Genomic DNA, 288,358 nt, shown 5'->3' with positions numbered 1-288,358 from the left:
ATATGACTCCAACCAGTAGAGAGTTTTACCCCTGATTCCCATTGACTCCAGTTTTGCTGGGACCCCTTGATGTCACACTCAGTAAAATGCTGCCTTGATGCCAAGGGCAGTCACTCTCACCTCACCTCGGGAGCTCAGCTCTTTTGTTCATATTTGAACCAAGGCTGCAATGAGGTCAGAAGCTCAGTGACCCTGACAAACCTAAACTTAGCATCAGTGAGCTGGTTATTGCTAAGCATGTGCAGCTTGATAGCACTGTTGATGATCTTTTCCATCACTTTACTGATGACGGAGAGTAGACAGGTGGGGCGGTAATTGGCCGGGTTGGATTTATCCTGCTTTTTATGTATGTTAATTTTATATTAATTGTGCTTAATTGCATGCATTAACTGATGATTCAGTTGAATCCCTATAAATAGACACAGACGCAAACTGTGGTTGTTGGGTTAGGAGGTGTCTGCTTGTAATGTATAATGCTAAATAAATACCAGATTGTGTAAAGATTGGCTCCAGCTCTATCTTTCACCAACTGGATTTCTGGACTATAACAGGATGTAGCCATGGAAAAATTTGAAGACAAGGGTGAAAATGTTTAAATTGAGGTGCTGTCAGACTGGGTGTCACACTCAGTCAATGAGCGCAAGGGTGATGGGTGAACGTGATTTGGCACAAGTTAGAATATAATGAGCAGAATTTTGGATGAGCTGAAGCCTACATTTCTGGGGGAAGTTACAAGAATCTATTCTTTAGGACAGCGTGACTGGGCACTTGGTCAAATGTCAAACTGATCTAACAGAGCCAGACATGCCTGGTAACCCTAATTGAATTTTTGAAGAGGTAACTAAAGTGGAAGATAAGGCCAGGAGGTCACACATAGAGATTAAGGATAATGTATATGTACTCAAGTTGGAAGAATGTTTGTCCCTGTCCCCCACCACTACCACACCCCTCTCCCCACCCCACATCACTGCTGGAATTTGTACTGGGCCCTCAGTTTTTCACCATAGTTATTAGTGGTTTAGATAAATCTATCGAGAACCATATACCCAAGTTAATTGATGACACTAAGGGCAGAATTTTCTGTTGCAGTGATGGGTGGGAAAGTTGACATGATTCCTGCTGGGTGGTGAGGCGGGTGAACACGCACTATCTTCTGCTTTTCAGCTCATTAATTATTCATCTGTGAAGAGCTCGGCAAATCCTGTGGCAGAAGTGGGCAGGAAGTTGCTTGCTCCACGATTAACTCATGGGGTCAAAGGTCCTGTCGCCATTTTTAAGGGCACACATTAACTCAGTCTAGTCCCAGAGTTTCACTTCACTCCTACAGAGTGTGCAGCCGCAGCTTGTACTGGAAGGGCTGGCAGATATGAGCATGCCTCCAGCATTGCCTCTCGCTCATCTCTAGATAACAGCACCACCACTTGGGCTAATGCTCGCTGTTGCAATGCTCCACACTCGCCAGCCCCTTGACCATATAGAGGCCCTGCTGCTTCTTGCTGCTTAGGACCTTGCTCCTCATGGCCTTGTGCCAACTGGTGACAGGCCCTCCATCTCCACTTCTGGATGAGAGCCATTACCAAGGCAGCATTGTCTGCAGCCTACATCATCGACTCCTCAGTGGATGTGTGAACGAATTGAAGTGATACATTAAGTAGGCATGTCCTTTACAGCTTTCCCTCCATCTCAAAGACAACAGACACCTTTTCCCGGTGTCCATCTAGACATGGCACCCCCCACTCAACTCCTTCTAGGTAAAGGGCATTTTGGAAGATCAGAGATGGGTGTTGCTCCCATTTATACATGACTGCATATGGAGACATTGCTCTTTGGCCAGGGTGATGAGAGCTCTATCAGGAAGCATCATGCAGACCCTTTTCTGCTTGTCTCTACTACCCTCGAAACTCTATAGGGAGACCATTGCCTTGGCAGCAGAGAAGACCAACTGCATGATTCCTTGTCAACCATGACCATTCATACAGGAGGATGGAGGCTTGGAATCGTGAATTAGCTACATTCCACCAGCTGTGCCCTTTAAAGGCAGCCACCTCCCTCCCTCCATCCCTGCCTCTGACTGCAGCAGATGGCAAATGGCACAGAATAAATGGCAGCTCCAAACCTTGCTGGGATCTCAATGTTGTGAGACCCATGAGTGGACAAAAAAAAATCCTGCAATGTGGGCTTCACAATAGACAAGAGTTCATAACTGAGCATGGTTGACATTCAGTTGCCTCATAATTATTAGGGTGTCCCTTTATTTGGCCACTTGCGCTGACCTTGAACTCCACCCACCCGCAAAGACCCTCCTCCCACTTCAAGGATTCACACATTCAGAGCAATAGTGTTGTCAAGAACAGCCATGAGAAAATGGTGCGTGTAATTTTTCAGACACCCTACACCTTCTACCATCCCCCTGTCACCCGGCAACTTCCATCTATCACCATAGACCCACCAAATATCACCATTCCTCTCCCTTCTGTCACCCTGGAACCTCCCGCCGTTCCCCTGGACTCTATAACAATCCACCTTCTCATGCCTTCCCTCCCCTCAGAGCCAACACCCGATACTGTCCCCATACCCACCCTGATTCAGCCTCCACCCATTATCAGAGCCACCTGCCTTGTCCCTCCCCATGACCCACCTATCGAGACCTTCACTTATGAGAGTCATACCCTGAACCTGCCACCCTACTGCATCCCACTCCCCCCTCTGACTGTTCCCTCCTATCACCAGTTCTCCCCCAGGACCCCACCATCAACATCACTGACCCCACCCTCTAAGATGCTTTCTCCACCCCTGCTCCCTGGGCACCCCACTTCCCCAAACACGCACTCCCCATTCCCCGGACACATTTTACCCCCTTCCCCAGAAACCCTTTCCCCACCTTTCCCAGTCACTCTTTGCCATCCCCCTCTTTTCCCAGGCATTCTACGGTCCCACTTCTCCCATAAGTCTGCCTCCCCTGTCCAGCCTTGGTGCAGCCTGTAATACAGGTATCCTAAATCTCGCAGCAACGTTCCTAAAGGTAGGTGAAAGCAGCATCTGTGTACCTCGAGATGTGGTAAAGCTCACCAGGTGCACTCCTCTTCTATACAGTCAAAAAACAGACCATTTGAATAATCTGCTGGTGGGGCACTTAATTTGGAGGGGGTAATGTAATTCCAGCGAGATGGCCTTTAATGAGCATTCATGTGGTTCCTGACATTGATCAGTGGGAAAGTCAAACTACCTTCAACTCGCCATCAAAGTTGGGAAATGTGGGCAAGTGTAAGGTCATCTGCTTTTGAATTTAGAAAAAACGTCAGTATTTTCTAAATGGTGAGAATTTATGAAATGTGGAGAAGCAAAGAGATTTAGGATTCATGTATATGTCAATAAAAGCTGGAGGACAGGTGCAAAAAATATCTTAACAGGCTAATGAAATGTTAGCCATGATCTCAAGAGGATTGGAGTGCAAGTGGCGGAAATGATATTGTAGTTATATGAACAACTGGTTAATCCCCATCTAAAGCTCTCCATTTAATTTTGGGCATGAAGCCTCAGTAAGCATGTTATTAACCTTGGCGCTGGTACAGCACAGATTCAGCAGTTAGATAACGGGGATAAAAGTGTTAAATTATGAAGATAGGGGGCATAGACTAGGCTTGTATTCACTTGAATATAGAAGATTAAGGGACAATCTAATTGACCGGTTTGAGATGATTAAAAGATTCCAGGAGAAATGCCTGACCAGAGAATGATTATAATGTGGAACGTGCTACCTCAAGGAGTAGTTGAAGTGTATACCATGGACACCTTTAAGGGGAAGTTACATAAGTACATGAGGGATAAGGCAATAGAAAGATATGCAGACAGGTTTTGCTGAAGTGAGTTAGGAGAGCAGCTCTGTGTGCAACATAAACATCAGCACAAGCCAATTGGGCTGAATGGCTTGTTTTTATCAAAACAAAAACAGAATTACCTGGAAAAACTCAGCAGGTCTGGCAGCATCGGCGGAGAAGAAAAGAGTTGACGTTTCGAGTCCTCATGACCCTTCGACAGAACTTGCGTTCGAGTCCAAGACTTTCTTGGACTCGAACGCAAGTTCTGTCGAAGGGTCATGAGGACTCGAAACGTCAACTCTTTTCTTCTCCGCCGATGCTGCCAGACCTGCTGAGTTTTTCCAGGTAATTCTGTTTTTGTTTTGGATTTCCAGCATCCGCAGTTTTTTTGTTTTTATGGCTTGTTTTTATGTTGTAAATTCCATGTCAACGTTTTGTGGAGCAGTAGTGTCCCTACCTTTGGGCCAGAAGCTTCAGGTTCATGTCCCATTTCAGGACTTGATGGCCATGGTGCGTTCAAAACATGGCCAAACAGGTTGATTATCAACCTGTAAATCCTTCCAATACGCCTGATGGCAGGTGGTAAGAGCAGGAGAGTTTCTTGGTTAGCCATACTACAGAAGGCAACAACAAACCACTGCAGTATTTTGCCAAGCATAGTCATGGACTAACCCAGTGGAAGTCCATGGTTGCCAACATCCTCTTAAGGCAGGGTACCTGCAGCAGGAGGAGGAGGAAATTCCATGTCATATATTATGAGAGCATAGAGACACTATTTTCTGTAGTGTGGGAATCCAGAACAAGGGGGCATAACCTTAAAGTTATAGCTGAGCAGCGCAAGCTGGTGATGTCTGGAAGCACTCTCCCCAAAAGCTGTTGAGGTTAGGACGATTAAACATTTCAAAACAAAAATTGATTGATTTTTGTTAGCCAAATATTAAGGGTTGCAAAACCAAAGCAAGTAGATAGCATTAAAATACAGATCAGTCAGGGTCTAACTGAATGGTGGAACAGGTTCTAGGAGCTGAGTGGCCTACATCTGTTCATGTGTTTCTTCCTACAGATATCAGTGCCATTCTTACAGGTTTAAAATTGCCTCTATATTTTCCAATTCTCTTGGCTGAAGTGGTTGCATGTACTGAAGGCTTAATAACTTAATGTTACATCAGTGCAAGAATAAATTTCACATCAGGCTTGTTCATTTTATCCATTTCGGACATTTGTGACTGATTGTTCAAATTATGTCATCCATAATAATGTTGCCAATGCATGGAGCACTGAGCTCATTGCCATACAGCATTTGAATTCTTTATATCCTGTATGTACTGTTTGGAGCTCTGACTGGCTGTAACTAGTCCTTTGGGTTGGTTTATTACTTTTTAAAAATTTCCCCTGTGTGGAACTGCATCGTAACATGCACATATCAGCAAGTGAGTCACAACGGTAATACATTCTTTAGCACCCACATGCTGGCGGTCAGTTCTGCCATGTTATCAGGTTTCTGTGTTGTGCTTGTTCAGTTCATTGTATTTTTCTTTGACTAGTAAAGTATAACCGATTTCCTTCCTTTGTTCTTGCAACTTCCGAAAAATTCTTTGCTTCTATAGTTCTGTTTGTGGTTTAATTTAGCATTAATCCACTCTGCAAAAAGTTTGACACAGTTAATCAACCTGCTACAGAATACAGCAGAAGATGTATTAAAGCCACATATATCTGGGCAAATGGAACATCAATAAATGCATCAGAGCATGAGTTTGGTTTACAAATATTGTATTAAGCTGGGTAGGAAAATAAGAAATGAAGAGGACATAAGGAGGCTACAAACAGGTAAAGATAGGTTAAGTGAGTGGGCAATGACCTGGCAGATGGACCTTAATGTGGGAATATGTGAAATTGTCCATTTTGACAGGAAGAATAAAAAAGAAGCATATTATCTAAAAGGTGCAGAGGGATCTGGGTATCCTAGTGCATGAATCACAAAAAGCTAGTATGCAAGTACAGCAAGTAATTAGGAAAACTAATAGAATGTTATAATTTATTGAAAGGGGAATTGAATACAAAAGTAGGAAGGTTATGCTTCAGTTGTACAGGCGCTGGTGAGACCACATTTGAAGTACTGTGTACAGTTTTGGTCATCTTATTTAAGGAACAATGTAAATACATTGGAAGCAGTTCAGAGAAGATTTACCAGACTAATACCTGGAATGGGTGGATTGTCTTATGAGGAACAAATGGACAGACTACCTTGTATCTGCTGGAGTTTAGAAGAGTAAGAGGCAACTTGATTGAAACATATAAGATCCTAATGGGTCTTGACAGGGTGGATATAGAGAGGATGTTTCCTCTTGTGGGAGAATCTAGAACTAGAGGTCAGAGTTTAAAAATAAGTGGTCGCCCATTTAAAACAGAGATGAGGTGAAATTTTTTTCACTCAGAGGGTTGTGAGTCTTTGGAACTCTATATCTGGAAAGGTGGTGAAAGCAGAGTCTTTGAATATTTTTAAGGCAGAGGTGGATAGATTCTTGGTAAGCAAGGGGTGATAGGTTATTGGCGGTATGTGGGATGCAGATTTTAGATCAGCCATAATCTTATTAGATGGCGGAGCAGGCTTGAGGGGCTGAATGACCTACTCCTGCTCCTTGTTTGTATGTTCGTATGTGATTTGTACAGCAGGTTTGGTTTAACTATATAGTTACCAGAACCCTAATGTTGTGTTATAAGTCTGTAGTTCTCTCCAATCAGTTTAATCTTTTAGGAGGGAACACTGATGGGGCAGGCGAGGAGTGTTGGGGGATAGAGTTAAATGTGGATGAGCACCTGAGTTTGGGTGCAGTTGGTGGGTTAATGGGTGGGGGAGTTGGTGGTTAAATCTGGCATCAAGAAGCGGGCTCCAACCCATTGACTTCCACATTTAACTCTAGCACAGTAGGCTTGGTTATGTGAAACTGGCAAAGGAGAGACAGGCTGCTTATTAGCATATGAATATCATTCAATTGGAATGATATTTCAACACAGTTTTAAGCTTAGCTCCATATCCATGGGTATCTGAGACTTCTGAAACTCACCATTGAAAACAAGGCAAGAACACAGCGGCAACTGAGGGGAAATAAATACTCCACTGCTTTCTTTCCTGCTAGTGTGAAAGGGGCTGCTCACAGGACTTTTGCTGAGATTTTTGACACTTCAGAAGTTTTCTGGATCACATTAGGCTGGGCGGTGCCTTTGCTGACTTAGATTGGACCTTGGGCGAGGAACAAAGTACCAGCAGCAGCAGCCTGCTCCTGAGAGATCTGCAGTTGGACAGCAGAAAGAGAAGCAGCCCAGAGGTGAGCAGCAGAGGAATGCAGCTTTGAGGAGGCCACACCACCAGGTGCACAAGCAAAGGCTAGGTTTTTGGAAAAGCAGCGCTTCGGCAATCTCAGGTTGTTGCACGAGGTGGTGGCAGAGAAACCATGTTCCCTGCTAGACCTGGTGCTCACATGCTCACAATAACTATCAAAGTGACAACAGCCCTCAACTCTTTAGCCTGTGAATCCCCCCAAGGCTCCGAAACTGATATATCCAGCATCTTCCAGTCAACAGCCCTCAAATGCATAAGAAAGGTGGCAGATGGGTTTCTTTGCTAGTGGTGATGTGAGTTAGAATGAGCAAGTTTGTATCTTTGGATGGCCATGCAGAGCATCATCAATTATACACACACGGCAATCCCAGCATCCTTGTAGCAGCCAGAACAATTCATCAACAGCAAGAGTTTCCACTCCATTAACATGCAGCTGGTGTGCAACCATAAAAATATGTTTCTACAGTTGTCTACAAGATTCCCAGGAAACTGCCATGATGCTTTCATCTTGTGGTAGTCCAAGCTCTATGGTATCTTCAGACCTCCAAGTGTACTTAAGGGGAGGATGCTAGGAGATGAGGGATACCCACTTCAAACTTGACTGATGACACCCATCAGAAACACAACTAGAGAAACCCACCTGATCTACAATGAATGCCATATGAACCCCAGATGCAACATTGAACAAGCCAACAACATGATGACGACTTACTTCAAGTCCTTCAGATCTGGAGGTGCCCTTCAGTAAGTTCACACTACTGTGTCAAAAATGGTCATGGTGTACTTTGCTGTGCACAACACTGCACAGCTTCGAGGTTTAGATTTGCAGGAGGAATGAGGTGCAGAGCACAGTTTGTCTGTGAACAATTCCAAGGAGGAAGAGAAAGAAGCTGATGAGGGCAATGCAGCACCTGCAGCTCACATTACTGCCTGAGATGCTGTTTTTATTTTTAGCTTGCACTAGTGGACCGCTTTCAGAAGCACAATAGAATGGCCACGTTACTGTCTACTGACACAAAGCATATCCCACAAATAACCCAGTACCCCTTGCATATCCCCCTTGGTTCCCTGTAATTTCAGGACTTCTCATTCATCTTCAAGCAAATTAAAAGACAATTTTCTACCCAGCAACCTAGAATGGGCAATATTGGAGATGGTGGGAACAAATAAGATTCATGTGATTCTGCTAAAAGAATGGAAACTTTACAACATAACATTTTCCCATATGCATATACGTGTACCCTTGTGAATCTCAAAGATTTCCTCTTCCTTGCCTGCTGCTTCCATATGGTGCCATCCTTGTGGTTTTAGCAGAGGTAGAAGCAGGCTGCTTAGATCCCTGCTCTTATTACTGAGATACTCTTGTCAATGACCTCTGATTTTGTAGCACTGAGACCCGACCAAAGACAACTCCATCTACACTGGTCAGAGGCAGACTCCTCCATTGGGAAAAGAGGCAAAACTTCTAGGTGTTGACTGAGATGGCAGGGTCACCACAGGTGGGTGAGAAATGGAAGTGTTTTGAGTGGAGTCCCAACCTCCATTTTCCCTGACACCAACGTCCCTTTAATGGACCAGCCATACTGCACAGCTAGCATCGTGCTGGTGTGCACTTTAGTGCAAATAAATGTAATGCTGTAAGGCCAAGGTACCAGTCATCATATTCAAGGTGACATACATGTTGGCATCCAGAGTGGATGTGGTCAAAGCCTGCATGAATTCATTTGTTGCTGTGTTTAATGCTCCATGGATTAAAATGAAATTAAGTTGGCAGAGTTAAAATGCCACTGACAGACACATTGAACGTACTTCAAGGTTTCTTGTGCTGTGTTCAGCCACCCCCAATCCCACACATCTCCCAAGTTAATTATGGGGCCTTAGCTTTTCAGCAAGCTCAAACTAGGTGTTAGCTGTGGTTCACTTGGTAGCACCGTCACTTCTGAATCATTAGCTAGTGGGTTCACGTCCTACTCTAGAGACTGGAACATATAATCCAGGCTGGCACTTGTGTCGTTCTGAGAAGGTGCTGTACTATCGGTGTTACCTTTTGAATAAGATATTAAACTGAGGCCTTCTCAGAAAAAAAACTCTGTGGCACTATTTCAAAGAAGAACAGTAAAGTTGTCCCAGTTTCCTGGCCAATATATAACCCTCAACCACCATCATTAAAAATAGGTTGTTTTTGGTTTTTAAAGTCACTGACTTTACACAAGTTAATCACAAGGAGTTGCAGTGTATGCAATCTCCTAGTGCTGGTGCGGTGTAAATTAAGTGAAAGCTGGTTATAACAAAAACAAATGAAATTGGTATTTTGGAAATGATCCACTAATCATTGATCCATCGCATTGACCTTTTATATTACACCTCGCACTGCACTTAGAAGGAGCTGCAGTTGTAATTCTGAGACACAGTTGAGGGTTTCCAATGATGTCATAAACACTGAGAACAAAGCTATGGTTAGCAAACCCCACAGAAGCACAGTTATAATCTTCAGCCCTCAGCAACCCAATTTATTTCCTTTGTATTTAAGGTGGGATATTGCAGTACTTATGCCACAGGACTAGTAATCTAGAGAAAGGGACTTAAAACTCAACCTTACTAGTTTCAGAATTTGAATATGGTGTAAAAATCTTGGCGGTAAAAAAGCTCCTCTCAGACAAAGCTGTCATGTAGTCATAAAACCCAACTGATTCACTATAAGGAAAACCTCTATACTTACCTGGTTTAGCCTATATGTGGCTGCAGCCCCAAACCTAAGGGGTGGAGAGAATTTAGGCTCTGTAGTGCATTTTTCTTTTAGCTGCTATGCAGCTTGCTAATGCTTAGAAATGGCATTCAAACTGCAAGCGCATATTTTCCACAGGAATCACTACAAATGGGTGCGAGACTTACAACACTGCAAAGTGTGTGAGGGTGAGGAAAAGCATATGATGTTTAGGGTTGAGCACTGATTGATTGATTGAGATAGGTGGTGGGTGGGCAATGGGGATGAGGAGAACTGAGCAGTGGATGGGGCTAGTGCAGTTGATAGGAGGTGTCATTTAAAGATGAACTCACTCACATTAACATCTTGTGTGTTAGGGTTGTGTGAGAGGGTTAAACTTTTTCCTGCACTGCATTCATGTTTTTGGAGAATAATCCTGGCATTGGCCCTTACCACTACATATTCCCACTGCCTCCCAGAGCACATGTCTGGAGGGTCTCCTGCTCCCTCTGCAGATACCGAACATTTCTCCTTCTTTCCACCTGTCCTGCCAAGATCTCCAGTTCGCTGTCTGAAAACTTTGGGGCTCACTCTCTTGAATGCTCAACCATTGTTCAAAAATTGCAGCCCAAATTGCCTTTTGAAAAAGCTCCTACATTTTTTGCAGCCATAATGCCTCCCACCTTTAATAGGGGTGGGCTGCCTTTAAATAGTGCTAGCTGCTCGCAATATTGAGCCCTTTGCTAATGAGTGCAGTCAATCAACAGCAGAGGTAACACTGGATGTCACATTATTGGTGCTTAATACCTTCAGTGTTCCTTAGTAAATATCATGAAGTAGATTTTCCACTGTAAGACTTCAGTTTCTTACTTGCAAAGTGGATAGTCAGCAATTGAAAATCAGTGGAGTGGGGAATATTTCACCCACCCTGTTGACACCCAAGACCTGCCTGCTGCAATTTTCAGGAAGGCATTTAATTGGGTTAGCTGTCTGTCTGCTTGAAACAGGTGGGAGGCTGTTTAAATAAGAAAATTGGAATCCTATAGGGCAATGTTATGACCGGGTGAGAGGAGTGTGCAGTTGATCTACCCCCACTACTCCACAGGTGGCAACATTAGTTTAAATGTTCAATTCACTCACCAAAATGGCCAATTATTTACATTCACTACTGTTACCCAGAATTAAAGAAACTTTATCCAGGTTTCTTTCAATAAACAACAAACTTATTAGTTTATTATAAGCCGGTCTTGTCGAATAGAAAGGCAAAGTTTATCAACATACAATATGGAATATGAAATTATACTAAGTACTCTTTCAAAATACCCCAAGTCTCTCTCACACACACACACACACGGACAATGAAATAAAAGTAGAAATGGAAGAATTCTGCCAAAGCTTAAAAGTCAATGGGTAGATGGTGGGGTTCTTGAAATGGTGTCTGGGTTACATGGTTGGTCTCTCAGCAATGACCCACAAAACAATCAATGACTCTGGCACTGCTTTTCAGGCAGCCTCACTGAATACTCGAGAGTACTCTATTCCAGCAGGTAGAGCAACTCAGGAGCAGCTTTTATTCACTTTCGGTTGTGGACTGGCTCTGGCCTGCAAAAAGTCTGCTGTCTTCCTTCTCAAGCAGCTAGTCCTTCTATTCTCAAAGCAAAACCAAAACCCACTTTTTAAAACACAGTTTCAGGCGTGGCTTTTTCTTTAGTGCCATAAAACCCTTGTGACCCCCCCTTTGTACATCCATCAGGGTCAAGAGGTTTATAGTTATTTTTTACAGCTGCTTAATTACCGTTTCTTGTGAAAGGATGCTTTTTCCAGGAATAGCAATCAGAATCCTGCATTATCCCTTTAAGGGGCAATGTCTTTTAAAACACAAATCCTTCCAGAATGTCCTTAGTCCTTGAAGATTAACAATTTTCTGTGATTAAAGTGTTCATGAAAGCTATAGGACTCCAACTATCATTTTCTGATACAACTTGTAATAGGTGTTGAACAGACTTCAGCAACTTGTTTTAATATGTCACTATTTATGGACTAGGCACTTCACAGCAGCATTACAAAACAAGGTATGACACCAAACCAAGCAAGGAGATTTTAAGGCAAATGACCAAAAGCTTAGTCAAAAAGTTACGGTTTAAGGAATGCCTTAAAGGAAGAAAGAGGTAGTGAGAAATGGAAAGGTTTATAAAGGGAATTTTGGAGCTTAGGCTGCAAGTGCTGAGAGCATGGCCACCAGTGGTAGAACAATTAAAATAGGGATTCTCAAGAGGTCCGAATTAGATGAGAGCTGATATCTCGAAGAGTTGTGGGCCTGGCGGAGTTTCTGGAGAGGGATTTGGAGACAAGGATGAGAATTTTAAAATCGAGGCATTTCTTGACCAGTAGCCAATGGAAGTCGGCGAGCACGGGGGTGGTGATGAGTAAACATGATCTGACATGCATTAGGGCATGCCCTCATGACTGTTCTGCCATGGGTGAACAGGCCTTGAAGAAACCACTGGAGGCCACTCAAAATTGGTGCGCCTAGGAATTGCAGAAGTACCCCTCCTGAGCCCCCAAAAATCACCAGCGGCAGGATTTTTTGGATGGTGGGGTTTCCCAACAACCTCTCATGGGCACAGGGATTCCCAAAGGAGATCCCCCCCCCCACCACACCCAGCTTGCCTGACACCAGCTCACTCGTAAAAATGGCTGGAGTACTCATTTGGAGTGGGCCTCTTCCTGCCTCGGGGAAAATAGCAGCGGGGGCAGGATGAGGCACTGCCACTTAAGAGCATCAATGGGCCCAAGGGCAGACAGGCTGATTGCCGCCTCCACTGCCCTCCTAAATTGGGAGACAGGTTGGGGCAGGTGGTTAGACAGCAGGCAGGCCACACGCTGCATTTTATCAGGTCCGCCCACTGCCTTCAAAGCCACCAGCCAGGGACCGTAAAATTCCACCCAAGATCAGGGCAGGTCCATCATAGGTCCTCTCTGGGATTGTCTTCCTTCCTCACCCCCGACAAAACTAGCCGGATGACTCAACAGTAGAGTCAGACTACTTTCCATTCTCTGAAAGCTAGCAAGTTGACCAGGGCCTGAAACTCACCTGTTTCCAACTGGAATCCAATCCTTAGCTCGGTGGTAACATTGTTAACTCTGAGTCAGAAAGTTGTGGAACGAAGTTTGCACTCGAGTTTTGAGAACATGATCACAGAATCACAGAATTTTAACGGCACAGAAGGAGGCCATTCAGCCCATTATGTCTACACCGGCTCTCCAAATGAACATTATGACCTAGTCCCATTGCCCTGCCTTTTCCCCATACTCTTTCATATTGTTTCTATTCAAATAATCATCTAATGCCCTCTTGAATGCCTCAATTAAACCTGCTTCCACCACACTTCCCGGCAGTCCATTCCAGACCAGAACCATTCGTTAAGTGAAAAAGTTTTTTCTCACGTCACATTTGCTTCTTTTGAAAATCACTTTAAAACTGTGCCTTCTCATTCTTGATCCTTTTATGAGTGGGAACAACTTCTCCCTATCTGCTCTGTCCAGCCTCCTCATGATTTTGAACATCTCTATCAAATCTCCTCTTAGCCTTCTTATCTCCAAGGAGAACAGTCCCAATTTCTCCAGTCTATCCTCATAGCTGAAGTTTCTCATCCCTGGAACCATTCTTGTAAACATCCTCCACACTCTCTCCAATGTGTTCACATCCTTCCTATAATGTGACGCCCAGAACTGTGCACAATACTGCAGCTGAGGTCTAACGAGTGTCATAGATAAATTCAGCATAACCTCCCTGTTCTTGTACTCTATGCCCCTATTAGTAAAGCCCAGGATACTATATGCTTTAACTGCTCTCTCCACCTGTCCTGCCACCTTCAATGATCTATGCACGTATACACCCAAGTCTTTCTGCTACTGCACCTATTTCAAAATCTCACCCCTTATTTTCTATTGTCTGTCCATGTCCACAGTCTAGGGCAACATCTCAGTTCACCACATGAGGGAATACTACCCTGTTGGGAGTGTCATCTTTCTGATAGGCTTTTAAACCGAGACCCCACCCACCCTGTCATGTTGACATAAAAGATCCCATAACACTATTCAAAGAAGAACAGATGAATCCTCCATGGTACTCTGGCTAATTTTATCTCTCAACCAACATCATGAAAACTGATTATCTCCTGATTATTTTGTTGATTACGTTGTTGTTTGTGGACCTTGCTGTGCACAAATTGGCTACTGCATTTCTTTATATTAAAAGTGACTACACTTCAAAAGTACTTCATTAGCTGTTAATATTTTACTATTAGCCCATCCTTTATTTGCACTTTTTTATAACCAAGAAACCACCTTCTGGAGGGAAGTTAGGGATAGGCAACAAATACTAGCCTTGCCAACAACGTCCACATCTCATGAAAGAATAAGTAAAACCACTAACTGCAATCTTAAACCTGAGAACAGAACTGATGGCATGCAGCAGTCTGCACCTGCAGTGAATCTGGAAAAACTCAGCAGGTCTGGCAGCATTGGCGGAGAAGAAAAGAGTTGACGTTTCGAGTCCTCATGACCCTTCGACAGAACTTGAGTTCGAATCCAGGAAAGAGCTGAAATATAAGCTGGTTTAAGGTGTGTGTGTGGGGGGCAGAGAGATAGAGAGACAGAGAGGTGGAGGGGGGGGGTGTGGTTGTAGGGACAAACAAGCAGTGATAGAAGCAGATCATCAAAAGATGTCAACGACAATAGTACAATAGAACACATAGGTGTTAAAGTTAAAGTTGGTGATATTATCTAAACGAATGTGCTAATTAAGAATGGATGGTAGGGCACTCAAGGTATAGCTCTAGTGGGGTTTTTTTTATATAATGGAAATAGGTGGGAAAAGGAAAATCTTTATAATTTATTGGAAAAAAAAAGAAGGGGGAAACAGAAAGGGGGTGGGGATGGGGGAGGGAGCTCACGGCCTAAAGTTGTTGAATTCAATATTCAGTCCGGAAGGCTGTAAAGTCCCTAGTCAGAAGATGAGGTGTTGTTCCACCAGTTTGCGTTGGGCTTCACTGGAACAATGCAGCAAGCCAAGGACAGACATGTGGGCAAACTGGAGGAACAACACCTCATCTTCTGACTAGGGACTTTACAGCCTTCCGGACTGAATATTGAATTCAACAACTTTAGGTCGTGAGCTCCCTCCCCCATCCCCACCCCCTTTCTGTTTCCCCCTTCTTTTTTTTTCCAATAAATTATAAAGATTTTCCTTTTCCCACCTATTTCCATTATATAAAAAAAACCCCACTAGAGCTATACCTTGAGTGCCCTACCATCCATTCTTAATTAGCACATTCGTTTAGATAATATCACCAACTTTAACTTTAACACCTATGTGTTCTATTGTACTATTGTCGTTGACATCTTTTGATGATCTGCTTCTATCACTGCTTGTTTGTCCCTACAACCACACCCCCCCCCCCCCTCCACCTCTCTGTCTCTCTATCTCTCTGCCCCCCACACACACACCTTAAACCAGCTTATATTTCAGCTCTTTCCTGGACTCGAACTCAAGTTCTGTCGAAGGGCCATGAGGACTTGAAACGTCAACTCTTTTCTTCTCCGCCGATGCTGCCAGACCTGCTGAGTTTTTCCAGGTAATTCTGTTTTTGTTTTGGATTTCCAGCATCCGCAGTTTTTTTGTTTTTATAACTGCAGTGAATCTATCTGTTTCTTATTGAACTAATTATTTATTCCCCAATATAAAGGGAAAAAAGTTGAATTTTATGGGGTTTGTTGTGACCATCTGCCATAACCTGGTGGAAGATCTGTGAAAACCCCAGAGAAATGATATAAACACAGTTTAGAAAGATGTTCCAATCCGATAAAAGTGGATATTGGTGCAGGAGAGAATATGGGCAGCAGAGCTTTAGATGCACTGAAATTTATGTTGGATAGAGGATGGGAAATCACCCAGGGAATAGTCAAGTTTGGAAGTCATGCTGTTGATGAGCAACTGCAGATGAACTGAGGTAGGGATAGAGTGGGCAATATTACAGAGTTCAAAGTAGGTGGTATTTGTGATGGTAAGGGTATGGGGTTAGTATTTAATAATACACCAAACTTGTGCAGTGATAGCAGCGACTACACTTCAAAAAAAGTACTTTGTTTATTGTAGAGCATTTTGGGATCTGAGGATGTGAAAGGTGCTATAAAAATCCAAGGTTTTTCTTTTTTTATGAAAGGGAAGGCTCACCTTCAGAGGTAGCTCCATATGCAGTCCTTGTTAGACAGTGAATTCATGCAGCATGCAGAAGAACATGAGCAAATGTAACACCGTCTGTGGTGGGCTGTACTGGAGGAAGCTTTCAGATCTGTCCAGGCATCCATATTGCTGCTTTGAAGCTCCACCGACCTGCTTGATCAGAGCTGTAACTGAAGCAGGGATCTGATTGTATCAAAGTGAATTGGGATTTCAAATTATATAAACCAGATGTGCAGGAGATGGCACTTGTCTTTGAGGAGCCAGCCTTGAATATGCTATGCAGTGGGGGGAGGGGGATGACAGCCACAATGGAAAAAACATTTTGACAGCTGCCAGGAAAGTGGGAAAAAGACCTACTTGGTGCACTATTGGCCATTGCTTTGCAGTTGAACATTTAACGAATAGTTCCTTTTGTAATTCATGACAGCAGCAACGTTATTAGTAGAGTGACATTCTGTAATGATCCTTCCAATTGCTCATCCTCCAACTGTCGTTGGCTCATCCTTTCCCTTCAGCCTCCCAGAGTGGGATTCAAAGAAGTATCCCAATGAAAATAAAGGCCTATTGATTTAAATTTCGAGACCAAAAATTACAAAAATCCTTTCACAGTACGAAGCCTAAAATAATCTTCAAGCTTTGTAATGCAACACCTGAGGGCAGCTCCTGATTCTTTTGAATGCTATTTGAAATTCCCATACAAGATTGTGTGCAACCCATGGTTAGTGGGAAGAACAGAAAGTGGTGTTTTTGGGACAGAAAGATCAGCAAATAGCACACTGGTCACAATAATGGTCACAATAACATTGTGCAGGCCTGGTTTGGATACACTTATAAAGCATCTGTCTGTTTCAGATGTGCCAGCCCACCAGTACATTGGGTAGTCTTGAAAAACTGGAACATATTGATTAGGCCTACATCACCCTCACTTTCCTAATTTCAGGTAAACAGAGCAGTGAAGAGAACAATATCAACCCCATTGTGTGGGATGAAAAAGAAAATCAGTGTTAGTTTTCTGAACATTTTACTGGAAAGAACCTATTTTTGATTTTCCTCCATCTTTTCTTCAAGTTGTTAGGAAAACAATTGAATACATTGGGGTGGGGGTTGGGGGAGTTGGTGGATTTTACAGACCCCACAAGGGGGCAGGAAACATGGTGTGTAGGGTGACATAAGTATGTGAAATTTTGATTTCCTGACGGTAGATTGAGATGCAGAGATAAAGTCAACGGCATCTTTGCAGTGTGTCAAGCATTAAGCGGTCTGTGGCGAGTTCCTACTTGTAATACATTTGTAGGCTATGAATACTCATTAGCATAAAAATATATCAAAATTATGTCAAGATAAAGTCAGCAGCAGCACACAAGAATCTCATGACACCTGGTTCACGATCATTTCACGTGCATGCATCTGACAGCTTTGCACAGTTGTGTATAAGATCAGCAGTTTTCCTTGTTTAACTGTACGGCATAAAGGAGGGGAGCAAGAGAATGGAGTCCTACATGGAGGCTCAGAGCCAGCAAGGGTGAGTCAATGGTGAGGGGGATTGTGGAGTCTGGTCAGGGGCATGCAGGAATGGAAGAGGGATCCAGGGGAGGACAAAGGCTGGAGTCGGGGTAATGGAGGAGTGGAAGAGTGATCTAGGGATGGGTAAAGGGTGGGGTTGGAGGCATGGAGGAGTGAACTGGGAAGGGCTTGGTGTCCTGGGTGTGATGGGGACAGTCAATTCAGACAAGAAAATGAAGGGCCTAAAGGGTAGTGTCAGTACTGTCCAAATGTGTGTCCATCTCAGGATGTTGGCTGGCAGAGTCTTTACAGGGCTTTGAGTTCACCTACAACATTTCAGTTATCCCCACTGAGAGTGATGTCGGACAAGGTCCTTTAAAATACATAGAAGGGAGGGCCAGCTGAGCCTGTAAGTCCTGCTATGTCCCACAGCGTGGTGAGTACAGCACTGGACACGAACATGAATACTCTACAAAGAGTGAACACAAAAGCACAACATTGTTTCTTCCACAGAAAGGAAATGTCCCTAACTCCCCTATAACCATCAATGTGTGCCAACCATAAGGGGCACCAGTACATTTACCTCCCTGACTAAGCTAGCCTCAACAAATAATGATGACGCACACATGAATAAAGTGAAACCAATGTAATGTGCAATATTTACAAGTGAAAATTCATTTCGGAAAAGCACCCATACCATATTGTTCTCTCAAGTCTTATGTTAATGGCAATGGAGTTGGGCAAGAAAATGTTGGGCGTGATGCAGAACCTCCCTGTTTGACCAGGAGATCAGGAGGCTGCCCATTGATACAACATTGTCAGGTGATAGCAGATTTCACCAATTGAAAGCTTCCCCTGCTGCTAAATTGAACATGTTCTACATGCATGTTGCTACTTAGAATTTTAATTACAATCACGTGGGAAACGGCAAAAAGAGATAAAGCAGAAATGGTGCACAGCTCTGGTTACGACATTGGGGATGGCACATTGTTGACAAAAGCCCATACTGTTAAGGTTTGAGGAGAAAAACGTTGCATCATAAGAAATTCTGTATTCTGCACCTCCAGGTGGTAAGCACCATTCTCAGAACCACAGGTACGTATGCAATTAGTAACTCCCTTCAGTTGACAGAATGATTACTGTGAAAAATAGCAAGTCGAGCTTTTAAGAAAGGCTGAGGCCTCAAGGTAAAAACATGAATAAATCTGTTCCAAGACATGAAAGGCAATCCTACGGGTCAGTTTAGTGGTGTCATTATGACATATGTAATGGTTCAATAAAAAAGGAAAGGCATACATTCATCTACCTCAGGATATCCCAAAGCGCCTAACAGAAAATAAAGTACTTTTGAGGCGTAGTTAGTGTTTGATGTAGGAAATGCTCAGACAATTTGTGCACAGCAAGCTGCCAAAGTAACAATGTGATAATAACCAGATAATCTGCTTCCCAACGTAAATTGAGCAACAAATATTGGCCAGGTCACCAGGGAGGATTCCTCTGCAGTTCTTTGAATAGTGTCAAGGGATCTTTTATGTCAAGCTGTGAGGGCAGATAGGCTTCACTTCAATGTCTTTCATCCAAAAGACAGCATCTGCTTCCCACTGCATGCATAAAATTATTTATGTAACAGTGATAAGTGAAGGGAGATTAATTTATTTATGTATTTACTTACAGTAAAAAAGAAAACACTGTTTAGTTTTCCAGAAAACAATCAAAAACAATACTTAATTGCTTCTGTGTATGGCATAGAAATTAATGAGTTGCACCTCTTTTAAACTGATAAACATATGAAAAGTTTACCAATTGAGTATTGGAATTGCGTTCTCCCAATCGGTTTGTCTCAAGCGGTCATTGACATCTCAAATATGCAATTTATTGCCTTAACAGCAGTTGAGCATACGAACACACAAATTAGGAGCAAAAATAGGCCACTCAGCCCCTCGAGCTGGCTCTGCCATTCAATAAGATCATGGCTGATCTGATTGTAACCTCAACTCCAAATTCCCACCTATCCCCGATAACCTTTCTCCCCCATGTTTATCAAGAACCTATCTAGCCCTGCCTTAAAAATATTCAAAGACTCTGCTTCCACTGGCTTTTGAGGACGAGAGTTCCAAAGATTCACGACTGTCTGAGAGAAAAAGTTTCTCCTCATCTCTCTCTTAAATGGGTGACTGCTCATTTTTAAATAGTGACCCCTAGTTCTGGATTCTCCCACAAGAGGAAGCATCCTCTCCACATCCACCCTGTCAAGACCCCTCAGGATCTTATGTGTTTCAATCAAGTCACCTCTTACTCTTCCAAGCTCCAGCAGATACAAACCAAGCCTGTCCAGCCTTTTCTCATAAGACAGCCACCTCCCATTCCAGGTATTAGTCTCATAAATCTTCTCTGAGCCACTTCCAATGCATTTACATCCTTCCTTAAATAAGGAGACTAATACTGTACACAGTACTCCAGATGTGCTCTCACTAGTGCTCTGTGTAACTGAAACATAACCTCCGTACTTTTGTACTCAATTCCTCGCACAATAAATGATAACAATCTATTAGCTTTCCTAATTACTTGCTCTACCTGCATATTAACTTTTTGTGATTCATGCACAAGGACACCGGTTCCTCTGAATCTCAGAGCTCTGCAATCTCTCACCATTTAGATAATATGCTTCTTTTTTATTCTTCCTGCCAAAATGGACAATGTCACATTTTCCCACGTTGTACTCCATTTGCCCATTCACTTAACCTATCTATATCCCTTTGTAGCCTCCTTATGTCCTCTTCACAACTTACTTTCCTACCTATCTTTGTGTCATCAGCAAATTTAGCAACCATACTTTCGGTCTGTTCATCCAAGTCATTGATATAAAAGCTTGAGGCCCCAGCACTGATCCCTGTGACACATCACTGATTACATTTTGCCAACCAGAAATGACTCATTTATGCCTACTCTCTGTTTTCTGTTAGTTAGCCAATCTGCTATCCATGGCAATGTGTTACCCCTACCTATGCCATGAGCTTGTATTTTCTGCAATAACCTTTGATGTGGCACTTTATCAAATGTCTTCTGGAAATCTAAGCATGGTGCATCCACAGCACATGTTACTTTTTCAAAGAACTCCAATAAATTGGTTAAACATGATTTCTTTTCACAAAACCATGTTGGCTCTGCCTGATTACCTTGAATTTATCTAAGTGCCCTGCTATAGCTTCTTTAATAATAGCTTCTAACACTTTCCCCATGACAGATGTTAACCCAACTGGCCTTAGTTTCCTACTTTCTGTCTCCCTCCCTTTTTGATTAAAGGGGTCACATTTGCTAATTTCCAATTGAATGAAACCTTCCCCAAATCTAGGGAATTTTGGAATATTAAAACCAGTGCATCAATTATCTCACTAGCCACTTATTTTAAGACCCTACAATGAAGTCCATCAGGACCAAGGGACTTGTCAGCCTGCAGCTCCAACAACTTGTTTAGTACCACTTTCCTGGTGATGGTAATTTTCCTGAGTTCCTCCCTCTCTTCCATTTCCTGATTTATATCTATTTCTGGGATGTTACTTGTACGCTCTACAATGAAGACTGATGCAAAGTATCGGTTCAGGTCATCTGCCATCTCCTTATTTTCCAGTGTTAATTCCCCAGACTCACTTTCTATGGAACCAACGCTCGCTTTGTTAACAACTTTCTTTTTAAAATATCTATAGAAATTCTTACTATTTGTCTTTATATTTCTAGCTAGCTTTCTCTTTTACTCTAATTTTTCTCCCCTAATTATTTTTTTAATCATTCTTTGCTTTGTTTAAACATTCTGTCCAATCTTCCAACCTGCCACCCATCTTTGAGCAATTACATGCTTTATCTTTAAGTTTGACACTAGCTTTAGCTTTTTTAGTTAACTACGGATGATGAGTCCTCTCCTTGGATTTTTTTCTTTTCCACTGGAATATATTAATTCCGTGTATTCTGAAATATCTCCTTAAAATTCTGCCAGTGCATCTCTGTTGACCTATCACTTACCTAATTTGTTGGTTTACTTTAGCTAACTTTGTTTCATGCCCTCATAATTGGCCTTATGTAAGTTTAAAATGCTAGTCTTGGACCCATTCTTCTCTCCCTCAAACTGAATGTAAAATTAAATCATATTATGATGGCTACTACCTAGGGGTGTCTTCACTATGAGGTCATTAATTTATCCTATCTCATTGCACAATACCAGATCTAGTATAGCCTGCTCCCTGGCTGGCTCCAGAACTTGCTGTTCTGAGAAACTATCCTGAAAACATTCTATGAACTCCTTATCTAGGATACCTACGCCCATCTGATTTTTCTAGTCTATATGTAGATTAAAATCCTCCATAATGATTGCCACACCTTTCTGACAAGCTCCCATTATTTCTTCCTTTATACTCCGTCCTACCATGTGGGCACTGTTAGGGGACCTATACATCACTCCCACAAGTGACTTCTTGCCTTTACCATTTCTCATGTCCAGCCAAACCACTTTCTACATCCTGGTTTCCTAAACTTAGGTCATCCCTCTCTATTGTGCTAATACCATCATTAATTAATAGAGCCACTCCTCCACCTTTTTCTAGTTCCCTGTCCTTCCTAAATGTCATGTACTTTTCAATATTCAGGTCCCAATCTATGTCATCCTGCAGTCATGTCTTTGTGATGGCTATTAGATTGTACTTTTTTATTTCTATTTGAGCTATCCGTTCATATATTTTGTTTCTACTGCTACATGCATTCAGATACAGCCTTTAGCTTTGTTCTTTTATTATTTTTGTAACCTTTAGCCTTATTTACTAATTTACTCTTCACTTTGTACTCTCTATCCCTTTCTGTCATAGTCCGTTTATCATTTTCCATATTAGTATCTTTCGTTCTTGTCTTGTCTCTACTTTTTGATTTATGACATCTTCCCAAATTGGATCCCTTGCCCCCACTATTTAGTTTAAATTCCTCTCTACTTCCCTAGTTATGTGGCTCGCGAGAACACTGGTCCCAGAATGGTTCAGGTGTAGACCGTCCCAACAGGAGAGCCCCCACTTTCCCCAGTACTGATGTCAGTGCCCCATGAACCGGAACCCACTTCTCCCACACCAGTCTTTGAGCCACACATTCATCTCTCTAATCTCATTTGCCCTATGCCAATATGCACGTGGCCCAAAGATTATTACCTTTGATGTCCTGCTTCTTAATTTGGTGCCTTGCTCCTCATACTGACTATACAGAACCTCTTTCCTTATCTTGCCTATGTTGTTGGTGCCTACCCGGATGGCAACAACTGGATCTTCCCCCACCCCCCACTGCAAGTTCCTCTCCTGCCCTGAGCAGATGTCCTGAACCCTAATACTATTATTAATTAACAGAGCTACCCCTCTACCTCTTCCAAGCTTCCTGTCCTTCCTAAATGTCATGTACCCTTCAATATTCAGGTCCTATCTATGTTATCCTGCAGCCATCTCTCGGTGATGGCTATCAGATGGCTGTGTTGCAGGCAACACTACCTTCTGGACTTTCGCTTTTTTCTGCAAAGAACAGTGCTAATCCCCCACACTATACTGTCCCCTACTACCGCTACATTCCTTTTTATTCCCCCCACTTGAATGGTTTCCGGTACCATGGCCAGTCAGCTCCCTACAGTCCCAACTCTCATCCAAACAAGCTGAAACAACCTCAAACCTGTCAGACAATGGCAAAGGCTGAGGCTCATGCATTCCTGCCTTCTGTGTGCCCTTACCTGCCTCACTTGCAGTCACACCCTCCTGTCCCTGGCCACAGACCAAATCAGAAGACACTATCCTAAGGGTGCGACCACTTCCTGGTACAAAGTGTCAAGGTAACTTTCCCCCTCACTGATGCACAGTAATGTCTGCAGCTCAGCCTCCAGCTCAATGAATCTGAGCTGAAGCTACTCAAGCTACAGCATTTACTACAGAAGTGTTTGCCTTGGATCGCAGTAGCATCCAGGAGCTCCCACATGCTGCAGCCTTAACACATCACCTGTCCTGACTTCTTTACTGTGTTTCAATTAACTACTTATTTATTTTGTTCAATTAATTATTTTCCTTTCTTAAATATTTTATTAACCTTTTAAAACTTAGGAATAGAATAGACTTTAAACACTTATCAGATATTCACTAGATACTCACCAAACAGCTAGCTTCTTCTCCTGTAGTAGAATAAGAACCAATTCCTAAAAGGGTGAAAAAGTTAGAAAAAGCCCCTCTTCCCTGAACTTCCTCACTCATCCAACTCTCAGTACTCTTGTTCAAAGTCGTACTCCCATGCTATGTCGTACGGATAGGCCTGTATTTATATGTTCTGAAACTAGCTCAGCCCTAGGTACAGAAAAACCAGTTTAAGCTAGATTCCAAAATTAACTTACTTCAAATGCTCTCCAGCAGAGAGCTTGTCTATCCCTGCTTAAGCCTGGATGAAATTTAGAATTTAAACAGTAAATTTCAATTAGATGTTTAATATTATATACAAACAAAATTAGATTTTTACAAAAAGATTAAGATTCCCTCACTCACCTAATTCTTTGTACTCTTGTTCAAAGTCGCACTCCTAAAGAACTCCCAACAAAGTTGGTGATGATTGGGGCAGGCACTGGACCTGACCCCTTCAGTGGCCCCATAGTCACCAACTTGCGTGAGTTTTAAAATATCTTTAAAAGGGTGCATTCCTGTGGAGCTGGAGGAATGTGAGTGCTCCTCACATCTCCACAGGGAACTGTAATCCACCCCCCTCTTCTTCCTGAACCCAGATGAGGGCCACTGCCAGCAAAGCTGGCTGCTCAACATTGAAGTCTTTGCTTGTGTGATCTGCCTGTGGAGGCTGAAGCAGCTCAAGCCGAGTATGCTGATGAGGTCTGAGGATCTAGTTGCTTGGGCCCTCAGATTTCTTGTTTGGGTGCTTTCTGGTCATGCAGTGTGAGTCTAAGCATGAAAACAAGCCCAGACCAAAGCCTACCCTTGTAATACAGATCTTTTTCCAAATCCTCCCTGTAGTAATACACACACCCCCTCCAACTTCCTAGCAGGGGAAGTGATGGTACTGTCGTGAGGCTAATAATTCCGAAACCTAGGGTAATGCCCTGTGGACCCAGATTTGAATCCTGCCATGTCAGATGGTGGAATTCAAATTCAATAAAAATCTGGAATTAAAAGCCTAATGATGACCATGAAACCATTGTTGATTGCGGTAAAAACCCATCTGGTTCACTAATGTCTTTTAGGGAAGGAAATCTGTTGCCCTTACCTGGTATGGCCTACATGTGATTCCAGACCCACAGCAATGCGATTGATTCTTAACTGCCGTCTGAACAAGGACAATTAGGGATGGGCAATAAATGTTGGCCTAGCCAGCAATGCCCACATCCCATGAATGAATAAAAAAAAAACATAACTTCCAAGTCACCATGCCTGTCATCATAGGAAATCTGCTGGAATCTTAAAAGAAGCCATTTATTATCAGTCTGGGAAAGGGAGACCAAACATAACTGGCAATTATGTAAAAAGGCTGTGGCTTTTTGGAAATGTGAGGGGGAGATCCCTTACTACATGGATTGTAGAGTTATCTCTCATCATTTATATCAATTAAAATATAGATGGCAGCTGTAGATTTAACAAATTATATTGCTCACATCATCATATTTCAACTCTCTACTGGTCTGACATTCAAGTGTACTCCTACTTAAATTTTAATCTGATCAGAAAACATTTTCTGACAGTACAAATAACCACCAAATAGAATCTAACAGCTGTGCAATTGTTTGGGTTACATGTAGGACGAAAACTCTTTGAAGGAAAATAGCACGCTTGTCAGTATTAAATCTCAAGGTCCAAGGATTTTGCAGTACAATGTTTACTACAATGATTTCCTACTATTTTTCTATTATAATCAAGTACTTTAGTAAAATATTCGTCAATTACTTAGAAAGGATTCGAATTTCATTCCGTCTCGAAGCCATTCACTCCAGCCATGGTGCAGTTTTACAGGGGCCTCAGATAAGCAGCCTTTCTTCAAGTGCCAGCCTGAGTAAAGAGGTGTATCAGGCTATTCAATCATGGAGCCATCACAGCACATAGGGTACACAGCACAGAAACAGGCCATTTGGCTCAACCAATCAATGTTGGTGTCTATGCTCCCCTCGAGCCTCCCCTGTCTTTCCACATCTAAGTTAAGCCTCTATTACCTTCTGCCTTCGGCCTTAGCTGGAGTATTGTGTCCAGTTCTGGGTGCCGCACTTTAGGAAGGATGTGAAGGCATTGGAGACTGTGCAGAAAACATTCATAAGAATGGTTCCAAGGATGAGGAACTTCAGTTACATAGATAGATTGGAGCAGTTGGGACTGTTTTCATTGGAGAACAGAATGCTGAGAGGAGATTTGATATAGGTATTCAAAATCATGAGGGGTCTGGACAGAGTAAGTAGTGAGAAACTGTTCTCACTTGTTAATGATTCAGAATAAGATGGCAATCAAAGAAATGGTGCTATGAGAAAACAACTTATTCATGCAGTGAGTGGATAGGATCTGGAATGTGCTGCCTGACAGAGAGGTGGTACAAGGAGAAGGCAAGGGAATGGCACTAAGTGAATTGCTCACTTGGAGAGCCAGTGCAGACACAATGGGCCAAATGGCCTCCTTCTGTGACTTCATACGCTTGTCTAGTTTCCCCTTAAATGCATCTATACTATTTGCTCCAACCACTCCCTGTGGTAGCGAGTTCCATGTTCTTAACACTCTTTGGGTAAATAAGTTTCTTCTGAATTCCCTGTTGGAATTTGGGTAACTATTTTATATGCTCTTCCTTATAAGAGGAAACATTCTCTCTGCATGCACTCTATCAACACCTTTCAGAATTTCAAAGACCTCCATTAGGTGCCCCTCAGGCTTCTTTTTTCAAGAGAACAGAGACCCAGCCTCTTCAATTTTTTCCCCCAAAAATATATCTTATTCATAAATATTGTTAAAATTATATTCCATAACAGTTCAAATTGGACAATATAGAAAGTGCAATACAGTTTAAGTTCTTTCCATACAGCATGTAGCACGCTGAAGTGCCTCAATTCAATTGCGACAAGCAAGTGGGCAATCAGTTGAAGCATATACCTCCACCATGCTGTGTTAACTTAATGTTATCACAATTGCACAGCTCTTCCCAGAGGTTTCTCCCTGCCTGATTGATACTCTGTAAAGCTGAAACAGCAAATCTTTTTATTAAGAATTTCCATCTCACTGAGGAGGCTTCAGGCCAATCCACATCAAATAATTTGCTCTGAAAACCCTGCTCACGTTTTGACAGCTCTGACAAATTGCACCACAGCAGCTGAGACAATCCACAACTCAACAACATTCTAAATAGAAAAATCCACAAGATTCAAAAAGAAAAAGTCATTTCTGCTCCTACTTCTTATGGTCATATGGTCTTATGGTTTTTTTCTAGCTCCCAATATTAACATATCCTTTAAAAAATTTCAGGGTTTGGATCCAGAACCGCATCTTCACCAAAAACTAATCAGTTCATATTTTGGGCCATATCCTATCTGTGTACCAGGTTTCATTGGAGTTCCATCCATGAACAAACAGGCTGAAAATATTATCCCCACCCACCTTCTGTTATACACATAATAATTACAATATACGTTCCACAGGAAAGATAGCACCCAAGGGTGAGACACAGCCTATCAATCCTATCCTTATATATATATATATATATATATTTGTTTATTCATTTACAGGATGATGTAAGCTAGGCCAGCATTTATTGCCCATCCCTAAATGCCCTTGATAAGATGGTGGTGAGCTGCCTTCTTGAACAGCTGTAGTCAATGTGGTGTAGGTACACCCACAGTGCTGTTAGGGAGGGAGTTCCAGGATTTTGACCTAGCGACAGTGAAGGAACGGCGAAATATTTCCAAGTCAGGGTGGTGAGTGGCTTGGCAGATAACTTCCAGGTGGTGGTGTTTCCATGTACCTGCTGCCCTTGTCCTTCTAGATGGTAGAGGTCATGGGTTTGGAAGGTGCTGCCTGAGGACCCTTGTGAGTTTCTGCAATGCATCTTAGATGGTACACACTGCTCCCATGGTTCAATGGTGGTGGAGGAAGTGAATGTTTATGGAAGGAGTGCCAATTAAGTGGTCTGCTTTGTCCTGGATGGTGTCAATCTTCGTGAATGTTGTTGGAGCTGCACTCATCCAGGCAAGCAGGGAGCATTCCATCACACTTTGGTCAATGGTAACCCCCAGGCTGTTTGATAGTGAGGGATTCAGCAATGGTAATGCCATTGAACGTCAAGGGTTGATGGTTAGATTCTCTCTAGGTGGAAGTAGACATTGCCTGGCATTTGCGACGCGCGCATGTTACTTGCCACTTGTCAGCCCAAGCCTGGATGTTGTCCCGGTCCTGCTGCATTTGGACATAGACTGCTTCAGTATCTGAGGAGTCGCGAGTGGTGCTGAACATTGTGCAATCATCAGTGAACATCCACACTTCTGACCTTATGATGGAAGGAAGGTCATTGATGGAGCAGCTGTAGATGGTTAGGCCAAGACACTGAGGAACTCCTGCCGTGATGTCCTGGAACTGAGGCAATTGACCTCCGACAACTACAACCATCTTCCTTTGTGCTAGGTATGATTCCCATTGACTCCAGTTTTACTAGAGCTCCTTGATGCCACACTTGGTCAAATGATGCCTTCATGTCAAGGGCAGTCAGTCTTACCTCACCTCTGGAATTCAGCTCTTTTGTCCATGTTTGAACAAAGGCTGTAATAAGATCAGACGAGTGAACCTCATGGAACCCAAACTGAGTGTCAGCGAGCAGGTGATTATAACTAAGTCAGTGCCGCTTGATAGCACTCTTTCCATCTACCCACGTATTTCTGGTATCATCCTTGCAAATCTTCTCTGCACCCTCTGCAGCTCCTTTGTATCCTTTTTATAATATGGTGACTAGAACTGCACATAGTACTCTAAGTGTGGTCTAACCCAAGACTTTATACAGGTTGAGCGTATTTTCCTACTTTTTAATTCCATGCCTCTAGAGGTAAACTCTAGTGGATGGTTTTCTTTTTTTTTAATGGCTTTGCTACCCTCTGGCACAATTTTTAGTGATTGGTGTATTTGTACTCTGAGATCCCTTTGTTCCTCTACTCCACCTTTCAAGTAAAAATTGACCTCCCTATTCTTCCTCCCAAAATGTATTACTTCTCCCCAATCTGTGTTGAACTTCATTTGCCAATTATTTGCCCATTCTGCAAGTTTATTTATATCCTCCTGTAATTTGTTGCAGTGCTCCTCAGTTTCTACGCCAACCCCCAATTTGGTGTAATTTGCAAATCTAGAAATTGTGTTTTAGCTAGAACTTTATAGCCCTCCTGGGTGCAGGATGGCAGGCAGTTTGGGGGGCCTGTAAAATTGGGCACCATGTCAGTCACCCCTCCCCCAACCCTGCTCCAATTTTACTAGTGGAGGGTGGGGGGGATTGTTGGGCAGCTTGCTTGTCCATTGGTCAATTGAGGCCCTTAAGTAGCCACTTAAGGGCCTCCTCCTGCCATCACTGAGTTTTTACCTGTGGTAGGGGAGGCCAGCGCCAAGTGCTAGTATCTAATAGGTTCTGTTGATGGATGTTAAATACACAGTAATTTAAGGTGAACAGATGTTGGGTACTGATAAATTAATTATTGTCAGATGTGTATATAAAGAAGACTCAGCCAACACTGGAGATTGTGTTGAAGTAGAGGGGTAAGCTCTGTGGTGAGCAATAAACAGTCTCTACCAAAGCATCCTAGTCTCAGTGTCTTTTTCACAAACAGGCTTGGGAATTTTCTGACATTGGTAGCAGAGGATGATGCCTGAAAATGAAGATTGGAGATAATTTACTTCCAGACCGAAGGGTAGAATTGGAGTTAATTTTTTTCGCGAGGGAGGACTATAGTTGGAGACTCCTTGAAGAAGGATGACTGAAATCAGGTATAGGGTGGCAGGATATGATTTTCCACCATTGGTTTGTGATACAGAACTTTATGATCAGTGGAAAAATAAAGTCAGTGCACGGACACAGATTATGTCTCTACTGAAAAGAAAGTAAGGGATGGGTCTGACACTTTCACTTCCTGCCAGCAGCAAGGTCCACTGCAAAGTTTTCTCAGAACTAGACACTCAGGAACTGGACAATGAAGAAGGTTTGAAATTTATATGAGAAATGACTTATTGAATGCTTATGAGGCTTGTTCAGACTTTGACAAATTTAGAGGAATGGATGATTCTTCCACAAATGAATGCACAATGAAGCTTAACCAGCTATGTATGAAATTCCAGCACTTCCACAGAAATTCCTAAATCAGTCCTTGCTTTTAAATTATTGAACTGTGCTAGGATGTCAAACATGGATAGGCTTTTGATTTTAACTGGAATTAGATTCAAAGACTCAAAAGAGAGAAATACTTTTGGATTAAATGTCTGAAACCTTAAAAAAAAATTCTGGGAAAGCATTCATTTCCAGCTGTACTTATGGCACAATTGGATTCTTCGGCAGTGACACCAAAGATGGAGGATACAATGCTAGCAGCATTTCAGGACCGTTCGAGTATGGGGCCCTAACATCTGTATGAAAGAATAATTACAAACTGAATGTACAAGGACAGAGACCCTTTTGGGAACTGTAACAAGTGGCAGGAGTTAGACAGTTACGGAGGAGGATGAACTCCAAGAAAAGCCAAGGAGTGGTCAACAGGTGCTTCAGATGCAACTCTAAGTATCATTGTGTGTTGAATTGCCCAAAAATGAAAAACAGAGTTTTTGAGACACCACATGATATGGAAAGTATGGAGGTGGAGGAGGTGGATACTGACCAATCAGAAGGAATCGAATTGGTCGCCAGAATCTTCAATCCAGTAATGAGTATCCTAGCCGCAGATTTGTTCAATTGCGTAGTTCGAGATAATTGGTGTATGTCCACGATATGTGGAGTGGACTGGTTAAACTGTTACATGGATTCTTTAAGTAAGGAAGACCGAAGTAAAGTCAAAGAATATTGTTCCACGTGTTTCAGGTTCAGTGATGATAACGTGTTGAAATCACTAAAAAGAATAGTAATTCTGTGTAAATAGCAGGGATAAATCACTTTATCAGCACTGATGTTGTATCGTGTGAAATACCTTTACTATTAAGTAAGCTTTCAATGAAAAAGGCTCAAATGAAGTTGGACATGAGCATGATAAAGCAATTGTCTTTGGAAGATCTGTAGACTTGATTTTACACAGTCGGGACATTGTTGTATTCCTTTAAAGCCTATCATCTCTAGATAAATGTTAGAGATATTAATGGCAGCTAGGGGTAGGGATTTAAAAGGAGAAGAAGCAAATGATTACAAAACCACAGCGACAATTTGCACATCCCTCTGGCCATAAGTTGAAGATTCTGTTAAAGGATGCAGGGGTACTGGATGAGGATATTAGTGGCAAATGTGATTTTGTACAAAGTACAAGGAAACGCCATCATGACCAGTAGTAAGTCTTCCATTGGCAAGAGACTTTAATCAAACTGTAACGATGGACCTCAAAGTATGGGATAAAGAAAAAAATATTTTCTTCTACATTTTGTAGATGTAGTGACTAAATTTAGTCTCGCGAGGGTAATTTACAGTAAAGACAAAAAAGTAATTATCGATAAGATAATGGAAATATGGATAAGGACTGGTCTGGGAGCGCAAGTTAAATTCTTAATGGACAATGGAGGAGAATTTGCCAATGATGAATTTAGGAATGATATTGAAAATTTGAATATTGTGGCAATGCAAGGAGCAGCAGGAAGTCCTTTATAACAATGAGATGTGAGAGAAAAATCACATCGTGATTGACGAAATGCTCCGAAAAATTTGTGAATTGACAACTACTCTAGAGTGGGCAGTACATGCAAAAAAAACATGCTCCAGGTGGTTGGGGGGCTACAGCCCCTATCAATTAGTTTATGGCAGGAATCCAAAGCTACCATCAATAATGTGGGACCATCCCCCAGTTTTGGAGAGGACTACCATTAGTTCAATTTTTGCAGAACATATGAATGCCATGCATGCAAGGGGAGGGCATTTATTAAGGTAGATGTTTCAGAATAAAATCAGGAATGCTTTGAGGTCTGAGGTGTCGAATCAGGCCATCAGAAATGTATTTTAAGCCCAGGGACATGGCATATTATAAAAAAGGGCAGAAAAAATGGAGAGGCCCAGGAAAAGTTATGGGCATTAGTGGCAAAACGATAATCTTGTAACATGTTAACCAAACTGTGAGAATACTTTCCACGCAGCTTACTGGCATCGAATACATGTTACCGGAAACTGAACGGAGGAAGGAAATTGAAGATGCACCATGCACTTCGCACACATATATGCAAGACCTGTACGAACAACAGATTGTGACAGATAACGGGTTAACTGAGAGTGGACCAAGTGATAGTGAAGATCAGGATAGGACCATTTATCACAAAGATCAACTCCCAAAAGTTGGAACTAGGATGGCATATATGCCAGAAGGGGCTATTGAATGGGGGGAAACCACCACAGTAGCAAGGGCAGAAAAGGCCACAGGGAAATACAGGAACTGACTGAATGTGTAAGACAAGAGGAAAAATATCAGATCTATGGATTGGCAGAGGGAAGTAAAATTGTGGAAAGCCAGGAAACGTAGTGTTAGTTCAGACAATGTGCCTAATGGTGATCACAGCCCAAGGAAAAGATCAAGAACTTGTGAAAGGAAGTCTAGTCGCAGGAGGGACAGGTTTGGTAGTAGTAGTCCGCATAGGGACAGGAGATCTAGTGAGGGATGTAGTTTAACGAGAGCAAGGACCAAAGAATAGGTGAGGAATGACACAAGAATTAGGAGCCCATATGATAGAGAAGCTCTAGTGGCTACAAACTAGTTAGATGGTAAATTGATAAGGGAGGCAAAGCAAAAAGAAAGTGACATACTCATGGGAAAGTAAATCCATTGACATCAAAGCAGCATTTTTGCAAGGGCAACAATTTCAAAGAGAAGTATTCTGAAGACTCCAAAAGAAGCTGGAGATATAGAGGGAAAATTATGAAGGCTGACATGGGCTAACAATGCATCCAGGATATGGTATTTTTCAATTAGGTCCACTAAAACCTTGTTGTATTCAGCTAAAACTATTCCAGCAGTGTCTTATTGGAACTATGAAGGAATACTAGCAGTCATTTTCTTAATGCACGTAGGTGATTTCCTATAAGGTAGGATGAGGGGGTAGGGGGATGGATCTGCAACATTTGAGAAATTTGTGATAGATAAAATTATAAAGGAATCCAAAATTGGAAGTCTGGCTTCTGGAGCTTTTAAGTATATAGGGTTGAACATTAGGCAGACCTAAGTTGGGAATAACCCTGACTCAGCAGTCTTACCTAGAGAATGTTAATAGGATCCTGATAAATCCAACCAGATCCTTACAAAAGGAAGACTCTACACCCAAGGAAGAAGCAGATCAATTAAGAAACTTAATTGGGCAATTAAACTGGATATGTACGCAAAATAGGCCGGAATGGTTCTATGATGAATTAGAATTGAGCACCATGCTAAAATATGCTACTGTTGGAGAAGTACGAAAAGCAAATAAGACATTGGGCAGAATTTTACGCCAGTGGGATTTTACAGTCCCGTCGAAGTCATTGGAGTTTGGAATGGCTCACTGTATTTCATGGCTCCAGCCCTGCCACGATGATGCCATAAAATTCTGGCTATTGAAGAAATAAAGTTTAGAAGAATATACGCTCAGATTTCCAGACCTGGGTGACGCATAAGGGATGAAATTAATCATTTTTAGTGATGCCTCACACGCTAAACCTTCCCGATGATCATTCAAGTACAGCAGGATTCATTGTATTTTTAGTGGGAAGAAATGATAAATGTTGTCTATTAGCATGAGGATCAAAGAAAATAAAAAGAGTAGTTAAGAGCACCTTGGCTGCGGAGACACTTGTGCTGGTAGAAGCGACAGAAAAGGCTATGTATTTATCGAGTATTTTAAAGGAACTTCTACATAAGGGGCAACCGGGGAATAATGTGCCTATAGGATGCTACCTAGATAATTGTTCACTCCGGGACAATGTCCATTCAACAAAGAATGTCACGGAAAAGAGGTTGAGGATTGATTTTCCGAGTATAAAAGAGATGTTGGGAAGGAAGGAAATTTCCAAAATAAAATGGATCGACACAAGTCACCAGTTGTCGGATTGCTTTATCCAAAAAAATTGTTGGATATCCTCAAAGGGAAGCCTTGGGTTATAATGGATTATGAAAGCACTGAAATTTCGGTCAGGATTTTCCTCCCATCGAGGGCGAAGTTGAAGGGCGGGCACTCACAAGCGCGCTTCCGCTTGGTACCCCCGATCAGGGGCGGGGAGCCATTTTACATGGGTGGGCCAATTAAGGCCCGCCCAGCACGACGTCCGCACAGAAGCGTTATGTGCTCCCTGTGCAGGCTGGGGGGAATCCCAAAATCGAGAGTGCGCTCTTTTGCGCATGTGCCTGATAGAGCGCACTCATTTCCCTGAGGCTAAGTGCTGCCTCAGAGAGATCGGTTGTTCTGAGACAAATATTAAAAATAGAAAAAAAATTCTTGATATGTCCCCTCATGTGACACTGTCATATTTTTACAAAAACTTTATTAAAATTTTTTGAAACCTACATGAAACCCCATCCCACCTGTGGATGAGGTTTTATGCTTTTTCTAATTCCCGTCAGGGCTCCTGGCCTGGCCACTAACCTTAAGGTTAATTAGTCAATTGGCCATTGACAGGTCGGCAGGCGCACAGCTGATTTTGCTGCACCCCCACCTACCGGAAAATTTAAATGGGGCGCCTGCTCGCCAACAGGAAAATCCTGCCCTTCATGTTATAACTTTATTAATTTTTTTGTTTTCAAGACAGGAGTGAAATATGGGCTATGTTAAAGATTGGTTGCATAACAATATAACGTATTATCATATCTGTACTTTTTCTTATGAAAAGTTTTTGTTTGCATAACAACTTAATTTAAAGAAAAGAGGGGAATCTGTTAGTACCTAATAGGTTCTGCTGGTGGATGGTAAATACAAAGTAGTTTAAGGTAATCAGGTTAACAGATGTTGGATACTGATTAGTTAATTATACTCAGATGTATATATAAAGAAGAGTCAGCCAACACTGTGGAGATTGTGTTCGAGTGGAAAAACAAACTCTGTGGTGAAAAATAAACAGTCTCTACCAAAGCACCCCAGTCTGTGTCTTCTTCACAACCAGACTTGGGAATTCTCTGACACCAAGCGTCCAGCCCACTAGGTTTCACCTGATGGGCTGGTGGCCAAGCAAGGGGAGCAGGGTTGCTCCTTCTTGGGCCCCTCCCCAACACCGTGTTTTCCCTCCCCATCTGACCTGTCCACCCCAACATTCAAGCCCACCACCCTGCCTTCGCCAGGGCCAGACCCCTGACTTACCTCACATTCTAGCTCTATTGCAGCATGCTTCCCTATTGGACTCACTGCAAACCCAGCAATGGCCATCACTCCCAGTGGCGCTGCTTGGTCTAGTGAGTGGCCGGCCATTTGATTGGGCAGCAGCTCTGAGGCAGGTTATTAAATGACAGCGGAGTGAGCCAGCCAAGCTAGGGCAGACTCACCCCACCGGGGCAAGGACCTCACCTCCACAGTAAAGTCCAGCCCTTTGATTGCAAAATCCAAACTGCTAATTTAAATTGTGAACACAGTCTGCCCTGTAATCGCCATGTTCACAAATGCATATTTTCCAGCAAGGTTCACTGAATAGTAACCAGATGTGAAAACTCAGGCTGATTTCTTTCCTTAATTAATCCAGAGGTGCTGAGAGGAACTGTTATGCTTCAACAGCTTGATAGTTGAGAAGATGCTGTCTAAGTACAGCTCCTGAGAAGTATGACTTCACCTCATAAAGCTATCAGAGGACCAATATTAGTAATATTTTAACTTCTGTTTTCTGATTGATCAATATTAGCCAAAATCCAACATTATCTTAACTGATGAATTTTAAATTGAGTGTGTTTGTCAACTGCTGAACAGACAATCATTGAAAATGTTCATAAAAATTTGTGAAGGACGAACAAACATATTCTCAGGAATAATTTCAAGAAATGAGCACAATGCAATTGTGGAAAATTAAAATCAATTTGGCTAATATCCTAGGAATCTTTGTACCACAAATACAAGTATTATTGAAGCTCACGTGAATACATTTTAAATTGATTACTGAATACTTGGCTCCTCTGTGTTGGAAGAGAGTCAAATCTATATTCATATGCCTGGCTCCAGCTTAGAGAGAACTTCAGATTTCCCAAATCATTTTCTGAGAAGACTGGCTTATTCTGACTGCACAAAATAAGGAGGGCTGGAAGGTTAGGTGTTAAGATGTTTAAATATCCTCAGCCGATATCGGTAAGCTTCATCACTCACTCAAGTCAGGAAATTGTCAGGTTTTGCAAAATTGCCTGCGAGGAAAGACAGAACTGATTATCGACCCAATATAGTTGTAATACCAGACATTTGCAACTATACACAGACAAAACAAAACCATTACTGAGGAAGATGAAATTATAGATACATATCACACAAGCGTATACATAGGGCACACAGAAGCACAACAAATTATATACCGAGTTTGAATCAAAACTAAAAAAAACCAAAATAAATATTTTACCTAAGTAAGCTGGCTTCACATTAGTTAAGAGTTTCCACTCATTTGCACTCCAGTTCATTGAGTCAGCCTAACCCATATAAAAGATTTTGGCATTTTAACTGCAGGTTATGTTCAGCACAAATTAAGTTTCCTTGATATTTTTACACTAGTCAAAAAACATTACGCTAGCTGGCACCCACACCCACAAAACTGGCCGTACCCTCGGGATGAATTAAACACCATTGGGAATTTCCACCAATGTGCTTGTTTCCAGACATTTATGGGCACGTTTTAAAAGCTACTGAACATATTTTTTTTAATTTACTAAGAAACTGACTACTGTATACTATATAACTAGCAAATGGTTCTGTATATTTTTTTAAGTCATTTTCAGTAATTTAAAATTGAGTTACTTGTGGGTAGTTTGTTACTGTGACTGCAAAATGCTTACATATCTTTATTGTGATTGTTTAATCAGCTGTTGTAATTAAACTGCATCTAGTTACCACTCTTAAATATATCAAGGAATATTTTTTAAAACAAAGTGTTTTTCTTTTAAAATGCTGCCCAATTATGCCAGTTTATGGTATATTTGCATTCAGCAATAAACAAATAAGTTTGAGCAGAAACTTGAGAAATTAAATTCAGAACTAGTCTAATTTTGGCCACAATTTGTACCCATATTGCAAATTATGCTGACATTCTACCTCTCTACATCGAAATTAGCTTCATCCATATATTGGACATATATTTGCATGTGCAACTAAATCACAAGCAGTTTACATTGGCAAATATCATATCTACATATAAATTCTAAATTAACCCATTTAATCACTCCACTGCATCAGTTCCTCCAATTTAGCTTCATCCATTTCGTTATCCTCCTCCTGTTATTAAAACAGGAAATGAGGAATTCCATTTCGGTCCTAAAGTTTTTCTCTATTCCATTTAAATAAAAGTATATGTGTTGTTTGAAGCTCCAGAACCCAAAGTGAAAAACAAGTTGCAGTAACTTCACCCAACATGGCTTCCATGCAGACTATGTTATATATCACCACCTGCAAGTTCCCCTCCAAGCCACACACCTTCCTGACTTGGAACTATATCGCTGTTCCTTCACTGTCGCTGGATCAAAATCCTAGAATTCCCTTTCTATAGCACTGTGGGTGGACCTACATGACATGGAACACAACGGTTCAAGAAGACAGCTCACCATCATCTTCTCAAGGGCAATTAGGGATGGGCAATAAATGCTGGCCTTGCCAGTGACACCCACATTCAATGAAAGAATAAAAAAATCTGCCACTTATACACTAGCAGCATTGTCCATAGTTGGGTAAGGGCTTGACTTGGGGTAAATTGCAGAAATAGTTTGACAAAGCCCCACAACTTTCGTTTACATGTGGCAGGGTATGTGATTATTGGGACTGGTGATTTTCAATGAGTAAAATTTTGATGGCTATTTTTGTGTAGGGTAAACCAGTAGGTCGCAAGACTTTTTCTTATTTTCTTTCAGTTCAAAAGCACCTGATCTTAAATGGTTTTCCAAGGAAAGTCTAGGGGTGGAATTTAATGACTTCCCCCGAGGCAATTAGTACCCACTTAAGAGCCTCATCCTGTTGTCGCTAGTATTCCTCCAGTGGTGGGTGCTGCAGGTCACCACACAGGAAGCCCCCAAAAAGGGGTGGTCCCTTAATATCAGTTGCTCAGTGCCTGATCGAGGGACCCAGCAACGGGAAAGGGGGGCCCACTGAGACCCACCTCCCTGCTTTTCTTCTGACCCTCTTCCCCCTCCCACCCTAGCCAGTGACCACCATCCAATACTTACTCACCTGTGGCCCAGTCCCTTGCTGTTCCTGAGCCTCTGGAGCGTGCATTGCCAGTAGCTACTACCGCGCTCCAAATGGTGCTGATAGCAATGAATTGCTGCTGGCCTCTGATCCTAGGGAAGGCCCACTGCTGTCCAGTTAGATGCCTGACTGGCACTTAATACAGCAGATCTTCCCCAAAGGAGGCAATGCAGGGCTCTCCCTGGCTCTCCAGCTGGCAGACGAGACACCCTTTGCCTGGGTTAAATGTGAAGATCAGCACCTGCTTTGCAAGCTGGTGAGTACTGAAGCTGAAGACTTTGATCTTGGAATCTGTGCAATGATGAGGAATAACACTTTGTCCATATCTATTTTTCACATTGGCAAGTATATGAAAGATTGTTTCTAGAAAGATTTACAGATTAATGGCTTGTGTAATTAATATAATCTAAAGAATTTACATTAACCCATTTGAACTGATCCAATCTATATTGTTTGCCCTCAATGTTTTGGGTTTAAGTAAATACTCAGGTAAGGAGGATGGGTACAACACTGGAATGACAATCTGGGATAACCTAGGCTGGGGTTGTTTGCATATAATCAACAAGAAAGAGAGAAATCTTATTGAGGTGGGGTGGGGCCAGGCAAGAGAGAGGAAGAGAGATCTGTTGACGAGAGGCTGGAGAGTAGCTATCGCATGTGAGTAGCTGGGGAATCAGGGCTTTTTTTTGGTAATTGGGGTGAGACTTGAACCTGGGAGAAGTTAGCAGGGAGGATACAGGGACTTGAAGTAGTCCTGTATCTACGCCCTTGCTCCTAATAAATTGTAGTGACATAATATGCACAATGTATTATAATGTGCACTGCCTTGGGGTTGAACAAAACATCCCTTCATCATACTTTGCACAGTGGAAATGACAAACCTCTTTGTGTCCTCCTCATCCTCAAATAATGAAATAATATTCATCCTGTCAAATCACAATAGTGAAATTGCTGCCACATGGAGTTGTTGAGGTGATGAGCCTAATTGCATTTAGGAGAAACTAAATAAGTACACGAGGAAGAAAAGAATAAAAGGATATATGGAGCATGTGAAACATCAGTGCTATACTGTCATAGGTATTGTCTTTTGGTTGAGATGATAAACCAAAGCTCCATCTTACCTCTATGGTGAAGTAAGGTGGGAAGTGGTTCATGTGAAACATAAACACCAGCATGGATCTATTGGGCTGAATGGCCTGTTTCTGTGCTGTACATTCTATGTAATTCCATTCTATATACTCACGAGGCTTATATCCTAATACCCTTAAATTATCTTTAAATAATTAAGATTTAAGCAGTAGCAAAAAGGTCAACACAGTAAATTCCATTAGATTTCAACATCTAATTTATCACTATCTGTTTCACAAAATTATAAATGATTCTTTGCTTCACTAACTGCTAATAATATTGAAAGTGGACCAGACCCCCAAATACAAAAGTCACATGTGAGCTTAAGTCCGCCAATGAAATTTTCAAGCATTCATTTCCACATCAGTAGAGCAGGAAGACCTTCTGAATTGGTCAATAGCTGCCAAATGTATTTCGCCACCTGGACAAGAAGCTGTCAAACATCAAAAGATCTGACTGACAAATCTACCAAAACATATCAGCACACTCTCTTCCCCAGCAGTTTGCCAATTAGCTCTATTTCTCCTTGAAACACCTATAAACAACTTCCCACATAATTACATTTTTATGGCCCAAGAGATCATTAAAATGAGATAGATATCATTTGATCATCCTTATATATTTTAACACCTAATCTTCCAGTGTCATCAGTTTGTGCAGATGGGTTCACTCAACAGGCGATTAAGCCAGCTGAAGCTGTCTTTAACTTCATTCCCTTCACATCAGATTAGTCTGAATAATAAAGTGTACCTTGCACAAGAATTGATAAGAATATATATTATAAAGATTCTTATGACATTAACCAGGACAGATTTTGGATTTATTACAGCATAGTTTGTGAGTGCAGAGGTGCAGTGTTTGGTTGAGTACTTCTATAACACAGGCTGCACTCCCACTTTGATTCAACTCCGCAGCAGTTCCTACTGTGCTGGGTTTCACTCTTTCAACAACAAGAATACTAACGTGTCTTCATATTGAAGCGGCACATCAGGATTCAGACAGGCTGGTGATATGCGATAGATATAAGATCTATCAATGTCAGGTAGAAGGGATAGCCATTTAAAAAAAAATATGTATATATGTTGTGCATGTGCATCTATTGTGATGGAGAATGGCCATGTGAACTCATCTTATCTACTGCTGAAATCCTCATCCCTCACCACTTCCTATCTCTGTAGTTTCCTCCAGCCCTACAACCTTTCAAAACATTGCACTGCTCTAATGAATACCTCGTTTTAATTGCCCCACCACTGAAGGTTGTGCCTTCAGCTACCTAGGCCATAAGCTCTGGAACTCTCTCCTTAAACTTTGCTGCCACACCATCTCTCTTTAATCCTTTAAAATGCTCCTTACAACCTACCTCTTTAATCAAGCTTTGATCATCTATCCTAATTTTTCCTCGTGTCTCAGTGTCAAGCTAATTTGACAACACTGTTATGAAGCACTTTTGAATGTTTCATTGCATTAAAGGTACTTTATAAATGCAAGCTGATGTTGTTCTAATCTAATTGTTTCATACAATTCCAAGACCTCAGATGCTCTTTACATATTATTTGCATGGAAAGAAGGGTGGGCCTGGTACCATAGACGAAAGCCAAGTTTAAAGGTTTTTATGAGCCTTGCCAGCAAACACCAATTTTTTTTCAACTGTAGATTTTTATTTGTTACAAACTTAATTTTTAGAGAAGTTAGTTAGATGGTGAACCCTAAAAAATCAGAAGTGATTGCTTGTTATTAGTTGGATTTTCCTAAATAGAATATTTTAACACAGGTTTATTAATTGCTTTTCATTACTAGTTGTAGTTGATTTCCTAAAATGTTCCTTTTACTAAAACAAAATCTAGGAGCAGAGAGACTAATTGGTTCTTTTTTTTGTGAATGGGATATTTAAGCTTTTCAGCCTGCTTCACCATGACTAACATTTGGCACTTCAGTTGAGAGTCAACCATAGAATCATATAATGATACAGCACAGATGTAGGTATGCCATTCAGCCCATCATATCTGTGATGGCCTTTGGTAGAGCTAGCTAATGAATCCCACTCCCCTGCTCCTTCCTCATAGCCCTATAAAATCTTTCCCTTCAAGCACTTACCCAATTCTCTTATGAATGTTACTACTGAATCAAATTCCACTACCCCTTCAGGCAATGTATTCCACATCACAACAACCTACAGAATGAAAAAAGGTTTCCTCACGTTGCCTCCAGCCTTTTGTCAATCACCTTAAATTTGCATCTTCTGGTTAATTAATTCTTCTGGAAACAATTTCTCCTCAATTTCTCCAATCTCTACACATCTTTGTGACAATGTATGGGTTAAAATCTCGATCCCTCGCTCTGCGCCTCACTACGAAACTTATATTCAGTCTATCAGTCATGTTAATGCTGCCTGCATGTTTTGTCTGCCTTGATCTCTCCAGCTAAAGATTGAATTTAGGGGAGGCTTTGAAAGAGCGAACAGGAGCCAGCCATTCAGCCCCTTAAGCCTCTACCTCCATTTATTGAAGGTTTTTATGAAGATTAGCATAACTATCTTGTTTTTGTACTCTGTTTCTCAGTTGAGAATCAACCATGTTACCATTTTCACTTGCTTCATCAATGACCTTCCCTCCATCATAAGGTCAGAAGTGCGGATGCTCCGCCACTTATGCATAGTGGCAGCAGTGTGTACCATCTACAAGATGCACTGCAGCAACTCACCATAGATCCTTCGACAGCACCTTCCAAACCCGTGACCTCTACCAGCTAGAAGAACAAGAACAGCAAGTGTGTAGGAACACCACCACCTGCAAGATCGACTCCAAGCCACATACCATCTTGACTTGGAACTATATCATCATTCCTTTACAGTTACTGGGTCAAAATACTAACAGCACGGTGGGTGTACCCACACCACATGGACTGTAAGAAGGCAGCTCACCACCACCTTGTCAAGGGCAATGAGGAATGGGTAATAATTGCTGGCCCAGCCAGCGAAGCCCACATACTGTGTACGAATAAATTTTCAAAAATGTAGATTATAGGCCATGTAAGAGTAATAGATTTCCTTCTGTCAAGGACACTACTGAACAATTTGAAAGGACAGTATGGGTTTTTACAGCAGTCCTACATATTTTCAGGTATTTTCCAAAATAAATGGAACTCATTTTTAAAATTGCCATGGTAGAATTTGAATTCATAACCTCTTGATGTTAGGATAGTTACATAACCATAACATTGCTGCACCAGGTAAATGACAGAGCAATATTAGTTCTGTGGAAGGGTCATGAGGACTCGAAACGTCAACTCTTTTCTTCTCCGCCGATGCTGCCAGACCTGCTGAGTTTTTCCAGGTAATTCTGTTTTTGTTTTGGATTTCCAGCGTCGGCAGTTTTTTGTTTTTATCTCTGTGAGCAATATTAGTGTTTGTTTGGATGTCACAGTGCATGAAGCTGAAATCTTTTCAAAAAGAACAGGAATTTCGTAGTACTTTCAAGCATTCTGAGGGTTAAAAAAGCTGCACCACTGTGTGACTCCATTGCTTTTCATTTCTTGAGAAGTAATAGATTTTGTCAGCTGTTGAGATGACTACATCAACAGATTGTCATTATCTTGCGTGTCTACTGAGTCTCACAGCCACGTGGGAGTTCACTGAGATGTTTATTGACTCGGGGGAGATGTGTCCACAGGCACAGTGCCGTGCTATCGCAAACCAAGCAGCTCCCTGTTATAGGCCACCTCCAAATGCTGACATTTTGCCTGGATTCCCATTCGGCCATTTTTTTCGGTCTATCGGTGCAGGGAAATGATTCGTCTGAATGAGAAAGACACCATTTAGGTGCATTCCTGAGCAGCTGACCAAATTAAAGGCAGCAACTAAAGCAGAATATTGGCCATTTCCTATCTTCATTTTTCACCTTCAGCTAATAGCACTCCTTGGCTTACCCTTCGGCGGGATCAGGTTCAAACGTAGATCATTAAAGTACGGGGAATTAATGTTGTCATTGGGTTTTCAAAGCACGTTCAAGTTACTCTATTCAGAAGCCCCGCGGGGGAGCTTTACAGAGCTTAAGGCTACAGCTCAGCACACGCTGTGGCCTGAACAAGCACTTCGGCCACGGCAGAATGTGTATAACTCGACACGTAAAATAAATCCAGACAGCTGGGATGTACACGCACCGAGTCTAATCAATTATAACTATAGTTCAGCTTACAGAAAACGTTTTATTTTAATGTATTTTAAGTAGGTGACGCTCTATTTACTCAATCCTTGTCAAACCTGCCTCCATACAAAGGAAGCAAAGTATTTCCCACCAGACCACATCTCCTTGCCAGCTCCCTCCACGTGTAATCTTTTCCTGTTGGATTCGTGGTCTCAAGATGTTTATTGCTTTCCACACGTTTCAATAGGGAAGCACGTGTCACAGATGGGGTTAATATTCCCTAAAAGTCAAAATGAAGTGTGCTGACCCTACTTTTAATTTCCAGCTTTATTTTCCAGCACTCCTCGCCGTTCAATAAAGGCATCCTATCGCAATCCTTGATAAGTAGTTGCCGCCCAGCGAGAAACTAGTCAAAGGCTGATTCAGGCACGGCAAGCAATGGAGTCTGTCAGGACCAATTAACGATACCTTTTTTTGAATTAGACCACCAGGGAACAGATGATGGACACCTCCAATAATTTATAGAATTTGTAGTAAGTCACCTACATATCTTAATTATACGTGGCAACTAGCTATCTCTGTGATCGTGCTGTTAAATTCAAGATTTCGGTCATTGCTAGGAAGAGGACTAAAATTAAATTAACCTTTCTGATATGCAGGAAAAAAATCAGGAAGCATTCCTGAAACCAGACCCTTAATATCATGAGGAAAATGTAACATTTGTAGGTCTAGAATTGATGTCAGTATCTTTAATTTATGTTGGAGTATAGTGTTCAGTTTTTAGCATGGACTTCGGGAGGAATATATTGACCTTGGAAGGGATTTACAATTTATGAACCAGGGCTTAAAGGGTTAAATTATGGAGTCCTGTTTCATAAACTGGGCTTGTCCTCCCTTGAGTAGGGGAGGTCAAAGGTGATCTAATCGAGGTATTTAAAATAATTAAGGGATTCCATGGAGTAGGTTCACAGAAGCAATTTCCCCTGATGGGAGAATCCAGAACGAGAGGGCAAAATCTTCACATCAGAGCTAGATAACTTAAGGAGTAAAATCGGGAAGCGTTTTTTTTACACAAAGGGCAGTGGAAACCTTGAACTCTCACGATGCGGTGGATGCTGTGACAATTGAAATTTGAAGACTGAGATGGATTTTATTGAGTGGACGGTGTCAATGGATATGGATCAAAGGCGGATAAGTGGATGAAAGCAAAATACTGCGGGTGCTGGAAATCTGAAATAAAAACAAAATGCTGGAAAAACTCAGGTCTGGTAGCATCCGAGGAGAGAGAAACAGAGTTAACATTTCGCGTGTATGACGCTGCCCTGAAGAAGTAATACGGACTCGAGACGTCAACTCTGTTTCTCTCCCCACAAATGCAGATACCTGGAGTTGAGGTACAGCTTAGTCACGATCTCAGTGAATGGAGGTAGAGGCTAGAGGGGCTGAATGGCCGGCTCCCGTTCGCACTTCCAATGCCTCACCTAAATTCAATATTTAGCTGGAGAGAGAGGGCAGATAAAACTTGTAGGCAGCATTAACACGACGAATAGACAATGTAACTTTTATAGTGAAGGCGCAGAGCGAGGGAGAAAGGTTTTAACCCATACATACGAAGGTGAAACTATTCTAGCTCATTTTCATTGCAGTGAAAGAAACAGTGACACATGAACAGTGATGCGCTAGTGACCTGGGTTGACTTACTAGAAGTGATGGGTTGGGTGGGGTAGGGGTGACAGGAGAGATCGGTCGCTCTATCTAGCTGACGTAATGGGTGGCAATAAGAAGTAGCACGTTCTTGTAAGTTACGTTCACAATAGAGACCAAGGTTGAAGCCAAGGGGATTGGATTAAAAAAACAATTCAGTAATTTTGATCCCAATTGGATTTGATGTTCGAATCAGAGGTAATTTCCTGTAGACTGGATTATGTGTTTTCTCCTGCAGTGGTTGGAGATGTCAATTTTATTGTTATCTGCGCACTAGAAGCTCTTTACAAATTAATCTGAAATACTGCTCTGATGGTTATGCTAAGGGTTTTAACACTGTAAATTAAAAGTCAACTGTATTATTGTCTGCGTGTAATGAAATCGTTGCCGCATTTCTTGAAATAAGAAACTTATTTCCCGTGCCCTAAAGATGTTTAAATACGTCCAGGATGAGATAGCTGGTTGAACCGCAATAAATCGTTCTATTCCCAACAATTAACATATTCTATAGGTTCCGTTTTCTTAACTGGGCGTGTGGTAAAAAAAAAACCAACATTGAAACACCTTTCTGCATATTCTTCAGATTTGTGTGCACCTAACCAGACAATGAAACCGAGTGCTAAAACAAACTCGACGCAACATTGCATCAAATGCGCTTCACTTAGCCTTTCCTACTTCATTTGCTTTTCCTATTTCAGTTGCCTTTATGTGAAGGTTATGCCTAGAACAATCGCATGGACGATTTGGCTCTGATTGATCGAGTGGCCCAGTGTCAAAGGGACGAATACAGCCGCGACAGCAGGGCACCGCTCGCACAGAATCAGTAGTAGTGAGGTGCCGTTTGGGGACATTGCACATAATCCGCCTCATATGGCATTTCAGTGAACTTTGTTAGGTCAATGTGGTTGAAGAGCAATTTCCCGATATTAAACTTTATTAACTCCTAATCAGGAAGATCTCCAAGTGTTGTACGAGTCCCCTGATTGATTTAAATCCCTTACCCTCATTTCTCATTCTCACGTTCAGCTAACATAATTGTTAATGATTCATAATATTTTGGGATTGAGGAATTCGGTGTTAAATGCGTGCATTACGAAATCCCTGTCGTATCTCTTGAACCATATACAAAAGATTACATGAAAGATGCATTGGCGATGAATTGACTGGCTGAATTGGCGGCGAGTAGTTTTCTTTAAAGTCCAAAACAAAGGTATGTTTAGAAAATAGCGCTCGAGACATTATTGCCATACATGTGATATACCACAATGTCTTATCAAACCGTACACGCCAAAATATGCTGGATACAGTTAACAGGCTATCGTCGGGAATTTTCGGCTTGTAAGCTAGAAATTTGTAACGCCAAACGTCTTTAGACGACACCTAAGTTAAGTCATTCTCCAAGCCGTTCCCGAATTTGAGTGAACGTGCCGAATAAGTGAGCAGCCTCAGTGCCATTTGCAAAGATTCCCTGGAGGCCAGCTAAAAATTGCCTTACACACGTGTGCGCAGCAGGGCAGGAAACAGACAAGATACCGCAAGCGCTGACATTGATTCGCTCATCGAACAACGTGACAGTGGATTCACTGATAAGAGAGAAAAAATCAACTTGTGCCTTCTGCAACCCTAAATGATGTATTATCAAAGCATCAAAAATCGATTTATAATTCAATGACTGCCTTTATTGTTTTTCCCTCTCATATTTTCTTCAGGTAATTGTGCATTACCTTTGTTGTTACCTAAAACAAAGGTTTGTCATTGGCTTTTTTCATTCGGCCCACGAATGACATAATATGACTTAATTCGTTTCAAATGGAAAATATTCGACCACTCTTTACATTTCGGCAGATAACTGATTAATGTCCTTTCCAGATCAACAGATTGTGTTAACGTTATGTATTAAATAATAAAACCACGACAATGTCTGTAACGTGAAATATGAAACATTTTTCGTGTAAACATTAACATAAACGTCAATAAAAGAAAATGTTCATTTTCCACAAACAATGAATCATTACGCAGCCCATTTAGTGAGAACTTATAGATCTACATTCGAGGTGTTCTCCCATTGCTTTTACACTGTAGCAGGCACCATTCTCGAACTGCACCATTACCCTGCTAATGCACCGAAGAACGGTTTCAAGGCAATTTTAATCGTGTTGATGAACTATGCAGGAAACAGTGTAATTAAGCCGGAAACTGCTTTTATAACGTATAATAATACACGGTTTCAAATTATTAAGCAATTACAAATTAATATATTTATCATCACGGGTAAACTTACTTTCTAAATATTTAAGATAACCATTGTGTCAAATTACGAAACAAAGGAAATGCTTATTTCTCAATCAGGAAACAGAACAAATGCTGCAAGTATACAGAACGTCTTAACAACCCATTGTATGAAGATAGAGAAGGATTTTCCTCTGTTTTGTAACAATGTTCCTGGGCAATGTCACGCACTGTGTTTTCTCTCTTTTTGCCTTCCGCGATTGCGGATGATTATCACAATGACGTCACTGCAAAGTTACAACTTTCCCCATCCAACATAAAAAAATGGGAGAATCAACAAGAAGGAGATCCATAAAGCATCATGCCTTTTGAACAGGAGCAAATTTGCGCCGAGAGAGAGAGTCGGAGCAGAGCTAAGCCAACAGATGATGCCAGAAGCTGATCCATTGTAACCGGCACTTTGTTACAATTATGTAGCAAGTCCGGACCAGCGAACCTGATGATCGACACCACAGGTAGCCAATAGGAAAAGACAAAAGGCTGAAAGAAACCAATCACAACGGTGTGAAGGCAGGACTTCCCTGAGTAAAATTTGGTGCCTGAGAAACTCATGCGCAGTGAGACTTTTCGCACGGCTCAGGGTAGCGAAAGGAGAGTTTTAACTGGAGAGAGGGGGGAAAAAGGATCACTTCGTTATTGGCTTGATTGCCTGTGGATACAATTCTTTGGGATTAGCACCAACTTTTCAGGACTGTAGTCTATTCCTCAGGTAAGTCCTCTTTTTTGTTGGATATATAAATATGAAATGTGAGAAGTAGAGAGTGAATGGAAGTGAAGACCAATCGCTGCAGTTAGTTAACGCTACCAGCCTGTGATCGGCGTTTGGCGGGAGAGACTGAGGGGAAAGCTGCTGATTGCCGGCAGGAGACGGGCGCTCTCAGAGATTGGAGATTTTTTTTGGGGATTGGGGTTGGGGGCGGGGAAGGACTAGGTCCCATTTTGTACACCCACCCATCCTTGGATGTTTTTAGTATTTGGAGAGGGAGAAAGTTTACATATATAAAGTCAATTAATACTCTACGCAGCAAAAAAGGGGAAAAAAACTTTCTCGATGCCTCATCAATACAGACTGCGTCTCACCAGGTTGTCCTTCTCGGCGTTCAAAGCAAGTCCAGCCGCTAACTCCCTCTGGATACTGTCGCATTCAACGCGAACCTTTTGTTCTCCCGATTTAGGGTAGCCTAACATTATTTTAATTTTCGAAAACTTCAACATCTGCAAGAAACAAATACTTCCTTCTAAGAACTTGAACATCGTTTTACTCAATTGAGAGTTTTGGCTTCAGGGTGAAATGATCTCGGCGATGGAATTGCTTTGAAAACATAACTTTTTTGTTTTAAGTGCCCAAGTAATGGAAGGAAAATCGATTTTGTCCAAAAAGCGATCAAGCGGCTTTGCTGAATTCGACGATCGATCGATCTATCGCGTACTTAATTTGTCAACAGTAGTGCCGAAACTATACGCTCCCTTTTTAAAGTTTTTTTTCTGGATGGTAGGAATGGGTTTTTATAGTGTGAGCTTGTCCCTCCTCCCCATTACTTGAATTGGAGGCAGTTAGTAATGGATGGCTGTTTGCTTTATTAATAAGATCATTTAATTCCAGCGTTAAACACAGATGTATTATCGTGTAAGACGTTTACTTTCCCCAATACCGTTTGGGAGTCTTCTCCCTGTTTCTCACAAAAGAACAAAAAGTCAATTGGCTGTAAGGCGCTTAAGGTAGTCATGCGGTGAAAGGCGCTAGATAATTGCACTTTCTTATACGCTATTTTTTCTGTTCCTTTCCCCTCCCTTTCACGTTGTTGGCTTATGGTTCTTGTGAACTGTATGAGTCCCTTGATGTGCTTCTAGATTCTTGATCAATGAATAGATCTGTGACTTAATGGAATCTTCATTCAAATCCATATGTTCATGCTACTGCCAAATTTAGAAAAATAAGCATAGCTTGGAATGAGGCCATCTGGCCAATGTAGGCATTACTATTCCCATGAACAAATAGTTTGAAATCATTTTTATTTTATTCATCCTTGGGATGTGAGCATTGCTGGCAAAGCCAGCATTGATAGCCACCCCTAATTGGCTTTGAGAAAGTTGCGGTGAGTTGCCTTCTTGAACCACTGCTGTCCATGTGGGCTAGATACATTCGCAGTGCTGTTATGAAGGGAGTTCCAGGATTTTGACACAGTAACAGTGAAGGAACAGTGATATCGTCACAAGCCAGTATGATGTGTGGCTTAGAGGCAGACTTGCAGATGGTGGTGTTCCCATGAATCTGCTGCCCCTGTCCCTCTAGATGATTGAGGTTTCGGCTTTGGAAGGTGCTGTTGAAGAACCCTCAGCAAGTTGAACCCTCAGCTAGTTGCTGTAATACATCTTGTAAGTGATTCGTACCACTGCAACTGTGTACCAGTGGTGGAGGGAATGAATGTTTAAAGTGGTGGATGGGATGCCAAACAAAAAGGCTGTTTTGTCTTGAATGGTCTTGATCATTTTGAGTGTTGTTGGAGCTGCACTCATCCAAGCAAGTGGAAAGTATTCCATCACACTCAGTTCACATATCACTTCAATGCCTTTTCCTTTATTCATCTATCCAATTTAATCATGAATGTAATCCCTGCTGTATCCACTCATGCTGAAAATGAATTCCACAGTTTCACAATTGTAAAGAAATTTCTCCTGCTCTGTTCCAAATTTCTTTTATACTCAAAAATGTTGAGATAAAACCTAGAATTCTCTTAGCTTCTCATCTAATCGATGTGGCTGCTGCCTTTAATGAACAGTGAACCTGTATCCCCCGGCCCTTTCACAGAACTGAGCATGCCTCCATTTAGCTCATTACTGTTGCTTTCTCTAACTCAACTGCATTATCTCACACTGACATTGAATGGCATCTGACACTTTTTAGCCCATCTCCCATTCCTTTGCATTTTTCTTTTTGTCTTAAAAAAAAATTAATAATGCACCCTGTTTTGGTATCACCTGTGAATTTAGACCTCTCCTCTTGGCATGTATCCAAAAGTGAAGAGAAGTAGCCCCAGAACTGAACCCCAAAGGATGTCACCACCCACTTCTAACCACTCTGACAAAAATGCCCTTAACTCCTACTCTGTTATCTCTCTTCTGAGCAACCTTTAATTTAGGTTTGCTACCCACCCCCTAATTTCATACCCTGGTTTATCTGCTGAAATTCCCTAATCCCTAACAACCATTTTCCTTCAAGAAGCCTGAGGATTATTAAGTATAATCATCCCTTCTGAAATTAGTTTTTATTCAGACATGGGCTGTGAGTGTCACTGGCAAGGCTAGCATTGGTTGGCACATCCCTAATTGACCTTGGGAAGGTAGTGGTGAACTGCTTTCTTGAGCTGCAGCAGTTTGTCTGGCGCAGGTACACCCAAAGTGCTGTTAGGAAGGGAGTTCCAGGATTTTGATTCAGCAACAGTGAAGGAATGGTGATATAATGCATGGCTTGGAGGGGAACGTGCAAGTAGTGATAACTCCATGCATCTGTGGTCCTTGTCATGGGTTTGGAAGGTGCTGTTGAAGGAACCTTGAAAATTTGCTGTAGTACATTTTGTATGGTACACACTACTGCCTCTATGCATGGTGGAGGTAGTGAATGTTTAAGTTGGCGGATGGGGCACCGATCAAGCAAGCTGCTTTGTCCTGGATGGTGTTGAGCTCGTTAAGTGTTGTTGCGGCTGCAGTAATTCAGGCAAGTAGAAAGTATTCCTGGCTTGTGTGTTGTACACAGTGGACAGGCTTTGGGGAGTCAGGAGGTGAGTTACTTTTTGCAGAATTCCCCCCACTCTGACCCGCTCTTGTAGCCACAGCATTTATTTGGCTGATCCAGATCAATGTCTGGTAAAACATAACCCCCAGGATGTTGATAGTGTTGAATTCAGCAATGGTAATGCCATTGAATGCCAAGGAGAGATGGTGATGTTCTCTCTTCTTGGAGATGGTCATTGCCTGGCACTTGTGTGGTGTGAACTTTACTTTTTACTTTTCAGCCCAATCTAAATGTTGTCCAGGTCTTGCTGCGTATGACTGTTTTGGTCTCTGCAAAATCACAAATGGTACTGAACATTGTGCAATTATCAGCCAATATCCTCACTTTTGACGTTATGATGGTGGAAAAGTGATTGATGAAGCAGTGAAGATGGTTGGACCTAGGACACTACCCTGAGGAACTCCTGCAGTGATGTCCTGGGACTGAGATGATTGACCTCCAACAACCACAACCACTTCTTTTGTGTTAAGTATGATTCTAGTCAGTGGAGAGTTTTTCCTTGATTCCCATTGACTTCAGTTTTGCCAGGGCTCTTTGACGCCACACTTGATCAAATGTTGCCTTGATGTCAAGGATAGTGACTTTCGTGGTATCCTCTTGCATTCAACTCTTCTGTCCAAGTTTGGACCAAGACTGTAATGAGGTCTGGAGTTGAGTAGCCCTGGCACAAACCAAACTGAGTGTCATTGAGCAGGCTACTGCTGTCCAAGTGCCACTTGATAGTACTGGTGACAATACCTTCCTTCGCTTTGCTGAAGATTGAGAGGAGGCTGATGGGATGATGACTGGCTGGTTTGGATTTGTCCTGCTTTTTTGTGGACACAATGTACTTGAGCGATTTTCTATGTTGTAGGGTAGGTGCCAGCGTTGTAACTCCTTATTTAGGAACTTGCTAATTTCTCCCTCTCATATTTTCCCTTTTTAAAAATGGGTGCCGCATTGGTTACTTTCCAGTCCTCTGGTACATATTCCTGACCTTTATTGAGTGTGGATATAATTTCTAAGCCTTCTGCAAGTTCCTTCTTTGGCATCCTATGACACATCCTGTCATTGTCTTCGCTTGGCATGACCCGCGTATCTAATTTTATCCATCAAAATATTGCTCATCTTGTTCTCGGCTTGTTCCAGATTAATCTCTGCGGTATTCTCCTCAGTGGAGACTGATGGAAAGCACTTACTAAATACACCTGTACTTTTTTGGGTTATAATCTGAAAATGGAACCAATCCTTTCTTGTCAAAGCTTGCATCTTGCTTTTAATGATTCTCATTTTATTGATATCTTTTTAAAATACTTTGCTGTTCTGCTTAACTGTTTGTGAATTTTTTCCCCAGTACTTGCTCTGCTTTTCCGAGTACCTCTCTTAATTTCTTCTTTTCTTGTATTCTCCTTTTGGTTTTCTTTCGTTATTATTATCCTTAAGATGGTCATATGCCCTCACCACAATTTTACTTTTTTTTTTAGCCTCTTTATTAGTGGCATCCTAAAACTACTAGTGGTTTCTATCTTTATTAATGGAATATATATATTCTGTATCTTTTGTAGTTTTCTTAAAAGAAGAAATTTATTTTGTGTGAAATAATTATTGCGTGAATTGTGAGAGTTTCATCTTTCACCTTCGTATTTTTCAAAAATCTCATAATTCCATTTGTTTTTTTTTTGGTATTGATACTGATTTTTCCCTTTCTAATCGGATCTCGAACTATATCACATACTGAACACTACTCCCAAGGTGCTCACCCACATTTAGCTCATCTACCTGATCTATTTAATTTTTGTTTTGTTAATGCTGTATTTCACTTTCAGAGATAATGGGAAGAAGAATAAGGGCTGTCACCTCCCAATTACTCACCTTTAACCTCTTGCCAATCTTCGTTGCTGCATGAGAGGTGGCTGATGAAAGCTCGAAGCAAAATGTTTTGTTTTCTTACTGTGTACATGTACAGTATTTGCATGAAATTTTCCACCAAGCCTTAGTTCAGCTGTATCCCATATAGCTGCCAACCAAAATTAATTGATGAGGGCAGAGGGGCCTTAACTGCTGTGGTCAGTTTTTGGCAAAAGAAACCCAGAGCCAAGTGTGAATCATAACATTTGATACAGGACAGAAGGAAGCCCTTTGTCCCATTGTGCCTGTGCTGGCTTTGTTAGAGGTACATAATTAATCACATTCCTGTGCTTTCCCCATCACCCCTGTAATTTTTTTTCCCTTCAAGTTTTATTCATTTATTTTGAATGACATTATTAGATCTGCTTCTGCGCCCTTTCAAGCAGTGCATTCCGGATCACAACAACTCTTTTTTAAAACAATGTTTCATCATGACATTTCTGGCTCAATTGGCAGCTACCTAAAATCTGTGCCCTTTGATTACTTACCCTTCTGCCACTGGAAACAGTTTTTCCTTATTTATGCCATCAAACCCATTTATGATTTTTGAACACCTCTACCAAAGTTCTTTGACATTCTTTGTGCTAAGGAGAACAATCCCAGCTTCTCCAGTCTCTTTACTTAACTGAAGTCCCTTATCCTGTTACCATTCTAGTACATTTCCTTTGCACCCTTTCAAGGCCTTGTCATTGTTCCAAAAGTGTGGTACCCAGAATCAAGTACAATACTCCCAACTGAGGCCGAAACAGGTTTTGTTTATGAATGCTCAGCATATCTTTCTTGCTTTTGTATTCTGTGTCTCTACTAATACAGTTTAGGGCCCTGTATGCTTTTTTTTAACAAACTTCTCAACTTGTGTTACCACCCTCAAAGATTTGTGTACATATATCACGGGTGTCTCTGTTCCTGCACTCCTTTTTAAAATTGCAACCTTTAATTCATGTTGCCTCTTACTGAACAAAATTCATTACTTCATACCCCTCTGCATTGAATTTCATCTGCCATGTCAATTCTTTTACCATTTCACAAGTGTGTGTGTGTGTGTGTGTGTGTGTGTGTCCTCCTTGAAGCCTGGTTCTATTCTCCTCATTGTTTACTACACTTATGTTTTGTTGTATCTGCAAGCTTTGAAATTATGCCATATATACACAAGATCATGCATATTAAAAAAACAGTCACAATACCGACCCTTGGGGAACACCACTTCCCTCTAGTCCGAAAAACAATGTTCTCCACTACTGTCTGTTTGCTGTCTCAGTTGGGAGCACTCTCGCCTCTGAGTCAGAAGGTTGTGGTTTCCAGTCCCACTCTTGATACTTGAACACAAAAATTTAGGCTGACACTATGCTGTGGTGCCGAAGGAGTGTTTCATTGTTGAAGTCTGTCTTGGATAAGATGTTAAACTGAGGCCCCATCTGCGCTCTCAGGAGGATGCAAAGGACCCTACGGCACTATTTCACAGAAGAGCAGGGGAGGTATTCTTGGTGTCATAATCAATGTTTACTTCACAATCAACAGCACTTAAAAGCCATTTATCTGGTCAGCATCACATTGATGTTTGTGGGAGTTTACTGTGTACAAGTTGGCTTCTGTGGCTCCTACATTACAACAGTGATTGAATATCTAAGGTACTTAATTGTTGTAAAACAATTTACAGTAATGACTTAGATGAGGGGAGCGAAGTCATGTTAACTAAATTGCTGATGACAAAGATAGCTAGGAAAGTATGTTGTGAAGAAGGCATGAGTTTGCAGACAGATAGAGATAAGTTGAGTGAGGGGGCAGAATCGGGAAGATGGAGTATATTGTGGGAAAATGTGAAGTTGTTCAATTTGGCGGGAAGAATAAAAAAGCAGAGTATTACTTATATGGAGAACGACTGCAGAATTCTGAGGTGCACAGGGATCTAGGTGTTGTTGTGCATGAGTCACAGAAAGTTAATATACAGGTACAGCATGCAATCAGGAAGGCTAATGGAATGTTATCCTTGAGAGGAATTGAACATAAGAGTAAGGGTGTAATGCTTCATTTACTCAGGGCAGTGGTGAGAATGCATCTTAAATATTGTGTGCAGTTTTGGTCTCCTTATTTAAGGAAGGATGTAAATTCATTGGAGGCAGTTCTGTTTGGATTGATACCTGGACTGAGCGGGTTGTTTTATGAAGAAAGGTTGGACAGGTTGGGCTTGTTTTCACTGGAGTTTAGAAGAGTGAGGGGTGACTTGATTGAAGTATACAAGATCCTGAAAGGCCTTGACAAGCTGGACATGGAAAGGATGCTTCCTCTTGTGGGCGAGTCCAGAACTGGGGGACACTCTTTTAAAATTAGGGGTCACCCTTTTAGGACAGATGTGGAGAAATTTTTCCTCTGAGTGTTGTATGACTTTGGAAACCCAAGCCTCAGAAAGCAGTGGAAGTGGGGTCACTGAACATTTTTAAGGCAGAGGTGTATAGATTCTTGTTAGACAAGGGAATTAGGGGTAGATGGGAATGTGGAATTCGAAACACAAACAGATCAGCTATGGTTTTATTGAATGGCGGAGCCGGCTCGAGGGCTCGAATGACCTACTCCTGCTCCTATTTCATATCTTTTGTATAAGATCAGAAAAGGTCCTTTCTAAATGTAATTTTTTTCTTCCTTAGCCAATGTTATAAATATGTTCGACTTTAGTCCTAAATTTTGATAACAAGTCTATTATGTAGTACTCTGTGAAATGCCTTTTGAAGGTCCATCTGCATTGCCCTTATCAACTGTTCTCCATTGGCACATGAAAGAGTGTGATCAGTTAGTTGAACACAATTTGCCTTTAACAGATTTGTTTTGATTTTCATTTCCTTTAACAAATGCCAATTAATTTTGTCCCAGATTATAGTTTCAAAGCCCCCCCCCGCCACGACCCCACTGACCTTCACCTGACTGACCTGTAGTTACTGGATTTATTCTCCCCCTCTTTTTTGAGTAGAGGGTGTGTCATTGGCATTCCTCCAGTCCTCTGACATCAGTCACATAGCCATGAAGGATTAGAACCTTGTAGCCTATAGCTCTGCAATCTTCATCCTGACTTCCCTCAATAACCCAGAATGTACCCCATCTGAACCAGGTGAAATGAAGTCAGTAAAGCAAAATGGGATAGAATGAAATTTTCTTAACGAATATCAAAAAATATTCATCATGCTAATGACTTTATATTGCAAATTTAACTGCAGTTATAGTACTGGTCTCAGGCCAGTAATCGAAAACTTTCACTTATGTGGGGCATTATGCCCTTGGAGCATCCTGAAATGTTTTGCAGCTGGTGATTTTGTTTTTATGAAGTGTAGCCCTTGTTAAACATTAAAAAAAAAAGACTTGAACTTATTTAATGTCTTTCATGAGCCTGGTGTCCCAAAATGCTTTTCCAGCCAATGATGCACTTTTGGAGTGTTATAAGAAATGCAGCAGACAATTCTTTTCCACAGCCACCTCCAAAAGATAAAATGGAATAGCAAAAACAAAAAAGCTGAAAATGTTCAGATCAGACAGCATCTTTGGAGAAACCGATGTCAGACATTTGATGTTTCAGGTGAAATTTTGAGAGTAATCTGATTTGTTGGTTTAGGGAGGGCTGTTAATCTGGCCACTGAGAGCTTCCATTATTATAAATATTTGAAATCTCTTTTGTGTTCATATAGAGTGGCAGCCATTGCCTTAGTTTTACGTCTTTATTAATGCAGTGCTCCCTCAGTAAGGCATTGAATTCAGTCCAGATTATTTACTCAAATTTGCATTGGGCCTGAGCCCACAACCTTTTAAGTGAGGTGCCAGTACCATGAACTGAGTCAAGCTGACAGGTCAGTATTTTGTGCAGCCGATGGGCGTCTTGTCTGCTGGCTGGAGAGCTCTGTGTTTCCTCCTTTGGGGAAGACCTGCAGGTATTAAGTGCCTCTCAGTGAGTGGCAGTGGGCATCCCCCGGGATTAAAGAACCTGCTAGTGAAATCCTGCTCCCAAGAACTGCCGGTCAATCAGAGGCCAGCAATTGTCTGTTGCAGGCAACACCGCCTGGGTGGCTGCTGCTGGCATTGCATTAAGGGAGAGGCATAGGATCACCAGCGACCCAGGCCACAAGTGAGTGAGGGTGGGATGGGATTGAGGGGGAGGAGGATCAGCAGTAAGCCTAGGGGATGGATCTTAGCAGTTCCCTTACCCTCCCCTCCAAAGTCTTAGACAGGTGCTGAGTGGCTGCCAGTGGGGGATTTGCACGCCACCCCCAGCCAGCATAAGTTTGCTTTTTGAGCTCCCCATGTGGTGACTGCCCTAAAGGCTGCTCGTTGAATACCACTTGTGGTGGAATGAGACCCATAAGTGGGCATTAATTGCTGGTTAAGGACCTCAATTGGCAGTGGGGTGGGAAGGCTGTCCATAAGCCTTCCTACTCCAGACTTAATCGGGCCAGAGGCGGGAAGGCAGTGAGTACCCCAGCCAGCACTGTCCTGTCTTTTTAAATGCCCCGCCTCCAAACTTGCCTCAGGGAGGGCATTAAATACCACCCTATCTGTGAATGCATTGTAATGCTGACACATGAGTCTCTTGACTTGACTATCCTCTTGCAGATGATTTTTTAATGTGAACAGAGATTAGAGGGCTCACTTTCTATTAACTTTTTTTCCCCTCTATGTTTATAGAATTCCCAAAAGGGTCAATAGGTGCCATTTTTATGTCAACACACTAATCTGTGTAATTAAGACTGCAGTTAGCAAAGGCACCAGTTGAATCTTATCCATGTGCTCTTTGTCCAGACATTTATGATTTTTTTTCAGTGTGATTAGTGTCCTGCCTGTGTTGCTGGCCTGCATGAGTGAGCTGAGATGTCAGCCCATGCATGGACTGATAGAAAATGCTGACCCAATTCTGGGAGCCATTTTAGCTATGATCCTGTGCTTGTCACGTGATGGGGATTGCAAGCATGGATCTTTGATCAGGGGCTGAGCTTTGTCTCAGCTAGTTTGTACTCTGCAAGAGGTTACAAATACAGTATACAATTTAAAAAATAATATGCATGACTCAACAAATTGTAGTGCAAATTGAATATCCAATGAAAATAAAAAAAAGAATGCAAGTGCCCATATGTGTCACAAAAAGGTCAATGTGACTTTTTGTTAAATGACCATAAAGTAATTTTTAACATTCTTTAATGGGACATGAGCATTGCTGCCTGAGCCAGTGATTTTATTGCCTATCCCTAACTGCCCTGGGGAAGGTGGTGGTAAGCCGCACCCTTGTACTGCTGCAGTCCATGCCATGTTGGTACACCCATAGTGCTGTTGGTGAGGGAGCTCCAGGATTTTGACCCAGTGACAGTGAAGGAATGGTGATATATTTCCAAGTCAGGATAGTGTGTGGCTTTGAGGGGAACTTGTAGGTGTTAGTGTTCCCACTCATCTGCCGACTTTGTCCTTCTAGATGTTAGAGATTGCAGGTTTGGAAGGTGCTGTTGAAGGAGCCCTGGTAAGTTGCTGCAATGCGTCTTGTAGATGGTACACCCTGCTGCCACTGTGTGTCAGTGGTGGAAGTGGTGGATGGAGTGCCACTTAAGTGGGCTGCTTTGTTCTGGATGCTGTCAAGCTTCTTTAGTGTTAATAGCGCTGCACTTGTCCAGACAAGTGGAGAGTATTCCATCACGCTCCTGATTTGGGCATTGGGTGGACAGGCTTTGCGAAGTCAGGTGGTGAGTTACTCGCTGCAGAGTTCCTAGTTTCTAACCTGCTCTTGTAGCCACAGTGTTTATATGGCTGGTCCAGTTCAGTTTCTGGTCAATTAACTTTAATGGCATGTTGCTTTGTATAAAATTCATAGATAGTAAATGTGACCTGTAATGATTTGTTTGAAGGCAAGAGACAACACCGCGGGCTGGATTCTTATGGCATCAGGAAGACCCCCCAGACCTTTTAAAAATGCCAGGCGGGATCCCATGCTGATGCGCCGCCCCTTTTCTGACAGATCCCATTTCTTGCTGGCAGGATGAAGTGGATAGGATGTGATTCACAGTGGAGGGAAACATGAACTCAGCAGGACCATTTAAATTTGGTGCTGAGTTCAAGTAGGCCCCATTTTGGCAGTTGCAAGGGCCTTACCCCCAATGTGGGAGTCAGAAATGTTTGGAATAGGTGTAAATGCTTTTGAAGAGTAGATAAGGTCTATTTAAGTGTTATGCTCCAAAGTTGTTTTTAAAAAAAATCCTCCCTGAACATGAAAAAAAAGGCTTAAACTGTCAGTGAGAATTAAAAAAAACCCTCTGCTGCACTGCTTATATTGACAACTTATCTGGCATTGGTTATATAAAAAAATTACCACCTGTACCTGCAGTTTCGATAGAGGTCTTTGTTGACATTTCCCACGGGTGGTTATGATGTCATTATGAATGCTTGACTGGGTTTTGAAAGCTACAATAATCTCAGCAGAGGTTTCTGAGTTCACAGTTTGATGGACTATTTAAAGAGGCTATTAAAGGATTGGCTGTCTTTGATGTGGGGTTGAATAGAAGTTTTTGTTGTTATAATAGATTAAACATGAGCTTTAATAGATTTGAATGCGTTTCATGAATGGGAGTATTTTTCCATTATGAAGTGTATATGAGTGAGAGCTGTACTGGATTGTTAGAAATGTATTATTTTTATCTCCACATGACTCCTGAGGTCTGCCCATGGTGAATACTAGGTGAGTGGCTATAGAGACTCCATTGGGTGGGTATAAGGGGGCATGGGGTGTGGTTGGGAGTGTGTAAGGGCTAGAAGGCTTTGCAGCTAAAGCAACTGGGATGAAAACCCAGAGAACTGAAGTGGGCCTTCTTCCCAGCCAGCCTTGGCACTCGCCCACTCCTCTGGCCACCTACACTCTGCTGCCGGGGTTGGCGGGCCCGACCAACTCTGTCCCAGCCCTGCACCCCGAGAGTGAATATCTTGCAGTTTGAGGTACATTTTATCAAGGCGGGTCCTGACTTCAGTCACCCAGATTGGAACCAAAATTTGGCTCCTAGTATCCTCCCCTGTTGGAACCTACTTAAATTTTCAAGTACTTAATTCTTCCTGAAAGGTATGTTTCGTATTTATTAATAGCTGTAATATATGATCGTATACATACTGTGCTGCATTACAGAAAGAACAGATTAACATAATGACTGATTAAATGGTGTTCACTTTTTTAAATGTAAGATGGTGCACTTTGATGGAAACAGCCTACTTTCAGTGAATTCAGGACTGTACCTTGTCTTATTTCAGAGGATGCTTAATGTTTGAAATTATTTTCCCTAGTGAGCAGTGGGGGCTGGGCCAATGAATATATTCAAGGCTGAACTCAACAGACTTTTGACTGACACGGGAGTCGAGGGTTATGAGGGGGCAGCAAGAATGTGGAGTTAATGCTCCAATAAGGTCAGATATGAATCATTGGCTTGAGGGACCAAATAGCCTACTCCTGCTCCTATTTCTTATGCTCTTATATTGTATTTCCGTCTTGCAATATAACTGCTCTGAGAAACACTCGAGTATGTCTTTGAGCGAATAGATGTTATCACCTTGTCTTTGTGTGCACACACACTATGGTCAGATTTGAGGAAAGCAGCCGGAAGCAGTCATGCAGATAATGTAAAAGCTGCTATTGTAATGCCATTAGGCTTGACTGTGCCAAACGTCCTGTTAACAGATTGCGTCTCTGCATAGGATGACAGCCTTTGAAAGAGATCTCATTCTTATTAAATAGTGCTGCAGTTTAATACTGTATGAATTTTATTTTGCACTTATTGAAGTGAGAAATATTGACTGCAGGTTTTTTGCCACCACCACCCCCCCTCAAATCCCAGTTTTCTCCCTTCTCTGCTTCTGTTGGAAGATTATGCTGGCGGCCTTCTGGTATCTTGACTATTTGGCTTTTCTTTATGTGAATCTGTGTAGTGTGCAAATTAAATTCTTGGTGGTAGGGTGTGGTTATGTAACAAGAGAGTAAAAAAAACATGACTGTTGAGCAAAATTCTACTCTTACTCCACACAGTGTTGAGTTTTCAGAGAGGTTCATTGGATTTCCATTAAAAGCTGAACCCGGGCTAATTTTTCTGTTACCCTCTGTCCGAAGGATTGGGGTCATTGGAACTCTTCCTCTTTGGAAGAACCACTATAACAACCACTATTTTTACCCATGGGATGTTCCTGTATGTGTGTCTGTGTCTGTATCTGTATGTGTCAGTTCTGGCATTTGATGTTCGGCTGATGACCTGATAATGGCGAAGAGTTCAGTTATTTCTGTCTTGCAACAGGGGAGGCTTTAGCTTTCATAGTTGGCACTGCCTGATCAGTCAACTTTCAGTTTTCTGTGTGGGTGGGGGAAAATTGAAGTGACTCACAACTTGATTTCTTTATAATCCTCTAGGGATGGTTTGGCTTCATTTGCTGCCAACTGAAACTATAGCTCTAGAAATGCCTAATAAGTAGTTGCCACTTTGGTCCTGGGGGAAAGAAGTCCCACAACAGCAGCATTTGTATTCATTCTTCCCATTCTATTTAAAGGTAGTGAGATGAAGGGGATTTTAGTTTCCAACCGCTAAATGTATAATAGGTAATTAAGATGATGCATGTTCTTTTTCATGACATTTAATATTTCTTAGTTAAATAAACCAATAGCTAGCCACATCTAGTGGACATCTGAGGCTGTACCCATTATAGGTGACTAATGTTGAGTTTGTCAGCCTGGTCAGCAATGGTGCACAGGTTAATGAAAGCACAACTCCTCCTAAGTTGTGTTAGCTGGCTGATTCGAACATGCAATAGGTTAACTATGTCAAGAAGAAAATCTAACTATTTTGACTCCTCATGTTCAAGGCTATTTTTAGAGGGTTGGTAGAGTTCTTGTTTGATCTTGTGTTTTAAATAAATATTTTATTAAAGTACTAGGTTATTTTGTAAATACATCTACTGGTAGTAGATTGTTATTGCATCAGTATCAACATGTGGTTTGTTTTAATTTTTTTTTAAGCTCTGTCAATCTATGGTTCTGTCCTGTCCTGTCCTATGCATTTTCATTCCTGTGGGTGCACAGTTTTCTGGTGCTGGGCTAACTCGCTACTTTACTCAACTAGATATTATTCACATATGCATCTAGGCACATGGTTTTAGGCTTTTTAATAGCAAATGACATTCTGACCTCGATGTCAACAAACAATAACTTCTGGCAGAATTGTGATCAGGAGCAGGGCCGCTCACACTAATTGTAAGTGTTATTTCACAGTTGCCAATAGGAGCCTGTTATCAAAGAAGAATTGGCAACCCTTAAAGCTGATAATTAGTTTAAACTGAGGAGAAACTAAAGTTGCTTATGTTGCTAAACGATTACTCTCTGGAACAACCCAAAAAACATGAGTAACCTCTTGTCCAGTTTAGGATGTTCTCTAAATATAAGTTTTTTTTCATATGATTGCAACAACACTGAAATGGAGGCTGAGGCAAACTGGAGTTCTCACTGCAATACAGAAGTGTGGTGATGACAACTGCTCTATACGCTAGGATTTTGTTGACTTGTGGAGGTCTTTGTTGTTAAACGCTCTGCCATAGTTTGCAGAAGGCTGAGCTGGCACAGCTGATCCATTGTTGGACCTCCTAGTCAATGGTGGTCTTTTTGAGAGAGGTGGCTGCTAAGATATGGGAAATGCTCAGCCTATTCCAGAGTTCCTCCTTCAGCATATATGGGAGGGGGAATATTTGGCTGACCAAGTCTGGTTGATATAAGTTTTGTTTTGGCAACTTTCAAGGACTGGCTAAATCTCTTGTCTACAGAATTGGTGAGATCAAGCGTGGCTTACAAATCTGGTGCAGAGTGGGCAATGACACTGCAGTCATCTGCAAACTGTAGATCATGTGTCTGTGGTGGTCAGTTTAATTTTGAGGTTAATGAGTTATTCATTCAGGGGGTATTTCATAGTCACACCAGAGGGTAGTCGATATCTGAGGTGAAGGGCCACTGTCAAGTAAATAGGGTAAATTTTAAATATAGATATTTATATAAATATTTATATTTTATAAATATGTAAATATTCACAGGGTAGATAGTGAGAAACTGTTCTCACTCAAGAGAACACCAAGAGCTAGAGGGCACAGATTCAAAATAATTGGTAAAAGAAGTAAATGTGATGTGAGAGAATTTTTTTTTTTCACCCAGAGAGTGATTGGAGTCTGGAACAAACTTCTGAAAGGGTGGCAGAGGCAGGTTTGATCGAGGTATTCAAAAGGGAATTGGATTGCTACCTGAAAAGAGAGAATGTGCAAGATTATGGGGATAAGGGAGGGGAGTTTGACTAAGTTGAATGCTCTTTCAGAGAGTCAGTGCAGTGATGGACCAAATGGCCTCCTTCACGGTAAAGATACTGTGATACAAGTAGATTATGAGTAGTATGGGGGCTATCATACAGCCTTGCTTGACACTGATCTGGATTTTGAAGGTGACTGTTTCAGATCTTCCACTCAAGCCAGTTGCAGTCATATCATTATGAAGCAGTTGCATCATTGTGAAGAAGTTTCTTGGACATCCAAATCTCTGGAGCACAGTCGACCATAGCCTTCTGATTTACTGAGACATCTGCTTTGATCCGGTCACTGAATGCAACAAAGAGTTTCAGGTGGTATTCTTGACATTTTTCTTGGATTTGCCTGGCAACAAAGAGGTTCCTCTGCAAGGTCTAAAGCCCCACTGTGTCTCTGGGAGGATTTCCTCAGCCACAGGAAGTGGGAAATTCAGGAAAATGGGTGTCAAGATTTTCCCTGCTGTGGACAAGAAGAAAATACCTCCATTGTTTCCATAGCATGATTTATCTCCCTTTTTGAAAATAGTTACAGCTGTCTCATTTCTGAAGTGAGGAGGGGAGTTCTTTTTTTCTCCCAAATCCATCGGATGGAGCTTTCATGTGAGCAAATGCCTATCAGCTTTGAAGGCTTCTGTTGGAACATCGGGCCACAGGCATCATTTGCTTGTTGCAACTCGATTATGGTTCATCCATGGGTTCTACCACTGGGTACTGGGAGATAGCCTGGAGTACCCGCTGCCACCGAATGGGTGCACTGTTGAGTTGCTGGAAATGTCCTTTCCAGCATTGGCAAATGGGACTGTCATCCTTCAGAAGAGCAATGCCATCCTGTGATTGAAGGGGATTTTGTCCATTTGACCTTGATCTATTCATGGGTCTGGTGGCTTCAGAAAAGCTTCATATGTAACAATGGTCAGCATACTGTTGGAGCTCTTGGGCTTTCTCTCCCACCACTTGTCCTTTCTTTTCCTTTTATCTCCTACAAAAAGCTGAAAGGAGTATAGAAAGTGGAGTGGTGAAATCAAAAAGGAAACTAGGAGAGCAAAGGGAGGACATGAAAGAATATCGGCGAGCAAAATCAAGGTGAACCCAAATATGTTTTATCAATACATTAAGAGTAAGAAGATAACTAAGGAAAGACCAGGGCCCATAAAAGACCAAAAAGGTAACCTATTTGTGGAGGAGGAAGATGCGAGTATGATTGTTAATGAATACTTCACAAAAGAGGGAGACAATGTAGTTAAGGAGGAGGATTGTGAAGTATTGGATGTGATGAACATGGGAAAGGAGGAAGTATTGAGGGGGTTAGTGTCCTTACATGGAAAAATCACCAGAGGTGGATGAAATGTACCCCAGGCTGTTAAAGGAAACCGGGGAGGAAATTGCATAGGGTCTGACCGTCATTTTCCAATCCTTATTGGATGCACGTGAGGTGTTGGAGGATTTGAGGTCTACTTTCTGTAGTATCTTTCTTTAAAAAGGGAATGAGGGATAGGCAGAATAATTACAGGCCAGTCAGTGTGACCTCAGTAGTGGCAAATTATTAGAATCAATTCCGAGGGACAGGATAAACTGTCACTTAGAAAAGCATGGATTAATCATTGATTTGTTACGGGAAGGTTGTGTCTGACTAACTTGATTGAACTTTTTGAGGAAGTAACAAGGAGGATTGATGAGGGTAGTGCAGTTGATGTGGTCTACATGGATTTTAGCAAAGCTTTTTGACAAGATCCCACATGGCAGACTCGTTTATAAAAAAAAAAACTAAAAGCCCATGGGATCCACGGGAATGTAGCAAGCTGGATACAGAATTAGTTCAGTGTAAGAAACATAGGGTAGTGGTTGATGGGTGTTTTTGGGACTGGAAGGCTGTTTCGTGTGGGGTTCTGCAGGGCTCAGTACTAGGTTCCCTACTTTTTGTGGCATATATTAATGATCTGGATGCAAATGTAGGGGAAATGAACAAGAAGTTTGCAGGCAACCCAAAAATTGGCCACTTGGTTGATAATGAAGAGGATAACAGTTTACTGCAGGAAGGTATCAATAGACTGGTCAGGTGGCAGAAAAGTAGCAAACGGAATTCAACTTAGAGAAGTGAGGTGATGCATTTGGGGAGGTCAAACTAGGCAATGGAATACACAATAAATTGGAGGATACTGAGAAGTAGAGGAAATGGGGAAACCTTGAAATGAATGTCCACAGAGCCCTGAAGGTAGCAGTACAGGTTGATCAGTTGATTAAGAAGGCATATGGAATTCTTTCCTTTATTAGTCTTGGATACAGGATTCTAGTCTAACTGACTTTATTTGATCCCACTGTTCTGAAATTAAGTTGAACGTGTGAAAATTTTCCAGATTTGTTGTGATTTGTGTTTGGAATTCCTCTCTGCGGTCAGGCTGCTTTAGTGCTGAGATGTTCCTCTGGACCTTTGGACCTTGCAATGTCTTGGTGCTAGGTGACAGTTCATCACCGATCAAACAATGCTTCCATGGATCATTATCTTGATGTGGTGGAGAGGTTTGCGTGGTCTGATGATCCCTTGAGCGATGCCATCAGGAGCTTCTTACTCCTGGTTTTTTTTGTGTGTGTGTTGTGTGTGTGTTTTCAATTTCAGACCATGAACTCTCTCCTCTGCCCTCACGCCCCTTTTTTCTACGTTCATTTTTTATTTTTTAATATATTTTAATTTTATTTTCTTTCATTTATTTGTGGTTTTATCCCTTTTTTTTAATCCTCCTTCTATCCCATTTTCTATCCATTTTTCCCCCACCCCATCTCCAAAAGGGCCACCTTGTTCCATGATGTTTTTTTCACACAATGCTACCCTTGTTCTGCTGTTATCACATTCTGCTTTCTTACCTTTATGCCACTGTCAGCACCTTTTTTTATAGCACTAGCCACTACCATTAACACTCCCTTTGCCCTTTAGTTCATGACATCTTTGTCAACTCCTCCTTTATTCCCACCTATTGCTGGCCTTCTATCCAGCTCCACCTGCCCTATCGCCCCCAATTAAACAGTATAAATTTCATCACATTTCCACTTCTCTTCAGCTCTGAAGAAGGGTCATACGGACTTGAAACGTTAACTCTGTTTCTCTCTCCACAGATGCTGCTGGACCTGCTGAGCTTTTCCAGCATTTTCTGTTTTTGATTAAGCTTCTACCAGGGTCCATTTGCCAAGTCCTGTAATGATGGAGAATTGGCAATGGGTCAGGGCTGTGGACCTGGGAGTCGCTAGACAAGAATCTGCATGCAGGCAACAGATGCATTAAGGTTGTTGGATACCTGTATTGGGATAGAGGTGCCTCTGAGCAGCCTTCTTCAGGATACCCACTGCTCACCTCAAATGGGCAAGGGGGTAAAAAGGTGCCTTAAAAATAGACTGCCCTACTTTCTCCTGGCTGGGGAACAACACCTTGTGGGATTACCGTTTTTGAGGCCAAAGGAAGAAAACCTTAAATTTTGCAACTTGGAATGTTCACTGATAGGGAGTGACCATCCAGAAAGAAGAACTGCAGTCATATCAAGTCAACCTTCCAAATTGACTTTGCTGCCCTCAGTGAGACCTGCCTTTCTTGGGAGGGGCAGCTGAAGGAACAAGCCAGAGGATACACCTGCAGGAAAGGAAAGGTTGACGATGACCCTTGTGTACCGTGGATTTGGTTTTGCCACCCGGAATAGGATCTTGGACGCACTGCCAAACACCCCAATTGTATAAATGAAAGGCTCATGACATTTTACCTACAACCCAACAGTAATCAATGTGCCACTGTGCTTATGCCTCGATTCTTGAAAATGGTGAAGATGTTAAGGAAAAATTCTGTTCTGATTTTGTTGAAATTCTCACTGCCATCCCAAGAGAAGAAAAGTTCATTCTTCCGGGGACTTTAATGGTCGTGACTCCATTCTCTGGAGAGGAACTATTGGGGAAAAACAGGGCAAATGGTGGCCTCCTGCTGACAGTATGCTCAGCATGGCCTCATTATAACGAATGCCCTCTTCCACTAGAAGGACAAAAACAAAATCAGATGGAGCCATCCTAGTTCAAAGCACTGGCACCTCCTGGATTATGTTATTGTTTGAGTCACAGATCAAAGTGATGTCTCTATCACTTGATCCATGCGAGGGGACTTATGCCTGCTGGGAACATATAGTGATATATGTAATGTTCGACAACCAGAAATGCTGAGCCTTTCAAGGAATTTTGTATCCCTGCTCTCTAAACTTGTCACTTAGTGTCACAGTAAAGCAGAAACCACTGGCATTTATTGGGATGTTCTATTCCATTAAAAGTTCCAAAGGCCTGTCACAGGATTGTTACCAAACAAAATTTGACTGAGCCACATAAGGAGATATTACGTGACCAAAAGCATAGACCCAAGTGTTAGGGTTTTAAGAAACTTCGAGGTCAGCGTTTAGAGTAGGAATTCCAGAGTTTGGGCCTGTGCAACTTGAAGGCCACTGATTAAAATTGGTGGTGTGATTAATATTGGGATATGCTTGAGACCAATATTTGGAGAATTGTAGGGCTGGAGAAGGGTACTGAGGCTGGAAAGGCGGTGGCTGTTTATGGTTTTGCAAACAAAGATGAGAATTTTAAAATTGGCTCCTGGTCCAGCAACAAGCCAGTGTAGGTCAGTAAGCGCAGAGGTGATGGGTGAATTAGGATTTGTGCAGCAGAGTTTAGGATGAGTTGAAGATTACGGAGGTTGGAAGGTGGGAGATTGTTCAGAAGAGCATTGTAATATAATTGCCCTAAGAAGGCTGACATTGAAAGCCGTGGTAATGTACTACTGGAGAGCTATTGTGTGCCTTTCCACTGGTGCTTTTTGATATAATTGCAGACTCCATTGCATGATTGTGTGTACAGTGGATTAGAATTGTTCAACATTAAAATCTGCAGTGTGCAACAGCAGGAGTGTAAGTCCCAATCGTTAAAAAAAAAATACAGAAGGTGTTGAAACATTTCGAGTGAAATTTGATAGTACGCACAAGTCAGATATGCTTATTTATACTTTCAGAAGGATCAAGGTCGGGTAGCTCAGCCAGTTTGGCGTTGGATCTGGCGCCAGAGGTCTTGTTTGAATCTTGGCAGATCTCATTCAACCTTTTATTTTTATAAGGTGACTGAAATGAGTCTTGTGGTTTGGGGAAAAAACAGGCAGCAGGTACTTGCCTCACTGCTGTAATATCACTTCAGTAGCACAGGAAATAGGGATCAGTACTGAATCCAACAAGCAGTTGTTTAGTCTTCCTCTTTCAAGATGTGGCAGAGCAACTCTTTGTAATGTGCAACTTGGTCACAGTGAGCTTATGTACATGAATTTCCTGTGCGGATGAATTCTTGCTTCCAGCAAGAGATCACAATAGGATTGTGAATTATCTGTCTACACACACTGTACCTGTCAACATAGTATAAAACAGAATTAACATTTTTTCTCACAACAATGTGACATGCTTAAAAGTGTACTTCAGAATAAAAATAATCAGTGGATTAATCTGAGGGCATTTGCAGATTTGCCCTTGAGAATTTCTTTCTCCCTGTAAAGGTAATCAATTAGTAATATAATAATGCTTTCCTCCTGGAACTCTCGGTAAAAGTACTGTCTGATCTAGCACATCAGACAGAAGCACCCAGGTTTGCATTTAGTCTTTGATTTCAGCTGGGTGGCAGTCTATGTATTACAGTTGGCATCAACCCCCCCCCCCCCCCCCCCCGGGCCAGGGAGGTAAAAGAATCCATTGGCTTCCCATTTCTGAATATTATCCAGCTACTTGTGCTGGCAAATGTATGCATATGAACATTGGATATGGGGAGTATTAGCTGTCATTTTACTGATGGCTGAAAAAGCATGCCAAGACTCAAACACACAATGTCCAGACTTTCATGGCATGAATCACCACATGGGCAAAAATCCCATGGGGCTATTAGTAGTTGTGGAAATTTACCTCAGAAGTCTGTGTTTTCAAGGAATAATTTGGGGGTGAAAAATAGTCTGAATGCACTCTTTGAGCATAATTTGGTTATAGGTTTATACAGATTGTCAATTTGCTGATTCTTGCACTGTTGAGTATTTGTATCTGAAGCTAATTGTTTAACAAAACACACAAGAAGAACCAGAACTCTAAATATGCAACAAACTGATTGAAATTTGGTAAATTAACTGTTATGCAGAGTGTTTTTGAAAGCTGTATTTCTGGGCAATATCTTATGTCCAGCTCAGGTTTTCTACTTAAATTTGACTTTGGAATTCTTTACAAAATAGACCACAATTGGATGATTGGGATTCTATCCTAAGGTCACTATTTTTCTGCCGTTTGGTTTGATGTACACAAGTCTTCTAGTTTCGTGAGTGAACTGAAAATGACCCTTTAAGAAGAATCCCAAAATTGAGGTTAAGCCTGACGAAAGCCTGGAAACAGTAATGTTGCTGTACTTCATTTATGGTGTGATGAAATATGCTGCTTTCTACTTGGTAACAGCATCATGATATTCTATTAAAGAAAAATAGGCAATGTTAAGCTTACGTCTTCAGTTCTCTGCATTATGTGTAGGGAAATGAATAAATTTCCACAAAAGAGGAGGATATGAGGATGCACATCACTCCTATGCCACATTTATTTTTGAAGATGGTTGTAAGCATTCATTATTTTGTCGTGCAAAGACTATATTCTTGCCATTCTGTGGTCTGCAATGTTTATATCAGTCATTCTTTTAATAATTATGTCTCCCAATCTCATGAACATCCAAACCAATAATTTCCTGGGATTAATAGCCTACAAAGTATGATCTGAAAATTGATACTTTGCAATCCCTTTGTTGTGATTCTCACTCATGACTCTCGTTTCTTTCTCGTTTCTCGCTCCTATTTTATGTTGACTACTACTGATCAGTCAACTGATTTGATTGTCTTTTTTTAAACAAGTGTGCTTGCATTCAGGTTTTTATTTCTTCTCTCGTCATTTTTCTTGAGTACTTTGCTTTACACCATATGCCTGTTAATAACTCTTGTGCTCATCATTCAGATATACCAGCCTTGGAAGGAAATCTATAGGTTATACAGACTGGAATGACTTTGATTTTCTGATCTGAGAAGGGAAAGATCAACAAGTTTGAAACCAAAATAGTGGAGCTCTATCAATTTATTATAAAGCTGAATGCACAGGCTTGGAAAATTCAGTTCAGACTGAAAAGAAGCTGTAATCTGCACTAATACAAAAACAAAAATTGCTGGGAAAACTCAGCAGGTCTGACAGCATCTGTGGAGAGAAAGACAGAGTTTACGTTTCAAGTCCAGATGACTCCTCTTCTATAGTCTGCAATCTTTGTTTAAGGCAGCCTGTTTTAAGTAGACATCATTATTGGAATGATCAAGGTGTTAGTCTAAGGTGATGTTTATGTATAATTGACTTTATGCTGGGAAAACCTGAAGGGACTTTGTCTTTATGCATCCTTATATGTAAAGATTTGTAACTCTTTCGAGTACAAACCCGTTTCCATCTGTTTCAGATGAAGTTACATTGTTTCATAGTTTGCCATTGTGAGATTTGAACTGTTGATCTTGGGGTTACAAACCTAGTACCATAACCACTTGGCTATTTAGGCCAAGTGGGCACGTGCTGTAAAGATTTGTAACTCTTTCGAGTACAAACCCGTTTCCATCTGTTTCAGATGAAGTTACATTGTTTCATTGTTTGCCATTGTGAGATTTGAACTCTTGATCTTGGGGTTACAAACCCAGTACCATAACCACTTGGCTATTTAGGCCAAGCGTAAAGATTTGTAACCTGCTTCAATTGAATATTTACCTTGATTGGAGTAATTGCATTGAGAAAAATAGTTGTTGAGGGAGAGGCAGAAGAATGCACATCGTTGGGAAGGTTGCCTGTGCCATCACTCTGCTCTTCTCATTTTAATATTGTTCGTCAACCGAGGCAGCAGGACATTCATGTCTTTCAGCCTTTCCTTTCAATCTGGATGTTCTGCACAGTCATATTGGCTGCTGACTCTTGCTATTTTGTGAAGAAAGGCCAATTAGATGAGCTGACAGTCACCTGATCAGTGGAACTGGAACAGTATGTAGTGTGACTGACAACAGGAGAGACAAGAATTTTGTAGGTGTTTTTCAAATTAGAATGGGAGTGTATAATTTGACTTTTTAGGCTCTTTTCTGAAAAGCAAAAGTCTCCTGTGGAAGTCTGTTCTGCTCTAAGGTTATGAAATTTAACCTGATGGTGAAGCGTTGGTCAGGCAGCATTTCCATCTAATCAAAGAATTGGTTGCTGGTCTGGTTAACTCAAAAAAAAGTCTAAAACGCCAGTGTAACCTTTTTGTCACTATGCCAGTTGTCTGATCCAGAGCAGCTCAGAAAAATACAAACATAGGCATTGTTTTTCAATCAATGAAGTTTCACTATGTTATAGGACATCGGAGCATTGGAGCAGGAGTAGATCATTCACTCCTTTGAGCTTGCTCCACCATTCGATAAGGTCATGGCTGATCTGGTTGTGGCCTCGACTCCACTTTCCTGTCCACCCCCTCCACCCCATAACCCCTGATCAAAAATCTATCTTAACTGAACCTTGAATAAATTCAATGATCCAGCCTCCATTGTTTATTGGGGCACTCATTGTATTTGGTTGCATAATAGGAAGAAAAATATACATCTTCAAAGTATGAGAGGTTAAATGATCCATAAAGATGGATGCTGCTGCAGTGAGTTATAAATAAGATGTCAATTGAATCCTCTAGTTAGGTTGCCGTTCTCAGGCTTTGGTTTTGAAAACTGCTTCGAATTGCTTCATGAAACTCCTATAACTCATTGGTCTTTAGTATCTGCAGTAGTGCCACAAGGCACTCTGAAGGCATGCAATGATGAGCACCAGGCTGCCTGCACTTCTCTTTCATATTTGAAAAATAGATACAAGTCCAAATGGACTCCTGGGTTCAGCACTAATGCTCTCAGTGTATTACAAAATTTGATATCTACTTCTTGACACTATTTTAAATTATGTGGCTTGATTGAAATAGAAAAATTGCTTTTTGTAAATCCTTTGCATTGCAGACGTAGGAGTTGTCCTTCAATTTGCAAAAGATCTTTCAGGTTAAGTGTTCTGTAACATTTGACTGACTTACTGGAGGAATGTGATGTTCCAGCATAATGAAATATACATATTTGTTTCATGTGCCCAGGTTTAATGATGGGGACTGTTGGTTCAGTCAACCCAATAGTTTCAAATTGATATTACAGCTTTGTTTGACTTGCTGGTAATGGAAAAACCCAAAGACATCTGCATCTTTTAAAAAGTTCTATATTCAATGACTAAAGAAGTTTAAAAAGTACATATTTGGTTTGACGAGGAGAATTTGAAGTACTGTTACAATCCCAGCTGATATACAGGAACAAGTCCGACCCCAGACTGAAACCTGGCTTGATAGATCCTAACTTTTTAAATTTTTTTAGAAACTATGGAGGAAAGTTACTGAAGAAATTCAGTCTGCTGATGAACTTTTAATACAAGGAATAAAATAGTTCATTTTTCTTGTTTAATAAATTTATTACACCAGACAAAAAGTTTGGGAAAATCTCAGTACAAATGCAAGCAGACCATTCAGATTCCCACTATTCCTTTACCCCAGTAATACCTTTACAGACATACAAACCAATGAAGAGTTACCAGTAGTTTGACGCACAAGCATCTTGCTCAGGCCTGCCACAGTGGCTAATGGTTTTCTTCCAGTGAATCCCTGAGCATTCACTTAATGTATTTTACCCAACTCGTATCTCTCCCTGAGACACCCAAAAACCACACTCCAAATTCACTGGCCAGAATTTTCCACCCCCCCTCTGCGATGGGGCTGGCAAGCTATTGAAATCGTCATTCACATCAGCAGGACCGGAAGATCCCCCCCCCCCTATGATTTGTTGGTAATGAAGGGTTGGAAAATTCCAGCCACTGTTCTTTCAACTGCAGAGCAAGCAAATGTGTTCCCTAAATTCAGTCTTCAAATAGCACTGCTGCTAAATTGATTACTTTTCTGAGTCCCATAACTGATTATTCAGTTAACTACTGCACCCAGTAGCCTTGTAGTCTTTCTTATCAGAAAGCTTAAAATCCCTGTCCTCTCTCTCTCCGACACTCACTGAACTCTTTTTTGTGTCTTGACCACTGTCACTAGGCAACAGTAAAGTTTTTCTACTTTTTTTTCCAGAATCACTAAATTTTTAACTTCATGAGTTGCAAATGGCCTGGCCTTTTCATCAGGAGTCTCTCCAGACTCCCAGGCACCAAGACTCTCCAAACAAAATAAGTGAAACTAAAAGCATTTCTACCTCTCTTAACACACACACACACACACACACACACACACACACACACACACACATATATATATTTAACTTAAAAATTATACGTTCATAACAGTACTCAGATCTTCTTGCATGTAATGATAACGAGCTGACTCTGCTCAATTCAGCTTCAATGAGATATTCTTTGCTAATCTTCTTAAAATGAATCCATATTGGGATTTATACCTGTTCATCAAGATTTAAACAGTCAGAGCAACAGTAGAGTAAGCGTACAGTAGCATGGTGATTATCTTACTGGGCTAGTAATCTGGAAGCCTGGTCTAATGATCCAGACACACCAGCTGGGGAAATTACATTATGGGGTTGCTCCCTTCAGAAGAGAAGGTTGAAAGGACAGCTGATATAGGTGTTCAAAATCATGAGACCCCTATATACACTGGTAAAAGAATCAAAGACGAGGTGAGGAAAAACCTTTCTTAAGCTGTAACCATTCCATGATCTTTGATTGTAGGCACATCTCTTCCACGAAATTGGCTTTGCTGTCATTGTTATTATTTCTATTCACACGATCTCTTAAACATTACCTACTTTTCTGTTTTAAATTTGATGTGTTTTTTTCCCTTTGCAAAACATTTTGTTCTAGTTACTTATTGTTGAGTTCAGGACTTTGTAATAGTGAATTATATCCTAAGACTTCTGTGTGTCATTGAGATCTGATTTGAATTTCTAATTCGGATTGTTGCAGGTGCTTGCTATTTGTTTTGCATATTTTGAAGAGAATAATTGATGCTTATGAGTGATAAGAGGCTGTAACCTAATCTTCTGGTGAGGTTTTGTACATGTTGCTGTGGAATTTAAGCAGATTATAAATCATTTTAGTCCTGTGATTAGATCACCTGGTCTGAAGGATTATCTTCCAATATACTGTGCACTAAACTGTTTATATTCAGTTTTGGAATCTTTTGTTTATTGTTTGGCAGTTGAGACACCAACTGCAGTTATGCTTTGTCAGTGTAAAGTATTTTAAATAACAGGAAATTGTGTGGTCAGCAAATACATCATTGTTACTGAATAAATTGTGAACAATTCACACAAGAGGATCAGTGCCTCTAAATGAAAAGTTCCATATACGACATGCAAGATATTTAAAGTATACTGTGTAGTTTAATGTATTCTCCTGGTGGAGGGTGATTTTAAAATAATTTTCTGGTGGTGGAAATTAAAGGAATGAAAGACATTCAAGACAGATTAAGAAATGAGAAGACAGTACATTTGGGCCACTTTCAAGTTGGCATCTGTTTAGTTTGAGTTCTGAGATCATGATTTACGGGCTTGCTTGTTCATTTGTTTGACTAAATCTGGCTTCTTTTTCCTGTTAACAGAGTGGAGCAGTTGTTGGCAATGTAGATTATTGTAGCTTGTCAAGTAGCCAGCTAATATTTGCATCTGCCTATTTGGGATAAGGATGTAAAATACTTCAAACTGCTCATCCCCATCCTCCCTTACTGGAAAAAGTACTGCAGTGTCCCATTGACTTACCAATTTTAGATCAGATTTGATTTGATTTTTTTTTTCTTCCTCTTGTGAATTGTGATGTGACTTTGCGAGTTACATGTAAGCAGAATTAGCCTTTTCCACTCTTTACCCATCCCCAATGCTGACCACCACCCACAAAATAATTAGTGATGCAACATATAAAAGCTTCCACTGACTGTCCTCTCACCAGTGTGCAAAAGTATTTCTTTTCATTCCACACCCTGTTTCATTTGCCACTTTTTGTATTCTGTGTGCATGTCTTTCCCTGTCTCTTTCTCCCTTGTGTCTTCTGTCTTTGGTTCTCTGCCCCTCTTGTGCGGGTAATCCCTCTCCTGCTCTCGGTGCAAAGTAGCTCAAATGCACTGCCCCCCACTCTCCCAGCCTATTTACTTTTTTGATTAAATTGGATGTGCTACACAAAGTAGGCTTAACTTTAGCAAGTATCTGGAGAAGAAGCAGAAAGGCACCAAATGTGAAAAGAGCAGGTAAGTAATGGGCATTGTGCTCTAACAGTCAATTCTGCCTATTACAAAGTAGTTCCAAGAATGGGATAGGAAGAACTGAATTCAAGATTTAACCAACATAGCTTGATATTGATCCAAGCCTTAATGAAGTAAAGTTTGCTTGAGTATGTTTTCTTTTCTGCCAAAAGAGCTCTTTTTGCTCCAGAATAGTAAATCCTATGACAAAAACAGATGGTGTTTTAATAAGCGCAGTAAAGATTAATGGGCTTAAACTTTTCCATTAATTTCTAACTTGCCCAGGTTTGCCTGTTTATTAAAATGAACAAATCTAAGTATAATGACCTGAAGTCATCCCGACTGGCAGGCTTTTCAAGATCTGCCATTAAAAGCAGAAATGCATTCATTGAATCAATGAATTATAATAAATGCTATAGTTGTGTTTTTCTTTAAGAATGTGCCTGTTTCCTGTTTTTTAGCAGTAGTTTATCTTGCAATTTGCTTTGTTCTATGGACTACTAATAATTGAGAAATGCTAGAGAAAGCTCTTATTACCTCTGCCACTAAAGACGGATGCAGGTAATGTTTTCACCCCTGTTGGTCTGTTTGTGAACAATATATCTCAAAAACTAATAAGCGATTTCAACAAAACTTGACACTAGGTGGTACAAGGAAGAACTGGCGAAGATGTCAATCCGGATCCTGGCATTTTTAAAGGATGTGTTAACATTGGGAGATAGGATAAATTGACTGTTTTTAAAAATGTTGTGCATTTTATTTAGAATGTTGTGGATTGCCTGAGCTGCTGTGATGGAATTTGTAACAGCTGTGAAAATGTGAGCTGAGTTTTCAGAGCAGGTTGTTGGACATGAAATGGCTTGATCGCCTCAGTAAGATGACAGCTCTTAATAAATAGATTTGTTTTTTCAGCTTTGTAGTTACAGAGCATCAACCAAGTAGGGAAATGCCTTAAGGAAGAGCTGTGTAATTGTAATAACGTTGAGTTAGCACAGTGTGCTCAGTATGCAGTTTACTGAGTGCCATGTTCACTTTACTTGCTTTCATCTGTGTCACTTGGGTTTGTAGTTTGGCCTGTTAAATGATATGATTATGAGAACAGAGTCGTTTTTTCTTGTGTTCATGCTTCCTTCAGGAGGAGCAAAGGTGGATTTTTACCTCTTCATTATTGGTTGGGCTTTAATGTATGTCAGAAGTTACAGTTGCCTCTCTCTCTTGATTTGTACTGCTAAAATTAAAATCAGTTGCTGACAACAAAATACGCTAGTTGTTAAAATGGTTGCACTCCCCTCATTCGGGCATTTTTAAATTACAATTCAGCACCACCATGATGTAATATGATTCCAGAATCTAGACCAAAAAGCTCTGAACAGCAGTGGAAAACCTCCTCTCTATTGCTACTTGAGTTAACACGGCAGAGTGCATAACAATATTGTGGTCAAAAAAAAAACAGAATTACCTGGAAAAACTCAGCAGGTCTGGCAGCATTGGCGGAGAAGAAAAGAGTTGACGTTTCGAGTCCTCATGACCCTTCGACAGAACTTCACTTCGAGTCCAAGAAAGAGTTGAAATATAAGCTGGTTTAAGGTGTTGGGGGGTGGGGGGGTGGTGGTGGTGGTGGTGTGTGTGTGTGTGGGGGGTGCGGGGGGGTGGAGAGAGAGAGAGAGAAGTGGAGGAGGGTGGTGTGGTTGTAGGCAAAAGCAGTGATAGAAGCAGACCATCAAAAGATGTCATAAACAACAGGACAAAAGAACACATAGGTGTTAAAGTTGGTGATATTATCTAAACGAATGTGCTAATTAAGAATGGATGGTAGGGCACTCAAGGTATAGCTCTAGTGGGGGTGGGGGGAGCATAAAAGATTTAAAATATTTAAAAATAATGGAAATAGGTGGGAAAAGAAAAATCTATATAATTTATTGGAAAAAAACAAAAGGAAGGGGGAAACAGAAAGGGGGTGGGGATGGAGGGGGGTGCTCAAGACCTAAAGTTGTTGAATTCAATATTCAGTCCGGAAGGCTGTAAAGTGCCTAGTCGGAAGATGAGGTGTTGTTCCACCAGTTTGCGTTGGGTTTCACTGGAACAATGCAGCAAGCCAAGGACGGACATGTGGGCAAGAGAGCAGGGTGGAGTGTTAAAATGGCGAGCGACAGGGAGGTTTTGGTCATTCTTGCAGACAGACCGCAGGTGTTCTGCAAAGCGGTCGCCCAGTTTACGTTTGGTCTCTCCAATGTAGAGGAGACCACATTGGGAGCAACGATTGCAGTAGACTAAGTTGGGGGAGATGCAAGTGAAATGCTGCTTCACTTGAAAGGAGTGTTTGGGTCCTTGGACGGTGAGGAGAGAGGAAGTGAAGGTGCAGGTGTTGCATCTTTTGCGTGGGCATGGGGTGGTGCCATAGGAGGGGGTTGAGGAGTAGGGGGTGATGGAGGAGTGGACCAGGGTGTCCCGGAGGGAGCGATCCCTACGGAATGCCGATAGGGGGTGTGAGGGAAGATGTGTTTGGTGGTGGCATCATGCTGGAGTTGGCGGAAATGGCGGAGGATGATCCTTTGAATGCGGAGGCTGGTGGGGTGATAAGTGAGGACAAGGGGGACCCTATCATGTTTCTGGGAGGGAGGAGAAGGCGTGAGGGCGGATGCGCGGGAGATGGTCCGGACACGGTTGAGGGCCCTGTCAACGCCCGTGGGTGGAAAACCTCGGTTAAGGAAGAAGGAGGACATGTCAGAGGAACTGTTTTTGAAGGTAGCATCATCGGAACAGATGCGACGGAGGCGAAGGAACTGAGAGAATGGGATGGAGTCCTTACAAGAAGCGGGGTGTGAGGAGCTGTAGTCGAGGTAGCTGTGGGTGTCGGTGGGTTTGTAATGGATATTGGTGGACAGTCTATCACCAGAGATTGAGACAGAGAGGTCAAGGAAGGGAAGGGAAGTGTCAGAGATGGACCATGTGAAAATGATGGAGGGGTGGAGATTGGAAGCAAAATTAATAAATTTTTCCAAGTCCCGCCGAGAGCATGAAGCAGCACCGAAGTAATCATCGATGTACCGGAGAAAGAGTTGTGGAAGGGGGCCGGAGTAGGACTGGAACTAGGAATGTTCCACATACCCCATAAAGAGACAGGCATAGCTGGGGCCCATGCGGGTACCCATAGCTACACCTTTTATTTGGAGGAAGTGAGAGGAGTTGAAGGAGAACTTGTTCAGTGTGAGAACAAGTTCAGCCAGACGGCGGAGAGTAGTGGTGGATGGGGATTGTTCGGGCCTCTGTTCGAGGAAGAAGCTAAGGGCTCTCAGACCATCCTGGTGGGGGATGGAGGTGTAGAGGGATTGGATGTCCATGGTGAAGAGGAAGCGGTTGGGGCCAGGGAACTAGAAATTGTTGATGTGACGTAAGGTGTCAGAGGAATCACGGATGTAGGTGGGAAGGGACTGGACAAGGGGAGAGAGAAGGGAGTCAAGATAACGAGAAATGAGTTCTGTGGGGCAGGAGCAAGCTGAGACGATCGGTCTACCGGGGCAGTTCTGATTGTGGATTTTGGATAGGAGATAGAAGTTGGGCGACTATCAGGTTGGAAGCTGTGGGAGGAAGATCCCCAGAGGAGATGAGGTCAGTGACAGTCCTGAAAACAATGGCTTGATGTTCAGTGGTGGGGTCATGGTCCAGGGAGAGGTAGGAGGAAGTATCTGCGAGTTGACACAGCCTCCGTGAGGTAGAGGTCAGTGCGCCAGACGACAACAGCACCACCCTTGTCAGCGGGTTTGATGAAAATATCAGCGTTGGACCTGAGAGAATGGAGTGCAGTGAGTTCAGAGAGAGAGAGAGATTAGAATGGGTCAGAGGAGCAGAGAAATTGAGACGACTAATGTCGCGCCGACAGTTCTCAATGGAAAGATCAAGAGAAGGTAAGAATCCAGAGGGAGGGGTCCAGGTGGAGGGAGAATATTGGAGGTGGGTGAAAGGATCCGTTGAATGGGGAGAGGACTCCTGCCCAAAAAAGTGAGCCCGGAGATGAAGACGGCAGAAGAAGTGTTCAGCATCATGCTGAGCCCGAAATTCATTTGAGGTGAGGGCGTAAGGGTATGAAACTAAGTCCTTTTCTGAGCACTGAACGTTCAGCATCGGAGAGGGGAAGGTCACGGGGTATAGTGAATACACGGCTGGGGCTGGGATTGGAAGATGGGGTGGGGACGGATGGACAGGCAGGGGTGGAGGGTCCTGGATGGGTGTTGGTGTCGATGAGTTGTTGGAGCTTGCGTTCCTTAGCACTTGAGAGAAAGAGAAAAAGTTTCTTGTTGAGGCGTCGGATGAGCCGAAGAATAAAATGAAACTGGGGGCACGCGCAGCTTTGAAAAAGGGTACGGTGGTGCTGCTAGAGGGAGAGGTCGAGTGTGTTCATATGGCGGCGCATGGCACTGAGTGTGGATTTCAGAATGTGACGGGAACAGCAGCCCGAGAAACGTTTTATGTCCCGGAGATACCTGTAATCCTGGGTGGGTTCGAAGCATGAGGGGTGGAATTTCAGTTGAAATCCACGTGGGGTAAGTCGGAGACGGAGACAGTCACTGAGAAAGGAGATATGGCTGTGAAAGCGGGTTTTAGTAATCACCTTGTCAAACACTAGGAGGGAAATGGAAAGCAATGAAGGTGAGCAAGGCAAAAGAGAGGTACGGAAATCTTGTCGCAGAGAAGAACAGAACTACTTCAAGGAGGTAGGCATTTCTTGAAGAGCAGTGGCAGTCAATTAAACACAGAGATAAAAACAAAAAAACTGTGGATGCTGGAAATCCAAAACAAAAACAGAATTACCTGGAAAAACTCAGCAGGTCTGGCAGCATCGGCGGAGAAGAAAAGAATTGACGTTTCGAGTCCTCATGACCCTTCGACAGAACTTGAGTTCGAGACCCAATATTGTGGTGTCAAACAAACATTAAGTTGATTGAAATAAAACAACAACTTGTAGGTAATTTAAAAGCGCAGAGAGCTGTGGGCTTTCAATTTTTAAGTGTTAACCTCTGGGAGACTGGATCAATACCTGCATGTAAGCACATGTGAGGTTTTCTTTCTTCAGAGGAGAATTGCAACTGGACTTTAGTATAAGCAGGATGAAGTAAAAACACAAAACACAGATTAAGTTGTGAGGAAAATTCCATATTTATGTTATGATCCTGGACCATACCCAAGGTTTTTGGCAAGATTCAGTTCGGAACCAATAATGTTTTGTTCAAAGTAGACTAAGTTTGAGATTTTAGATACTTGCTAAGAGAGTAAAGCCACAAAATTCCACGGTTTTGAATGAACAAAAATTGTTTTTTAAAATTCAGTCATGGAATGTGGACTTTGCTGGCATTTATTGCCCATCCCTAGTTGCCCTTGAGAAGGTGATGGTGAGCTGCCGCCTTGAACCACTGCAGTCCCTGTTGTGTAGGTACACCTACAGTGCTGTTAAGGGAGTTTCATGATTTTGACCCAGCAACAGTGAAGGAATGATGATATGTTTCCAAGTTAGGATGGTGAGTGGCTTGGAGGGAAACTTCCAGGTGGTGCTGTTCCATCTATTTGCTGACCTTGTTCTTCTAGATGGTAGTGGTAATGGTTTGGAAAGTGCTGTCAAAGAAGCCTTGGTGAATTACTGCAGTGCATTTTGTAGATAGTACACACTGCTGCTACTGTGTGTTGTTGGTGGTGGAGGGAGTGAATGTTTGTGGATGTGGTGCCAATCAAGCGGGCTACCTTGTCCTGGACAGTGTCAAGCTTCTTGGGTGTTGTGGGAGCTGCAGTCATCCAGGCAAGTGAGGAGTATTCTATTACACTCCTGACTTGTGCCTTGTAGATGGTGGACAAGCTTTGGGGAGTCGGGAGGTGAGTTACTCGTCACAGGATTTCGAGCCTCTGACTTGCTCTTGTAGCCACAGTATTTATATGGCTAGTTCGGTTCAGTCTCTGGTCAATGGTTAAAACCCCTCCCGCCCCCGGATGTTGACAGTGGGGGTTTCAGTGATGGTCATGCCATCGAATGTCACGGGGCGATGGTTAGATTCTCTCTTGTTGGAGATGGTCATTGCCTGGCACTTGAGAGGTGTGAATGTTACTTGCCACTTGTCATAAAATAAACTTTACTGTACAAGTTTGGAAAAATAAAACAATTTGCAAGACCTATCTTTTGGGGTTAATACAAAGTACATGTGAATTAACGAGCAAACTGTAGTTGAACACACCACATTTGCACAATAAATGACAAATGCAGCCAAGACAGATCCCATGGATTTTTCAGCAACCCACTCAGACATCAGTAAACACTGAGTCAACCAATCTCATTGAAACTCTGTCTTTCTCATGAGGTATTCCAGTCTTCATCTTCAAAGATCTTGCTTTGGAATTATCTCCAAAAGTCACTCCAATGCACATGGCCTCAATGACGGCTCACCTCACAGGGTTTCAATCTCATCTCCCGAGACTCCGTTTCCTGGATTCTTGGGTATGCATTTGAACACCAACTCGCAAGCACAATGTCAGCTGTTTGGCTGCACCAAACAGAATGGTACTGCTCCAAAGGGGTACCTTCACTCCAACAGTATGCAGCACCAATCTTCAGGGCTTGTCCTGAGCCCTCACTGTTTAATCTGCCAGCCGCAGCCCTTTACTTGCCTGGAGCCCTTTACTCTGCTCCTTTTTCTCCTTACCTCAATTGGGACTGCCCCCATCCCCATTTGTCGATAATGGCACTCCACTTTCGGTCACGTGACTCAGGTTTTCGTGCTGTTTTCTTTTTGTGTAGGCATGCTGGGCCCGTCCTCAGACGAAAAAATTACAAAAAATGCCAAGTTGTGCACGCACTGAGTGCGCAAAACTTTCGAGGCCTGCCAGGACTTGGCATACCCGGTGTCTGCTCTTGATGATGTAAGTTTGGATTTCTTAACATACTTAGCATCCTGAAACTCCCTCCCTAATAGCACTGTGGGTGTCCCTACACCACATAGACTGCAGTGGTTCAAGAAGGCAGCTCACCACCACCTTCTCAAGGGCAATTAGAGGACAGGCAATAAATGCTGGCCTGGTCAGCAATGTCCACATCCCATGAATGAAGTTTTTAAAAAAAGGCATCAAGTCTGTTTTCACAAATGCTTCAGATTTCCAATCATCTGCAGCATTTTGATTTTGTTCATAAGCACGATGCTGTCTGGTTACAGGCAGATCAGTATCCATCTTTGATTATGCATGGTCTAAATGCACCAGCCTTGGCAGGGAGTTGTTACAAAGATAAAACGTGAAATCACTGGTTCAAATACTCCTTTGTGGCCAGATGTTTTATGTTGGAAATTGATATTTGTATTGTGACAAAAGTGATGTTTAAATCCATGGATTGCTTTGAAAAAGTTACTTTGTTCCATGTATTTGTGACAGGATAGCAATAACAAAGGCAAGTCCTTCTGTTTTCTGAAGGTTTCTACAAACATTTACAGTGTACCTTATTAGATTTTATTTCAACATCAGAAGTGAAAATACAATGTTATTCACAGCTAGAAGTATGTTGTTTTGTATTGGTTTTCTAACCAAGGACACTCCAAAGTAGCAGATATTGATGTTTTGCGTGGATGCTGTCGCTTTGATTTTTCTTTCTACCCCCACTCCAACTAAGTGGCAGTTAGTAACAAGTCTTTCTTGCTTGTTTGTGTAATAATATGGAAGACGTACAAGAAATTTGAAGGGAGCAAGATTATGTGATTGGTGCAATTTGGATTGGAGTTTTTGCAATGAACTCCAATGATAACCTGCATTTATATAACACCTTTTTAATTTCCTCTGTCATCAAAAATATGGAAACTAAAACCACTTCAAGTGAAAATAATTAGTAAATGTTAAATGCAGGTTGTGGATGATTGGTTGTGAATTTCAGTCTGACTCCAGGACTTGAGTGCAAAAATCAAAGCTAATACTGACTGCAGTGTGCAGCACTGAGGAAGTGCTGCACTGTCAGAGGTGCTGACTTTTGGATGAGATGTTGAACCAAAGACCCACCTGTCCTGACAGGTATAAGATCCCATGACACTATTTTGAAGAGTTATCCCTGATGTCCTAGCCAATATTTATCCCTCCAATAATGTCAGCCTGAGAATTGGGTTGAGGGAGGCAAGGAGAAAGTTCTATGCATTGAGGGCAGCAACCTTAAACGATTAAACCTGGCATGCAAAGCCTGCCAAGTCTATAGCTATTAGGTTAAGAGAAACCACAGCTACAAACTATTGCTATTTGAACTGCTCACGAGGTAATCTGAGGCCATTCAGTTCAAATCTATGCAGGTCATTTTCCATAAAAGCTAACTAGTCCAATTTGACTGTTTTGCCTACTGTCCAGACCCTTTAAATGTTACCCTTTCCAAACAAATATCTATTTCCTTTTAAAACAACGTATAGAATCTTTTTTAATAGTAGTTTGTGGCAGAGAATTACTTATTTTAATTACCCATTGTGTAAAGAAGATTTTCCTAACCAGCTGTTCAATTATTTTTTGATCATATTACTGTCTTGCTTGCGAGCAAAAACTGTCAGTATTTGCCTTGCCAAAAATCTTCTGGATTGAAAAGAGGTGTCCTACAAAGTGTTAACCCAGTCTGTTTGGTCTACCCAATGTAGAGGAGACCACACTGTAATCAGAAAATACAGTAAACTAAATTGAAAGAAGTACCAAGTAAATTGCTGTTTCACTTGAAAAGGAGTGTTTTGTGGCCCCGGATGGTGAGGAGGGAAGGGGTGAAAGGACAGATGTTGCATCCCCTGAGTTAGAACAGGATGGAGCCATAGGGAAGAGAGGGGGTGGTCGGGGTGACTGAGGAGTGGACCAGGGTGTCACAAAGGGAACGGCCCCTTCAGAACGCTGAAAGGGGAGGATGGGGAAGATGCGTTTTATTGTGACATCATGCTGGAGCTGGCAAAGATGGAGAATGATTGCTGGTGGGGTGGAAGGAGAGGATGAGGGGAACCCTAACATGGCTTAGAGGCAGGGGAAGAATCGAGAGCAAAAGTGCATGAAATTGAATGGACAGGATGCAGGGCACTGTCAATCAGACTCCTCTGTTGAGGAAAAGGGAAGACCTATCAGAAGCGCAGGGGTGAAAGATTGCATCATCACAAGAGATGTGACCAAGTCAGAAATTGGGTGAATGGAATGGAGTCCAGGAAGTAGGGTGTGAGAAAGTGTAGTCAAAGTAATTGTGAGAGTCTCTGGGTTTATAGTGAATATTAAGATAAAAGCAAAAAACTGCGGATGCTGGAAATCCAAAAAAAAAAATACCTGAAAAAACTCAGCAGGTCTGGCAGCATCTGTGGAGAGGGACACAGTTAATGTTTTGAGTCCGTATGACTCTTCAACAGAACTAAGTAACTATTTTTCCTTAGTTCTGTTGAAGAATCATACGGACTCGAAATGTTAACTGTGTTCCTCTCCGCAGATGCTGCCAGACCTGCTGAGTTTTTCCAGGTATTTTTATTTTTGTTTTGCAGTGAATATTAGTTGGCCTCCGACCATCCTAGAGGTATAAAACAATTAGTGGCCTAATAAGATCTTATGCAAGTTTACTGTTGCTCCATTGTGTTTGTCATCTCCATTACTATATACTAAAGCAAGACTTTTTTTTTGTGTTGCCTTTATCTGTTTGGGCTGATAGCTTTAATGACCTTGCATTTGCATGCCAAGGTTCCTCTGCTCCTGTACTTGTGAAATCTTACCCTTTAAGTTGCGTTTCCTTTGCCTATTTTTGCACTCAAAATAGATCTTTTACATTTTTCTACATTGAACAGTATCTGCCACATTTCTGATAGCCAATAGTAGCCCTGCAGCCCTTGTAACATTATGCATTGCAGCCATACCATCTTCTAAATTTCAGTGATGTTTCCTTGATTGCTAAATTCATATCATTTATGGGTGTGAATGCAGTTGTATATAGTAAGTGAGTGGTGTAACACATCTGTGGAATTCCTACCTTTCGATATGGAGTAGCTTCCTTCTAACTCTTTTCATTTTTACTTTTGCTTTCAATCCTACAGCCACCTCTGTCCATGTGGCTACAGTCTTCTTAGTTCAATATGTTAATTTTGCCACAATGAGTAAAATGCTTTTTGAAACTCTATATAAATCACATTTGTAGCATTTCTGTCCTATTTTTCATTGAAGAATTTTATAAAGTTTGACAAGTTGCCTTTTTGAAATCAGTGCTGGCTGATTACCTCCTGTTTCTCTTCAAGTGTTTAGTAATCTCATTATGTACTATAGACTCGAGTAGTTTACCAATAACTGAATTAAGATTAAATGGGCTGCAGTTTCCTTGTCTAATTATGTTTCTTTCTTTAAAGAGCACAGCCACATTTATCACACTGGCACAATTTTCTTTCCACAGAATTTTGAAAAACAATGGTCTGTTTTTGCTATTTCTTCTTGGGGATTCTTAAATATAAACCATCAGGTATTGGTGTTTTGTTCAATTTAAGTTTGAATAACTTCCACAGTACCATTTCTTTGGAATAACTTCCATCAACTATTCTGCAATTGCAATATTCACCTACACTGTTAATCCACAGTTCTTTTTTTATTTGTGTTTTACTGGTAATTTTTTCTAACTCTTTGCTTTCTATACAACACATTCCCCACAACCCACCTCCCCAACCTAGTCAAATAAGTTAAACTCTCCTGTTTTAACATTTTCTTTTCTTTTTGGTTCTCAGTCCAAGAATCTAATCATGTTGTCACTGGTCCCAAATTGTTCCTTGACTTTTAGCTCACTTAGCCAAAACTAGATAAAGCAGTGCTTCCTTCCTTGCTGGAAGTGTGTGAGATGGAAAACACAGCGCAAGACCATCCCCTCCTCTCCCAACACATACAAGTCTTTGCTATGCTAGTCTATTTTTGGATAATTCGCATCTCCGACAAATAGAATTCAGTTAATACACATCTCAATAAGCTGTCAAGACTTTTCTCAATTTTCATGCTGATGTACCCATAAATGTAACCAATCTTTAATCATGCTAATCAAAAAATATTCTGTTCAGACAACTTGTATTTTTAAATGCTACTTCTTTTCTTCCTTATGCCTTTGAAACTTTTATAGCCAGGTATATTTAATTGTCGGTACTAACCCAGGTATAGCCATGTTTAAGATATTTCTGCTTTAGGATTTTCTATTTTGGCCACTGATTTGAGTTCTGCTGGTTTCTCATACCCTGGACGTTATCGCACAGTTTGGATTCTCTAGGGTTTTTTTTTTAGCCCTTTGTTCTTACTTTCTTATTTGACTTTTTTCAGCCTTGCTCCTTCCTATTACTTGTACACTTGAAGCTAAATTCCCTTTCAGACAGTCTATTCTCTGTACTGCTATGTTAGTTTAAGGCCATTCCCCAGAGTTCTCATTTACCTCCTTGTGATATTTTTAAAATGTATTTACAGTATCTTTTTATTGTTACTCTATCTTTTTATCTCTTTTCCTCTCTTCCTCCCATAAGTCGTAGGTGTTTTGCGATGGAGAAAAGTATATTCAGCTCTTTTAATAATGTGCTTTTAAATGTGTTGGCGAAGTCGTCCTTCCCTTAGAGTGCCAAGGTTTCAATTCAGCATATGCCAATGTGAATGTGTTTTGGAATCAGTAATTCAGCAGAGCGGGAAATTGAATTTATGTTGCACCACTTCCCCATGGTACGTATGTAACTGCTGTTGGCTGAGACGTGTTTGAGTTTTTTTTAACTGTATGTTGATTCAGATTAACTTTGACGTAAGCAACTTCATAAAGGATGCTGGACCTGGTTTCCAGTTGAGGTGTGAGAAATATTTTTATCTTCCACAATCAAGATTCATTATATAGTTCTGAAGTGCTAGTTGCTAGTGAGATATGCCTATCCCTTGAATCATGATAATTATTACACTTTTATTGTTGATCAGACCAACCCTAGTGCGCCATTGTTTGAGGTCATGTTAAAAGAAAGGTTGAATTTGTGTGATTTGTAGATTAGAACGTATCTTGCTTCTTGACTCTATTGTAACATTTTTGTTCTGAATGCGTCATGACGTGCAATAGTCAAAATTGTGCACAAATGAAAATATAAATTACTCAACAAAAGGCAGAAAAATCAACTTTTCAAAATAGATAATTTTAATACAAGGATCTCTGGCACAACTAATATAAGTATTCCTTTCACACCTCTTCGCTTCTGTAGATATGAGTTTTCACAAATTTGTTTGGGTTCTTTGTTCCTTTCCTGATCCTAGTCCAATCTAAACTCTCCAACAAACTTCATTGTAAAATTTTAACGTGGGATTGCAGTGATCCTCTGATTCCTCCCTGTCCCCCCCAAAAAAAAACAGGATGTGGATCTATTGCATACAGATATGCCCATCGCTGTGCATCTATGTAATTGAAATGTTGATTTATAGTATTTTTAACCAAAGAAATATGACAAATAGAAAAATCAATTTACCTTTACTCATTCACTGTTCATTGGTAATAAGGAAGTGACTGAGTAGTATTAATGATTCAGCATTTTCTACTAGAAATTTTACAATCACAGGTTACGGCTACATGTTTGCAACTGCCTTTAAATGCTGCTATTGGTGCAGTATAACTATGGTATTAAGTGAGCGATTTTTTGTTATAAGAACACATTCAAGTTTGGCATGGGTAGATGTGTCTCAATCTGGCCATTAAAAAGCAGATAAAAGCAGTGAAGCATCAACTTAGTGCTTTAAGCACTGCAGACATCTACAAAGGAGATGTAAGCAGCAAAAATTCCTGAAAGCTTTGTTGAAGGATAAAGTCTTCAAGAGGCCTTATGACAGATGAGAGAAGAGAGGTGCAGAAAGTTTACAGAGGAAGTTGTAGAAAGAAGGGCTCAGATGCAGGAAGGCTCTGCCACTAATGGTAGGTAGAAAGGATTGCACCAAAGAACTGTGTTGGGAGACTAAAAGGAATGGGCTAAATATGGATTTAATGGATTTTTTGGGTAGTGATGGATGAAACAGTGAAGGGAGAATGTGGAGTGAGATTTTGAATTCAGTGTATTGGGGGTGGGGAAGCCAGAGAAAGTTTGAACCATGGAAAGCTTACAGCACAGAAAAAGACCACTTGGCCCATTGTGTCTTCACCAGCTGAAAAATTAGCCACCCAGCCTAATCCCACTTCCCAGCATTTGGTCCATAGCCCTGCAGGTTATAGCATTTGGGATGCATATCCAGACATCCTTTTCAGGCAGTGAATTCCAGACCCCCACAGCCCTCTGGGTGAAAAGATTTTTCCTCATCTCCCCTCTAATCCTTCCACCAATCACTTTAAATCTCTGTCCCCTAGTCACTGACCCCTCTGCTAAAGTAAATAGGCCCCTCACAATTGTATATATCTCAGTCAAATCAAAGTTGGTCATGGTAAGATGATCGGCGACCAGATAAAGGTGCAGGACAAGTTGTTGTTTGAGGGGAACTTGGGCAAGTGGCAAAGTAAGAAAAAAACTAGCCCTTTAATCCTAAGAATGTCACAAGGTGCGTTGTAACCAATGAATTAGCAGTGGCATTAGAAAAGTGGAATTTAAAAGTAACAAAAACCTGGATAAGGATTTCATTGATGGCACGGTTGATGTGAAGCTATGGTAGTCGATGTAAATGGTCTTCATGATGGATGGGATGTGGCAGCTTAGCAGAGCTCCAAGTTGAGCACTGACAAATTTAACTTGAGTGAGCAGATGGAGAAAGGGGTTGTTTCAGAGGCAAGGATAGGGTGGTGTATTTTAGTGGAAAAATATGCTGAATCATATTGTCTTGTGGTAACGGTGGATGATTTGCTGAAATGGCTGATGTGAAAGAAGCAGGTCATTGGAGATACTGTTACTAATGCTTCATGAATAAATCAGATGGGGAAGAATGCAAAATAGGTCTAGCTTGAAGCATCTTGTTCTGTGATTGTTTACAGTGTTCATTCAATATGGTGTGGGCCATACAGAATCATTGAGCCTGATGGGCACAGGTAACCACTAGCTTTTCTCAGCAGGAGTGCAGTCTTCCTTCCTGGTGTAGCTTGACATCGGTGGTGGTGGTAGGTGGGAAGGAGGGTGGGTGCTGCCTTGAGGTAGAAATATGTGTTCACATGTGATTTACAATTAGTGATGTAAAAGATTTTTAATATGTTGTAGTGACCAGTGACTATACCCAAAGTGTTGTAATATGACTTAGCTGCTTGATTTGAAAGTCCTTCTGGATTGAGGATGTAAGCTAGCTTAGCCAGAACTGGCGATTGCCATTTCTGCTTGGTGTCTGAGAAAGAAAGTAGCTGTACTACCGTAGTGCCACACCACATCCCCACTCGCACTGTCAGCAAATGTGGCTGCTGACTTGCATGCAGCAAAGCCCCATAATTAGTAAATGAATGAATGAATTACCAGATATATTTTTTGGTATTGAGGGAGAAACCATGTCCAGACCACGCAGAATTTTCTGCTCTTTTTGCCACGTTTCAGTTAACGCCATTGGATTTTAATTCCACCTGAGCAAGCAGAATTTAAACATCTCTTCTAAAAGGCTTAAATTCCATACATGTAATCCTTTATTAAGGGCTTTCATTGAGGCAAAGTGTTTCGAAATGTTGGAGGATCGTTGGAAGCCATCTTTTTCAGTCAGATTATTTGCAGGTGTGACCTGATCAGATGTGTCCATTTTCTATCCCATGAGGATAGGTTTTCCTGATTTGAATTAAGTGATTGCACTGGTAAAATATGTTCTGTATTTCTCCTTGCTGTTAGAGGAACATAAGCAGCTTAACATTTCCTGCCTAGCCTCATTTCAGTAAACGTTTAAACAATCTGCATTTGGAGAAATTGGAGAAGCAAATTGAGAAAGAAAGGAACATCTGGAAAGATCAGAAGGGGATACTGGTGTGTCACTGGGTTATACCATAATGCCATTGGTTTAGGGTAGTGTGAGTTAATTTACATAAGTTGAGGGAGTGACTGCCCCTGAACCCAAGAATCATCTTTCATGGCCAGGTACAAATTTGTAAAAGGCTAAAAGTATAAATTTTAAATATCTCCCTCTTCATAGAGAAGTAAAACAGATGTGGCCACTTGTAAGAAATGACTGCAACTGCAGTTGCGTGTTGCAGTTCATTTGTATTTTGCTGAGGGGGCATCAATTCTTTATCATTCTCTGATGTAAGATGATTTATTTTGGGGTCCATGGACCTATTTTGGGCTTTTAAAGGGGAGAAGTTTCCCTTTTTATCAAAATGCTTCATGCAGTTTACACTCAGTAATTTTAAGTAATTCGTTGTTGGATATTTATTACTGGAGAAGGCTCGCTGTAATGGAAATGAGGTTTCGGGTTTAATTGCCCAAATCTTGGCGTCCATGTCTGTATGATCAAAAAACTTGAAAATGCGGTCTGTCGTTTACATGTGTGGAGAAATCCATCTGTTCTTGACCAGAAACCTCAAAAGTTCCAGGAATTGTGTCTTTTAAGTTGCCACTCATTAGATTTACCACATTTTCATTTGACATAGGATTGCTCACCTTGCAGGAAATTCATATGTCTCTTAATTGATGTAAAGCTGCACTTTAAAAAGTTGAAACTATGCAATTAAGAATCTTTTTGAATGTACTTGCAGTGTGCATTTAAAATGGTCAGTATGCTTTTGATCTGCTTTTTCATAGTAATGTACTCTGCGGAAAAGCTGATTAATGGCTTTTGGCATATGTCGTTTTGGATGGTAATTTTGACAGCTCATTTTAAAATGTATAACTTGGCATCATTGCAATATATTGGAGAGACCTTTACTATTTGGGGACCATAGCATGCATGATTATTGTACAAAATGGAACATTCTATTTAGCTAACCAGTTAACACGTAGGCATAAATAGAAGCTTAGATATTTTTTCATGTGCACCAACTCCACTGATTTTCTTTCAAAAGTGATGTCAGTTGTGAACAAATACATGTTTTTGGTCATAAAGTAAAAACATGCTTGTAATCTAGAAGACCATGGGTTTACTCAGCAGAACAACAAATTGAAACACGAGTGAATAATTAAAACTGTCATCATAGTGTTATGCCAAATGGATTTGACAGGCACCTTTAACTTTAACTGTAGTATCTCCTTCATGGAAAAACATTTGAAGGCGTCCTTATAAAGAAAGGCTCGAAGGGCTGTGCTTTTATTTGCTGGATTTTGGAAGAGTAAGAAGTGACTTGATTGAAATGTATAAGATCCTGAGGGGCCTTGACAGAGTGGATGTGGAGTGGATGTTTCCTTTTGTGGGAGAATCTCGAACTAGGGCTCACTGTTTAAAAATAAGGGGTCACTAATTTAAGACCGATGAGAAATTTTTTTTCTCAGTCATGAGTTTTTGGAATTCTCTCCCTCAAAAGGTGTTCGAAGCAGATCTTTTGAATATTTTTTAAGGTAGAGGTAGATAGATTCTTGATAAGCAAGGGGTGATTGGTTAAAGGTGGTGGGGGAAAGTGGAGTTGAGCTTACAAACATGCTCTGGAGCTTGTGTGTACTCAAAGCTGATGTGGGTGTATGCACTAGATGACACACAACTTGTATTCTTTTCAAAGTCATTTTTGGAAAGCAAATAATTTGGTTTTTGTTTGGATATCATGAGTTTGAGGTTAAACTATGTTAAGCATGTATGATGAAGAGTGATGATGTGTAAGTGCAAACAGGCCAAGTTTATTCATATATTGTGATGCAAGAATCCTTGAAATAAATGAATATATAAGCTCATTTTGTTCAGGAGACCCATCTCCTCCCTTGACCCCATTTGTACTAAGCTGCCCGTCCAGCAATTTTCCTTCCTGGCCTCCATGCTAGTTGGCATTGTGTTACAACTCACTGGGGACAGTACGCTGCAGTCAAGCCCCACTGCTCCCTGAGCTGCAACAAATGTGAAAAAGTTTGATCAACCTGCCTAATTGTTTAATTTAGGTTAACAGAATACCGGTTTGTAAACTTAATAAGTGAAAAACTGTTTATTGAACAAATTGTCTTTAACCAGTGGCAAACGAAGGAAATATGAACTGTTAATTTCTACCTCTATAACCTAAACTCTATCCCTTCTTAACTCTTTACACATACAAGACCCATAAGACACACACAAACATGGATTTTAAGGGTGGGATAAAACAGTTCAATAGCACCAATTCTGGAATACAGGATTTGATGGGTCAATTTTGATCGATGCCTTCCAAATTCCTTTCAGTTCTTTGTTGATGACATGAGGTGGTCTTACCAGCACTTTTGGTCTTTAGTTCACTGGTTGAGCACATAACTTTCAATGTCTTGAATGGTGATTTTCTCCTTTTCTTCTTGACAGGGGTTTTCAGAGAGATATAGAGGTTATAGAGATATGAGGAGAAAAATTCAGCTGGCTATTATTGGAGAATTACTGGAATCTGATACACACACACACAAGCAAGAGGTTTTAGTTCTTTTCCCTTTTCAGGCTAAGAACTATTTTGCTGCACTGCTCTCACACAAACCCTGGTCAGAAGCCAATTAAAACGTTGTTGCCAGGCAGTTCCCCAGGACCAGACTCCTCCTTGGTACCATCCTGCCTTTCGTGGCACACTCTGTTCCAGGACAGCAACATTGTATAAATCCCTGGCACTGCTCCAGTAGACATGTCTTTCAAACTGCAGCCATTGTAATTTTAGTCCACAGTCCAACAGAAATAAAAAGATATGTTCTTTACAATTGTAAATGGTTCCCCCTCTCTATCTCCCTTTCAAAACTACTGTCCTCAAAAAAAAAACAACCCTTTATTCTTAGGAAACTGCCACTCAGTCTTTAACCTCCATTGTCAAGCAAATTCTTGAATTTGTCTCCCAAATCCATGCCCGTGCTTCATATTCCTGTTTAAATCTCTCCACTCAGGTTCCACCCTTGTTCCAGCACCAAAATAGCCCTAATCAAAGTTTTAACTGACATCCTGTGAGACCAGTAGTGTATTTTCTCTTCCTAACTTCTCTGCTATCTTTGATATCAGCTACACCATCCTGCTCCAAAGCCTTTCTACTGTTGTCCATCTTGGTGGAACTGCCCTTGCTTAGTTACCTATCTAAGTTCAACTATGAACACAGAATTATTAAGCTGCAGGAGGCTATTTGGCCCATCATGTCTGCACTGGCTCTCCGAATGAACAATTTACTTAGTGTCATTCTCTCTTCTTCTTCCCATAACCCTGGAAGTTCTTCCTTTTCAGGTAATAGTCTAATTCCATTTTGAATGGTTTGATTGAACCCACCTTCCCCATAGTCTCGGGCAGTGCATTCCAGACCTTAACTTGTTCACACAGAGTGGTTTTTTTTCTCAAATCACTTTTGCTTCTTTTTGCTAATTATTTTAAATTTGTGCCCTCTCTCGTTATCTATCCTTCCTTGAGTGGGAACAATTTCTTCCTATCTACTCTGTCCAGACCCCTCATGGTTTTGAAGACCTCTATCAAACCACCTCTCAGCCTTCTTTTCTCAAGGGAAGCAGTCCCAACTTCACCAATCTGTCTTCCTAACTGCAAGTTCCTCATCTCTGGAACCATTCTTGCAAATCATTTCTGCACTTGCTCCAATGCCTTCACATCTTCCCTAATGTGTGGTGCCCAGAACTGGACTCAATACTCCAGATGAGGCTGAACAAGTGTCTTATACAAGTTTAACATAAACTCCTTGCTCTTGTACTCTATGCCCCTATGAATAAAGCCTAGGATACTGTATGCTTTATGCTTCTCAACATGTCCTGTCACCTTCAATGATTTATGCACATATATACCCAGGTCCCTTGGCTCCTGCATTCTCATTAGAGTTTTACTCTGTTATATTGTCTGTGTGTTCTTTTGTACCAAAATGAATCACTTCACATTGAACGTCATCTGTCACCTGTCCGCCCATTCCACCAACTTGTCCATGTTGTACACTATGCTCCTCGCACAATCTCTACTGTCTCTTTGTCTCAACACTTAGCTTTCAAATCCCCTCAAGATCTATCCCTAGGCCTCTCCTGCATCTCTGTGTTTCCATTCAGTGATACCATCCGCACACTAGGAGTCAGCTCCAAAGGTACAGCTAGAACATTGAGCTCCACCTCACTGTTGCTTATCTGGTGTGCAGTTTTGATTGAGCCAAATTAAATTCTGGCTAAATATTGGGAAGTCCAAAGCTGTCACCTTCAGTCTTTACTTCAAGTTCTTGCTACCAACTCTTATATTTGATTCATCCTTAATTTAAGCTTCTGATAATAGAAACTACTTATTTCCAGTTTCATAAGATTCTTACCTCTGCACCAATCTCAGCCCCTCTGACCATGAAATACTGTTTGCCACCTCCTCACTCAACTATTCTAATGCTATCCAGGGAAATCTCCTACTGTTTACCCTTCTGTAAGCTTCAGCTCATCCAAAATTCTGCCCATATATCCCATCCCTTACAAATTTCTGCCTGCCCATCACCACTGTCCTTGCTGACTTGCGTTGGCTTTCCTAAGACCTTAGATGTTAAATTTGATCATGCTGAAATCCATTCCCAAATTCACCCTTGCCCATCTCTAACTTTCTCCAGCCATCTCTAACTTTCTCCAGCCATCTCTAACTTTCTCCAGCCATCTCTAACTTTCTCCAGCCATGAATCCGTAGCTTCTTCACCCTACCCCCTTTTCCTTTTCTGTTGACTCTGGCGTCCTGTGCATCTCACGTTTCTCCTTTCAGTCACCTATGCTGCACACTTGATTTCCCTCCTGAAATCCCTTCACCTCTCCCTTTGAGGTCCCCCACACAATTCATTCTTTGACTAAAATCTAGTTCATCCTTTCTAATACAAATGTTTTGGGTGCAACTTTTTTATTTTGTTGCTGTGTTGTGTTTTGTGATATTTTCCATATTAATGGCTCAAATGGAGCATAAATGCTGGTATGGACTTGTTGGGTCGAATAGCCTGCTTCTTTACTGTATATCCTACATAATGGCAAGTTGATTTGTAACAATTTTAAAAAAGTGAAGATTGGCAATTTTCCTGTTCATGGGAAATTATACATGCATCAGTTGTCCATTTTTTTTAACTAATGCTGCTTGGTTGCTTTTTACAAACTACAATAATGAAAGCTACTGTTTGATGTAATGCTATTGGGTAACCATCTGTTTTTCTTCTTTTCAAATGCTAAGAAGCTGAGGGTCCTGCCATGTTCGTGGTGAGTTATGCTTCTGTTGGTCTGCTTATTGAACTATAGCTCGCCGTTTCCTTCAGCAGTGCTTCTAAACAATAGCAGGCAACAGAAGTCTTACTACCATATTGACTTTGTGGTTGGTTGCAACTGTACCCAGAGTCATTTAAGGCATAAAAGTTCAGTTAACTTGGCCCCCTTCAACAGAACGTTTTTTAACTGGATTTGATTTCACATGCCACTAAAATGCAATAGCACTGTTTTTGTTCCCCTGTTTTCCTTCCAATCTCCACGTGGCTGTCTTGATTTCAATAAACTGGTACAGGGTCTTCCAACTGAAGCTATTGAATCCAGTTACTTGCAAAGAGTTATTGCAGGTTATTGCTGCATTGAACAGAGATCTCTGCAGCCTTCACAGTTTTAACAATAATGTGGTTCATGATCATTTCCTGTTCTAAATGGTAAATTGTGTACATGGATTACTACTAAGTAATGAGCTGGAATGGTCTTCTAGTTCTAACTTTAGAAAAGGGTTGCTAGTTTCCATAAGAATTTTGCATGGGCTGAATTGTAGTTGAAAATTTTTGCTGTTTTACAACAGGCTTTTACCAAGGCAACAGGCTTTTACCAAGGATGAGACTAATAGTGTTGTGCAGTACAAGATGAAAGCAATGTTATTAAAGTCGATTCAGCCACAGTCCACCCCAAGTTCAAATTATTTTAAATAGTGACTTTGAATTGTCAGGAGTAGACTTGAGTGCTTTCCTGACTCCTTCATCATTTGAAGTGAAACCATTACTCTCTTTCACCCTGGCTGTTCCCCTGGTACTGCCGTCATCTCTGTTCCCTTAAGTCTAAGGAACGCAGACTTTAAAGGGTATGGTAGTCAACTGGTTTGGCCATCCAGTGTCAGATCTGGCTAAATCACATAAAGCGCTATTGGGTCCTACTTTTGTCTGTTCAGTATTCTAAGATCATAATGGAATCTTCTTTCTGCACTGCAAATTGTTACAATTATTAGTTTCCTCCTTTGGAAGAGACAGGGAATGTTGATGAAGCTTCTATGTATTCTCCAATAAGCAATAAACCACAACTAGTGGCTGATTTTCGACCTGGGTCTGCTATCCTCACATAGGGATGAATAAGATTGCAAATTTCAGTTTACAAGCAATTCTGTTTGTGGAAGCTGCCATTTAGTATGATCAGGAGAGTAAATGTTGTTGGGGGGGGGATAAACTATCACAGTTTGTTCTGGTTTTCCCTTCTAATCCCGGGATGAGGTTCTGTCAAAACCACTGACATGCCCATGCCACATCCCCAGCAACCCCTCTGTTAGAAAGAAGAGGAACATGAAATTGGAAGTTATTAAAGCTGTTAAAATGTTATGACCACAGTGCCCAGGGTTGGTGTTCCTTCAACATTTTTTGTGCTTAATTGAAATCATACAGAAGGCAAGACTGGGATCTCAGTGGGTTGAGGAGCTCAAGTGGCAAGTAACAGGGAGCTTGGTGTTGCACTTTGAATGAACAGAGCCATTTGATGAAGTGGTTACCTAATTTGCATGTGGTGTTCACAGTTTAGGAGACCATTGAGCAATGGAGAGAATGCGAATACTTGGTGAAAATAGAAGTAAATTGCAGTTTCGTGCCTCCCCCACTCCTCTCTCATTGCCTTCCTCAACCTCTTTGTCTGCTCTGCACCTCAAGCCTTCATCATCCCTACACTTCAACCTTTCTCCCCCCCCCACCATACCATCTCACTCCTTTATTCTGTTCCTATGTAATAGCTTTTCATTTTATTTGAGATCTGATGGAGGGTTACAGCAAATATATTGACATGCAGCCTCTCCATGAGCACTTACTGACCCTGTCTCGCTTTGCATTTTCTGTTTATGTTGTGTTTTAATCAAAAAAAACCTGCAAATGCTTTTTATTCATTCAATACTGAGCCACGACCTGGTTGTTTGCAGTCAATAGCATCACCAAGAAAACACTTGGGCTGGGATTTCCTGCGCCCAATTTGGACAGACATGTTTGATGGTGAGATCAGAAAACCTCACGAGAAGGTACTAGGTGTGTTTCTGGATGACGTAAATCCAAGAAGTGATTGTCCCCACCCCCGATCAATGGCGGACCGCATTTCCTGCTGTCAAATATCAGCAACTTGATTTGAATACACTTGCATATCATTATTGTGGCCACATGCCGGAATTCCCCCACCCCCATGTCAAATTTAAATCTCACGTCAGCGTGATTTTAGAATGGCGTGGTTTACAACTGCCGTTAAAAGGGCGTACACCTGGCGACCCGAACTTGGAGGGGAACTCTGAGGTGAGTGCACGCAACTTAGTGCAGCGCTCGTGAGGATCCTGATGCAAGCCAGTAGCTCCGTGGATTCGGGATGGGTCACGGGCAAGTTTCCACAGCAGCTTCTTTGTGTCTGACTTGTGGTGCTGGGGCAAGGGCAACAATGCTGGGGAGAAGGGAACCTCCATGCAAGGGTTAGAGTGCAAGAGGGAGTCTTGGTAGCACAGACTGAATGTTGCACACTAACACATGCTGGGGGGGCGGTGGGGAAGAAAATGGCCAGGCTAATGGAAAACATGCCAGAGATGAGCAGCTGAGACTGAATGCTTGAGATCAGTTGACATGCTTGGTGTCAGGCTAGTCAAGCAATTATGTCCACTCAAAGAGCACTAATTCTTGAGAGTGCAATGATGTCTCCTCCTTTTTTTAACCCCTTGCATGCTCACAATTGAATGAGTGCTATGGTGCTGCAGAACCGTTGGGTGACTGGGCAAGCTTGAGGCTCCCCTTGGGAAAGATAGACATGAAACACTGTCAGAGGGGTGCATTCCTCATCCCTTGCATTATGTTTAAGCAGACATTGAAAAGTCACCCTCATGGTCCAAGAAAGCTGTGATGCTTTAGAGTGCAGTTTAGGTTGATGCCTGCACCTGAGATGAGAGTTCAGGATGCAGCCGAGTGGCCAAAGTTGTTGCTGCTTGGTCATGTGGTGTGGGGTACGGTGGACGGGGTTTTGGTCAACCATCATGTGTACCAAATACTGGGCATCCATGTGATGGCCAGTAATCTCTGGCATGTGTAAAGGGGCCTTGAGAGGCAGCTGCAGGTGGTGACTTGATGAAGAGTGGTCCTTAGGAGACAATTGCTGACCCTCGTGTCTCTCTCTTTGATACAGTAATGAGGAGACCATCAGGAAGATGGAGCCTGGTGATCTTGTTGTCTGCCTCATTGCTTATAGGCAGGAGAGAAAGAGAAGAATGCGACATAGGCGCCTGACTCACCAAGGGGAGGAGCAGAACCATGAAGGCCAAGGAGCAGCAGGGCCTCCTCCACATGAATTGGATGAACCTCACAGAGCCATTGTTCGTAAATGCCTCACTAGACCCATGACCCTCGTTGTACCTTGTCTCAGCAGGAGTCTGGCCACCATACGAGCATCATCAGCCATGTTATTTGCGTGTAGCCCTTGTCCCTGAGGAGCCAGCCCTGCAGCTTGTGTTGTCCCTGGATCGTGTCAGGGATCTGAGACCAGCTGAGAATGTACGTGTCATGGACGCTTCTGGGGTATCTTGCACAAATCTGCATCATTGTGGCTTGCTGTGCGCTACATAACCTTTGGGGGGGTGGGGAGGGACCTGGATGATGGAATGGGGAGAAAGGGGATGAGGTTGGTGAGCTCCTGGAAGAAGAGGATGAGGCCATTGTACTCCATCGTCCCTTGCAATCTGAGGAGTGCAGCGGACACCCCTTCCTGATTTTCCCAAGCTTGTCTTTGCAGCTCCAGCAATTGAGATCTTACCGAATTCAGAGGCTCATCGTCTGACTCAGACTCGGTAGGTTCCTGGCCTCCAAGTGCTGGCACCCTGGGATGTCCCTCCCTCTGCCTGTTGTGGATCAGATAGTGTGATGTGCTCACCAAATTGTGATCCCAAGGCTACTCTAGAACTAGATCCCACTGAAGTTTGTGTCTCTGCATTGGCGGAGGGTGTGGGTGAGGCTGTGATGGGTCTTCAATGTTGGTGTCTGTGGATTCCTCTTCTGTGGTGTCCTCAGGGCTGGAATCGATGACCTGGCTCATGGACCCCCCACCTCGGCTGCTTCCCGATGTGCCTGCGAAAGAAAGGAGAAGTGATTAATGCATGGCAGAGGACTGTGAAACAGGACACATCACTCACAGCATGGTTGTCTGATGGATGTTGCAGTACCGGATCCTCACTTGGTTGGTGCCGCCGACCTCACCGCCCACATCCTCGCCAGCCAGCTGAGTTACTCTGTTTTCAAAGTGTGTCAGGACCTTAAGGTTGGGCATTCCTGCACCGTTTGGGACTTTTCCCTTCTGTGTGCCAGCTTGTCCTGCATGAAGACAGATGGAGAAAGTGTAAGCAGGATATCTGCCAGGCCAGGTGAGAAGGATGCCTGGCATGTGTGGGTGGTGAGTGGTGCTATGGATGGGATGAGGACACGATCCGTAGGGCAGGTAAAGCTATCTATGTGAGGGTGAGTGGTGATGTCCTTTGAGCTGGCAATGAGTCAAATCCCTCTGGATGTGTGATGGGTTTGTGAGTGTGAGAGCTGAGAGTGATGAACAGTGACTTACCCTGGCGGAATGGGGGAGATCATCCTCTTTCGGCACTGGGTGGCCTCTTTTGGACTACATTGGCACTGACCACTGCTGCTGCCCCCTCCCCCCATGCTGGATTGGTGACCTTGCTTGCTGGACTTCGACCAAAGTGTGGGTAGAGGAGATCGCGGTGGGCCTCCACTGCATCCAATAGGTACTCAAGGGAAATGTTGTTAAATTTGGGGGCAGCATGTTCCTCCCTTCGGCAGCCATTAGTTCCCTGCAGCTTCTTATCCCTTGGTAAATGTTAGCTCTGTGCAGGGGTGGCTCTTAAATATGGTGCTCGAATTACTGAAACTCTGGGTCACTGATGGGGTGGCATCTGATTCGCCTGCCTCTCCATGACAATGTAAAATCTGTGCCTCTGTAATGTTCCACACGATATGGGTTGAAATTCCAGCACTGCCATCATTGGGTCAAATGCTGTTTTGCTTTCTTTTCTTTCCCCCCCCCCCCCCCCCCCCCCCCCCCCCCCCCCCCCCCCCCCCCCCCCACCCCCAACCCAATTTCAGGCTTTACCAATTTCAGGGCAAATTCCGCCCTTGGAGTTCCTTCCACCTGCTGTTACACTTTTAATCGCTGAATACAGAGTGATGGCAAGTATCTCCAAGTAGATGGTGAGGTAGAGAACAGAAAACACCAGCAGCAGTATGGAAGATTTAAAGCAACGTTAAGAGGAATATAATAATATTACACCCATACAAATAAAGTCGTTGTCTCACCATTTCGCGTTTGTATGATCTATTTCAAGAGCTAGTAATAAAAATAATTTAAAAATGATCCTACATAAATTACACCTTTTCAGTAGCTCCAACTGTGCATTTACACCTTAAGGAGGCAACTTATAATGTTGCTGGTTTCATAGTAACCACAAAAACCATACTATTTTATTTCCTCGTCCCCATGGAAACTGAGCAACATACATATAGAAATTGCTTTGAGTAATTTGGCATTGTATGCAGTGTTCTTTTTTCCAGAGTTGTGCAAAGAAAAGAAAGCTCTACAGTTTATATTACACCTTTGTGACCTCGGGATGTCCTGAAGCACTTTACAGCCAATGAAATGAAGTCACCATTATAATATGGGAAATTCAACAGCCAACTTGTGCACAGCAAGCCCCACAAATAGCAATGTAATAATCTCAAAATAATCTAATTTGGTGATGTTGCTTGAGGGTTAAATATTGATCAGTTTAATACTGTTGTAAGTTAAATTGTTCAACTCACACAAATATAAAAATTTTCCAATAGTTTCCATTTGAAAAATACAAGTGCAGTGCAAGAGCTGAACTCAAATGTGTGAAATGTTTGGGTAACTATGTTAGTAAGATTCTGATTTTACTGGCTGCCAATTATACCTGTACATACTGGTTCCATGCCTGAATGTGTTTTCAGTCTGTTTTTAAGAGTAGGAAGCCATTGTATAAATTTCCTTGGGAATGCAGTGAAAATCGTTTCAAATGTGGGCTGCTTCTTGCACTCTTTAAAAACCAATAGGTTTTTTTGCTTATCTTTAACTATTTCCTTGATTAAGATTTTTAAAATAGCATCTTTTTGGAAACAAAAAGACAGATTCAAAGAAGAATTTGATTTTTAACCATTAATGAGTGCAACCAAGACCCTGTTAACTCAGGATATGCCTGATCAATCTATCACTTCAATAGAGAATATATTCTATTTGTTGTGGTCTCTTACGGTCTGCTGTCGCCATATATGTTGAGGGTCTTGGTGTAGACCTCAAAGAATCTGTATCTATGCTAAGCAAGATATTGAGACAGGCAAGGGTTATGGTCAAACACAGTTACATGAAGTTTATTACTAGCAACAACAATATACAGCTCTGCACTGGCCTTGATCTAGCCTGAGTCCTAACAGTTGTATAGGCTGATTCATTGATTATATGCCTGTCTCATAAGGTATACATGAAGTCTTTCTGATACAGTGCCACAGACAGTAGTGAACATCTGCAGCAGAGGTCATCTGCAGTAAAGATCAAAGGTGATAGTGAACATCTAAAATGGAGGCTGTACCTTTTTATCCTCCAGTCTTACACACGATGATGTCATAGTGATGTCACAATGCAGCTTAAAGGTACATGTCATGGCCTGCATTGGCATGCATGCAATATCACAACACTGTTGAAATCTTCGAATTGAGGGACAGCTGACGATTATGACGATCCCCCCAATCTCTATATCCATATAAAGTCCCTAATCTCTATTCAGAGCCACCCTTTGTGTTGCCATCTTGCATGGCCTCGGTACTTTCATATTCTCATTCAGTGATCACTTCCTTGTATCACCCCCTCCCACATCCTGCCTCCTACTCCAAATCCTGCTTCTTTCTGGTGCCTGACCTGGGAAAAATATCTCCCACAAGTCACTTAACAACTGCATTCTCAAAATCCCAATTCAGCAGCGGGAAAGGTGCAATGAAAGGCAGGCAAGCAAGATTCCCACCAGATTTCTCAACGTCAGGAAACTGATTTTTGGCCTCCTGGCGGACATTGTGCCTCTGCCAACCACGGTTCTCAGCTCTAGTGGGAGTGGAAGATTCTGTCCCTGGCCAGAATTTTTGGCTCGGCAAGTCCCGATGTCACCACACGCCATTTAGATTTTCAGTTCAGCAGGTGCGCAGCCGACTGTCAAAGGCCTATTAAAGCTTTTTAAGGATGTGATTGCACTAGAGAGAGTGCAGAGGAGATTTATCAGGATGTAGCCTGGGCTGGAGAGTTTTAGTTATGAGGAGAGAGTGGATAGACTGGGGTTATTTTCCCTGGAGCAGAGGAGATTGAGGGGGGACATGATTGAGGTGTATAAAATTGAGGTGCAAAGATAGGGTTGACAGGAAGGAACCTTTCTCCTTGGTGGAGGAATCAATAACCGGAGGGGGTATGGATTTAAGGTAAGGGGCAGGTGGTTTAGAGAGGATGTGAGGAAGACTTTTTTCACCCAGAGGGTGGTGGGAATCTGGAACTCACTGCTTGAAAGGGTGGTAGAGGCAGAAACCCTCGTAACATTTACGAAGTATTTGGATGTGTGATGCCATGGCATGCAAGGCTATGGGCTTACAGCTGGAAAATTGGATTAGAATAGTTAGGTACTTGTTTGACTAGCCCAGACTCGATGGGCCTAAGGGCCTTTTTCTGTGCTGTAGACCTCTATGACTATTCATGGTACTTTTAAAAAAAAAAATGTGGCTGATTTTCTCCCTTGATTGTAATAAAAGCAAAATACTGTGGATGCTGGAAATCTGCAATAAAAACAATGGCAACATCTGTGGAGAGAGAAACTGAGTTAATGTTTTGAGTTGAATATGATTCTCTTTGGAGTTCTGTTTCTCTTTTCTTTGATACTGCCAGACCTGTTAAGTTTTCCCTGCACTCTGCTTTTATTTTTTTCCTAACTGCTTGCGCTGAAGTTATTGGTTCCTTTCTTGATTCCATGAACCCTTCAACATAGAGGTAGGCCCCATTTAGCCACTTATGCCTGTTCAGTGATATCATAGCTGATCTGATCCTAACTCCATCAACCTGCCTTGGCTCACTGTTCTTTACTTCCCTTTAAAAATCTAATTTATTAATTAGTTAGCATCTGTTTTTTTTGTGTGTAGTGAGAATTCTACACTTCTACCACCATTTGTTAAAGAGTTTCATAACTTCTCTCCTGAAAGGCCTGGCTCTGATTTTACAACTATGTCCCCTTGTTCTTGACTCCCACGCCAGCAGAGTAAGTTTCTCTCTGCCCCGTTTCTTTTCAAAATCCTAAAAATCTCAACAAAATTAACCCTTAGCTTTCTGTGTCTGGGAATATAAGCCTAGTTTATGTATTCTCTCTTCAGAATCTAACCCTTGGAGCCCTAGTAACATTCTAGCGAACCTGTGCACCACTCCTTCCAAGGTTAATAAATCCTTTTGAGGTGTGGTGCCCAGAAGTGTACAAAATACAAACCAGGGCTTTGTACAGTTGTGGCAAAACTTCCTCCCCTTTATATTCTAGAACTTTAGTTGTAAAGGCGAGCAGTCACTAATGTCCTTGATTATTTTTGGCACTTGGCTACTTCATTTTAATATCTGTACACCAATTCCTAAATCCCTTTGGAACCCCATTGCTCCCAGTTTTCACCATTTAGATGGTAATTTTGGATCTATCCCTTTTTTGGCTGAAAATCTTGATGAGAGTTGATAGACTATTCAATTATGAGGCCATTGCATATAAGCTGAGGTCGCCTTTCCAGACATCCGTGCATACATAGCAATTAGGATCCTGATTCATGACTTCCTTCTGTCAGAAGACCAGAGACCACTTGTAGCGCCCTCATTGTTGCTGCAGACATCTGCTATTGACACACAAATTGGGACAGACTGTCTAATCTGCTCATTCGCTAAACATACTTGGTTTTTCACAGAGCAAGCTGCCTATGCTATTGAAATGAATGGTTAAGGTCTATATGCTATTTAATCTGAATATCGCAGTGTTAACAATCTCGTGCATGTTGTGTGCGTACACACACACACACACACACACACACACACTACTTCTCTTTTCTCTGTCTGTGCACTGACTGCAACTGAGACCAGACTTCCCTCATTGCTACACAGAATCAGACTCACGAATGCAAGGCATCAGCATGGTGAGAATACTTGCTTTGTTTTCCTGCTCCTCCTGCGTAATTGTATTATGGAGATCGAACAAGAGATCAAAGCAATATCTTGCCTCCCTGTAAAGCTGCTTTCTTTTGTTTCATTTTCTCTTCAAATATAACTTTTGAAGAAGAGATTATTTCATAAAAGCCAATAAGTTCATTGAATTATAGCTGAAAATTCTACTCTGAGGTTCTCGTCATACCACAACAGTATCATAGTATCTTTATGGTGCAGAAGGAGGTTATTCGGCCCATCGAGTCTGTACTGGCTCTCTGAAAGAGCACACCACCTAGTCCTTCCCCCTGCTTTATCCCCCTAACCTTACTCATTCTTTCTTTTCAAGTAGTAATGCAATTCCCTTTGGACTATCTCGATCCAACCTGCCTCCACCATGATTTCAGGATGTTTGGTCCAGACTCCAACCACCCTCTGGGTGAAAAAAAATTTTCCTCACCTCACATTTACTCCTTTTGCCAATTATTTTGAATCTGTGCCCTCTAGTTCATGATGTTCTCCTGAGTGGGAAAAGTTTCTCACTATTTATTTACCCTGTCCATAACCCACAGGATCTTGAAAACCTCTATCAAATCTCCTCTCGGCCTTCTTTTCGCCTAAGAAAAGAGTCCCAACTTCTTCAATCTATTCTCATAGCCTTAGTTCTTTATTCCTGGAATCGTCCTTGTGAATCTCCTCCGTACTCTCTCCAATGCCTTCACATCCTTCCTCAAGTATGGCACCCAGAACCGGACGCTGTACTCCAGATGAGGCCTAACTAGTGCCTTACACAAGTTCAACATGACCTCCTTACTCTTGTACTCAATGCCCCTATTAATAAAGCCTAAGATATGATATACTGTATTAACCACTCAACATGCCCTGCCATCTTCAATGACCTATGTACTTACACACTGAGGTCCCTTTGTTCCTGCACCTCCTTTAGAGGCTCTCCCTTTATTTTAGTGTCTCCATATTTTTCCTGCCAAAATGAATCACCTCACACTTCTCTGCATTGAACTTCATCTACCACTTGTCTGTCCAATCTACCAACATGTCTATGTTCCTTTGAATTTCAAGACTATCCCCATCACAGGTGGCAACATTTCCAGTCTTCATGTCATCTGCAAATTTGAAATCATGCATTACACACCACAGTCTAAGTCATTTAATATAGATCAGGAAGTGTAAGGGGCTCAACACTGACCCATAGGGAACTCCACTACAAACCTTCCTCCAATCAGAAAAACAGCCGTATATCACTGCTCTTTGTTTCCTGTCACTCAGCCAATTATTATTGATTTTATCCTGCACTATAGTTTCCAGCAGTTTCCGTACCACTGAGGTCAAACTGACTGGTTGTAGTTGCCAGCTTTATCCTTGCATCCCTTTCGGAACAAGGGTGTAACATTCATAATTCTCCAGTCCTCTGGCACCTCCCCTGTGTCTAAGAAAGACTGGAAGATGATCACTAGTGCGTCTGCAATTTCCACTCTCACTTCTCTCAGTACCTTTGGATGCATTTCATCTGGTCCCGGTACCTATATCTATTTTAAGTAAAAATAGCCTTTCCAACACCTCCTTCCTCTCAGTTGCAAGTTCTTCCAGTGTACAGTTATCTTCTCTCTCACCTCGGCCTGGGTAGCATTTTCTTCCTCTGTAAAGACACATGCAAAGTACTTGTTCAACACCTCTGCTATTTCTCCAGTCTGTGCATACAAGTCCCTTTTTGTTTTGTCCCTAATCAGCTCTACTCTTTCTTTTACTACCCTTTTATTATTTACACGCTTATAGAAGACCTTGGGATTCCTTTTTATGTTCACTGCCAGCTTCTTTTCATGCTCTCTCCTTGCTTTTCTTAATAGTTTCTTCACTTCCCCTCTGGTCCTTCTATATTCAGCCCAATTCCCCATTGTATTTTCTACCTGACATCTGCCCTACGTGCACTTATTCCTTTTCATCTTTACCTCTATTTCTCCTGTAATCCAGGGTGCTCTGGACTTATTTGTCCTACCCTTCCCCTTCCAGGGAATATGTCTTGACACAGCCTGCAATGCTTTTTCTTTGAAGGTGGCCCATTGTTCAGCCACCGTCTTTTTTGCCAACATTCAATTCCAGCTCATTTGACTCAGATGTATTCTCATCCCATCGAATTTGGCTTTCTCCCAATTTATTATCCCTGCTCTAGATTGTTCCCTGCCCTTTTCCATGATTAACCTAAACCTTATGATACAATGGTCACTGTTCCCTGGGGGCTCTCCCACTGATATTTGATACACTTGGGCCAACTCAATCCCCAGAACCAAGTCCAAAAACATGTGTCCTCTCATTGGACTAGAAACATACTGCTGTAGAAAATTATTTTGAACACATTCCAGGAACTCTCGCCCCTCTTGTCCCTTTGCACTATTCCTATCCCAGTCTCTATTTGGATAATTGAAGTCCCCCATTATGATTACTCTATAACTCTTGTAGCTCTGTAATTTCTTTGCAAATTTGTTTCTCCACATCCCTTCCACTAGGTGGTCTGTATACTACACCAATCAATGTTATTGCACCTTTTTCATTCCTTACCTCTAGCCAGACAATGGAGTCCTTGACCTCCCTGGAACATCCTCACTCTCCCAGCACTGTAATGCCATCTGTAATCAATATTGCCACTCTTCTCCCCCCCCCCCCCCCCACCCCATTTTTCTTCCTTTGCTGTCTCTCCTAAACACCTTATACCTAGGGATATTTAACACCCAGTCCTGCCCTTCTTTGTGCCAGGTCTCTGTTATAGCAATAGTATCTTAATTCTATTTGTTAACCTGTGCCTGCAGTCCACCAGTCTTATTAAAAACACTCTGTGCATTCAATGTGGACTTTTCCGGCAGTGGAAGAAGAGATCCGGATATGAAGACCAATGGGCAATTGCAAACCAAATTTACCCTACTCAGTAACAGGAAGAGTGCTCTGAACAGTTCCTGTATGTTTCAATTTCAGGTCTAAACATTGTACCATGCTCAGTTTGAGGCTGTTAAATATTTAAAATGTTGTCCAGTGTTTTAAATCTTAGTGTAGCAAAAAAACTTACAACAAACTAAAAAGTTGATGTAAATAATATAGATAATCTACTATTATATGGCAGAGATGTGTTTGTGGACAGCAAGACTTTCCTAACTGAACTAATAGATGTCTGTCTCTAATGTGCGCATTGAAGACAATCTGACACAAGGGAGGGGGAACAATATATGCACAATTTGCTTCAGATTTTGATTAAACCTCTTAGAGAGGCATAAGTTCAAAAGGGGATTGGTATGATTGAAAATATGCAGAGTGAAGGGAACCCTGGTGAGTTGGAGAATGATCAACCACAGAATTGATCCTATCCAACAGGCGTAATTTTACTTTCAGCCTGTGAGAATGAGGATCAAGACAGCCTGGAGGAAACCAGAATGCTGACCGTGGCACCTTGGAGCAGGAGACTACCCAAAGGTGATGGAGGAGAATAAGGTAAAGCATAACATGGTAATTGTCAGGAATTCTGTGATTAGGGGGACAGATATCCTTTGTCAGCAAGTCCCACATGGTATGTTGCCTGGCGATAGGGCGTTGGACATCTTGAACTGGATTAAAGGCTAGTGGAGAGGGGTGGGGCAAATGATATGGCGAAGGGTGGACAAGCAATCCTGTTTGGAGAATACCAGGAACCAAGAGCTAAACTAAAGGACGGGACTTCAAGGGTTATAGCCTCTATTATTACCTTGGCTGTGTGTAAAATGGCATAGAAATAAACAGATTTGAGAGGTGAAAATGTGGCTGACGAGTGGTGTGGGAAGGAGGGGTTCCATTTCATAGGAGACTGATACCAGTTCTAGGAGAGGAAGAAACTCTGTGGTTAGAACAGGCTGTACCTGAACCAGGGTCCTGATAGAAATGGTAAGTAGGATGATCACAAGTACTAGAGTAAATGAGGGGGTGGGCTGAATAGGTAGGACAATAGTTTGAAAGCGAACAAAAGGGAAGAGAATAGTGCAAAAGTCAGAAATTGTGTTTTTGGCATTAGAGGAAAGGGGAAAAATAAATGATGTAATTAAATCATGAGAGAGAAACAGGAAATATGTTAGGATAAACAACATTAGAGCAAAAGGACAGGCTTGGGTTGTGTTTTTTTCATTCATGGGATGTAGGCATTGCTGGTTAGGCCATTATTTGCTGCCCATCCCAAATTGCCCTTGAGGAGGCAGTTGTGAGCTGCTGCCTTGAACTGCTGCAGTGACTGTTGTGTGCATACACCCACAGTGCTTTAGGGAAGGAGTTCCAGAATTTCAACCCAGCGACGATGAAGGAACGACAATGTATTTCCAAATCAGGATATTGAGTCGCATGGAGGTGGTGTCCCCATGTGTCTGGTACCCTTGACCTTCTGGATGGTAGTGGTTGTGGGTTTGGAAGATGCTGTCTAAGGAACCTTGGTGAGTTCCTGCAGTGTATCTTGCAGATGGTACACACTGATGGCACATGTGTCAGTGGTGGAGCAAGTGAATGTTTGTGGATGGATGGGGTGCCAATCAAGCAGGTTGCTTTGCCCTTGGTGGTGTCAAGCTTTTTGTGTCCAAATAAATGTTGTTCACACACATGCATGAAGTATAAGAAGCTAGTTTAATGAATTGCATGCACAAATTCACCTTAGATTATGACATAGTAGCTATTACTGAGACATAGTTTGACTTGGACATGAGTCCATGTTTGAACTTATTTCAGTTTCGGTCCCAACATGAACAAAAGGGCTGAACTCCAGAAGTGAGGTGAGAATGACTGCCCTTGACATCAAGACTGAGTGTGTCATCAGGGAGCCCTAACAGAACTGGAATCAAAGGGAAAGCTCTAACATAAAGGAAGATGGTTACGGTTGTTGGAGGTCAATCATCTCTGTTCCAGGACATCATTGAAGGAGTTCCTCAGGCTCTTGTCCTAGGCTCAACCATGTTTAGCTGCTTCTTCAAAGAACTTCCTTCCATCATGAGGTCAGAAGTGGGGATGTAAACTATGTAATCAGCAATGTTTAGCACCATTTGCAACTCCTTAGATACTGAAGTAATCCATGCGCAAAATCCAGGCTTGGGCTGACAAGTGGCAAGTAACATTTGTGCCACACAAGTGCCAGGCAATAACCATCCCCAACAAGAGAGAATCTAACCATTGCATCTTGACATTCAATGGCATTACCATTGCTGCACTATCAACATCCTGGGGGTTACTATTGACCAGAAACTGAACTGGACTAGTCATATAAAAAAAGCTTTTTTGCTCAAACCTTATATTTCACTCCATTAGAGAGCAGGTCAGAGGCTAGGAATCCTGTGATGAGAAACTAGAGTCTGTCCTCCATCTACAAGGCACAAGTCAGAAGTGTGATGGAATACTTCCCACTTGCCTGGATGAGTGCAGCTCCAATAACACTCAAGGAGCTTGACACCATCCAGGACATGCAGCCTGCTGATTGGCACCACATCCACAAACATTCACTCCCTCAACCACCGATGCGCAGTAGCAGCAGGGTGTACTATCTACAAGATGCACTGCAGGAACTCACCAAAGCTCCTTAGGCAGCACATTCCAAACCCACGACTGCTACCACTTAGTAGGACAAGGGCAGCAGGCAGATGGGAACACCACCACCTGGAAGTTCTCCTGCAAGCCACTCACCATTCTAACTTGAAAATATATTGCTGTTCTTTCACTGTTGCTGGGTCAAAATCTTGGAACTCCTTCCCTAACAGCACTGGTGAGTGTATCTACACCACAACGGTTCAAGGTGGCAGCTCACCACCATCTTCTCAAGGGAAATTGGGAATGGGCAATAAATGCTGCCCCAGCCAACGATGCCCACACCCCATGAATGAATAAAAAAAATGGTGGCAAGATGGTCAGGATTGGGAACTAAATACAGCCAGTTTTAAGTTCTACAGGAAAGATGGGGAAGGTGGTTGAGTTGGATGAGTACCCTTTGTGATTAAAGATGAAATAACTTCAATGATAAAAGAGGATGTAAGAAGAGGTATGCAGGCAGTTGAGACTTTTTGGGTAGGATTAAGAAATAAAGGATTGAGGATTGTAAGTAGAGTTCTGTATAGGATCTCTGATGGCAACTGTAAAGTGGTAGATGGTATAAATTCAGAAATTAGACAAGTAGGTGGTAAAGGCACAATGTTTTTCATAGAAGATTTTAACTTTTATATAGATCGTTATGAGCAGACTAGCTCATATCAGAAAGCTAATGAATTTCTTAAGTGTTCAGGATAGCTTTCTGCAACAATATTTCCTAGGAGGCCTACCATATTACAAGGAGGCTTACCATATTAAATTCAGTAAAAGAGTAAGGAGCCAGATTTAATTAACAGCCTAACAGTGCAAGAATCTTTACCCAAAAGTTTTCATAATATGATCGAGGACAATGTAATGTTTGAAAGGGAAAAATGTGAATCAGTTAAATTCTAGAATTAGGTAAGCCTGACTTAACAGGATGAGAGCAATGTCTATAGATATTTATTTATGTGGACTTCTGGAACACATTTGATAAAGTCTCTCATAAGAGATTGTTAGTAAAAGTTGAAACTTATGGAATTGAAGGCAAATTATTGACTTGGTTTGGAAATTGGCTGAATGGTAGGAGACAGAGCTGGGATTATAGGCACTTCATTTTGCAAGATGTGTCTAATGATATACTGCAAGGATGGGTGTTGAAGCTTCAACTGTTCACCCCATTTATTAATGACTTAAATGAAGAAATAGCCAAATTTGCAGATGACACAAAGATGGTTGGCACTGTAAGCATGGAAGCTTAAAATTACAAAGTGATATTAGTAGAATAAGTAAATGGACAAAACTGTGGCAAATGGATTTTAATGCCAGCAAATTTGAGATCCAAAGAGACTTGGTAAACCAGGAATATGGACTGCTAAAATGTCATGAAAAAGTACTGGAACTAATTTAAAATGGTGATAAAATTCTGACTTTTATATCTAAAGGACTACAAGTGGGTAGAAGCTGTGCTACAGCTATACAAAGCCCAAGTTAGATACACCTAGAGTACGCTGAGCAGTTCTAGTTATCACACTTGGGACAGATGTATTGGCTTTGGGGGAAATGCATGTAGATTTGATGCCTGTACTACAAATTCTAGGGAGAGATTAAATAAACTCATTGTATTTCTTGGGATTTAGAAGGCTAAGGAGTAGTTTGATCGAAGTTTTCAAAGTATTAAGGAGAACAGATAGCGTAAGCAGAGATAAACTATTTCCAATGATTGTGGAGTCTAGGACTGGGGGCATAGTCTAAAATTTAGAGCCAAAATTTTGAAGTTGCCCGTAACAGATTGGTCAATGATGCAGTCACCGGGACTCTGCTGATAATGTCGCCATCATTTTGGTAGCCATCAAGCATTGACAGGAGAAACCCACCTCACCAAGAATATCTCACAGGCTAATACAGATGTCTATAAATGAATGCCGACCTCAGAAAGAAAAGACGAAATAACAGGCCACTTCAGAAACTTGAAAGTTAAAATGCTCATATTTATTTACCTGCCTGCCCTCGTCTGATCCATTCAGCCCATCATGCTCGTGCTGGCTCTTTGAAACAAAGAATTACTCCCACTTTCCTGCTATTTTACCCTGGCCTTGCAATGTTTTTCTTTTCCAAGTACATCCAATGTGGTAGAAGGACCTGTGTGTCCAAAAAGCGATGCAACACCAACACCCTATAATAATCGTGAAACACTTTTCAGTAATGCCCCAATGAAAATCTTATGAGGCTCCTAATCCTCTACTATAGGATAATAGGGAATGATTATAAACTCATGACTGAATGTTTTGTCAATCTGAATTAAAATATTCATTTATTGACCCCTGACAAGGAACTACATCTTATATACACTTGCCCTTATACATGGTATCAGTTTTTGTTATCACTCAAGTATGGAAACATTAGAGATATCTTCATGTGAAATAATAAATACTTCTGCGCACAAAGGGCTGTAAAAAAAATTTAGAACACTTCTGCAAATGACAGTTGATACCAGACCAGTTGTTAATTTTAAATCTGAGATATGTTGTTAGCCAAAGGTATTACAGGAAATGGGGCAATGATAAATATACGGAGTTAAATTGAAAATCAACCATGATCTTACTGAATAGTGAAACATGCTCGAGGGGCTAAATGCCTTACTGCTATTCCTATGTTCTCAGGTGAAGTCTAAATAATAAAACAGAAGAATTGAAAATCCAAACCTAGGTTAAATGTGCAAATATTTTTAAAAAGCAGCCTCCATTGTAGAATGTATTCTAATTTATCTTGTGTAGTAATTGATAATGTGAGAACCAAGCAAACATGACTTTGTTTTTGTTGCTAAGATTTTCAGACCATTTCAGTTTGAGAACAGAATCTTAGGGTCTGAAACTGTGTGCCACCTATTTTATAGCCAGTGCAGCTGTTCGTTGTCTGGTGTTTGCAGAATACAGCACAAAGTCTTTTTTTCTCAGGCTGTCATTTTAAAAACAGCAGTTCTACATTCTTTCACAAAAATAACTTGACTTTTAACCAGCACAAAGGCCATTACTTCCCATCAGGAATTAATTTCTCCCAAAGGGAGAGTCAAACATATATGGAGTGTATTGACATCAGGAATGTTTTTGCTTGTGGATTGTGATTGTCCAAATGATGTAAACAGTGACAATGGTCATCTGAAAGAAATTAAGTTGAAACAATCTTCTGAACAAGTATATTCAAGGGGTTTGTAACATTTCAGACTCTTGTATTGCTTCTCCTCAAGCATTTGTGGTTTGCTTTTTTCTGCAACTTATCTACAGGTTCCCTTTCAAATACTTGTTAAGAGTCATAGCATGTACAGAGGCTAATAGTTTTGGCTGTTTTCAAGTTTACACTTGCACGTGTTTGTTCTTAGCCATGTAGATTGAAGAGAAGCAACTGGTTTATTTCTTGTGTGGCTGGAAATATGAAGGTAGCTTTAATGTTTCCATGCCTGAGTGATAACAAAAACATATACATTTGCCCTTATACCTGGTATAAATGATGTAGTTCCTTGCCAGAGGTCAATAAATGAATATTTTAATTCAGATTGACAAAACATTCAGCCATGAGTTTATAATCATTCCCTGTTATCCTATAGTAGAGGATTAGGAGCCTCATAAGATTTTCATTGGGGCATTACTGAAAAGTGTTTCACTATTATTGTAGGGTTTCGGTGTTGCATCGCTTTTTGGACACACAGGTCCTTCTACCACATTGGATGTACTTGGAAAGGAAAAACATTGCAAGGCCAGGGTAAAATATCAGGAAAGTGGGAGTAATTCTGTTTCAAAAAGCCAGCACAAGCATGATGGGCTGAATGGATCAGACGAGGGCAGGCTTGTAAATAAACATAAGCATTTTAACTTTCAAGTTTCTGAAGTGGCCTGTTATTTCATCTTTTCTTTCTGAGATCGGCATTCATTTCTAGACATCTGTATTAGCCTGTGAGATATTCTTGGTGAGGTGGATTCCTCATGTCGATGCCTGATGGCTACCAAAATGAGGGTGACATTATCAGCAGAGCCCTGGTGACTGCCTCATTGACCAGTCTGTTACGGGCAACTTCAAACTGCACATCCTGTAGCGCCTTTCCTGACCTTGCAGTCAGTCTTGTCCCACAAAGTTGATGGCTTCCTCTGGGGAGAAAACTTTAATCCATCACAAGTGAAGAGAATAAGATTCAATGATACTTTTTCTGAAGTTAAGAAGAAATAACAGTTGCCACTTCAGGTGTCAAATTTGAGAGATATGGTAAATATTCCTCTGTATGCTGGTTGAAATATTTGACCATCTGGAGAGCCTTGCTAAATAAGTGGTACATTCACAGTATGTTTCCAACAACTGACCCCCGTGCTTGGGATTCCTGCTTCTGCCACAACCCCCCCCCCCCCCATCCAGTTCTCTAAATTCGACTAAAACTATATTAAAATTAGACAGCTACATTAACCACCATTTTTAATGCATGGAAAAACTTCAAATATTTTATTTCTTAGTCAGTGTTTTAATGTCCTGCAGTCTGCGTGCATCAGTGTGTGTCTGACGTTAATCTCGGGTTGTTGCCAAAAGAAACCAGTGAACAGCTGGTCCCAGTTGGATTACAACTGTTATATCTTGTGTGATCTGTGATGTGGAACACACTGATTTTGGGTAGGTAAAGTGCAATCATGTTTGTGTGTGGTAAATTTTATCATAACTTCACGTGTTGAAAACTAGAAAAGAGTAGTTTGTTCTGTGACCGATACCATTTGGTGAATAAAATGATGGACTAAATTGTGTGTGTAAGCTTTTTATTTAAATCCTGCATCATTTATGGTGTTTTTTTCAATATATTTTAGCAAATAGCTTTGTACAAGGTTGGCAATTTTTTTGAAGTTTCCTAATGTAGCTCTGTTATCCACATTCCGATGCCATGTTTGAACTGTTGATATGCTGCCCATCTACATGGATTTCTTATCATCTTCATGATCTATTTTGCTTGAGTTCGCACAAGGTTTGAAGTTTGATTTTTCTATCAGTTTTTGAGTGTCTTTAGAGACACTAACATCCTTGTAAATTATTGAAATTTATCACTGTAGCTGGTGGATAACCTTTTATTGGTAAACAGAGCTAACTTGCTTTTCTGTTTCAGGTACTGTTCTGTCTCTTTTTCTCTTTCTCTTTCTTTCTCTCTGCCCCTCCCCCCGTGTCGGCCTCTGCCCCTCCCCCCGTGTCGGCCTCTGCCCCTCCCCCCGTGTCGGCCTCTGCCCCTCCCCCCGTGTCGGCCTCTGCCCCTCCCCCCGTGTCGGCCTCTGCCCCTCCCCCCGTGTCGGCCTCTGCCCCTCACAGTTTGGATCATATCTGAGCAGATGGGAATTAGGGGAATGATATTCGGTGTGGTAATTTTTCTGGAAGCATTTGAAGACTAGATATGGTGAGGAAGGGACTTTTATTGCACGATGCAGTAAAAGTGGTGATTTTGGTGGAATTGAAAGAGCAGGTCATGGAAGCTGTTAAATAGAGCTGGAAGATGCTCATGCATGGAGGAATTTCTAGAGTCTGATTTTAAATTTGTTGCTCAGAAGGGATGAAGTGCCAATGGACATTAAGGTGAAAGTGAGTGGAATTCTGTGTATATCAGAATTCTAGATGGACTGGAGTTGTGTAGGTGGCAGCTTGAGAGGCTGACTAGACACGTTGATGTTTTGGTGGTGAAGCATGTGTGATGGACAGTACAGCAACAGTCTCAACAGTCTCAAAGTTGATGTGGAGAAGTAAAGCTGGATATTCTTGGTATACATGGAAGGTCAACTCCATGCTTATTGAAAATATCAATCAGGTAAATGTAAAGGAGTGCCCAAGACTAAACCTTGGGTCACACCTGCAATGATGGGAGGGGATCTTCTGGCTGTATTGGGGAAGATGGGGATGGAACTATGTGAGAGCTGTGCCAAGATGTGCCAGTTGATTTGGCCAACAATGTCAAAAACTGCAGAGAAGTGCAGCAGTGATAATGTATTATAATTGGTCCTGCAAAATAACATTCACTTTTACCAGGCTTATCTTGGTCCTGAAGATGGGATGGAAATAAGACTAAAGGAACTGGTACATTTGTGGATATCATGTACCAATAATTCAGATAGTGTAGAGTCTTTATGCAATTACAGGTACTACAATGATCCTATAATAAATGTTTGTAGCCAGTTCTGTGGTAAATATCTGAGTTGGTGGACCAAGGGTTCATTCATCTTCACAGTGTAAGATAAAGAATTTTTTTTAAACAACTATTCTGCTTTCCAGGCTTTTGTTATCTCTGAGAATGAACCAAGCCATCAAAGTATTGGGAAGATTGAAATTTTTATAGGTGTGATCCTGACCTTGCTCCCTTAGTGCAGTGCAACATTTCGACAACAGTGTGGCAACTTGAATTAGTTATGCATGGAACTGTGAATACCTTGACCAAACCCAATAGACTATTGGAACCTGTACCTTCCTATTGTATAGTAAGGCCAAATCAGAAATCCTTTCTGGTCTTCCACATAATATATTTTTGCTTTGAATTGCAGTAGTTAGGGGAAAAATGAAGAGGGAAAATAGAAACTTGAGAATAACCAATGCAAAACCAGAGACTTATTCAATATGATAAATTTGCTTTTTTAAAGGAAGCTAAAACTTGAAAGCTTTTTAAGATCTTATGCTTTTCCGCTGTTCCACCTCTCCACTTTCTCCAAATGTTACTTTAGATTGTCCATGGTGGAAATGAATTCAACTCTTACATGGTTTTTGGGACTGTAGGCAACTTGTTGGAAGCTCCCATGAAAAGCAATATAAACACATTTCTTCATACTCTTTTCACAATTCCAAATGCTACATGCTAAAAGCTTTCAAATACTGGGTGGGTTTATAACCTATATTTATATTTTCAGTGATTTCTTTTAGGAATGTCATCCTATGGATAGGAAACTTTTCTATTGCCTGCAGGCAAATGTACTCTGAACTAAATGATGATGAATTGCTTGATTGTGGTAATCTGATGTGTAAATATACCTTTAAGAAGAATGTTATAATGAAAATCATATGATCTTAGCACCCAATAGAAGAGTGGTGTAGACTATTTTAGTAGTCAGTAGTCTATAGTTAGAGACCGTAGTGTTGAGTTGAAAGCACACAAGTGTCGCTGCTGAATTCCTTTGTAAATAAACAGAATATGTTTCACCTAAGAAGTGTCTGCTGACTTACTCTGTCTGTTGTACCAACTCGGCCATCCCAAAACAAGCGTGCAACCTGGATCCATAAGTCCCAACAAACTATATAAAAACAAAAAAACTGTGGATGCTGGAAATCCAAAACAAAAACAGGATTACCTGGAAAAACTCAGCAGGTCTGGCAGCATCGGCGGAGAAGAAAAGAGTTGACGTTTCGAGTCCTCATGACCCTTTGTTGTCTGTTGAAGGGTCCTGAGGACTCGAAACGTCAACTCTTTTCTTCTCCGCCGAGCTGCCAGACCTGCTGAGTTTTTCCAGGTAATTCTGTTTTTGTCCCAACAAACTAGTGACTAGGATCCAACAAACTGGAGGCAAAGAAAAAAATGAGGAAAATGCAATAAACTAGCTTTGTGAATAAAACAAGTTTAAAGAAATCAGGAGAAATTAAATTGGGCTGTACCTTGCATGATAATTGTAAGTAGAATTTCCATCCTAATCGTCAAAGAAATCCATTCACAGAATGCCGCAATTCAGAAGAATTGATCCTTTTGACCCAGCCATGAACGATTGGTCTCATTATACTAAATACTTGTGTTCTTTTTCTAAGCGGACAACATTGTGGGGGAAGAGAAGAGGAGAGTGACCCTCTTCCCCATGTATGGGAGTAAAACCTATGGATTGATTCATCTGACAGCACCCGGTGCCCCTGATTTGAACAGTTTTGAGGAACTGGTGGACCTCGTAAAAGACCATTACCAGCCAAGGCCCTCAGTAATGATGCAACGGTTCAAATTTAACTCAAGAAATAGAGCCCCAAGGGAGACAGTTGCTTGTTTTCTGGCAAGTTTGAAATAGTTAACAGCATTGTAAGTTTGGTGCACCTTTAAACGATCTCTGAGCATGTAATTTAGTGTGCGGTGTAAATGAGGACACGATTCAGAAGAGATTACTGTCTGAAACAAATTTGGATTTTAAGAAGGCGCTAGAGATAGCACTGGCCATGGGAAGTACAGTAAGGAATTCAAAAGCCATACAGGGAGCGCAAAATGGCAATGTCCTCCATGTTTGGCGGGAAGCCCCAGCCAAAATGGGCGCAAGAAGCGGGGAACTAGCCACCGCTCACAGACAAATAAAAGGAAGTGACTTAGCAGTGAAAATGTGGAATAATGACAATGGAGGTGGAAACAGAGAACCTTATGATGATTGGCAGTTTAAAAAGATTGAATGTCTTTATTGTCATCAAAATGGGCATCTAATGAGACAGTGCAAGGAAAGAATCAGGCAGACTTTCAAACAAAAGAAAGACTCAGATCAACGATGTAGAAGAACCTGAAGTAACAGATTCAGAGATTTATTTGTTGCATAACTTGAAGACTGGAAGAACAGAACAGATATAGAAACTAGGAGCAGGAGTAGGCCATTCGGCCCTTCGAGCCTGCTCCGCCATTTATTATGATGATGGCTGATCATCCAACTCAATAGCCTGCTCCCGCTTTCCCCCCATACCCTTTGATCCCTTTCGCCCCAAGATCTATCTCTAACTCCTTGAAAGCATACAATGTTTTGGTCTCAACTACTTTCTGTGGTAATGAATTCCACAGGCTCACCACTCTCTGGGTGAAGAAATTTTATGAAGGTAAATGACTGACCTATTAGTTTGGAAGCGGACACAGGAGCTTCCACTATGGTGATTGGTGAACACACCTTCAGATATATGAATTATGGTAAGCATAAATTAAATTTGGAAAAAAACTGATGCCAAATTAGAAACTTACATGGGTGAAGACATCCAAGTCAAAGGCATAAATAGAGTTACTGTCCAATACGGAAGCCAATCAGCAAAGCTACCAGTGTTGGTACTGAGAGGCAGAGGACCAAGTCAACTAGGACGAAACTGGCTGAGGAAAATCAACCTTGATTTGTTAGAGATTCTGAAAAGAAGCTGAAAAAGTTCCCGTTTTGGAAAAGGAGTGTGTAAAAACTCAACAACCTAAAGAAATGTAGGATGTTTCAAGCAAAGGCATGGCAGGACAGCACAAAGAACTAGGAGAGACAATCCTGAGGGACAGAGTCTGGGTCAAGGTGAACAACATCCGGAAAAAAAAATGAAAACCGGCTGGAAGACCTTCATACATGACCAGTTTCCCTCTTGTCTAAGTACGTACCTCTGGGAAAGTATGAAGAGAAACTGAAAGAGTTCTGCATTTCTCTAAGTAAAATGAAGGATGAGTTGGCAGAGCAAACATGACCATGTTTAATTTTCTAGGAGGCAGTACACCAATGCAAAACAGAGATGGAAGAGCTGAAGAAGCAGCTGCTTGAAGCTAAAGAGGCTTTGGAGACAAGTTGCAGAATTTTCCACGATGCAGGCAAATGATGAAACTCTGGGAAACTCGACCACTGAGCTCACTCTAAGAGCCAGCAGCTGAGAGTGGACGGGCCAATATGGAAATCAAAAAGGCTGAAAATAAAGTCAGTGTTAGAATGATAAAAGCCCATCGAAAGAAGGCACAAACACAAATAATGCAGTTGATCCTGGCAGCCTACGAGTATGCTTTGGTTCATCGGCTTGGAAGTCAAATTGCAAACGCTGATGCACTTAGTTGTTTGCCCTAACAAAAAAAAGATGAGCATGTGCCAGTTCCTCAAGAACTCGTTTTATGTTGAACTTCTTAGATTCATCACCGGTGTGTGCTAGACAGATCAGAGACTAGACAAGTTGAGACCCAGTCTTATCCAAAGTACGAAAGTAAATTCTTCATGGTTCGTCACAAGAGCAGGCGTCTGATGAAACAAAATTGTATTTTAACATATGACATGAAATAACCATCCAGGATGGTATCTTATTGTGGGGAGCACAAATGATTGTTCCTCTAAAAGGAAGAAAGCCATTGTTAATTGAACTGCATAATGCACATCCAGGTATTTCCCAAATGTAGACTCTAGCATGCAGCTATCTATGGTGGCTGGGGATGGATGGAGAAATAGAGCTTAGTGAAGAATTATGTACAGTGTCAGCAAGTGCAAATGTTACCTTCAACTGCTCCATTACACCCTCGGGAGTGGCCAGGAAGGCCATGGATGCGGTAACACATTGTTCCCAAGAAAGGTCCCACGTGGTCAATGTTTTTGCTTATTGTTGATGCCCACTAGAAATGGAAGGACATATGAGGTTAAGGCATGAACGTCTTCTGTCACAATTGAGAAGCTACATCAACATTTTGCCATTCACATGAAGGTGGAAGACCAAGTCATACGGAGACAGGTGGATCATATAAGGAGGGGAGAAACAAATTGCCAAGAAATGATTCCACAGGTGTCCACGACCGAGTCAATGTTTCCTCTTGAGAGAACTCAACTGAATACAGATGTATCTGAAGGGTCGGCTGTACCTGCAAGTGTTGAGGAAACTCTTTGGATTTCTGGGACATTGGGACCATTTCAGGGGGCAGCAGGACCTGTACAAGGTGGACGGATTGCATCTGAACCAGAATGGGACCAACATCCTTGCTGGGAGGTTTGCTAGTGCTGTTGGGGAGGGTTTAAACTAACTTGACAGGGGGATGGGATCCTGAGAGGAGGTTCAGCCGGGGGAGTTGCACAGTCAAAATTAGAAGAGAGAGCAAGTGAGCCTGGAAGGCGTAGAAATTATAAGCCAGTTAAGGCACAAGGGAGTTTGGCAAGTATGTATGGTATTTATTTTAATGCAAGGACTCTGACGAATAAGGCAGATGAGTTGAAGGCACAAATTAACAAACAGAAATTTGATGTCATTGCTGTCACAGAGACATGGTTGAGAGAGGAACAGGATTGGGAGCTCAATATTTCAGGATATAGGGTCTTCAGGTGAGAAAAGGAAGAAGGTAAAAGAGGAGAGGGTATTGCAATATTGATCAAGGAATCAAAACCAGCAGTAAGGAGGGATGAAATGTTAGAAGGCTCCTCAAATGAAGCCATATGGGTAGAACTGAAAAACAAAAAAGGAGCAATCACATTGCTGGGAATCTATTATAGGCCCCCAAACAGTCAGAGAAATAGAAGAGCAGATATGTTGGCAAATTTCGGAGAAGTGTGAAAATAATAGGGTAGTAATAGTGGGGGATTTCAACTTCCCCAACATTAGCTGGATTCGTCATAGTGTGATAAGTTTAGAGGGAGTGGAATTCTTAAAATACACCCAGAAGAGCTTTTTAAGCCAGTACGTAGAAGGTCCTACAAGACAGAGGGTGGTCCTGGACTTAATTTTAGGAAATGAAGCTAGGCAAGTGGTAGAGATATCAGTGGGGGAGCATTTTGCAGATAGTGATCATAACTCCATTAGATTCAAGGTTGTTATGGAAAAGGACACGGAAGGGCCAGAAATCAGAGCTCTAAATTGGGCGAAGGCTGATTTTAATAAGATCAGATATGATTTGGCCAGAATGGACTGGGAGCAGCTACTTTTAGGTAAATCTGCATCAGAGCAGAAAATCCAAAGTTTATTTTACAAGTATATTAAGAGTAAGAGGATAACTAGGGAAAGAGTAGGGCCCATTAAGGACCATAGTGGTAATTTGTGTGTGGAGCTGGAAGACGTAGGTTGGATCCTAAATGAATAGTTTGTGTTGGTGTTTACAAGTGAGAGGGATGCCGTGGGTCTGGAAATCAGAAGGTCTGTGATATAATTAAAGAAATTAGCATAGAAAGAGAGGAGGTTCTAAGTGGTCTGGCAAGCTTAAAAGTAGATAAATCTCCAGGCCCAGATGAAATGTATCCCAAGCTGTTAAGTGAGGCAAGGGAGGAGACAGCAGGGGCACTGGCAATAATTTTCAATACCTTTCTGGCCAAAAGGAGATGTGCCAGAGAACTGGAGGACAGCCAGTATGGTACCGTTATTCCGGAAAGGATAAACTGGGGAACTACAGGCCAATCATTCTAACTTCAGTGGTGGGGAAACTATTGGATGCAGGGCTTAATCAAGGACAGTCAGCATAGTTTTGTTAAGGGGAGGTCATGTCTGACCAATTTGATTGAATTTTTCGAAGAGGTGACCAGGTGTGTAGATGAGGACAATGCATTTGACGTAGTCTATTTGGACTTCAGCATTGCTTTTGATAAGGTCCCACATGGGAGACTGTTAACGAAGGTAAGAGCCCATGGGATCTAAGGTAATTTGGCAAATTGGATCCAGAATTGGCTGAGTGGCAGGAAGCAGAGGGTGATGGTCGAGGGGTGTTTTTGTGACTGGATGCCTGTGTCCATTGGGTTTCCACAGGGATCGGTGTTGTGTCCCTTGCTGTTTGCGGTACATATAAACGATTTAGACTTGAATGTAGGAGGGTTGATCAGTAAGCTCGCGGATGACACGCAAATTGGTGTGGAGGAGAGCCTTAGATTACAGGAGGATATCGATGGGCTGATCAGTGGCAAATGGAATTTAATCCGGATAATTGTGAGGTGATGCACTTGGGCAAGACAAACAAGACATGGGAATACACATTGAATGGTAGGACCCTGGGAAGTACCGAGGATCAAGGGGACGTTGGTTTGCATGTCCACCGGTCCTTTAAGGTAGCGGGACAGGTAGATAAGGTGGTTAAGAAGGCATATGGGATACTTGCCTTTATTAGCCGAGGCATAGAATATAAGAGCAGGGAGGTCGTGCTGGAACTCTATGAAATGCTGGTTAGGCTACAGCTAGAGTATTGCGTGCAGTCCTGGAATCCACATTATAGGAAGAATGTGATCAGACTAGAGAGAGTGCAGAGGAGGTTTACCAGGATGTTGCCTGGGCTGGAGAGTTTTAGTTATGAGGAGAGAGTGGATAGACTGGGGTTATTTTCCCTGGAGCAGTGGAGATTGAGGGGGGACATGATTAAGGTGTATAAAATTTATGAGGGGCATAGACAGGAAGGAACTTTTCCCCTTGGTGGAGGGATCAATAACCAGGGGGCATAGATTAAAGGTAAGGGGCAGGAGTTTTAGAGGGGATGTGAGGAAGAATTATTTCACCCAGAGGGTGGTGGGAATCTGGAACTCAGCGTCTGTGGAGAGAAAGACAGAGTTAACATTTCGAGTCCGTATGACTCTTCATCAGAACTAAAGAGAAATAGAAATGTGGTGAAATATAAGCTGTTTAAGGGGGTTTGGGGACAAGTGAAGCTGGATAGAGGGCCAGTGATAGGTGGAGGCAAAGGAGAGATTGCCAAAGGTGTCATAAACAAAAGGTCAAAGGGGTGTTGATGGTGGTGATATTAGCTAAAGGATGTGCTATTGGTGACATTAAGAGTGGGAAGCAGGATTAGTTGGATGAATAGTTAGGTGCTTGTTTGACTGGCGCAGACTCGATGGGCCGAATGGCCTTTTCCTGTGCTGTAGACCTCTATGACTCCATGACTCTATACTAATTCTGCATGTAGGCATTAAAACATTTTAAAATTCAACTTCATATGTTCTTCTGTAACATCTGGCTTGCATAAATTCCTATGTTAAATTGTTTTGATCTCCATTTGTGGCTCTTCTTTCATTTCATCATGAGAAAATTGTTCATGCGTGTAACAATCTGTTAAAATTATCTAATTAGACACTGGATGGTGGGTGTATGCTGACAAATACCGCAACTAGAGCTTATTAAAACAATTAACATTTCATTTTGGGTGGCTCTAATGTACTGAGCGACCAGGTCATTATGTAGTCATTCTTAAGCTTTTAAGAGCCACTGTATATGTTAGGTTGTGCACTGCTTGGCTACAGCAAGGTTATGAGGTCAGTTTGAAAAAATGAACCAGTGCAAGTTTTATTTGGCTTCTCTGTGCAATCAGAAGTTTATAATTTTCCTTGCCACAGGCTCTCATGCTCTAAGTTATAGGTCAAAGTAAAATTATGTGTTGCAGTCAAATTGTCCTGTGGCTATCTGTAATTTCCTGTATAACCATGTGGTTGATTTATCACTTCTTACTAAAAATGATACTTGATGTAAGGTTTGTCAAGATAACAGCTGTTGATGGCTCTTTTCAGTGCCTTCAATATTCCCTTTGCTTCCTTATCAGGAATAACCCTTGTCCTTTAAAAAGCTTAGCACTTCTCAGAAAATAATGTCTCACTTCTGGGAGAATGTTGAGGGCTTCTTCTTCTTGAACACTACTATGAAAGAATTGTTTTTGATCTGCCACAGGTTACCAAATACCAACACACCATTGGCGCCTTTCAAAGGCTTTCATTCTTCTCTGGTTCTGTCTCTACTTGTAGGAGTCTATTTTAATGTTGTGTGCAATTCAGATCTGATTGGCTGAACTGGCCATAAAAGTAGACAGCCATCCAAGACAGAAACAAAAATTGCTGGAAAAACTCAGCAGGTCTGACAGCATCTGTGGAGAGAACGATAGAGTTAACGTTTCGAGTCCGTATGACTCTTCAGAACTAAAGAGAAGTAAAAGTGTGGTGAAATATATTCTGTTAAAAGCAGGGTGGGACAGGTGAAGCTGGATGGAAGGCCAAGTCATCGAAGATATCCTTTCAGGCTTTGTTAGCCATAAGATCATACAGCAGGAAGGAGATCATTCAGCCAATTGCGCCTTTTGATCCAATTAATCCCACTCCCCTGCTCTTGCCCCAACCTTGCAACTTTTCACGTATATATCCAATTCCCTTTTTTTTGAAAGCCACTATTGAATCTACGCCATCCTTCAGGCAGTATCTTCCAGAATATACCTTGCTGTGTGTTGCTGAGAATGTGCACCTGTTACGTGACACTAGTCCTCTTCCCATGCTGTTTGGTAAGTGATATGCAACAGTGGTACAGTGATGAGTGATTCTATTTTTTGCCTTTCACATGAGGAGGTGTTAGTTTCCTTTTCCTGGTTTGCAAATAAGTATAGCTGAAATTGGAACCTAATGGATGAGGAATGTTAAATTCATTCTCTCCCATCTGATAAATGAAATGTTATGTTTTATTAAAAAAAAACTGGAAACAAAAATAAATCAAGTTGGAATGTTGAAAGACCAGAGATCTTGATTTTTAAAACTGCATTAAAAATTTATTTTTGCAGTTATTACAAAAATCAAGGGCTTATTAAAAAAACCTGAACTCTGGTGACTTAAATTGACCAGGCTCATGCATTAACTTTTAAAGTCTATTTGCCCCAAATGTTAGATGAGGGGAGGAAAAATCCAGAATGGATATTTTATTTATATTTTGTGTTCGAACTAATGAACCTTTTGAACATACTATTGAAGTACCCATGTGATTATCATATCAAAGCTAAGAAATAGCAATATTGTAGGCATATCTTAGTTAGTTGTTAACTTGACTCAAAAGCTTCAGTTTGAATTCAGTCAGTTGTAGTGTGTTTTGGCTCCCAGGAGGCGGCAAGACCAAAGAGAACTGTTTTACCTCCTGTAGCTCTAACTGGGAAAACTGGCCTGTCACTCTATTGCTAACATGCTTTATTTCTGTGATTTCTAAAAGATCCCTTCACATAACGGAATAAAATTAAAGGGGGTGGAGTAGAACAAGAAGGCAGCTTGTCTCTGTAATAGCAGTGGATAATCATTCCAGAATTCAGACAAATGCACGTTTGCAGATTTCATTTTGAAAAGCTCTTACTGCTGTTGAGGAGATGACTGCATTCTCATGGATTTTCCTTGCTCCTTACAAAAGCATGAAACATTAAAGAAAATAACGTGTCAGTTTTAAACTGTATATAAGCCTCCTAAAATCATACAAAATTAAGGTTACAGGATTTCACCATCCCAGAAAGACAAATGTTTTATGTATTGCATTATAAATTATTTTGAGTTGGATGATCTGCCATGATCATAATGAATGGCGGAGCAGGCTTGAACGGCTGAAAGGCCTCCTTTTTTCTGTTTCTAATTTTTTTTTTTAGATTCTAGGGGATGTACTTCTGCATATTATGAAGTATTATACATTCATGTATGCCTTCTGATGAAACTATATGCAAATATATATAATGGAATTATTAAATGTGTCGTTAGTGTACATGTGAAAACTAATGTGGTGCTTTTGAACGATATTGCTGACGGTAATGTAGATGAGAAATAATAGTGGGTGGGGGGTGGTGGTGGTCAAGAATAGTCCCTTGGGGACACATGACATACCAGTGTGTGACCAGGAAGAGAAGGTGTTACTCTGGCTATGATTAGGTAGGTAAAAATGGAAGACCATTCCCAACCTACTAGACGACAATGGGGAGAAGTTGGAGGAGGATGGTGTGGTCAACTGTTCAAGGCTACAGACCTGATAATGAGTGATGATTTACCTTTGTTAAAGTCACGTCGGATGTCATTTATGATTCCCATGCAATGTTTTACGAAGTCATGGCACATCTTGACTGAATGGAGATATCTGACTCCTGCCTGCCCTGGGAGCCATGCAGTTTGTTTCTGGGGAAAGGGAGGCTGAGGCAGCTTTTTGACCTTGGGTTCTTGAGCATTAATTGGGTTTTGGGATGATGGTGAGGGGTCTACATAATGGTCATGCTGATTGGGGATAGTGTGCCTCATGGCTGGTTTGTGGGTTGTTACATCGAGAATTTGGTTGTGTTTAGTGGTTCTGTGAGAATGGATCTTGGGCTACCTGGTATTTCCCAAGTTCCAGATGGAGCCCAAACAGCATTCATTCTCATTGGCAGCTATCCTATTTTTGCATTAGCCATGTATTTGTGGTGAAAGGGGCAGTACCTCGCTACAGATGCAGGTCACACCTTGCTAGCCTCTTCATTAGAGGACACTTATCGCTTCAGTTCTTGGGGCCAGCAGGCATGGAGCAGGTCTTGAGATTTGAAGCTAGGTATGTTTATAGTGATCTCCTGGACTGTTGTCCATAATGTCTGGATATGAGGGTATGGGCAGAATATATGGAGGAGGAATGGCAGCAGCTCTCTGGTATGGAGAGTGAAATTTATGGAATGGCTTCAGAACTTTTACTACCATTCTGTTTTTGTGGTCTAATGATTTTTCCTGCAGGTAAACTGTTCCACCTTGCATCTAGAATCTTTTTGTATTTCTTTATGCTTGAAGCTCAACTTTTGATCTGCTGGCAATTATTTGCTTACTGGAAATAACATTAGACTAAATTTTCTTGAAAATGGCAGATGTTGCTAAACATATCGGAGGTTGACAGATTAAAGCCATTATTAATTTTATTTTTATGAATTATGATTTTGGTTTCTTTCGAAAAACCTGAATTCCCAAAATATGCAGCAGTACATTGATTGAAAAAAATACATTTACCATGGCCTTCTCTGTTGTATTGGTATTCTCAAATATTGGTGAGCATCTTCACCAAATCTAACTACCTTTTTATTTCAGAGCTTTTTATTTTAAAATCATACCATGATATTGGACTAGTTTCTACCCAATGCATGTAAATGAAGCTATGGCAACCTCCAGAAATGTGGTGATTTAATGTTTTAGTCAGTGTTTGCATTGCAATATGCTTGCTACTGCCCACACTTGAAATACATTTCTGTCCATTTGTTCCATGTAAAAACTTGAAATCATTCCAGATAGACAAAGGTTTTAAACATATTAACCATGATTGTGAAACAGATCTCGCATGAAAGGAAAGGGTAGAAATTCAGCTGGTGTGGATTTGAGTGATCTCATTACAATTTGGCATTCTGAGTTTTAAAAAGCTGGAATGTCAGGGACAGTTAAATTATTCCAGCCACATGTACATAAAACCATCTCTCTAGGCCAAGTTTTTCAAAACCATAATTGAGCTGACAGTTACACAAGTCTGGATTTTTGTAATAAGTTGTACTAAGTGCCAGAGGTTGCAAGACACTACTGCTTGTCCTGGGAACTGACAGTAATAGCAAGAGATCACTGCTTGTCTTGACATGGTATTTACCCATTGGCAACAAGGTGACAAAAAGCTCTATAGCCTTTTTATAGGCTGTGATGTAAAACTGCATGCACATATTTTTCATGACATTTTTAAGGATCTATTAACACTTTGCTATGTATATGGGGAGGATTCATTAAGATTACCAAAATATTCAACATATGTAAAATTTAGCCAGGGCTTACATAGTGAATGTAAAGAAATTCATATTGAACTTTAGCTCATTTCAGCGTTGACTAGGGAGATCGAATGAGCTGGTGAGGTGCAATCATGGCCTTTCGATGAATTATTCTGAAGAATCCACAGATTAAATTTACATATAACATGCATACCTTGTCCACAGAATATGCTTACAGTTATTGTTTTGGTGCTGCATTTGTCAAAATTTGTCAATAGGGGAGGTGATGGCATAATGGTATTGTCAATGGGCTTGTAATCAAGAGATCCAGGGTATTGCTCTGGGGACCCAGGTTCGAATCCCACCAAGGCAGATGCTGAAATTTGAATCCAATAAAATCTGAAATTAAAAGATGATGAAACCATTGCCAATTGTCAAAAAGGCCCATCTGGTTCACTAATGTCCTTTAGGAAAGGGAATCTGCTGTCTTCCCTGCTCTGGCCTACAAGTGACTCCAGATCCACAGTAATGTGGTGGACTCTTAAATGCCCTCTGAAATGGCCTTGCAAGCCACTCAGTTGTATCAAACCGCTACAGTCATTTTTTATTATTTGTTTATGGGATATGGGCTAGGCCACCATTTATTGCCCATCCTTAATTACCTGTGAGAAGGTGGTAGTTAGCTGCCTTCTTGATCCCTGGAGTCCCTGTGGTGTAGGTACACCTACAGTGCTGTTAGGGAGGGTGTTCCAGGATTTTGACACAGCACCAGTAGAGGAACGGTGATATATTTCCAACAAAAATACAAATAGCTGAAAAACTCAGCAAGTCTGATAGCATCTGCGGAGACGAATACAGTTAGCGTTTCGAGTCCGTATGACTCTTCATCAGAACTGAGGAAATATAGAAATGAAGTGAAATATAAGCTGGTTGAGGGGGGTGGGATAGGTAGAGCTGGTTAGATGGCCAGTGATAGGTGGAGGCAAAGAAGAGATTGCCAAAGCTGTCATAGACAAAAGGACAAGGGGTGTTGACGGTGGTGATATTAGCTAAGGGATGTGCTAATGGTGACATTAAGGATAGAAAGCAGGATGTCCCATGTGTCTATTGCCCTTGTTCTTCTAGATGGCAGTGGTCGCGAGTTTGGAAGATGCTGCCTAAGGAGCCTTGGTGAATTCCTGTAGTTGGTACACAGTGCTACTGTGCGTTGGTCGTGGAGGGAGTGAATGTTTGTGGATGTGGTGCCAATCAAGCGGTCTGCTTTGTCCTGGATGGTGTCAAGCTTCTTGAGTGTTGTGGGAGCTGCACTCATCCAGGCAAATGGAGTGTATCCCATCACACTCCTGACTTGTGCCTTGTAGATGGTGGACAGGCTTTGGGGAGTCAGGAGGCGAGCTACTTGTCGCACGATTCCTAGCCTCTAACCTGCAGTGTAATCATTGTAAGATAATATAGATCTACATGCAATTAAGATTGTATGTATTTATGTATGTATATGGAAATTTGATATTATATGCACAGACATTATGCTCTCAGACTGAATGCTTTTACTTCCTGGACTTGCTGAGATAACAACTGTTGCACAAGCCTTACTGACCTGGTATACATGTATTTTTTTATTGTACAAAATAAATATTACCAAAATAGTTTGTGTATCAAACTGTGTGTCATATCCTGTTACTGTAAATGTAAACTTCAGGAAGAATGTATTTATACAACATTTATTCCCACAAAGGATATATTACATTTCCTGCTGAGAAGTTGACTTCAGCGAGAAATGAGGTTCTCAAAATGATTTGTGTCTTCCTTCCATGAAAACATGTTTGGTGTTGAATTTATCATGGTTTCCAGAATCCGTAATCAAGCCATATTTATTTATTTCAGTCCAAGAATAGGAACTAAGGATCAATAGGAGAATATCTAAACTTTGGAAAAGTGACGGGGTGGCTAGGGGGTAGGGTGTGTGGGTGGTGACTAGCACAGTGGGTTGAGTGTAATGTGGCAAACTTGTAGATTGGCATAAATTACTTTTACAAGCACAACTAGTGATGAGCAATAAAAGCTGACCTAGCCAGCGATGTCCACATCCAGTGAACTAATAAATAATGTGTCGTGGGAATAGTTTGTAATACTTATGTTGTGTGTAGAACATTTGGTGTGTTCAAGTTTAAAAATCAAACTGGCCGGTATTTATATACCAGTGGTAGTTGTAATTGAAATTAGGCCTGGGGCCCAATACACCCACCTTCTCATAAAGCATTTTCCTCATTTCAGAGTCTATCAGCACTGGAATGATCAGATTCAGGGGAGGAAGATGAAAAGAAATAATTGAAGGGAAAATGGGTGTGGGTGGGGGAAAGAAACAAAAAACAAAAAGCAATGGGATTATTTTATTATAGTTCTGAGATTGACCCTCAAACAAGTCACTACAAAAGTACCTCTGTATTCATACCAACAGATGTTCAAGACTTAAAATGGAATTGAAAATATGAAATAAATTGTAATGATGATACTACTCCATTGCTTGTGTATTACACAATGCCTGCATGTAATGTAATTGGCTTGAATCTTTCAATTCCACATTGCCTCAACAAGGCACTACAGTGGGGGTCAAATTATAGATGGTAATGAAAAAAATCCCTTTCAAGCTTCTAAGATGCAATGGAAAATTTGAACCTTTTGACGTCGTTGTGATGGCATCCATGCTGGCTGATCTCTTCAGCAAGTCTCCCGATGTTCCTATTCCCATGTTTGTCCATACATGTTTAACTTTGGCTTATCATTTCTCCTCAACTGAAATGCAGTTTACATGACTTTGAAGTGTAAGAAAGAAATATTAAGTGCTTAAATGCTTAATGCCATGATCTGAACACCAAATGTGAATCCTTCAAGAATAACATTTATTTTAATCAACTGGTACAGGTCATCTGAGATTTTCTCTGCTAAAACGAGCTGTTTTAATTGCTTTCCAATGTGTCATGTCATTTAGGTGGCCAAATGGGAATTTTAAGTGTAAATCTTAATAACATTAAAGCTATTTTTAAGTTGCTTAATGAATGACTTTTCCCTTATGAAAACACCAACTATGTTGTTTTAATTAATGGGGTGAGGTAGGGGCGAAGTCATATTCTTGTTGAATGGATTATTGATCAGTGTCCTCACATAAAGAACTTTCATCTATCTTGTTCCTTTATTGTACAAAAAATATCCCAAGGTGCATAAAGCCTATTAACACCTGTTCATAGTCATGAACCATCATTTTTTTTTCTTTTTGATTCCAGATCCGCTTTAGCAAAAAAAATTGATTTTAAAGTTTTTTTTTTGAAAGAAACCTGATCAGAAGTTAACATGAAACTTCTAATGGTTTATTAGAAGAGAAGAATTTTAGATCTTTTGACTCCATCCCTGAGATGGTTAAATGTTCCAACCGTTTAAGATGTGAAAGGAAGGTTGCAAGATCCTTTGTCCTGCAGACAAATAGACTCTGGTTGGTTAACCTGGGTTGGAACTGCAGATGACCTTTGCATAGTTCTTTTAATTTGGTCTGTGCAGTGCACAGGGTGTCATTAGTGGCCTCCTCAGAGATGGAAGGTACAAGTTTCCCACCTTTTGTTCGAAGGCCACAGACAGACATGGGTTCAGCCATTTTAGAAAGTCTTTGTCCAGTTTTTAAAATTTTAGAAATAACCGTGAGGATACCTATATCAATTTTGTAAAAATATCCAGTTTGAGCTCTTAGACACCCACAAAGATAAAATACTTTTCAACCTGGCCACCTTTTTTCCTTGCATTATAGATGTGTTAACATTCCAAATACAACTGCTGAAGTAAAAACAAAAAAACTGCGGATGCTGGAAATCCAAAACAAAAACAAAATTACCTGGAAAAACTCAGCAGGTCTGGCAGCATCGATGGAGAAGAAAAGAGTTGACGTTTCGAGTCCTCATGACCCTTTGTCTGTCGAAGGGTCATGAGGACTCGAAACGGCAACTCTTTTCTTCTCCGCCGATTCTGCCATAACTGCTGAAATGTTGGCCATAATATTTCTTGGCTGCCACACTCTGCTCTCTTGGCTTAGTTATCTTTCTTCCACCAAGATGGCAGTGCATATGTTGAATCTTGTGCCTGGAGCTGTGACAGCCACAGTATGACTGCTGCTTCAGTGACATTTTCTGCACTAGTACTTCAGATTTTATACTTATGTGCTGATACTTAATGTTGAACATGATGAGATTTGAACTTGGTGTCTGGGGATGGAATCATTAGTAAGGTTGTGGAGGTTTTGGCCCTGCTGCAAACTGCAGATCCGTGCCAATGATTTAACCCCCCTCTTGCTGGTCACTGCCTTGGGCTGAACCAGACTGTTGGTAACCTCGGCCTACTATTTGATCAAGCCAACCCTCTGACTCCCATATGCTGTCCATCACAATGACTGCCTACTTCCACTTCCTGTAATATCACCTGCTTCCAATCCTATTCTGTCTGCTGAATCCCTCATCTATGCTTTTGTCTGTGGCAGACTTGATTATTCCAATTCTCTCCTGGCTGGCTCCCAATTCAAAGCTGCGCAATCTGGAATTTCTTCCCTATGCCTCACCAGCTCAATATATATCCTCTTCCTCATTTAAGACCCTTACTAAATAAAACCGGCCTCTTACATCAAGTATTTGTTAAATTCCTCCTAATCTTTCCTGTTTCATCTTGCCTGCTTTGGAACATATCTGAGAAACTCCTTAGTGTTTTTCAATGCTAAATGCACCTTATAAAAACGAGTTTTTGTCTTCTGAAGTAAATTAGGTATTAAGTGAACTGTTGTAAATCTGTTTACAGGTAAACAAAATACCATGTTTTCAGAACTGTAGATACAATATTGCCTCTGACTAGAATAAAAGACTCATCCCTCAGCTGAATATCTCTGATGTTAATATGACATTTTTAGCTTGATATCCTGAAATCAGTTGTTAACTACTGCGAACTTGCAGCACAGAAATCTCAGCATCTGCTACTAAGTGAGCAGTCATGACGACTGGGCAAAAATGTAGTAGCCATCGTCATCTTTCTCTTCTGTGCATGGGAGCATGAAGCAATGCAGACGCCACCTTGACTCAAGCTCTCTTCTAGGAGATATGATTGGGGATACGTGGGTGCCACCTCTATTCTCCGGCAGGTACCCTGCCGGATGTTGAGACAGTATTGTGAGATTGACTTCTTTGCTCACCAGGCAGATACCTGTTGTGGGAATGGGATTATTCACACAATTGGTGAAGCAGGCTGGTTTTAGCTGTGTTGTACTTGGCAGTTGAGTCACGTTATACGCAACCAAAGGAATACTTGAAATGGATACTGAAATGGACGTCTTTTTCCGTATTGTTTTTTCAAACTTTTCTGTGTCACATTATTAACATTGCTAACTACTATAATCATACATCAGTTAGGAATGGTGTAGTAAACTATAAAAAGAAAGTGGAGTCGAAATTAGTTGAATTGTCTTAACATTGCAATTAGGAGATAGAAACTGGAAACTACACTCTTTTTGTTGATTGTTGGAAGCGCTCTTATAAGTAATGCCAACTCCATTCTGTGAAACATTTTGTAAAAACATTGGAAACATTGCCTTGCCTTACTTTCAGGAATTCAACCGTGGTAATTTTTCAATAATATTGTTTGAGAGTTACTGTTAAGTATCCCAGTGGAATTTTTTAAAGAATTTATGGAAAGACTTAATTTGTTGTGAGAGCTTAATTCTGAAATGCTCTTTAAAACCTAAAGTGTTTGCGGACTTCAGGTATCTGTGGAAGCTTTTCTTCAGTAGGTAATTGGAGATTTCAGCATGCCATGCTCAATCAACCTTGAATATTTTGTTACCAAGGGAACTCTGGCTTCAGTTTGCAGATGGTGCGTTGAGATGATTTAATTACTTTACCTTTTTGATTTTTTTGCTCTTGCATTGAGAAAATATGGAACTGTAAAAACTATCCATGGTTTCCTGAAAGTCCAATGCACGGTTATTAGTAATTTTTTGCTGAACGTGGTATGTGGTGTTCGACAATTCAGCTTAAAATATTTTATTTGATAGCCTTAGAACATGGTTATGAGGCTGATCAATTTCAAAAATGGATATACTGGTGTGATTTGAGGGATTTTTAGCACCATTCCTTCATTCTTAATTCCTCAGATTGTGTTCTTTATAGTTGTGAATGAATTGCAGACTGAAGGGAAGGGACAGCAAACACTATAAAATTTTCTTAGCGGGGAGAAAGGAATGGCTGAATGAAGCTGTGACTTTCTTTTCACTATTAGATGTGATTTCAGACCATAATCATATATCCCCAGTCTTTCTTTCATGATGTGAGATGGGAGTAGAATTTCATTGCTAATTTTAAAAATGAAAAAGAATGCCCTCAACTTCAGTGTATTCCTGTGCAATGGCAGTAAACTTGAAGTGCTGAAAGACACTCCCTTGTGCAAATTAATTCATGCTTAATTTTATATTGCCCCGGATGTAATCCACCATCATTATGTTTGACTTTAGCAAATTGTATCCTTCTCGAAACTATTCCATAATAGCCTTAGCTGCATTATGTTACAGGGCAGATTCCCCAGGATCATATATACTCATTGCATATGTATTTATGGAGTGGCTATAAGCTGTGTATTATAATTTTTAGAAGGTGGAGGTGCTGTGCATGCCAATATCTTTTTGGTGGGAGTTGAGTTGGGGGAGGGGGTGGCGGGCAGAGCGGAACAGCATTCATTTTTGACCAAACCTGTCGACTGACAGCATAGATCACTTGTTATGTACAGAGTCAGAGCCACTGAAGTAGGCTATTTACTTGCTGCAGCAGTAGAACAATTTCTGGAAGACCCTTGGAAAACTGCATCTTTTAGTTGGTTCTGTTGAGTTAAATGTCCTCTCATAAATTGCAGTCTGCGATTTGTTAACTTTAAATTTGCTCTGAAGGTATAACAAACCCAGGATAATGTCCTCTTTTCACCTCTTTTCTATTTTTACTTAGTTTTGTTGAAGAGTCATACGGACTCGAAACATTAACAGTGTTCCTCTCCGCCGATGCTGCCAGACCTGCTGAGTTTTTCCAGGTATTTTTATTTTTGTTTTGTATTTCCAGCATCTGCAGTTTTTTACTTTTTACTTTTATCTTTTTACTTTTATCCCAGGATAATGTCCATTTGATTCAGTTGGCAGGAGTCTCCAGGACCTTGGGCACATCATGTCAGTTTTCACCCCTGTGCCGTGTTGAGAAAATACTGCATTGCTACATGTGTTGTCCTTCAGCTGAAGCTTGGGATGATGGCTGTGGTCCCAGTGGTGCATGTAGACATGAAAACTCCCATGGCACTTTGAAGAGCAGGGCGCTATTCTGATGGTTTGACCCAACATTTCTTCCTCAACCAATGCCAACTTTAAAATAATGCATTTGTCACTCATGCCATGTTGCTTATTCACGTGATTTTGCAGGCACAGAATGGCTGCTGTATTTGACAAAATAAGTTAACTACTCATGAAAAATGAAATGCAATTCATTCTGTAAGTCACTTGGAACAATTTTGAGACATAAACACTACATAAATGCAATTATTATTGTTTGCAGGTATTTTAAAGAATTCTTAACCAGATAAGTACCATGCTTACTTTACTCCTGGTGAAGTCATCCCTCTTAATGTTTTAATTGTAGCAATAACCTTAAATCATCCTGTCCCTTTTTATTTAATTTTGTAGTAATACTGTCTTAGAGCTTTTGTAAAATTACATTCTCCGATTTCTCTGATTAGTTAATATTTTAAAACAGCTTTTTCCATTGCACTTCCATCTATGTAAGTTTTGCTGTTTTCTCAACTAATCATTTCATTAGATATTTTAGAGGAAGAAAACAATTGGATATCTTCCAACAAAATGGGATGTTTATGTGAAAACAGTGATATTGATTATAGTGGAATGCTGCAAACTGAGATGGAGGAGAGTTGGGTTTACATTCAACATGTTTCTTCTTTTCATGCTTTTTATTTTTGAGGTCATAACTCTTTTGCATCTGGATCTAAAACAAGCTGTTGTTCTCGTTGTAAGCAAATAGCCAATTCTGGTCTAATCAGAATGGAGAGCCTAGTGACACTAGTGTGATATGAAAATAAGCTGCGAAGGAGGGGGTAGAAAGCATTTGAAGGATTTGAATTTAGGAAATTACAACATGTTTAAAGATTTTGGCGAGGAAAGTAAAGTTGGAGAAGAGGCAATAGTTTGCAGAGATGAGTGATGATTGTAATTTTTTGGAGAGTAATAACGTGCTTTTGAGTGGGAGAGTGACGTGCCTGAGAAAATGGAATGATTTTAAAATGTCAAGTGCCATGGGAGTCAGGAAGGGGAAATGGGTGGTCAGCAGCTTCGTGGAAAAGAAGTCAGATGAGTAGGAGATTGGTCCTTTCCTTATATTGAGCTACAAGGGCATGGGGATGGTGAAATACAACTTAAAGGATTAATACAGGTTCAGGGCTTTGGCAATTCCTGGCAGTGGAAAGATGGACTTGGTAGCCAATAGCAAGTAGGGAAACAGCAGAGACAGTTAAATGAATTGCCTCCCTTGTTTCTAAGATCTGTGAGCTCCTTGCTTTTGCTCGAGGAGAGGGTGGAATGGAACTTGAAGGGGTGGGAGAGGCTTGAGGAAGGGGTTGTAATTTATAAAAGAAGCCAAGGGTATCCTTGCTCCACAGTGTGACTTTAAAGTAATGAACATTCTTGGAAGATGAGCATGAGGCACATTAGCATTTGATGTAGTCAAGCCAAATCTGATAATGCATTGTTAAGCCAGCTGTGCTCAAGATTGTATCCCTTAAATTTGAACGAGTAAGAATAAGATTGGGCATGCCTCCCAGTACTACCATTAGCTGATGGAAGGACAAGACCTTTTAAGATGCAAGCTAGGGAGTTATTAAACAAATCGACAATTGCAGTTATATGTTGTGGTGGAAGAAGGGCTAAAAAATGGGCAATTGGCAGTTTTGAAATGTAGCTGTAAGTGAACTTGAGAGGCTTTTTTTTCCACAGGATGGAAGCAGAAGAATGAGTATTAGGGAGATGCGGGTAGTGGGTGATGCATAGAAGTTGAGATACCGTTCAGTCCTCGACTTGCTGATATGGTTGTTATTTGATGCTACTTGAGGGCCTTGACATTTGGATATGAAAGAGCAGTGAACTGGAATGTGCTCTAGGCTTTGTAGGAGATTTGACATTGACTGATAAAGGACGAGGAGCTGGCAAGAAACAATCAATGAGATGGTGACCTGTTTTGTCAATTGAGCATAACTGTAGCCAATAAGTGCTGCTACTTGTATATTTTACAGTTTCCGCAATTTACTGTTTTGTGTAAACACTTCTTCAGAACTTCATCCCTTATGGCACGCTGTTGAGTAAATGTCCGGGTTCAGGCTAGTGATGAAATACATGACTTATAGCAAACCCTGTTAACCATACAATGACAGGAAATTAATTTGGGGTGACAGGAAGCTGTTTTAAACTCGAGTATACTTGCTGTTGGGAGAAATGTGTTCAGTTGCATAAGGTACCCAATTTGCTCAGGATGTTCTAGAGCTTGAGCGCAAAAATCAAGGCTGGCACTCGTGTCATACTGAGGGTGCACTGCACTGCTGGAGGTGCTGTCTTTCCAATGAGCTATTAAACCAAGGCCCCATCTGCCTGTCCAGGTGGTTGTAAAACATCCCATGACACTATTTTAAAGAAGAGCAGGTGAATCACCTCCAGTTATCCTGGCCAATATTTCTCTCAGTCAACATCACAAAAAACAGATTAACTGGTCATTATCACATTGCTGTTTTGTGGGAGCTTGCTGAGTGCAAAATTATTTGGCATGTTTCCTGTATTAAAATAGAAACTATGTACTTAATTGGCTGTAAAGTGATATGAGACACCCGGCGGTCATGAAAAGCACTATATAAATGCAAGTCTTTTTTACTTTCATTTTTAAAAAAAAAATGTTTTGCGACCAGTACTTAAAAAGAAAACATGAATCATATGCTTTGAATTCTGGACACAAATGAACTAATTACCACTAGTTCTGGAAAATATGAACATGATGCTTTGAACTTTGAAAAATGAAATGGAAGAAAGACAACTATTAATTGCCAGGAATGTTAGTATTGTGCCTACAATAGGCCTGTGTGTGTTCCTACGCCACATGGACTGCAGTGGTTCAAGAAGGCAGCTCACCAGTGCACCTTCTGGAGGGCAATTAGAGATGAGCAATAAATGTTGGCCTAGCCAGCGATATCCACACCACATCAATGAATAAATAAAAAGGCTGCATTTGAAAAACAAATAGAAGTGAAGAGGGATTCTGATAAAAGACAGGCAGCCAACATAAAGGGGAATCCCAAAGTCTCTTATAGGTTCACTCACGGTAAAAAAAAGAGTAGGGCTGATTAGGGACCAAAAAGGGCATTTACATGTGGAGGCAGGGGGCATGGATGAGGTGTTAAATGAATACTTTTCATCTGTGTTTGCCAAGGAAGCAGATACTGCCCAGGCCATGGTGACAGAGGAGGAAACTCTTTTACTAGAAGGTTTCAAAATTGATGAGGAGGAGGTAGATATTGGATAAACTGTCGGCATAAAGTTGACGCAGCACCGGGATTGGGTGAGATGCATCCAAAGATATTGAAGGAGATGAGAGTGGAAATTGCAGGGCTACTGACCATAATCTTTGTCTTCTCTAGACTCGGGAGGTGTCAGAGGACAGGAGATTTGTAAACATTATGTCATTGTTCAAAAAAGGTTGTAAGGATAAGCCCAGCAACTACAAGACCAGTCAGTTTAACTTTGGTGGTGGGGAAGCTTCTAGAAACAATTATTCGGGATATAATTAATAGTCTCATAGAAAAATGTGGGTTGATTACGAAGAGTCAGCATGGATTTCTTAAGGGAAAATCATGTTTAACTAACTTGCTGGAGCTTTTTTTAAAAGAGGTAACAGTGAAGGTTGATGAGGGTAATGCTGTTAATGTGATGTATATGGGCTTCTGAAAGGCATTCGATACAGAACCACACAACAGTCTTATGAGAAAAGTTATAACTCATGCAATAAAAGGGACAGTAGCAATTGAATACAGAATCACCGGAGTAATTGGAAACATTGAGTAATGGATATTTTGCAGGCTGGAGGAAGGTGGAGTTCCCCAGCAGTTGATATTGGGACCCTTGCTTTTCCTGATTTATGAATGATCTAGAGCTTGGTGTGCAGGGGACAATTTCCAAGTTTGCGAATGATAGAAAACTTGGAAGCATTGTAAACTTTGAGGAAGACAATGTCGAACTTCAAAAGGGCATAGACAAGTTGGTGGAGTGGTAGATAAAGTTCAATACGGAGAAGTATGAGATGGTCCATTTTGGTAGGAAGAACATGGAGAGACAATATAAAATAAGGGGTACAAGTCTAAAATGTGGGAAGGAGCAGAGGGACCCGCGTATATATGTGCATAAGTCATTAAAGATGGCAGGGCAGTGGAGGGAGCAGTTAATAAAGCAACAATATCCTGGCCTTCATTAATAATGGCATAGACTACAAGAGAAAGGAGGTTATGCTGAACTTGTATAAGATGCTAGTTAGACCTCAGCTGGAGTTTTATGTACAGTTCTAGATGCCACATTTTAGGAAGGATGTGAATGCATTGAAGATGTGGAGAAGAGGTTAATAAGAATGTTTCCAGGGATGAGAAACTTCAGTTATGAAGATAGATTGGAGAGATTGGGACTGTCCTCCTTGGAGAGGAGAAGGCTAAGAAGATATTTGATAGAGGTGTTCAAAATCATGAGGGGACTGGACAGAGTAGATAGGGAGAAAATGTTCCTCCCCGTAAAAGGATCGAGAACAAGGAGGCACAGATTTATACAGCAAGTGGTTCAGGTCTGGAATGCACTGCCTGGAAGTGTGGTGGAGGCAGGTTCAATCGAGGCATTCAAGAGGGCATTAGGAGATTATTTGAATAGAATTAATATTCAGGGTTACGGGGAAAAGGGCAGGAATATGACACTAAGTCGTATTGCTCATTCATGAGCCAGTGCAGATGCAATGGGCCCAATGGCCGCCTTCTGCATCGTAACAATTCTGTGATTTGTTGTCAATGCCGTGCATGCACAGTTCCATTATGCCATTGTGAGTGATGGAGTAGGCAGCAGCCAGGAGTGGAGATGCTTATCAAACAGTTAATAAAGATACTTTCCCATGAATTTTGAAAGATATTTTAAGCAAACGCAGATGCTGTAAGAAAAGACCAGACAAGACCCTGGCTTCAAACCAGTAAGAAAAAACTGGCATTGCGCCCAACAGCTTGTGCCCAATCTCCCCAAACTGGAGAGAGCTACCAAAGGACGCCGTGGGTTGTTGGTCCTTGGCACTGATTTGGTGGTTTAATCTGCCCACGATCTCACTCTGGGTCTCAGTTGGTAACAGCATTGTCCTTTTTCAGCAGGCGCCAACCTGCAATATCCACACATGATTCATTCAGTCCCACGCCTCCAACTCTGATTGACTTATACACATCACCCAGCCTCTCAAACTGACATTCGACCTTATTATGTAGACATCAATCACATCCGAGTGCCAGCACCCCTCTGTGCCATCAGGTTAGTTTGCACGGCAGTCGGTGTCTGACAGGTTTTTGCTGGCACTGTGTCAGGGTGGACGCAGTGGAGTGGCGTCACTGGTGGCCATCTTGCATTGGTATGAGACTCGGTGTTAAAAATATTACTTGGGTTTGGTATGGTTTGATGCATGGCAGATGGTTTGGATCTTGCCTGACAGGTCACAAAAATAGTGCGAATATTTAGTGCTTCACATTATTAAAGACTGACTTGCAGTGTCTAAAATTATATTCTGATTTTAAATATTGTTGAAGCAACATTTAAAATATTTAGTCCAGTTTTGGATCCCATCTTCAAAAGGACATTATTGCATGAAAGAGAAATGAGTTATTTCAGATTGAAGGCAGCATATGAAGAGAGTTGAAGAACTGAAAGTGCTTTCATTGGACAAAAGATAGATGCCACACATAACACGTATTTACTCAGAAGTTTTTTTAAAAAAAATTAATTACAAGCAGGCCATTTAACTTTGAAATGCAAGCATCAAACAGATGAAAATGGCAAACTTGCTGAGCCTTGAGCAAAATAGAAGGTTAAAAGGATTTTTTCTTCTATTTTCTTACCTTCACTTCTCCCCTTCATGAACATGGAAAGGGAAATAAGATGACTCCTAGAATAAGTTATTATGGTATGCAAAGCACTAAAAAAAAATCAAGAGTAAATAACATTGAAAGTTACAGTCCCAACTTTGATGCTTGCATTGCATTCCTGATCTAAAAAAATGTCTATCAGTTGGATGCTAAGCAGAAGTAAGCAATTTAGGAGGATAGGCTGAAGGAAATTATTTTTTTTAAAGAGGCAAGCTACAAGAGAATATTGAATACTTTGTATTTCAAGATGATTCTTGAATGGCAGAAACCATTGAAATGTGTAACGTGACAAGGGTAGCAGATATATGGGAACACCACCACCTGCAAGTTCCCCTCCAAGACACGCACCATCCTGACATGGAACTATTTTGCTGTTCCTTCAGTGTCCTGGATCAAAATCCTGGAACTCCCTTCTCAACAGTACTGTGGCTGTACCTATACAGACTACAATGGTTCAAAGTGGTGGCTCACCAACACTTTCTCAAAGGCAATTAGGGAGGGTAATAAGTGCTGGTCTAGCCAGCAATGCGCATTTCCCTTGAAAGAATATAAAAAGATGCTAGGAAAGGCAACCACTCTTGATGAATGATTTGAGTATTCTGGACTTTTTTTTACCTAGACAGGGAGAAATTGTAAAGAATGTTTCTTCAAGAAGCAGTTGGTACAGAGATCATGAGAAAACAAATTGAACATTGAGAACTAGTTGTGTTGAATTGTCTTTCTTATTACATACGTACTTCTAACAATATTCTTACCAAATCGCCAGAGCCAAGTTACCTTCCATTTTTGACAATCAAACTCTAAATATGCAGGTTTTATCCCTTTGTGTGTCTCTCCGGCTCCATCATTTGCTACTGCTTGCTTTATCAGATTATTTTGTGAATGGATGTGATTATTGTCACCTCGTCGTTTCAGCTCCTCTTGTGAAGCAGTTAGTATGGAACAGGAATGATGGAACAGCTGGTCTTGACCTGTTTGTTGTTTTCATATGTTCTTGTCCGCTGTGGTTACTGGAATTTTTAAAGTGACAGTCCAGTAGCTTTGGGCATTTCGCACTTGCTCTGTCAATCTCTGTTTTGCTTCTTATGCAGTTGATCTGTTTTTCAGGAACTTCATTTTTGAAATCGGCTTCAAAGGCTTCATTTTAAGCTGCTAATGGCTTGTTGGACATTTCATGCTCTTGATCTTTTTCTGGGTCCTGCAATCTTCCATCTGAGCATGTGATTATTGAATGAAAAAATGCTCTTTCTGTTCTCTTTCAAGAGATGTGGGTGTTGCTGGCTAGACCAGCATTTATTGCCCATCCCTTATTGCTCTTAAGAAATCATTTACAAATGAATGAATGGAAATGAGATAAAATCACGTGCGCTCACTGCCAGTTTTGAAAAAAATTATTGCAATGAAATTAGAAAACATGTGACTAATTTTCTTCTGCTGTTTACTCAGACAGGAGAATGTAATATTGGGATGAGGAGTAAGCAGGTTGAATTTAAATGTATTTTTTTTTATTTCAGTTCACCATTGGACAGGATACTCTTTCTGAGACTGGCTGGTTTGATGTGGCACAGGTAGAATTTTCATTTCTGTTTACTGGCGGGAATAAGCAACAGCAACTTTTTCACTTCATTGTTGATTACCCATAAATGTTGGTTGACCTTGTTGCTCAGTTTCATTCATGATGCGATAATGGAGTAAGTGTTGATGTGAATTGTTTCACTTCGTTAATTATCAGTCTTTTTTGGATTAAATGGGTTGGTTACTTTGGCTGTCATGTATAAAGGAATCTTTGATCCTCATGCTGGACTGGAAAGGGCAAAGTTCAGTGAGCTATAAAGGGATCTTATTCAAAAGGGATTTAAATTAACTGGGTGGCAAAGTTAGCCAAGATGACATCAGCAGTGGATAGTCTTCAACTAAAAGATAAACAGCTACACTGCATTTCTTGCCAAACTGTGCTTTCAAAAGCAGTAGTGCACTGAATAGTACATAATACTTCTTGTGATGTGGTCTATTCACTCTTTATATAGCTGTAGCACAATTTTCTCCCTTTATATTTCCATCTCTAGATATAAAGGCTAACATTCCTTTAACCTTTTTTGATTGGATCTGTACAATGGATCATAATTTGTTTTGGACTTCCACTTTTCCTAGCTTTTCACCACTTAGTCTTTGGATCATTCCTTTTTTTTTTTGAATTGATCTTACACTTGCTTACATTGAAATTCATCTGCCACAGTTTTATCCACTCACTTCACCTATCAATGTCTCTTTGTAAATGTTGTACTCCCATCTACTCATCCCATGCAAGGATCTAGGGCATGATGATATAATGGTGATATTAAATGATTTTAGTTTTGGAAAATTATGGTGACAGCAGAAGCCTAGATTTATTAGCAGAGAATGCAGAATAATTGCTAGAGATACCTGTGGATGAGGAAAAATTAAACTTGAGTTGGATGAGAGAGAGACTAAGCCCTTTCATGATTGCACTCTAGCTGTTGAAGAAAGCTAGTGAGGATATAGAAAAGGTGCGGACTGCAAATTGTATAAGGGGACTGGACAGCAGCTGTCTAAAACTTCTTTGTTTGAGAAGGGAAATGAAGACCTTTGTTCAATCCAGCATCAGTTGGAATAAAGTGATGGAAGTATTCAGCAGCTCTGGCAGCATCTGTGGAGAGAGAAAAACTAAGTTAATGTTTTGAGTTGCATATGACTTCTTCAGAGCTGAAGGAAGGTAGAAATATATGTGTGTTATGCCATTGAAGAGGCCGTTAAGGAGGAAGAATACAAGGGAATGTCTGGGATAGGGTAGAGGGCAGGAGAGATTAAAAGACCAAGATGACATGGGCAAAAGGCAAAGGGAGTAGCAATGGTTGTCGTAAAGAAACAAAGCATTTGTTCAGAGTGAGTGTGAATGGCAGAATAATAAACAGCTCTGTCCAAAACCAAAAACATGAACAACAAGATTCTGTTATGGGGGGGGGTGGGGAATGGCACTGGGTGAATTGCTTGTTTGGAGAGTTGGTGCAGACACGATGGGCTGAATGGCCTTCTGTGCTGCAACAATTCTGTGACTGGCATATGGCCAAGAAAAAACAGATTTGAAATGGAGGATAGAGTTCATGATCTGAAATTGTTTAACTCAATGTCAAGTGCAAAAGGCTATAAAGTGCCTAATTGGAAGATGAGGTGATGTTCCTTGATCTTGCCTTGAACTTGACTGAAACACTGCAGTCGACCAAGGACATAAATGTGAGCATGAGACCAAGGTGGTGAATTAAAATGGCAACCAACTGGAAGCTTGTGGGTCATGCTTGCAGTCTGAACTAAGGTGTTCTACAATGCAGTTACCTAATCTCCCCAGTGTAGAGGACCCCGCATTGTGAGCAGCAAATACAACATACTAAATAGAAAGAAGTACCAGTAAATTGTTGCTTCACCTGGAAGGAGTGTTTGGGGCCTTGAATGGTGAGGAGAAAGGAAGTAAAAGGGTAGGTGTTACATCTCCTATAATTGCATGGGAAGGTGCTGTGGGAAGGAGATGAATGAGGAGTGGACTAGGTGTCCCTTCGGGGGAGGGAAGGGGAAGATGTATTTGATGGTGGCAGAAATGATAGTGCTTGATCTTTTGAATGTGGAGGCCTATCATGGTTCTGGGAGGGAGGGCAGGGGATAAGAGCAAAAGTGTGAGTCGAAGGCCCTGTCAACCATGTTGTGGGAATCCTTGGTTGAGGGGATAAAAGATCAGAAATGCAGTTTTGGAAGGTTGTATCATTATAGTGTATGTGGCAGAGAAATTGGGAGAATGGGATGGAGTCCTTACAGGAGGCAGGGTCTGAAGAAGTGTAGTCGAGGTCGCTGTGGGAGTCAGTGGCTTATAATAAATATTATTAGACAGCCTATCCCCAGTAATGGAGACAGAGATTTTGGGGAAGGAAGTGTCAGAGGTGGACTATGTGAAGTTGAGAGGAGGGTGGAAATTGGGAGCAAAGTTGAAGTTTTCCAGTTCTGGGCAAGAGGAGGAACTGCATCAATATAATCATCAGTGGACTGGAAAACGTGTTGGGGGATGGGGCCCGAGTAGGACTGGAATAAGGAATGTTCCACATATCCCACAAAAAGACAGGCATACCAGCACTATTTGCAAATTACCCTCTAACCCACACACCATCCTGACTTGGAACGATATCATTTGCTGTTCCTTCATTGTCATGAGAGCTCACTTCCTAACAGCACTGTGGGTACACCTGCACCAAATGGACTGCAGTAATTCAAGAAGACAGCTCGTCATTGTCTTCTCGAGGACAATTAGCAATGGGCAACAAATGTTGGCCTTGCCAGCAATGCCTATCCTCCATGAAAGAATTGAAGATAATAACTAGGACCCATGCATAGACCCATAGCAATACATTTTATTTGGAGGGTGTGAGACAAGTTAGAGGAGAAATTGCTCAATGAGGGAACAAGTTCAGTCAGGCAGAGGAGGGCGGTGGTGGATGGGGACTGGTTGGGCCTCTATTCAAGGAAGAAGCAGAGAGCCCTCCATCAGAGAGTCCTGATGGAAAATGGAAATGTAGAGAGACTGGACATCCAGAGTGGAGAGGAGGCGTTTAGGTCCAAAAACTGGTAATTGTTGAAATTATGTAGGTGGGAAGAGACTGGACAAGGGTAGAACAAATAGTCAAGAAAGTAAGAAAAAGTTCAATGAGGCAAGAACAGGGTGATAGTCGTGTTTGTGGATTTTGGGAAGGCAGTAGAACAAGTTTGTTCTGGGTTGGGAGCTGTGAGGTTGGAGGCTGCGTAAGGAAGATCTCCAGAGGCAGTGAGATCAGTGACAGTGCTAGAAACAATGGCTTGATGGTGGTGAGGTCATGCTCCAGGGGGAGGTAGGAAGTAGTGCCTGAGAATTGACACTCAGCCTCTGCAAGGTAGAAGTCGGTACACCAGACAACAACAGCCCCACCCTTATCAGCAGGTTGGGGTTAGACCTGAGAACACGGAGTACAGCAAGCTCAGAGGGGTCAAGTTAGTGAGTGAGGGGAGTAGAGAAATTAGGACAGCTGAAGAGACTTATTTATTTTGATGCAAACATTCTTATAAAAGCTAAGTGATCAAAAGCAAAAACCTTGCTATTCCCTCTACCTCCGTGCCACCACCTCCCACTACCTGTAATGTGGGTGCTGAAGCAAATTGCAGCATTGCTTCACGCTTAATGTTTCAACCTTCCTGGTTGGTATAGGTCAGCCTTAGCTAAGTCCACTGTGCTATAAAATTTCAAATAATGAATTAAGGCATATTACTTCCAAAGAGTTAACATCCCAATGTACAATAGAACCCTAGTACATGCAGTGGTTTTATCTCCTATCAGTTAGATTCTCAGTCAGTGCCCAAATCATTTATTTAGTTTAAAAATAGAGTTAACATTTTGAGTCCGTATGACTCTTCAGAGCTCTGAAGAAGGGTCACATGGACTCAAAACATTAACTCTATTTTTCTCTCCACAGATGCTGTTAGACATGCTGAGTTTTTCCAGCATTTTCTGTTTTTGTTTCAGATTTTGCCATATTTGGTATTAAATGTGCAATGAGCATCCACATTTGTCCGTTTTCTCCCCCTCAAATAGTGAATATCGTAATGTCATATCCTTGTTTTTAAAATGGCAGTTTTGCCACTAGGGTTTAGACCATCCCTTCCTGCCACGTTACATCTTTAATACCAATTGTATGCAGTAGCTAGAATGGGGTGTGAAGTGACCCCCTTACGTTTTGTGAGCGCCTCTGGAGCTGTCTGTCCTGGGAATCTGCTGTGATTAAAAAATATCTGCATCTCCTATCCTGGGTTTTCGAGGGGGAGCAGGAACGGGTATGTTAGGGCAGCTGAGCACGGTCCCCTTTTATTTGTAATGAATCTACTTCCTTTAATTGGCGTCATCTGTGCAATCTACTCAAGGTCTCGATGTCATGGCAAGACTGACTTTAACAGAATTTGTGGGAAATTTTTGTTGAGTATTTTCTTCAACAGACATTCCTCTTGGATTTCTTTCCCTGTTAGACTAAATGTATTCAATTAAGTTGACTTACTTAAACAGTATTAGTACATTTAGCTTTTTAATAATAATAATTAAGTTATTTTTACATGCATATCCTATGCCACAACAATGGAAAGGGACACCGAGCTGTGTGAAAACTCTACATAAAAGAACATTTGACGCTTCTTTCATTCTCTCTCCCACCATCCCAGTTCCCATATTTAAGGAATCCCATTTATAATTTTCAGCATTTTTCCTGCTGTGAACATACAGGTAATTGGGGGTGAGTGAGATGGGCCTGAGTAATATGTGGTGAGATTTCAGCTAAAATCTTTTCAGTGATTCCTCAATTTATCTTTTGGGTGTTTTTAACTTTTGATGTAAGCCTTTTCATGAAATTAAACTTCTAGATATGTTTACAGCTTTTTAACTTGTTTTGTGTGTTTGTTTAAAACTTTTATCAAAAACAGAGTAATGAAGGTGAATAGAGTAGAACATGAAAAGGATAAATACTGTAAAAGACACATTTAAAAAGAAAATCACATTTGAGCATCCTGAAAAAGGAGTATAATAGGGCTGTAAGTGTGTTCCAATGTTGTACAATTTTTGATGGCAATATAATGTCAAATTATTTTTGTAATAAAATACATGGGGTTAATTTTAATTCACAATAATGTGTAAGTTTGGATGTGTGTGGGAATTGACAGTCCTTTGGGAAGCCAGCTCCAACCCACCAATGTCTGCATTTAACTGCAGTGTGTTAGGCTGCTTGTGAGAAACTCCCTCAGGAGAGGCTGGTTGTTAATTTCAATGTGCTAATCGCTCAATTAAAGTGACATTAACATGGCTTCAGGAATTTAATTGTGGGGGCATGGATTTCCCAAGTCTCCTGGAACTCTCCAGTGAAAACACAGTGACAGTTGAGGGGGCTGAAGACATGATGCCAATAAGTAGTGAAACCTTGCAGCTGTTTTCTTGCTCTATTAAGTATAAGGCTTTGTTTGCAAGACTTGTGTTGAGAAGTTACTTCCACTGCTTTGGAGGCTTGTATGGCTAATCTGCACTTGGGAATGACGATCTATCAGATCACTTGTGCTGCTTTACTTTTGGACCTCAGATGAGGAGATCAAGATGAGCAGTAGCATGTGGAGCAGCGGAAAGAACACAGCTGTCAGGAGGTGCAACAGCCTGTTCCACAAAGAATGATCAGTTCCACAAGACAGAGGAAATTAATGGAGAGACAGAGCTTGTAGGAGGCCATACCTGTCACGCAAGGTATATAGACAGAGGTTACGTTTCCTCAACATGTGTCCAGTGTCTCGAGAGGCTTGGGCTAGCATCAGGTGGTAGCAAATGGTTGGAGTGTGCTGGGACAAAACCGGGTGGCTATGCTTTACTAGTGACTGTCAAAGTCACCACCACCCTCAACTGCTTTTTCTTTTGATTCTTTTGGGGCTTTGCTGGAAATGGTTGCAGGATTTCCCAGTTGGCGGCCCACAAATACATAAGACAGGTGACTGATAATTTCCTGGCCTGGCAAAGAGTTTATGTCAACTTTAGCATTGATGATGCCTGGATTTGCAGCTCTGACTGGCTTCCCACAGGTACAGGATGTTATCGATTGCATGTGGTAATTAAAGCATTCCCAGATCGCCTGGCAGTGTTTATCAACCACAGGATTATCCACTCAGTGTGCAGCTGGAGTGCAACCACAAGAATATGTTTTTGCTGATATGTGCAAGATATGTCATGATACATTTGTCCTGCAGTAATCCAATTTCTTTGACCTCTTCGCACCTCGAAGCAGATTCACAAGCTGACTACTCTGAGACATGGGGATGCCTGCTTAAAATCATAGCTGATGACACCCATGGCCCAAGGGTGATACAAAGAAAATTGTATGACGATGAAATGGTGTCATGGATCAAACCATTCTTATGCTGAAGATGAGCTTCAGGTATCTGGATAGACCTAGAATGCCCTTCAGTTTGCCCCAGCCAGCGGCTCCAGAATGCCCTTGCTATCCTTAGCTCTGTGCAACAGCAAGGTTTGGACCTACAGGTGAAACAAGATGAGGGGCACAGAGCCTCTTGTAATGAAAGTCAAATGTTTCTTAATGTTGGGAGTGGAGGTTGGGAACTTCAACTCCCGATGGGCCTCTGAGCTTTTTCACATGTGCAGATTGGCATTTTTACATTCTTTTGGCCCAGCGCGTCTGTGCAAGAAGAGAAACGAAATAAAAACTGGGCCAGGTGATCAGGAGCAGAGCGCCATCAAGAAGAGTCCTAGGCAGGGGAGAGGGAGAGGGGGAGCTGGGACAAGGACAGGAAAAGGTCCCAGTTCAGTCAGGAAAAGGGCTCCAGGAATAGACTTTAAGAGAAGAAGGTAGCTGAAGGCTGCTGGCTTTGTGTTGCAGGCCACTGGGATAAAGATACCCTCTTTGGAGCAGTGGTGTTCTGCTCAGTGTGACTGAAGGGCTGAAATTGTGCTTATGACTTGGTGCTTGAGGGCAAACTAGGGAATCCAGGAGAATGGAATCTCAGAAGAGAGATTGAAATTCTGTGAAGCGGGCTGTCGTTGGTGGCCTCCGAGTTGGAGTGACTTTTGGAGAGAATTCCCAGTTTAGGTCTTCGAAGGTAAAGACTGGAACCCCGAGAGAGGGTTTCAGTGAGGTTGGTTGACTTAGTGTCACTGACATCTGGGTGGGTTGTTGAGAAATCCATGGATGCTGTCTTGGTCGCATCTGCCATTTATTGTGTATTGTGGTGTGTTTGACCAGAGTTGCCTGTTAATTCACGTACCTCATGCTTATCCTGCATGTTAGAATATAAGATAGATATTGTAAATAGTTCTATCTTTCTGACTTTCTATAGTAAAGTTTATTTGGAATCTTGTGGCTTTCTTCAATGAACAGGTACCTTAAACCTCAATCTTTATCTACTTTAAATAAAACTTTATTTATCCCCAACTGGGTCTTCCTGAAAATTTGGAGGCCTGGACTAGGATCATAATACTCTTCAAACAATTCCAAAAAGAGGGAGTGGAAAGTGATGCAGCTAAGGGCCCAGCAGCAGTGAATATTGCTGCCTGAGATGCCCTCATGATTTGCGAGATTCATTTATATTCCACCAGGTTACCCATCTGACAGCGACGTAGAAAAGTCACTTCCATGTGCCCCCATCTCCTTCCTACCAACACAAAGCAGCCCTGCAAACAACTCAAGACTTGCTATCCATCACAACTGACAAGGTTGCTTGCCAAGCAGCAACGAAAATGGGAATATTTGTGGCTCAAAAACCAAATTTACCAATATAATATTTAAAATACCCAATTGTAAACCATTCTATAGCTACAAATCTTTATTCCTTTTCTGACATCTTTAAGTGGTATTACTTCTATTGTTCAGCAGAGATAGAAGTAAGCTGCTCAAGCTGCTGAGATACGCCTAGCCAATGGCCTCTGGGTTTTGGAGCCATGATGGCCTAGCCAAAAACTGCTCCACCTGCACCTGTGCAAGGGCAGACTCTGCTATCCAGAGAAGAGGCAGAATGTTTGGTGGCAACCAGTGAGAAGAGGAAGCACTTTGAACCGAGTCTCTAATTCCATGCTCCCTTCCACCATCATCCCTCTCATGTCCCTCCCATGCTTTCTTGCTGGCAGTGAACCGGAGAGCACTTTGCTGCAGAGCAGATGAACTCCCATGGATAGGGTTCAGTCAACCTTAATTGAGGTAACATTGGCGGGAGGCTGCATGCACTTGTTTGAATGCTACGTTTGATGTCTGTGCATGTAGCTATTTTTTTTAATGGATGCATTTATGGAACTTCCAGTTGCTTGTTGTCTGAACGAAGATATGATGCTACTAACATCTGAGGCAACTTTTACCTTCAGTCATGCTACTTTGCCAAAATCATGCACCGTCGTTAATCAGATGAGATAATCTTTAACACAGGATTTCTGTGCAATAAACATTAGTGTATATGGTGACTCTGCCACGACATTCAAATCACTTCATCTTTAATTTTTTGAAATGTGGGCTTTTCCGGTTTGACTTTGGGAATCCATGTTATCTATTTTCTACTGACAAAGTCTGAGTAACACTTGACCAAGATGATATAATTTTTTGAAGCGGTAACTGGAAGATAGACAAAGATTTTGTGGTAGTAGCAAAAAGACCTTATCGACGCACCACATGGTCATCTCATGACCAAGATAAGGGTGTGTGGAGTTATAGGAGAAATAATCAATACAATGAAAATTGGCAAAACGATATAAAGTCAAAAGTAAGGGGTAAAGGGTAGTTCTTCAGATTGGAAAAGGGTAGAAAGTGGTGTTCCACAAGGATCAGTCATGGGACCACTATGATTGACAATTTGCAGCAATTATTTGAAATTGGGAATAAGTATCAAAATTTGCAGATGATGCCAAAATGGTATAATAAACACTGCAATCTGATGGGGAAAAACATAGCAAACTTGCAGACTGGGCTGTTGAGTGGCAAATTTTTTCTTCTATTCCTTCATGGGCTTGGGAATCACTGGCAAGGCTAGCATTTGTTGCCCATCCCTAATTGCCCTTGGACTGAGTGGCTTCTTAAGAATCTTAGGAGTAGCAGTACAGAAACAAGGATGTCTTACTGCAGCTGTACAGGGCTTTGGTGAGACCACACCTGGAGTACTGTGTGCAGTTTTGGTCACCTTACCTAAAAAAGTATATACTTGCCATAGAGGGAGTGCAGCAAACGTTCACCAGAATGATTCTTGGGATGGCAGGATTGCCATATGAGGAGACATTGGACCGCCTTGGCCTCTATTCGCTGCAGTTTAGAAGAATGAGAGGAGATCTCATTGAAACTTATAAAATTCTGACAGGGATGGACAGACTGGATGTAGGGATGATGCTTCCTCTGATTGGATGGGGGTCCAGAATAAGAGGTCACAGTCTCAGGATGTGGGGAGACCATTTAGAACTGAGATGAGGAGAAACTTCTTCACTCAGAGGGTGGTGAACCTATGGAATTCTCTACCACAGAAGGCTGTGGAGGCTAAATCACTGAATATATTTAAGGAAATAGATTCCTGGACCTTAAAGGCATCAAGGGGTATGGGGATAGAGTCGGAGTATGATGCTGAGATAGCTATGATCATAATGAATGGCAGGTCAGGCTCGAAGGGCCAAATGACTACTACTATTTTTTATATTTCTATGTTTCAACGACATTGCTGTGTGTCTGGAGTCACATGTAGGGAAGACGAGGTAAGGATGGCAGATTTCCTTCCCTAAAGGGTGAACCAGATAGGGTTTTTACAACAATTGAAGATAGTTCCATAGTCACCATTACTCAATCTAGCTTTATATTCCAGATTTATTAACTGAATTCATGGTGGGATTTGAGCCCATGTACCCAGAGCATTAGCCTGGGTCTCTGGATATACCACCATCTCCCCACATGGATAACGTGGATAAATGTGAGCTGATGCACTTTGGTAGGAAAACCAGAAACATCACCTATATTTTGAAAATTATGAAACTAAATGTGGTAAAAGAGCAAATGGATCTAGAGATACAGGTGAACAAATTAGGTCAGCAGAGTAAGTAAAATTGCTAACAGAGCACTGGGAGAGTTATGGAATTTTTAAGTAAAGTTACCCCAGCTTGTCTGGATCATGGTCAGCTTGCTCTTAATAGTTTGGGTCTCCTTATTATAAAATTAACATAAAAGCACTGGTGAAGTTAAAAAGAAAACAGACTTACAAGGATAGTATGAGAACTGAGATTACAGTGACCAGTAAAGATTTTTCAGCTTAAGGCTGCTCTCTTTAAAGAGGAGACTTGGACAAAATTTGTTTAAAGGTCTTTAAATTTATGAATGGATTTGTCAGGGTAGATATGGAGAGAATGTTTCCATTTGTGGGACAGTCCAATACTAGAGTCTTAAACACAAGATGGTTATAAATCCAACAGGGAAAGAGAAATTTCTTCGCTTGGCGAGTGGTTAGAATGTGGAAGTCTGTACCACAGGAAGCTGTTGAAGCAAATAGCTTAGATACTTTCGGAAGGAAACTGGATGAGTGATTGAGAGAAAAGGGAATATAAAGACAGGTTGATTTGGAATGGGAGAGTACTTGTGTGGAATGTAAACACCAACACTTTAATTGGACCAAATGGTCTATTTCTGTGGTGTGAATACTATGTAATAGTTCGATGTTGTGGGATTGATTGAATTACTTTTTATTGTACTGAAATTTCTGTGCCAAATAAAAGTGCTGCTTTAAACAGAAGTATTTGTATTATGGGCTGTAGTATCTTTCACTTAAGCAGTTTTAATTGAAAATGTAGTTTTGAAGTGTGATCTTTTTTAAAATTTTGTTTCGAAAGTTCAAGTTTGCTAATACAGGAAAGTCTACATTAGGAAAACTGCACAGAGGATCTTAAAAAAAAATGCGACTGAATACTTGACATTTTAAAATGTCCCTGTTGTGAAAACCTTTGTTATTTTCTGCTTTTCGAGCAGTAATTTAGTGCTGGCTAATTGCCCGTTTATAGTATTGCATTGATCAAGCTACTCTGGGCAAAGGCATGTTGCAAAATCTCAAACTATGTTGTGCATGCAGTGTGAGAATACCTAATGAATGATTATTATGGTACACAGCACTAACATTAAATGTGTAACTTATATGGCTAGTAATTGTTAAACTGTATCCATGTTTAGAATATATTCAGGTTTATTCTGTTATAGTAGCTTGCCTCGCTTTGTGCCTTTTTACACAAGGCTTGCAAAAACTGAACCCATTGTGTTGATTACAATGCTTGTGGTTATTCTGTCAAGATAGTCATTTTCCTGTAAATGTCTTTTGTTGACCCTGCAGTAATGTCATGTACAACTGACATGCAAAGCACAAAGCAAAGTTGACTTTGACCTCATTAAGAATTTAAATTTTTAGTAAATATTCAGCATTTTTGTAAAAGAATTTGTAAATGAAGTAGCTTACCAACTCCCTCTTGTGAATATAAAATATGTATTCTTTTGATCAAAGCTTGTTTTTTTTTACTTTTGACATTGAACCATAGTCAGATGTATGTGATATTTAACCAGTCAGTGATCTTCTGTAAATATAGGCCATTTACGTGAGAGGTGAGCACATAGATGTGATACAGACTATTTTAATAAGATCATTTTTAGTGCAAGAATAGGAAATAGAAACCATGCTGCACAACGAACCCATTCACTGGATTACAGTCTTTTACACTACACGTGAAGGTCACAGTTGTGGTTTATGCTCTGCTTGTACATCCTGTGTGGTACTGCTGTTTCTGCTTTGCAGTTCTTCTGCAAACACCTGGACAGTTACTTTCTGGCAAAGGAGCATCATGGTTGAAATAAAAAGAAACGTACAGTATAATCTGGGTATTTAAAAGAGGTATGCTATTCTAAGAAAGTGCTGAGGTTGTGTTGGACCCATACCTCTTATGCATTGTAGATTTGATAAGTCAATGCCTCTTGTGAGGGGCGCCCGGCTGATTGCAGCGAAATTTGAGATACAGATGTGTTTCAGAGACAGTGGGATGGATGGCTGGAAGGTGACGCAGCAGCAGCCAGCACCCTCCCCGCCCCCCAAGTTAATTCTAATGTGCTACTTGAGGCAAAATAACAACTTGTTGAGGATTGAGACTCTTGGTTGCCAGCTGAGCCTCCCAAACACTCTCACTGGACAAGATCCTATTGTTTGCTCCAACTAGTTCCTCATTCTCAGTGATTTCAATTTTTGTGTCAAAGCCCTACACCCCTGAGTTTTCAATCCTTCTTCTGTGCTTACTGAGGTCACTGTCATCAATCTGCCTTTATCCGATTAAATACTCTAATACTTTGCTTTTCCCCTTAAGGTTAATGTTGTTCTGGGATCATTGTCAAATGCAACGATAATCCCAAGCTACTGTTTTTTTTCTAAGACTCACCACCTCTGTAAATCCCTTTGTTCTACCCCTTTTCAGTATTTCCTCCACCACTGCTTTGAAGGCCAAATGTGATTTTGAGTCATGAAGATCAATACTAGCCTTACACTTACCTCTGCTGTTTCTTATCCATCTCCTTGTCCCCATCTCACCCTGGTTTCTGCTCATCTTCCTCTGCTGCTCTATTTCGGTTCCTCTCCGACCCACATTCTACTTCCTGAATTCCCTTTGACCCCAGCTGCCCTTTTGTGGTCCTGATGTTAACTGGTATTGTCAGTGAGTCTTCAGTCACTTTCCCTTTTTCATTTGGAATTGCCATTGTCACTCCTGTTCAAAAAATACACAATCTATTCTCGCTGTTTACCAATTCATTACCAACCTCACTTTTCTCCCCATAGCCTTGGACACATCCCCTCCCATAATGGGGTAATTGAATATTTTTAAGGCACAGGTAGATAGATTCTTGTTAGGCAAGGGAATCATAGGTTATCGTGGTTAGATGGCAAACCAAAACACAAAATGATCAGCCATGATTTTATTGAATGGTGGAGCAGACTCAAGGGGCCAAATGGTCTACTTCTGCTCCTATTTCTTTTGCTTTTATGTTTTTATAACTGCCTGCCTGAATTCCTCTGGTGCACATTTTTCCACTAATTCAAAACTAACTAAATTCACAGATAACTATGAAAGTGGTGCTTTCTGCAGCTTTGACGTGGTTGGCCATGGCACCCTCACCTCATGTTTCTCCTCTCTATTGCAGCTTTGTATGACTATTTTTCCATGGCCCCATTGCTACCTATCTAAACAAAACTATCACATCTCAAGTAACAGCTTCTCTATTTTCTTGCACTGTTATCACCATGTCCTCAAAAGAGCTACAACTGCCTTCCCCTTCCTCCTGTACATGCTGCAACCATTGATATCATCTGTAATCTCCATATAAAGGCTGATGATATTCAGTTTTGCCTTTCTGTCACTTCCCTTAACTGGCAATGTGCTGTTGTATTGCCCCCCTGGTGAGTCTTGGATGAGTTGCAACTTGTTCATTCAACATGAAGACTTAAGGCATGGTCTGCATCCCCACTGTAAACTCCCTGTCTTTCCCATTTTAGTCCATGCCTCCCCTGGTCACTGTCTCAAACTTGACCAAGTCTTCACTACCTTTGTATATTGTTTGACCCAAACTTAGTTTCAGACCCTCTACCCTGTCAACCATCACGACTCTTTATGGAGACCTCTATAATTTTGACTGCTTTGTGAATATGCCCCACCCCTAATCCCTCCAGATTTGATGACTCAACTGCTCTCAACGCCGACCTTCCTTCCTTCCTGCACCCACGATAAAGTTCATTTTTGCAAACAAAAACTCTACCTCAAGCAATCTGTCCCATTTCAAGTTCAGTACCCCTCCACCTGTCCCTCCCATATGTTAAGTTTAAAACTTGTCAATGAATATCTCTCCTCTTTCGCATCACCCTGCCTGTAATCTGATGCAATTTAAAAAAAAATAATACAGATGCTCTCCGACATGAGGATTAAAATTCAATAGTTTAGATAAGCATTGTACCAGATTAGGTCACACACCTGCTATAGCTTCCGGAAGCTTGAGAGCTACAGAAATTGCAACCATGTGGGAACACCTGAGTAACAGGAAGAGCAGCAACAGCAGAAATATGCAACCTAAACCCATGACCTGTTGCAATGAAAGTGAATTTGAATTTAGTACAAGGTTCACTGTCAAATTGGTTTATAACTTTTTTCAACCATAATATTGGTTGTAATTGCCCAGTGGCCATTTTTTTGTGATTGTGTGCGTGTGCGTGAGCGTGCATGTGTGTGTGTAAACCTAAACTAGATTAAACAAGTTTGTTGGGTACTTGATCTCGATGTGCACATAGCAGGCTCTTTTTGTCCTGCAATGATATTTCTGTCTGGCAAGTAGGTGGGATTGTGTGTTTCCCTAGCCAAACACATTTGTCTGGAGAAATTTCAGCAAACCAGCAAAGGAACGGAGTTGTTTTTTTGTGTGGCTAAATAGGCGTAAAAATCCAGTCTTAGAGAAAAGGTTGCATGAAAAGATATTATTGACGCCTGGGAGAGCACTGCCACTACCTAGAGCCCTTTGGTGCTTATGTGGAGTGGTTTGAGATATTTTTCACTGCTAATAATAATTTTAATGATCCTGATAACTCAGCTGTTAATTAGGCGGTGGGGAGGAGAAACGAAAAGGACAATATTTTTAACGGAAACAGGCCCAAAAGTATATGAAACACTTAAGAATTTGCTCGCCTCCGTCGAGCCAAAAGTCACACCTCTGTTGGACATTTTGTGTAAACTCAAGTAGCACTACAATCCCAAGCCTTTTGAGATTGTTGAAAACTATCAATTTGGAACAAGGAATCAGTTGCTCAGTGAGGACGTTGGAGACTTTGGACAGCTTTTTCAAAGCAACGATATTCATTGTAATTTCAGAGAATTTCAGGACAGAGCATTATGGACAGATTTGTGTGTGGCTTAAAAAGTGAGCACGTTTGCGGTAAATTGCTGACATTGCCAAAGTTAACTTTTGACGTGGCTTTTCAAACAGCATTGTCCATGGACATGGCAGAACATGACTCAAGAAAAGTCAGGGTTAACAACTGCCAGTCAACTGCTGAAGTAAATAAGCTGCAGCTGAGTAAGCAGAAGGATGTAAAGACAGCAGTTAGTAGTAACAGTGGTACTACAAAGCCCTGTTACCAGCACTTAGGCCAACATTGGAAACAGAACTGCCCATTTTGAAGGCAAAGCCCTCCAGCTGTGAGAAGAAGGGTCATCTTTCCAAGGCATGTCAAAAGAATGTAAACAGACAAAACGCTGGCTGGAGGAAATGGCAGTCACTGCTTACAGTTGTCAAAAAGCAGCAGGTTGATGCCGGGTCATTTGAGACCTATTCAACCTGAAGCACAAGGATGTCCAGTGGAAAATCACAGGGCATCATAGTCCATGTATCATTGGATGGAGCTTTGGTAAACAAACATGGAGGTCAACACAGTTACATCAGATTCTTGAATCGCTGTACAGTCAGAGACGTTGAGTCAATATCAGTCAGAGAAATCAGACATACAGTTACCAAGTTATGGAGGTAAGAAAATCCCTACAATGGAAAGTGTGTTGGTTCCAGTCACATACATGGAGCAATGTGCAAAATTGCCCATCATTACAGCGAAGGGTGAAAAACCAGCCTTCTTAGGAAGAAACTGGTTAGCAGCATTTAAGTTAAACTGGAATGAGCTTTCTCACATAGAAGTAAAATTCGTTTCGCAAGATGATGTGATTACCAAGTACCCTTGGGTGTTTAGTGAAACTGCAAACCAATTCCAGGACATAAGGCCAATGTACGATTCAGAAGAATACAAGACTGGTTTACTGCAGGCCTTGTCCAATGCCCTATGCTCTAAGGGAGAAAGTAAAGCAAGAATGAAAATACGTGAGACTGGGAATATTATCTCTAGAGTAATTGGGCTACTCTCATAGTGGTACTATCAAAGTCAGATGGTAGTGTAATAATATGTCAGGATTATAAGGTTACCGTAAATCGGGTACTAGAATACCATTCACCAATACTTTGTTAAACATGGAGGATCTGTTGACAAGGAAGCCAGATGTTTTTTCAAAATTAGATCTGGCAAATGCCTATCTGCAACATAAGTTAGATGATTTTAGTCATATTTGAGTATTAATACACACATGGTCTATTTCATTTTCATAGGTTGCCATTTGGTGTTTCTTCAGCCCCTGGAATTGTTCAAAATTTTGCAAGGAATGAAGGGAGTAGTGTGCTATTTGGATGACACCCTTATTTCAGTTCCAGAAAGGCAGACCCATGATAACGGGCTGAATAAGGTGCTCCATTGTTTGGAAAAGCATAGAGTTTAGACAAAGGCATGGAAGTGTGAAATGTGTCAGGACTCTTGTGTATTTGGGTCACAGGGCAGCTGAAGATAAATTACATCATACCAAGAGGAGGGTTCTAGCCAAAAGAAATGCACCACGCCCTCTGGATATTTGAGCTCAGATCTTTTTATGGGCTTTGTGAATTATTACGGTAAATTCATAGCAAATTTGCAAACCTCACTGCATCCATTGAATGAACTCTTGAGGAAGGATGTTCCATGGAAGTGGGAAATGGGCTGTTACAAGCCATTCTAGTTGTGTAAAAGTAAATTGGTAGATCGTACAATGCTTGTACATTACGAATCGAAAAAGACTAAGCTGGCCTGTGATGCATCTCCATATGCAGTAGATGTTGTGATCTCTCATATGTTGGATAATGATAAAGAGAGACTGATTGCATTTGCCTCAGACACTCAGTGCCAGTGAGTGAAATTGTGCTGAGAATGTCCAGCATTGTCTTTGATTTTTGGAGTACGAAGATTTTACAAATATTTGTATGGCCGTAGTTTTGCAATTGAAATTGATCATAAGCAACTGATTGCCAATTTGAATCCAAATCTCCAGTGCCCACTTTTAGCTGCAGTCTGAATGTAGAAATGGGCTTTGATTTTGTCTGCTGATCAGTACGGCATTAAATACAGACAATTGGAAGGTCATTGTAATGCCGATACGATACCTAGATTACCATCCCTTCAGATATAGAACCAGACACGGAGGATGTATTTTTCTTTTCACACGTAGGGTGAGTTGCCGGTCACAGTAGATGAGATTGGTAGTGCAACTCTCAGGGACCCTGTATTGACAAGGGTATGCAACTATATCACAAATGGGTGGCCAGTACAGATACTGGATTTAGAAATCAGGCCATTCCTTTATGTGTAAGAATGAATTGTCAGTTGATAAAAGTTGTGTTATGTGGGGAGGCAGAGTTGTAATCCCTGAAAGGTACAGATTGCAGTTGCTATGTGATCTTCATGGATCAATACTTGGGGATGAGCTTGACAGAGCCTAGAGAGAAGGATAGGGTAAGATGATGACATAGAAGAGACAGTGAAACAGTATTGAGCATGTTGAGCAGTAGCAAAGAAGCCACCATTGGCACCTTTGCAACCATGGCAATTGCCAGCGAGAGTGTGGCAGAGGCTACACATACATTTTGCAGAATTTGAAGGGCAACAGTTATTCATTGCGATAACCATTTGAGGTGGGTTGAGGGGCTTCCAATTAATCAAACAACAACTAGCAAAACTCTCAATATTTTGCATAGTTTGCTGCTTATGTGCTCTTAGGGGAAATTGTTTCTGACAACAGACCTCAGTTTTATTCAGAAGAGTTTGCGCAATTTATGAGAATGAATGGGGTGAACCACACTGGAGTTCCACCTGCTTCAAATGGAACAGCAGAGTGCACAGTGCAGATGGTTAGGCATTCTCTTGTTAAACATAGATGTAAATTGGAAGAAACATCCATTGTCATTGAATCACAGATATGGTTAAATTTTTGTTTATTTATCATAACACACCTTCCACTACTACCAGCAGAATGCCAGCTGAATTGTTTCTTAGAAGACAGCCTAAAATGAGCTTTTCATTTCTAAAGTCACATACAATCCATAAGACAACAATCCAGGTAGAAGGAAAGTTATGATAGGGGTAGAGTGAGAGAAAGAAATCTGAATTTGAACAAGAAGGTTAAGATGAAAGATCATCATAGGTGGTTGGAGTGGCTACCAGGAAGAGTCATGAAAATATGTGGCCTCCCCATATATTTGGTCAAGATGTTTGGCTGTGGAAAGGTTAGGTCATATACCTTCAGAGTTCACCAAGAAGAAGGGAGTTCGGAGGAATCAGATGAGCCTGATCATTTGGATATTTGGCATGTGAATAGTTACTCCACCACAGGCACCTGAAACCATTCAGATCAGTGTCAGACAGACATGTCTGATGAAATGGAAATTTCAATTGAAGGTCAAGGGCAAAATCAGTCCTTGGTAGTGTTAGAATCATTTCGCTCAAAACTTTTTTTCTTTTACAAAATGGAAGGACATGGCAGGATCTGGACATGTGGATGTTAACCTGGGATTTTTTTTTAAAAGGTCATAAGTTCACCTTGGAACTGTAAACAAGCAGGCCTTTTTGAAGAAATCATCTGACCTACATAGTACTTGAGAAGGAGTTATTTGTTTGTGTTGAGCTGCAAAGAACTTTAATTAATGAGACAAAAAGGCAATCACATGGGAGAGGGGGGAAAAATCTTAAATTGTGAACCTGCTTCTTTTGAAGGCAGCCTTGTTGGAGAACAAGCTGAGAAAGGAAGGCTACCTTGACTGGCTCCCTCTCTTGCCTAAAATTGTGTGTGGCTATCAATCTGTAGACAGCGAACCCTCATCTGAGTGTAACTAGCCTGCATTTGGACCTGCAAAGCTAAGTCAGTTGGTGAGAATTTCCAGGCATCCACTGGCCCGTCTGCCCACCAGAGAACACCAGGTCCACAGCGTCGAGACCCTGCAGATTTTATCCTTTATTTTTTAACGTCCATTCTCCAAAGCCTATCTCTGCAGAGAGACTCTACCTGTTTGTCCTTTGTTTGTCTCTGTGTGAAACGGTGTGTGTGCTGGGAGAATTCTTTAGGAAGGGATAGATAGTTATACTTCCCAATTACTGTTGTGTGCTAACCAGTACTGGCAGCTTGTTAAAAGAATTGTTTAAAATAATTTAATCATTGAGTTTTTTTAAAAAAGCCTGGTCAGAGTTTCCTCTTCTGGGTACTAAAGGTTTAGGTACACAATTGGCCTTTTGGTGAGAAAGTTAAACATTTAAATTAATGATACGGCCTGTGGAGTAATAGGGCTTGATAATACGTGCACGCCTCCCATCCTCCCATCCCGGTTGTAACAGTAGAGAAAACCTCTCCTCAAACTCAGGTTGAAATGGGTCAAAGTCCTTTCCCTAAGTTCTGAAAACTTGGATCAAGAAAGGAGGTACCCTCTTATGAATATGAAACCAGTGGTTAAGTTTGATAAGTAAATAAATGAAAAACAAGAAATGCATGCAAGTTGAATGGAACTTGAACTTGTGTACCTTCTTCATTGAGGAGGAGGAGGGAGGAGTGTAATAGCACCCTCTTGTGGCCATTTGTGCATGTATATGCATAAACTAAAACCAGATTAAACTAGTTTCAGTTGGGTGCTTGAAATCCATGTGCATGCAACACTCTCTTTGTCCTGCAATGATGTCACAGTGGTCAGGAGGCTGAATAATATTCTGAACAAGTGCTCATGTTTGGAATCCATCTGATATAAGTATTCTAATTGAGGGGAGTCTATTATATTTTTAAAGCATTGGGGTTTGTGGAGGAACTCTATTTTCAGTTGTGTATATCTTTGTGTGGTGGTGTGTTTGCCTTTGTGTGGGTGTGGTGTTTATTATCCTGTGTACTCGAACTTTACCCAAGATTATTGAATAGTTTGCTTGTTCCTTTAAATCATCTGAATTAAAAAGAGAAAATTCTGGATATACTCAGCAGGTCAGGTAACATTTGTGGTGGGTGAAGCAGAGTTAATGTTTCAGGCTGGAGAACTGGGAAATGTTAGAGGTATAATAGGTTTTAAGCAAGGGGGAGGGTGTGCAAAAGAAACATGAAGGTGGGGGGGAAGACTTGAGAGATTGTATGACAGAAAAGTTTGCCTTTCAGGGTCAAAGGGAATGGTAATGGCACAAGAAAAGAAACAAAAACAAAACATGTGCCTAGGATAAGTGTGCTGCTTTCTGAAAGCAAAAAAATAAGAGAACTGAATCAGGCAAAGAAAAGGAAGATGGACTTCAGGGTTCCAAAAAGGTAGCTCGTCACCACCTTCTCAAGGATAATTAGGGATGGGAAACAAATGCTGGTGTTGCCAACAAAGCCATTATCCTGTGAAAGAATAAAAAACAATCTCAAAATTTGGAGTTGTGGGAGGCGTTGAGGAACAGAGTTTGCATTTTGAAAATGCTCATCAATGTTGAGTCTGGAAGGCTGTAAAGTGACCAGTTGAAAGGTGAGGAACTGTTCCTCAAGCTTATACTGAGCTTCACTGGAACAGTACAACAGGCCAAGGACAGAGATGTGAGAACATGGCGGGAATTAAAATGCCAGCTCACTGGAAGCTCCAGCTCATGCTTGTGAACTGAATGGAGTTGGCCTCCCATAGTGAGGAAGCTACATTGTGAGCAACGAATGCAGTATACTAAATAAATTAAATGTGGTGTAACACCTGTCCTATTGCCTCCTCTCTCCTTATCATCCAAGGCCCTGAACACTCCTTCCAAGCAAAGCAATGATTTGTGTGCTGTTTCTCTCTGCACGGATGCTATCTGACCTTCCAACATTTTCTGGTTTAATTTTGTATTTCTAGCATCCACAGCATTCTATTCTCCACTGAACACCCTTGTTCATTTGAGATAGTCATGATGGTTAAAATAAAGCCTGATGTCAAAATCTTTTGCTGTGTATCACGTATATTTGCTGACATTATATAGCAAACCTTGACTAAACAACAAAGGCTTTTATGGAATAAGCAGGCTGAGCTTTTGGAAATTGAAACCAATTAAATACAAATTGGGTAATTACTGCTCTGTGTGTAAAATTTGACATGGAATTAGACCCAATTCTGAAGCTAGGTAAAAGTAATAATGGTATTTAATGCCTTTAACATTTTGAAGTATACTCATTTGAGCTTTTAATTCATCCAGGCGCTTTCATTTTAAGGTAGAATCTGAGGAATCTTCCATTAAAATAATGTGTGCTTCTAGATGACTCATTTTGTGCTAGGTGGCATGTTTTCTCTTTGTTTGGTCCTGTCTTTTAAATATGAATTTGTTGCTCAAATTATTTGATTCTTGTTTAACATAAATATGGTCATGAACATTCTGGGCTTCATGCTGGAATAGTGGACCAAACTTTGAAAGCACCTCACAGTGCTTTGTTTTCAGCAGGAAGTTTCTCTGGTGTGCTGGATTTGTGGCCATATGCACTGTTGCTTTACTGATGTGCAAGCATATGTAACTGACTGTTAGCTGTTAAGTGTTGAATGTCAAACCTTGTCAAATGATGGTGTGCAAGACCTTTGCTTGTTGAAAGAGCTTTGTGGTGTAACTAAACCAAAGTCACTTCCTGACTAGCTGTTCTGACAAGTACAAAAACCGAATTACCTGGAAAAACTCAGCAGGTCTGGCAGCATCGGCGGAGAAGAAAAGAGTTAACGTTTCGAGTCCTCATGACCCTTCAACAGAACAGTTCTGTTGAAGGGTCATGAGGACTCGAAACGTCAACTCTTTTCTTCTCCGCCGATGCTGCCAGACCTGCTGAGATTTTCCAGGTAATTCTGTTTTTGTTTTGTTCTGGATTTCTAGCATCCGCAGTTTTTTGTTTTTATATTTTTGTTCTGACAAGTATCCTTGAGGAAAGAGAGGTGGCGCTGGGTACTTTGCAATGCGCATACCTTTGGTAGCAATTTCAGAGTGGGCAGTAATGGAAGCGTGGGAATAGAATGTTTAAAGTTGGTATGCATTCCTAAGATGAAAGGGAATTGTGAAAAGGCCCCTGTCTAAGACAATCAGATCACTTGCCTAAATTTATTTATCGGTACTTATCACATTTACAGGAGTAATTTGAATGACAAACTGAGGCAGGTTAAAACTACACTGGGAAAAGCCTCTGTGCAACACAAAACACTTAGTCGGCAGGTTGAACAATACTTAAGTCAAAATTTCATCTGAGTTTTCAAAGCAGACTACTTCAGGTGCTGATAGTAGCCAGAAACTACTGAGTAAAGTTATCATGCCATATTAACTTTAGCAAAATGTTTATAGTTTATAGGAGCTTGGCAATTACTCAGTAGTGCTTGTAGTGGTTCACAGATATTACAAACAAAAATACCTTTTTTTAATGAAGTATATAAAACAGAGTAGGAATAAGGTACCTGTAAAGTGTACCTGAAATTCATTTCAAAGAAAACCAATGTTGTGTTCATATTCTGCTTCGTTCGACACAAGTGCTACAAAACCATTCTGTTACATTGTTTGCTCAGCCCCTAAATAATGGAGTTAGGTAGAATTTCCTTTTCCAAATTCAGGTCTCAGACCTCTAACCTCTGAATTTCCAGTATTTAAAAAAAAACTCTGCAATTTAACTGAATGATATTCAGTTCTGTTGAAGGGTCATGAGAACTCGAAACGTCAACTCTTTTCTTCTCCGCCGATGCTGCCGGACCTGCTGAGTTTATCCAGGTAATTCTGTTTTTGTTTTGGATTTCCAGCATCCGCAGTTTTTTTGTTTTTATATAGATATATGCTCGGTGTTCCATTTTGCACCTTTGTTAACATCTTGAATAGTGAAGGACTATTAAACCTATGTTTGTTTTGGAGGAGGGGTTTTCCACAAGCTTTGTTACATGCCTTCCTGTTATCAAATTCTTGAATGTTCTTTAAATGACTTGGACTACATTTTCACCAAACATGAAAGTGGTACCCTTAAACAATCTTTGTTAAATCGTGGTGCACTCTAAACCATTATATTTAGGTGGGTGTTGACAAACAGTTGACAAGCAAACTGCATGAAAAGTAACTCCATTTCAGCTAATGTGTTTCTTTTGTCACCTGCAACATCTACAGAAAACAATAAAGAAGGCTTGCATTTGTAATCGCAACCTTCCACAAGATGTCCAAAAGCACTTGACAGCATTGAAATACTTCTAAAGTATTATTACTGCTGTAACTTTGGAAAGGGAGTATTCAATTTTTACAAAACAAAAATAAAAATACCTGGAAAAACTCAGCAGGTCTGGCAGCATCTGCGGAGAGGAACACAGTTAACGTTTTGAGTCCATATGACTCTTCAACAGAACTAAGGAAAAATAGAAAAGAGGTGAAATATAAGCTGGTTTAAGGGGGGGGGTGGGGGGTGGGGTGGTGGTGGGACAAGTAGAGCTGGATAGAGGGCCAGTGATAGGTGGAGATAGATAAAAGATGTCACAGACAAAAGGACAAAGAGTTGTTGAAGGTAGTGATATTATCTAAGGAATGTGCTAATTAAGGGTAGAAAGCAGGACAAGCAAGGTACAGATAGCTCTAGTGAGGGTCGGGTGGGGTGAAGGAATCGAAATAGGCTAAAAGTTAGAGATAAAACAATGAATGGAAATACATTTAAAAATAATGGAAATAGGTGGGAAAAGAAAAATCTATATAAATTATTGGGAAAAAAGGGAGGGGATCGGAAGGGTGTTGGGGATGGAGGAGAGAGTTCATGATCTAAAATTGTTGAACTTAATATTCAGTTCGGAAATCTGTAAAGTGCATGGTCGGAAGATGGGTTGCTGTTCCTCCAGTTTGCATTGAGCTTCACTGGAACAATACAGCGTTAACTGTGTTCCTCTCTGCAGATGCTGCCAGACCTGCTGAGTTTTTCCAGGTATTTTTATTTTTGTTTTGGATTTCCAGCATCCGCAGTTTTTTGCTTTTATTCAATTTTTATAGTTGAATTGATTTGTTTGCAAAATCTTAACTATGCACACCACCTTATTTCACCAAATTGGGTACCAGTAAAAGTTGGAGGTTATAGGTTCAGCACCTAAAGTTCTTGGGTGTGGGAACTTACTGTACCCAAAGTGGCTGTTGTAGTTAGATACAAAAAGGTGAAAGTAATTCATTAGCTGTGCAGTGCTTTGGGTCGCCCTAAGGTGTGAAAGCTGTTACATAAATGTAAATTTTTCTTTCTTATTTTTCCGCCCTCTCTGCCGTTCATTCAGCAGAGGTGGCAGGGGAGGAGGGGAAGCACTTCAACCACTCTTTCGTTTCTCTCTTTCCACCCGACCCCGCAAACCCAGGGTCAAGAACTAACAATGGGCAGTTTTTGCAGAGCTCTATAAAGGAACAGAAAGAATATCGGCTCCCTTTCCACTTTAATCCTTGGTAGTTCCCTTTCAGATGAGGACATTAAATGGAGAGACTTACGCTGTGTTATGGTTTCTTTGCTGTGGTGGTAGCTTTCCAGTATCTTGCTCAGTTAGTCATTGTGGTTGACCTTTGACAGCGGTTACTAACAGGCAGTTGGACAACATTATGTTTGACTGTCGATTCATACTTGTGCAGTTCTAGCCTGTTTCAGTGTGACTAACTATTAGTCAGGGTAAGAATCTCATTTGATGCTTCCCCTCCCCGCCATAGAAATACTGAGCTCAAATTGCATCCCGTTGCAGTGTCAGCAAGATTTTTTAGACTGATTGTGTTTAAATATTTTTTGCCTCACTTTAACGGGAAGGATTTCAACTAAACAACTGGAGAAGGCTCAACATATAGACAGAGAAGATATTACAATATTTTTGTTATGTCATGCCCCACCTGGAAGTTCCTATTGCCTGCTCCTCAATTGTTCTTTTGCTGCACTTTGGAGAGAAGTAATTGGACACATACTCTTTTACATGATGAGTTCCAGCTTGCAACATGCAGAAAAGTTGGATCCCCGAGTAGCATTATGAGCTGGAGAATTAAGAAATAGAGTGCCTCTTGAACCGGGTGAGGTTCAGGATGTTTGCCTTTTGAAGGGCAGACATGTAAACAATCATATTTGCGAGAAGGAAGTTTCAGAGTCACTTGGGGCCTATAGTGTACCAGCAGCCTGAAATTCCTACAATGAAGGAGAGAAAACCCCTGCAGTTCTGTCACAGCCCAGTGATATTGGCTGAGTAACGAAAGTGAAAAGAAGCAAGCAGCTAAGTAGAGGCTTGAACTTTATTTCACTTGCAAAGAGCATTTGCCTTTCATATAGATTGGATATGAACAAGTTACCACCTAACTGAAATGTATTAAAGTTTAAAACAAAAACAGAATTACCTGGAAAAACTCAGCAGGTCTGGCAGCATCGGCGGAGAAGAAAAGAGTTGACGTTTCGAGTCCTCATGACCCTTCGACAGAACTGGGTATTAAAGTTTGTTGCTTTCAAGTTCTTGGGCATGTGGACTTTCACCAATGGCTTGCTCAGTATAAATGCTACCTGAAATAGATGCTTGATTTACACTTGTCTTGGCCGTTCATTATCCCATTTATCTGCAGCAAAATGTTCTCTAGCTCATTGGAAGCAGAGAAGTGTGGATGGGCCATGAGTGGGATGATGGCAAAAGGGTACATGGCATTGGGTATTTGGCTCAAAGTGCTTGCAGGTGAAACTGTTTATGGTGGGGCCCTCATGGGTTCCAAAACCCACTGGACAAGGGCTAAGTGTACCTCAACAGAGATTGCACGCGTAAAAATGCTAAGAACAATAAAGTTGCACAAGGTATGCACATGTTTGTTACGTATTGTTAGATTGCTAAGCTTCTATTTTGTTTTGAGTCACATAAATATTATATATTTCCTGTGTTGCCCATTTTTGGTTGTGGCCTTTTCACTGGTGATGAATGGTAAATTGAATTGATATTGAGGAATGGGTGGCTGTGAAAAGGATACTTCATTGTTTGAAGGACTGCTTTATGTTTGGTGGAGGTGGGATCGTCATGGTGGTTGGGGGAGAGAGGAAAGGTGGGGAAGTAGGTTTTGTATGTGGCTGATCAGTAGACTGGTGGAACCCAAGTGAACCTCACAATTTTTTTTTATTCATTCAGGGAATGAGGGCTTTGCTGGCTAGGCCAGCATTTATTGCCCATCCTTAGTTGCCCTTGAGAAGGTGGTGCTGAGCTGTCTCTTGAACCGCTGCACTCCATGTGGTGTAGGTACACCCACAGTGCTGTTAGGAAGGGAGTTCCAGCATTTTAACCCAGTGATAGTGAAGAAACAACAATATATTTCCAAGTCAGGATAGTGAGTGACTTGAAGGGGAACTACTAGGTGGTGGTGGTCCCATCTATCAGCTGCCCTTGACCTTCTAGATGGTAGTGGTCATGGGTTTGGAAGGTGTTGATGAAGGAGCCTTGGTGAATTCCTGCAGTGCATCTTGTAGATGGTACACACTGCTGCTATGGTGTGTCAGTGGTGGAGGGAGTGAATGTTTGTGGGTGCGGTGCCAGTCAAGTGGGCTGCTTTGTCCTGGACAATGTTAAGCTTCTTGAGTGTTGTTGGAGCTGCACTCATCCAGGCAAGTGGGGAGTATTCCATCACACCCCTGACTTGTGCCTTGTAGATGTGGACAGGCTTTGGGGAGTCAGAAGGTGAGTTACTCATCACAGGATTTCTAGCCTCTGACCTGTTCTTGTAACCACAGTATTTATATAGCTATTCCAGCTATTCTGGTTAATGATAACCCCCAGGATATTGGTAGTGGGGGATTCCGTAATGGTAATGCCATTGAACATCAAGGGGCGATGGTTAGATTATCTCTTGTTGGAGATGGTCATTGCCTGGCATTTGTGTGGCGCAAATGTTACTTGCCACTTGTCAACCAAAGCCTGGATATTGCCCAGGTCTTGCTGCATTTGGACATGGACTGCTTCAGTATCTGAGTCATCGCAAATGGTGCTAAACGTTGTGCAATCATCAGCGAACATCCCCGCTCCTGACCTATGATGGAAGGAAGGTCATTGATGAAACAGCTGAAGATGGTTGGGCTGAGGACACTACCCTGAGGAATTCTACAGTGATGTCCTGGAGCTGAGATGACTGACCTCCAACAACTGCAATCATCTTCCTTTGTACTAGGTATGACTCCAACCAATGGAAAGTTTTCCCCCTGATTGCCATTGACACCAGTTTTGCTAGGGCTCCTTGAGATCATCACAAGAATCATGTGTGTAGCTGCTGGTACACTAGTTGTCTGGTCTTCATCCAGGTCGAAACCTTCTGTGCAATGTTGTGCAGACCACAGGACACCATTGTCATTCTGGAGACTATGGCTTTTGTGAACTGGGTAATACTTCCAGATCTGCCGAGGCACTAGAGGTGCATCTTCAGCATGCTGTTCTCTTGCTCAATGATGCATTTGGTTGTTGCATTACTTTCATTGTATCATTCTTGGACTTCATTGATTCTATTCCTCATGGCTGCCGTTTATTTTAAACGGATACCCATGTGTCCAAGCAGCCAGCTGGTAAATGTGCTTTGAGATGCTTGGAGATCATGGAGGGTGGACAGCCCACAGAACGAAAGTATCAAGGCAATTTCCTGGGAATCTTTCACACGAACTTGCAAAATCATCTTCGTGTGGTCGCACATCAGCTGTACATCGATGGAATGGAAGCTCTTGTAATTGATCTATGCTCCTGGGCCACCTGGGACTACCTTAATTGCCATATGTGTGCTGTCAGTCATGCTTTACACCTGTGGGAAGTTGGTCAGAGCTGCAAAACCAAGTGTCCACTCATTCTGACTGATGTTTACTGTAGGAAAATTGACATGATTGTCGGCCCTGGCAAACAGGCCATCAAACACCTGATTTATTCATTTGTGCACTGCTGACCATGTGGCCCTGCAAATGTCACTGGCAGAGCCCTGAGCCAAAGGCAAAGAAGGTGAGCATGATGGTGACTTTGACAGCCACTGGTAAAATGTGGCCATCAGGTCCACTTGACAATAGGTCTAATTACAGCAGGCTGAAAGTATCTTCCATCTGACTTGAGGTCCTGAGTCCTTGAGAGATACTGGTGTGCTGACATGTCAAAGAAGATTCGCCTCTGCCTGTAGACTGTGTACACTGGGTATGGCCTCCTGCAAGCTGCACCTCTTTGCTGATCACTGCTGTCCTTCGGAGCTGCAGGACTGAGCAGACTCATGCTGCTCCTTCTCCTACTGGCACCAACCATCTTAATCCTCATCTTAGGTCTAAAATAATGCATTAAAAGCAGCACCCATACTGAGAATTGATCAGAGCATCAAATGCACAGTCCTCCAATGTTGTTGAAGATCACCTCTTAGCACTTGAACAAAGTTATTCATACAATCATGCAAGAAATCAGATGTGAGGTTTCAGTACCTATTGGCATATTTCAATGTCATCTCTTCAACACCCTTAATTGCAGCTGTGTTCTTGCCTTCCTTTCACTGGCAGTGTTCAGTAAACTTGGAAAACCCAAGCATCCAGAGCTAAGTTCCAAAATCCATGTTAATATCATTGTAGTTGAGCGATTAACATAGTGAAATTGACACCCCACCTCTCCCATTTGCACGCATGCAGCCTGTCTTACAGTTGAATGCAGAAGCTGGCAGGTTGCAGCCAGCTTCCTGATACGTGGTCCCTCCCATCCCTACATACTCCTGCACGTTAAAATTCAGCCCAAACACACTCAAAATGGAAAGACCTGGTGATGATTAATATGTGAAAGAAAGCAAGTGAGCTGTTGCATTATGAAAAAAAGCCTCAGCTGTAAGTCTTTAAGGTTATGATGAGTGGTTTAAAAATTGCTAGAGTTTTGTAAGTTTAATGTTCAAATGGCTAAGAAGGAGAAGAGTAAATTAATTACTTTTCAGCAGACTTTTGAGTTGTAGGTTTAAGCATTGTTGCTAATATCACATAACAAAATTTTACCCAACTTGTATATTGGAATTGTGGATTACAGAACCACTAGCATTTGTGGTCAGTGGAACCCAGTGAATTTGATTTAGTACCTGCCATATTATATTTTAATGGGACATACTTAATGTATGCACCATCAAAATACAATCAGACTCTGAGAAACATGCAAAATTGAAGACTTTCAATTTGTTTTCTTGAGCCCCCAAGTCCCAAAAAAGAAGTCTTGGGATCAGCAGTTCCACGTTTTGGAGACGTTTTAATTTTGGGGAATGTTAGTTGAAAGTTGGGATGATTGGCAGGATTGAAATTTGCCTGCAAACTCATTGAAAGGACTGTGACGAAGCACCTCATTGCATTGCTGCTAGTCCACTGAGCTGCTTAGTGACTGTCGAATGCATGTTGAAGCTAGAGACTGGTAACTGTTAATTGTATGGGAGCTAATTTTGTCTGCTTTGGAAGCAACAGCTCCCACAGTTATTTCACAGCATAATTTTACCCTTTCTGAATATTAAATGTGTAGTTTAATTTTACTTTGCAGCTAAGTGTTGGCACTTGAAGAGCACAAAATAAGAAAAATAAATTAGAAAGGAACAATACAAGTAAGGATGGAAATCAAAATTAACCTGTTAGCAACATCATATCAGTAACGATATTTAAAGATGAGTTTTATTTAATCCAAGTAAAATATAAATCCACACATCATTTCAATTAACTTTTGATTTTAGTTAATATATTTTCTTTGAACTTTGAAGTTTTAATCAAGCATTGAATATTATTTGGAAAGATTGCATTCCTTTAAAGTACATAGATTTTGTATAATAACCCTTAAGTATAGGATAATGAGAATAGTGTCACAAAGATGCAAGGCATAGGTGGCATGGAGGCAAACAGTTAAGCTGGGGGAGGGAGCTCAATAAAAATTCAAACATTTCAACACTGGGATTTATTTAAAGGAGATTTTGGGAGTAGTGCAAACCAGTTCCTTCAGAAATGCTGAGATTGCACTATAAATCAGGACTTCACCTATGTGAAATAACATTCTCGTGAGCATTGAGCAGTGAAATTACCAATCTTGACGTGGAACAAATGGAGAATAATGGCTGCCTGGGAATGATTACAAGGCAGTAATCTGATAATGGCATCAGTAAACTGGCCAAGCATCTATTATGGATTGTAACAATTCTCTGAATCCAGAAGTGGAATTACAGCCTTGAAATTATACACATGCGGAGTTCTTGTTATTTTTAGCTATAATGAAAACTATGTTTTATAGGGTAGCTTTAGTTGTTTTGCATTATTTGAATCTCTATTATTTTCTATGACCTTCCATGATCTGTGATGGCAGTTGCAAGTGATAAATATGATTTATTAGCGTTGCAGTCAGGTTGTGATATTCAGTTAAATCCTGAGATGTTCGAAATTAAATGTATATAACAGTAATTTTGCTAAGCCTGTCACCATATTCTATTGTAGAATTGATGAAAATTGAAGTGCATTGTGTGACTGTGCAATTATTAGTTGCACCTTTGGATTTATTTTAACAGTTTACAGATTGATCACTATTGTATGTGGTTGGAAAGTTGCAGTGTTTATAAACCAATCTATGGTCATTTCAATACCTTCCATGCTGAATCACCTATCCTGATCCCCAACAGACCTGTTCTTGTCAAATTGCTTTGCCTTTGTTAGAATTTAATTGTACCAAAGGTTGCATTAGCAGTGGGGTAAATGTAAAATCCTTTTTTTTATATCTGTCTACTGAGTCAGCAAGCTTAATTTAAATAGCTTGGCTCCGGTTGCAATCTTGTCCCAGGTGCTGAAGAATTAAATGGTCCTTGGTGAATATTCTTGTGAATTTTACATGAGTAAACCATTTGAAGTGGAAAATTGTATTCAACAAAGCTGCGATGTGGTTTCTTATCTGATTTTGTTTTTTTGACAATTTCCACATTGCTGTAGGAAAAATTCTGTGTAATTCTCTGGAATAAGATTTGTGGTCTGTTCCTGAGTTTGGGAAAATATAGTGGCAGTACATTGACCAGTTATCCCCATTTACTGGCAAAATGCTTCCACTTGGAACACACTTCAAATGTCATTTATTTTGTTTTCCTTCTTATGTAAAAGGTTTTAGGCAGGAATGCTGGTTTTCTATTGTAGCTGTAACAGCAAGAGTATTAGGTGAAAGTGGAATCACAGCAGAAATATATTTTTTATAAAGTGAATTGAGTTCTTGTGAACAGTTGATAACAAAACTGAAGAACACTGCACGTGATCACTAAATTTGGGCTCTGCCAAGGTCTAGGCCAATGTACTGAGAAGGAAAGGTGAAAATCTTGTTTGATGTCATAACATTTTGGCAAGGAGCAGAACTGGTTGAGTTGAGTTCAATGAATACATGCGAAGAGAAAGTTGCAAAAGGGTTATCCCTTGATGAGTTGAATGCTAAATCCATATTGTTAATAATACAGGAGTACAAATAATTTGCTTTACTCTTTTGGTATTTCCAACTATTTGCTGGAAAATTAGCAATCAGTAAAAATTAGTGATAATGAGCATAATGAAAGATTTATTTAAAAATGCCTAACCCATGAAAATGGAAAGAAATAACTCACATTTACATAGCGCTTTATAAAACTCTCAAGACATCCTAAGAGCCTTGCAAACTACTAGAAATTTTGATGTGCAAACATTGACATTATGCAAATAAAACCATTACATTTTCAGTTTTGCTAGTTTATTAATGAACAGGTTGGCTGAAGGGTATAATGGAAGATTCCTGTTTTAAACTTAACCCATCAGCAAAGTTGCAGGCTGTGGAAGAAATGTAAGAAAGGAATTTCCTCCCATTGTATATAAATATTCTATTGCAGATTTCCTTCCCAATTGTTGGTTGTTAACTTCTTGCAAAACTTTATATCTCTAGTCATATGTTAGATGAACATTATCAGACAGTACTGTGTATTTAGTTAACCACTGCTACAGGGTGCAGCTTACTGGAAAGTCCCTGTTGTGTTATGATTGACAGTTTTCAGAGACTACCTTCCCAAATTTTTGTGAACAGTGTATATTCTCACTTATCATGTGACTCCCTTAACTTGTTAATGCTTTGTTTGTAAAGCAAAATTGTAGACTTAAATCTTAGTCAATTGAAAATTTCAAAGCAGATTCAAATGATTTTTGTTAGGCAAGGGCATTATGAGTCATGCAACCGGTATGGGTAGATGGAGTTGATTAGCTGTATTTGAGTGGCAGAACAGGCTTGAGGTGATGAATAACTTATTCTTGTCCCTGTGTAGAGTGATTGTAAGCACATTGTTGCAGTGTTTAAATTGGGGCTTCCCAAACTGTGGGAGTCGCGAGATGAAATTTTGTGGGCACAAGCTCTGAGGCAGCAATGGCTGCTGTGGAGCTCCGACCAAGTGTTAAACAGCTGTGAGGTGTTTTTTTTCAATGGTGAGTGTAGCTTAACTGATCAGTCTTTCGAGGCCTGATTCCCAGTCCAAACAAAAGCCAGTGGGAAAGGTAGGTCCTTTTCATTTAAAAACACTGCAAGTTTAACAGTTCCACCCCTCCATCCCCACCATCCCAGCTTTCACAGCTTACTGCTCTCCCAACTTTCTTAGCTGCACTATTCACTCCACTTGGCTCTCACTCTGGGGTCGCAACAATTTTAAAGCCTCAAATTGATTCACAACTGTTAGAGGTTTGGTAAGCACTGGTTTAATTATTGTTACATACCAGCCACTGCACCAATCGTTATATTTTGTTGATGCTAGTGAAATTTGCTGGTGTCATGTTGAAGTAATTATTTGGTTACTTAAACTTCCTGATCTAATTTAGCAGTCTATACAGTGACAGATAAAGTGAATATTTTCTGCCCAATAGCAATACAAAAATAACCTTTTCATTATCTCATCCATCACAACTTCTGCTTGCTTTCTTACTTATTCTGTAAACCCCCTAAAATGTTGGACATCTTTAATTACTGGCTTAAAAAAACAAGCTTTATTTAGCTAAGTATGCTGATTTGTTGAAATATCACATTATCACTAGACAGAAAAGCTACCAGTTTCAGGTCAGACATGAGCAACCTATACACAACCGATCAAATAGTTAATTCTCTTTTCAAAGGTGGAACTAGTAGACATCACAAAAGCAAATTGCTCAGACTTTTTGAATGTTTGAGTGCCATTCAACGATACAACATTGCAACAATAAAATCAATAGCCTAACATGCATGTGTTATATCATTGAAATGCTCACCATTGTTCGGAAAATTCTAAATCCTATTCTGCTCTGAGCCACTTGATCTGCAACAGCGTCTTGTGTATAAGCTTCTGTTTTGACCCCTGCACCACTAGATGACTGTCTACCTGTTCTACTTCTAAGATGATTTGACTGCAACATAATCTTTCCAGCACTACCTCAATATATGCCTTAATACCAATACAGTGTTTTCTCTGAATGAGATGGAGCTTTGGTAAGTATTGAAGCTGTTCTAAGCAACTCACTGGAGGAGGAGGCTCCACAAATATCCCCATCCTCAATATTGGAGGGGCCCAGCACATAAATGCAAAAGAGAAGGCTGAAGCATTTGCTACAATCTTCAGCCAGAAGTGCCGAATGGATGATCCATCCTGGCCTCCTCCGGAGGTCCCCAGCATCGCAGATGCTAGTCTTCAGCCAATGCAATTCACCACATGATATCAAGAAAAGGCTGAAGGCACTAGATACTGCAAAGGCTATGGGCCCTGATGATATTTTGGCAATGGTACTGAAGACTTGTGCTCACGAACTTGCTGTGCCTTTAGCCAAGCTGTTCCAGTACAGTTACAATGCTGGCATCTACCCAGCAATGTGGAAAATTTGCCCAGGTATGTCCTGTACACAAAAAGCAGGACAAATCCAAACTGGCCAATTACGCTCATCTGTCCACTGTCGATCATCAATAAAGTAATGGAAGGGATCATCAACAGTGCTATTAAGTTGCACTTGCTTAGCAATAATCTGCTCACTGACTCCCAGCCTGGGTTCCACCAGGACCTCTCAGCTCCTGACCTCACTAAAGCCTTGGTTCAAGCATGGACAAAAGAGCTGAACTCCCGAGGTGAGGTGTGAGTGACTGCCCTTGACATCAAGGCCACATTTAACTGTGTTTGGCATCAAGGAGCCCTAGCAAAACTGGAGTCGATGAGAATCAGGAGGAAAGCTTTCCACTGGTTGGAGTCACTCCTAGCACAAAGGAAGATGGTTGTGGTTGTTGGAGGTCAGTCATCCCAGCTCTAGGACATCACTGCGTGAGTTCCTCAGGGTGGTGCCCTCGGCCCAACTATCTTCAGATGCTTCATCAATGACCTTCCTTCCATCATAAAGGCAGAAGTGGGGATGTTCGCTGATGATTGCACAATGCTCAGTGCCATTCGTGATGACTCAGATACTGAAGCAGCCCATGTGCAAATGCAGCAAGACCTGGACAAACACAGGCCTGGCCTGGAAGTGGCAAGTAACATTCATGCCACACAAGCGCCAGGAAATGACCATCTCCAAGAAGAGTGTCTAACCATCGCCACTTGATGTTCAATGGCATTACCATCACTGAATCCCCCACTATCAATATCCTGGGGGTTATTATTCACCAGAAATTGAACTGGACGAAGCATATAAATACTGTGGCTACAAGAACGGGTCAGAGGCTAGGAATCATGTAATGAGGAACTCACCTCCTGATGCCCCAAAGCCTGTTCACCATCTACAAGGCACAGTCAAGAATGTGCCTTGACCTGCTCACTGACTCCCAGCCTGGGTTCCACCAGGACCTCTCAGCTCCTGACCTCACTAAAGCCTTGGTTCAAACATGGACAAAAGAGCTGAACTCCTGAGGTGAGGTGTGAGCGACTGCCCACTTGCCTGGATGAGTGCAGCTCCCACAATACTCAAGAGGCTTGACACCGTCCAGGACAAAGCAGCCTACTTGATTGGCACCACATTCACTCCATCTATCACTGAAGCAAAGTAGCAGCAGTGTGCACTATATACAAGTGCACTGCAGGATCTCACCAAGGCACCTTAGACAGCACCTTCCAAATCCATGACCACCACCATCTAGAGGGACGAGGGCAGCAGATAAATGGGAACACCACCATAGGGAAGTTCCCCTCCACGTCACTCACCATCCTGACTTGGCAATATATCACCGTTCCTTCACTGTCACTGGGTCAAAATCCTGGAACCCCCTCCCTAACAGCACTGAGAGTGTACCTATGCCACATGGACTGCAGCAGTTTGGGAAGGTAGCTCACCACCACCTTCTCAGGGGCAATTAGGGATGGGCAATAAATGCTGGCTCAGCCAGCTAAGCCCACATCCCGTGAATGAATATTAAAAAAATGCAGGTCCTAACATTGGAGCTTTTGTGTTATAATGATGGACACATAAGGGATTGGGTAAACATGCTGTGGGTTCATAAGTCTCAGCACATGGCAACTGATATAGATTGATGTAAAGCTTGAAGGCATCAGAGCTGCAGAGCTGTCTTTGTGTGCTCTGCTGACCACAAAAATGAATATAAAACAGGATCACATGACACTCTTCCCTCCTAGTGAATGGTAACTGCTATCCCTTAAAGGCATATTACAACAGCACTGTTTTGACCATTTGCTACCAGAGACTGAATAATTACTCATGGTGAGTTCTCATGCTAAGGTGCAGGAAAATCAGAAGTACATGAGCCTGAATACAGACTCCGGCCCTGCCCCATAGATGCCCTTACTATTATCAAGGCCAAATGCACACTCCTGAATGCTATAAGGCCAAAGACTTTCTGTTTGATTATAGAATCAGTCCTTTCAAAAAAAAATGTCAGTTGGGAGGCTGCAAGGCAATCTTGACACACTCACTGCAGTTTATGAATAAGTGGGATAACTTGTATCCGTGAAAACCATTTGACGAATTCAGAGGCAAAAAGTTAGATCTACTTGGTGATTTTAATTAAGGGGAACAGCTGGCTAATATCCACTTTTGACATTGACTATCCCAATTTCCCACCGTGCATTAAGATAAATGAGGATCCTTAACTGCTTCATTTCCACTTACTCATTTGACTCCTTTAGTGTTGCCTCCCACACTTCCAGTCACTCACTCACTCCTTAAATTGAAATCATGTTTCCATGAAGGCACGGAATTGTTCTTTTATGATTAACCCTGTAACACAAAGTAATAAGTTAATGCCAACATTTGAGCCATCAAATGGACACTCCTCAATGCTGTCTCTCCTGTCTGCTGAAGTTGTCTAGCTGGCCAACATCCTTCTGGCAAAATTTGCTAAAGTAAAAGTTCACAGGCTGTGAAATAAGGACACCAGCAATGTTCTTGGCAATGGCACGAAATTGTTGCACAGCCTAGCCTCGTTTGTTGGAGATGGTTTAACTGCAGTTGTCATTTGATGTAGTTCTGAGCTTCGTTTTAAATTTGGGTTGTCCACTAGTCCTTCCCATGCCAAATGCAACAGTAGTTATTTTGATTAAACTGTTGATGATATTCAGATCACTTATTGCAAAGCCTATAGGCTCTGACAATATTCGGTAATAGTACTGAAGCCTTGTGTTCTAGAACTTGCCGCACCCCTGGCCAAGCTATTCCAGTACAGCTAGCATCTACCTGGCAGTGTGGAAAATTGCCCAGGTATGTCCTGTACAGAAGAAGTAGGACAAATCCAACTCTGCCAGTTACCACCATCACTCTACTGTCAATCATTGGTAAAGTGATGGAAGGGGTCATCAGCACTGCTATCAAGCATGACTTGCTTAGCAATAACCTGCTCACTGATGCTCAGTTTGGGTTTCAACTTGAATCACTTGGCCCCGATCTCATTGCAACTTTGCTTCAAGCGTGGACAAAAGAGCTGAACTCCTGAAGTGAGGTGAGAGTGACTGCCCTTGACATCAAGGAGTCAAGCCTAGCACTAAGGAGAATGGTGGTTGGAGGTCAATGATCTTGGTCCCAGGACATCACTGCTGGAGTTCCTCAGGGTAGTGTCCTAGGCTGAATCATTTTCAGCTGCTTCATCAGTGACTTTCCTTCCATCATATGCTCAGAAACGGGGATGTTCATTGATTGCACAATGTTCACCACTAGCGAATCCTCAGATACTGAAGCAGTCCATGTCCAAATGCAGCAAGACCTGGACAACATCCAAGCTTGGGCTGACAAGTGGCAAATAGCATTCGTGCTGCACAAGTGTCAGGCAATGACCATCTCCAAGAAGAGAGAATCTAACCTTTGCCCCTTGACGTTCAATAGCATTACCATTGCTGCATCCCTCACCATCAACATCCTGGGGGTTATCATTGACCAGAAACTGACCTGGACTAGCCATTTACAAGAGCAGGTTAGCAGCTAGGAGTCCTGTGGTGAATAACTCACCTCCAGACTCCCCAAAGCTTGTCCACCGTCTACAAGGCACAAGTCAGCAGTGTGATGGAATACTCTCCACTTGTCTGGATGAGTACAGCTCCAACAACACTCAAGCTTGACACCATCCAGGACAAAGCAGCCCGCGTGATTGGCACCACATCCACAAACATCCCCCCCCCCCCATCATCAATGCACAGTGGCAGCAGTGTGCACCATCTACAATGTGCATTGCAGGAACTCACCAAGGCTCCTTAGACCGTACCTTGCAAACCCACGACCGCTACCATCCAAAAGGACAAGGGCAGCAGATACATGGAATGCCACCAGCTGGAAGTTTCCCTCCAAGCCACTCACCATCCTGATTTGGAAATATATCACCGTTCCTTCACTATCGCTGGGTCAAAACCCTGGAACTCCCACCCTAAAAGCACTGTGGGTGTACTTACACGACATGGACTGCAGTGGTTCAAGAAGGCAGCTCACCACCACCTTCTCAGGGGCAATTAGGGATGGGCAACAAATGCTGACCTAGCCAGTGATGCCACATCCCATGAATGAATAAAAAGCTAGTATTTCATAATTTATTGAGTTCTGTTGATCCTACAGAATCTGTAATTTGCTTAAGCTCCTGGTTCTGTGATCTTTGCCCTGTTTCCATTGTGCATTTTTATACATTTGCTTGAAAGCAGTGGGACTAGAATTTCAATCTTGCTGTGTAAAATAGGCCCCTCAATCTTAAATAGCAGTTGGCGGGCATGTGCTTATTCTGTATTGGAGGTTTGTGGCTTGTCATATTACATTGGGCTCCCCTATAAGTCATAGCATCAGTATAACATAGAAGAAAGCCATTTGGCTCATCCAGTCCATGTGGCTCTCCCACTCTATCCCTGTTCCAGAGCGCATTTAATTCCCTTAAGCGCCTATCCAATTTTCTTTCAAAATCATTGATTATCTCCGCTTCCATCAACCTCTTTGGCAGTGGGTTCCAGTTCATTACCACCTACTGCATTTTTAAAAGAAGTCTTTTCATCCCCTTTTACCCCTTTCCCAAAATCTTAAATCTGTGCCCCAGTCCTTGTACAGCTTTTGGGAACAGCTTTTCATTGTCTATCTACCTAAACCTTGTACCCCTCTATCATGTCTACCCTCAAACTCATTTGCTGCAAGGAGAACAGCCTCAACTTCTCCAACTTGACCTTGTAACTAATATTTCTCCTATTCATGGAATCATTCTGTTAAGTCTGTTATGCACTTTCTCAGGACCCTCTCATCCTTCCGAAAGTGTGGTGACCAGAATTGGATGCAATATTCTAGTTGTGGCCTAACCAGATCTTTATACAGGTTCAGCACAGCTTCCCTGCTTTTGTAATCATTACCTCTATTTATGAAGCTAAAGATCCCTAGATCCCATACACTTTGCTAACTACTCTCTCAATATGCCCACCACCTTTGAAAGATCTATGCACATGAACCCCCATGTCTTTCTGTCCCTTCACATTCTTCATAACTACGCCATTAAGCATACATTGCTTCTCCCTATCCCTTCTGTCAAAATGCATTCCCCCCTCTCTGTAGTAAATTCTATTTACCTCTTGTCTGTGTAAACTGCCAGTGTCTATATTTTGTTGCAGTGGATTGGTAGCATCCTCACTGTTTGCCGCACCTCCAAGTTTGGTACCATTGGTTAATTTTTTTAAAAAATAAACAAATTTTAAACCTCAACTTAAAAGGACTTGTCTAGATGCACTTGGTTGAGAAGGAAGCTACATTTGTGATTGGTCGTGCTATTACTTGTGCAGATTTGTGGAACACTTGAATGGACCTGGTGAAGAGGTTTTTATTGTTAAACTATTAATATGTCTAAGGGTGCGTGTGTGTTTAGCTGCCAATTTACAATTCAAAGATTTTAGGTGTTTTTTCTGTCATAATTTGAATAAGGAAGAACGGTGGTGACTGCAGTCTGATACCTGATACAATCGCATGACAGTTAAAATTGATTCCATGCTGTTATTGCACAGCTTAGCTTTTTAAAAAAATCTTTAAAAATTGTACCCATTGTAACAATCTAGTTTATTCAAATGTATCGAAACATTGTATGCATTTTACTGCAGAGACCAGTGCTGCATTACCTATTTACACCATTGTTGATCTTTACCTTTGTCTTGAGCATGCATGTTCTTGCAGCTTGTGAATGTGTCCAGAAATCTGTCACCTTCTAAGGCTTGCTGATTGTTTTTTTTTTCAGGTTTATTTTTAACTAATCACTCCACTAAATATAATGCACATTCTGGTATCAATATCCCTGGGCCAAACCTTTCATCAGAAAATATGCAGGTTTAGGTTTTATCCCCTCCTCCACTACCCTCCCTCTATCCACTTCATAAAGGTAGGGAAAAGCAGCAAAGCCCCTTCTCATTCTCCAGCGAGTGGGCAGTCCTTGAATTGCCAAAAGTGTGACCATAGCCATTTTGAGGTGTAACAGGGAGAGGGGGAAAGGAGGCTGTATTTTTTTAATTCAGTTTTCATATGTTTAGAATCTTAGTCAGATTGTGAGGGGGGCTTCAATTCCAAAAAAAGCTATATTTGCCAAACAATCATGATTATGAGGAAAAGTGCTAAATTTTATATCCTTTAAAAATAAATTAATTTGTAAAGCATTGACCAGGTAAACATGAAAGCAATTACTTCGCAATGAATGGAGCAAATATTTTGATAGCAACAAGAAAAATTTTCATTTACATAGCCCCTTTTGGAGAGAAAATCATCCCAAAGGACTTATTTTTAAACCCCTTTCCTGGTGTCTGGGTAATCATGTAAAATCTGAATGACATTGAGAAGGATAAGGAATGATAATGCATCACAATGATGGATATAATATTGGTTTGATTAGAATTGCTTGAGTGCTGTCGTGAGGTGGAAACTATATTTGGAGAAATTTAAACTGAAGTTATGGGAAAGATGAACATGGATTTCAGAGGCAACAACACTTTCAAGGAATTTGGCAAGGAAAGAGGTTGGAGATGGAGCAGTAGTTTGCATGGACAGAGAGATTGAGGGTGGGCATTTTGAGGAGGAGCATGATAATGACACTTTAAAAGGGAGAGGGGTAGTATCTTAGAAGAGGGAAGCATTTACAATGTCCTTGAGCATAGGAGTCAGAAAGGGAAGCTGGCTGGTGTTGTAACCTCAGACCCTATCCCCAAATTACTTATAGACGTATTGAAATTGTAAGATAGGTGCTTTTAAAAAAAACATACAAGCAAAAGCTGGCTGATGCTGTAAGGTAACCAGAAAATTCCTATGTGGATTACTTGACCAACTAGTTCAGACAATGGGATGTCGTACATAAAAGGTGTAACATGGCCTACTCCAGACAGAGGCACTTCAAAGGAAAAGACACAATGCAAACTGAACTAATCTGTGGTTGCGGAGATAATGAAAAATGATTGCCAGCTCAGCTGAAACCACCACCTAGTGAGTTATATCCCAGACTGTGAACATGAACTGAGTTGAAAAGGAAACAGACCTGGGCGAAAGACATGTTTGTTTTTTCCCTTCCAGGAATACACCAGGAAAGGGGTTAAAAAAGCCAACTGCAACTCTAGTTCTGTATGCTAGTCTGGTATTTTATACTGGTGTGTGTGTGTGTGGTGTAAAGGTCACAGCTGAAGAACACCAGTTGGGCATCCCTGCACTTGCAAATAAAAATGTCCTCTCTCTGTTTGCTGGAAGCAAGTCACATGTCAGCAAAGCTACTGTCGAAAAGGAAACAGGGTAACTCTTTTCAGCTAACCTGCAAAACCAAGAATCTCCAACCCAACTGCTCAACTGCCAAAATCAGCGCTACCAGAATCGCCCCAACTTAATAGCCACAATATTTTGCTGTCTACTTCTCACGGACAAGCCTAGGACTGATTTGTATATCTTTTTTAAACTTTTATTTTTGGACTTAATTTCTCATTTCTAGCCTGTATTCCATTTTTATTATTTTTCCTCATGTTTAGTAATTAATAAACTCCTTTATTTTTGACTCAAGGCAGCCTGGTTAAATTGGCTCCTTTTAAAACATAAATACATTTGGACTGGGAAAAGGTATCCACAAGGGAAGGGATCCTTTTTAAATTAACCTTGCTGCTACCAACCAAGGGGGTTAATAAAGGAAGGGAGCCAGTTCATCCCTCATTCCCCAGGAGTATAACAGTTTGGGGTAACTCATCTGGGATGTTAACAAGATGGGGGAATCTTGCCCAGGGACCAGTCGTAACACTGGTCAGCAGTTTAATAAGACTGTTTCATTTTATTGTTCTTGTTAAATCCAAATGCTGTAGATCCTAGAAGTATGTATGAATAGCAGAAAATACTGACAGCACCACATTAGGTCAGTCAGCTTGCATAGCAAGAACAGACTGATTTGTTTCAGTCTGAGAATAGAATTGGAAAAGAAGAGATTGCATCCAAAACTCCTCAGATCCTGACTGACCACTTGTTTGTTTCCAGCGGTTTCTTTTTAACTTTTAATGTAATTTAGTTCTGTTAACTTATTTAAGTTGAAAGCTATGATTAATAGTGAAGTAGACTCTTGAAATGTAATTTCATTAAAAGGTTTATTGTTTTACCCTTTTTTCCACAGCATACATTTACACTACTATGTTGACCAATAAGTGAGTGACGGGATGGGGTTTGCAGCAGAACTCATGGCTAACTATTTTGCAGCAAACAAAGTCCATTTAAACAGGATTTTATGGCAAACCGTGTACAGTCTATTTAAAAAGAGTCTACAAACTACTGGATACGGAACTCCTGACTAAAACTACAGTGACGTGTCATAGTAAAATAAGAGTGATTTGTCCATAAGAATGAAATTAAGTAGGGGAAATTTAGATAATTCTTTTTAAAATCAATCCCAAGTACTTATAGCAGTAATTGACAGGCAAGTTACCCCAATTATCTCCATTTTGTCCAGGATTAGAGAGGTCCTGATATGGAACTACTTTTTCAATTCACAGGCATACATGGTCTGCTTCCTCTGCACACCTGATGTTACAACACTGCTGATTTGGTGAGGTTTCAGTTCGAGCAGAATCTAGGCTCCACCTTTTCTTGAGTGTATTGAGTTTAACAAAATGTATAGTTGGTGCATACAGCCCTTTCCCCCACACCCCATAATGTTGAGACAAACTTAACTTCGTCTGAACATTATTTTGTCTTTCTCCTGCTGTTTGTCTACAAATTCCCAGTATATAGTACAGTAAAGTACAACTGGATAATGCAATTTTACTTTTTGTACCGATTTTAAATTTGCTACCACTTTTGACTACAGCCATAGAATTTTACATTGCACAAGGGGTGTATTTTGAGCATTTTGCCTTCAGTTCTAACAGCCCGTATGGATCCTGCTTTCAATACTGTTTGTGATAGGACCTAACCTGCCTTTCCTGCCCTTAAAGATAAATGTCTAATCCCTCCGTCTGTTCTTTTGGCAACCATATATTTACACGCACTAGTTGATAATTCGTTGGCCAATGGAAATAATTTGCCTGAATTTAAACTATCAAAACTACTATTTTGTCTTGTGTTTTAACATTTTTTTTTGTATTTTGAAAACAAACTTTCAATGGCTCTGTACCGCTCCTTGAAGCTTCCTCCCATTACTTCCCTCCTTTTGTATCAAAATCTTCCTGGTACAGGTGATGAAAGCACCTAATTAATATGTAGAAACCATATCTTGGCTGTTGTTCAAAACAATTTCTGTTTGGATTTTAATAAAGCTACACTAGCACTAATCAAATCATTTCAAAGAACTGAGAGAATATGCATTTCTTAATGAAGATTTGTTTGTATTTAAATGACGTGCAATGCTGAGGTCAAGAATTTTGAAGCTTCTTGCAAATCAAAATTAGCATTATTAATGGAAATTCATTGCATTATTCCATTGTTACTTGTCCTGAATTCAGTTTCTTTTTGTGTTTTAAAGCCTGTATTGTGCTCAAAAGATAGCATTAGTAAAGTGATATACTCTTTAGGTGGATGTTAATTGAGCATAATAATTTGAGTTTTGTGCTCTTCTTTATTACTTAAATGCAATGTTACGAGATGTAACAATGGCAAAAGAAATGTTGTTTAGGATAATTCTCTTTTACTTTCCGTGCAAATTGGTGATGATCCACATTGAAAAACATTTCAGTAGGCACTCAATAAGGAAGAGACATTTCTTTGCACTACTGACTGCTTCCAGCTGCTTGTATCAATAAAAGCAAAGTACTTATATTTATGTAACACCTTTCATGACCTCAGAACATCCCAAAGTGCTTTAGAGCTATTGAAGTACTTTTGAAGTGTAGTGGCTGTAAAAGTGGTATGACTATTGACACCACTGCCAGCCTGTGAGTTGGAAGCGGTGTGGGACTGAGCAGGGCTTAGAGCAAATTCTGTTTACAGAGCCGATTTAAAAAGAATCTCTGAACTGCAGTGCACAGAACTCGTGCATGGCTGAAACAGCAGTAGCATCTCCCAGTAAAAGCATGGTGATTTCTCTAACAAAATACAGTGAGCAGAATCGTGTCCTGCTCCTGGGAGTGGAGAGCAAGGCGGGTGGGGGAACTTAAATTCAGCGGTAAGCCAAAAATCAGCTTCCCGACAGCAGAATGAACTTTTGCAGTTAAGATCAGGTAAGTTTGAAGATGCATTGGGAAACTCATTTGCATGCATCTGCATGTCATGCATGTTAATTAAAAGGCCAGCTTGCCAGAATTAATTTCCTGTTCCCGATTAAGTTATCATCAAACAAGAAATACGAGCCATAAGTTTTACAACTGCATATAAGTGGTGTGCAGGAGCTGAGGTAGTCAACTTGCTGGAGTTGCGCTGAGTAGCCACTTTTATTCCTCTTTGGGGAGTGTTGTTTAATGAGACAACGATTGGCTAGTGGCTGTCTAAGGGGTAGGGGGCAGGGAGGCTAGCCAAAGATGGGAGGGAGTCCTGGGGAGGGACGGAGGCAGGGAGAGAGGGAAGGGCCTTGCATGCTGGAAGTGGAGGTCATGTGAATAGGTGGGGGTTTGGGGTTGGGCTGGAGTTTCTGGGCAGGGATGGTGAGGAAAAGAGATAGGCGGGGTCGGGACTGTCTAGTGTGGGGTCATGGGGTTGAACTGAGGTTACTGGGCAGTTGAGGGAGCAGTCATAATGAGAGGGAGTCGTGGGATGTGTTAGAGTGGCTGGTACAGGGCCATGGTTGGGTAGCGGATGGTCTCATGGTTGGGTGGGGGAGTCATGGTAACTAACAAAACAGGTGGTGTGGAAAAGCGGGGTCAGGCTGGCACTGGGACAGTAGTGGGTGTAGGCTCACAGGGGAAAGAATGCATGTGAAGGGTGATGGTTATAGGCTCAAGGTTAACATGAGTGGAATGGTTGTATTGGGTAGGTCAAGGGTGATGGGGGTGAAATTTGGTGGGTGATAGGATGGTAAAAGTGGTGTAGCATGTCTGGAAAGTTACATGCACCGTTTTCTCAAGATTTTTCTTCACAACACAGTTGCTTGTAGATGTGAATCCTCGAAGTGGAAGGAGGGCCTTTTCAGGTGGGTGGAGTTAAAGATGAACACAATTGGCTGACTACAGGGACACCCTAATAATCATGAATCAACTACATGAGAACCATGCTCAGGTGTGCTCTCCTCTCTGTGGTGAAGCCCACATGGCAGCTGGTTTTCTCCCTGACTCATGGGTCTCATAACATTGAGATCCCTGCAAGCAAAAGCAGCAGTAAAGTCTGTGCTCAAGGCAACTCAAGTTGACGAAGGCAGGGTCAGGGATGGAGAGAGGGAGGGAGGGGTTAGCTCCCCGGCGCAGTGACAATGTGCTGTTTTAGAATCTCCAGGTCATGGCTGATAAGAGGGTGAGTGGTACTTCCATGATAGCAAGAGAGGGTCTCTTGAATGTTTCTTGAAGGGAATGGAGGGAAGCCCAGTAGTATTTGAAGAGGGTGCACAGACATGGCTTTCATTACCTCAGCCTCCATGCACATGGATGTATGGACAAGAGCAAAGCTCATCTGTGGTGCTCCACGACGGACTTCACCATGGGGGAAGGTGAGGTGTAGCCTGATGCTAGCTATAGGGTTTCCTATTGGCTGAAATGTTCAGGACCAGAGGGACAGCTTCAAAGAATATGCTGACTACATAGATTTCTGCAATTGGTTCACAAATCACCATAGGCATACATGATGCTGGCTCCAGGCAGCCCTGCTTTACTTCTAGTTGTAGTCCAGCTGAGGAGGAAGTGGCGGATGCATTGACATTCTGCCCACCCCTGCCACAAGGTTCACCATGCTCTTCGTGAATGCATATCTAATGAGTTGACCGGTAAGAGATTGCATGCAGCCAGCCGCCCTGTCCCTGAGGGATGTCACACTCACTTCCACTCTACCTCCCAACTGATACTCAGACCAGTGAGTGGAGGATAGTTGCATATAAATTTTGACTTTTGTAAATTCAATCCCTGACATTTACAACAGTGTGCTCTCCAGGCATGATTGATGAGGGAATTACCCATTCTGGCAGGGATCATAGTATCAATATATGCCCCTTCTCTTCAAAATAGTACCATGGGATCTTTACGTCCACTTGCCAACTGCAGGGTGCTCCATATTGTTGGAAACAAGAGCAATCCATTTTCCCAGATGTTGACTGATAAACTGGGGAGCATTCAGTGGAATAAATAAAAAAACTTCCTTCCGCTACAAGGCTATATGGTTATTTACTTATCAGTTTCATGGGTTTTCCATGTAGGTCAATTTATATTCTGAAAAGAAATTCTGGCATTCTTGGCAAAGTCTCCATGGCCTGACTTTTTCAGTCACCGGGTGAGCTCCGCAGAAACGGGCTATTGCAGAGCCAGTCGCCGCCTGTGATCGGCTCCACCCCGCCATTTTATGTGGGCATAAGGCCCACCCAGCATTAGATGTGAGCCATAGTGCTCAACGCTACCTGTGCGGGCGAGGGGAGGAGAGAGATTCAGGGCCAGAGCTCTGTCGCGCATAAGCACAAAAGAGCACTCCAATTTCCCCAAGGCACAGAGCTGCATCAGGGAGATCAAATCGCTATTGTAATTAATGAATAAATGGATTAAGAATTTATTTAAACATGTCCCCTCATGTGTCTGTGTCACATGAGATGGGGCATGTTTTTATATTTAGGAAAATTTTAAAATTTAGTTAATAAAAGCTTTAGGAAATCTCATCCTGCTCATAGATGAGGTTTCCTGAAAAATGTGAAGGCCGCTTGGCCATTTTGTCAGCCTGCCCACCTTAAGATTGGACGGGCAGTGATAACAATTACATTAATTACTTCCTTAATGGCCATAATAAGCTATTTACATATCGGCAGGCACGCAGCCGACTTCGGTGCATGCCAGCCAAACGAAACAGCGCGATGACATCAGACGCACGCCCGATGTCATCATGCATCATTTTACGCATTGGCGTATCGGGCCAACCCCTGCATGCGATTGTAAAATCCTGCCCTATAATTTTGAAAAGCAGCTCTTTTTTAAAAAAAAAATACTCTTGACAGAGCTCAAACAAGTGAAAAGGGCACTCAGTCGAGTGTATGCCTCTGCCATGCTAAAGTTATTATAATTACCCAGCTTTTCTTTAAGGCCTTTCCCTGCCTGGCTGATACTCTGTAACTACAAAGCTGAAAAAATAAATCTTTTTATTAAGAGCTTCCATCTCATTTAAGTGACTTCAGGCCAATCCATATCCAACATCCTGTTCTGAAAACTCTGCTCACGTTTTGATAGTTGTGTCTAATTGCACCACAGAAGCTGAGACAATCCACCAAGTTCTAAAAGAAAAAGTCAATTCATCCTAGTGCCCAATGTTAATGGATGGATCCTTTTTAAAAAGAAAGTTCAAGGATCCAGATCCAGGTCTTTGCTAAAAACAAATCAGTTCTTCCTTGGACCATATCCTATCTGTTTACCAAGTTTCATTGAAATTCATCCATCAGGTTTTGAGGTAGTCTATTTGTCTGTAAACAATAGCTCCACCGATCTTCAGTGGCAAATTTATACTTTTCAGTTCATCAGATGAGTGTATTGTACGTGTCCTTAACGGGTAGGAAACCATAAAAATTTAATATCCAGTAGATGTCCCCTGAGCATAGCCAATCACTGTTTCTGTTTTTGGGTAAAAGGGCTGAAATGGGTAGACATGCTGTTTGTAAGTAAAGCTGGAGCAATTGTAAAGAATACAGGCTGTTTCCTGTTTTAAAAATTACTTTTGTAGTGTTATTCTGAGCCAGAGTGCCTTGAAAAAAGGAAAAACTTGCATTTATATAGCTGCTTTTCAAAATCTTAAAGTCTCACAGTTATGTCAATTGTCTTTGTAATGTGGAAAAACAACACCAATTTGTAACTGACCTTTAGATTAATTACCAGATAATCCGTTTGTGATATTGGCTCAGACACCAGTAGAGCTCACTTGCTTTCTTTTTCAAATGGTGCCATGGAATCTTTCACATCCACCTGAAAGGGCAGCCAAGGATCTCAGTTACATGACTTTGTGAAAGATGGAATCTCCAACAGTGCAGAGCTTTCTTGGTACTGTATGAAGTTTCCATCTAGATTATGTGCTCAAGTTTCTGAAGTAGGGCTTGAACTCACAACCTGCTGGTTCAGTGACAACATTGAAAACTTTCCCTGTCAAAAAAAGGTTGTTGGCTATGCTAGATTAACTACATAAGTAAATGGAAAATAATGCTTGAATTATTATCCCAACATTTTTTTTCTTTTATCAACTTTCTATTTGAAATCATTAAAGTTTTTTTTAAACTATCTTTTGGCATTGAGTTCAAATATTACATTTGGGTTTGAACTTGCATTCCTCAAACCTATATACAACCCTTACTAAGCGCATTCACACCTTTGAGCTTGTTCTTTCTTTTAGCTTTTTAAAGGATGTATACAAGTGAGCTCCCTTCTTTAGAATGTTTTGAGCATGGTATTCTGCAGTCTTTTGCAGGATTCTATTACAATATTAATCCCTTTCTCTTTGAACTTGCAGTGCTGAACCAACGGGAAGATGACGGAAGAGGTGATAGTGATTGCCAAGTTTGACTATGTGGCCCAGCAGGAGCAAGAGCTGGACATAAAGAAGAATGAACGATTATGGCTATTAGATGACTCCAAGTCATGGTGGCGTGTTCGAAACTCCACAAACAGAACTGGCTTTGTACCTTCAAATTATGTGGAAAGAAAGAACAGCGCTAGGAAAGCTTCTATTGTGAAAAATCTAAAGGATACCTTGGGTAAGTCTGTCATTGGTGTCATATGCTGGAGTATTGTGACAGTCAGTTCATCAAATGAGTATATTGAACGTATCCTTAACAGGAAGGAAACCTTGAAAATGTATATCCAGCAAATGTACCCTGTTTCTGCTTTTGGGTAAAAGGGTTAAAATAGGTAAACATGAAGTTTGTAAGTAAAACTGGAGCATTTGTAAAGAAAACAGCCTGTTTGCTGTTTAAAATTTATTTTTGTAGCGTTGTGTAATTCTGAGCCAGAGTGCCTTGTTCATAGCACAGTGGCTTTAGCAGCCTTTTTTATGGCCACTAATTGATTTTTTAAAACTCTTTGAGGTAAATTCAAAATACAAATTATGTCTTCATTGAAAACTCTTCCTGTCATGGAGTGTGACACCAAATTATGAATGTCAGCAGCTGTAATCAAGAGGGAATTATTGCAGCATTGAAAGCTAGAGATCCCAGTGGGTGTTTAAATGACCGAAATTGAGCAGTTGGGTGAGTGATAATGGAGGAACTATATACAATAAAAATACTGTGCCGCTGAGTGTAATGCTCTTGCAAACATCTGTTCCTTTTTTAAGTTGTTTTCATAAACTCAACACGTGAAAATAAGTAAGATAGAATGCAGATGGACTAGAAATTCTCTCATTCTAAAACATAACCTTAAATAAGTACTTTCAGAAAGAGTTATGTAGACTTGTTGCAAAGCAATCAATTCTTTTGCTTATATATACCAGAATTGATAATGTGCATTATTTAAAAAAGAGTTTTAAGATAAGCACTTAACTATTTGAAGACGGAGAGCTGCACAATCTCTTTTACTTTCCTGTAGCCACTTCTTTTCATAATACTCTCAATGCAGATTGAACTTAGAGTACATTTTGCCTATTAATAGGCTAACTTGACAGAATACCTTATAGCCTTTATTTCCAATGCAAGGCAAATGGGTAATTTCTGCTCAAGCACAGCTAATCATGGATACTTCTTCCAAATGTAAAAAAATTAAATTGTATAACAAAAAATAATCAATTTTGGAAAAATGGTAATATGATTTCAATATGTATTAGCTACTGTAAACCTAAAAATTTTTCACTAAACTTCTAGATTGTAATACACTCTGAATCATCTATAATCTATGTGAAATTAATCCTTTAACTATAATTCTGCCTATATTTGTATCTTGATGCACGTCCATGGCGATCTTTGCTGACAAATAGCATAGGAAAATGGTATGGCAAGTTTTAGGATTCTGTGGTGAAGTGGTTTCAATAGTGGATAACTGCGCAGATTCAACTCTGTTCTTCATCCATGCAAAAATGATTGACTTATGCTGGTAACAGTTTAGCGTGTTCTTGCTGTGAAAAATGGCAGAAGCAAAATAATGTAAATCAAAAATGACTCCACCAGCATTACCCTGCACCTCCAGAGAACACTGACTGTGGACTAGTGTGTGTTTTGACTTTTGCTTGCCTACGGGTCCAGTCATTTGAGGAATTGCTTCCAGATGTGTTCATGATCCATTCTTATTAATCCCACTTTTCTACCCATTTTGAACACAAAATGCTAAAAGTTGATTTAAAATTATGTAGGATTTTGATAGTTTAGGATGTTCAAACCAACAGTAGGCAATCTTATTCAATGTTGTGACATGGGCATCATGGTTTGATTTCCAAATTTTTTAAAACTGAATTCAAATTCTCAAGCGGCCAGAGTGAGATTTGTACTTATTTTCTCTGGATTATTAGTCTAGGCCTCTGGAATACTAATCCAGCAACATGGTGCATTGCTTATCATTCCCTTCCTATTGATGTATTCTTAGTAAAAGCCAATTTGTTGGACTGCTCTATATAATTTTGCTGCCTTCCTTATTGGCTATACTTAGCTTCGGTGCAATTCATGATTTTGTAGGCTGTGGGATTTTCCCTCACTTTATGTCAACTGTTACTTTCATTTTTATTATACTGTTAACGTAGAAAAGCTTCCCCAGACACTTCAAAGAGTCATAATCAGAAATAAGAAGGTATTGGAAAGAGTGACCAGAGGCGATGGCATTGGGGTATTGTCCACTGTGGAGTAATCCAGAGACCCAGGGCCTCCGGGGACCGGGGTTCGAATCCCAGCAGATCGTGGAATTTGAATTCAATAAAAATCTGGAATTAAAAAGTCTGATGCTGACCAAGAAACCATTGTTGTAAAAACCTATCTGGTTCACCAATGGTTGTTGGAAGTCAGTCACCTCAGTTCCAGGACATCACTGCAGGAGTTCCTCAAGGTACCATCTTCAGCTGCTTCATCAATGACTTTCCTTCCATCACAATTCAGAAGTGGGGATGTTTGCTGATGAATGCACAATGTTCAGCACCATTCAAGGCAACTCAGGTACTGAAGCAGTTCACGTCCAAATGCAGCAAGACCTGGACAATATCCAGGCTTGGACTGACAAGTGGCAAGTATCATTCTTACCACACAAGTGCAAGGCACTGACCATCTCCAACAAGAGAGAATCTAACCATCATCCCTTGACATTCAAAGGCATTATCATCACGGAATCCCCCACTATCAACATCCAGGGGTTGGGGGGGTTGTTACCATTGACCAGAAACTGAACTGGACTAACCATATAAATACTGTGGCTACAAGAGCAGGTCAGAGGCTAGGGAATCTGTGATGAGTAACTCACCTCTTGACTCACCAAAGCCTGTCCACCATCTACAAGACACAAGCCAGAAGTGTGATGGAATGTTCTCCACTTACCTGGATGAGTGCAGCTCCAACAGTACTCAAGAAGCTTGACACCATCCAGGACAAAGCAGTCCATTTGATTGACACCGCATCCACGAATATTCACTCCCTCCACCACCGATGCGCAGTGGCAGCAGTGTGTACCATCTACAAGATGCACTGCAGGAATTCACCAAGACAACACCTTCCAAGCCCACAACCACAATCATCTAGAAGGACAAGGGCAGCAGATAGATTGGAACATCACCACTTGGAAGTTCCCCACCAAGCCACACACCATCCTGACTCGGAAATATATCACTGTTCCTTCACTGTCACTGGGTCAAGATCCTGGAACTCCCTGCCTAACAGCACTGTAGGTGTACCTACACCACATGGACTGCAGCGGTTCAAGAAGGCAGCTCGCTACCACCTCCTCAACTTGGGATGGGCAATAAATGCTGGCCTAGCCAGCAAACCCCACATCCTATGAATGAATAAAATAACAGAAAAGTTTGTTTCTTGGAGGGTTCAAAAAGAGAAGTGAGGGATGGTGATGCAGCATGTGGGACCTAAAAGGCTGAAAGACATGACAGCCAATGAGCCAAATGGAAGGGATGACACAGATGTGACCAGAGTCGATAGGAATGTAAAGTTCTTAGCAGAGCTGTAGGTTTGGAGAAGGTAAGAGATAGGAACTTTGTGAGACCCATGAAGGAGTTTGAACACTGGGAGGAAATTTTAAAAATTGGGAACTGAGAGCCAACATAGGTGAGCATGCACTGTGGCACAGGCAGCAGAGTTTGCTTAAGCTGAAGTGAACAGTATGTAGAGGATGGGAAGTAGCTGGAGAGCACTGGAATAATTGAGTCTGGAGGTGACTGAGACATAGATGAGAGAATCAACATTGGTTGGGCTGAGGCAGGGACAGAAGAAGGCAATTTTATGGTGAGTACACATTGTTGTTGTGATATGGAGTATACAGAATCACAGCTTCACATGCAGGGGTTGAGGAAAGTCTCATTCAACCTGAGATAGTGACCAGGGAGAGAGATGGAATTGGTGGCCAGCATGTGCAGTTTACTCAAGGGAATGAAAATGAGCCCTTTTTTGTCTCTTCAGTGTTTAGTCGATGGAAGCAGTAGCTCATTTAAGACTGGATAACACCTAACAACACAGAGGCAGTGGACAGTGAGGCCCCATTGTGGTTGGCGCGGTCCAGCCGTTTCTGGCAATGTATGGCCAAACTAATTCTGCACAAGATCTGCTCAAATCAGCAGCCCTTGGATGTAAGGGAGTGAAGACCAGGGGCCTTACCAAGAGGAAAATGAGGATGGGAGACTATAAAGGTGTTACTGGGGACAAGTTTGGTAACAGTCTGTTAACAAATAATTATAGTTGGAACCATCTGACATATTAAAAAAAAAAGCCATGAAGCTTTACTTCAATTAATCTCTCAGTCCAAGATAAAGAAGTTGGGTTGAGATAAACAATTGTCAAACAATTGAGCCACAAGGTGACGTGTTAAATTTTTGGCAATTTGTTTATCCTTATTTCAATTTCTCTCTCTCTGTCAGATAAATAAAAACGTCCTGAACAATTCAAAAAATATTCAGGAAAAGTATATTGTTTCATGAATAAAATATGAAAATTATACTGCATTCTTATTAGAAGTTTATATCATGATTTTTATGACAGATGAAGGAGATAAATGTTACACTACACAGAGGTGATTGTTCTTAATCAAACGTCTTCATCTTGGATTTAGACGTTAATTGGAGTGGAACAACAGCCAGTGTGTTCCCCACTAATTGTAAAGTTAAACTGAAAAGAATTTGCCATCTTGATTCACTGAACCTTGAAGAAACAGTGTCAAATATTTTTTGCTTAAACAAATAGAATGCTTGACTCAATATAAGCTGAACCTTCAATTGAACCAGTTTGATTTTTAGGTACGGGTTTTGAGATGTTTAGCTTACTTCTAACCCTTAATTAAAACAGCTTGTGAACTGCCACTGAGATCCACGGCTGATTGGTAAATGGAACCTAAAGTCTCCGATTTGTTGTATGACTCACTTGTGCTTCCTTAAAAGTGCAGCCTTTTTAAAATGTGCATCTTAAACTTGACACAATTTCATTTATTTAAATGGGGTTCAAAGCAATCTCAATCCTAACATCTCTGCATTGTTGACAACTCCTTTTAAGATTGGAAGTAGTGTGCACTATCACAGTTTGCCACATGGCAGTCTAATTTTGCAGGTATTGCTAATTTTACTTCTGCAGTTCACTGCAGCCAGTTGGAATGTCAGTTCAATAAATCCCAGTTGAAATCACCCCCCCCACCCCGCAATGCAATAGACCACTGTTTTCTAAATACTTTTCTGTTAGCCCTGTAGAGAGGGAACAGAGTTCCATTCATGTCAGTGATGCAAGTCCTCTGCACACACATGACTTTAATTTATGTTGAACAACTGATTGGCAAATTGAAAATCACAAAACCCCCTGAATATGTGACTCTGCATGATGGAAAGCACAACTGTTGTGCCCTAGTGATGTTTTTGTCCTGTGAATGTCGTCTTGATGATGTACAGTTCTGTGACCTTCAACATAAGCATTAAAAGCTGGGTTATTTATTTGTTTCACTGTTTATTTTTATTTATCCTTGGGATGGTTCAGTAATTTCAATTGCATTATGCACTCGAGTGTTCCAGAGAGAGGTTTAAACTTCACATTATTGGAAATTAAAAGCCTCAAACAAGGGCTAGCTACCTCTTTGGTAAGCTGTGAAAAGACTTCAGTTTTTACCTAATGTTGCGTGGTTTCTGGACTTTGAATAGAAGCAGCCACTCGTTTTGGTTATCTAACTTTCACTCAGTTGCACATGTTAATGGATTAATAAAGAGGGCCTCTCACACATGCTGTCCTATCAATGCACCTTCCAAGCCTGGGATCTCTACAGCTTAGAAGAACAAGAGCAGCAGAATCACTTTAAAGTAATGACCACACTTCTGGCATCCAGTTTGTGACTTTTTGTGCATCTAGACAACTGCTGTTGAAGGCAGTGAAATATATGTGCCTCCTTGCTGTTGATCCAGTTGAGATCAGTAGCACGCTGGGAAGGAGCATACAATTCCTCTCAATGAAGCTTCTCCTATAATTAATTCACCGAGTATTCAATGAATAGAATCCTTTATGTCACTCTTTACCTACGTTATTTTGAATTTAAGCTGTTCCAAGTCAGACAAAGCAATTTTTTAGGCTTAGCCAGTCCAAAGATGTAACCCAAATTCTAACGTTTTGAGCAATGTTAAAGGAGAACAGCTACAAGTTTAACCATAGGGCAGAATTTTCTGCCTGCTAGGCGGGTGGGCCCGACCCAACCTCTGGTGGGCAGGGAGCCGATCCCCACAGGAGAAGTGGGCCATTTTACGTGGACGGACCAATTAAGACCCACCCAGCGTGACGTCTGGTGGAAAACACTATGGCGCTTCCTGTGTGCGTGGTGGGGGGGGAATTCCCCAAAAGCAAGATTGCGCTCTTTTGCACATGCACACGAAAGAGCGCACATCTCCCTGAGTCTAAGTGCTGCCTCAGGAGATTGCTTCCACTTCAAAAAAAAAAATGAAAATTAAAAAAAAGAATTCCCTAGCATGTCCCCCTTATGTGACAATGACACATGAGATGGGACATGTTCATAATTTACATTATAAGTTTATTAAACTTTATAATTCCCTAAGTGAAACCTCATCCCGCTGGTGAATGAGGTTTCATGTTTTTTCTATTGCCCGCCAGGGCTCCTGCCCAGCCCACCAACCTTAAGGTTGGACGGGCAGCTCCATTGACAGGTCGGCAGGTGCACAGCTGATTTGATTGTGCTTCCACCTCCCTGAAAATTTAAATGGGGCAGGATGATGTCAGGGGGAACCATCGACGTCATCCTGCGTCATTTTACACATCGGCGAGCGGGCTCCATCCCCTGCTCACAATGGCCAAATTCTGCCCATAGTTTTAAACACTGAAAGACAGAGGAGGAAGTTCCCTGCTTGTTAGTCAAATTGCTCATATTAACTGAAAAGGGCTCCTAAAATACTAGAATTTCTATTTTGTTTGGCTGACAAAATTGTTAGTTTCCGCCTTAAGTGTCTGTTGAAGTAATATTTTATTACTATGCTCTTAAATGTCAAAATACTGTTGAATAATTTTTCATACAGTTGCATATCTACTTTTAATGTAAACTGCAGAGTATCCCTTTCAAACTTGCCTCTTCCTATCTTTGCAAAAAAAAATACAACCACTGATTTGGATGTATTCTATCTTGGCTGTTTGATTTGGGGATGTGACCCCCATTGGTGAAACCAGGTAGTGGTTTTGTGTATTATGCAAAGGGACTTCCATTTGGCAGCTTCAAATCTGCAGCATTCAGTAAAATACAAATCTTATGAATATGAAAGATCTGTAAATGCTGATGGAAACGAATTATGACTGTCTACCGGGTTTCACTTCAGTGAGAACATTGCTAATATGCTCACAGTTTCATCCCCTACTTTTCCTGGCAGTTTCCTCCTCTCCTCTTCATTTCTTCTGGCAAGGGGTTAACTCTTTAGGGTATAGTTTCCATGGGAGGTTTGGGCGCTTCCAGTAATTTATCCTTGTGACCATTCTTTATGTGAGCTAAATGATGAGTTGACAAACTATTCTTTTAACTTATAAAAACAAAAAAACTGCGGATGCTGGAAATCCAAAACAAAAACAGAATTACCTGGAAAAACTCAGCAGGTCTGGCAGCATCGGCGGAGAAGAAAAGAGTTGACGTTTCGAGTCCTCATGACCCTTCGACAGAACTTGAGTTCGAGTCCAGGAAAGAGCTGAAATATAAGCTGGTTTAAGGTGTGTGTGTGGGGGGCGGAGAGATAGAGAGACAGAGAGGTGGAGGGGGTTGGTGTGGTTGTAGCGACAAACAAGCAGTGATAGAAGCAGATCATCAAAAGATGTCAACAACAATAGTACAATAGAACACATAGGTGTTAAAGTTAAAGTTGGTGATATTATCTAAACGAATGTGCTAATTAAGAATGGATGGTAGGGCACTCAAGGTATAGCTCTAGTGGGTTTTTTTTTATATTTTATATAATGGAAATAGGTGGGAAAAGGAAAATCTTTATAATTTATTGGAAAAAAAAAAAGAAGGGGGTAACAGAAAGGGGGTGGGGATGGGGGAGGGGACTCACGACCTAAAGTTGTTGAATTCAATATTCAGTCCGGAAGGCTGTAAAGTCCCTAGTCGGAAGATGAGGTGTTGTTCCTCCAGTTTGCGTTGGGCTTCACTGGAACAATGCAGCAAGCCAAGGACAGACATGTGGGCAAGAGAGCAGGGTGGAGTGTTAAAATGGCAAGCGACAGGGAGGTTTGGGTCATTCTTGCGGACAGACCGCAGGTGTTCTGCAGAGCGGTCGCCCAGTTTACGTTTGGTCTCTCCAATGTAGAGGAGACCACATTGGGAGCAACGAATGCAGTAGACTAAGTTGGGGGAAATGCAAGTGAAATGCTGCTTCACTTGAAAGGAGTGTTTGGGTCCTTGGACGGTGAGGAGAGAGGAAGTGAAGGGGCAGGTGTTGCATCTTTTGCGTGGGCAAGGGGTTGTGCCATAGGAGGGGGTTGAGGAGTAGGGGGTGATGGAGGAGTGGACCAGGGTGTCCCGGAGGGAGCGATCCCTACGGAATGCCGATAAGGGGGGTGAAGGGAAGATGTGTTTGGTAGTGGCATCATGCTGGAGTTGGCAGAAATGGCGGAGGATGATCCTTTGAATGCGGAGGCTGGTGGGGTGATAAGTGAGGACAAGGGGGACCCTATCATGTTTCTGGGAGGGAGGAGAAGGAGTGAGGGCGGATGCGCGGGAGATGGGCCGGACACGGTTGAGGGCCCTGTCAACGACCGTGGGTGGAAAACCTCGGTTAAGGAAGAAGGAGGACATGTCAAAGGAACTGTTTTTGAATGTAGCATCATCGGAACAGATGCGACGGAGGCGAAGGAACTGAGAGAATGGGATGGAGTCCTTACAGGAAGTGGGGTGTGAGGAGCTGTAGTCGAGATAGCTGTGGGTGTCGGTGGGTTTGTAATGGATATTGGTGGACAGTCTATCACCAGAGATTGAGACAGAGAGGTCAAGGAAGGGAAGGGAAGTGTCAGAGATGGACCACGTGAAAATGATGGAGGGGTGGAGATTGGAAGCAAAATTAATAAATTTTTCCAAGTCCTGACGAGAGCATGAAGCAGCACCGAAATAATCATCGATGTACCGGAGAAAGAGTTGTGGAAGGGGGCCGGAGTAGGACTGCAACAAGGAATGTTCCACATACCCCATAAAGAGACAGGCATAGCTGGGGCCCATGCGGGTACCCATAGCCACACCTTTTATTTGGAGGAAGTGAGAGGAGTTGAAGGAGAAATTGTTCAGCGTGAGAACAAGTTCAGCCAGACGGAGGAGAGTAGTGGTGGATGGGGATTGTTCTGGCCTCTGTTCCAGGAAGAAGCTAAGGGCCCTCAGACCATCCTGGTGGGGGATGGAGGTGTAGAGGGATTGGACGTCCATGGTGAAGAGGAAGCGGTAGGGGCCAGGGAACTGGAAATTGTTGATGTGACGTAAGGTGTCAGAGGAATCACGGATGTAGGTGGGAAGGGACTGGACAAGGGGAGAGAGAAGGGAGTCAAGATAACGAGAAATGAGTTCTGTGGGGCAGGAGCAAGCTGAGACGATCGGTCTACCGGGGCAGTTCTGTTTGTGGATTTTGGGTAGGAGATAGAAGCGGGCCGTCCGAGGTTGGGCAACTATCAGGTTGGAAGCTGTGGGAGGGAGATCCCCAGAGGAGATGAGGTCAGTGACAGTCCTGGAAACAATGGCTTGATGTTCAGTGGTGGGGTCATGGTCCAGGGAGAGGTAGGAGGAAGTGTCTGCGAGTTGACGCTCAGCCTCCGCGTGGTAGAGGTCAGTGCGCCAGACAACAACAGCACCACCCTTGTCAGCGGGTTTGATGACAATGTCAGGGTTGGACCTGAGAGAATGGAGTGCAGTAAGTTCAGAGAGAGACAGGTTAGAATGGGTGAGAGGAGCAGAGAAATTGAGACGACTAATGTCGCGCCGACAGTTCTCAATGAAAAGATCGAGAGAAGGTAAGAATCCAGAGGGAGGGGTCCAGGTGGAGGGAGAATATTGAAGATGGGTAAAAGGATCCGTTGAACTGGGAGAGGACTCCTGCCCAAAGAAGTGAGCCTGGAGACGAAGACGGCGGAAGAAGAGTTCAGTATCATGCCGAGCCCGAAATTCATTGAGGTGAGGGCGTAAGGGTATGAAACTAAGTCCTTTGCTGAGCACTGAACGTTCAGCATCGGAGAGGGGAAGGTCAGGGGGTATAGTGAATACACGGCTGGGGTTGGGATTGGAAGATGGGGTGGGGACGGAGGGACAGGCAGGGGTGGAGGGTCCTGGATGGGTGTTGGTGTCAATGAGTTGTTGGAGCTTGCGTTCCTTAGCACTTGAGAGAAAGAGAAAAAGTTTCTTGTTGAGGCGTCGGATGAGCCGAAGGATAAAATGAAACTGGGGGCACGCGCAGCTTTGAAAAAGGGTACGGCGGTGCTGCTGGAGGGAGAGGTCGAGTGTGTTCATATGGCGGTGCATGGCACTGAGAGTGGATTTCAGAATGTGACGGGAACAGCAGTCCGAGAAACGTTTTATGTCCCGGAGATACCTGTAATCCTGGGTGGGTTCGAAACATGAGGGGTGGAATTTCAGTTGAAATCCATGTGGGGTAAGTCGGAGACGGAGACAGTCACTGAGAAAGGAGATATGGCTGTGAAAGCGGGTTTTAGTAAACACCTTGTCAAACACTAGGAGAGAAATGGAAAGCAATGAAGGTGAACAAGGCAACAGAGAAATCCGGAAATCTTGTCGCAGAGAGGAACAGAACTTCTTCAAGGAGGTAGGCATTTCTTGAAGAGCAGTGGCAGTCAATTAAACACAGAGATAAAAACAAAAAAACTGCGGATGCTGGAAATCCAAAACAAAAACAGAATTACCTGGAAAAACTCAGCAGGTCTGGCAGCATCGGCGGAGAAGAAAAGAGTTGACGTTTCGAGTCCTCATGACCCTTCGACAGAACTTGAGTTCGAGTCCAGGAAAGAGCTGAAATATAAGCTGGTTTAAGGTGTGTGTGTGGGGGGCGGAGAGATAGAGAGACAGAGAGGTGGAGGGGGTTGGTGTGGTTGTAGCGACAAACAAGCAGTGATAGAAGCAGATCATCAAAAGATGTCAACAACAATAGTACAATAGAACACATAGGTGTTAAAGTTAAAGTTGGTGATATTATCTAAACGAATGTGCTAATTAAGAATGGATGGTAGGGCACTCAAGGTATAGCTCTAGTGGGTTTTTTTTTTATTTTATATAATGGAAATAGGTGGGAAAAGGAAAATCTTTATAATTTATTGGAAAAAAAAAAGAAGGGGGAAACAGAAAGGGGGTGGGGATGGGGGAGGGGACTCACGACCTAAAGTTGTTGAATTCAATATTCAGTCCGGAAGGCTGTAAAGTCCCTAGTCGGAAGATGAGGTGTTGTTCCTCCAGTTTGCGTTGGGCTTCACTGGAACAATGCAGCAAGCCAAGGACAGACATGTGGGCAAGAGAGCAGGGTGGAGTGTTAAAATGGCAAGCGACAGGGAGGTTTGGGTCATTCTTGCGGACAGACCGCAGGTGTTCTGCAAAGCGGTCGCCCAGTTTACGTTTGGTCTCTCCAATGTAGAGGAGACCACATTGGGAGCAACGAATGCAGTAGACTAAGTTGGGGGAAATGCAAGTGAAATGCTGCTTCACTTGAAAGGAGTGTTTGGGTCCTTGGACGGTGAGGAGAGAGGAAGTGAAGGGGCAGGTGTTGCATCTTTTGCGTGGGCAAGGGGTTGTGCCATAGGAGGGGGTTGAGGAGTAGGGGGTGATGGAGGAGTGGACCAGGGTGTCCCGGAGGGAGCGATCCCTACGGAATGCCGATAAGGGGGGTGAAGGGAAGATGTGTTTGGTAGTGGCATCATGCTGGAGTTGGCGGAAATGGCGGAGGATGATCCTTTGAATGCGGAGGCTGGTGGGGTGATAAGTGAGGACAAGGGGGACCCTATCATGTTTCTGGGAGGGAGGAGAAGGAGTGAGGGCGGATGCGCGGGAGATGGGCCGGACACGGTTGAGGGCCCTGTCAACGACCGTGGGTGGAAAACCTCGGTTAAGGAAGAAGGAGGACATGTCAGAGGAACTGTTTTTGAATGTAGCATCATCGGAACAGATGCGACGGAGGCGAAGGAACTGAGAGAATGGGATGGAGTCCTTACAGGAAGTGGGGTGTGAGGAGCTGTAGTCGAGATAGCTGTGGGTGTCGGTGGGTTTGTAATGGATATTGGTGGACAGTCTATCACCAGAGATTGAGACAGAGAGGTCAAGGAAGGGAAGGGAAGTGTCAGAGATGAACCACGTGAAAATGATGGAGGGGTGGAGATTGGAAGCAAAATTAATAAATTTTTCCAAGTCCTGACGAGAGCATGAAGCAGCACCGAAATAATCATCGATGTACCGGAGAAAGAGTTGTGGAAGGGGGCCGGAGTAGGACTGCAACAAGGAATGTTCCACATACCCCATAAAGAGACAGGCATAGCTGGGGCCCATGCGGGTACCCATAGCCACACCTTTTATTTGGAGGAAGTGAGAGGAGTTGAAGGAGAAATTGTTCAGCGTGAGAACAAGTTCAGCCAGACGGAGGAGAGTAGTGGTGGATGGGGATTGTTCGGGCCTCTGTTCGAGGAAGAAGCTAAGGGCCCTCAGACCATCCTGGTGGGGGATGGAGGTGTAGAGGGATTGGACGTCCATGGTGAAGAGGAAGCGGTAGGGGCCAGGGAACTGGAAATTGTTGATGTGACGTAAGGTGTCAGAGGAATCACGGATGTAGGTGGGAAGGGACTGGACAAGGGGAGAGAGAAGGGAGTCAAGATAACGAGAAATGAGTTCTGTGGGGCAGGAGCAAGCTGAGACGATCGGTCTACCGGGGCAGTTCTGTTTGTGGATTTTGGGTAGGAGATAGAAGCGGGCCGTCCGAGGTTGGGCAACTATCAGGTTGGAAGCTGTGGGAGGGAGATTCTCCGCCCCCCACACACACACCTTAAACCAGCTTATATTTCAGCTCTTTCCTGGACTCGAACTCAAGTTCTGTCGAAGGGTCATGAGGACTCGAAACGTCAACTCTTTTCTTCTCCGCCGATGCTGCCAGACCTGCTGAGTTTTTCCAGGTAATTCTGTTTTTGTTTTGGATTTCCAGCATCCGCAGTTTTTTTGTTTTTATCTCAGTGATAGAAGCAGATCATCAAAAGATGTCAACAACAATAGTACAATAGAACACATAGGTGTTAAAGTTAAAGTTGGTGATATTATCTAAACGAATGTGCTAATTAAGAATGGATGGTAGGGCACTCAAGGTATAGCTCTAGTGGGTTTTTTTTTATATTTTATATAATGGAAATAGGTGGGAAAAGGAAAATCTTTATAATTTATTGGGAAAAAAAAAAAGAAGGGGGTAACAGAAAGGGGGTGGGGATGGGGGAGGGGACTCACGACCTAAAGTTGTTGAATTCAATATTCAGTCCGGAAGGCTGTAAAGTCCCTAGTCGGAAGATGAGGTGTTGTTCCTCCAGTTTGCGTTGGGCTTCACTGGAACAATGCAGCAAGCCAAGGACAGACATGTGGGCAAGAGAGCAGGGTGGAGTGTTAAAATGGCAAGCGACAGGGAGGTTTGGGTCAAGAAATGCCTACCTCCTTGAAGAAGTTCTGTTCCTCTCTGCGACAAGATTTCCGGATTTCTCTGTTGCCTTGTTCACCTTCATTGCTTTCCATTTCTCTCCTAGTGTTTGACAAGGTGTTTACTAAAACCCGCTTTCACAGCCATATCTCCTTTCTCAGTGACTGTCTCCGTCTCCGACTTACCCCACATGGATTTCAACTGAAATTCCACCCCTCATGTTTCGAACCCACCCAGGATTACAGGTATCTCCGGGACATAAAACGTTTCTCGGACTGCTGTTCCCGTCACATTCTGAAATCCACTCTCAGTGCCATGCGCCGCCATATGAACACACTCGACCTCTCCCTCCAGCAGCACCGCCGTACCCTTTTTCAAAGCTGCGCGTGCCCCCAGTTTCATTTTATCCTTCGGCTCATCCGACGCCTCAACAAGAAACTTTTTCTCTTTCTCTCAAGTGCTAAGGAACGCAAGCTCCAACAACTCATCGACACCAACACCCATCCAGGACCCTCCACCCCTGCCTGTCCCTCCGTCCCCACCCCATCTTCCAATCCCAACCCCAGCCGTGTATTCACTATACCCCCTGACCTTCCCCTCTCCGATGCTGAACGTTCAGTGCTCAGCAAAGGACTTAGTTTCATACCCTTACGCCCTCACCTCAATGAATTTCGGGCTCGGCATGATACTGAACTCTTCTTCCGCCGTCTTCGTCTCCAGGCTCACTTCTTTGGGCAGGAGTCCTCTCCCAGTTCAACGGATCCTTTTACCCATCTTCAATATTCTCCCTCCACCTGGACCCCTCCCTCTGGATTCTTACCTTCTCTCGATCTTTTCATTGAGAACTGTCGGCGCGACATTAGTCGTCTCAATTTCTCTGCTCCTCTCACCCATTCTAACCTGTCTCTCTCTGAACTTACTGCACTCCATTCTCTCAGGTCCAACCCTGACATTGTCATCAAACCCGCTGACAAGGGTGGTGCTGTTGTTGTCTGGCGCACTGACCTCTATCACGCGGAGGCTGAGCGTCAACTCGCAGACACTTCCTCCTACCTCTCCCTGGACCATGACCCCACCACTGAACATCAAGCCATTGTTTCCAGGAATGTCACTGACCTCATCTCCTCTGGGGATCTCCCTCCCACAGCTTCCAACCTGATAGTTGCCCAACCTCGGACGGCCCGCTTCTATCTCCTACCCAAAATCCACAAACAGAACTGCCCCGGTAGACCGATCGTCTCAGCTTGCTCCTGCCCCACAGAACTCATTTCTCGTTATCTTGACTCCCTTCTCTCTCCCCTTGTCCAGTCCCTTCCCACCTACATCCGTGATTCCTCTGACACCTTACGTCACATCAACAATTTCCGGTTCCCTGGCCCCTACCGCTTCCTCTTCACCATGGACGTCCAATCCCTCTACACCTCCATCCCCCACCAGGATGGTCTGAGGGCCCTTAGCTTCTTCCTGGAACAGAGGCCAGAACAATCCCCATCCACCACTACTCTCCTCCGTCTGGCTGAACTTGTTCTCACGCTGAACAATTTCTCCTTCAACTCCTCTCACTTCCTCCAAATAAAAGGTGTGGCTATGGGTACCCGCATGGGCCCCAGCTATGCCTGTCTCTTTATGGGGTATGTGGAACATTCCTTGTTGCAGTCCTACTCCGGCCCCCTTCCACAACTCTTTCTCCGGTACATCGATGATTATTTCGGTGCTGCTTCATGCTCTCGTCAGGACTTGGAAAAATTTATTAATTTTGCTTCCAATCTCCACCCCTCCATCATTTTCACGTGGTCCATCTCTGACACTTCCCTTCCCTTCCTTGACCTCTCTGTCTCAATCTCTGGTGATAGACTGTCCACCAATATCCATTACAAACCCACCGACACCCACAGCTATCTCGACTACAGCTCCTCACACCCCACTTCCTGTAAGGACTCCATCCCATTCTCTCAGTTCCTTCGCCTCCGTCGCATCTGTTCCGATGATGCTACATTCAAAAACAGTTCCTCTGACATGTCCTCCTTCTTCCTTAACCGAGGTTTTCCACCCACGGTCGTTGACAGGGCCCTCAACCGTGTCCGGCCCATCTCCCGCGCATCCGCCCTCACTCCTTCTCCTCCCTCCCAGAAACATGATAGGGTCCCCCTTGTCCTCACTTATCACCCCACCAGCCTCCGCATTCAAAGGATCATCCTCCGCCATTTCCGCCAACTCCAGCATGATGCCACTACCAAACACATCTTCCCTTCACCCCCCTTATCGGCATTCCGTAGGGATCGCTCCCTCCGGGACACCCTGGTCCACTCCTCCATCACCCCCTACTCCTCAACCCCCTCCTATGGCACAACCCCTTGCCCACGCAAAAGATGCAACACCTGCCCCTTCACTTCCTCTCTCCTCACCGTCCAAGGACCCAAACACTCCTTTCAAGTGAAGCAGCATTTCACTTGCATTTCCCCCAACTTAGTCTACTGCATTCGTTGCTCCCAATGTGGTCTCCTCTACATTGGAGAGACCAAACGTAAACTGGGCGACCGCTTTGCAGAACACCTGCGGTCTGTCCGCAAGAATGACCCAAACCTCCCTGTCGCTTGCCATTTTAACACTCCACCCTGCTCTCTTGCCCACATGTCTGTCCTTGGCTTGCTGCATTGTTCCAGTGAAGCCCAACGCAAACTGGAGGAACAACACCTCATCTTCCGACTAGGGACTTTACAGCCTTCCGGACTGAATATTGAATTCAACAACTTTAGGTCGTGAGTCCCCTCCCCCATCCCCACCCCCTTTCTGTTACCCCCTTCTTTTTTTTTTTCCCAATAAATTATAAAGATTTTCCTTTTCCCACCTATTTCCATTATATAAAATATAAAAAAAAAACCCACTAGAGCTATACCTTGAGTGCCCTACCATCCATTCTTAATTAGCACATTCGTTTAGATAATATCACCAACTTTAACTTTAACACCTATGTGTTCTATTGTACTATTGTTGTTGACATCTTTTGATGATCTGCTTCTATCACTGCTTGTTTGTCGCTACAACCACACCAACCCCCTCCACCTCTCTGTCTCTCTATCTCTCCGCCCCCCACACACACACCTTAAACCAGCTTATATTTCAGCTCTTTCCTGGACTCGAACTCAAGTTCTGTCGAAGGGTCATGAGGACTCGAAACGTCAACTCTTTTCTTCTCCGCCGATGCTGCCAGACCTGCTGAGTTTTTCCAGGTAATTCTGTTTTTGTTTTGGATTTCCAGCATCCGCAGTTTTTTTGTTTTTATCTCTGTGTTTAATTGACTGCCACTGCTCTTCAAGAAATGCCTACCTCCTTGAAGAAGTTCTGTTCCTCTCTGCGACAAGATTTCCGGATTTCTCTGATGCCTTGTTCACCTTCATTGCTTTCCATTTCTCTCCTAGTGTTTGACAAGGTGTTTACTAAAACCCGCTTTCACAGCCATATCTCCTTTCTCAGTGACTGTCTCCGTCTCCGACTTACCCCACATGGATTTCAACTGAAATTCCACCCCTCATGTTTCGAACCCACCCAGGATTACAGGTATCTCCGGGACATAAAACGTTTCTCGGACTGCTGTTCCCGTCACATTCTGAAATCCACTCTCAGTGCCATGCGCCGCCATATGAACACACTCGACCTCTCCCTCCAGCAGCACCGCCGTACCCTTTTTCAAAGCTGCGCGTGCCCCCAGTTTCATTTTATCCTTCGGCTCATCCGACGCCTCAACAAGAAACTTTTTCTCTTTCTCTCAAGTGCTAAGGAACGCAAGCTCCAACAACTCATCGACACCAACACCCATCTAGGACCCTCCACCCCTGCCTGTCCCTCCGTCCCCACCCCATCTTCCAATCCCAACCCCAGCCATGTATTCACTATACCCCCTGACCTTCCCCTCTCCGATGCTGAACGTTCAGTGCTCAGCAAAGGACTTAGTTTCATACCCTTACGCCCACACCTCAATGAATTTCGGGCTCGGCATGATACTGAACTCTTCTTCCGCCGTCTTCGTCTCCGGGCTCACTTCTTTGGGCAGGAGTCCTCTCCCAGTTCAACGGATCCTTTTACCCATCTTCAATATTCTCCCTCCACCTGGACCCCTCCCTCTGGATTCTTACCTTCTCTCGATCTTTTCATTGAGAACTGTCGGCGCGACATTAGTCGTCTCAATTTCTCTGCTCCTCTCACCCATTCTAACCTGTCTCTCTCTGAACTTACTGCACTCCATTCTCTCAGGTCCAACCCTGACATTGTCATCAAACCCGCTGACAAGGGTGGTGCTGTTGTCGTCTGGCGCACTGACCTCTACCACGCGGAGGCTGAGCGTCAACTCGCAGACACTTCCTCCTACCTCTCCCTGGACCATGACCCCACCACTGAACATCAAGCCATTGTTTCCAGGACTGTCACTGACCTCATCTCCTCTGGGGATCTCCCTCCCACAGCTTCCAACCTGATAGTTGCCCAACCTCGGACGGCCCGCTTCTATCTCCTACCCAAAATCCACAAACAGAACTGCCCCGGTAGACCGATCGTCTCAGCTTGCTCCTGCCCCACAGAACTCATTTCTCGTTATCTTGACTCCCTTCTCTCTCCCCTTGTCCAGTCCCTTCCCACCTACATCCGTGATTCCTCTGACACCTTACGTCACATCAACAATTTCCAGTTCCCTGGCCCCTACCGCTTCCTCTTCACCATGGACGTCCAATCCCTCTACACCTCCATCCCCCACCAGGATGGTCTGAGGGCCCTTAGCTTCTTCCTGGAACAGAGGCCAGAACAATCCCCATCCACCACTACTCTCCTCCGTCTGGCTGAACTTGTTCTCACGCTGAACAATTTCTCCTTCAACTCCTCTCACTTCCTCCAAATAAAAGGTGTGGCTATGGGTACCCGCATGGGCCCCAGCTATGCCTGTCTCTTTATGGGGTATGTGGAACATTCCTTGTTGCAGTCCTACTCCGGCCCCCTTCCACAACTCTTTCTCCGGTACATCGATGATTATTTCGGTGCTGCTTCATGCTCTCGTCAGGACTTGGAAAAATTTATTAATTTTGCTTCCAATCTCCACCCCTCCATCATTTTCACGTGGTCCATCTCTGACACTTCCCTTCCCTTCCTTGACCTCTCTGTCTCAATCTCTGGTGATAGACTGTCCACCAATATCCATTACAAACCCACCGACACCCACAGCTATCTCGACTACAGCTCCTCACACCCCACTTCCTGTAAGGACTCCATCCCATTCTCTCAGTTCCTTCGCCTCCGTCGCATCTGTTCCGATGATGCTACATTCAAAAACAGTTCCTCTGACATGTCCTCCTTCTTCCTTAACCGAGGTTTTCCACCCACGGTCGTTGACAGGGCCCTCAACCGTGTCCGGCCCATCTCCCGCGCATCCGCCCTCACTCCTTCTCCTCCCTCCCAGAAACATGATAGGGTCCCCCTTGTCCTCACTTATCACCCCACCAGCCTCCGCATTCAAAGGATCATCCTCCGCCATTTCCGCCAACTCCAGCATGATGCCACTACCAAACACATCTTCCCTTCACCCCCCTTATCGGCATTCCGTAGGGATCGCTCCCTCCGGGACACCCTGGTCCACTCCTCCATCACCCCCTACTCCTCAACCCCCTCCTATGGCACAACCCCTTGCCCACGCAAAAGATGCAACACCTGCCCCTTCACTTCCTCTCTCCTCACCGTCCAAGGACCCAAACACTCCTTTCAAGTGAAGCAGCATTTCACTTGCATTTCCCCCAACTTAGTCTACTGCATTCGTTGCTCCCAATGTGGTCTCCTCTACATTGGAGAGACCAAACGTAAACTGGGCGACCGCTTTGCAGAACACCTGCGGTCTGTCCGCAAGAATGACCCAAACCTCCCTGTCGCTTGCCATTTTAACACTCCACCCTGCTCTCTTGCCCACATGTCTGTCCTTGGCTTGCTGCATTGTTCCAGTGAAGCCCAACGCAAACTGGAGGAACAACACCTCATCTTCCGACTAGGGACTTTACAGCCTTCCGGACTGAATATTGAATTCAACAACTTTAGGTCGTGAGTCCCCTCCCCCATCCCCACCCCCTTTCTGTTACCCCCTTTTTTTTTTTCCCAATAAATTATAAAGATTTTCCTTTTCCCACCTATTTCCATTATATAAAATATAAAAAAAAACCCACTAGAGCTATACCTTGAGTGCCCTACCATCCATTCTTAATTAGCACATTCGTTTAGATAATATCACCAACTTTAACTTTAACACCTATGTGTTCTATTGTACTATTGTTGTTGACATCTTTTGATGATCTGCTTCTATCACTGCTTGTTTGTCGCTACAACCACACCAACCCCCTCCACCTCTCTGTCTCTCTATCTCTCCGCCCCCCACACACACACCTTAAACCAGCTTATATTTCAGCTCTTTCCTGGACTCGAACTCAAGTTCTGTCGAAGGGTCATGAGGACTCGAAACGTCAACTCTTCTCCGCCGATGCTGCCAGACCTGCTGAGTTTTTCCAGGTAATTCTGTTTTTGTTTTTTATTCTTTTAACTTCTTGTGTCACAGCTTGCCCAATCCCCCCACTTCACATGCACGATTTACAACACAAAGTTGCTGGATATTGATTAAGATGCACACCATGGCTTATTTTCCCCTCTCTGCCCTAGAGTCACTGAGGTTTCCCTGGTCTAAATTACCTGCGGAGAGTATCCACATTGCACACTTTATCTCTTGTGAATCTAGAAGGTGGAAAATATCAAAGCTAAATTGTTTTTGTGCAGGCTAAAACTACTGATCAGAGTTATTTACAGTGATCCACAGAAAATAAATACTATCAAACGCAAGTAGTTAGCTGCATATAGTCATCCCACAATGTACAGTATGAGTCTTTTGTGTTCTCAGCCTCAGTGGACAAGTTCTTGAGATGATGGTCTCTTGCAAGCTTTTTTTTGGGGGGGATAATTTCCCTCCATTTATAATAAATTTCTTTGAAGATAATAAAGCAAATTGAATCTTGGCTATCTTATTTTGATAAACCATGAGATAGTGGCTTGTGATTTGTCTTTCGTCTTTGGGATTTATCCAAATACCAACTTGATTATCCTAATACGCAACAACTATCATAAATTAAGTGCCAGTTTGCCTCATCACACTGGATGAATTCCCAAAGTATCGCTGCATAGAATGGTAATGAGCATGTAAAGATGTCCTGCTTGGAATCTAATGTCATGCTGCCAATAACCATTCTCATTCACAATAATTAGAACGGCACAATCAAATTCATACTTAGAACAGAAGATACTGGAGAGGTTAGTGGGCTGTGATTCAGATAGCCTGAGCCACCATTTAGATTTTCAACAAAGTGCTCTATCTGTCTTGAAACTAGTTAGCATAAAAGACATTTTTACTGTCTGCATACCAAACTGGACAAAAAAAGTGCAACTTTTGTTGCAACTACAGGGCATACAGAGATCATCTATTAACAGCCACTCACTGGTAGTACTATAATAAACTCAAGAACCTTTCTGGAGCTGCTCCTAAAGGCCAATATACTGGAAAAGTTTAACAAAAAAAGAAAGGCTTGCATTTATGTAACATCTTTCATGACCACCAGTCGTCCCAAAGCACTTTGCAGCCAATGAAGTACTTTTGAAGTGTATTGATTGTTGAAATGTAGGAATCACAACAGTACCTGCCCAAAGCAAGGTCCCACAAACTGCAATGTGATAATGACCATTATGTTGATTTATGGATAACTATTTGCCAGGACACCTTGAACTCTCCTTGCTCTTGAAATAGTATCATGGGCTCTTTAACGCCTACCTGAGAGGGCAGATGGGGCCTCAGTTTCACGTCCCATCTGAAAGACATTGCAGCACTCTCTCAGTGCTGCAAGGAGTGTCAGCCTTACTTTTGTGCTGAAGTCCTGGAGTGGGACTGGAACCCACAACTTTTGACCCAGAGACACCCAAGCTATCAACTGAGCCACAGCTCTCATGCATTGCATATTGCATGATTAATTAAATATTAAATAATACCCATTTCAGTTTTTCTTAAATAGTTGTTTATTGGTGCATATTTATATTGCTAATGAACAGAGTGTGTATATAATATTTTATTTTTTTCTGCATCTTCTATTTCTTTGTGTTGCTGCAGTACGACAGTATTGAGGTAGGTCAAAGATCTGATTCAAAGCCTCACTGGTAGTAAATGGCCTGAAGAAGATGTATGTGGGCAGTGAGTTGCTGGGCTGCCTTTCATCCTGAATTTCTAATGCTGCTGGGTGCTCCAAAATTATAGGTTTTTTTGTACTACACAATCTGCATTCCATAAAAATATTAAGTTTTAGCATATGATATTTTTGGTTAATAGATAAAATCAATTTAGAACTGCATGTTTTTATACATGTTTTTAAAAAGTATTTATTTTGATAGCTGAATAGTCTAAGCCACTCAACTGTTCGTTGCGCTCCTGAATTATACAGGCAAACGAGAATCCCTGCTTGATCCTATTCTGTATTGAGCTAAATTGGTCGTAAGATTCACACACTCAACAATTGTTGGCAAATCCCTCCACCAAGAAAGAGAAAAATGTCAGTCAAGTTTATCACTTCAGATTGTTTCCAGCAACCACTCATGAAGAAACAAATGGGGGTAATTTTAACCTCAAAGGGTTTGGATCTGGTGAGGAGTGAAAATGTTTTTAAAAAACCCTCAAATCCATCCATGTCCTGATTATAATGGAGGTGGGATGGGGGTGGGTAAGTAACTATTCCACTCCCAGGAGATGGCTCATTCATTCAAGTATGTTAATGTAGCTGTGTGCCTGATTTGATCTGTGTTTCAGTTTAATGTTAGCTAGCTGGGTTTTCAGGACCTCCAGAAAGCCAGTGAGGAAGTGATGCCTACTGGATGTTACAGGAATATGCTTTTCCAACACCACTTATATCCAGGAGGGGCATGGGTGTCTCCCCACCACTTCCACCCCCACCACCCCTCCAAACAACCAGCCCACCTAGTTAACTTGTTAACTTCCCCAGCGATTGGACACCCCTGCCAATCACCAACTCTTCCCCCAAAGCCCCCTCCTACCTCTCCCTGTGATTTCACCCTGAGTCCCTGTGATCACTCATGTCCACCTGCCCCACCCTCACCCTCTGTCTCAAGCTGTGGGAAACTTGACAACTGCTGTGCTGTGGCCCCTCCTCCAGTATTAGTATTTCCAGCCTGATGGAGTCAGACCTATCAGTTGGGTTGGCTTTTGAGTGCGGAAACTGTTTAAACAAAATGATGTACACATGCGTAAAACTTCACAATATTCGAGCTCTTCCCCGGTAGTAACTTGGAAATCCTGCCCAGTATATATTGAGGCCTGCATATCTGTGCACAATATCAGATTTACTGGCCCTCCTTTCTGCTGTTCTCCTGTTCCAGCTAGGCTTAGCTCTGTTGCATGATGGCAGTCATCACTCTGTCTTGTATGTGAAGAAATGGCTAGATGCTTGTGTGTTCAAGTCTCACTCCAGAAACTTGAGCATTAGGGGAGGCGGTGGTATAGTGGTATTGTCACTAGACTAGTAATCTAGAGATCTGGGGTAATGCTGGTGAAATATGAATTCATTAAAAATCTGGAATTAAAAGTCTGATGATGACCATGAAACCATTGCAAATTACTGTAAAAACCCATCTGGCTCACTAAGGGAATCTGCTGGCCTTACATGGTCTGGCCTACATGTGACTCCTGAGCCACAGCAATATGGTTGACTCTTAAATGCCCTCTGCCCACATCCCATGAATGACTAATGAAAAAAAAGTAATCAAGTTGGCATTCCAGGGCCTTACTGAAGGAGTGCTGCATTCTTGGAGGTTGTGTGTTTTGGATGAGGTATTAAACAGAGGCCCCATCTACCATCTGAGGTGGAACACAGGATCCCTTCGTAGCACTTCAAAGAAGAGGAGAGAAGTTCTCTCTTATGTCTTGGTCAATATGAAAATCCCTCATGTTAAAAACTGATTTAAAAAAAATTGTTGGTCATTATTCCATTTTTGTTTTTGGTGCCTTGCTGTGTAAATTGCCTGCAGTGTTTCCTCGATTACGACAGTGTCTTCTACTTAAGTACTTTGTTGGCTGTGAAGCATTTTGGGACATCCTGAGATTATGAAAGATGCTATATAAATGAAGGCTGGTCTTATCTATTTGGGTGAGATACCAAATTGTGATTTGTGCTTTTGTCAGCATGAACCACTGACTTCAGGAGTGAAAACTGTAAAAGCAAAATATGTGCTTATACCAGACTGGACTTTCTATGCTATACATGGCTGGCTGATTTCGTTCCTTCGAACATCACCGTTTTAGTGATATGGTAAATTGCAAGTATGTCATAGAACTCGTCCTTTTTGTTTAAACCTTTACTTGGTGCTAGCACTCTCCTTTCTGGGAAACTTCATTTTATGCCAGGAAGTAACAAGTGTTATTGCATTACTGCTGAGCAAAATAATATGCAGGATGAACTTTGCTTAAGCCAAGTATTATGACTGATGCAGTTGGTAAAGCTGAGTTATTTAAAAGGTTGGACAGGCAGCCCAGACAACCAGCTTAATTAGATTATTAATGGTCTTAATAGGCCTTTGACAGTTCGGCGGGCACGCAGCCAACTCTGGTGCATGCTCATTGAGCTGAAGTTGTGAATGACGCGCGGTGATGTCGGGATGCACGGTAGACGTCAACGCGTGCCATTTTACACTTCAGCGAGGGGGGCCCGCCCCTGCACGCCAACCAGAAGATTCAGGCCTTGTTCTTTTTTAATAGATCAGTCAGTGGAGCAGCCACTTGGCTAAAATTTGGTACAAATTTCCAGTAAAACTCACTCCTGCCCAGAAATCTCAAAACTTCTCATTTTGTTGTAGGCACTGGGAAATCCACGATAGCTTTGACTTTCGCATCTCTCACAGCCACCTTACCATGTCCAATATGTGGTCTAGATACGTAACTTGCACTTTTGCAAATTCACTTTTAGCCAAGTTCATCACCAAATTAGCTTCTTGTAGTTAAGTAAATAATTCTTCCAGATGCTGTAAATGGTCCTCCCACATCTGACTGAAAACAATTAGATCGTCAATATCAACCGCATAATTGCTGAGACCTGCAATTACTTTGTTTGTCAGTCTTTGAAATGCCGCAGGTACATTCTTCATACCAAATGGCATGACTTTAAGCCGATATAGTCCACTTGGCATTACGAAAGCTGATACCTCCTTTGCTCCTTCTGACAATGGCTCCTGCAAAAATCCTTTTAGCAAGTCAATCCTTGTGATAAATTTCGATTGTCCCACTTTCTCAATGCAACCCTCCAACCGTGGAATGGTATATGAATCCACTTTTGTCACCGCATTCACCTGTCGATAGTCCACACAGTCTTTGTGTTCCATCTGGTTTTGGTACCAGTACAATAGGTGAACTCCAGCTACTGAAACTAGACTCAATGATTTCATTTTGAAGCATGGAATCAATTTCTTTTTGTACTTGTGATAACTTTGGATTTAATCTATAAGATTGTTGCCTCACTGAAGATGATACTTCTATACATACATCATGTAAAGCTAAATGTGTCTTTCCCAACTAATTTCCACAAATAGGTTTGTTTGACTGCAATTGCTTTTCCAAATCACCTTGACACTTGCTTGGAAGGTAACTCAATATTTTGTTTAAATTTTCAAGCACCCCCTCATTATCCAATTTGATTAGAGGAAAATCAATTTCAGAGTCCTGCACTTCTACTTCTTTCTCATCATCCACCATGACTAACATCTCTTTTTGTTCCTCTTCCCTGTCAAAGTACTTTTTAAGCATATTTACATGACATACCCTCTGCTTCTTTCTTCTACCTGGAGTATTTATTAAATAAGTTACTTCGCTCAATTTCCACTAAAGTCCCACTAAGTCTTGCATTTAATGAACCACCTAGTACTGGTAACAAAACTTGTACTTTCTCTCCAGAAACAAAACTGCAAATTTTAGCCTTCCTATCTGCTTTCACTTTCACTTGCTGTGGTATCTTTAAGTGTTCCCTAGCCAACTCACACGCTTTGTTCAATCTTTCCCTGAAATTTGATATGTAATCCAGGAGAATAGTTCCTGAATTTTGACCCACTAATTAATCATGAATCAATTGCAGTGGTCCTCTTACCCCATGACCATAAACTAGTTCAAAAGTCAATGTGTTAGGAGTGTCTCTAATAGCAAAATAACTAGAATGGAATTCCTATATCCCAATATATATAATTCTGTATAATATACAGTACAATATGTATAATTCTGACAGTATGCTTTTATCATAGTTTTTTAAGTTTTTCCAAAGCTCCCTGTGACTCCGAATAATAAGCTGTTGACATAAACTTTTTTATCCCCAAACTGTTCACTACTTCCTTAAGCAGCTGCGACATGAAATTTGACCCCTGACCTGATTGTATTTCCTTAGGTAAACCATATCTTGTAAAAAATGTAATTAACTCCTCCACAATCTTCTTAGTTGTAATATTTCTTAAAGGTATTGCTCCAGGAAACCTGGTAGTCACATCCATTATTGTCAATAAATACTGATTTCCACTTTTAGTTTTGGGGAGGGATCCTACACAATCGATCATTACCCTGGTAAAAAGTTCTTGAAATGCTGGTATTGGGATTAAAGGCACCGGCTTAATCAATACTTGTGGTTTTCCTGTTATTTGACATGTATAACAGGTTCTACAGAATTTAACTATACCCCTATGCAATCCTGGCCAAAAAACATACCTCTGTATCATTTCCTATGTTTTCCTAATTCCTAAATATCCCCCCATTGGAATTTCATGAGCAATAATCAGAGTCTCATTTTTATACCGTAATGGAATAACAATCTGATGCACCTCCCCCCAGCTTTCAATTGTTGAGACATGATCCGACTGCCATTTTCTCATCTGAATACCTTCCCGTAGATAATAACGTAGTGGAATACATTTTGCTTCTGTCTCTGAATAAGCTTTCTGATATAATTGTTTTAATTGCAAATCATTTTTCTGTAACTCCACTAACCACCTTGAGTTAAACATTTCAACTGAACTGACCTGCATTCCTTTGTTCTGAACAATGTTATCAAACACAGCGCCAGGTAATTGGATTTCAACACCCTCTTACCTTTTGAACTGCCTGCTTACCTTGTTTGTTTCGTTCTTCACAGTGAGCCTTTGATCTCATTATAACACAATCAGGAAAGAATCCAGGACGTTCCTTCTGTAACACCTTTATTGAAAACACTTCTACTGGCTGCTCAACTACCACAGGCATCACCCACATTTGCAATCCAGCTAAATCATTACCCAGAATAAATTGAACCCTGCAATGGGCAATTTTTCCACCACTCCACCTATAACTTCACCAGTCTTCTATTTGCTCTTTAAATTTACCTTCCACAATGGAATATATTTAGCATCTCCATGAACCGCACTTATTATTACCTTCTTCTGCAACACTCCCTTTGAACAACAAATATCACTACCTCACAACATTAAGGATTGACTAGCCCCTGTGTCTCTTTAAAATTTTAACAGCTTTACCGACTCCACCCTGTACAGATAGAAAGACTTTCCCTTCACATATGTGGTCTTTAAACATTTCTGCAACCTGCTTCCCAGAATTCTCTTGAGTAAATTAACACATTCCCACTACTTTACCTTTCAATGATTCTCCCTGTTTCACCTGTACACAAACCACCGGTTTCTCCTGTGCCTGAACCTCAGAACCCACAGTACTTTTATTTCCAGAGCTTTTCTGTACCCCAACAATTCCTGCAGATTTTTCCTGCGATCTCCAACACACTGGCTTCGTGTGCCCCACTTTATTACAATAAAAACACCTCAATTTTCGAACGTCACTTGTACCTTCAGCACCTTCCTTTTTATTCTGATTAAAAACTTCCTGGGAACTTCCAGCTACTCCTTCTCTTCCCTGACTACCTGCCTTCCTTTCACCATCCCAATTTTTATCCTTTTTCCAACTTGAAAGGGTGACGGAAAAAACTAACTCATAATCATCAGCTATCCCTGCTGCTTGTCTTACAGAATCAACCCTCTGTTCCTCCACATGAGTTCCCCCTACTGAAGGAATTGAATCTTTAAATTCTTCCAAAAGAATGACTTCCCTAAGAGCTGCATAGGTTGTCTGTTTTTAACGTCCATATCCACCAGTCAAAACTACTTTGTTTTACTCTTTCAAACTCAACATAAGTTTGTCCAGGCAGTTTTCTCATATTCCTAAATTTCATATGCACGCAAAATAGCTTTTTTCAGCACATCATAATTCACCGACATTTCTTCTGAAAGCGAAGCATGTACCTCAAGTGCCCTATCTAACAACTTAGACTGTAATAATAGTGTCCAGTTTTCCTGTGGCCATTTCATCTGCTTAGCCAGCTTCTCAAGTGAAATTAAAAAATGCTTCAATATCTTTTCCCTCAAACTTTGGAAGAACTTGTACAAATTTAAACATATCCCCACTGGGTTCTACTCTGGAGATAAATCCTTCCTCATCTACTGGCAGCTCTTTTCTAACTGCCAACATTTGCAGTTGGAATTCTCTCTCTCTCTTTCCTCCTTCTCTATCTTCACAATTTCTAATTCCCTTTTAAAAGCCATTTCTCTGTATTTTGCTTCAAATTCAAGCCTTTTCAGTTCCTTTTGCTTGTTCAAATTCGAGTGTCTTCATTTGTAACTGAAGTCTCACTAACTCCAGCTGTGACTCACTAGGTGTCAGGTTTCACTTCCAACTACCTGTGTCAGGTTTCACTTCCAACGGTAGATGCTGTGCTATACTTTTAACTATATCTGATTTTCTAGCACCCCCAGATAACCCCAATTTTAACTTATCTGGTTATTTTCTCCAACCCAAACAGAGTTATCTCTTCTACATAAGACAAGTCTTAGCAATTGCCAAAGCCACCTTGCAGTCTCACCACTTCTAAAATACTTCACCAACTCCTGAATTCAAAGTGCCTCTCGTACTCGTAACCTTTAAGATTCACCAATTCCAAACCAGTCAAGGAATTAGAAATATTATTTATTCCTGGCAAGAGTTCCCAATTGTTATGACTGATGCAGTTAGTAAAGCTGAGTTATTTAAAAATCCCAGAGGGATTTTAAGTGTTATGTTTGAGATGCGACTCTAAATTCAGGAATCAGACCACCAGTTCTCTAGGTTTTACATTAAAACATTTTATTAATTTACATGGGTTAAAATATATATGCACATGGCTATAAAGTACTAATATCATAACTTTTAACAAATTCCCAAACTAATCTCCATTAAGGCAACTGCAACCCATAGACTTTACCAGACACCAGGCAAAGTATTTTCACCTTACAAATTCAAAATTAGGTTCTTTTCACTTTGGTTCCTGTGGAGACACCATGGTAGGCTTACAGGCTTTGACCTTACATTGCCTCTGCTCTGCACACACAAAACTGCTGAAGTTGTACCTAGCACCGCTCATTGAATGTAAATTCTCACTTGTGTCACCAGCCTCTTCGAACAATAAAACCCCTCTCATAGTACCAGTTTTATTAGTAATATATAAACATTTTGCTTGGTATCTGCTAAATAGGTGTCAGTTTTCATCCCATTTCTTGAATGCTGTATTCAAAAAATGCACACTATCTCCTACATATCAAAACTAGTACAGATCAAAGCACCCAGACTAGCTGGCTTTAATCTAATTAAGCCACACCCACAGACTAAACCTCTTTTTAAACAAAAATATTTTCCAATACTATAGCTTCATGTTACAAGCTAAAAATCAAGTTGCACAGTGGGATAGGATAAGGGTACCATCCACGCCCTTAATGAGAGGCTGCCCCTTATTCTTATTTCCTTCATATTGGATGACTTTTACAGAAGGAAGATCAATAAACTCTGGCAATTCGTGTGTGGCTGACGTGCTCAATGACTGTGTTTTACCATCTTACTGGTAGAATGATGCATTTTTCAATAAATGCTTACTGACCAAAACTGATCTCCGCTTTTCCGTATTGACTACATAGTACTTCAAAAAATGTATAATAGAACTGATTTGAACAAGTAGGGAAAATTAATGTGAGGTTTAGTTTAATCCGTTAGTCTCATCCAGAAAAGAGCAGATTTTTCTTATCCTGTTTAAAATATACATAACTTAATTTAAAGCATAACATCTTTGTCAGAATGCTAACTTAAAATTTAGTATTTGGAACATTACAAATACTGTAGGTTGTTATTAACAACTAATTGGTGCCTCTTCAAGACAGCTACTCAATTTTCCACTCTCACCAACCATCTAGCCAGGCATTATCCTTATGGAGTAATCTCTCCTGCAGCTCATCTACTCAGCCCCAATATGATCACTCCACATGATTTTATAGAATGCCTGATCTTTAACGAATAAGGTGCTTGCTATCCTCGACTCATTCGTGATTAATCTTCATGCTGACAGAAGCCTGATGGAGGGGGGATTTCCACTTGGCTATACTTCCCACCACCATGCCCATATTAAAATGCTTTGACTCTTATCTCTTGTGTAACAATATGGCTCCTTTTCTTTCCCTCTCTCCCCACACACAAGTTCCTGACACCTTCTCCTTCTGTGCACTTCATCTTCCACAATCCGTCTTTGATTTAAAATCCTTGTTGTCCAAGCATCTTTCTCCCACAACCCTAGGAAGTCTAATGTTGGCCATATTCTCAAGCTATCATCATTTTTCACTTCCCCCATCCTCTACCAAGCAACTCAAGATTTCAATCCTCACTTAATTCTCTTGCCACAACCACTGAATTCACCACCTATCTGTCTTATCTCAATTGTGCCATTCAGTAAGCTCCCTTACACTGGCTCCCTATCCCTCAGAGCTTACAATTTTAAATCATTGGCTTTAAACCCCTCCATGGTCTTACTTTAGTGTGGCCGACCCCTGAGTTTGGTTAATCATTCTCAATGATAATCAACACAAATCTGCTTTTTGATGACTAAAACAAAATCTTCTGCATTCTCCATACTTGACATGTTAATAGTACGTCTGACCTGGAGTCGTGAAGGAGAGCATTGTTCTTTTCCACTTTGTTCTAAATAATATTTTCATATTCAGCTGGCAATATAATACAGCAACATTTTGCTTTAGATGATTTGAGTACTGATCTTAATGTGATTTGAGAAGTCTTATTTATAATGGAACATTTCTTGAATATTAAATTGAGGGAAAGTGAGGGAGAGGAACATTGTGGTGTTTTATAATTAAAAGTTTGTGTGAGAGTCAACTTGCTTATTAGAGTAAAATGAGCTCCAGTCTGTTGCGTTATTTGTGTTTGAGTCAGTAACTAAGCTACAGTGGTAATTGCTTGGGAGTGGGTTTGGAAGAGGAGGCTGTATAAATAACATCATTCTACAGTTGCTCAAGACGATTAGTTACATTAGAATCTGTCCCTGATTATTTTCCCTCAGGGTTGAAAGCAACATATACAGTATAATATCATTGATATTATAATATCATTGTTACTATATCCACTTATCATTGCTGCTATCCCTCAACGTTTTTTTTCTGAGCAATATTGTAAACAAATCCATTTGTTGTTGATTTCATTTCATTTGTTTTTTTTTTCTAGTCATCAACTTCTGTTTGATTTTCCTGCATTTGTGAATAATTGTGTAATGTAGCCAGTCATATGGGAAGGTCTCAAAATTTAAGAAGAACACCAAAATATTCATGGACGTTGGGTGACAAAAAAGTATTCAAGCTTGCAGTAGTTTAGGGTTTATGTGATTTTGGCCTATTCTGGATGGAAGGAGAGAAATATGTAAAATAAGTCATGGTACTGGTAGGTCTATTCCTATCCTGGAAAGTTGCTTCAACTATATCAAGAGGCTTGAGTTAAGAATTGGGATTTTGGAATCGGCTAGTTCAAATATTTGGACTTTTGAGCTTGAATGGAAATATCTGAGTTGAGTCCAAAGTTTTTATTTCTCATTATTTTTGTGGTATTTCCAGTGCTATCTTCACCTACCACTTACCTTCCACCCTTCATAAACATTGGGCTATCCAAAGCTCTCCTAACTGTGTCCTAACTCGCATCAATTCCCACTGATGGATATTGATTCCTGGCCCAGTAATGAATTGAATTTAAAATTCTCATCCTTGTATTCAAATCCCTTGAGCAACAACCCAACAGTCCCATCCTACTTTCTCCCTGCCTTCCCGGCCAAGGAAGCCAGCTGAGGGCTGATCTTTCCAATCTTCTCCCTGTCTACCTTGCTTTTCCTAGTGCTGATGATGTGTACTCTGTCAGTGGTTCTGTTATCATCACATCTACGTCCAGAATGCTGATTCACTTGTGAATTAAGCCCTTGCAATCCGTGAACTTATAATTGCATTGACACCGTGGCTTTGACAGATGCCTGGCTGACGGCTGATGACATTCTCCCCCTAAGTGAAGCTTCCTGTCCTGGCTGTACCTTTCACCATCACAGTGGAGGTGTGACTCTTATCACCAGATCATACTGTGGTCTGTCCTGCTACTCTTCTGGCAATAGCTCTTCCTTTGAGCATCTCACCCTATTCCACCCTCCTCTCCCACCTCTCATTTAAAATCGTCGTTCTCTATCATCCATTTAAGTACTATGTCAATTTTCTCAACAAGCTATCTTTACTGCTTTCTTTCCTTATCCTTTGCACTGAGTAATTTTCTCATCCTAAGTAATTTCAACCTCCATCTCAGTTCCTAATGCTCTCTCTCTCTCTCTCTCTCTCTCTCCTGAGTTTACTGCTCTCCTATCCTCCCTAAAACACATCTGACTCAGTAAATCATGAGGCTCTGTGGATTGTGCTCCAGAGATTTGGATGTCCAAGGAGCTTCATCACAATCCTGCAATTGCATCAAGATGATATGACTGCAACTGTCTTGATTGGGAAATCTGAAACAAACACCTTCAAAATCCAGACCAGGGTCAAGCAAGGTTGTGTGATGGCTGCCATACTTTTTAAAATCTACTTGACAGTGGCTATTCACCTCCTCTAAGATAGACTGCCCCCTGTTGTCAGTATTAAATACTGCCTTGATGGAAAACTCTTTAACTTCAGTTACCTCCATGCTAAAATTAAACTGTCTACCAGTGTCGTTGCCCATTCTGCACCAGATTTGCAAGCCAATCTCAATCTTTTCAAACTCTTATATCACCCTATACCTAGTCAGCCAAGTATCCCACTTCCCATATATGTTGAGGGAAAGACTTTGGAATACATTGAGCATTTCTCATACCTTGGCAGCCACCTGTCTTAAAAGGCCACCATTGACCGAATCAGCTATGCTAGCTCACCTCTCTACAAACGACGGTCATGTGTGTTTGGTAAAAAGGACCTCAGCAAATCAACAAAAGTCCTAGTGTACAGAGCAGTTGTTGTTACCAGGCTTCTGTACTGCAGCGAGACCTGGACTGTGTATCAGCGGCACATAAGAGCGCTTGAGAAATTCCATCAATAATGCATCTACCGTATCCTTTGGATTCAATGTGAGGACTGTCGAACAAATGTTAGTGTTCTTCTTGAAGCCAGCTCCACAAGCATTAAGGTAAAACTCCTACAAAATAGCAATAGGGGATTCTATAGTCAGGGGAACAGATAGGTGCTACTGTGGCCGTCAACGTGACTCCGGGATGGTGTGTTGCCTCCCTGGTGCCAGGGTCCGGGATGTCGCTGAACAGCTGCAGGGCATCCTGAAGGGGGAGAGTGATAAGGCAGAGGTCATGGTACATGTTGGTACCATTGACATAGGTAGAAAGAGGGATGAGGTCTTGCATCAAGAATTCAGGGAGTTAGGCAGTAAACTAAAAAGCAAGTCCTCTCGGGTTGAAATCTCTGGATTACTCCCAGTGCCACGTGCTAGCGAGCTCAGAAATTGGAGAATAGTGCAGATGAATACGTGGCTTAAGAGTTGGTGCAGGAGGGAGGGTTTTAGATTCCTGGATTTCTGGGGAAGGTGGGACCTGTACAAGTGGGACGGTCTGCATCTGAACCAGAGCGGGACTAACATCTTTGCAGGCGGATTTGCTGATGCTGTTGGGAGGAGTTTAAACTAATTCGACAGGGGGAGGGGACACAGAATGTTAGCAGAATAGGGACACATCATAATACAGTAAACCAATCAAGTCAGTGGGAATACAGCTGCATTACGTTTCAAGGGAGTAAGGCAAGGCTGGATGGCCTCTACTTTAATGCCAGGAGTATTACAGGTAAAAAGGATGAGTTAAGGGTGAGGATTGACATGTGGAATTGTGATATAATAGCCATCACTGAGATGTGGTTGAGGGAGGGGCAGGATTGGCAGCTCAACATTCCGGGATATAGAATCTTCAGGCAAGACAGGGGAAGGGGTAAAAGAGGAGGAGGCATTGCATTATTAGTTAGGGAGTTAGTTACTGCAGCAAGGAGAGATGATATTTTGGAGGGGGCATCGAATGAACCTTTGTGGGTAGAGCTTAGGAATAAAAAAGGGGCAGCCACATTGTTAGGTGTTTATTATAGACCCCCAGATAGCGGGAAATTGAAGAGCAAATATGTGCACAATTTGCGGAGGTGTGTAAAAATAATAACAATAGGGTAATTATGTTACGTGATTTCAACTTTCCCAACATTAATTGTGATAGACATAGTGTTAAGGGCTTGGATGGAGTGGATTTCTTGAAATGTGTACGGGAGAAGTTTTTAGGTCAATAAATAGAGGGCCCAACAAGGGACGGCACAGTGCTGAACCTAATTCTGGGGAATGAAGCCAGACAGGTGGATGAGGTGGCGGTGGGGGAGCATTTTAATGATAGCAACCACAACATGGTACAATTTAAGCTTGTTATGGATAAAGAAATAGACAAGTTGCAAAAAAATGTTTTGGATTGTGGGAGAGTGGATTTTAGTAAAATAAGGCAGGATCTGGCCAAGGTAGACTGGGAACAGTTACTTGTGGGGAAATCTACAGAAGAGCAGTGGGAGGGGCATTCAAAAAGGAAATGGGGAGGGTTCAGGCTCAACATGTTCTCTCTAGGGTGATAGGAAGGAGTAACAAGCCCAGAGAACCATGGATAACCAGAGATATTCAGGATACGATGAGAAGGAAAAGAGGCTTCTGGCAGGTACAAGGGAAGCAAATCAGCAGAGACATTAGTGCAGTATAGAAAGTGCAGGGTGGAGCTTAAGAAAGCAATTAGGAGAGTAAAGAGGGGATATGAGAAAGCTCTGGCTGGTAAAAGTAGGGAAAATCCCAAGATATTCTATAAGTATAACAATGGGAAGAGGATAACCAGGGAAAGAGTAGGGTCCATTAGGGACCAAGGGGGCAATCTATGGGTGGAGCCAGAAGACATCGGGTAGTGCTGAACGAATACTTCACATCCGTCTTCACCCGAGAAAATGAGGATGAAGGTATCGAACTCGGGGAGAGAGGCTACGAGGTTCTTGAGCAAATTGATAGAGGGAATGACAAGTATTGGAGGTGTTGGCAGGCTTAAAAGTGGACGTATCTCCAGGTCCAGATGATTTGTGTCCCAGACTGCTGAGGGAGGCATGGCAGGAGGTCTCAGGGGCTCTGACCCAAATTTTTAATTCCTCTCTGGCCACGGGGGAGGTGCCAGAGGACTGGAGAACAGCTAATGTGGTTCCTCTATTTAAGAAGGGTTGTAGAGATAAGTCAAGGAACTACAGGCTAGTGAGTCCCACATCAGTGGTAGGGAAACTATTGGAGAAAATTCTGAAGGAGAGAATCTATCTCCACTTGGAGATGCAACGTTTGATCAGGGATAGTCAGCGTGGCTTTGTTAGAGGGAGGTCATGCCTAACAAATTTGATTGAATTTTTTGAGGAGGTGACCAGGTGTGTAGATGAGGGTAGTGCAGTTGATGTAGTTTATATGGATTTCAGCAAAGCCTTTGCCAAGGTCCCACATGGGAGACTTATAAAGGCAGCAAATGCACATCGGATACAAGGTAATTTGATAAGATGGGTTCAAAATTGGCTTTGATGTAGGAGAGACAGGGTGATGACAGAAGACTGCTTTAGTGACTGGAAGCCAGTGTCCAGTGGTGTACCACAGGGATCTGTGCTGGGTCCCCTATTATTCATCATTTATGGAAACGACAGACGACTACGTAGGGGGTCAGATTAGTAAGTTTGCGGATGACACAAAGATTGGCTGGGTGGTTAACAGTGAGGTTGAGTGTCTTGAGCTACAGGAAGATATAGATGGGATGATCAAAAGTGTGAGGTGATACACCTTGGAAGGAGTAATTTGATAAGGAAGTATTCAATGAACAGCATGACACTAGGAAGTTCTGAGGAACAAAGGGACTTTGGCGTGTGTGTCCATAGATCTCTGAAGGTGGAGGGGCATGTTAGTGGGGTGGTGAAGAAGGCATATGGGACACTTGCCTTTATCAATCGAGGCATAGATTACAAAAGTTGGGAGGTCATGTTGGAGTTGTATAGAACCTTGGTGAGGCCACTGCTGTAGAACTGTGCAGTTCTGGTCACCACATTATAGGAAGGATGTGATTGCACTGGAGCGAGTGCAGAGGAGATTCACCAGGATGTTGCCTGGGATGAAACATTTAAGTTATGAAGAAAGGTTGGATAGACTTGGGTTGATTTCGTTGGAGCAGAGAAGACTGAGGGGCAACCTGATCAATGTGTACAAGATTATGAGGGGCATGGACAGGGTTGATAGGGAGCAGCTGTTCCCCTTAGGTGAAGGGTCAGTCACGAGGGGGCATAAGTTCAAAGTGAGGGGCAGGAGGTTTAGGAGGGATGTGAGGAAAAACCTTTTTACCCAGAGGGTGGTGACAGTCTGGAATGCACTGCCTGGGAGGGTGGTGGAGGCAGGTAGCCTCACATCCTTTAAAAAGTACCTGGATGAGCACTTGGCATGTCATAACATTCAAGGCTAGGGCCAAGTGCTGATAAATGGGATTAGGTAGGTAGGTCCGGTGTTTCTCACGTGTTGGTGCAGACTTGATGGGCCGAGGGGCCTCTTCTGCACTGTGATTCTATGAAAATCAACTTCAATGGACTGGACACTCTGTCTGGATGGCTGGAAACAGTTTCCCTGCCAGGTCTTGCTTTCTCAACTCTCAAATGGCCAATGTTTCAGGAGAGGACAAAGAAAACTGTTCAAAGACACTTTGAAGCTCTCCTAACAGTGTGGCGGCACTGACATTAAAGACTGGGAGGAGCTTGCTGCCAATTGTCCAGAATAGTGACAACTTGTCCATCAAGCTGCATCTCGCTTTCAGTCCCAATGTCTTAATGAAGAGGCAGGGCATTGGCAGATCTATGGGTGAATCAGCCTTGTTTAGTCTCTTGGAGACCCATGGCAGAAACTGGTGACCCTGAGAAGACGACATCTTTGAATTGAGGGACAGCTGACAATTATGATGATCCCCTCCAATCTCTATATCCGTATAAAGTCCCTAACCTCTATTCACAGCCACCCCTCATGTTGCCCTCTTGCATGGCCTCGGTACTTTCATATTATCATTCAATGATCACTTCCTTGTATCACCCCCCCACCCACATCCTGCCTTCCCCTCCAAATCCTGCTTCTTTCTGGTGCCTGACCTGGGAAAAATATCTCCCTCAAATCACTTAACAACTGCATTCTCAAAATCCCAATTCAGCAGCGGGAAATGCGACCATTAACCTGCCATGAAAGGCAGGCAAGGAAGATTCCTACCAGATTTCCCAATGTCAGGAAACTGATTTTTGGCCTCCTGCTAGACATTGTGTCTCTGCCCACCACAGTTCTCAGCTCTAGTGGGAGTGGAAGATTCTGTCCTTGGCCAGAATTTTTGGCTCGGCAAGTCCCGACGTCACCACACGCCATTTAGATTTTCAGTTCGGCAGGCACACAGCTGACTGCCAAAGGCCTATTAAGGCCATTTAAGGATGTGATTGCACTAGAGAGAGTGCAGAGGAGATTTACCAGGATGTAGCCTGGACTGGAGAGTTTTAGATATGAGGAGAGATAGGATAGACTGAGGTTATTTTCCCTGGAGCAGAGGAGATTGAGGGGGGACATGATTGAGGTGTATAAAATTATGAGGTGCATAATTAGGGTAGACAGGAAGGAACATTTTTCCTTGGTGGAGGGATCAATAACCAGGGGGCATAGATTTAAGATAAGGGGCAGGAGGTTTAGAGAGGATGTGAGGAAGACTTTTTTCACCCAGAGGGTGGTGGGAATCTGGAACTCACTGCCTGAAAGGGTGGTAGAGGCAGAAACCCTCATAACATTTAACAAGTATTTGGATGTGCACTTATGATGCCATGGCATACAAGCCTATGGGCTTAGTGCTGAAAAATTGGATTAGAATAGTTAGGTACTTAGTTTGACTGGCGCAGACTTGATGGGCCGAAGGGCCTTTTTCTGTGCTGTAGACCTCTATGACTCTGTGACCCCTCCGTTCACCACAGCGTTTCTGCAGCTACCAATCTGCTCGACTGCACTCTCTCCTCCGCCTTTGATGCCCTTGCCCCTTTTTAAAACCATTGCTCTCTCTTACCTTGGCCTTTTCTTCTGGTTCTGCCCTAATCTCTGTTTCCTTAGTCCAAGGGACACAGACTTGAATGGATATGGTAACAACTGTTCTAGCCATTCACTGCCAGATCTGGCCAGACCACATAAAGCACTATCCGGTCCTACTGTCATCTAAAACTGCTCACTATACCAGGATCGTCCTGGAATGCAAATATATCCCTAGCTTCTTTTCTGTACGGCAAACCATCTTCTTAAATGCCTCCCCCCCACCCCCCCAGCCCGTCTCCTCCACCTTCACCTCCAACAAGTGTGAAGAGCTCAGGATTTTTTTGTCACCAAGATTGAGATCATCTGATTTATCTCTCCTTTTCCCTCGCCTATTGGGCCAAACTTCTTCCAAAGACTGGGAGCAGCTTTTCTGAATTAAGCTCCTCCCAGTCTTTAATGTCAGTGCTGCCACACTTTTAGGAAAACTTCACAGTGTCTTTGAAAAGTTTTCTTTGTCCTCCCCTGGAGCATTGGCCATTTGACCGTTGAGAGAACAGGACCTGGTGGGGGAGATTATCTGGATGGCTGAAAACAGTGTCCAGTCCTTTTTTAAAATTCATCCATGGGGATGTGGGTGTCGCTGGCTAGGCCAGCCTTTATTATCCATCCCTAATTATCCTTGAGAAGTCTATTGAAGTTGATCTTGTAGGAGTTTTACCTTAATGCTTCTCCGCAATGCTACAGTCCTGCACTTGTGTCTTTCTCTAGTTTCACTCCTATATAGTCCTCATGCCCTGTCCAAGCTCACCTTGTCCCTGAGACCCATCTCCTGCTCTCTCGACCCTATTCCCGCCAAACTAATGACCACCCAACTTCCCTGCCTGGCTCCTGTGTCAGCTGAAATGGTTAACAGTTCTCTCTTGACTTCTGTCACTCTCTCCTTCGAATCTGCCGTCATCATCACTTTCCTCACAAACCAACCCTTGACACATCTATTATTGTAAACTCCCATTTCCAGCCTTCCATTCCTCTCCGTGTTGCCACCTACCAAATTTGTGCCCATCTTTCCTAGAACTTCCTGTTTAAAACCCTCCGATAAGCTTTCCACCCCTGCCATAGTACCAAAACAGCTCCCATCGGAGTCACTAATGACATCCTATGTGACTGTGATAAAGGCAAAGTATCCCTTCTCCTTCTTATTGATTGTAGCCATTGGCAATTGATCACACCATACTCCTCTAAAGCCCCCCCCCCCCCACAACTGCTGTCCAGCTGGGTGGCAGTTCACTTGCCTGGTTCCATCTATATCAATCGAATGCCTGCCAGAGAATTGCCATCAGTGGTTTCTCTTCCCTCTTCTACACTGTTACCTTTGGTGTCCCCCTCCTGTCCTTGGCCGCTATTTGCCATCTCAATGTTGCCCTTTGCAACATCAAAGTGTTATTTTCCACATGTATGTTGATGACACCGAGCTTTTCCTCACTGACACCTCTTTTGATCCCCTCCACTGTCTCTAAATTATCAAACTGCTTGTCTGACATCCAGCACTAGATGAGCACAAATTTCCTCCAGTCAATATTAAGAAGACAGACCATTGTCTTTGCCACAAACTCTACATCCTAGCCACAGGCACCATCCCTCTCCTTGGCAATTGCCTGAGGCTAAATGAAACTGTCCACAAACTGGCTGTCATATTTGACCCCGAACTGAGCTGAGTGTAAAAGCACACGTCCGTATTGTCACTAAGACCACCTATTTCCACCTCCATAATATTGCTAAATTTCCACCCCTGCCCCAGCTCTTCTGCTGCTGAAACCTACATCCACGCCTTTGTTTTGTCCAGACTTGACTGTTCCAGTGCACTTTGGCCGTCCTATTACTCATAAACTTGAGGTCATCCAAAACTCTGCTCCCCATGTCCTAATCAACTACAAATCCCATTCACACTGACCTACACTGATTCCTGGTTAAATGATGCCTTGATTTTAAAATTCTCATTGTTTTTTTGAAATCTCTCTATGGACTGGCCTCTCCCTATCTCTGTAATCTACTCCAGCCCTGTAATTCTGACCTCTCGGATGTCCCTGATTTTAATTTCTCCACCTTCAGTTGCCTAGGCCCTAAGCTTTGGAATTCACTTTCTACAACTTGCTTGCTTCCTTTAAGGCACTCATTAATGCCTGCGTCTTTGACCAAGCTTTTGGTCAGCTGGCTTAATATCTCCTTATATTGCTTGATGTCATATTTTGATTTATAATGCCTCTGTGAAACACCCTGGGATCTTTTGTTACATTAAAGGTGCTGTATGAATACAAGTTGTTGCTGTTCTTGGCCTCTTCCCCTATCTCTGTACCTCTTCTAGCCCTACAGTGCTCTGCGATTTCTGCACTCCTCCAGTTCTGGCCTCTTGCACATCCCGGATTTCCATCAACCCATCATTGGAGGTCGTGCCTTCAATTGCCTCAGCAAAAGTTCTAAAATTCCCTCCTAAAACCTCTGCCTTTCCACCTCTTTCTCCTCTTTTTGAAGACTGTTCTTAAAGCCTAATTCCTTGAGCAAGCTTTTGGTCACCTGAACTATATGTGACTCTGTGACAGATTTTGTTTGATAACACTCCTGTGAAGTGTCTTGGGGTGTTTTATTCTGTTGAAGGCACTGTGTAGATGGTTGTTGTTGCAGTCTTTTGTTCAGGGTTTTGTGGTTGTAATGATGGCAAAACTTTCAGAGTTTGCCATCAGTACAACTTTGAAAGTGACAGCATTTGCTGGTGTGTGCCCATGTGCACTTAAACATGAAAATCCAGAATTGATGTTAGTGCTTTTCCCACTGCTACATAGGATGCATTGTTGAAATCCCTGTCAATGGAAATCTTAGAAATCACTTGCATCGATGTGAGCTTTCACTTTGAGGTATTAGTCTCACTGCAAAAACCTGTTTTAAAAAAAAAATTACACCCTTGTTGAATGAGATTTAGCGGGTTTTCAATAACATACTTCTGAATAACCCCTCTGGCCTTGAAAAAACTAATTTTATATTTGTGGAAAATATATTCACTTATAATTCCATGGATTTTTCAAATTATAAGAACATTTTTAACTGTTGTTTATAATATTTCATCTTCTACCTTATCCCGTGTGTATGTCCCAATCTTCATTTTGCTGTCTTGTTGAATGATGATAAATTTTTACTTCCTGGTTTGCTCTGAGAATATGGGAATTGAGCAGGAAAGTGGATTTGGGGTCAAAAATCAGCCATGATTTTATTGAATGGAGTACCAGACTCGATGGGCCACATGGTCTACTCCTGCTTCTCGGCCCAATCATCTTCAGCAGCTTCCTTCCTTCATAAGGTCAGAAGTGGGGATGTTCGCTGGTGATTACACAATGTTCAGCACCATTGGTGACTCCTTGGATACTGAAGCTGTCCATGTCCAAATGCAGCAAGACCTGGACAACATCCAGGCTTGGGCTGACAAGTGGCAAGTAACATTCGTGCCACATAAGTGCCAGGCAATGGCCATTCCCAACAAAAGAGAAACCAACCTTCGCCCCTTGATGTTCAACGGCATTATCGTCACTGAATCCCCCACTATCAACATCCTCGGGGTTAACATTGGCCAGGAACTGAATTGGACTAGCCATATAAACATTGTGGCTACAAGAGCAGGTCAGAGGCTAGAAATCGTGCAACAAATAACTCATCTCCTGACTCCCCAAAGCCTGTCCACCATCTACAAGGCACAAGTCAAACGTGTGATGGAATACTCCCCACTTGCCTGGATGAGTGCAGCTCCACAGCACTCAAGAAGCTGGACACCCTACAGCACAAAGCAGCCTACTTGATTGGCATCACATCGACAAACATTCACACTCTCCACCACCAACGTACAGTAGCAGCAGTGTATACCATCTACAACATGCGCTACAAGAATTCACCAAGGCTCCTTCAACAGCACCTTCTGAACCCACGATCACTACCATCTAGAAGGACAAGGGCAGCAGGTAGATGGGAACACCATCACCTGGAAGTTTCCCTCCAAGTCACTCACCATCCAGACTTGGAAATGTATTGCCATTCCTTCACTGTCGTTGGGTCAAAATCCTGGAACTCCCTTCCTATCTGCACTTTGGGGTCTATTTGCACCACATGGACTGCAGCAGTTCAAGAAGGTCCTTCTTAAGGGCAACTAGGGATGGACAATAAATGCTGGCCCAGCCAGCAAAGCCCACATCCCGAGAATGAATTAAAAAATAATAATTATGTTGAATATTGCTGAAAAGAGCCACATGGTGCCGAAGTTTTTCATCTTGCACTCATCAGGACAAACACAAGAATGCTAAACTTCAAATGAACACAACAATTTGTACTACAGGAGAAAAGGGTGCAGATTGGTTGGCAAGTCCACCCTGATAGGCCGCAGTGTAGCCATGGAAAAAATACCGGGAAACAATAGGCTCCCCATGCTCTGGGTAATTCAAAATAAGTGTAAGGCTTGAACAAATTCCTTTTGTTTGCAGAGAATGGGTCTTTGTGTATGAATGTATGCTGCTTCTAGCAAGCATAAAAGAGCCACATTAAGAGCTCGACTGATCACCTTAAGTTGGTTGTTAGTGTAGCAATTATTCAGCAAGTGCTGTCTAATCATGGAATCGCAACTAACAGTCAACGTTTTGTTTTTGGGCTTTGCAAGCACGCGCTGGTTGAGTATGGTCCATACTTCTGTCTGTTATGAACAACGAAGGAAGTTGCTGTTTGATTCGATCAACCAATCGCTGAGATGCATTATTTACGTACCTGGCATCACACTGCACTGAATTCATACATGTGTTACTCAATGTGCAGTGAGCAGAATATCATTTTGAACTGATTGCAACATCCTGTTCGTGGAAAGTACCAATTGCGTAGGAGGGACCAGTTCTCTTCAAATAAGAGGAATATGTTCAAGCCAGATGAGCCAGATTGCAAACCTTTTACTGAGCTAATGAGCTATTGTTAAGAATAATGCCCATCAATGCAAGTTGTATTTTTTTAATTACGTAAAATTATTGTAGCATTTTCCACTGAAATGTTCTGCAACTATAAAATGATTGAAGTGCGCATGTTTCTGGAATCAGCTATTAATGGAGATGTTGAACTATTTTTACTCACTAAATATTCCCCTCTCCTCTGCTTCTGAAAGTATTGACTGCTTTATGGAATGTAATTCCTGAATGCAAGGTCATCTCTTGCCTCACTACCTCTCTGAACTCAGCTAACTCGGTATCGAACAGGGTCAAACCTGTATCCTTGCTGGTCTGCATGGCTCAGCTGCTTAAAGATAGACTTGTCAAAGCTTGACATTTGAGTTCAGTCAGTTATAGTTGCAATGAAATGGTTGTGAGCTGTAGAACTGTTGACAATGCATCTACAATGGCGGACTGATTGTGAAAAAGTGCAGTCATTCTGGACATATTTAATATGTAAACACTTTTGAAACATATTCTTGTATTTTTGGCATTTCGAGAATTCCTTTAAACTGAACAGGAACTGATATGTGATGCAATTTAGCAAAATACATCTGTTAATATGATGAAACTCCACCATAGTGGAGGGCATCAAGCTGCTAGTCGACATAGAAGAAACTAAGTTGAACTGGGTAGGTGGGAAACTGAGTTTGGATGTTATCAATTGAAATAAAAATCACTGCTGAATCGAGTAATGGAACAATTTATATCTGAGGGAAAGGGACTAGAGGATAAAGGGGGGGTGGGGGGTAAGAAATAAGAGTGGGAGTTGAAATGTTAATACAGTGTTTGCCCTGGTCAGTGATTCTGATTGATAGCCACTCTTGTAACTAGTATTCTGAAGTAATGTAATCGCTGTTACCGTGACAACATGATTCACTTGTCAGACAGGTTTTATAAGGGTTCAAACCAAATCTTTATAATGATTGGTTGGGAGTTATCCGGAATCCTTTAGGCTGATATGCTGTCAAGTCACAAGCTCTTGGGGTGGGGCATTTCTAGGCTGTTAATTGCTGCATGACTACTAGATGTTTCTGTAGGACTTTACGTATCTGAGCTGAACACGGAGGCAAGGAAAGCAGAATGGAACCAGTTAATATTATCAAGCAGTTCTTTGGTAAGTTACTAGTTTCTAATAAATTAGTAATCCATGGTTCACTCAGTTTAATGAAAACAGCTAGAAAACAAATGGTTAATGCCAGGCGCTTTCATCTTGCTGAGTTAGGTACGTATTTAATTTAATTTTACATTTAGCTTTTAACGGCAAGAGTGTTTTATTGGATTTATTTTACCTTTCACAAGTTGTCGGTTGTGAAATTGTTGGTATCTTATGGTAGGAAATGGACAGGTGCTATAAATGTTTTGAGCTTATTTTTCTACACTCAATATATTAATGCAGAGAGCTGTTATAATATAGCATTCCAGCAGTCAAATTTTTGTGCAGCTTATAGTTTGAGCTTTGAATTAAAATTATTTTCATGGTTCCAGCAACTTTTTAAATCTTGACTTCAAGTGAAACCTTTTCCTTCCCCATTTCAAGCTGCTCACTTATTTGTGGGACTTTTAGTAAACCTGCCAAGAAAATGTAACTGCTGGTGATTATAATGATATCTGTTGATCACCTGACAGGAAGAATTTAACTGTTTCCTTCCTTTGTTCCATTTTGCACTAAAATTGATGGCAAATAATGTTGGAGAGCCGCATTATTTAATTCGTTAATTTACATGAGTTATCTTGAAATTGAGGCATGATGAAGATTTTGGACAGGATAAAAACACCCAGTGAGCTATCCTGGTGACTTGGTGAGTTTGTCCAGTGATTAGTTGAAGCACACTAACTAGATTTGCTCCTTTCTTGACCCTAAGCGGAGGAATTCGCTTCCTCAACCTCTGCCTTTTTACCTCTTTCCTCTTAAAACCGACCTCTTCAACCAGTTTTTTGGTCATCTGTCTGACATCTCCGTATGTGGCTTGGTATCGTTCCTGTGAATGACTTGGGACAGATCACTATGGTAAAGGCACTATATAAATGCAAGATGTTGCCTTTATTGAGTTACCCCTTGATTAGGATGGAAGAAATTGGCTTCTTGCTGGACATACCTGTATTGTATGAGAAGGCTTAGTTGCCATGTCTCATTGTTGAACATTCTGCTGACATTTGCTATCAAGTCACACATGTATAATGTTGGTAATGTACTAGGGAGAGGGAGCAAGCCCAGAGCCAGTGGTAACTTTGGTGCTGATATTAACAACTTGGGGTTGGGTCGGTGGGGGGGGATGTGGGGTGTATTTTCACATTCTGGCCCTGCAAATCTAATGTCAGGACCTGATTAACATTTTTTGTTTCCATTTCCTGGCTGCAGCCAGCCTTAGTAAAAGATAGGCTTGCTGTCAGAAGACAGGCCTTTGGCACCAGATTGCAACTAGAGAGCTGTGAAGAGGAGGAGGGAGTGGGGGGCTTGGTGGTGGGGCAGATGGATGGGTAAACAAGAGATTGAAAGGGTGCAATGGATTGGAGCCTGCCATGCCAGGGTAGGGGTGAGGTGGGTGGTGAGGTGAGCAAGAGAGAGAGAATCTAGAAGTGGGCAGGTTCAAAGTGGGTTAGGTTTGGGTGTGAGATTTTTAACACTACTTTACATTCTAACCAACCCAAATTCACCCATTTTTTGGTGGAGTGGGGTTAAAATTCCCTCCATTACTTCAGTAAGTGATCAGTGCCTTCAGGAGAGATGAAGGAGTTTGGGAGCGTGCGGAGGAAAACGGAAAAATAAACTGCATTCGAACCACAAATATATCGAGAGGGGCTTTTCTGATAGAAAATGTGTAACTAAGCTGTTAGATTCAAAAAGATATCAGGTTTAATTGTCAGTTTATGTTAATTATCTATGATTATTAATGACCATACTCTAGTGTCATACCCATGACACTGAGAGCCAGTGTCCCCTTATCTGATTGACCCCTGTGAAAAGTGTGCATTTGTGAACATTGGTTGAGGACAGGTTTAGGTGTGGCTATCATTCCCTCATGATGTAGCTCAGTAGCCTGGAAAAAAAACTATACAGTGGAGGTAGTGCAGCTTTAAAATCTCTACTTAAGAAACACAAAACTAAAGTCAATATTACTAATAAGGAATATATTTTAAAGCCTGCTGAACATTTTGGGCACATTAGGTTTTATTTTAACTTTGTTCCTGACTCACTGACTTTGCTGAAAACTATAACAATTAAATGAATACTACAAGATATTCCCCATTAGCAATGCTGAGAATGCATGCTGAATGAAGAGGTCTGGACCTCATTTTAATATATTTTGTTAATGTATTTATTTACTGCACACCAAATTCATGAATCATTCTTGACACATCCACAATACTGACAGCAATGTACATGGAATGATGTTGCGTAAGCTCATACTCCTGTGCTGACTTGCTCTAAATAACAGGCTTGGCAGTTTTAGGGTGCAGAACTGCACAATTTTTTTAACCTTGAAATGAAAATTTAGTCATTGTTGGGGTGAAATGGATGCGTGCATGGATATACAGTTTTAAATTGCTAAAAATCATGATCACTAGTAGTGACTAGGATTCAGTTTAGGAAAGAGAGGTTCCTATACAATCAACTGAAACCAAAACGAGGCACCTCTAATTAAAATGACACCAGTTACCAGAGACAATAAGGATGTTAGAGCCTCAAAATGTAATCACTTTTAACGTGAGGATATTGCCCTGAGTGTCATCTCTCACTGGTAACTGCGGTTAATGTGCTGGAATGGCTGAAATTCTTACTGTACAGGATATGTTGTTATCCAGTTTTTCATAGTCGGGCAAAGACCTGGATTCCATCAACTTTTCCCCCCAGGTGACACGACAGGGCAATTTTCACCTTAATTGTTCTCAGTCACTTTGATTTTTGTTTTGTGTAACGTTTTCTCTCACCAGTGTTCAGTGCAGATTAGGACACTACATCAAAGCCTCCAAATGTATCTATACAAAAAAACTGTTGCAAATTCGCCCAACTAAAGTTTACTATTTTGAACAACAACCTTTCAACCGTTTAGGGTTTAACTCACCCGATTAATTGAGCAGACAGGTGAATGCAGTCATTTTACCATGGAGGCGGAAAGAAAGGAGGGCCAACCCCACCAACCTTCGTTCTTGCTGCATTTTGCAAAGTTAGCAAATAACAAGGTTTGGTAGCAGCTACTGTAATTTGTTTGGAAGCACTGAGCACTAAGCATTAATTAACCCATCTATTTAAAATTAGTGTTCAGAAACAGAAGTATTTAATGCTGAATTTCAGGAATGGCCATTGAATAATTCCCACACTTCTACAATACCTTCTTTGTTGCTGATCATTGCTGCACTGTTTATTCATGGGTAACAAGTGCATAAACTGTTGGGATGATTTAAATCAATTTGCAGTGCTAATGTAGCCCTGTGTTAACAAAAATAAATTAATTATTGGGGTGTAATAAAATCCATTTAAGAGAAATAATGAAATCACAGTATCTGAAATTCAGGTACCCGATGTACCAGACTGCAATAAATGAAGTTTTATTACAATGCATTTAAACTTCAGTGTAAATATAACATCAGTTTCAATGGACAAGAAGTGGAGAATATTAAATAGATTCCACGTGTAGAGAATGGAAGCCTCTTGATGCAGTATGAGCAATAGAGCAGCAGCATTGCATAATTTCATTTACCTAAAATTTAATGGATTTTTCTTTCTGCTGTCAAAATTGTCCTTTCCTTTTTCTCCTCTTAGTATTCAGGAAGTAACTTTTTTTCATATTGTGCATTGTTTGTAATACCATGATCATCAGATGTATTGGAGTCTCTGCTATTTCTTTTGATCTTATTGGAAGTCCCATAGGAACATCAGGACTATAACATGCAAATATTTCATTTTTGATAATTTGGATGTGACCAGTCCTTTCATGGTATTGTCAACACTGTAATATTTGGAATGTGTACAAGATGCCAGTGTTAGAGGTTATGAGCCAGCATCAAGGATTCTTGGCTGGTGTCAGAGGTTCTGCATTGCTGATTTAGGGGTTGAAAATAGTAAAACATATTTCATATGTTAAATGCTCCCCCCAGCTCCCGACAGAATTTTTTCTCTTGTTTTTTTAAATTCATTCACGGGATGTGGGCTTCGCTGGCTGGGCCAGCATTCATTGCCCATCCCTAGTTGCCCTTGAGAAGTGGTGATGAGCTCCCTTCTCAAACCGCTGCAGTCCATGTGGTGTAAGTACACCCACAGTGCTGTTAGGAAGGGTTTTGACCCAGCGACTTTGAAGGAACGCCGATATATTTCCAAGTCAGGATGATGAGTGACTTGGAGGGGAACTTCCCTATGGTGGTGTTCCCATTTATCTGCTGCCCTTGTCCCTCTAGATGTTAGTGGTCATGGGTTTGGAAGGTGCTGTCTAAGGAGCCTTGGTGAATTCCTGTAGTGCATCTTGTAGATGGTACACACTGCTGCTACTGTGCATCGGTGGTGGAAGGAGTGAATGTTTAGATGTGGTGCTAATCAAGTCGACTGCTTTGTCTTGGACGGTGTCCAGCTTCTTCAGTGTTTTAGGGGTGTACCCATCCAGGCAAGTGGGGAGTATTCCATCACACTCCTGACTTGTGCCTTGTAGATGGTGGACAGGCTTTGGGGAGTCAGGAGGTGAATTACCCGTCACAATTCCTAGCCTCTGACCTGCTCTTGTAGCCACAGTGTTTATATGACTAATGCAGTTCAGTTCCTGGTCAATGGTAACTACCAGGATGTTCATAGTGGGGGATTCAGTGATGGCAATGCCATTGAATATCAAGGGGCGATGGTTGTATTCTCTCTTGTTGGAGATGGTCGTTACCTGACACTTGTATGGTGCGAATGTTACTTGCCACTTAACAGCCCAAGTCTGGATATTGTCCAGGTCTTGCTGCATTTGGACATGGACTGCTTCAGTATCTGAGGAGTCGTGAATGGTGCTGAATATTGTGCAATCATCAGCGAACATCCCCACCTTCTGACATTATGATGGAAGGAAGGTCGTTGATGAAGGAGTTGAAGATGGTTGGGCTGAGGACACTACCCTGAGGAACTCCTGCAGTGATGTCCTGGGGCTGAGATGACTGACCTCCAACAACCACAGCCATCTTCCTTTCTGCTAGGTAGGACTCCAGCCAGTGGAGAGTTTTCCCCCTGATACCCATTGACTCCAGTTTTGCTTGGGCTCCTTGACGTTGCACTCAGTCAAATGCTGCCTTGAAGTCAAGGACAGTCACTCTCACCTCATTTTGGGAGTTCAGCTCTTTTGCACATGTTTGAACCAAGGCTTGATAGCACTGTTGATGACCCCTTCCATTACTTTACTGATGATCGAGAGTAGACTTATGGGATGGTAATTGGCTGGTTTGGATTTGTCCTGCTTTTTGTGTACAGAACATACCTGGGCAATTTTTCACATAGCCGGGTAGATGCCAGTGTTGTAGCTGTACTGGAACAGCTTGGCTAGGGGCGCAGCAAGTTCTGGAGCACAAGTCTTCATAACTATTGCCGGAATATTGTCAGGGTCCATAGCCTTTGCAGTATCCAATGCCTTCAGCCATTTCTTGATATCATGTGAAGTGAATCGAATTGGCTGAAGACGGTTTTATAACTTCACCAGGTTGACACTTCATTTTTAGTTATACCCGGTGCTGCTCGTGGAATTCCATCCTGCACTCTTCATTGAACCAGGGTTGATCCCCTGGCTTGATGGTAATGTTAGAGTGGGAGATATGTTGGGCCATGAGGTTACATCCTTTGTTCGAATACAATTTTGCTGCTGCTGATGGCCCATAACACCCTGTGGCTGCCCAGTCTTGAGTTGCTAGATCTGTTCAAAATCTATCCCATTTAGCACGGTGGTAGTGCCACACAACATGATGGAGGATATCCTCAACGTGAAAGCGGGACTTTTCTCCACAATGACTGTGCGGTGACCATTCCTACCAATACTGTCATAGATGCATCTGCGGTCAAGTATGTTTTTCCTTCTTGTTGGTTCCCTCACCACCTGCAGCTATGTCATTTAGGACTCGGCCAGCCGAGCCACTCTTGGTGACCAACATTGAAGTCCCCCAAATTCTGCGCCCTTGCCACCCTCGGTGCTTCCTCCAAGTGACGCTCAACATGGAGGAGCACTGATTCATCAGATGAGGGAGTGCGGTAGGTGGTAATCAACAGGAGGTTTCCTTGAGACTTCATGGGGCTTGGAGTCGATGTTGGGGACTCCCAGGCCAACTCCCTCCTGGTTGTATACCACTGTGCTGCCACCTCTGCTGGGGCAGGAAATATCCAGGGATGATGGCGATGGAATCTGGGACAACAAAGTATGATTCCCTGAGGTTGACTCTGTTAAGTTGTTGCGAGACAGCTCTCCCAATTTTAGCACTAGCCCCCAGATATTAGTACGGAGGACTTTGCTGGGTCGACAGGGCTGCAATTGCCATTGTCATTTCCGGTGCCTAGGTCGATGTCGGGTGGCCCATCTGATTTCATTCCTTTTTTGTGTCTTTGTAACGGTTTGCTACAACTGAGTGGCTTGCTAGGCCATTTCAGAGGGCATTTAAGAGTCAACCAAATTAACGTGGGTCTGGAGTCACATGTAGGCCAGACCAAGTAATGACATCACATTTCCTTCCCTAAAGGGACATTAGTGAACAAGATGGGATTTTACAACAATTGACATTGGTTATCATTGGACTTTTAATTCCAGATTATTTTTTATTGTTCCACGGTGGAATTCGAACCCAGGTCCCCAGAGCATTACCCTGGGTCGCCAAATTACTTGTTCAGCTACAATACCACTAACACCATCACCTCCTCAACTCGCTTCCATCCAAATTCAGTTGGTGTCCCTTCGTCCAAATGCATAACCCCACTCAGCCCTCGATCAAGCCTTGCTGTCAGTCACCATTAACCCATCATCCAAAAAGTTGGAGAATGACCCGGTTACATATTCATGGAGGTAGGTGAATCATTGAACGTGTAATATAACAAGAATTAATGTTGGAGGACCAGTACTTTACTGGAAATTTATTCTTGTGAGGCTGCTGTAATTTGCTGTTAATTTATTAGTGTTTGTTTTCACCTTTCATTGAGCCGTCAATCATTTGTTGAAAATGCAAATACTTGTATGTTGTAAAGTTAGTGGTGAGTCAGTTGATCAGCATGTTGGTGCACCCACACACTGAGCCTCCAAGGGGAAGAATACAGGATTATGCCCACTGATTACCCAATGGTGTGTATTTAGTTATAGTTTGGTCATTGCATACTGAGATGGAGGGAAACTCAAAGGCTGAGTCCATCTGATTCCTGTGACCTATCTCAGTAACAGAAATACTCTGATCCAAGTTGACTGCATGTTTGGTTGGAACTTGTGGTGCGAGTTTTACACTCCCACCCACCCCCAACCAAGCCATGTTTTCGGCAGGGTGGGAGGGAGGCACATGAAATATGACATGTGACTAGCCCATCACCTTTCTGTCCACCCCCAACTGGTTCCTCATAATGCAGTGGGTGGGTAAGGTGCCAACTATGCCGCCCGCCTTTAGGCCTATTGAGGCCCTTAACTGCCCAATTAAATGAAGGGCCTCATTCAGCTCCACTGCCTCAATACGCTGGGCAGTGGAAGGCGGCGGAGAGTGGGAAGCCTGCTTTTTCACCAGGGGTAGCTCCTTTGGGAGAGTGCCACCTTGGGGCACTCTGCAAGATGGTACTCCACCTTTGTGCATCAACTGGCCTCCAAGACCAGACCACCACTGCCCCCCCCCCCCCCACACACACACAACAGCCACCTGCTCCCACCCCTCCCCTTATTCCAGGGTTTATTATGCTGTCTTCATGGAATTGCTTGTAGTCCTAGCAGTGCCCACTACTGAGCTCTGGTGCTGCTGAGACTGCAAGAGGTGCCAGCCAATCAGATTGGCCTACTTTTCTCGAGTGTGGACATCCTTCCACTGAGGGGTGGAAGTCCCACTCTCAGCTTGTATTGTCACTACAGGGCAGCCTTTTTAAAATTTGCTCAGTCTAACACAGGGGGGAGCAATAATTGGGAGTGCAGTGCAGGATTTAAATCATCCATTTCTACTTGAGACATTAGAAGAAAACCTGTTTTGAGATACAGTGCTCCATCTTTTATGATGTATATTCCTGTGTGTTTCTACCTTGAAGTTTCTCCATCCTCTCAATAAAACACAGTTGAAAAAGCGCAGGGAAAACTGGGAGAGGTGTAGACCAATGTAAGTGCACTGCTAATATCACAAATGGTTGTATAGTAAAGAGGAAAAGCAAGTAATTGTCCTCTCACGGTAACCATGCAGTATTATAGAAGTTTCCTGTAGCTATTGGCAGCTCTGACCAATGCCTGTATTGTCCTCAGTTTAGTCAGCTTGAATGTTCCATATTAGTTCTGAAAACTAGATGGTAGTCTTGATTTACTTTTATCAAATGAGTCCACTGGGGATTCTGCCTGAAGTGTGCAATACTGTTACCATTTGTTTATAGAAGGAAGCATTTGACTGTCATTTGTCTGAAGACTTTTTGTGAATAAGTCTATGGATCACTTCTGTGGAAATGGTTGGTTTGGGATGTGGTGGGAAGTTTGCTATACAGCTTTAAGTATATTGTGATTTTCTAATTTTTTTCAAATACTTCTCCCATCTGATTGTGTGTACATGCCTCCTTTGTTACTAATTTATGTCACATTATTGTCATCAATTATTAAAAAAAACTCTGGAGTGTCTTAAACATGTCAATCAACTGGTACATTTCTGTTGTACTACTAAGCCTCTCCTGCTGATGCCTGATATAGATCCGTTTCTCAGCTGGGTAATAGATTGTATATGTGCTGCTGCTCAGCAACATAATCCACAGATTTGACATCAATTTCCCTGGAGGAGATACAGCTCTACCTCACCATCACTTCTCTCGACCTCTCCACTGCTTTGTGTTGTCAGACTGCTGCAATTGTGGATGAGCTGGAATTTGCTCCAATTACGTATTGGGAAGATTGAAACCATTGGCGGAATCTTCGGTCCTGTCAGCAGCGGGAAGTTTGGTGGACGGGGGAATTTAATTTGGTGTGAGGCCAAAAATCAGTTTCTTGACGCCAGGATAAACTTTAAAGTCCCGAGAACAGAATTCCTAAAGATGGGTCAAGCTTCTAGATGAACAATGTCGGAAGTCCTTTAAAAGGGCTTTAGAAGATTAGGAAGCAGGATGTCCTGCAACTGATATAAGACTGAGAACATGAAGTGGCTGGCACACATTCAGTGCAGATGTCCCATCTGCTGGTTAGTGCTGCAACCCAAACTCCTGTCTGACATACCTGTGCACCCACACGCTTGGATTACCTGATGCCATTAATAGTGTCAGTTTGCAATAAGAGTAGACTGTACACTTACCCTGGCGGAACACAGCAGATCATTTATTCTCTCCTGACACTGCTGAGTGTTTCTGTGCTGGGCCTCACGAGTGTTAACCTCCATTGTGACCTTCACCCAGATTGTTGCGGTCAACTAGGAGTGCCTCCTGCTGCCAATACAGGGAAACAACACCACCTGCCTTTCTGGATGGCCTGGAGGAGAGCCTCCAGGTAGGCTTCGTTGAACTGTGGGGCCGCACGGTTCTTTCTTTGGGACATTTAGGACAGCCAAACTTAAGCTCCTAGCCTGCAATGAGTTAGTGGTTTTTTGGGTGTCCTTTATGTATAGCACTCGCACCTTTGATCCTATGAGGTAATGGCGGGGACGGCGACTTCCTGCCCACCCCACCACGGGATTCGCCATGGGCTGCACAGATGTATAGACAATGAGCTGAACTGTGCAAAATTATGTATGTTCAGCCATCCAGTTATCCCACTCTGAATTGTGCTTATGCCACTGAACTTAGAACAGAAGATTCCGGCGATTATATTCGGCCATCATTTTGCCTTTTTCTAAACTTAGGAATAGTGTTGTGACTTTTTATCAAAATGACTAAATTATTTGCGGATCATACAAAGATTGGCCAGGTGATTAACAGTGAGGTTGAGTGTCTTGGGCTACAGAAGATATAGATGGGATGGTCAAATGGGCAGATAAATGGCAGATGAAATTTAATCCTTGGAAGTGTAAGGTGATACACTTTGGAAGGAATAATTTGATAAGGAAGTATTCAATGAACAGCATGGCACTAGGAAGTTCTGAGGAACAAAGGGACCTTGGCGTGTGTGTCCATAGATCTCTGAAGGCAGAGGGGCATGTTAGTGGGGTGGTGAAAAAGGCATATGGGACACTCGCCTTTATCAATCGAGGCATAGGTTACAAAAGTAGGGAGGTCATGTTGGAGTTGTATAGAACCTTAGTGAGGCCACAGCTGGAGTACTGTGTGCAGTTCTGGTCGCCACATTATAGGAAGGATGTGATTGCACTGGAGAGAGTGCAGAGGAGATTCACCAGGATGTTGCTTGGGATGAAACATTTAAGTTATGAAGAGAGGTTGGATAGACTTGGATTGTTTTCGTTGGAGCAGAGAAGACTGAGGGGTGACCTGATCGAGGTGTACAAAATTATGAGGGGCATGGACAGGGTGGAAAGGGAGCAGCTGTTCACCTTAGTTGAAGGGTTAGTCACAAGGGGGCATAAATTCAAGGTGAGGGACAGGAGGTTTAGGGGGGATGTGAGGAAAAACTTTTTTACCCAGAGGGTGGTGACAGTCTGGAATGCACTGCCTGGGAGGGTGGTGGAAGCGGGTTGCCTCACATCCTTTAAAAAGTACCTGGATGTGCACTTGGCACGTCATAACGTTCAAGGCTAGGGCCGAGTGCTGGTAAATGGAATTAGGTAGGTAGGCCAGGTGTTTCTCACGTGTTGGTGCAGCCTTGATGGGCCGAAGGGCCTCTTCTGCTCTGATTCTGTGATTTAATTGACAGAAAATCTATTCAGGTTTACAAATAGCCATTTGCTAGTACAGAACTTGAGTATTGCTGAAAAAAGAGACAAAAAAAAGTTTTTTGTCTTGCCTTCATTCAGATAGATTTGCAAGAATACCAGTTGTAAAGGGAGCAATTTATACTGCATGAAAAGAGTGTGCTGATTGATTTGGCAAGTGGACTCTGAATGGTAGAGGCATTGCCATGGAGAATGCACAGGCAACAGTTAACTGCCAAGCATTTCTTCAAATCTAAACCAGGCAGGTCAGCTTTGGTCAAGGAATTATCCTGGCAAATGAACCAAGGAATGGTTATCCCCCAAGCTATTTTTTAGTTGAGAAAGGCACAATGTGTGGATATGCTCCTTTTGCCTGCAAAGGACAGGCCCTATGCATGAGTATATGTTGCTTTTAGCACTGGAAGTGAGCTACACCTGGTCTCCTTGCGAATCTGTCCTGGTGAGTGCAAGACATAAAGTTTCAAGAGCATGTCTCTCTTTTCAGCACTATTATTCAGGTTTACAGTGAAATTGCTGAAGTTAATCTTCCTTTGAGACTACACTTGGAGAAGTCGCAACAGTTCCGTTAAGTTCACTGTTGACAACTAACTGACAGTCTCATGTGTATGTTGGCAACATATTAATTAACCAATGTAGCATCTCCAAGCATGCAAAGTTTCAAATTGTTGATTATTTGGATTCCTATTATAATCCAATAATAGTGTTTGTTTACTTTTTGCACATGCATGAACAGATGATTCACTGATGATAGTGATGGCTGAGTTTTGTTAAAGTGCCTTTTGTATTTACCCATAAAGAAAGAAGCTATATGAACAAAATTCCAAAGTGACTAAGTTCTTGTACATCAAAGGTTATTTAAGACAGGTGTTAATCTTGTCTGCACGAAGGATTTTTTTAAAGGTCGGTTTGGGGGAGGGGATTGAAAACGTTTTAACGTATTAATGTTTTTTAAAAAGGGCAGAGGACTTTTTTTTTGAAGTCTCCAGTGCATGGATCAAATGATTGCATAATGAACCAGATGTAATAAACCACCTGCAAACACAGATAAACTTACACCCTTATGATAGATACTATAGAAGTTTCAGTTCTATAATAAGCGGCTTACAGTCCATAGGAATCCCCTTTTTTCTTTTCTCCTTTTTTTGCAAGATTTTATATAGACAGTGCCCATTTGGTTGAAGTGAGAAACTGCTAACTGGAATTGCTGCAAACAAAATAGTTGATGTGGCAGAATATGTGATCAGAAAGGCTGGTTATGGGCAGCTTGCCACAATTTTACAGCAAATACATTTTATGATCGCTTTAGTGAATTATTTTTAAAATGCACCACGACTATTCAATGCATTTACAAAAATAGAAACTAAAATGGATTAGCCATATAAATGCTATGGCTACAAAAGCAGGTTAGAGGCTAGGAATCCTGTGCCAAGTAACTCACCTCCTGATTCCCTGAAGTCTGTCCACCATCTGCAAGGCACAAGTCAAGAGTATGATCAGATTATCTCCACTTGCCTGAATGAGTGCAGCTCCAACAACACTGAAGAAGCTTGACACCATCCAGGACAAAGCAGTCTGCTTGATTGGCACCCCTTCCACAAACATTCACGCCCTCCATCACCGACAAACAGTGGCAGCAGTGTGTACCCGTCTACAAGATGCACTGCAAGAACTCACCAAGGCACTATAGGTAGCACCTTCCAAACCCACGACTGCTATCAACTAGAAAGATAAGGACAACAGACAGGTGGGAACACCACCACATGGAAGTTCCCCTCCAAACCACTCACCATACAGACTTGGAAATATATCGCAGTTCCTTCACTGTCGATGGGTCAATATTCTGGAACTCCTTCCCTAACAGCACGATGTGTGTACCTACACCACATGGACTGCAGTGGTTCAAGAAGGCAGCTCACCACCACCTTCTTAAGGGCTACTAACTAGAGCCAGGCAATAAGTGCTCACCTAGCCAGTGATGCACATATCCTGTAAATTAATTTTTAAAAAATGGATGAGAAAATATGTTTGGCCAATCTTAGTTCATCCCTGCTAAAGGAATCCACATGTACATCATTGGGGAGATGGGAGATCCCTCAAAATTACAGCATGCAGCTGTTTTGTAAGTTGTTCCAGGCCAGAATTTTCCTGGCGGGGGACGGGGCCTGCTCGCCGACACGTAAAATGGCACATGGTGATGTCAGTTGGAACTCCCGACATCACCGCGCTCCATTTAAAATTTCAGTTAAGCGGGGGCTTAGCAGAATCAGCTGTGCGCCCGCCAACCTGTCAGTGGCCAATTGAGGTCATTGACAGAGTTATTAAATTAATTAATGGACATGCCTGTCCAACCTTAAGGTTGGCAGGCAGGCCAGGAGCCCTGACGGGAATTAGAAAAAGCATGAAACCTCATCCACGGGTGAGATGAGGTTTCCTGTAGGTTTTAAAAAATTTAATTAAAGATTTTTTTTAAAAATTATGCACACGTCCCAACTCCTGTGAAAGTGTCACATGAGGGGACATGTCATAGAATTATTTTTTTCTATTTTTAATATTTTTGACAGTAAAGCTGATCTCCCTGAGGCAGCACTTAGCCTCAGAGAGATGAGTGCACTCTTTGGTGCGCATGCGTGAAAAAGCACGCTCTCGGGTTTAAGGATTCCCCCACCCCCCACCCGCACAGGGAGCACATAGTGTTTCCGTGCGGACATTAAAGCCCACCCACGTTAAATGGCGGTGTGCCCCCATTCGGAGGCACGCTGGCACTTCAACATCGCCCCTGACGGGGGGAAAATCCTGCCCCCAGGGTTTTTGCCTCCACTGTCCTATCTGGATTGCCATTCCACCTCACAATCATTCTGTGGAGAAGACATCCATCCTAAATTTTTTAGTTTAAATGTTTCTATTTTAAAATTCTCATCCTTGTTCTCAAATCCTTCTGTGGCCTCTCCCCTGCCTATCTCTGTAATTTCCTCCAGCCCACAATGCTTTGAGATATTTGTGCTCATGTAATTATGGCCTTTTAGCATTCCCTGACTTCTATAATCTCTCCATCTTTGGTGGCCGTGCCTTCAGTTGTAAGGGACATAAGCTCTGGAATTTTCTCCCTATAAACTCTGCTTTCTACCTCATGTATTTTATTATGCTCCTGTCAAGTGCCTTGGGGCATGTTAAAGGTGCTACGTAAATATAAGTGGTTGTTGTTTGAACCCTTGCCTCTTTGTACTTCTGTCATAGGTTAACTTGATGTAATGTTAATTACCTTTAATTAGCACTATTATACCAATTACTGCTTTGCATCAGTTTCCCTGAGTTGCTGCTTTTCAGGGCGTTAAAGTTTTTTTTATATAAAATTTGTAAAAATGTGATATTTTCTAAATGCTTTAATGGACAGTCAAAAATATAGTGCCCATATTTAAAAAGGCAACTGCAGTCCTAATAGTCTTGTTATACATCCTTGACAGAAGTGTTGAATGTAAGAAAGAAAATTGGGTGATATGTAACCCATGAATGGTGTTGATAAAGCTAAGAAACAAGTTTAGAGACATTGAGTATACTCGATGTTAAAACAGTTCACAAAACCAACAAAATTCTGACTTACCGAGACAAAGTGGTAGAACATGAGTAAGAGAAAGTCATGATCACAACTGTAGGCAGCTCTGATCACTGGGAAATAAAGAAGACATTCCTGCAGCGGAGGCAGGGCATACAGGCTTCACAGGATTAGTCCCTGCGTCAGGGTTCTTGAGGAAACATGCATTTCAGTCTCAGAAGGAAGTATGTTAAGGAAATGGATAAGGTTAATATGGAATATTACTTTAAATTGTAATAATTGGGCGAGGAGATTCAAACTGATAAAAGGCAAATTTAAATCTGGAGTATCCCTTCAGATAAAGAGTGATGACTTGGACTCAACTTCCAGAGAGAATAATGGAGACAAATGCTGTGGTTCCTGTTAAGAACAACTATACATTGAATTGGGCAAATTTTAGGGTCTTTCCAGATGGACAAGTTAAGATGACTTTCCTTAGCTATAATTTTGTGACCATAAGAAGTCACAGACCATGTGTACCAATAAGTTTATTTCTATCAATAGATTTAATGCAGCATGATAGAGGGGTGGAAAACGTGACAAAGGATGCAGGAATTGAGGAGAGAGCAGTATTGGCACTTGCCTTGCAATCAAACCTCTCAACTTTGGCATCAGAGTAATCCTAGGCCGTATGCTTTGGTTAATATTTGTTTTCAAAAGCTATTCATATAGTCAAGGACTGAATTATGCGCTTGGTTAACACACTGTTCCATTAGAGTTCATAGGCAGCCTAATTTAATGAAATGAGCGTCTTCCTTTATTTTGGCTTTATGATCCTCTGTGAAACAACTATAGATTGTTTCAACTATGCACCATTGGGAAAGTCTGCATGGTATAAATAATACCCTAATTTTGGCACCGCAATGATGACTGATGTGTGTAAGGAAGCATCAGATCAGCAGTGATAAGAGACTGGAGATGAGGTACACTAATTGAGCAGTGGAAAATTACATCCTTCTTGGATTCTTTGCCTCAATTTTTATGATTACTGGCAAGAACTGCTAGATCATCAGACGAGAATCCTAAATTTCGATTCACTTTCTTAAATTTACTCAGTTAATGTAACAATTTGGTGTGTTAGGTGAAACACATTGGAAGGAAATGACTAATAGGGATTAGTTCCCTGATGTCGAGAAGTGTTTCTGTCACCATATTGTAGAAATAAGTTCCTTGAGTGTTCAAATATGACTAGGTAGGCTGTTTAAACACCATCAAAGATTGAGGTCAATTGATCAAATGTGCCACAACTTTCGGATTCAGAGCTGTGCAGATTAGCAGTAAGGATATATGATTTATGGAAAGCCATGCTGAGTTAAGTTTGGTTTGTCAAAACTGCAGTAGCCATCACCTTTATACTAAAACCACTGTGCCAGTGTCCTTGGTTGTATCATGGACTACTTTTGGTTTATACAGCAACTATAAGGAATGGTCCCACAGTTTTATTTAAAGTGTCCAGTGTGATTTTTATCTAGCCTATATATGAAACAGATCCGAATCCATAGCACTAGAACATCCTGAAAATGAAATGCATGCTTGATTACAGTGATTCCTCGCTCAATGTTGTTGTTGTATTTCCGAAAAGTGTAACTTTGAAATGAACAACTTGAAGCGAATTAGATTTTCCCATTGCAACCAATGTGAAAGCTTGAGTTAGGTTCTGTAGGATGTTTCTTGTCAAAAAAAAGTTAAAACATTATACCCTGTAAGTCTAAATTCTGCACATTGCTAAATTACTATATTCGTGAATAAAAACTTTTAAAAATTTAAATAAAGGTATAATAATTCTCTCAATAGTATTGGGATTTATTGTAAAGTAGTGGGGTTTGGATAGTGAGTGTGAGTGTGTGTGTGTGTGAGATTTAATTGAATTAGAGACAGCTGGTCTGGAGGCTTTGACTCACCAAAAGAAGCTAGATTTGAAATGCTGAAGTTTTAGAATGTGAGGTGAGAAGAATTTGTATTTTTAGATAAATTAGGGTAGTTTGAATTTCAAAGAGATGGCAGGATGTTATGCCTAGCCAGAGAAGCTAGGCCAAGTAGTGTGTTTATTTTTCCCAAAGGTTACTGATGATTTCAGCACCATGAAATGATTTATATTATGAGAAGGCTAAAGTTCCAAAGATACATAGGAACAATGGAATTTACATTAAAAGGGAGAAACATGTATAAAGGAGATTGAAGCTGTGTCAGGGAAGGCATTGTAAGATCCACCAGAAGTGTGAAAAGCCTCCAGTATTTGTGCATTAAGTCTGCTGTCTACAGAAACCAAAGCTGGGAAAAGCCACTTTGAATTCAGCTGTCCAGGGTATTGTGTTGACTTGCCTGGATCTGTTTAAAAACTATTTTTTTTTTTTTACTGTTGCCTTAGCGGGGATATAACTGGAAACCCGATTAATTAGGGGTTTTAGGAGTTACTATAGTGGTAATTTGTCGACCTATGTATGTGCTTGAAATCTTTTCTTTTGTTAACAAATGTTTAATTTAGTTTTCTAAAAATCTCAAGTCTTGATGGACTTATTACTACTGAATTCAGGGCATGCATCTCAAAATAAAATACAAATTGCAAAACCATTGTGACCGCATGATCAAGTTTCCCTCGTGGATTTGATCCATCTGGCACACATCTGCCACATCGTAACTATATGATAACTCTTTCTTTTTACCTCCTGCTCGCTATCTGTTGTGTGACCCGACCCAATGGCTTGCCACCCATCATGTTCCCAGTCCCTCCGGCTTGCTGGTGATTGTGCTTACCGACCCTTCAGCTAACTGACCCTCCTCACTGCTTTTCCCTCCTCAACCCACTTTTAAGCAAGGGCTTGGGAGATGAAAGGCAGGAAGCAACCTGTGGAGTGAGCAGCTTCGAGTTGCAGGGTCGTGGAGGAAAGCTGCAAGCTGGAGAGGCAGCTACCAAAAGGGTCAGGGAGCAGGAGTGGTTGGTCCAAAATGGTGCTGACCGAGTCGTGTGACCCTGCATCACACCCAGTGCAAAACATCATAAAAATGAACTCCCGGCAGTAAATGCAAATAGATGCCCCATTACATGATCGACTTTAAATCAAAATGATTAAGAATGTAGCACCTTAAAGCGAGCACTTATTGTGCTCTTACTACTGTTAATAAAGAGTATCTAGCTCACCTCTGTTCACTCTTTTCCCTAAAAAGCAATGCCATTTTTGTAAGTGTGTTGGGGAAAACAAGATAAATAATGGTGCTTTAAACCTACTTCTTACATAAAGGTAATAAGTTTCTTGAAGTCACCAATTGCCAAGCTTTACTGGTGCAATGTAGCCACATTCCTGCTGCAAAATGTTAGTTTGAACTTATTCTGCATTTTTATTCCATCCCAGGCTTCCAGCCCTTTGCAGATGACATTGACAAATTGTGGTTAATCAGTAAGCACAAACTTTAGGCTGTGTAATGGTGAAAATTTGCATAATTGGCTGCTGTTCCAAGTATACTCTGATGTCTCAGTTCCTTATGTGTTTTATTGACTTGAAGCTACTGGGAACTCCAAGGGAAACATTAGGAAAGTCAGCACCATGCCTTCTTCTCTGGGACTTCTTTTCAAAGAAGTTCAATTGTGTGGAGATGTATGTGGGCATTTTGGGTAAAATCAGCTTTTGTAAGACAGTTAGCAGTGAACTTGTGTTCATACCTCTTATTGCATACCTCATTTTAATTGTCAAGTCTCGCTCAAATACATCATAAAACATGTTGATGGAAATGGTGCAATGGGATGAAGAGTGCTGTTCCTTATTCGTCTAATCACATCCTAAGCTTGTTTCCGTAGTTGTACCTTTAGGATGTTACCTGCAGTTGTGATGAAACAGTAGTAATGTGTTCAGTCCTGATTCACTTCTAATGTACAGTAGGCAATATATCTGCCATGTGAAAGTTTATTTTATCAAACTTTACTTCTGGACTGCAAGAAAGCAAAGCAAAGCACTCAAGCATGCATTGTATTCTTCTCCAAGTTACATTATTGCTTATTAAATTAGATGCATTAGTGACCTGTTTGTTCTTGTCAGATGAAAAATCTAGGAATACTAACTCTCCTTTAATAGTTAACACAGTAAAGGGAAGCCGCTTTGTATGCTATAAAAGGTTATCGTTTCCCCAGCTCTGAACAGTCATATTCCTCCAAGGATTATTGGTCAGTCGTCTGCATTTGTAACTGCATGTACAACAGGTTGAATGAGACGTGGAGGCCTGATGACTTATGTTCTATAGTGTGTAGTGTATGGTTTTCAACCAGTGAAGGAAATCATACGTAAAGTAGACAATATCCCTTTTCAATCTCTACACTCAGTAGTTGGTAAACCTGAATGCCAAACATTATATTTGGGGCCTGTTGTGAAACCATGCTTTATATCAAAAACTGATTTTTGAATTTACTGGTTGGAAACTCCTAATTGAAGTAAAAGAAAAATTAAGCCACGTTCCGATGACTTGAGATCGCAGTCAAAGATAGCTGCACATTTGCAACACTGGTTTGTAGAAGATACAATGAAATGGAGACAACCTGTCCACAAAGCTGCACCAGGAATAATTGCCTTGAAGTAGTACAAATGGGGTCATCTCCTATCCCAATAGCAAAACATCCAGACAGTCATCTGAGGAACTGGGGTTATCCTTCCTTCAAGCAGAGCTTTCTTTCCTAATACTTTTCCACTGACATTTATCAGAACCCTCTTCTGTTAATAAGCTACATTATGTGACAGCAGCCTTTTTTCAGGTTTGTTTACCAAGTTAGCTACTAATGGCCTCACAATTTTTCTCACTATCTGGTCTATTAGCTTTACATACTTCATGGCTGAATATGATGTAATGAGGTGCCACAGTGGGAATTATGTAATGAGCCATAAATCTACACTGTGCCAAATACAGCTGTTTGTTAACCCAGTAAAAGTCTGTCTAAAATGATCTAATTTCCATTTAAGTTTACATTTAAGTTATTCTTCTTATCGTGCCCACGGACAGTCTATACATGGCCCAGCCAGAACTGGACACATTTTTGCACCTTGTTGAATTCAGCAAGATCTGCAACAGTGCAGGGTTCCTCTAGCGATAGGCATTGCAGGAGATGTTGCATAGTCTGTGATTCAGTTCCACATTCACAAGTTTTCGGGCTGGTTGTATATCCCCATTTGCTTAGTGAAACCTTTGAATGACCTACAGCAGTCCTAAGTCTGTTAAGGCACTTCCAGGTTGCCTAGTTGCAATTAGCTCCTGGGGGAAGGCTTTCATCCGATAGAATTTCCATCGCTGGGGGTTGTTCGAGACTGGCGAGCTGGTCTTTCCACAAGGCGATGCGGGCTTCAGATGAGGTTGATTGTAATGGAACAACACTGATCATGAAGCTCTTCCTTGACTTTAGGTGGCTGGGTGTAGGTGTATGACCATGTAGAGGGTGCCCCTCATCTGATGTTTGACAGAGTCGTTCTTTCTTGCTGGCTACTGTTCTTCTAATATCAGGGGGAGCGATACTCGCCAGGATATATAGGCCGTTGGTGTTTCTTGGCTTTAAACAACCTGTGATAAGTTGGCAGCTTGCATTCAGAACAGCATCCATCTTCTTAGCAAGAGTAGATCTTTCCCATGCAGGGCAGGCGTATTCGGCAGTGGAATAGCAGAGAGCAAGTGCACTAGTTCGCAATGTTTTCGAGCTTGCTCCCCATTTTGTGTTAGTGAGCTTATTCAGGATGTTGTTTCATGCGCTCACTTTTGCCTTTGTCTTTTCGATGTGGGTCTTGAAGGTGAGGCATCTGTCAAGGGTGACTCCTAAATAGATAGGGTGCTTGCAATGCGTCAGTGTTGCTCTACACCAGGTTACTGTAAGCTGGCGTTTGGCTTCACGGTTTCTGAGGTGGAATGCACAAACTTGCTTCTTTCGTGGGTTTGCGCAAAGGTGGTTTTCTTCATAGTAGGATGTTAGTCCCTCCAAGGCCTCAGAAAGCATTTTCTTCATGGTGTTAAAATCAGTGCTTTGGGCAGTGACACATAAGTCATTGGCATATGTAAAACGATGTGTGACATCATCTATAGGTTGGTCATTCGTGTAGATATTGTACAGCAGCAATGCAAGCACGCTTCCCTGAGGAAGACCATTCTTCTGAACATGCCACCTGCTGCGCTTCCCACCTAGTTCAACATAGAACTGATGATTCTGAAGCATGCTTTCTAACCGCTCTGTTAAGTGAATATCTTTTGTCATCTCCAGGATCTTGCAGAGGAGAAGTCTATATGGCTCACTGTATCATATGCTGCTGATAGGTCTACAAAAAGAACACCTGTTACAATCCCTTGCTCAAAACCATCTTCGATATGTTGTGTGAGGTTGAGCAGTTGGCTTGTTGTTGATTTGCTGGGGCGGAAACCTGCTTGCTTTGGAATGATCTTCTCATCTCTAGTTGGTGCTATCCTATTGAGTATCAGGCGTTTGAACAGCTTATTGGTGTGCCAAAGCAGTGAAATTGGCCGAAAACTCTTGGGATCTGAGGGATCTTTTCCAGGCTTTAATAGTGCTATTACATGTGCCTCCTGCCAAATATTAGGTAGCTTGTGTGTTGCCAGGCAGTGGTTGAACAATTGTAGGAGCCATTTCTTTGCTTGCTGTCCAAAATGCTTTATCTGCTCTGTTGCTATGTTGTCAAGACCAATTGCTTTTCTGTGTTTTAGACTAGATATACCAGTTTCCAGCTCTTCCATGGTGAATGGTCCAGTGAAACCAGGGTCATCGTTGTACTTCTTCCTATCTTGGTTGTTTCTTGTTGATTTTTCCATTTAGGAGCAACTAGTGTGCAACTTGGTTTGCAGACACATTTGGATGTTGGGCAGCTTTCTTGGGATCGCCTGCAAGTTTGCGTATGAGAGACCATGCCTTCTTGCTGTTTTTTGTAAGATCTGTTGTCTCTATCAAGGTGTCCCAGGTATTTTGAAGCTCTTGAGAGACACTTAACATCACCTTCTCACTGATAGACATTGTTTCCTCTGAGAAGGGGTCAGATTCAAACATTGAGATATACTCCCAGTAGAGTTCAGCATTCTCCTTGATGAGACCAGAGATGTAGTGTGCTCTACAACCTCAGGGGATCTTCCTTCTGGCTGTTTTCTGGACAGCTTTTGCAAACAGGTTGTAGTGCTCAGGTAATGGTTTAATGCAATTAACCTTGCGGTCAAGTGCTCGTATGAACCTGTTCCAATCGGCCTTCTTGAAGCGTCTTTTGGATGTTACGACGGTTGGTAACACTGCTGCATTTATCTGGATACTAATAGGACGGTGTTGTGTCTGTGGCATTGGGTCTGTTACAAGCTTCTTGCAGAGGCCAGCAATGACGCTGCTGACAATGGGTTATAACTACACTTCAAGTGGTTATTGCGGAAGGAGGCTGGCACTTTAGGATCGTGGATGAGACTAAGCTCGTTAGCATCCATCCATTCTTTGACCGCTTCTCCATCGTTGTTAGACTCCATGTACCCCCATTGGGTACTGTGGCTATTAAAGTCTCCAATGATGATCTGTGGTTTACTGTGCAGGTTGGGTACAGGGTTAGAGAAGCTGAAATCTGTGCCAGGTGGCTTGTACACTGAGGTCACTACTACTTTGCTCAGCTCTACAATTAGAATTTCGATGTTGTTGTCCTCTGTTTTAGATGTGGCTTCTACAACTGAACCAGCTCTAACAAATACAGCACTGCCATATTGTCAATGAAGTCTTTCAATAACCACGAACAGTCCTGGTATTTTTGGGCGGTTGTTCTCACTTGCTCTATGTATCTCTTGCAGGCAGAGGACATCACACTGCAACTCATTGCATAATGTAGCGAGGATGTTTTGTTTAGCTACAGAGAACCCTTCAATGTTAGCAGATATAACAGTCAATGCCGGTCTTGAAAAAGACCCGTGTTTCTGACATCAACTTCTATCTTCAGGCATGATGTTGGTACTTGATCAAATCAGCGGTATGAAAATGTTGTATACACTACTTGTGTGTGGTGGTGGTAGAATTGGTTGAAACAGGGCTGCGACGTGAACACTTCTACCTTGGCCCCTTTAAGCTATTGATATAGCCTTATTCACATGCCAATATTTGGTGTCTTTCACCCACTGCTGGAACCTGTGCTGCTCTCAAACTTGAGGAGCTGCATATAGAACTTCTGAAAGGTTAAACATATTTGTTTCATTTCTAAAGAAAAAGGAGTGACATTGTAAGCTGATGACATGAAACCGCTTCAGTTCTCAAACAAATGAACATAGAAACAGGAGTGGGCCATCCAGCCTCTCGAGCCTGTTCCATGGTTCCATGAAAGCCTGGTCATTCTATATCTCAATTTCATTTGTCTGCCTTTTGATCCAGATTTGGTGATACACTCACCCAATAAAGGCCTGTCTATCTCAGTCTTGATAATTTTAATTGTTTCAATATTCACAGCCTTTTGGAGAGACTATTCCACATTTCTGAGACCCATATGTTGCAATACCTGCTTGAAATAAAGATAAAGACTAAGACTAGCTTCTTCCAACAGAGTTTTTTTTTGGTGTATAAAACTCTACAGAGAACTTGTCTCACCTGTTATGCATCCAAATGGGCACTTAGCTTGTTAACTGAATGTGAGTTAGTTGTTTCCTTCCCCACTGACATGTATGGAAAAAGTATTTTTCCCCCACAACATGGCCTAGCTCTAATTTTAGGAGTTATCATCATCAGTAGTCCTTCACCAGAAGAAATAGCTTTTCTGTATTTCGCCATATCTCGACCTCTAACTATCCAATCCTTTTATCATTTCAATCACCTCAATTACATCAATCTTCTAAACTCAAAGCACTGCAACCCATTTATGGCACCTGTTCTCATCATTTAAATCCCCATGTCCCAATATCATTATGGTAAATCTGCTGTATTCCGTCCATAGCAAATATGTCCTTTCTGAATTGCAATGCAAAACTGGTAAGACCATTTTTCACATGTGTACACATACATATTCCTTTTATCATCTCAAGGTTTCTTTGGAGTTCCTCAGTGGCATGTGTTAGCGTTACCCAAATAATTTTGATTTAGTGCTGTGGTATTTAATAATGGATTTGGAAAGAGACATTCATGAATTAACTTGTTTGGAAAATGTGTATATGCAAGAGAGGGTTTGACCTTGTTTTGGTTGGTTGCTGCTTGAACCAGGCATTTGATAAAAAAATGCACACAAAACACAGTACATTTGAGCATTTAGAAATGGCCAAATCCAAGCCGATTTGGTGAACATATTATATTGTCGTAGTTCAACATCATGCCGCACCTATACGGTGCCTTTAACATAAAACATCCGGTCCTTCACAGGTGCATAATCAGCCAAAAATTGACACCAAACCATAGAAGATAATGTTAGATGATCATAACATGCCTTTGGCCTACCCAACATAGAGGGGATTGTGTCATGAACAGCAACTGCAACATACTAAGTTGAAAGAAATCACAATTTCACCTGAATGTGGGTTTTGGGGGCCCAGCAGGGTGGGAAGGGAGGAGGTTAAAAGACAGTTGATGCATCTCCTGTGCCTGCATGTGAAGGAGCCTTGGGAAAGGAGAGGATATGTTGGGGGGGGGGTGATTGAAGAGTGGATGAGGGTGATGAAGTAGCACACCCTTCAGAATGCTGAAAGGAGAGAGGAAGAGAAGATGTGTTTTGTGGTGGAAATGGTGGAGGATGATCTGTTGAGTGTGGAGAGAGAGGACAAGGGAAACCCTATCTTGTTTCTGAGAAGGATGGGAAGGGCTGAGAGCAGCATTATGGGACAGACCCTGAAGAGGGCCTTTTCAACCACCATGGAGGGGAATCCAAGATTGAGGAAAAAGGAAGACATATTGGAAGCATTGGTATGAAAAGTACATTGTGAGAAGAGATGGTCAGAATTTTCCAGCCCCTCCTACCAGCGGGATCTTCCACTCCCGCCAAAGTCAATGGACATTTAAATGTCTCAATGGTTTCTTGAGAAGACAGAGGAAGGGTAGAAATTGGAAGCAAAGTTTTCAGTTCTGATAAGTGAGGTAAGGGAGGGGACATGAATGGGGCTGGAACAAAGAATGTGCCACATATCCCATGAAAAGGCAAGTATGGCTGGGAAACATGCAGGTTCCCATAGCAACACCTTTTATTTGTATGAACTGAGTGGATTCAAAGGAGAAGTTGTTTAACATATAGGCGAGCTCAGCCAGGCAGAGCAGAGTGTTGTAAATGGGGATGTACTGGGCCACCATTCAACGAAGAAGCCAGAGAGTCTTCAGGCTGTCCTGGTGGAGGATGAAGGTTAAGAAGGATTAGACATCCACGGTGAAAAGGACATGGTTTAGGCCCAGGAAATGGAGAACTGCTGAACTGACAGAGGAGGTTAGAACAATAGCAGATGTAATTGGGAAGAGACTGGGCAAGGGGAAGAAAAAGATAGAGTTGAGAAGGGAATCAATCAGTTCATGCGGCAAGAGCTACCAGCAACAATGATTCTATAAGGGCAGTCCTGTTTCTGGATCTTAGGAAAGAGTTGGTAGTGAGCTCTATAGGGTTGGGGTTACCTCCCCCCAATTCTTTTTTTTGTAGTATGCAGCCGATTTGCTTGTGTGCAAGCCCTTCAAATTTTATTGTGGGCCCAGTAACTTAGAGGTTGACTTTGCATGGCCTGCACGAGGAGTTTTGGGTCACTGTTTGACAGCATAGTTTGGAGGGAACATTAGTTGGGGGATTAAAGTTGGAGGACAGAGAGAGAAGATGGCCAGAGGAGATGAGGTCAGTGGCAGTCTGGAAAATTATTTTCGATGGTAAGGTCATGGTCCATGGGGAGGTACAAGAGTTGTTGGAGAGTTGGCATTTAGCATCTGCAAGATAGAAGCCTGCCCTCCAAACAACAATGACTCTGCCCTTGTCAGCAGGTTTAACGGCAGTTTCTATTCTGGAAGGACAATAGAAATATTGATCATGTGACTGAAACTGTCTTCAGATAACAAACCTTATTTATCCCAAGAACCAGAGAGAAACCAGGCCAGTCTACACAGAACACCAACAGTAAAAACAGCAGAAACATCTATGCCATTTAAAAAAAAAACAGGCCAGGCTGGGAGACAGTATCTTAAAGTCTCCCAGCCCGGCCTGTTTCCCTTTCAAGTTCACCAATACAGAAACTTGATCTCCTGGTAAGTAAACTACAAGTACCTAACTTCAAGACCTGCTGAACAATCGCACCTCTTCGAGGGAACCCTGATATATGACTCTGGCTATTTGAATCTGGCAGAGCGAGTGACATTGCGTTAAACTTCCTGGCTGAACATGAGAATAAATAACCTTCTTTATTTCAGCTCACAAAAAATGTGCTGCTGGTTATTGAAATAGGCCATCTACCTTGGGGTTTAGAAGCACACACATACATCTTCCTTTTCAAAAACACCCTAATTACAGGCAGCCAGGGAAGAGAACAAGGGTTTCAGGAGTTTTTCCTCATCCTGTCCGTAACACCAACAAAGGCAATCTTGTATCATAAACGACCTGATGATCTGGCTATTAGATTATCAAACTACTTTTGGAGCAAGGATGTTAATGGCATGTTATTTGTATTATTAAGGCTAGATGGAAGGCATTGATTAAGTACCACGGATTTTGTTGTATGAGTTGGCCTTTGGCCTCGCAAAATCACTCCAAACTTATACACTGAGTATAAAAGTGAACTGCCAGTGTGCATGTGGATGGTCACCATTTTGAAATGTTATCAGCATACTGCACAAAGAGTGGGTGTGTCTCAAACTCCTATGCATCTTGGCAACACAGCCCATATCGCCTGCTTGATCCCTCGTGCTCAGGTGCTCAGTTATAAGGTACCAGTAAGCAGAACATGCATTTGTGGGGTGAAAAATTGAGGCTGAATACTGATGTGAGTATAGCGTGTCATAGCTAAAAAGAGGGGTTGACATATGTGCTGAGTATAGGCAAAAATAAGATTTTTGGGGCTGGAAAAGTGGGGTTGTCTTATCGACCAGGTCGACTTATACACTGTGACTTACAGTATCTTGAGCACATAAAAGAGAAACTTCTGGGATACTGCATGTTGGCTAGGGAGGAGACAGATATTTGTAATGTTGCATCCTGTAATAAATAAATTAAGTAAAAGGTTGGCATCTGGTTTCCTACTTTCAACTAACTTCAGAATGAATTAACAAAGGGCTGCTTTCTTCCAATCAAAACAATATGTGGCAGTAAAGGTTAATAGGCTTGATTGGTGGTTAATCTCTCCATTTTACAGATCAGCAATGTGCTTCCACTGTTAAGTTGCTGGAGCCACTAGCAATATAATTCAGAGTGGCAGCAAACACAGTTTGGTGTAAACAAAACATGCAATAACTTCACCTTATTGTCTCAACTAAGTTCATGTTTGCAGACATGTGTCTTGCTCAGCTGGTATGCCAGTCTTTGGAACCATTTACAGTCTATTAGCCATTAATTGGAATGGATAATTGGACCTCAGTGGACCGAGAAATTCTAAGTATTATATTTCCCCACCCCATCCCCCCACCCCCACCTTTCCAGTCAGTCTAACGACTATGAATGAACTAAATTTACCCTTTTTTAACCCTCATCAGGACAATTCACAAGAATACCAAATTGTAAAGGGAATGACAGTATAATGCATGAGAATCGAGTGCTGATCGGTTGGCAAGTGGACACTGGTAGCGGCGTTACCATGGAGAATGCACCAGTAACTGACAACTGACAGCTAACTGCCAAACTTTATTTAAATTCAAACCAGATAAGTCGACTCTGGTCAAGGCACTGTCTTAGAGAATGAACCAGGGAATCGCTGTTGTCATGAAAGTACAATAAGTTTCATATTTTTCTGGTTCACTGTGAAGTAGATTTAGGGGGGTAAGTATAGTTGGGTACGTCTGCATGTAATTTAGTTACATTTGGAGTCAAGTAGACTACAAGCTTGAAATCATCAAAAGAAGCTAGGTCTAATCGCATCTATGGAGAAAAAAAACATTTAACGTTTTGAGTCAATATGACAATATAATTTTCATATTAAAAAGAGAGCAATATATATAAAGGAGAATGAATGGCTATGTGTCAGGAGAAGGCCATGGAAGATGTAACAGGAGTGTGTGATATAGCCTTAAAGAAGACTCCAGCATTTGTGCATAAGCCTGCTGTCTACTGAATCAGAAGCTGGAGAGAAGCCATTTGGAATTCCATTGTCCAGGGTATTATGTTAGCTTGTTGAATCTGTTATAAATCTAAAATCTATTTTGGACATTGCCATAAAGTGATTGTAACTGGGAGTCAAGTTAATTAGGAATTTAAGGAATTATGATAGTAGTACTTGTAGTCTTATGTATGTGCTTGACATCTTTTATTTTGATCTTTTTAAATTATTTTTTTAAAAGTTCTAATGGTTTTGGTGGACTTATTACTTATGAATTCAGTGCATATTGTAATAAATACAAATTGCAAAACCATTATGATAATGCAACCAAGTTTCCCTTGTAGATTTGGTCCACCTGGCGCACATCATCTGCCATGTCATAACATATCTGCCAAGCTTTTGATTAGCTGAAAAAGGTACCACCTACCACTGCTTGCTTGTCCCTACAACCACAACACCCCCCTCCACTTCTCCCCCCACCACCACCACCACCCCCTTCCCCAACCTTAAACCAGCTTATATTTCACCCCTCTCCTTGGGTTCACCCAGTTCTGCTGAAGGGTCATGAGGACTCAAAACGTCAACTCTTTTCTTCTCCGCCGATGCTGCCAGACCTGCTGAGTTTTTCCAGGTAATTCTGTTTTTGTTTTGGATTTCCAGCATCCTCAGTTTTTTGTTTTTGTTTTTATCGCAATGTGTGTTCCTTTTGTCTGTAAAGAAAAGAGCCCTATGTATAAATATATGTAGCTTCTAGCATGCATAAGCAAGCCACACTGAGAGCCCAACTTATAATCTTAAATTGCTTATCAGTGTAATTCTTAGCACAATCAAATTGTTTAGTAAGTGTTGTCCAATCGTGGAATCACATCATCACTGTTTTGAGTTTTGCAAGCATGGGCTGGTTGGCTATGGTCAATGCCTGTTGCAACCAGCAAGGGGCATGCTGTTGATATGATGTGCCATGATTGAAATATACGGCTTACATATCTGGCATCATACCAGCACTGAAATTCATGTACTACATTACTCATTTGTGTGATAGGCAGAACGCCTTAAATTTACCGTGCCATTTTCTCAACTGTTAATTGTTTTTCCTCTTGGTCAGTACTGGCAAGGAATTTGTACCAAAAAGACATTTAATTGAAATTTATCGTCCATTTGGAAATTCATTGTGGATACGTTGCTTGTTCATTAAAAAATTGCATATAATGTTAAAAAAAAAATTGCATCACTAGACAAGCCAAAAACGGCAGTCACAAGTTTCATGATCATCAGTAATGCGCTGATATCACTATCTCTCAGAAGAAACATTAACTAAGAACTATTGAAGAAAGTAAACTAAACAACAAGAAATGTAAAATTCCCATGTCGCCGCAGTGTAGCACCATCTTATTCTCACAACTTTAGACATATAGCAGGTTTACCTTTTAATGTACAGCAGCTCAACATTTTAAACATAGATGATATTTTTTGTTTCATAACTGGCAACTCATCAGTGCTTGTGAATGGGCTGTGGTCAGTCCCTCTTCAACTCGGAGTGAAGCAGCACATCAACCAAAGTTGTGTGGGAATGCTGGTTCTTAATTTGCACCCATTCCTATTGCCCACGTTCTTAAGAACATCATGATCTTAAGAACCAATGTGCTATTTCTCTATCCTTTTGTAATCTTTGAGATTAGCATGTTTTCCCTCAAGGTACTCAAAAGAAGAACCTTGCATCAAAAAATGGAACATGAGCATTTTTCTGCAGTGTTCCTGGAGGATTAAACCCAAATTTACAGTTTCTATTTCGTATTGCATTAGGAATTAGACAAAACACAAGGGTTGATTCAAATTGGTGCTCAATATATTGAATGTTTCTGCAGTGATATATTATTAGATCAGCATGAGCTGTAAGTATTGGAATTTGATCATTCTGAATAATAATATGAATTTATTGTTGTATTCCTGATCTGGAGAAGCTCATCACGCAGAAGAAAAGCGGAAAGCGATAACCATCACACAATAACAGCATCTGTACAAGTTTAATCGTCAGCAAAGTGGAATCTGGCTAAATGTGTATGTGCCTGACCCACAATCCATTCTTCTCCTTATCCATTTTAAAACCAAGAAAAATAATTACTAAGCTTTCTGTGGATCTTACAAGTTGTGTGTTGAGTAATCTGGAAAGAAATTCTTCAGATTCACTTAGTGGTTGTGTTTTGAATCGGTGAAGGTTTTGACACTGATATTTTTGAAAGGGAAGTTTTGTTTCACTAGTTGTGACTGGCTGTAACATTCAAGATCTAGTTGGACTTTTGGAGATGCTTCATTTGCAGCTTGCCTACTTATGTTTGCCTACCTTTGTTTTGCTGGTATAAACAGCAGCTTCAAGTCAGAAAGTAATGATTTTACATCTTCAAAGAAATAGAGATAGTTGCTTCACTTACATAGTTTTAAAAACAAAATAATTCATATGAGCATTTGTTGTAAAACAACAAGATTATTAGAACATTGCACTCTTACCGTTGATAAATAATAATGTTCTGCCTAAAACAGGTGGAGCAGTGTCATTGAACCATTCAAGTTCATCCTAAGCTGAATTATGAGCTATATGATTGTGGCCATGGGACAGTGTTGTTTAGCTTTTCACATTTTCTTTAAGATTACATTGGATATTACAAAGCCTAATAATTGCAATAACCGTTTAAAACTTGAAGATTAAGACTTTTTTTCGAGCATTGTAGTCATGGGGCAGATGTGGACTTGGTTTATTAATTTCTCATTCCTTGTCAGGTCTGTTTGTTGTCCAGCTGTTTTGGGTGGGTTTACAATTCGTGAAGTAACATGACCAATTTCCAATGAGAGCGCCTACAGGCTGACTGTACCTCTTATGTGTAGAGCTTGTCGTGATTATTTTTATTAGTAATGTTACCATGACAGACTGACAAGACTTCAGTTTATTTTTTATCAAACTGGGCACCTTCATAAAATAGAAAGGAATCTTATCATTCTATATCAACAGAATGAGAATCCAGTATTTTATAATCACAATAAATAGCATCTGTGAAGAGAAAAACCAAATTAACCTTTCAGGTAGCTGACCCTTTGCCAGAAGGTTCTGACAAAGGGTTAGCAATATTAAACATTAATTTTGTTACTCTCTCCACTGATACTGCCGGACCTATTGAGTATTTCCAGCCTTTTCTGGTTTTGAGTTTTCTAAGTCTTTTCAGTGTGACATGTTTTTAATGGGATTTGGTTTTAGTGTTGTGGATTCGGACCACGTCCTTTTGCGCCAGTTGTGACATAGAGCCATGTGATCCAATGAACACATTCTTGGAGCAGCCTCTCCTACTGGCTGATCCTCCCATTCATCACCTCTAGCTTGTGGCTTATCTCTGCAACCCTGCAACTTGAAGCTGCTCTCACTCTGTAGGTTGCTTCCTGCCTTTTGCTGCCAATCGCCCTAGTCCTCTCTCTCAGCAATGGTTTGGGAAAGGGCAGTGGCAAGTAGGAGGGTTGGGGAGCACAATTGGCGGTGAGCCAAAGGGCCCAGTGGGTGGAAGAAGCATGGAGCGAAAGAGGCACCAAGTGGGAAGTAGGTAGAAATAATTAACACATTTCCTTCAAATAAAATAAATTTTAAGATGTAAAAGTTATTTTGTTTATGAATGTACTAATTTAGCAATATACGATATATAAACTTGGAGGGTATAATGTTTTAATGTTTTCTTTCTGATGGGAAAAGCTTTACAGAATCTAGCTTAAGATTTTACACTGATTGTAATGGGGAAATCTGACTTGCTTAAAGTTGTTTCATTTGAAGTTACGCTTTTCAGGAATGCAACTACAATGTTAAGCAAGGAATTATTACAGTGTGGAATCTCAAACTTTTGACAGCATTTTAACTGTAGCGATACTAAAGGTTCATTGTAATTTCCATCACCTTCCTCCCCCAGGTTGATGTATATCAATTGGGTGTGATTAAAGGACATAGTCTTAATATGTTGTCATTGGGTTTTAAACTGTCAAGCAATCAAAATTATTTCTAAGTAAATGTGTTATTGGGTTTAGAGTTCAGCATGTAATCTGGGAGTTGTCAAGGCAGTATTACCAATTTACTGGTTGAAAGAGGACTACTGTTCAGAAACCAAAGTACACAACGTGTATGTTTTCTTGTTACAAGTAATTGATCTGTTTGGTTGCTTTGGTTACAAAAGCAATTGTAAGTTCCCCAAGGAGGATGAGGCAAGTTCCTGATGCTTCTGTAAAGCACCATAATTGATTCTTTCCGTTTGTTTTTGATGACATGATCAAAACTACTTATTGTTGTAGACCTAATCATTTTTTAAAAATTCAGTGTGTTGGGAATACTTTCTTGAAGTAGGCGTTATGAAATTAAAACAATCTAAAGTTTACTGTATTTGTTTGAAAGGAATATCTGGAGGTTTAAAATTAATCTGGAGTCCAGTAGTTGAAGAAGTATTTTAAAATTTGATCAATATGGAAAAGTTACACCAATTTCATGTTGGAGTATATTAAAACCTTAAAGTAGGTATTATTTCCAAGGAAGTTTTCAACTTGCGTGCACATGTAATTCCTACACTTACCTGCTATTTGTAACATAGATAGTGATTTCTGTAGAATTCTGTGAATAGAACTCTATTCTTAAAACCTATCTGCAGTGGGATCATGATACCTTTCCAAATTACTTTTGAAAGTTGCCTTAATCACAGATTTCATCTGCAAAGTGTTAAATTGGGCAAACTGTGGTTGGGAATTGTGCATTGACATTTGATATTTTTCTAGTCAAAAGGGAGGTTTGCAAAAACTATATGAGCTTCATCTGATTGCCACTTCACAGAAACATAAAATTTAATCTTGCTTGCTTTTAGATGCATTATTCGAAACCCTTGCCCAGTAGTAATGTCATTGCTATTTACCTATTCCCACAGTCACTTTTGAAGTGCTGCTGTATTTGAGCGCTGGGCATCAAATCCTGTGCCGTTTCCTAAACCCAGTGCTGAGCTGAATGCAGGACAGGAATAAAATGTAATTATTACTGTGCTTTGCCCTTTCTACAGGTAGCCCTTTTAATGCTGTCATAAAGCGGTGAAATTCCAGTAGATAGGTAGAGTAGAAACACTCACTGTGAGAACGATCGTTACTGCCAAAATATTCCACGTCAGATTTCTGCAATGTTCTGAGAAGGGACATGGGATTGAGCTAATGACTGTGCTCATCGTAAGGATGTGACAGATGCTCTGGTCAGGATCCTGACTGTAACTGCCCTGGAAGTTTTATTGTTAAATTAGGCAAAGTCTGCAAGTGTTCTTTTGGGCCATGCTACATGGATTTTTACAGGCACGGATTTAATAGTCTTGCATAATTGTGTACATTTCAATAGAATTAAGTAGTCAGGATTAACAGCTAGAATAGTTCTTAGATGTACAGGATCATCAGGAGCAGAGTGTGGGGGCAATAATTTGAGTAATAAGACACCTGGTGTTCTGCCTAGGATTTCTTCATTATAAGGGGCATTGGATGTGATTATTTTTTTCTTCTGATGAAAGCTTTAATTTCTTGTTTGAATGTAGTTCAGGATCTTCTAAGCCCTCAGCCAAATGATCTAGTATATGTGGGAATTTTGACGAAAGGTGTTGACTATTTGACTACAAGGATCATTGCAGTCTGCAATGTACTCCTCTACTATCCCAAATACAGGTGCTTCCAGCAGAGGTCTCTGGACAGTGAGTGAAAGCAGCAGCTAAGTTTGACTTCCCCTATTCCTAGACCTACCTAACCTGTTGATGGCCTTGAGTAAGAGCTAACTGTGCACACCAAGAATCAAACCTGCTTCCTGTATTGCATGGTTCAGCAATTCACTGGTTAAAGTAACTCTGCCATGAAGATAGTAGTGTGATGATTATATAAATATTATGTTTGAGTCCTATTTCTATACAGTACATGCATATTTATACCATGAGTAGAATATATATTAGTGAGAAGAGTTAAATGAACGATTTCTGTTTGGATTGTGATAGTTCAACTGTTAAGATTCTCAAGTGGTCCCAGTGTGTGTACAATGGGAAAGAAAAAAATTGTAGCTCTGAAATTTTACTACTTGAATATCTTGCAGTGTACTTCAATTTTTTTTTAAATTCACATTACATATAACAGGATAGTGCAGTGTAACACTGGCTCGTGCTAATTTTGACAAAAGAGAGGGTTTTAATGTGTCGAGATTTCTGGCTTAGTTCAAGCAGGTTGCTAATTAGAGGCCAGCCTTCCAAAGTGAACATCTGTTTGCCTTTTAAAAAAAAAAATTGTGCTAACAGAACATGGAACATGAAACTATCATTTCAGAAAGCTGAGCATTTGATGTGGAACTTTCAACTCCTGCAAACCCCAAGCAGTTCTGAGTCATTCAATCTAGTGTGTCTAAGGGTGTATCCTGAACTGTTGTAACACTTTTGCGGTCCATCCAAATTTCAAGTTTTCCATTATAGATGCAGTAGAAAAAACTTTATAGTCAATTGGGTTGAGAAAGTTATTTTTGCAAATAAGCAGAATAAGGGTTTCAAACATAACTTGTATTGGAGAATTGCATATGTTTTAAATTTGAAACATAGTTCCAATGTTGCTTATAAAGTAACAGTTTTGACCAAATAATGAAAGTACAAAAAAAAAGTGATGATAAACTAGAGGAAAAGGGGTCAAAACACATTTTATATACTTCAAATGCATTTAAAAACAGCTATGGCAGGTAAATTCTTCTGCAGATGGTTTTGGATGCTATTTTAACAACAAGGGAGGGACAAGGTTAGGCATTTCAAATTCTGTTTTGTTGTAGTCGCAGGACTGTTCTTTATGATGAATAAGAAGAAAGATTGATGTTCTGTATAATCTAACAAATCAGAACATACAAAAAATCAAATTGCTTTCCTGAGATTAGCTTTGTTTTGTTGCCATAGCAGTACACTGGTGAGTGGGTTAAATGTTGAGCCTGTTGTTTCTGTCAAAAGCTTTTACGTAATTGATGAAATTGTTTCCCCTGAACAAATTGTGGAGCTATGGGTACTTCAGCTATCTATCCAAAACAGGTACTTATTGGCTTCAGTGTAGAGGCAGCAGATCAGAATTATACTAACAGAAAGCATTATGCTAACAGAAAGTGGTATTATAGTATGACCTATTAAATCAAACCACATATAGGCAGCCTAGTAGATATGCTGGAGTGTTGGAATCCTAACTAGAGATCTGTATGTTAACAGTAATTTCTCTAGCATGGGCTCATCGACTTTCCCTAACAAATACATTTTGACGTTTTCAAAAAGATTGAGAAAAGTGGGTAAGGGAGTGTAAAGAAGGGAGATCCTTTCTCGTATTACTTTAAAAAACTAAGTTTGGGCTGGTCTGTAATTTTTTTTTAAAGAATTCCTGCTAATTTCCTCTCAAAGGTATTGACTTTTCTCCTAGGTGCTATTTATTTTCTGTACTTTGCCTAAATGGCTGTTATTTATGTTTGAGTCTTGTTGGTGAAGTTGATCCATCCTTATCTGTAAATAACATGCTGCACTGTCCCAACAGATGACCATGTATAGGTACAGGAGCAGGGGGAGGGAACCATGGCCACTTTTTATCCTCTTTATCCAAGACATACTTGACAATTTTGCTGCACTTTCTGTGACTGACTGACCAGAGACACTTGTAACCTGTATGGATGAACTTGTTGAACCATTGGAAAATTTGGTTCAGCTTCTAAAAGTTATCCACATGTTGCAACTTGCCTTCCAGACTGAGGGGAACAGTGCAGATTGAGAGTGCAACTTAAAATTTGTATGTACATCTAAGAAAAAAAAATGAGAATTAACTTAGGCCAATGTCAAATACCATCAATGTTTAAAATAGTTGAAGCGAAGATAAGGTAAGTCCAGAAATAGTCAGGTGACACCATTTATTTTAAAAGCTTGTAAATTGGAGAAGGAGCTGAAGGAACCCCTGAGAAAGCTATGTGTTACGGTGGTAGGCTATGTGTTAATTGGAACAATAGAGATGTAAAGAGATGGCAGAAAAATGGTTGCAGACCTTCACAGGTTAATAAATAATGAGTTGCAAACTCCTGTGTTTTTGGGAATGTCAAAAGTTGTTGAGATTCAGACATTAATGAAATGAGCTGACTGCAGTCTAGACACCCTTCATGCAACAAGACCTGATAAAGTCTAGCAGAACAGTTATTAACCTGGAAAATCCATTGTACAAATGAAGTTTTGTAAACATTCATCAGTTCTTATATATTAGGAATGAAGGTTGATCATAATGTTTTCAAACAAAGTTGTAAATGTCAAAAGTATCAATGAATACAGTGGTTGGCAATAGGCAGCTATGCAGAGTAAGCTGTATTGCAGGAAATACTGATCTATGTGAAGGTTTTCTTGAAAACACAGTTTAATGTTCATGTACAAATTGGGACCACTGTCACAAGGGATTGAGTGTGCCAAGTAATTGACAATGCTTTTTAACTGGTTATAGCATATTATCCATGAGCAGTGTAGCTTTGGAAATAGTTCTTTTAAGTGTCATACATGGCAGTGTGCAAGGCTACCTGACAGCAAAACAAAGCAAGGAATTGGGTTAGTTTAGTAAATATAATTAGAAATGTCAAATAGAATTATTGAGAGAAGGGGACAGTACGGGATCAATATTTTTTTCAGTCTCTCTCATGAAGAGATTAATGTCTATAATGTTATTGGAAATTATTTTTTTAAATAGAGTTTAGTGGTGTCTGTGTTTGTGAGTACCTGTGTGTGTTTTAATCGGATTAAAGACAGCTAATCTGGGTGCTTTGATGTATTGTAGTTTTGAAATGTTAATTAGATAAACATAAGGAAGGTAAAGCGAAAATTTGCATTTGCTAAAAGAAACCATTCAAGACTGCGGGTGAAATCTTGCACCTAGCTAGAAGACGCCGAGCAATGTGTTTTTTTTTTCAGCTTACTAATAAAATTGGTGGAATCAAAGGATGTTATTGTTAGAAGAGGTAAAGCTAAAAGCCTAATGATACGATGGGAAATTTACATTCAAAGAGAAAAATATTTATAAAGGAGAAAGGAGATTTTGTGTAAGCCAACAAGTGTGAGAAGCCTCAAGCTGCTGTCTGCAAGGACCCAGAGCTGAAAGAAACTTATTTTAAATGTGACTGTCCAAGGTGTGCCTTGCCAGGTGTCTCTTCAAATCTATGAGATTTACTGTTGCATTAATGGGGGTTTAACTGAGAGATTAATCAAGGTATTGTTGTGGTTACTATAGTAGTAATTTTATAGACATACAAATCTTTCTTGTATTAGTAAATGGTTAATTTAGGTTTATAAAAACCACTTGAGGCTTAGTTGTCATATTACTACTGAAGCCTGCATCTTGAAACATACAAATTGCAAAACTGTGTTATGACAGTTGTTTCAAGTTTCCTTCTGGGATTGAACAACTCGGCCTTTGCCATCAACTGTGTTGTGATACTCCTCAATTTTGTTTGGACCAAAGTTTTACCTGCAGTTCTAGGATCTTTTGGTTTTGCACCTATAAAATCAATTGGTCCTGGATCACACTACACTGAGAGTAATCTGAATCTGGCACCATCCTCTAATTTATACACCAACTTGCATGTAATTTTTTTATCATATGCAATCTTCAGTCTGATGACTAATATGATATAGCAATGCACATATATGAAAATGTAAACTTGCTGAATCCTGAGCAGTCTAACTAGTACAGTGATTTTAATATTTTTCTGTTTTAGAAATGATTACAAATAGGCACTTTTCAAATGTTACCTTGCACGTACTGTGAATGGAATGCTGTGTGCCTCAGGGCCAATGTTCCATAGTGATTTGGGGATTAGATTCAAACAAGTAAACTAAAGAAATGTGGGCTGCCACTTGTGCATGCCTGGCCTATGTGGTTTTTTAAAAAATCTTGGAACAAAATTCTTCAATGAGTTTTTTTAGCGTATCTTCACACGCACTTTTTTCCTCTAGGGAATATGGGGAGGTGATGGAAGGATTCCTGGGCTGATTATCAGCCCTTTAATGAGCAAGTTTCTTTTGAACAGGTCTCTGATCTATCCTCAATAGGGAGGTAAATAAGTTCTTCATCAATGATGTCTTCCAGGCAGATGGTGTGAACTACAGCTGTTTGATCATCAGATTAATCGCGCAGGTCTAGTTTCCCATTGACAGTTTGCTTTTTTTTTCAAAGAGACAGCTGGCAGAGATGGGAGGTAATAAGAATAGGTAAGATAGATGGTTGAAAGAAAGGAGAATCAAGCAATGTTAAAACAGGACAGACGGAGAGTATTAGACTTGTTCATGTGCAGTACCTACTCTGTGCAGTTCTTAATTCAAGAATGGTACAAGTGGCATTGAAGCTCTGTACCACAACAACTTATATTACGTAAATGTTTTAATGTAATTGACTGTCCCAAGGTGCTTCATAAGAGCATTCTAAAGCAAACTATAGCACCAAGCCACATAAGGAGATGGTAGGGCAGATGACCAAAAGCTTGGTCAAAGAGGTAGGTTTTAAGGAGTCTCTTGAGGAAGGAAAGTGGGGTACAGAAGTAGAGAGATGTAGGCAGCGGATTCCAGAATTAAGTGCCCAGACAACTGAAGGCATGGTAACTGATGATGGACCAGTTAAAATTGTGAATGCTCAAGAGGCCAGAATTTGAGGGACACAGATAGCTTGGCCAGTTGTCAGGCTGAGGGCAATTACAGAGATAAGGAGGGCAAGACCATAGAGTGATTTTAAAATAAAGACATTGTCAGGAGTCAACATAGATCAGTGAGCACACTGGATAGGGGTATGGAACTTGCTGCCTGTCAAGACACCGACAGCAGGGTTTTGGGTGACCTCAAGCTTACAGAGGGTAATGTGTGTTGAAATAGTCAAGTCTAGAGGTAGCAGAGGCATGAGTATGAGATTGGAAGCTCATCTCTGGGTCAAAGTTGTTAACAGACTGGTTTAATCTCAGACTATTGCCAGGGAGAGGACTGGACTTAGTTATGGAACAGAGTTTGAATGGGGACCAAAACAATATTTTCCCAAAACAAGTCTTCCCAATATTTAATTTTAACCATTAGCAGCCTTCAGTTGCCTTGAGCCCAAGCCCTGGAATACCCTTCCTGCACCTCATTGCCTCTCTACCTCACTTTCGTTCTTTAAGAAATTCCTTCATACTTACCTCTTTGACCAAGCTTTGGACTCTCTGACTTGGTGACTTGGTGCCCTACTTTGTTTGATAATGCCCCTACAAAGAGCTTTAGGGTGTTTTATTACATTAAAGACACTATTTAAATAAGTTGTTGAAGAATTAGAAAGTATTGGTACTCATTGTACTGAGTACAGCTTGACTCGTCAACAGAACTGTGGTCCACATGTCCACTCACCTCCCTTCATGCCCATTTAGTTGGGAACTTCACTGCAGTGTAGAGTTAATGCTGGTCACCCTCTCCCAGCTGTCAGGAAATGGAGCTATATTAGTATATGACCAGTGACTGACCAAAAGATCGCTGGACCTTTGTGCCTTCCCCCACATATTTGTATTGTGGAACCTGAGATAGCTTTGCTTCCTTGCTCTGTAATAAACCTAGAGGAAGGAAGAGAGTAAACAGAAAGGAAGAATGAAAAACATTCCACAAGGAAAAATAAAAGATGCAGAGTAATAGTAAATAAATCTGTCCCTCCAACCCCAGTAATTCTACTCCACATGATCCCATTCTTGTATTATGCTATTTCTATCCTGAGTAGATAGTTGAGCTTACTGTTGACTTTGTATTCAAAGACATTCAGTAACATTTTATAGCCAATAATGAAGAGGTAAGTGTGCACGAGCTAAGGCATAGATACAAAAGCCAATCTAAGCCCATCAACCTCATTCTCTTTGATGGATTTCCTGCTTTCAGGCTCCTTCTCCAGCCCTCCAGCCCAAATAATTCTTATCCATAGTTTCTTATTCATTTTTTCCCCAACCTCATCCCTTTATCATTATCTTGTTTATATTTTGGATTTTGTCTTGGCAGTGGAATTTTTCTCTCCATTTTGACTGTACAATTTTCTGTGCTCCATGGTAGCTTCTTTAATTAACTGCCCAAATATTCAGCAATGTGGGATAATTTTCTGACCTTTAGAATTGAGCTAAGTTACACTGGAGGGTGTAGCCATTATATGAAACGAAATTGGGGACAAAGTTCCCTGTTATATCTTACAAGTATAAATGATTTCATTTCAGATGCAAGCCAGAAGGAGTGTCGCTGGTTGCTAGGAGATAGAGCCTACAGCAGCTAACACTTTAAGTTAGCTTAAATTTCAGTATATAGGCAAATGGAGCCATGCTAAAATTGAGAATTAGATTAGCATAGATGGCATATATCTATTTCCTGTATTGTTCAGTATAATATTGTGAAAGAGTCATGATATAAAAATATTTTGAGCTGCACTAGTTACTAGTTTGTTTGTTTTATATATAAAAAACAAAAACAGAATTACCTGGAAAAACTCAGCTGGTCTGGCAGCATCGGCGGAGAAAAGAGTTGACGTTTCGAAGTCCTCATGACCCTTCAACAGAACTGATTGAATATTAGAAGAGGGGTAAAATATAAGCTGGTTTAAGGTGGGGGGGTATGGGGGGAGAGAAGTAGGGCAGGGGTGGGTGGGGGGGTGGGGTTGGTGTGGTTGTAGGGACAAGCAAGCAGTGATAGGAGCAGATAATCAAAAGATGTCACAGACAAAGGAACAAAAGTGTTGAAGGTGGTATTATCTAAACAAATGTGCTAATTAAGAATGGATGGCAGGGCACTCAAGGTACAGCTCTAGTGGGGGTGGGGTGGAAAGACTAGCAGGGCATACAAGATTTAAAAATAATGGAAATAGGTGGGAAAAGAAAAATCTATATAAATTATTGGAAAAAACAAAAGGAAGTGGGGAGAAACGGAAAGGGGGTGGGAATGGAGGAGGGAGTTCAAGATCTAAAGTTGTTGAATTCAATATTCAGTCCGGAAGGCTTTAAAGTGCCTAGTCGGAAGATGAGGTGCTGTTCCTCCAGTTTGCGTTGGGCTTCACTGGAACAATGCAGCAAGCCAAGGACAGACTTGTGGGCAAGAGAGCAGGGTGGAGTGTTAAAATGGCAAGCGGCAGGGAGGTTTGGGTCTTTCTTGCGGACAGACCGCAGGTATTCTGCAAAGCGGTCGCCCAGTTTACGTTTGGTCTCTCCAATGTAGAGGAGACTGCATTGGGAGCAACGAATGCAGTAGACTAAGTTGGGGGAACTGCAAGTGAAATGCTGCTTCACTTGAAAGGAGGGTTTGAGCCCTTGGGCGGTGAGGAGAGAGGAAGTGAAGGGGCAGATGTTGCATCTTTTGCGTGGGCATGGGGAGGTGCCACAGGTAGGGGTTGAGGAGTAGGGGGTGAAGGAGGAGTGGACCAGGGTGTCCCAGAGGGAACGATCCCTACGTGACACAGGACTCCGTGCTCTATGGGCTGTTCCCAGGGGCACACACCGGGACAAACATCAACTGCAGCTGGAGGATCATCAGCTTGGTGAAAGACGCTTCTTGGTCTGCCCGATGCTTGTTGGTCTTCCAGTGCAAAGAGTTGTCCCTGACCAAGTGTTGCAGACTGGCACATTCCAAGGTCCAGGACTACAAAAAGTGCAATCAGGTTCAACTTTTACACATGGATCACGAGGTGCTTCAATACAATCAGTGAATATTACAGTCATTTCAATTTGGTCATTACAGACAGTCAGACAATGCAGTGGGATTGGATTTATTGACATGCATCATGTTGCACTTTGAGGTGCTTCATTACAATTATGATAGGGATTCAGTATTCACTACATACATTCATTCTGAGTCATACTGCTCGAAGGGTCCATAGAATTCCCAGCCCCTCGGTGCACTATGGCAGAAAGGTCTTAGACAGCGACCTTTCCCCATTGCGCCTTTGCGGCGGCTGTCCCAAGCTTTAGTGCGTCCCGCAGCATGTAGTCCTGGACCTTGGAATGTGCCAGTCTGCAACACTTGGTCGGGGACAACTCTTTGCACTGGAAGCATCGGGCAGACCAAAGAGCGTCTTTCACCGAGGTGATGATCCTCCAGCTGCAGTTGATGTTTGTCCCGGTGTGTGTCCCTGGGAACAGCCCATAGACCACGGAGTCCTGTGTCACAGAACTGATTGGGATGAACCTCGACAGAAACCACTGCATCTCTCTCCAGACCTTCTTTGCAAAGGCACATTCCACAAGGAGGTGAACAACAGTCTCTTCCCCACCACAGCCACCTCAAGAGCAACGTGCCTCCTGAGACTCCTGGCATGTAAGAAGGATCTGATGGGGAGGGTCTTTCTCACCACCAGCCAAGCTACATCTTGGTGCTTGTTGGAAAGCTCTGGTGATGAGGCATTCTGCCAAATGACTTTGACAGTCTGCTTGGGGAACCATCTGACAGGATCCACCATCTCCTTTTCCCACAGGGCCTCTAGGATGTTACGTGCCCACCGCTGCCTGATGGACTTGTGGTCAAAGGTGTTTCTCTGCATAAATTTTTCCATAAGGGACAGGTAGTACGGCACAGTCCAACTACTTGGAGCATTCAGTGGCAGCATGGCCAGACCCATCCTTCGCAACACTGGGGACAGGTAGAGCCTCAGCAAATAGTGACACTTGGTGTTTGCGTACTGAGGGTCTACGCACAGCTTGATGCAGCTGCACACAAAGGTGGCCATCAGAATGAGGGCAATGTTGGGCACGTTTTCTCCCCCTTTATCTAGAGGCTTATGCATTGCGTCCCTGTGAACACATCTATTTTCGACCTCCAGATAAAGTGAAAGATGGCTCGGGTGAATGCCATTGCACAAGTGTGAGGAATGGGCCAGACCTGTGCCACATACAGTAACATCAAGGGTGCCTCACACCTGATGACCAGGTTCTTACCCGCAATGGAGTGGAAACATCGCTCCCACATGCCCAGTTTTCTTTCCACCATAGCCACTCGCGCCTTTTGTTGCTACAATACTATCAGTCTTTAAATACCCATCAAGGCATCAATCTATTTGAGGCAGAGAATAGAACTGTTAACCAAATACTATCACAGTGGATGCGTTTCTTTAAAAATGAAACGAAGGCTTCCCCCCCGGCGCTGAAGTGGCAAATCTACCCTGTGGTGTCAAACCAAATGGCTACATGTCAAGATGAACTGCATTTTCAATTTTGAGAATTCTGAATTTCAGAAGAGTTAGAATTTTAAAGCTATGTAAAAGGGAGGGTTTGATCTTTATAATTCCTTTAATCAGTGTTGCCAAACAGAAGCAAAGGACTCCACAGCATGAAATTAGCAAAAGCTTCCATCTGATTGGCACTAGTCCAGTATTTCTGCTTGTATCCCCTTGAATAGCTACTAAAGAAAAAAGTTACATGTATATAGCATCTCTGATGATTACAGGACAGACCCAAAAAGCTTTACACCAATAAATTAGTTTTGAAGTGTAGACACTATTATTTTGTAATCAGGAACTAGGTCCCACAAGCAGCAATGAGATAATTGACCAGTGAATCTGTTTCAGTGATGGTAGTTGAGAAATAAAAGTTAGCCAGAACTACCCTACACTTTGTTTGGATAGCACCATAGAAACTTTTACCTCAGTTTAACACCTCATCCAAAAGACGGTCCCTCTAACAGTATAATACATTCTCAGTCAAGCACTGAAATGTCAGCCTAGATAAGTCTTGGGTCCAAGCCCTAATCCATCACCTTCTGCCTCAGATAGGGGTTCTATAGTAAAGCTGATGATACAAAATTGGACTTTTCAAATTTTATCCACCTTAGTTAGCCTGTCATGGTGCTTAATTAGTTGAGTGGTAGATACCCACTAAACATGACAGAAAAAGTTATGATTTGTCCATTTCAGTGCGACTATATTTTAACGGTACAATAAGTTTTAATTACTGCCAAACAACCTCTATGGCAATGAAAACTAACTTTTACAAGTATGGGGTCTCATTCAATCAGATTTTAATTATTGCCTGATATAGTAAATAGAGCTTATTTTTCTTCTTTATGTCCGTTTTATCTCACTGTTAATCCCACCTTTATTTCCCTGTCTTTATTTTGTTCGTTGTGCACAATTGCATTGAATTAAATATTCCACTTTACATCCAGGCTTACACCCATATGCTGCTCATTATCGATTCTACAATCTAGTTAAGGAAATGCACGGTTCCTTGCCCAGATCATGCAGGTCTCAGATCCTTGTAGAGGGTGCTGTGTTCTCTACCTAGTAATACCATGGGCAATATTTTTCCCTGAGCGTGCAGGTGAGCTCCCGACCCTCTTGAGCATAAAATGATGCGTGATGATGTCGGGCAAGCATCCAGAAGTCATCACGCATTCGCAGGATATTTTGGGGGTCGGTGGGCGCATGCGGGAGTCAGCAACGTGCCCGCCGACAATTTGAAGACCTAATAAGGCCATTAAAAATGTAATTGAATTAAACTTTTCACTGCCTGTCCAACTTTACATTTGACAGGCAAGCAAAAAGGCCAAGCGGCCTTTGCATGTTTTGTGAAACCTCGTTCATGGGCAGGATGAGGTTTTGATCTGTCATTAAAAGCAATTAAAAATTTCATCCTAAGTTCCAACATGTGATAGACTCTGTCACATGAGGGGACATTTTTTTAGCATTTTAAAAGTATTTATTTTTAATTTTCAAAACTCTGTACCTCAGGGAACTTTTCCAGTGCGCATACATGTGAAGTTGCGCTCTCGCCCTCTGCCCCCCCCCCCCCCACCACCACCAAATCCCAGGCGTGCTGAAGCAGGCATTTCATGTTGGGCGGATTTTAATTGGCCTGCCAGCATGAAATTACGGTCATAAAAATTATCAGTGCCCTCAACAGGAAGAACTGGGCCAGGATCTGCTCTCAGCAACAAACGAATGGCAGGTGTTCATTACACTTGCATTGCACCACAGACTGTCCAGCCCCGATTGTGGGTGGAGATTGGCTGCCCGTCCATTGAGGGAAAAATCCCAGCCCATAGGTTCCACTGCAAAATCCCACACGGTCTGTGGTGCAATGTAAATGTAATGAACACCTGTCATTCGTTTGTTGCTGAGAGCAGATCCTGGCCCAGTTCTTCCTGTTGACGGCACTGATATTTTTTATGAAGTTGTTCCAAGCATATCAATGGTGCTATGGTTCCTCACCCAGCTGACTATACTTCATAAGAGTTTTGGCCATCACAAACTGTTTGTGACATGTAGCAGAACCAAGTTTGATGTTCTCATGCATGCATTATTCAGGAGGCTTCCAGGGTAATGAGCAACAACGCTGACCTTTTTTTAAGTGAAAAAACAATCTCCTTCCGCATGCCCTCTTTTACTCCTCCTAATTTCAGGAACATAGCTGATTACTGTAATCGATCTCTCCCAACAAGAGGAAGTAACATAGCTCAAACCAGGCTTCTTGCTGGTGCACATAAATTACGGCAGCAATGCACCTGATCTGATCAAGTGATAGCTCATTCTAAAAACTATTTACAATGTGGAAACTGGCATTGTGCAACAGAACAGTTTGTTCAATGCTAAGCAAGCCTAAATGTGCTAAACAATTATAAATGTGAACACTTCTGATTCTGCAGGAAGGATTTTTGAAGCAGTCATCTCTATTTGTAAGGAAGTGGTTATAACCACAGTTGAATGCAACTAATTTATCTCAATGAAATAGTGTTTAGTATCTTTCTTCCTTGTGTGCAGAAAGGACACTTACAGTCATGGCTGATATTTGCAGTGTAGTAATATTTTCTCTTTCCTTTAAGGTATCGGAAAAGTGAAACGGAAACCAAGTATTCGCGATACTGCATCTAATGCAGATGCGGATGGTTATCCTGACAATGGAGAACGTCTCTATGACTTGAATGCTCCTGCGTATGTCAAATTCAACTACACAGCAGAGAGAGATGATGAGCTTACATTGGTTAAAGGAACAAAAGTTACCGTCATGGAAAAATGCAGCGATGGATGGTGGCGGGGTAGTTATAATGGACAAACTGGTTGGTTCCCTTCAAATTACGTTATGGAGGAACCTGAGGTAACCACAATGGAACCTGTGGGCTCATTAACAGAGAGACTAGCAGTTGTGATTAGTGCACACAATGCCAAAGTACTTCATGTTGTGCAGGCTCTATACCCATTCAGTTCTTCAAATGAAGAGGAGCTTAATTTCGAGAAAGGTGAAGTAATGGATGTTGTTGAGAAACCAGAAAATGATCCTGAATGGTGGAAATGTAGGAAAGCTGATGGGCAAGTGGGTTTGGTACCTAAGAACTATGTGAATATTATGCAGACGTCACCACCAGTAATTAGCGTTGGCCCCACACCACCTCGATGTGACTACATAGGAGCAGCAACCACTGGCAGGTTTGCTGGTAGTCCATGGTATTATGGAAAGATTACAAGGCATCAAGGAGAAGTGGCTCTGAATGAAAGGGGTGTTGATGGAGACTTCATAATTCGAGACAGCGAGTCATCGGTGAGTAATGGAACAGCTACCTTAGAATTCTGATTTTCTATTTTCAATTAACTTTTTACAGTTATTCCTAATTGGAGGTATGGTAATATTTTACTCTTAATGTATACACTTAACTTTCTTTATTACAGGCAATCCTTTAGTTTTCTGATTTGTGACTAATGGCAGAGGACATTGAGGCTACACTTTTTTTCACAAGTTCCTTGATACCTACCAGGCAAATGCTCTTGGTGAAATTAATTTTGGAAAGCATCAGTTTAGGCGCATTCTTGTCTGATATACCTGAATTTATTGGCATTCTACTAGAAGTGAATATAACATTAATATATAAACCTGAATTTAAACATTTGCTATTGAAAGGATACTACATCCCTCTTTTTGCCCCACTCTCAACTTAGATTAGATATAATCATTTTTTGATTCTTTCAGTGTCTTATTCTTTTCCCTGTGGATTGTATCACAGCATCAAAAATATTTGCTGATCGTAATCTTGACAATTTGGGTAGAGAAATGTAGCTTTTTTTATATAGGGTGGGTGACTACCTGTGGGGTTAGAAATACAGAAAGTTACTGTGATTCTTTTTCCTATTGTTGTCCAGTGCTACTGAATGGTATGTATGCATGTATTGTGTGAAACAAGATTGGAGTCAGCACTCAGTGTGCATTTTTGTAAAGGAACGTAATCAAAGAATTTTCACTTCCTTTACAGCCCAATGACTTCTCGGTGTCCTTGAAGGCCCAAAATAAAAACAAACACTTCAAGGTACAGTTGAAGCAAGGTCTCTACTGCATTGGACAGCGCAAGTTTGACAGCATGGAAGATTTAGTGGAACATTACAAAAAGGCTCCGATTTTCACAAGTGAACAGGGAGAAAAATTGTTTTTGGTTAAACCTTTATCTTAATGTTAAAGGGAAAGACCCAATGAAATGGATTGGTCTTGCAGGGAAAAATAGCAATGGAGGCAAGGAAAATCATGATTTTTTTTTCAGACTTACTGGCAATAATGACCTAAAACAACAGATTCACTTAATCTTTCAATTTTAAACTACACTTGTGTCCCATTGGCATTGTACTTTGTTTAATTTTGGATAACTCTTTTGTATGTAAAAATTTTGTGCCTTGCTTCTGTTGAGCTGCTCATTGTGAACACACTGCCTACAGTTACCTTTTATCACCAATTCCTTCTACGCTTTCTCCAATAATCTTGAATCTTTTTTATATTTCACTTGCCATATATTATTTATATATATATATATATATATATATATATGTATGTATGTATATGTCAGTTACTCAGACAATGTGATGACACACCAATTTGTGTACTACAGAAATCAGTTTAGCGTATCAATGTGTGTGTGTGTATGTATGTGTGTGTATATATATATATATATATAATATATATATATTATATATTTCACTTACTAAGTCTTACTAAAGATCTTTGATTATCTCTGTGTTTTAGAACCTTGCTGACCAGCTTGTAATGTGTGAAGTGTGAGATTTTATGTATTGTGCATTTGGAATATTCATTTGGCTTTTCTCAATTTGTTCAGTTATACACAAGTAAAATCAATCAACTGTGGTTTAATTTGGTTGGAATTCTTTTGGGAGAGGGTGCAAATTGCATCAGGATATGTGCTTTATTGTGACATAAAATGTGGACATAACAGATTTTGCCTTAAAATCTTTCAGACCAAAGGCTGTGTATGATTACTGTAATGTTTATATATAAAGTTACAGTTTAATCACACTTTGGTAGGTCATGCATTGGGGTGTAACTTTAGTAATATCCTTAAAATGTTTTTTTTGGCTTATTTAATTCCTAGATCGATTGCAGCATAACTACTTTGAATTGGTTTTTCATGGTTGATCACGGGCTTCACTTCAAAGCTTGCTTTGTTAATGGTTCATATTAGGGGTGCATCATGTATTGTGTTTATCTTGTAATACATTTGTAAAGAATATCACCATTTAATAGATATTCTACAGTCACTGATTATATCAGAAGTAATTTTTCTGTTTTTCGAGAAGCTCCAATTGTATGCCCAGAATTTTGGGCTGCATTGTTGTTGACCTGGCATCCATAATGCACCTTTATTCCTATAATACTGTATAGGCCACTGACTCATTATAATGTACATCCTGGATAATGCAAAGAAACTTCTGTTTTATTGTTGGGAGAGAGGGGCAAGAGAAACAAACCAAGGTAGTCAGTTACTCAGACTGAATGTGATGACACACAATTTGTGTACTACAGAAATCAGTTTAGCGTATCAATAGAAAAGCTGTGTCTGAGTTATCAGAATTTTGAATGATATTATTTATCTTTTAATTTATAATTAAAGTCCATCCCATAGTTATCAGATTCACTCAAAAAGATGGTGTGTATTTTTACTGTTCTTAAGATAGCAATTGTACCAGGAATTATACCGGAGGTTCAAGGAGAAAAATGTTGTACTTTGTCTTGTGTAACTTAAAGACCAGAGATCAGAACCTTGTTGGAAGTGCAAATTGAAAGAACCTATAAAGCAGCAATGTGCTGACACTAATTTCCTACCCTGCTCTGCAATTGTTCGATGTTGACAATGTGAAGGGGTCTGTAATGAATGATGCTGAAGATGAGTTGTTGGAGCATATTTTTATATATTGAATTTTAGACAACATAAGGGTTTCTGAACCCTGGTCTTTTGATGTTTAATATTGTTGTAAACCTATAGAAAAAGTTGTTGAGTATAAAGTGGCATTTGGAAAGATATACTCAAAGCCGTTCATGTATTGTTTCTAATCCATTTTTTTGTTATGAAATTGCTTAACCATATGTGTACATCCTTTTTTTCAAATGTCAAGGGTAACTGTTAAAGAATAAAATACTGTGAAGTCAAATTATGTTTTGCTGTTCTTAGCGCAGCAGATGTCCTACATGCTTTTAGAAACTTTTATAACTTCCTAGTATGGTTGTGTTTAATTATTGCAAAACTCAATAAAGTTTGTAAATCATCTTGTCCTAATTTTATTTTTTTGCCTCTCTGAGAAACTTATTTTCCTAAATTTTAAAAAAAACTATAGTTCTACCATTTTATTAATATCATATTGTTGCAGAGCAAAAAGACACATCAAAGTCATTCTGCAGAATGCTGAGCAAAAGCATAGTTTGGTTGATTCTAACTTGTCTAAAGATGAGAATTGACAATGTGGAGAGTCATTAGGTTTCAGTATAACACTCAGTTTCTAACAAGAAGCAAAAAACGGGTGACCTATTTGTAACCTGGTGTCACATTCTTAACACAAATCTTAGCAGAAATAGGACCCAGACATAATTTGCCTTCAAATGAGTTTTGAGCATAAGTTTACCTAATAGTTGTTTGCTTTTGCATTCTGAATTGGTTATCGAGAGATGGGTGACAGGTAATTCAAATGTGGGATGGGTGGTAGTTTTATGCAGATACCAAACATTAACAAGCAGAGGAGATAAGAAAAAAGAAATGAGGGACAAAGAGACAGTGCCAGAATAGATTGGCAGCTAACATAAGACTGAATCAAAAGCTCTTCTATAGGCATATTACCAGTAAAAGGGTTGTTAAGAGGAATGGTGGGGCTGAATAGGGACTAAAATGGAATAATTCAGTGGAGGCAGAAGGCATGACTGAGTTAAGAAATCAGTACTTTTGCAACAGTGTTTCCCAAGCTAGAGGGCTTCGTCAAAGCCATTGTAAACATTGTTGGGAAACTGGGTGAAATAAAATTTGGTAAAGAGAAGGTATTAGAAAGGCAGGCTGTACTTAGTGGATAGGTTGCCTGGTCTGGATGGATGAATATGAGGTTGCTGGAGGATTTAAAGGTAGCAATTTTGGAGGTGCTAACCACAAGCATTCAATCTCCCTAATTTAGGGGTGGTGCCAAAGGATTGGAGGATTGCAAATGTTTACACCCTTGTTCAAAAAAGAGGAGAAATGGTAAACCTGGCAACTACAGGTCAGTTAGTTGAACATAAGTGGTGGGGAAGCCTTTAGAATCAATAATCTTGGAGAAAATTAACACCAACTTGGACAAGTATGGATGATAAAAGAGCCAACACAGATTTATTTAAGGGTAAGTTGTGTTTGACCAATTTGATTTGAGATTTGGTGAGCTAACAGAGGGTGATGAGGGCAGTGCAGCTTATGTGTATATGAACTTTCAAAAGATACTTGATAAAGTATCATATTAGGCTTGTTAGCAACATTGAAGCCCATGGGAGAAAAGAGGCAGCAGCAGCTTGGATACAAAATTGGCGAAGAGATAGAAAATAAAGTTTTATGGCGTATGATTTGTTTTGAACTGGAGGAAGGTATACAGTGCTGTTCCCCAAGGTGCAGTACTAGGATCATTGGCTGTTTTGGTATACATTAATAACTTGGATTTGGGAGTGCAGAAACAATTTCAAAATTCGCAGATGACACACAACTTGGCAGCTTAGGAAACAATGAGGAAGACAGTAATAGACTTCAAGAGGAGATTGATAGGCAGGTGGAATGGATGCACAGGTGGCAGATTAAATGCAACACAAACATGATTCATCCCAGTTGGAAGAACGAGGACAGACAATACATGCTAAATGGCACAATTTTAAAAGTGACACAAGAAGAGAGAGCCATAGGGATGTGTGTGCACAAACCTTTGAAGGTGGCAGGATAGGGTTAACAAAGTAATTAATAAAGCAGATGGGATCCTGGGCTTTGTAAATAGAGGCATAGGCAGGGATTTTCCTGCCGTGGGAGATTTGATGGCCCAGCGAAAAATCATTGACTTTGTGGGATCTGATGATCCTGGCAGTGGGTGGGGCTGGAAAATCCCACCCAAAGAGTGCAAAAGCCAGAAAATTATGCTAAATCTACATAAAATACAAGTGTGGCCCAAGCGTAGTAGTATTCTGGGTGCCACACTTTAGGAAGGATATGAAGGCTATGGAGAGGATACAGAAGAGATTTATTAAAATTGTTCCAGGGATAACTGATTGGGATAGACTGGAAAAGCTGAGGTTGTTCTGCATAGAGCAGAGAAAGCTAAGAGGATATTTCAGAGAGGTGTTAAAATCTCTGGTTTTGATTGAGTAAATGAAGGGAAATTGTTTCTAATGGCTGAAGGGCCGCTCATGACAGGGCACAGATGTAAGATAATTTTCAAAAGAACCAAAGTCGACATCCAGAAAAACCACCTTATGCAACAAATTGTTAGGATTCTAATGTACTGCCTGATAGGATGAAGAATACTGATTATCCTTCAAAAGAGAATTGGATAAATGAATTTTCAAAAAACATCTCCCAGGATACCGGGAAAGAGTCGGGGAGTCTGTCTAACTGGATTCGTCAGAAGAGATGGCACGTCCTTGATGGGCCAAATGCTACCTTCAGTGCTGGACTATTCTGTATTGACCTATTTGTTAGCTATGTATGCTCATTCAGAAAGACAAACTTTCCTGTTTCAGTGGGTTTAAGAATCAACAGATATCAAATATTTAGAAAGGATCTGCAAGGAATAAAGTCACAAAAAAGGCTGCAAGGGTGAACTAATCTCAGCAGTGTCACTAGAACAGAAAGATTGAATGAATGGATGTTAAATCAGACTCCCTCCAATAGGCTTGTGTGTATTCATTTTATAACAGTACACAA

At 41.5% G+C, this 288,358-nt stretch overlaps 1 protein-coding gene across 4 annotated transcripts; it reads left to right on the top strand.

Annotated features, from left to right (window-relative positions):
* Nucleotides 1-47,994: 47,994 nt before the first annotated feature.
* LOC121275435 (cytoplasmic protein NCK1-like) lies at nt 47,995-285,712 on the top strand. Of its 4 annotated transcripts, none has more exons than XM_041183027.1 (5): nt 47,995-48,139; nt 143,712-143,765; nt 192,059-192,302; nt 281,996-282,708; nt 283,415-285,712. In XM_041183027.1, the coding sequence occupies exons 3-5, from the start codon at nt 192,077-192,079 to the stop codon at nt 283,607-283,609; spliced, it is 1,134 nt and encodes a 377-aa protein (XP_041038961.1). In that variant the 5' UTR covers nt 47,995-48,139; nt 143,712-143,765; nt 192,059-192,076; the 3' UTR covers nt 283,610-285,712. The 4 variants fall into 4 exon arrangements, with proteins under 4 accessions (XP_041038961.1, XP_041038962.1, XP_041038964.1 ...); XM_041183028.1 differs by lacking the exon at nt 47,995-48,139 and adding an exon at nt 135,997-136,038; XM_041183029.1 differs by lacking the exons at nt 47,995-48,139; nt 143,712-143,765; nt 192,059-192,302 and adding exons at nt 236,425-236,528; nt 243,166-243,417.
* The last annotated feature ends 2,646 nt before the right edge of the window (nt 285,713-288,358 follow it).

This window comes from Carcharodon carcharias, chromosome 2 (genome assembly GCF_017639515.1).
Source record: "Carcharodon carcharias isolate sCarCar2 chromosome 2, sCarCar2.pri, whole genome shotgun sequence".
Taxonomy (NCBI): Eukaryota; Metazoa; Chordata; class Chondrichthyes; order Lamniformes; family Lamnidae; genus Carcharodon; species Carcharodon carcharias.
The sequence above is the reverse complement of the archived record's forward strand: the minus strand, read 5'-3'. Positions and strand labels throughout refer to the sequence as shown.

Coding starts and splice junctions, on each gene's coding strand:
- LOC121275435 (XM_041183027.1), top strand. CDS start 192,077: ATGACGGAAGAGGTGATAGTGATTGCCAAGTTTGACTATGTGGCCCAG. Junction 192,303..281,995: donor AAATCTAAAGGATACCTTGG/GTAAGTCTGTCA, acceptor CTTTCCTTTAAG/GTATCGGAAAAGTGAAACGG. Junction 282,709..283,414: donor TTCGAGACAGCGAGTCATCG/GTGAGTAATGGA, acceptor CTTCCTTTACAG/CCCAATGACTTCTCGGTGTC.